The sequence below is a fragment of the Monodon monoceros genome, unplaced genomic scaffold, assembly GCF_005190385.1.
Source record: "Monodon monoceros isolate NGI ecotype Baffin Bay Population unplaced genomic scaffold, NGI_Narwhal_1 Super_Scaffold_12, whole genome shotgun sequence".
Lineage (NCBI taxonomy): Eukaryota > Metazoa > Chordata > Mammalia > Artiodactyla > Monodontidae > Monodon > Monodon monoceros.
Window position 1 is genome coordinate 51493199 of NW_021703768.1, and position 288358 is coordinate 51781556.

At 39.2% G+C, this 288358-nt stretch overlaps 3 protein-coding genes and 2 pseudogenes across 7 annotated transcripts in view; 4 read left to right on the forward strand and 1 right to left on the reverse strand.

Annotated features, from left to right (window-relative positions):
- The first annotated feature begins 52636 nt into the window (after positions 1 to 52636).
- Positions 52637 to 53798, forward strand: LOC114893399 (annotated as a pseudogene).
- Positions 53799 to 68340: 14542 nt separating this feature from the next.
- Positions 68341 to 185272, forward strand: RGS7BP (regulator of G protein signaling 7 binding protein). 3 transcript variants are annotated; one of them, XM_029215633.1, is made up of 6 exons: positions 68341 to 69184; positions 70111 to 70277; positions 144111 to 144241; positions 163462 to 163606; positions 165586 to 165656; positions 183934 to 184946. In XM_029215633.1, the coding sequence occupies exons 1-6, from the start codon at positions 69020 to 69022 to the stop codon at positions 184023 to 184025; spliced, it is 771 nt and encodes a 256-aa protein (XP_029071466.1). In that variant the 5' UTR covers positions 68341 to 69019; the 3' UTR covers positions 184026 to 184946. The 3 variants fall into 3 exon arrangements, with proteins under 3 accessions (XP_029071466.1, XP_029071468.1, XP_029071467.1); XM_029215635.1 differs by lacking the exon at positions 183934 to 184946 and having other exon boundaries at positions 69025 to 69184; positions 165588 to 165660; XM_029215634.1 differs by lacking the exons at positions 68341 to 69184; positions 70111 to 70277 and adding an exon at positions 97912 to 97986 and having other exon boundaries at positions 183934 to 185272.
- On the forward strand, positions 174381 to 175884 carry LOC114891503 (annotated as a pseudogene).
- Positions 185273 to 250732: 65460 nt separating the features above from the next.
- On the forward strand, positions 250733 to 269612 carry SHISAL2B (shisa like 2B). Its single transcript, XM_029218034.1, has 3 exons — positions 250733 to 251079; positions 255423 to 255580; positions 269422 to 269612. The coding sequence occupies exons 1-3, from the start codon at positions 250889 to 250891 to the stop codon at positions 269544 to 269546; spliced, it is 474 nt and encodes a 157-aa protein (XP_029073867.1). The 5' UTR covers positions 250733 to 250888; the 3' UTR covers positions 269547 to 269612.
- Positions 251288 to 288358, reverse strand: part of SREK1IP1 (SREK1 interacting protein 1) — an 80228-nt gene continuing 43157 nt past the window's right edge. Inside the window, exons 4-6 of one of the 3 annotated variants that reach the window (XM_029218031.1) lie at positions 278570 to 278642; positions 275741 to 275829; positions 251288 to 251421 (exon numbers count right to left, since the gene is read on the reverse strand). In XM_029218031.1, coding sequence (XP_029073864.1) covers positions 251288 to 251421; positions 275741 to 275829; positions 278570 to 278642 — 296 coding nt within the window. Of the gene's footprint in view, positions 251422 to 273087; positions 275830 to 278569; positions 278643 to 288358 lie in introns of those variants that run through there. The other 2 variants (XM_029218033.1, XM_029218032.1) reach the window with 2 other exon arrangements.

Below are 288358 nucleotides of genomic sequence, written 5' to 3' on the forward strand. Positions count from 1 at the left end.
AGATCATTACCCATAGCCAACATACTTCACCTTTTAGCATATTTGCATTCTGAAAGGATAAGCTAAAAAAACAATTTCTTAAATCAATCATATTCAACACTAAAATACAAAATGTTTGCCACAGATGATATTCTCAAATTATAATTTGTAATCCCTTAAAAGAAAGCACTTTAAAACATAGAAAAACTCAAACTAGGCTACAAGTTCTTAAATATAAATTATGTCCCCTGGGAGCAAGATGAAAGGCGATTTGCCCAATGTCTTACTAGGTCCTTTAAATTTATTACATCAAGTTTGATGTAAACTAATGCCTCTGCAGCCTTATAATCTAATGTTCCAATTGTAAACAAATCTCCTCAACCTCATTACTGGACACTCCTTCACCCTATTGCTTCCCCTTGCTTTTCATTAAAATCTGAACTTCTGAGGAAAGCATTTACTTGGCTAGCCCTCTCTAGTGCCCACTAACCATTCTCTGATCCCCTATAATGAACAGAACAGGGAGTGATGGGTGTCAGCAAAAGAGAGATGGGCATTCCTCAATACTAATTTCAGACTGGAGAAAAAGCTCTCTTCCTTTTTAAGATTCAGACTTATCTCAATCCACCACTCTCCATGCCAGTGGGTTCTATTAAACCCAGTGACAGCCTTAGCTTTGGGATCAAATTTGTATAGTTTAAAAATCTTCTCGGATGATTCTGATTAGCCACTTTCCCAGTGAAAACCACCATTTACTTCCCCTGTTCATCTGACCTACATCTTTCCTTTTACTCCATATTCTACCATCATCTTGGTGACTTTAACACCCATGTAGAAGCTTTCGTTGGCTCCTGAACTTAGGTGACTGTCTCTAGTCCCCTTCAGCAACTCCCTGTTGTGATCACATGTGCCATCACCTAGAATTATTCCACTTCTGAAGTTCATCTTTAATTCTAATTTCTCACTCTGACCAAGACCTCCATTAGTCTCAGCTTTATCCTTCCCCTACTTCTACATAAGCTCTTAGATATCACTAATACTTCCAGTCCCTTGTTTCTCACATTTGTCACAATTTTCAGTTGCCTCCTTAATTTCACTTCCATCCCAGTTACCAGAACCCATTTCTTCAATACTTTTTTATCAATACCCTTTTTGCTCATACTCTTGGCCTGCTTATATCTCTACCACACTCATCCTCAGACCACCATTCCTGAGCCAATTTAAACATGACACCACTGCTCCTAGCACTCTAGGTCCCTTACATTCTTACTTGCCACAGTAGCAATTCCAAATGTTCTTGAATCCCACAACCTGCTCCCCAGCCCTATTCCTCACCAGCCTCCTCTGGACTTTGCTCTAACATTAAACTTCTCTTTCCTGAGAACTTTTCATCTCTCTGAGTGTGAAGACATTCCAGTATCTCTCCTCTTAGTCTTCCTTAATGCAACATACTCCTCAGATCAGTGCTATTCAAAGAATGGTCCATGGACCAAAGTTGGTCCATGAACTCTTACTCGTTCTTGAGGAGATAAGAAATTCCCTCCAGATCATAAAACAGCCAGGTCAACTAAAATCTCTGTTTAGTTCAACTGACACTATCTCCCTATGCACTTACTTCTCTAATCCCTCCTTTCATTTCATGGCTTGGAATTCCTCTCAAAATTATGTTGTTTCATCTTTCCAACTCTTACAAGGGCCATTGACTAAGAATGACATTTTCTTCCCTAATTCCTACTCTTCTATTAAGACTTAGCTAAAGCGTCACTTCTTCCATCGCAGTAACTCCACCACCACTCTGAGCTAGTTTGGCTGTCCCTCCCCCATGCTTGCATAATATGAAAAGTATATCTCTATTTTAGCACTTTCCAAATTTACTATAATTATCTGTTAGGATTAGGTAACTTCTCCCTCATCACCTACTATGAACCCCTTGAAGCAACTTTCTTACTCATTTTTGTATCTCAGCTTTTAATACAGTGTCTGGCTGTTGATAAATGTTTTAAAAATGAATAAATTTACTATTTTCTCTAAACCCCATGATCTCTATCTTTTTCATTATGAGATTATCTTCTCTGTATAAAAAACTTAAAATTAAGTAGAATTTCCCAGTTTTATATCCACTCCTTGTCTTACATTTCTTATCATCATTAACAGTAGATAGAGGGATAGATAGTAGATCCTCTTCTTCCTTCAGTATCTATCACCCATCTCTCTATTGTTAATTTCTTCAACCATGATTTTGGTCCCATTTCCTTCTGTCACCTCTGAGATCTTGTTCCATCAATTAACACTCCCTCATTCCATCATTCCTCTTCCTATTGTTTCCTTGACCTTGGTATATAAACATATTTAAAGCACTCTAACATCCAAATTAACTACCTACCCACCCATACCCCTGCCCCAGCTACTGTACACTCTCATTAACTTTACAAACAAGTTTTTTGTTTTTTTGTTTCTTGCAGTACGTGGGCCTCTCACTGCCGTGGTCTCTCCCATTGCGGAGCACAGGCTCCGGACGCGCAGGCTCAGCGGCCACGGCTCACGGGCCCAGCCGCTCCGGAGCATGTGGGATCCTCCTGGTCCAGGACACAAACCCGTGTCCCCTGCACCGGCAGGTGGACTCTCAACCACTGCGCCACCAGGGAAGCCCCAAACACATTTTTCTTAGGTAGTCTACCTTCAAATATATACAGTGCAATCTGGAATCCACCCTAACAATTCCAATTACATTACTCTGGAAAATAGCACTAATTTCTTGCCCACACCCCACATCAAATTTGCCACCAAATCAAGTCAATTCTATGTCTTAAAATCACTTTCAAAGCCATGAAATTCTCCCCATTTTCTCTAATCTGACTCAGGCCCCCATCTTTGATATGACCTCTTGCAATAACCTCATAAGTGGTCTACCTACTTCCAGTTTATCCTCTTCCCACTCAATCCTCCTTGCTGCTACTTGAGTATACTTTCTAAAAATATGTACCTTTCAAGCATTAAATTTTTCAATGGCTATATAATTACACATAAACTAGCTCTTAACATTTTTGGAGGTCAAAGACCTCTTTAAGTAGCTAATAAATGTTTCTGGTTCTTTCTGAGAAAATTATACATAACTAAACACAACTTTGTATACAATGCCAGACACTTGAGGCACACACACACACATACACATGCACACACACTCATTCATCATTAAAAGGTAAGATCTACTTGGTTCCTACATGTCTTTCTACCTTATCTCCTCCTCCAAAATGAATTCTAGTCACAAGGACCTTGAAGAAAGGCTCCCAAACCACCATTTCATAAGTGTTGTTCCTTCACAACTAGGATACTCTTACCCAACACAATCCATGAAACTCTTACTTGTTCCCTACAAATCAGTTTAAGGGCTGCTAGCTCTGGGAAGATGTCCTGACACCCTTGCAATAACTGTACTATAGCTTCTAATCTATGTGCTTGTCTTTCCCCCATCCCTTAAGACTACTAAGCTTTTGAGTACAGATATTTTTGTCTTAGTCACCTTTAATTCCCAGTGCTTTGTAGAATGAATGACACTCATTATGTATCCAATAAATATATCCTGAATTAACATTCCTCTGTTACAAAACTAATCAACTCACATGTTCTCAACTGCCATCTGTATTTTTATATAATTCCCAAATCAAAATCTTAGTCACGGGGCTTCCCTGGTGGCGCAGTGGTTGGGAGTCCACCTGCCGATGCAGGGGACACGGGTTCGTGCCCCAGTCCGGGAGGATCCCACATGCTGCGGGGCAGCTGGGCCCGTGGGCCATGGCTGCTGAGTCTGCGCATCCGGAGCCTGTGCTCCGCAACGGGAGAGGCCACAACAGTGAGAGGCCCGCATACCGCAAAAAAAAAAAAAAAAAAATCTTAGTCACCATATATTTAGTGATACCAGTCACTGTGCCATAGAAAGTATAAGGACAGCTACCTAGGCTTAAGCTTAAAAAAATCCAGGTGGGGCCTAAATGAGACTTTGGTTCTCAGTAGAGTGCAGTAAGTTATGTCAGACCACATTCCAACTACAGCAAAGAAAAAAAAATTAAGACATCAGAGAATTAAGGAAGTAAAAAGAATTAAATGAATTAAAATTCCATCTCATCTGTATGACAAGGAAAAGGGAATCCATTTGGAAAAAGAAAGCATCATCTAGAGTTTCTAAAGTTCCTTTATATATAATGTCTGGCATGCAACAAAATTATTAGACATGTGAAAAGGGGCAAAATTATATCAAATAATCAAGTTTAAAAAATATTTCCACAGATGAGCCAGATATTGGAGTTTTTTAAAAAGGACTTCAAAATAATTTAAATTAAAATGTTAGAGAAATTAGAAGCAAAAATAACAGAATGAAGAGATGGAAATTTCAACAGAAAAGCAAACAGAAGTTATAGAACTTCAAAATACAATGTAAGAAAACTTGAGGAAATATCCATAGAAATACTCAAACTGAAGCACAGAGGGAAAAAATGGGGGGAAAAAAAGGCAGTGTGTAAAAGACATGTGGGAAAAATTTTTTTAATGGGAAGATCATGAAACTAAACGCTGGTTCTCTGAAATGATAAACCTTTAGCCAGGTTCATCAAGAAAAAAGACAGAGGGCTCAAATCAATAAAATTAGAAATGAAAAAGGAAAAATTAACAACTGACACCACAGAAATACAAAGGATCATAAGAGACTACTGCAAGCAAATATATGCCAATAAAATGGAAAACCTAGAAAAAATGGACAATTCTTTTAAAAAGGTACAACTTTCCAAGACTGAACCAGGAAGAAACACAAAATATGAACAAACCAATCAAAAGTACTGAAATTAAAACTGTGATTAAAAAACTTCCAACAAAAATACAGTCCAGGATCAGATGGTTTTACAGGTGAATTCTATCAAATATTTAGAGAAAACACTTCTGAAACTCTTCCAAAAAATTGCAGAGGAAGGAACACTCCCAAACTCATTCTATGAGGCCACCCTGATATGAAAACCAGAAAAAGACACCACAAAAAAAGAAAATTACAGGCCATTTACCGCTGATGAACATAGATGCAAAAATCCTCAACAAAATACTAGCAAACTGAAGCCAACAACACATTAAAAGGATTATACACCATGATCAAGTGGGAAATATCCCAGGGATACAAGGATTTTTCAATATCTCCATATCAATCAGTGTGATACACCATATTAACAAATTGAAGAATAAAAACCATATGATCATCTCAACAGATGCAGAAAATGCTTTTGACAAAATTCAACACCAATTTATGATAAAACAAGCTCTCCAGAAAGTGGGCATAGAGGCAACCTACCTCAACATAATAAAAGCCATATATGACAAACTCACAGCAAACATCATTCTCAATGGTGAAAAACTGAAAGCATTTCTTTTAAAACCAGGCAAGACAAGGATGTCCACTCTCACCACTATCATTCAATATAGTTTTGAAAGTCCTAGCTATGGCAATCAGAGAAGAAAAAGAAATAAAAGGAATCCAAACTGGAAAAGAAGAAGTAAAACTGTCACTGTTTGCAGATGACATGATTCTATACATAGAAAATCCTGAAGATGCTACCAGAAAACTACTAGAGCTCATCAATGAATTTGGTAAAGTTGCAGGATACAAAATTAATACACAGAAATCCATTGCATTTCTTTACACTAACAACGAAAAATCAGAAAAAGAAATCAAGGAAACAATCCCATTTACCATCACATCAAAAAGAATAAAATACCTAGGAATAAACCTATCTAAGGAAGCAAAAGGCATATACTCTGAAAACTAGAATATGTTGATGAAAGAACTAGAAGATGAAACAAACAGATGGAAAGATATACCATCTTCTTGGATTGGAAAAATTAATATTGTTAAAATGACCATACTACCCAAGGCAATCTACATATTCAGTGCAATCTCCACCAAATTACCAAGAGCATTTTTCACAGAAGTAGAACAAAAAATCTTAAAATTTATATGGAAACACAAAAGAAGCAAAATAGTTAAAGCAATCCTGAGAAAGAAAAAATGGAGCTGAAGGAATCAGACTCCCTGACTCCAACCTATACGACAAAGCTACAGTAATAAAAATAGTATGGTACTGGCACAAAAACAGAAATATAGATCAATGGAACAAGATAGAAAGCCCAGAAATAAACCCATGTACCTATGGTCAATTAATCTATAACAAAGAAGGCAAAAATATACAATGTAGAAAAGACAGTCTCTTCAATAAATTTTGCTGGGAAAACTAGACAGCTACATGTAAAAGAATGAAACTAGAACATTCTCTAATACCATATATAAAAATAAACTCAAAAAGCATTAAAGACCTAAATGTAAGGTCAGATACTATAAAACTGTTATGGGAAAACATAGAACACTCTTTGACATAAATCACATTAATATCTTTTTGGATCCACCTCCTAGAGTAACGAAAATAAAACTAAAAATAAACAAACGGGGCCTAACCTAATTTACAAGGTTTTGCACAGCAAAGGAAACAATAAACAAAAAGACAACCCACAGAATGGGAGAAAATATTTGCAAACAAAGCCACCAAAAAGGGGTTAACCTCCAAAATATATAAACAGCTCATGCAACTCTATTCAAAGAAACAACCCAATCAAAAAATGGACAGAATATCTAAATAGACGTTTCCCCAAAGAAGACATACAGGTGGCCAAAAAGCACATAAAAAAATGTTCAACATGGCTAGTTATTAGAGAAACTCGAATCAAAACTACAATGAGGTATCCCTTCACACCCGTCAGAATGGCCGTCATCAAAAAGTCTACAAACAATAAATGCTGCAGAGGTTGTGGAGAAAAGGGAACCCTCCTGCACTGTTGGTGGGAATGTAAATTGGTACAACCACTGTGGAGAACAGTATGGAGGTTCTTTAAAAAACTAAAAATAGAACTACCATATGATCTAGCAATTCCATTCCTGGGCATATATCCAGAGAAAACAATAATTCAAAAATATACATGCACCCCAATATTTATAGCAGCACTATTTACAATAGCCAAGACATGGAAGCAACCTAAATGCCCACCTACAGAGGAATGGATAAAGAAGACATGGTACATATATACAATGTAATATTACTCAGCCATAAAAAGAATAAAATAATGCCATTTGCAGCAACATGGATGGACCTAGAGATTATCACACTGAGTGAAGTCAGACAGAGAAAGACAAATATCATATGATATCACTAATATGTGGAATCTAAAAAAACAAAAGATACAAATGAACTTATTTACAAAACAGAAACAGACTCACAAGACTTCAGAAACAAGCTTATGGTTAACAAAGGGAAACGTGAGAAGGGGAGGGATAAATTATGAATCTGGGATTAACATATACACACTACTATATATAAAATAGATAATCAACAAGGACCTACTGTATAGCACAGGAAATACACTCAATACACTCTACTAACCTACATGGGAAAAGAATCTGAAAAAGAATGGATATATGTATAACTGAATCACTTAGCTGTACAACTGAAATTAACACATTATAAATCAATTATACTCCAATATAAAATAAAAATTAAATTAAAAAAACAAAAACAATAAGGAAAAGTCTAACATATAAGTACTTGGAATCCCAGAAGGGAAAGAGGAAGAGAATGAATCAGAAACAATATTTGAAAAGCTATGACCAATAATTTCCCAAATCTCATTAAGGGTATCCACCCACATATGCAAAACCTCAGTGAACCACATGAAGAATAAATACAGAGGATAATACACCTTGGCACATTATAGCCAACCTGCTAAAAATTTTAAGTGAGGCAGAAATGGTGATGGTGGTAGTGGTGATGGCTAGCACTGCAACATAAGCTCTGGAAGCCCGAAAACATTAGCATGTTACTTTTTAAGTGCTGAAAGAAAAAAAAAATCCTTCCAACCTAGAGTTTTATAATCAACAAAGAAGTATTCAAAAATCAAAGTAAAATGAGAACATTTATAGACGAAAACTGAGAAAATCCATTTCCATTAATCCTGTATTCCCAGAATTATTACAGAAAATACTCAGGCCAAAACAATTATTTCAGATGGACGTATTCAACTACAGGTAGAAGAGAAGGGCACTAGAAAAAGTAAATATGTGGGTAATAATTTTTAATTGACTGTTTAAAAGAAAAATGCAGATAATATCATGCACAATCTATAACATATATACAGATAAAATATGACAATCATAACACAAAGAAGAGGAGGGGATACTTGAAATACTGCAAGGTTCTTAAACACTGTTCATAAAGTAATAGAAATATTAACTTGAATTAGACTATAATAAAGAATACATATATTACATGTAAATGAACAAAACATGCCTTTTACTTATTTATTTTTACATCTTCATTGGAGTATAATTGCTTTACAATGGTGTGATAGTTTCTGCTTTATAACAAAGTGAATCAGTTATACGTATACATATGTTCCCATATCTCTTCCCTCTTGCGTCTCCCTTCCACCCACCCTCCCTGTCCCACCCCTCTATGTGGTCATAAAGCACCGAGCTGATCTCCCTGTGCTATGTGGCTGTTTCCCACTAGCTATTTATTTTACGTTTGGTAGTGTATATGGGTCCATGCCACTCTCTCGTTTTGTCACAGCTTATCCTTCCCCCTCCCCATATCCTCAAGTCCATTCTCTAGTAGGTCTGTGTCTTTAGTCCTGTCCTACCCCTAGGTTCTTCATGACATTTTTTTTTCTTAAATTCTATATATATGTGTTACCATACGGTATTTGTCTTTCTCTGTCTGACTTACTTCACTCTGTATGACAGACTCCAGGTCCATCCACCTCATTACAAATAGTTCAATTTCGTTTCTTTTTATGGCTGAGTAATATTCCATTGTATATATGTGCCACATCTTCTTTATCCATTCATCCGATGATGGACACTTAGGTTGTTTCCATCTCCAGGTTATTGTAAATAGAGCTGCAATAAACATTTTGGTACATGACTCTTTTTGAATTTTGGTTTTCTCAGGGTATATGCCCAGTAGTGGGATTGCTGAGTCATATGGTAGTTCTATTTGTAGTTTTTTAAGGAACCTCCATACTTTTCTCCATAGTGGCTGTACCAATTCACATTCCCACCAGCAGTGCAAGAGTGTTCCCTTTTCTCCACACCCTCTCCAGCATTTATTGTTTCTAGATTTTTTGATGATGGCCATTCTGACTGGTGTGAGATGATATCTCATTATAGTTTTGATTTGCATTTCTCTAATGATTAATGATGTTGAGCATTCTTTCATGTGTTTGTTGGCAGTCTGTATATCTTCTTTGGAGAAATGTCTATTTAGGTCTTCTGCCCATTTTTGGATTGGGTTGTTTCTTTTTTTATTATTGAGCGGCACAAGCTGCTTGTAAATTTTGGAGATTAATCCTTTGTCAGTTTCTTCATTTGCTAATATTTTCTCCCATTCTGAGGGTTGTCTTTTGGTCTTGTTTATGGTTTCCTTTGCTATGCAAAAGCTTTGAAGTTTCATTAGGTCCCATTTGTTTATTTTTGTTTTTATTTCCATTTCTCTAGGAGGTGGGTCAAAAAGGACCTTGCTGTGATTTATGTCATAGAGTGTTCTGCCTATGTTTTCCTCTAAGAGTTTGATAGTTTCTGGACTTACATTTAGGCCTTTATTCCATTTTCAGCTTATTTTTGTGTATGGTGTTAGGGAGTGATCTAATCTCATACTTTTACATGTACCTATCCAGTTTTCGCAGCACCACTTAATGAAGAGGCTGTCCTTTCTCCACTGTACATTCCTGCCTCCTTTATCAAAGATAAGGTGACCATATGTGCGTAGGTTTATCTCTGGGCTTTCTATCCTGTTCTATTCATCTATATTTCTGTTTTTGTGCCAGGACCATACTGTCTTGATTACTGTAGCTCTGTAGTATAGTCTGAAGTCAGGGAGCTTCATTGCTCCAGCTCCATTTTTCGTTCTCAAGATTGCTTTGGCTATTCGGGGTCTTCTGTGTTTCCATACAAATTGTGAAATTTTTTGTTCTAGTTCTGTGAAAAATGCCAGTGGTAGTTTGATAGGGATTGCATTGAATCTGTAGATTGCTTTGGGTAGTAGAGTCATTTTCACAATGTTGATTCTTCCAATCCAAGAACATGGTATATCTCTCCATCTATTTGTATCATCTTTAATTTCTTTCATTGGTGTCTTATAATTTTCTGCATACAGGTCTTTTGTCACCTTAGGTAAGTTTATTCCTAGATATTTTACTCTTTTTCTTGCAATGGTAAATGGGGGTGTTTTCTTGATTTCACTTTCAGATTTTTCATCATTAGTGTATAGGAATGCCAGAGACTTCTATGCATTAATTTTGTATCCTGCTACTTTACCAAATTCATTGATTAGCTCTAGTAGTTTTCTGGTAGCATCTTTAGGATTCTCTATGTATAATATCATGTCATCTGCAAACAGTGACATCTTTACTTCTTCTTTTCCCATTTGGATTCCTTTTATTTCCTTTTCTTCTCTGATTGCTGTGGCTAAAACTTCCAAAACTATCTCGAATAAGAGAGGTGAGAGTGGGCAACCTTGTCTTGTTCCTGATCTTAGCGGAAACGCTTTCAGTTTTTCACCATTGAGGACGATGTTGGCTGTGGGTTTGTCATATATGGCCTTTATTATGTTGAGGAAAGTTCCCTGTATGCCTACTTTCTGCAGGGTTTTTTATCATAAATGGGTGTTGAATTTTGTCAAAAGCTTTCTCTGCATCTATTGAGATGATCATATGGTTTTTCTCCTTCAATTTGTTAATATGGTGTATCACATTGATTGATTTGAGTATATTGAAGAATCCTAGCATTCCTGGGATAAACCCCACTTGATCATGGTGTATGATCCTTTTAATGTGCTGTTGGATTCTGTTTGCTAGTATTTTGTTGAGGATATTTGCATCTATGTTCATCAGTGAATTTGGCCTATAGTTTTCTTTCTTTCTGACATCCTTGTCTAGTTTTGGTATCAGGGTGATGGTGGCCTCGTAGAATGAGTTTGGGAGTGTTCCTCCCTCTGCTATATTTTGGAAGAGTTTGAGAAGGATAGGTGTTAGCTCTTCTCTAAATGTTTGATAGAATTCGCCTGTGAAGCCATCTGGTCCTGGGCTTTTGTTTGTTGGAAGATTTTTAATCAGTTTCAATTTCAATACTTGTGATTGGCCTGTTCATATTTTCTATTCCTTCCTGACTCAGTCCTGGCAGGTTGTGCATTTCTAAGAATTTGTCCATTTCTTCCAGGTTGTCCATTTTATTGGCATAGAGTTGCTTGTAGTAATCTCTCCTGATCTTTTGTATTTCTGCAGTGTCAGTTGTTACTTCTCCTTTTTCATTTCTAATTCTATTGATTTGAGCCTTCTCCCTTTTTTTCTTGATGAGTCTGGCTAATGGTTTATCTATTTTGTTTATCTTCTCAAAGAACCAGCTTTTAGTTTTACTGATCTTTGCTATTGTTTACTTCATTTCTTTTCACTTATATCTGATCTGATCTTTATGATTTCTTTCCTTCTGCTCACTTTGGGGTTTTTTGTTCTTCTTTCTCTAATTGCTTTAGGTGCAAGGTTAGGTTGTTGGTTCGAGAGGTTTCCTATTTCTTAAGGTAGGACTGTATTGCTATAAACTTCCCTCTTAGAAGTGCTTTTGCTGCATCCCATAGGTTATGGGTCGTCATGTCTCCATTGTCATTAGTTTCTAGGTATTTTTTGATTTCCTCTTTGATTTCTTCAGTGATCACTTCGTTATTAAGTAGTGTATTGTTTAGCCTCCATGTGTTTGTATTTTTTACAGATCTTTTCCTGTAATTGATATCTAGTCTCATAGCATTGTGGTCGGAAATGACACTTGATACAATTTCAATTTTCCTAAATCTACCAAGGCTTGATTTGTGACCCAAGATATGATCTATCCTGGAGAATGTTCCATGAGCACTTGAGAAAAATGTGTATTCAGTTGTTTTTGGATGGAATGTCCTATAAATGTCGATTAAGGCCATCTTTTTTAATGTATCATTTAAAGCTTGTGTTTCCTTATTTATTTTCATTTTGGATGATCTGTCCATTGGTGAAAGTAGGGTGTTAAAGTCCCCTACTATGACTGTGTTACTGTTGATTTCCCCTTTTATGGCTGTTAGTATTTGCCTTATGTATTGAAGTGCTCCTATGTTGGGTACATAAATATTTACAATTGTTATATCTTCTTCTTTGATTGATCCCTTGATCATTATGTAATGTCCTTCTTTGTTTCTTGTAATAGTCTTTGTGTTAAAGTCTATTTTTTCTGATATGAGAATTGCCAGTCCAGCTTTCTTTTGATTTCCTTTTGCATGGAATATCTTTTTCCATCCCCTCACTTTCAGTCTGTATGTGTCTCTAGTTCTGAAGTGGGTCTCTTGTAGACAGCATATATATGGGTCTTGTTTTTGTATCCATTCAGCCAGCCTGTGTCTTTTGGTGGGAGCATTTAATCCATTTACATTTAAGGTAATTATCGATATGTATGTTCCTATTCCCATTTTCTTAATTGTTTTGGGTTTGTTATTGTAGATCTTTTCCTTCTCTTGTGTTTCCTGCCTAAAGAAGGTTCTTTAGCATTTGTTGTAAAGCTGGTTTGGTGGTGCTGAACTGTCTCAGCTTTTGCTTGTCTGTAAAGGTTTTATTTTCTCCATCAAATCTGAATGAGATCCTTGCTGGGTAGAGTAATCTTGGTTGTAGGATTTGCTCCTTCATCACTTTAAATATGTCCTGCCAGTCCGTTCTGGATTGCACAGTCTCTGCTGAAAGAGCAGCTGTTAACCTTATGGGGATTCCGTTGTCTGTTATTTGTTGTTCTTCCCTTGCTGCTTTTAATATGTTTTCTTTATATTTAATTTTTGAATTTGATTAATTTGTGTCTTGGTGGGTTTCTCCTTGGATTTATCCTGTATCAGACTCTCTGTGCTTCCTGGACTTGATTACCTATTGCCTTTCCCATATTAGGGAAGTTTTCAACTATAATCTCTTCAAATATTTTCTCAGTCCCTTTCTTTTTCTCTTCTTCTGGAACCCTTATAATTTGAATGTTCGTGCATTTAGTGTTGTCCCAGAGGTCTCTGAGACCATCCTCAGTTCTTTTCATTCTTTCTTCTTTATTATGCTCTGCAGTAGTTATTTCCACTATTTTACCTTCCAGGTCACTTACCCATTCTTCTGCCTCAGTTATTCTGCTATTGGTCCCATCTAGAGTATTTTTCATTTCATTTATTATGTTGTTCATTGTTGCTTGTTTCATCTTTAGTTCTTCTAGGTCCTTGTTAAATGTTTCTTGCATTTTCTCTATTCTATTTCCAAGATTTAGGATCATATTTACTATCATTATTCTGAATTCTTTTTAGGTAGACTGCCTATTTCCTCTTCATTTGTTAGGTCTGGTGGGTTTTTATCTTGCTCCTTCATCTGCTATGTGTTTTTCTGTCTTCTCATTTTGCTTATCTTACTGTGTTTGGGGTCTCCTTTTTGCAGGCTGCAGGTTCATAGTTCCCGTTGTTTTTGGTGTCTGTCCCCAGTGGTTAAGGTTGGTTCAGTGGGTTGTGTAGGCTCCATGGTGGAGGGGCCTAGTGCCTGTGTTCTGGTGGATGAGGCTGGATCTTGTCTCTCTGGTGGGCAGGTCCACGTCTGGTGTTGTGTTTTGGGGTGTCTGTGGACTTATTATGATTTTAGGCAGCCTCTCTGCTAATGGATGGGGTTGTGTTCCTGTCTTGCTAGTTGTTTGGCATAGGGTGTCCAGCACTGTAGCTTGCTGGTCGTTGAGTGAAGCTGGGTGCTGGTGTTGAGATGGAGATCTCTGGGTGATTTTCACCATTTGATATTACGTGGAGCTGGGAGGTCTCTTGTGGACCAGTGTCCTGAAGTTGGCTCTCTCACCTCAGAGACACAGCACTGACTCCTGGCTATAGCACCAAGAGCCTTTCATTCACACGGCTCAGAATAAAAGGGAGAAAAAGAAGAAAGAAAGGAAGGAAGGATGGGAGGAAGGAAGGAAGGAAGGAAGGGAAAGAAAGAAAGAACAGAAGGAAGGAAGGAAGGAAGGAAGGAAGAAGGAAAGAAGGAAAGAAAGGAAGCAAGGAAGAAAGGAAAGAAAGAGGAAAGAGGATAAAATAAAATAAAGTAAGATAAAATAAAGTTATTAAAATAAAAATAATTAAGAAAAAAAAGTTTTTTAAAGAAAACAAAAACAAAAACGGATGGATAGAACCCTAGGACAAATGGTGAAAGCAAAGCTATACAGACAAAATCTCACACAGAAGTATACACATACACACTCACAAAAAGAGGAAAAGGGGAAAAAATAATAAATCTTGCTCTCAAAGTCCACCTCCTCAATTTGGGATGATTCGTTGTCTATTCATGTATTCCACAGATGCAGAGTTCATCAAGTTGTTTGTGGAGTTTTAATCCGCTGCTTCTGAGGCTGCTGGGAGAGATTTCCCTTTCTCTTCTTTGTTCGCACAGCTCCCGGGGCTCAACTTTGGATTTGGCCCTGCCTCTGCGTGTACGTCGCCAGAGGGCGTCTTTTGTTCGCTCAGACAGGACGGGGTTAAAGGAGCAGCTGCTTTGGGGACTCTGGCTCACTCGGGCCCGGGGGAGGGAGGGGTGCAGATGTGGGGCGAGCCTGTGGCGGCAGAGGCCAATGCGACATTGCACCAGCCTGAGGCGTGCCATGCATTCTCCCGGGGAAGTTGTCCCTGGATCACGGGACCCTGTCAGTGGCGGGCTGCAGAAGCTCCCAGGATGGGAGGTGTGGATAGTGACCTGTGCTCGCACACAGGCTTCTTGGTGGCGGCAGCACCAGCCTTAGCGTCTCATGCCCGTCTCTGGGGTCCGCGCTATTAGCCGCAGCTCACGCCCATCTCTGGAGCTCCTTTTAGCAGCGCTCTTAATCCCCTCTCCTCGCGCATCAGGAAGCAAAGAGGGAAGAAAAAGTCTCTTGCCTCTTCGGCAGGTCCAGACTTTTCCCTGGACTCCCTCCCGGCCAGCCGTGGCGCACTAACCCCCTTCAGGCTGTGTTCACGCAGCCAACCCCAGTCCTCTCCCTGAGCTCCGACCAAAGCCTAAGCCTCAGCTCACAGCCCCGCCCGGCCCAGCGGGTGAGCCGACAAGCCTCTCCGGCTGGTGAGTGCCGGTCGGCACTGATCCTCTGTGCGAGAATCTCTCCACATTGCCCTCCGCACCCCTGTTGCTGTGCTCTCCTGCGTGACTCCGAAGCTTTCCCCCTCCACCACCCACAGTCTCCGCCCGCGAAGGGGCTTCCTAGTGTGTGGTAACCTTTCCTCCTTCACAGCTCCCTCCCACTGGTGCAGGTCCCATCCCTATTCTTTTGTCTCTGTTTTTTCTTTTTTCTTTTGCCCTACCCAGTTACATGGGGAGTTTCTTGCCTTTTGGGATGTCTGAGGTCTTCTGCCAGCATTCAGTAGGTGTTCTGTAGGAGTTGTTCCACGTGTAGATGTATTTCTGGTGTATCTGTGGGGAGGTAGGTGATCTCCACGTCTTACTCTTCCGCCATCTTCCCTATTCCTCCTAAACATGCCTTTTAAATAAGAGAGATCTTCAGGGTGAATTAAAATAAAACAAAAACCCTACTATACTCTGCTTACAAGAAGTACATTTTAAAAACAAGGATACCAAAAGTTGAAAGGAATGGTAAAGGATACACTATAAAAACACTAACCAAAAGAAAGCTCATGTGTCTGTATTAATGTAAGAAAATTGTAGACTTAAAGGTTAGAAGTATGACTAGAATTATTACTACCGATAAAAAAGTATATTTTTAATGATTAAAGAACATATCGATTCAACAAAATGATAAAAGATCTACATTTGTCTGTACCCTGCTTCAATAATTATATATAAAAAAAAATCTGACAGAGGTAAAATAAAGAAGCCTGTGATAATAGTTGTCATATTAAAAAGATCTCTCTCAGGATGAAAGCCCTGTATGTGTACTGAAAAATATAAGAGACTTATGAAAGAAATTGAAGAAGACACAAATAAATGGAAAGATTTTCCATGCTTATAGATTGGAAGAATTAATATTTTTATAATGCCCATACTACCCAAAGCAATCTACAGATCAATACAATCCCTATCAAAAGCCCAATAGCATTTTCACAGAAACAGAAAAAGTTCTAGGGCTTCCCTGGTGGCACAGTGGTTGAGAATCCACCTGCCAATGCAGGGGACACGGGTTTGAGCCCTGGTCCAGTAAGATCCTACATGCCGTGGAGCAACTAAGCCCATGCACCACAACTATTGAGCCTGTGCTCTAGAGTCCATGAGCCACAGCTACTGAGCCCGCATGTTGCAATTACTGAAGCCTGCATGCCTAGAGCCCATGCTCTGCAACAAGAGAAGCCACTGCAATGAGAAGCCTGAGCACCACAACAAAGCGTATCTCCCGCTTTCCACAACTAGAGAAAGCTCGTGTGCAGCAACAAAGACCCAACACAGCCAAAAAATAATAATAAATTAAATAAATAAATTTAAAAAAAAGAAAAAGTTCTAAAATTTGTATGGAACCATAAAATATTCCAAAAAGTTAAAGCAATCTTGAGAAAGAAAACCAAAGCTAGAGACTTCACAATCCCCGATTTCAAACTACATTACAAAGCTATAGTAATCACATCTGTAGTATTGGCATGAAAACAGATACATACATATCCAGAGAAAGCCATAATTCAAAAAGATACATGCAGATGGACATAGAGATTGTCATACTGAGTGAAATAAGTCAGAGAAAGACAAATATCATATGACATTGCTTATATGTGGAATCTAAAAAAAGGGTACAAATGAACTTATTTACAAAACAGAAATAGAGTCACAGATGTAGAAAACAAACTTATGGTTACTGGGGGGAAGCGGGGGAAGGGATAAATTGGGATATTGGGACTGACATATACACATTACGATATATAAAACAGATAGCTAATTAGGACTTACTGTATAGCACAGGGAACTCTACTCAGTACTCTGTAATGACCTATATGGGAAAAGAATCTAAAAAAGACTGGATATATGTATGTGTATAACTGATTCACTTTGCTGTACAGCAGAAACTAACACAACATTGTAAATCAACTCTACTCCAATAAAAAAAAAAAACAGATACATAGTTCAACGGAACCAAATAAAGAGCCCAGAAATAAACCCACACATATATCTGGTCAATACATGTATAACAAAGCAGCCAAGAATATACAATGGGGAAAGGTCAGTCTCTTCAATAAATGGTGTTGGGAAAACTGGATTGCCACGTGCAAAAGAAGGAAACTGGACTGCTGTCTTACACCATACTCAAAAATTAACTCAAAACTGATCAAAGATTTTAACATAAGACCTGAAACCATAAAACTCCTAAAGAAAGAAAATAAGAATAAAGCTCCATGATATCAATCTTGGTAATGATTTTTTTTTATTTGATACCAAAATCAAAGGCAATAAATGCAAAAATAAATATGTGGAATGACATCAAACTTAAAAGCTTCTGCACAGCAAAGGAAACCATCAACATGGTTGAAAAGGCAACCTACTCAATGGAAGAAAATATGTGCAAGTCATGTACCTGATAAGGAGTTAATATCCAAAATGTATGAAAAACCATCCAACTCAATAGCAACAACAACAATCCAATTAAAAATGGGCAGAGGATCTGAATAGACATTTTTCCAAAGACATACATATGACAAACAGGTATATGAAGAAAGATGCTCAACACCACTAATCAAGGAAATGCAAATCAAAACCACAATGAGATATCATCTCACACTTGTTAGAATGGCTATTATCAAAAAGACAATTAGGGCTTCCCTGGTGGCACAGTGGTTGAGAGTCCGCCTGCCAATGCAGGGGACGCGGGTTCGTGCCCCGGTCCGGGAGGATCCCACATGCCACGGAGCGGCTGGGCCTGTGATCCATGGCCTCTGGGCCTGCGTGTCCAGAGCCTGTGCTCTGCAACAGGAGAGACCACGGCAGTGAGAGGCCCACGTACCACAAAAAAAAAAAGACAATTAACAAGTGTTGGCAAGGACATGAGAAAAGGGAAACATCAGGCACTGTTGGTGGAATGCAGACTGGTGCAGCCACTGTGGAGAACAGCATGAAGATTCCACAAGAACTAAAAATACGACTGCCATATGATCCAGCAATTCCACTTCTGGATATTTATCCAAAGAAAATAAAAACACAGATTAGAAAAGATATATGCACCCTCCATGTTCACTTCAGCATTACTTACAATGGCCAAGATAAGGAAGCAACCTAAGTTTCCATCAATAAATGAATGGATAAAGAAAATTTGATGTGAGGTGTATATATAATTCAGTCATAAAAAGGAAGAAATCCTGCCATTTGCCACAACATGGATGGAAACTTGGAAACATTATGCTAAGTGAAATAAGTCAGACAGAGAAAGACAAATACCATATGATCTCACTTATGTGTGGATCCTAAAAACAAACAAACAAACACAAGTTGATGGATACACAGAACAAATTGCTGGTTGCCAAAGGTGAGGAAAGGGGAGTAGGCTACATAGATGAAAAGGGTTAAAAAGTATAAATTCCCAGCTATAAAATAAGTGATGGGGATGTTATATACAGCATGGGGACAATAGTTAATAATACTGTATTGTATACTTAAAAGTTGCAAAGAGAGTATATCTTAAGTTTTCATCGCAAGAAAAAAATGCGTTAACTATGTATGGTGACAGATTTTAGCTAGAGTTTTTTGGTGATTATTTTGCAACATATTTAAATATTAAATCATTATATTGTACACCTGAAACTAATGTCAATTACATCTAAATTAAAAAAAAATTTTTAAGACCTCTCTGAATATCTGATAGAATAAGCAAACAAACAAACAAAAAAAATCAGTGAAGATATAAAACATTTGAAGAACATGGTTAACCAACTAGACAAAACTGACATATAGAACACTATACCCAATGACAATATATGTCCACTTGAGGGATAAAGAATCATTTAACAAAACAGACTATATGCTGGATCATAAAACAAGTATTAAAAATTTCACAATACTGTAACATACAGAGTATGCTCTCTGACCATAATGAAATTTAAGAAGCACTCAATAATAAAGAGGTAACTAGAAAAGCTCTAAATGTTTAGAAATTAGGCAACACAAATCTAATTGAGTTATGGGTCAAAGAAAAAAACACAATGGAATTTAAGTGAATAGTAATGAAAAACCAACATGTTAGAGCTTGAAAAATGTAGCTAAAGCAAAGCAGTGCTTAGATGGTTATTTATAGCTGGAGATGAATAAAATAGAAATATTGAAAAATACATAAAGTTTCCACCTCAAGAAGAGCTAGAAAACAAATGGCAAAGTAAGCTGCAAGAAAAAAAATAAGAGCAAAATAAACAAAATAAAATATAATTTAAATTATATAAAAATTAAATAAAACAAATTTATTTATTTAAATTAATAAAAACCCTAGGGAGACTGAGAAAAAACAAGGGAAAAAAACCTCACAAATTTTCAATAATGGAAATTTAAAAAGAGAGCAGTCCCTACAGATCCTACAGATTTTAAAAAGATAAAATATAATCATTTCTATCGATAAATTTGAAAATTTAGATAAAAACAAACTTGAAAACTACAACTTACCAAAAATGACACAAAAAGATATAAAATCTGAATATTCCTATACCTATTGAAGAAACTGAAATGATAATTTAAAACTCCTCAACAACTATAATAATAAAAAGTCTAGTTCCAGATTTTCACTGGTAAATTCTTCCAAACATTTTTAAGAAAAACACTACTACTCTTACACAAACTCTTTCAGAGAAAGAGTAACACTTTCCAAATCATTTCATAAGGTCAGCATTATCATACCAAAACCTGAAAAACACTACAAAAAAACAGTTACAGGCTAATACCACTCATGAACATATGCACAAGAACCTTAGACAAAATATTAGCAGATTTAATGAAAATTGATTATAAATAAGAATAGAATATCATAATAAAGTAGGGTTTACAGCAGGAATGAAAGAATGGCTTAACATTCGAGAATAAATCAAGATGACTGCACTGCATTAACAAAATAAAGGATAAAACCCAAGACTTCCTACATCTATCTAAAAAGGTGCAGGAAAAAAAAATGTAAACATGTAATAAATTTCAATATTCATTCATGACTAAAATACTATATCAGCAAACTAGGAATAGAAGGGTTTGGGGGTAGAAACACTTTGGGGTAGGAACTATTCATAAAATTTCTATATAAAATTTACATGGAAATACAAAAGTCCTAAATTGGCCAAGGAAATACAAAAGAACAGGAAAACTGGAGGACTTATGCTACTGGGCATGAACACTTATATAAAGCTATGGTAATTAAGACAGTATTGTATTGCCTTAGATTGAAGAAAGAGAATAGAATACAAAAATAGGCACGCACACACACACACACACACACAGTCACTTTATTACCAAGACACTAACTGCAATTCAGTGTGGAAAAAGACACCCTTTTAAACAAAGGTGCTGGAGCAACTAAATAAACATTTATAAATATGAATATAGTTATAAATATATAAAAATGATATGAGAAAAGGTGACCCCTCAACCATATACAAAAGTTAATTCAAGGTGGATCACAGATGTACTGTACAAACCAAAACAATAAATCTTCTAGAAGAGACCATAGGAAAGTATTTTCATAAGCTTGGAGCAAAAACTTCTTATGCAGACCAGAAAAAGCACTAACCATAAAAAAATTTGATAAATTGGACTTCATTTAAATTAAGAACTTCTTTTGATCAAAGTACAACATTAAAAGAGTGAAAAGGTAGCACTGACTAGATAATATATCTGCAAAGCCTATGTTCAAGGATGGAATTATATCCAAAACATTAAGAACTACTCTTGTAAATCAATGAGAAAAAAGACAAACAACACTATTTTTTAATGGGTAAAAAGTAAAAAACAAAAAATCCTTAACTAAAACACAAAAGAAACTGCCCAATAAACATAAGAAAATGCTGCTCAATATCATTATTCAATGGGAAATGCAAATTAAACCCACAATGGTAAAATTAAATAGACAATACTAAATGGCAAGAATGTGGAGCAATTAAAACTCTCATATATTACTGATAGAAACATAGCTGGTAAAACTATTCTGGGAAAATGTTTGGCAGCATCTAGTAAAGCTAGTAAAGATATACATATGCCTATATGTGACACAAAAATTCCACTCCTGGGCATACACCCAACAGAAATGAGTACTTCTGTCCACTAAAAATGATACAAGAATGTTGATGACAGTAATTTCATAACAGCAAATACTGGAAACAATCCAACTGTCATTCAAAAGTAGAACAGATAAATTAATTATGGTAGAGTCACACATTAGAGTACAACTCAGCAATAAAAAAGAATAAATTACCAAAACATGAAACAATATGGAAGAATCTCAAACAAACAATGTTTAACAAAAGAGGCCAAACAGAAAAGAGTACATACTGTAAGATCTACAGTGATAAATGAAAAGAATACTGGTATATGACTGAAGGATATGAGGGAGTCACATAGAATATTTCTGATATATTTCATATTTTTATATTTAGGTGATGATTACATAAAAAATCATTGAGCTCCATGCTTAAGGTTTGTGTACTTCTATATTTAATACCTCACTGTTTTTCGTTTTTGTTTTTTTTGTGGTACGCAGGCCTCTCACTGCTGTGGCCTCTCCCGTTATGGAGCACAGGCTCCAGATGTGCAGGCTCAGCGGCCATGGCTCATGGGCCCAGCCGCTCTGCGGCATGTGGGATCTTCCCAGACCAGGGCACGAACCCGTGTCCCCTGCATTGGCAGGCAGACTCTCAACCACTGCGCCACCAGGGAAGCCCTACCTCACTGTTTTAAAAAAGGAAAAGACAACTGAAAATAATATATATGCACTATGCAAGGCAATAAAAGAAAATGTGAATACAAAAACTGAGTAGTACAGGAGTTCAAAGGACTCTCAGAAGAGTTACATCTAAAACAGAAAGTAAAAGCCAAAAGATTTAGACTGAGTCTTCAACAGAGAGGAGTTACATAAGCACAGAGTAAGTATATGAGCAAAATATAGAGTAAGGAAACACAAGGCATATGTGATGATTGGTGAGTAGTTCAGCTAAAATGGTATACATCAGTAGTTCCTAAAGTATGTCTTCAGACCAGGAGCATCAGCATCACTTGTTAGAGATTCAAATTCTCAGGTCCCATCTCAGGCCTACAGAATCAGAAACATAGAAATCTGTGTTTTAACAAACCTCCATGTGATTCGGATGCACAAAATATTTGAGAACCACTGTTACAAAAGGAGGTGGAAAAAGAAAAATCTATAAAAGTAGGCCGTAACTACAGTTTTACTCTTTGGAAAAGCCATGAAAATTATTTCAGATAAAAATCAATATCTTAAATGAAAGAGAAAAGTTAGAGGACGAGATACTCCATTGATGAGCTCAATTTTACATATAAAAGGTACTATTCAAAGAGAAATTAAAGTGGAATGGTTTAACAGACAGATCAAAATACAGGACTGAAGAAGAGGTTAAGGCTAGGTTATAGGTATAGGAGTAGAATATATGAAGTAATTAATTTCAAAAGAATTTATAACTTGCTACACACTGCTAGTTCCTAGGGAGACAAAGATGAATAGAAATGGACCCTGCCATTGCTGCTGACAATTTATAATCTAGATCAGAGGGTCTCAAACTTTTTAGTATCAAGACTCAAAAATTATTGAGGACCCCCAAAAGCTTTTGTCTGTATGGGTTATATCTATACTTACCGCATTATAAATTAAAACTGAGAAATTAATATATGTACATACTAGTTTATTTAAATAACAGTAAACACATTGCATATATTTTTATAAAGAATATATTTTCAAAAAAAAAATCAGCAAGAAGAGTGGATTTCTGCAAATCTCTTTACTGTCTGTCCCTGTTAAGCTGGAGTCTCATGTCTGCTACTGCATTCAGTGTATTGGAATAGATCACTTTGGTTGAAGTATGTGAAGAAAATCTGGCCTCACACAGTCAGGTAACTGAAAAAGCATTTCAATAAATTTTTCAGATAATTGTGAATATTTTTCTTTGATACCACACCAGAACTCAACCAGGGATAGTTTCTTAACAAGCAGTTGCAATGTGGTATCTGAAACCATATCAGTGAACTTTTCACACTCTATACACTTGGAGAAAATTAGAGTGAAGAAGGCAAACAACACCTGGTAAGATTTAATGAAAATAGTTTTGGCTTTGAAGATGTCCCAAAGGATCTCATAGAGCCCTCCAAAGATGCACAAACTGTGCTTTAAGAACTGCCACTTTAGATTGACAATCCAGGTAACAGTTTAAACCTCAAAAGTAAATAAGCACATAATCTACATGGAGAACATTTTGCCTAGCTCCTTCTCACCCTTCAACCAGCTGCTGCTCATTTTTCAACTCTCAGCACAAACACTCCCCAGAACACCATTTGCAGAACTCTCTCCTACTAACTACAGAGGTCCCCTGTTAGGCATTCTCATTGCATTTATCACATGATAATTTTACTTTTATTTATGAGATTGTTTTTTTCTCTTTTGCTTACCTAATGCTACTCTATATGTTCCTCAAGGGCTCAGATCATTAGAATGTCTACTTTTGTTCACAGTTACATCCCCAGCACCTCTCCTACTTTCTAAGATCTATCCTCAATATAGCAGTCAGAGTGATCCTTTAAAAATCTAAGCCAGACTGGCGGCCAAAATGGTGGAGTACAGAGACTCTGAGCTCACTTCCTTCCATCAGCACAACAAAATTACATCTACTTACAGAGCAAACATCTATGAGAACAACCTAAAGACTAGCATTAAAAAATTTCCACAACTAAAGATATAAAGAAGGAGCCACAACAAGATAGGTAGGTGGGGCAGAAACATGGTATAGTTAAGACCCACATTCCCAGGAAGGTGACCCACAAATGGGAAGATAATCACAACTGCAGAGGTTCTCCCCAAGGAGCAAGGGTATGGAGCCTCACATGGGCTGCCCAAACCAGGGGTTCTGCATGGAAAAGACAAGCCCCTGCAACTTCCGGCTTTGAAGGCCAGTAGGACTTGTCTATGGGAGAGCTGGAGGGCTGTAGGAAACAGAGATTGCACTCTTAATGGGCATGCACAAAATCTCACGTGCTCTGAGGCCCAGCACACAGGCAGTAACTTGAACGGACCCTAGGTCAAACCTACTCACTGATCTTGGAGAGCCTCCTGGAGAGGTAGGAGGCAACTGGGAATCCCATTGGAGACAGATGCAGACAGCAGCCATTTGGGGGAACTCATTCTACCCTAAGGATACTGGTGCTGACAAGCACCATTCTGGAGTCCTCCCTCTAGTCTATTAGTGCTGGGGGCTTACCCACCCACCAGCAGGCCAGCACCAACCCCAGGACCCTCCAGGCCACACAGCCATCCACCCCAGGACCTGGCCCTGCTGACCAACAGGCCAGCAGTGACCACAAAAGGCAGGGACCGGCAGCCAGCTGGGCAGGGGCCAACATTACCTACCAGGGTGTCCACAGTAGTTGGCCCTGCCACAACAGAAGGGCCCACGCAGCCCACATAGTGAGTACTCCTAGAGCATATAGCTCTGGTATGAGCTATATACTCATAACAGAAGGGAGTATGTCTCATAGGGCTTCTGTTACACAAGACCACTTCTCCAAGATGTGGAAACATAAATGACCTACCTAATACATAGAAATAAACACATAGAACTAGGCAAAATGAAGAGACAGAGGAATATCTTCCAAACAGAGGAACAAGACAAAAACCTCAGAAAAAGAATTAAAGTAGAGATAGGTAATCCACCCAACAAAGAGTTCAAGGTAATAATCATAAAGATGATCAATGAACTAAGGAGATGAATAGATGAACATACTGAGAATTTTAACAAAGTGAGAAATCATAAATAAAGAACCTAACAGAGCTGAAGAATACAATAACTGAAGTAAAAAATACACTAGAAGGAATCAACAGCAGATTACATGATACAGAGGAATGGATTAGCAAATGGAAGACAGAATAGTGAAAATCATCCAAGGTGAACAGTAAAAAAGGAAAAAAATTGTTAAATGAGGATAGTTTTAAGAGACCTCTGAGACAGCATCAAGCATACTAACATTCACATTATAGGGGTCCCAGAAAGAAGGAAAAGGCGCAGAGAAATTAGTTGAAGAAGTAATGGCTGAAAACTTCCCTTACATGGGAAAAAGACATCCAGAACCAGGAAAAACAGAGTGCCAAACAATATGAGCCCAAAGAAGTCCAAGACACATTATAATTAAAATAGCAAAAATTAAACATAAACGCAGAGTTTTAAAAGCAGCAAGAGAAATACAACTAGTTACGTACAAGGGAACTCCCATAAGACTCTCAGCTGACTTTTCAGCAGAAAGTTTTCAGGCAAGAAAGGAGTAGCACAATATATTCAAAGTGAGGAAATGAAAAATCCTACAACTAAGAATACTTTACCCAGCAAGGTTATCATTCAGATTTGAAGGAAAGAGAGTTTTACAGACAAGCAAAAGCTAAAAGAATTCAGCACAACAAAACCAGCTTTAAAAGAAATATTAAAGGGACTTCTCTAAGTGGGGGTGGGGGAGTTCACAAATAGAAATATGAAAATTATTAAAAATTATAAAAGAAAAAAATCTCACTGGTAAAGGCAAATATACAATAGTTAAGTATATTAATCACTTATAAATCTAGTAAAAATTAAAAAGTAAAATCATCTATATCCACGATATGTAGTTAAGGGATACACAAAACAAAGAGATGTGAAATATGTTGTCAAAAACATTACACAAGGGACTTCCCTGGTGGCACAGTGGTTAAGAATCTGCCTGCCAATGTGGGAGACATGGGTTCAAGCCCTGGTCCAGGAAGATCCCACATGCCGCAGAGCAACTAAGCCCGTGTGCCACAACTACTGAGCCTGAGCTCTAGAGCCCGCAAGCCACAACTGCTGAGCCCACATGCCACAACTACTGAAGCCTGCGCATCTAGAGCCTCTGCTCTGCAACAAGAGAAGCCACCGCAATGAGAAGCCCGCGCACCACAATGAAGAGTAGCCCCTGCTCGCCGCAACTAGAGAAAAGCCCACATGCAGCAACAAAGACCCAACACAGCCAAATTAATTAAATAATTTTTAAAAATTACACATGGTGGGGGAGGAATAAAAATGCAGCGTTGTTAGAATTCATCAACTTAAAATAATCAGATATGTTGTTATATATAAACCTCATGGTAACCAAAAACCAAGTCTATGATAGATAAACACAAAAAGGAAAAGGAATCCAAAACAGAAAAGGAAGCCAAAACAGAAAAGGGATCCAAACATAATACTAAAAATAGTCATCATATCACATGGAAAGAGAGAAAAAGAAGAAAAAAAAGAACTACAAAAGCAATCAGAAAACAATGAACAAAATGGTAGTAAGAACATATCAATAATCACTTTAACAATAAATTGACTAAATTCCTCAATCAAAAGTCATAGAGTAGCTGAATGGATTTATTTATTTATTTTAAAATATTTATTTATGGGCTTCCCTGGTGGCTCAGTGGTTGAGAGTCCGCCTGCCAATGCAGGGGACACGGGTTCGTGCCCTGGTCCGGGAAGATCCCACATGCCATGGAGCAGCTAGGCCCGTGAGCCACGGCCGCTGAGCCTGTGCATCCAGAGCCTGTGCTCCACAATGGGAGAGGCCACAACAGTGAGAGGCCCACGTACTGCAAAAAATAAATAAATAAAAATTTATTTATTTGGCTGTGCTGAGTCTTAGTTGCAGCATGCAGGATCTTCATTGCAGCACATAGGATCTTCGTTGCCACTGTGGGACCTTTAGTTGCAGCATGCAGGCTCTTTTAGTTGTGTCATGCAGGCTCTTTTAGTTGTGGCATGCAAGATCTAGTTCCCTGATCAGGGATCGAACCCAGGCCCCCTGCACTGGGAGCACAGAGTCTTAACCACTGGACCACCAGGGAAGTCCTGGCTGAATGGATTTAGAACAACAACAAAAACAACCATACCCATATATATGCTGCCTACAAGAGACTTACTTCTGATCTAAAGACACTCACAGACTGAAAGTGAGGGGATGGTAAAAGCTATTGCTTGCAAATAGAAATGAAAAGAACCTGGGGTAGCAGTACTCAGATCAGACAAAATATAATTTAAATCAAAGACTGTAACAAGAGACAAGGACATTACATAATGATAAAGGGGTAAATTCAACAAGAAGATATAACTGTAAGTATATATACACACAATATAGGAGCACTTAAATACATAAAGCAAAATACATAAAGCAAATATTACCAAACCCAAGGAAAGACATTGATATTAACATAATAATAGGGAACTTTAAAACCCAATTTTATCAATAGACAATCTAGACAGAAAATCAATAAGGAAACACAGCTTTAAATGACACATTGGACCAAGTGAACTTGATATATGTAGAATATTCCATCCAAAAGCAGCAGAATACACATTCTTTTCAAGTGCACATGGAACATCATCCAGGATAGATCACATGCTAGGCTATAAAACAAATCTCAATGAATTGAAGAAGACTGAAATCACATCAAGCATCTTTTCCAACCACAATGCTATGAGACTAGAAATCAACTACAAGGGAAAAAACTGCAAAAAACACAAACATGTGGATGATAAACAAAATGCTACTAAACAACCAATGGGTCACTGAAGAAATCAAAGAGGAAATTTAAAAATGCCTGGAGACAAATGAAAATGGGAACAGGACAATCCAAAATATATGGTTTGTGGCAGAAAGGAAGTTCTAAAGGGAAAGTTTATAGCAATACAAGCCTACCTCAGGAAACAAGAAAAATCTCAACCAAACAATCTAACCTTATGACTAAAGGAGCAAGAAAAAGAACAAACAAAACCTAAAGTTGGTAGAAGGAAAGAAATAATACAGATCATTGTGGACATAGATGATATAGAGACTAAAAATAAATAAATACATGAAACTAAGAGCTGGTTCTTTGAAAAGATAAAATTGATAAACCTTTATCCAGGCTCATCAAGAAAAAAAGAGAGAGCCCAAATAAATAGAATCAGAAATGAAAGAAGATACATTACAACCGACACTACAGAAATACAAAGGATCAGAAGAGATGACTATAAACAATTATTCCCCAATAAAATGGACAACCTAGAAGAAATGGACAAATTCCCAGAAATATAAAAGCTCCCAAGACTGAATCAGGAAGAAATAGAAAATATGAGTAAACTGATTACCAATAATAACATTGAATCAGTCATAAAAAACTAACAACAAAACTCCAGGACCAGATGGCTCTACAGTTGAATTCTATGGAACATTTAAAGAAGAGTTACCACCTATCCTTCTCAAACTATTCCAAAACATTGAAGAGAAAGGAATATTTCTGAATTCATTTTACAAGGCAAGCATCACCCTAATACCAAAACCAGGCCAAGTCACTCATCACAAAAAATAAAATACATGCCAATATCACTGATGAACACAGATGCAAAAATTCTTCAGAGAATATTAGCAAACCAAATTCAACAATACATTAAAAATTCATACACCACGATTAAGTGGGATTTATCCCAGGAATGCAAATATGGTTCAATATCTGCAAATCTATCAGTGAGATACACAGTAATAAATCGAAGCGTACAAACCATATGGTCATCTCAGATACAGAAAAAGCTTTTGACAAAATTCAACATCCATTTATAAAAATTTTCCACCAAGTAGGCACAGAGGGAACATATCTCAACATAATAAAGGCCATTTATGACAAACCCACAGCCAACATCATACTAAATGCTGAAAAGCCGAAAGCCTTTCCCACTAAATTCAGAAACAAGACAACAATGCCCACTCTTGCCACTCATATTTAACATAGTACTGGAAGTCTTAGCCACAGTGATCAGGCAAGAAATAAAAAGGTATCCAAATTGGAAGGGAAGAGGTAAAACTGCACTATTTGCAGATGACATACTTTATTTAGAAAACCCTAAAGTCTTCACCCCAAAAGTATTAGAATTAATAAATGAATTCACCAAGGTCGCAGGATACTAGATTACTATTCAGAAACCTCTTGCATTTCTATACACTAAAGATGAACTATTAGAAAGAGAAAATAAGAAAACAATCCCACTTACAATTGCACCAAAGAGAATTTAATACCTAGAAATAAACTATAAGATGTTGATGAATGAAATTGAAGACATCACAAACAAATGGATAGATAAACTGTCCTCATGGACTGGAAAATATTATATTGTTAAAATGAGTATTCTTACCCAGAGCCATCTACAGACTCAATGCAATCACTATCAAAACATCCATAGTATTTTCCACAGAACTAGAACAAATAATCCTAAAATTTGTATGGAAACACAAAAGACTCTGAAGCCAAAACTATCATGAGAAAGAACATCAAAGTTGGAGGCATCACACTCTCCGATGTCAATTAACAATTGAACTGCTGTACAATCCAGCAATTCTACTCCTGGGTATTTACCTGAAGAAAATAAAAACACTAATTCAAAAAGATATCTGCACTCTAAGGTTCACTGCAGCTTATTTACAATAGCCAAGATATGGAAGCAATCTAAGTGTCTATCAATAGACAAACGGATAAAGATGATGTTGTATATAGGTACAATAAAGTATAAAAAAGAAAAGAATGAAATCTTGCCATTCTTGACAACATGGGTGGATCAGAAAGTGTTATGCTAAGTGAAATAAGTCAGAGAAAAACAAATACCATATGATCTCACTTATATGCGAAATCGTAAAAGCAAAACAAACCAAAATAGAAACAGGATCAGACTTCCCAAAAACAAACCAGTGGTTGCCAGTGGGGGAGGGGCGAAACAGGTGGAGGTGATTAAGAAGTGAAACTTCCAGTTTTACAGTAAGTCATGGGGATGTAATATACAGCATAAGGAAACATTGTTATAACTGTATGGGGGCAGAGGACTAGACTTACCATGATGATCATTTCATAATGCATGCAAACATCAAATCATTATGCATTATACCTGAAACTCATATTTTACGTCAATTATATGTCTATAAAAAAATTAAAACTTAAAAATCAAAGCCGAAGTCAGATATCATTTCTCTGCTTAAACCTTCCAGTGGCTTCCCAGCTCACTCCCAAGAAAAGCCAAAATTGTCAACATGGCCTACACAGCTTTGTATAATCTGATCTCTACTACCTCTCTCATCTTATTTCCTACTCATCTTCCCATTGCTTACTCTGCTGCAGCCACTGTCATCTCCTAATGTTCATGGAATCCTCTAAGTACATTCTTACCTCAGAAACTTTGCTCTTGTAATTTCCTCTGCCTGGAACATTTTTCTCATGGACAGCCGCATATCTTAGACTACCTCAATTCACTCAGATCTGCGAGGGTGACCTTACCTGGAAACAGTGTTGCCAAACCAGGTTCATTTTTCCAGATGCACGGCAAGCCAAGACACTGAGACATGAAGGATCACAGTGAAGAGAGGGTTTATTTTCAAGGCAGCCGAGCTAACAGACGGAGAACAAATCCCAAATCTGCCTCCTGGAAGTAAGGAGCTTGGGGGATATTTATAGGATAACGAATAAAGCAGCAGGGAGGTCTGAGGCGTGGGGAGCATGGGAGGCGTGAGGAAAGGTAATTGGAAAAAGGTGCGGTAATCGTCCTGCACAAGTGTGACTAGGTTATGGGTCTCTGAACGTGCTGAGGGTGGAGTTTTCAGCCCTCTGATGTAAAAATACGTCACGAGCGGGACACTCACGCATGCCCAGTTGAAGGGTCAGGGCTCCTATCCAGTCTCAACCACCTCAGCTTCAACTAGACACAGCTGACTCTCAGCCTAGCTGAACTAGGCGCAGTTGACTCCAAGTTCCTGGAAAATAATTCAAGCAAACATATTATTGTTTAGGCTACGTGCAGCTTGGGGAGCATGTAAGTCTTAAAACAACCTTGATGAGTGAAGGCAGGTGAAATGGATTCAACCCACAGTTTCAATAGGGTCTTTGCAGATGTAAGTAATTAAGATGAGGTCATTAGAGTAGGCCCTGATTCAATGACTGCTGTCCCCCAAAGGCAAGGGAAACTTGGGCATAGAGACAAAGGTGACAATGCCATGTGAAGACAGAGCCAGAGATTGGAATGATACATGTACAAACAAAAGGACATCAGGGATTTCCAGCCAACATGAGAAGTTAGAAGAGCGACATGGAACAGATTCTCCCTCAGAGCCCACGGAAGGAACCAACCCCACCAACACCTTGATTTCAGATTTCTAGTCTCCAGAACTGTGATCGACTACATTTCTATGATTCTAAGTCACCCTGTTTGTGGTACTTTGTTAGAGCAGTTATAAGAAACTAATATAATACTAATTGTTTGAATAAATACAGAAGAAGACCCAAATCTCCCATGCAGAAGTATTCCAAATAATTTATGTATACACTTCATCCTCGAAGTGGAGTAAAACCCTCCCCCGCTCCTTAAGTGTGGGCTGCAAATAGTGACTACTTTCCGAAGAGTACAGATTGGGGTATGGGGTGTGGAGTAACTTTACAGTGGAGAAACTTAACAAAAGTCAACATCAACAGTGATAAGTCATGATGGTAATATGCACCCATGATATGATGTGATGAAAATGATACTGTACCTCTATGGTCTTCTTTCCAAAAACTCATAACCCCTGTCTAATCATGAGAAAAACATCAGATAAATCCCAGGGACCTTTTACAGAATACCTGACAAGTACACCTGAAACTGTCAAGGTTGTCAAAAACAAAGAAAGTCTAGGGAAATAAAATAAATTTTAAAATAAAGCAATGGCTGAGAATCATAGAAAGTATTCAGTATCACTTCCTACCAATTACTATTACAGGTGCTAAGAATAAAATGACTGCTGAAACAAAATCCCTGCTCTGAGTAGTTTACATTCACTGTAGTTCTTAAAAACAATGAAAGGCATAAGTTCCTACCTGATCCTCAACATACAAGTACACAAAGAGAATCCAGGACTAGGACTAGACTGCCTTCACTGAAAACATGTAAGCAGATTAGCCTTCTCCTACCAAGGGGTAAGTAGAGGCGCCCAAGACGGCCAGTACCACAACAAATGGACGTTTCCATACAGAAGCTACAGAATTTAAAGAACAGGATTTTCTTCTCAAGAACAGGCCCTTTTTGATCACCCCGGGGTTACTGGTTTGTAACAGTCTTGGCAAAGGAGGAAGATATGCTGAAAAAAAAAGTTTCCTGACTACCAGCAAAAATTCCTGGCAATTTTATAATACAGAAAAGGGAAATTTCTTTTAACTGGCAATTATGAAATGCTTAAACAAAGTAGGCACAGGGATAGATGCTTTGCATAAATTAGCCCTTTCAATCCTGATGAGGAAAAAAGCAATTCTCTTTTTACAAACGATGAAATAGTCACACAAAGTGTAAGCCCTTGTCCAAGATCACACAACTGGCTGCTAGTGGAAAAGCGCACGCTCTCTCTCTCTTTCTCCCCCAGCCTTCAATTTACCCATTAACAGCGTCATTAAACACCCTTATTCCAGGCACCTGTGAGTGGAGCTGGGGCTACACAGCCCTTGCCCTCAGGGAAACTACACCGATGCCTTCACTTCACCCTGGTCCCATTCTTTCCAGTCTTTGCCACAATCCCAGAGGCATTTTTCTGCCTCTACCATAATCTTAATGTGCCTTTCCTTCCTTCACATTTACTTAGAATCTAGGCACTACAATTTCTGATTTATCACATGATTCTTCAGTTGTAGTTTTCTGTCACATCTAATTACAACACTGAAATGTTGTATTCTACTGTGGTATGAAATCTGACATTCCCTGTGAGGATGGAGTAAGGGAGAAATTAATGCTTCTACTGAATTATATTTTACAGTAGCTATTATGAATGACAGAATCCCAGTTAATCAATATAGTACCCCTCCCCCAGGACTGCAACTTCTTGGAATATTGCCAGTTGGTCATTTGCTCGATTGAACCTGGATTAAATGGATATATCTAGAAGAATACAAAGCGACAAATTTGATAAAATAAAAATAAAACTTGAACAAGTAAGTGAACATTAGAGAAATTGAAATGGTGGCCAAAGATACCTCCTTCCAAAAAGCTAAGGGCCAAGAATATTTAACAGATTACAAATCTGCTCAGTTTATTGCCTGAGGCTAGTGTAATCATGATTCCAAAACCAGATAACAGTAGAAAAAGAAAAGTATATACTGCTCATATTACTTATGAATGTGGGTATAAAATTACTTTAGAAAATAACCAACTCCAATAATACATTTCAAAATTACATCATTTGGATTTTTATCCCAAGAATGTAATGGTTTAGCATCAGCAAAATCTATCAGTGTAATTCACCATATTCATATATTGAAATATAAAACTGAAATTGTTACCTAGTCCAAGCTCACTCTGCTTGCTGCACGACAGGCCAATAAATCGGAGACGAGGTGTTGAGGCAGGGAATACGACTTGATTTGGAAAGCCGGCAGACCGAGAAGATGGCAGACTAGTGTCTCTGAAAAACCATCTTATCGGGGTTTGGATGTCAGTTTCTTTTATAGAACAGAGAGGGGGAGGAGATGGGGAAGTGAAGTAAAAAGGCCATAAGTTTTGCTAATATCCCCTGGAATGGCCAGCATTGGGCGGGCGGGGGTTGGGGGGGGGTGGTCAATTTCTTCTTTCTTGCAGCCATCCACCGGTGGACAGGGTCAGGATACTTCCCTGAACAAAGGCACTTTGGTTTAACATTCAGGCAGAGGGGCAGGGTTCCCTGAGGCAGGCCATTATGTATAGACAGTATCCTTTTAGTGAACAAAAGCAGAGGAAAGCAAAGATTAAAGTAAAAGATCCAACATGTAGTCAGATTTGGCTCTTCCCTGTTACAAAATGATTATGGCAAATGATGCAAAAGTATTTGATAAAGTTAAGTAGTATTTGTAAGGCCAACTGGCCTGAGGCAGGGGAACACAATCAGATTCACAGGTTGCATCAGACCGAAACTTTCCGGACCACCTAGTTCCCGGAACTGACCTGGGGACTTTGAACCCGGCCCAGCCTTCCCTCCTTTCGAGGGGCGGGACTAACGGTCCCCCAGGATACCCGAAAAGACAACCAAATAAGGAATACCCTGCGCCCTCCCAGATTCACCACACCCCTTTCCCTTCTTCCCCTATAAAATCTTGCCCAACCCTCGCCCGGGTGCGACTTCTCTGGCCCCTTTCTCTCGGACCAGTGAACCTCGCCCGGGAGCGCTCCCTAATAAAGCTCACTTGAAGCTTTCCTCTGTTTTGCGGTGCCATTTGTTAAGATCCGACCTTACAGTATTTATTATTAAAAGTTCATAAAAGTCTAAGGAATAAAGGGACCTATTCCTGCTTGGTGAACCAACAGCAAAAACTTACATAGTAAACCAACTTTAAATGTGTTTCCTGTAATATCATAAATAAGATAAAGCTGACCCTTATCACCACCACTGATTAACAGATTATTGGAGGTCCTGGAAAACACTAAGAAAAATAAAAGGAGACACTGAACAAGAGAAGAAAGAGTGCAAAGAAGAAAATAATGAATGTAATACAGCAGGTTTTGAGAATAAAAGACAAAATCCACATGATCATCCCAATAGACACAGAAAAAGCATTTGACCAAAATCCAGTGCCCATTCTCAACAAATGAGAAATAGAAAAAAACTTCCTCAACTTGATAAAGGGAATCTCTGTAAAGCTTACAGTTAATATTGTACTTCATGGTAAGAGTCTGAATGCTTTCCCTGTAAGATTAGGAACAAGGCAAGGATATCTACTCTCAATTTCTATCCAGCATCCAACTGGATGTTCCAGCCAGTACAATCAAACAAGAAAAGAAAAGACATCCAGATGGTAAGGAAAGAAGTAAAACTCTTTATTTACCTGCATATGTGATATGATCCTGTTTGTAGAAAAGTCTAAGGAATCCACATACAAAAAAATTATTTGAACTAAGAAAGGAATTCTGCAAAATCATAGGTTATAAGATCAATTTACAAAAATCAATCTTATATACTACCAATAATCAATCTGAAAATGAAATGAATACAATTCCATTCATAATAGCAACAAAAAGAACAAAATACTTAGCAATAAATTTAACAAAAGCAGTGGGAGACTTGTACACTAAAAATTACAAAACATTTTTGAGAAAAATTAGAGAAGATCTAAATATAGCTTTCTTCCAGTATTTTCAGGAGATTGTTTCCAGAGCCCAGTTTCAGATACCAAAATTGAGGATGCTCAAATATCTTACATAAAATGGTGTAGTATTTGCATATAACCTACACACATTATCCCATATTCTTTAAATAAACTCCAGATTATTTATATTACCTAATACAATGTAAGGGCTATGTAAATAGCTGTAACCACATGTAAAGGCTATGTAAAGAGTTGCCAGTGCACAGCAAATTCAAGTTTTGATATTTGGAAATTTCTGACATTTTTTTCATGTATTTTCAAACCCCAATTGGTTGAATTCATGGGTGTAGAACTCAAGAATACAGAGAACCAAGTGTGAATGGAAAGAGACATCCCATGTTCATAGATTTGAAGACTCAGTATTGTTAGGATATCAAACTGATATATAGTTTCTGTATAATCCCTATCAAAACCCCTGCAGCGTCTTTTGCAGAAATTGACAAACGAATTCTAAAATTTACAGGGAACAGGAAAGGACCAAAACTGCCAAAAAATTTTGACCAAGAAGAACATTTATTTTTAGTTCACTGAACATATTTTCCTTTAATTCTATGAATATATTTATAGTAGTTGCTTTGAAGTCTTGGTCTGCTAGGTCAACATCTGGACCCACTTGGAGTCATTTTCTATTGACTTCCACTTTTCCTGAGTATGGGTCACACTTTCCTGTTTCTTTGAATGTCTAGTAATATTTGGTTGGAAACTAGACACTATAGAATAATATGGTGTAGTGACTTAGAATTCTGTTGTGTTCATCTGCAGATTGCTGTCTTTTTATTCTCTTGCCTAATTCTCTCTAGGTAATTCACTTGCCTAAATTCAAATTGAAAATTTAGTATGCTCTGAGTTATGTAGCTGCTGATATATCTGTTCTAATCTTACAGTTTATGGTTACTCCTATATTAGCTTGGGGCACAACTTGTGCCTGTATAATTTCAGTCATCCAAGGATTTGGACAGACATTATACTCATATTTGAGGACTCACTCTAAAGTATTCTTGCTTCTAGGGAGCCCACTTCCCCCATCTCAAGATAATATACAATTCTCAGGCTCTGTTCTCTAACACTTCAAGCCCTAAATTTTCAACTTTATCTTGCTCAAACTGCACACAATTGGGAAATGCATTTGGTTAAAAAAAAAAAAAAAGCAATTCACAGCTCTTACTCTGTGAAGCTCTATTTTACAAGTCTCCGTATTTTTTGCTATGTCCCCTGGAGGCTACTCCATACATGGGTTTATCTGTCATCCAGGAATTTAGCTTCGGGGTCTTACTCTTTATTACTGTCCCACTCAGAATTTCTCCTATATTTCCAGCTGCTTTTTCAACTATGAAGTCTAATCTGGCACTTTAGCTAGTTAGACTGATTTACATCTATGTTTTCCCAGCTCTGTAGCCTTGGGGATTAGGAATGACCTTCAGGCCAAGCTCTTCTCAAGTCAAGTATAACCTTGCAATCACCCCTTCTAGCTGCAGTTTTTCAATAGAAAACTTTCTTCTGGCTTCTATTTCCTTTGCTTTCCAGTACCTTTAATTCATTGCATTTAAAAATATTTTATCCAGTTATTATGATTATTATCTGTTGTGTGGTTCACATAATCATGTCACTCCACAGCCATTTACTAGACGTTTCCCCGCTTCCCCTGTACTTTAAATTTTCCAATGTGTTGGAACTTCTTTTAAATTCTATTAGTGGTCACCTTTAAAGACATTTTTAAACTTATATTGCTTTCTGTTAAAGTTGATATTAAGCAATATATTTAAATTCTCCCTGTTTAGGACCATTGGCATAGAAGGAGAGGGTGGTCAGTGGGAGCAGTGTGAATGGGCTTAGGAAATTTAAATGGTTTAAAGAACTGTAAAAGTTCAGAATAGGCGTCCCTAAAATGTGCTACTTTGGTATGAGGATTACTGTGAGCTACAGAGAAACTACTGCCCCTTTCTTAACTACCTAGAAGAACTCAAATTGGGGATTTTTCCCAGAAAAAAAGTTATTACCAGAGATCAGTTTTATCTTAGTGGCCCCATCTATATGGCAGGACAAACATCTAATTACCCAGTATCTGCTCTTCTTTTTATCTTCCTGTGAATGACCCTCCTGCCCTTGAGAGCACCAGGACCCTACCCCATTCCTTAGCTAAGGATGGCATACATACCTCACTTTACCTTTCTATCTCTGAACCTCTCATGTATATGGGGTTCCTGTACACACAAAATTAAATTTGATTTTTCTCCTGTTAATCTATCTCATTAATTCTTAGACCAGCCAGAAGAACCTAGAAGAATAGAGGAAAATTTTCTTTGTCGTCAACAGAATTTAAAAACAGGAATAAAATCAACTTAAAGTTGGTCTGCTTTTTATTATTACCATGCACTAGCAGTTCTAAACAATGCCATTAATTAAATACTCCTCTTCTCTCTATATATGCCATTGTTGTTACGACATATTTTAACCCCATGTCCTCCTCCCCCACCTAGTTTTCAGTTTTTCATAACAATATCTGAGATTTGAGGTCTAGGTTATTATTGTGTTATTATATTCACACCATAAAACTTCTTTCTAAAGATAAGTTATTAACAAGATGTATCACAATTGCTTACATCTAGCTTTGTTTGGGCTGGTTTCATGCTCAGCCCCATTCTTTTTACATTCATGTTCTCAGCCCTGGTTAACAAAGTCTGAGGTGAAAAGTCTAGATTATTGCTATTGTGTTGTATTTACATCACATATTGTCTCTTTCAAGATTAGTTATATATCCAGATCAACCACAATTAATCATATTTAGCTTTGTTTTTTGTATTTCCCCATTCTTGAGCTCTAAATTTTGCTTCATCTATCAGTGATTTTATCAAGAAAAAGATATGTCATTACATATAAGAAAATGCCTTTCCTTTACCCTCACATATAAAAATAGCTGGGTATAAAATTCCAAAAATACAATCTTTTCTCATTATTGCTATAGACTTTACTCATTGTCCTCTTATACTTAATATTGCAAAAGAAATCCAAATCAGCCTGATTTTTGTCATTTTGTAATTAACCCATTTTCCTACCTCTGTGCTTGTAATATTATTTTCATCCTAATATTTGAAAATACTGCAAGCATGTGTGTTAGTGTAGGTCTCTTTTCATTTATTTTTGCCTAGAATGCAATGAGCTTTTCAATCTGTATACCCAAGTGTGAGATTTGAGGTTGGATTAGGGAATGTTAAAGAAGCTACTAAAATTTCAGTGGCAGAATAAAAACCAGAAGGGGCAATTTATTATGTGGGGGTGTGTGTGGGGGTTAAGTTTCCCCAAGGGAATCTGATAATAAGAGAGCAAATATTTTTAAAATTTAAATTTCAGGAAATTTATATTGCTAATTTCATATTATTTGTACCATATTGCTAACTGATAATATTCTATGAGATCATTTGGACAATGTTACTGACCATAAATTGAGATAGGAAATAGAATTGGAAGTAAATTCTTAGCCTAGCTTTTAAGGAAGGCTCAAAATGATTAGTTACGGTATTAGATTTGATCATTTTAGAAGTTTCAGAGGACAACCCTGATAAGAAGGAACAAAAACTGAGGAAGTGGTAAAAACTGAAGAAGCAACCATATAAAGTTATGGACAGGAATTCTCTGATATTCCTTTCATCTCTTTTTCCCCAAAGGAAATAAAATCATACCTTTGATAAACCAGTGGGCAAATTTTAAGCCCATTAATTAACAGGAAAAAAAAATAGTTTTTTAAAAAAAAAGAGGAATGTTAGCTTTTAGAGAGAAGAAATTGAATGTTCTTTTCCATTCCTCCCCCTAAAATACACACACACACACACACACACACACACACACACACACACACAAACACTCAAGCCACCCTCAGAAAAATGACTGTTACCACTGACTAGGCATTGGGACTCTTAATTGGCCACTTTCAGTTGGCAGTGATCACTTTACATGGTTAAAAGGTTTAACAGAGATGTGGACACTTTTTCATACATAGATTTTGATAGCTATGTGACTGAAATATTAGAAAGAGCTGTGCTGGCTCAGCCAGCCTTCACTTTTTCTTTCTCTCTACCTTTTTCAGACTCTCTTCATCCTGAGACTGTAGAACTTAATCCCTTTGCCCCCTCTCTCTCTTTCATTGTCACGATCTTGAAAAGATTAGATAGGAGCATCTGGAATAGTTTTCCTGTCCATATAATCACTCTTCTTCAGAGTGTCTACCATATGCACAAGGCTAGACATATGGTGGGCGCTTTCTGATATCTTTAAAAATGAATGAATGAATAAGTAAATCTGTCATCAACAAGATTTTTACTTGGGACTCCTGAACCACTGTGGCTTTCTCAGCTCTAAAACTATCTTCTTTCCTTTCTTCTATGTCCTGTTTTTTGGGTAATGTGTATATATGATATTCTAATGTTTCTCAATTCCTCTGAAACAAAATAATAATTCTCACTAAAACATGGGAATGCAGGTTAAAATATAATAGTAATCATTTTTTTTGCTATACATTTTATGAAAAAAATAAAAACTATTATTTGTGAGTAGAAAGCAAAAAATCAAACTGGAAAACAACTTATAACAAAAGTAGAGAAATGATAATATTCTCACTATAATCAGAATTTAAGCAATTTTTTAAATCATAAAGATACTTGAACTACCATAGATAAATGGCAAAAGGAGAGAGAAAATACATGGAAAAGTATAAGTGGGTCAGAAACATGAAAGATATTCAACCTTACTAGTAACCAAGGAAATACCAAATAAAATAGGATGTAAATTCCTACCGTCTATGCTCATAAGCGAAACAAATGCACCAGTCTGGTGGAGGTTATTGATAGTGGGGGAGGCTATGACCTTTCTCTCAATTTTGCTCTGAATCTAAAACTGCTCTAAAAAATAGTTTACTTTAAAAAATTCCTATTGTCAAAATAGCAAAGATAAATGATATTCAAATTAAATTCAAATGATAATATCAAATTATTGTTGGGTTTCATAAGTTGAAAACATATTATCTGGTGGTTGCAGCTTAATTAATGTGACACAGTTTGGAGAGCAATTTGGTAATATTTATTAAGGGTCTTTAGGATAGTTATGGTCTTAGAAGACCATAATGGACCAATGTCTTTAGGACATTATGTATGATCTTTAAGGTAGGCCTCATTTAAGAATGTATCACAAGGACATACTGTGACATGAAGACAAAGCTCTTTACAACGAGGCTATTTATAATAGAAACATTTGGAAACTCCCTAAACATTATTATCATCCATAACAAGAGAATACTGTCAACAAACTCATTTTTTAAATAATTTTTTTAAAAAAGCAAGGCTAAAATGTAAAGCAAGGCTACAAAACTGCATATGTATGATACAATGTTATGTAAAAAAATAAAAATTTAAAACATACACGGAGAAAAAATTACAGGAAAGTATATCAACATGTTACATTTGATCTTTTCTGAGTGTTAAGATTATAGATAAGTTTTTTTTTTCTTTTATGTCATCTAGTTTTTTACTATGAGTATATTTTACTTCTTTTAATTACAATAATTTATTTGTAGATTATTTTAGGTTTTCTTCACAGACAGAACAATTCCTTTCCAACCCTTAGATCTTTGATTTTTTCTTACATTACCATGCTGGCTGGGGTCTCTAATTCAGTGTTAAATGCAAATAGTGATGGCAGGTACCTTGTAGCTTTTCTAATCTTAAAGGGAATGTTTTCAGGGTTTCAGTAATTTTCCTTCTATTTCTTAGAATGCTTGTGGACTGTTATGTTGAATGACTATCAAATTTTATGAAATAGTTTTACCAGCTAAAATCATGATATAATTTTTCTACTTTAGGCTAATTATATGAAAAATTACATATATTGGTTTTCTTATATTAAATCAGCCTTTCATGGAAGGAATAAACCCAACTTGGCAATAAAATACTAACATTTTCATACATAGATTTTGATAGCTACTGTTTTGTTTAGGGTTTTCCATATATGTTAATGAGTGAGATTGGCCTATAATTTTCCTTTCTCATACTATCCTTGTCAAAATTATGGTAGTATCATAAGTTGTCAGTAATATTCCCTCCTTAGCTATATTCCAGAATGATTTCCTTAAGACTGGGATTATTTTTTTTGCTTAAATGTTTGATAAAACTTGCCTGTAAAGCCATCTGGGGCTTGTATTTTTTCCTTTGTGAAGAGAATTTTCTTTTTCTTAACATAAGTTTTTCTAAGATTTTTTCTATATCATCTAATTTTGGAGTGTGTTGGCATAAAGTTGTTCCTAATAGCCTCTTGCTGTCTTCTTTATGTCTGAAACATCTGCAGTAATAACCTCTTTTTGAAATCACTGATATTATTTATATATGCCTTCTCTTTTATTCAAGTTTGCCAGAGGTTTGTGAAATGTATTAATCTTTCAAAAAACCAAAATTTTGTCCTGTTGATACTTACTATTGTCAGTTTGTTTACCACTTCATTAATCACTATTCTTATTTTACTATTTTCTTCTTGATATTTTCTTTGAGGTTTTCTTCTCTGCTATTCTTTTTCTAACATCTTGACTTGAATACTTAGCTCATTAGTTTAGTCCTTCTGTTCTTATATAAACAATTAAGACCTAAATCACCCTCTGGATACTACTTTAGGTGAATCAAACAAGTTTTGATATATAGCGCTTTCATCATCCAATGTGAATATTATTTTAAATTTCCATTATGAGTTATTTGACACATTAGTTATTAGAAATATGTTTTTATTGATTTTCAAACATATGGCATTTTCTAGTTATCTCTTGTTTGTGATTTCAAACCTCACTGCATTGTAGTCAAAGAATAAAGTCTGAATGCTTTCAGTCTTTGAAAATTGTTGAAACTTGCTTTATGACCCAGTAGGGAGTTGAGTTTCCTAAATGTATACATTTTGTAGTTGTACAATTCTGGGCATATATTAATTTATTGTCCTAAGGATCTATATTACTACTGAATTTTTTATCAGTTTGATCCATTAATTACTGAGAAAAGTATGTTAAAATCTCCCATTATGATTGTGGGTTTGTCTATTTCTCCTTTTAAGTCAATTTTTGCTTTATATATTTTGAGGTTATGTTATCAGATAGTTTTCTAATAAATTACAGTTTTGCCACCATGGAGTGACCCTCATTATCTCACATTAATGCCTCTAATTTTAAAGTTTATTTTTTCTGATAGTAACATATCTATTAACTTAATTTTTGTTATTATTTGCATGGAATATATTTTCTCATCCTTTAACTTTTCAAACTTTTCACCTTTCTGTATCTTTATATTTAAATGTCTCATAAACAGCAATGTTTAAAGATTTTTATTTTGAAATAATTATGGATTTACAGGAAGTTGAAAAGATTACCTTCACTCAGTCTCCCCCAGTTCATTTACATCTCAAATAACCATAGTACAATATCAAAACCAGGAAACTGACATTGGTACAATGAGTGTGCATAGATCTGTCATTTTATCACATGAGTAGTTTTGTGTAACTACCACTATAATCAAGATACAGAACTATTCTCTCATTACAAAGATCGAAACACCCAAATAAACAAGGTGACTTAGCCAATTAATATTAGGCAGCCTTTGTCGGTGCCCCCCTCCCCCCACTGTGGTATGATAGCATTTAAATGAAGTGGCCATATTAGCAGACATGTGGTAGGACTACATTCAGGAACATCTGGTTCTAGGGATTCAAATGGTATCATTAGGACCCTGTCTCTGTTTCCCTATGAAGTGGCTTCATTGTCAGGCAGGCTTCCTTTATGTGGTGGAAAAGAGGAATATAGGAAACTTTTGGTTCCCATCATTCGTAGTTAGTGATTACAGAGAAAAGACTCAGGCCCTCATTACCTTGGTTTACAGGCTAAATACTAAAAAGATACTAAGTCATGTCCCTACGTTTGGACCAGTCACTACATCTAGGAGATGGATGCTCTGATTGTCCATACTGGGTTGCAGGCCCTCCTTTATGATGGAGAAGTGGGACCCCCTAATAGTAGCCTCCCCCCGCCCACCACCAGAATCACAGGGAGAGGAAGAGAGGCAGCTCCTACAATGAACAGAGGTCTTCTTTCAGCAGAAGAGGGGGCAGGCAGAAACAACAGCTCCACTGCAACAGTGATTATAACACATGGCCTGGGTGGAGAATCACTGTTCTACATATTCTCATAGAGAATCATTTATTCTCAGGGCTTAAATTTTCACTTCTACCAGGAGGATTCTCAGACATACATCTTGAACCTAATTTCTTTACTGAATTTCAGACCTGGCATTTATAATTACCTGTATTATTATCACCTCAATTTAACACATCTAAATCTAAGCTAATTATTTTCCCACCAAACCAGCTTCTCCTCTGGATTTTGGTATTTCAGGCAATGGTCTCATCGTTATTCAGCCTCCTAAATATAAAACTCTGGAGGCATTCTTAATACCTCCTATCAAGTCTTCCTTTGTAATGCCTTTCACAACTCCTTTCCTTTCTCACCACTACTACTGAATTCCAGGCTCTAGTATCTTAATGGCAATATCTTTCTCATTCTAACCTCTACCTTATCCACTCCATACACTGATACCAGATTATAACCTTCTCAAAATATTGCTAGACTTCCACTCCAAAATGAAAAAATCAATTTTCTCTGCTAAGATACAGTCCAAAATACTTAGACTGGTATTTCAAGGCTATTACAATCTGGTGCCAACTCACTTTTCCACTCTACTTGATTATTATTTGCTCATACAAACCCTCTGATCCAGCCAAACTGATGTACTTATCATTCCCCATACATACTATGTGCATTCGACCCCCCCTCTTGTGTTTTGTTCATACTGATTCCCCTGCCTTGAATCCTTTCCCCATTTATTCTCCCTAAGGTGCCTTCCCTTTTCTTCACCTTAATTTCATTTCATTTCTTCCTGAAACCTTTCTTTACAAATTCAGCGACGTGCTGGCTCTCTCCTCTATGGGCAATCTGTCCCACTATTCTTTTAGTAATAAAATGTGAGCCCCCTTCCCCAGCTGTAGTCAAATTAGTCACTGTGTGTACCTCAAACCAGGTCAGCTCTACTCCCAGCTCCTAAGACATTCGTCTCTAAGGCAGGTAGTGCACCAGAAATCTCCAGTTCTAAAATATGTCTTTTTGGTAAAGGCCAGATACCTGGTGTCAACTGGAAAGAAAAAGCACAACCTAAAAGTTGAGAGTTATGTTTTATTTGGCAGACAAAACTGAGGAGTTAAGCCCAGGACACAGCATCTCAGATAACTCTGAGAGACTGCTCCAAAGAGGCAGGTGGGGTGGGGGTGGGGGTGGGGGGCAGCCAGGATATATAGGAGTTTTTGCAACAAAGACCAGGCAGTTGGAACATCTAAACATTACTGTTAATTAAAGAAAACAAGATATCTCAAGTTAAGGAATTTATCATTTTTCTATGTATAGAAGATGCAAGATTCTGAGCTCACTGAAATCATTCCTTTGATATATACCTCAGCTATCTGGGGCCAGTATTCTGTGATTTTTCATCCTGAGTTTCCTCAGGGTGCACCATAGGGGCAGCTATAATGTGATGGCTTGATGGCTGCAACATCCTTTGTTTACTGATATGGCAGGCAATATATTTCATTCAGACTGGTGTGGATGAGTGTATATACCAATGTGGTCAATGAATGACAGCCATTCTCTGTTCCCAAGAGTGTTGGCATCATCCATATCACTGACCTTCTGCTTCAAATTTTTCTTCAGCTCTCTGGTTCCTTCTGGAGAATGGAGTCCAGCTCTGTATTTCAGCCCACTTTTCTGTGACTCCTCTCAATTTTTTGAATTCTTATCAGCCTGCTCCCATGTTCCCTCTTTGCTGGGAGATTCACTAACAACAGACTTAATTCACAGATGGTTCTGCCACCCTGTATATTACTTATCATTTCTACTTCTGTTATTGTAAATTTCTCTTTGGCAGGGATTTGCCTTATTTGTCTTTGCATCCCCAGCAGCTAGTATGTAGTAAGTACATCAGTCATGTTTTTGAACCACCCAAACACCTCCACTAAGTTGGACCTCCATGAATACTTGTGCTAATATTAATCACACTAACTTTCTCCCATCTCTTTGGACACAATGTAATAGATAGTCCTCCACGACGGATCAGTTCTCCTGTTTCCAATCCTGTCCGGACTTTCTTCTTCCTCTTCTCTATCAGCCAATACTACCAACTTCCCAGAATCCCTCACAGACAGGCATGAGTTTTGCTCTCTTAGATATATCTTTGCTTTAGCAAACTTGCTCTCTTAGCACTTGCTCTCTTAGATATATGTTTGGATGGCTCTGAGAGTCTAAAAACACCAGACCTTCAGTAAGGTTTTGTTGATGATGCTCTGAGTTATTGTATAAAACTGAAATGCTCTGTTGTCTTTTAGTCTTGTAATGAAGGATCATCTATCAATCATTCAATATTAGTTTCTTCTTCCTCACTATATCCTTGACTGTGCCAGATTCAGACATTTCCTCCAGATGTGGAGTCCTTCCCAGTCTATTTACCTAAGAACATTTTAGTAATTTTTATTGCAATTATAGAGTAACAAGAAAGATGTGATTTATAAAAAGGAGGGAGTCATTAGCTCCTTTTAATGCACAAAAAATAGTCAAGCAATAAAACAAAGATCTTTCTCTTTGAAACTTCTGGTTAACAACATTTATTTCTGTCTTATCTATTTTATGTCTTTTCTTAGGCCTGGCCTAAAAGTCTATTGTTACATACTTTCTCTTACTAATATTGTCATATAAGGTGAGAATGATTTCCTATCTGTCATTTGGATCACAAAGTCAACATAGATTATTAAAGCAGCCATTTAATTTTAAAAGTAGTAGTTAGATCCTCAATGTATTAGTTAGATATAATATGAAGGAATAAGAAAGTGGCTTTTACTTTAATCAAGTTATTGTTAGAGCCTTGTTATAGAAGTCAGTTTCAATTATTTTGAAAGCTAAAAACTGTGTACATCTTTGAGGGAAGGATGCAGGAACTAAAGTATTTTTGCCTGGAAAGAAAAAACCTGACAGGTGACTTGATATGACTCTTTAAGGATGTAAGTAAGGGTTACAGTAAAGAGAATAGTGGCCTCATTGTACCCATGATCATGCAGCAAATCAGTAGAGCTGGTGATAGACTCTGCACTGGCAGTTTGAACAAGCCAGAGGTACTGCAGATGCATTTGCTGCCAAACTGGAAGTCAGACACTCTCTCCTCCTGCCAGACGATCAGAACAGAGACATCAGATACGTCCTTCCAACTACCACAGAAATAGAGAGAGGGCAGAACAAGCCAGACAGAAGAGGCTGGAATCTATCTAGTCTGAGGTTGAAACCTCTGTGTCACACTCACCTGGAGGTACCTTCTTATTCCTCAATTCCCTCAAGGAGGAAAAACCCTAGATCTTCTATGCCTTGGTGTTAGGACATACTCTCCTGACCTAATTCTCTCCCCATTTCTGTAAAAGACTTAGCTACACCACCATTTTGAAAAGCCGGTTTTTATTTTAACTCATCCACCTTACTTCAAGTCTGGCACCAAATGCTACGTATTTCCTATATGCACTAAGGAAATGGAATTAAATTGCTCCAGGAAGAAATTTAGAATATGCAGAAAGAACAGTGTCCTGACTGCAAAGTTTGTTGGTTGCTAGAACAGGTAATTGAAAGAAATTGTAGAATCTTCTTCCAGAACCAACCTTTGAGAAAAAATACAAGCCAGGTTCTGAGCTGGCCTCCCTAGTGGGAGACTCTGAATGTCCCTTACTACCCTGTGATGCATCAGAATTTCAGGAATTAGATTGAAAACTCCAGAGTTCAAATGCCTCAATCCACAAACCCAGCTAATGTTATTTTGTAACCCTTTACTTATTCAAAAGATTATTTTATTAACCTATTCTAAGGACCTAGATACATTAAACATGGATTTTATTTTCAGTTTTAAACTGAGATCAGCAACATGGATTTTATTTTCAGTTTTAAACTGAGATAAGCAACACTGGAATTCCTATTAAGGACTCTTGGAAAGATTGTCCAGACTCTTCCCATTTGCAAAAAAAATCGTAGGTTTCCATTCATTTGCATGGTGGACTACATTTTTCTCTCCTCTGATGCCGTTTTCTATAATTATATCTTTTTATTAAAAAAACTTCTATCTTTGCTTATCGACTGGTTCTTCCCTTTTTTTTCAAACACATCCTTTAAAAGGTAAACGGGAGAGACCTTCAAGATGGCGGAGTAAGACGCAGAGATCACCTTCCTCCCCACAAATACATCAGATATACATCTACATGTGGAACAACTCCTACAGAACACCTACTGAACGCTGGCAGAAGACCTCAGACTTCCCAAAATGCAAGAAACTCTGCACGTACCTGGGTAGGGCAAAAGAAAAAAAAAAAGACAAAATAATAGAGACGGGACCTGCACCAGTGGGAGGGAGCTGTGAAGGAGGAAAGGTTTCCACACACTAGAACCCCTTCACAGGCGGAGACTGCGGGTGGCGGAATGGGGAGCTTCGCAGCCACGGAGGAGACAGTAGCAACAGGGGTGTGGAGGGCAAAGTGGAGAGATTCCTGCACAGAGGATTGGTGCTGACCAGCACTCACCAGCCAGAGAGGCTTGTCTGCTCACCCGCCGGGGCGGGCGGGGCTGGGAGCTGAGGCTCGGGCTTCGGTCGGATCCCAGGGAGAGGACTGGGGTTGGCTGTGTGAACACAGCCTGAAGGGGCTAGTGCACCACAGCTAGTAGGGAGGGAGTCTGGGAAAATGTCTGGAGCTGCTGAAGAAACAAGAGACTTTTTCTTGCCTCTTTGTTTCCTGGTGCGCGAGGAGAGGGGATTAAGAGCACCGCTTATAGGAGCTTCAGAGATGGGCGCAAGCCGCAGCTATCAGCGCGGACCCGAGACGGGCATGAGACGCTAAGGCTGCTGCTGCCGCCACCAAGAAGCCTGTGTGTGAGCACAGGTCATGATCCACACCTCCCCTCCCGGAAGCTTGTGCAGCCTGCCACTGCCAGGGTCCCGTGATCGAGGGACAACCTCCCCAGCAGCACACATGGCATGCCTCAGGCTGGTGCAACGTCACGCCGGCCTCTGCCACTGCAGGCTCGCCCCGCATTCTGTACCCCTCCCTCCCCCTGGCCTGAGTGAACCAGAGCCCCCGAATCAGCAGCTCCTTTAACCCCGTCCTGTCTGAGCGAAGAACAGACGCCCTCAGGCAACCTACACGCAGAAGCGGCGCCAAATCCAAAGCTGAACCCCGGAACTGTGCGAACAAAGAGAAAGGGAAATTTCTCCCAGCAGCCTCAGAAGCAGCGGATTAAATCTCCACAATCAACTTCATGTACCCTGCATCTGTAGAATACCTGAATAGACAACGATTCATCCCAAAATTGAGGCAGTGGACTTTGGGAGCAGCTGTAGACTTGGGGTTTGCTTTCTGCATCTAATTTGTTTCTGGTTTTATGTTTATCTTAGTTTAGTATTTAGAGTTTATTATCATTGGTAGATTTGTTTATTGATTGGGTTGTTTTCTTCTTCCTTTTTTTTATATATAGATAAATATATATATTTTTTCCTTTTTCTCTTTTTGTGAGTGTTTATGTGTATGCTTCTTTGTGTGATTTTGTTTGTATAGCTTTGCTTTTACCATTTGTCTTAGGGTTCAGTCTGTCCGTTTGGGTTTTTTTTTTTTTAGTGTAGTTTTTAGCACTTGTTATCATTGGTGGATTTGTTTTTTGGTTTGGTTGCTCTCTTGTTTCTTTCTTTCTTCCTTTTCTTTTCATTACTTTTTAATTTTTATTACTTTTTAAAATTTTTTATTTTAATAACTTTATTTTATTTTATTTTTCTTTCTTTCTTTTCTCCCTTTTCTTCTGAGCCATGTGGTTGACAGGGTCTTGGTGCTCTGGCCGTGTGTCAGGCCTGTGCCTCTGAGGTGGGAGAGCTGAGTTCAGGACATTGGCCCACCAGAGAGACTTGCTGGCTCCACATAATATCAAATAGTAAAGCTCTCCCAGAGATCTCCATCTCAATGCTGAGACCCAGCTCCACTCAACAACCAGCAAGCTACAGTGCTGGACACCCTATGCCAAACAACTAGCAAGACAGGAACACAACACCACCCATTAGCAGAGAGGCTGCCTAAAATCATAATAAGGTCACAGACATCCCAAAACACACCACTGGATGCAGTCCTGCCCACCAGAGACACAAGATCCAGCCTTATCCACCAGAACACAGGCACTAGTCCCCTCTGCCAGGAAGCCTACACAACCCACTGAACCAAACTTAGCCACCAGGGGGCAGACACCAAAAACAATGGGAACTACGAACGTGCAGCCAGCGAAAAGGAGGCCCCAAACACAGTAAGTGAAGCAAAATGAGAAGACAGAGAAACACACAGCAGATGAAAGAGCAAGGTAAAAACCCACCGGACCAAAAAAATGAAGAGGAAATAGGCAGTCTACCTGGAAAAGAATTCAGAGTAATGATAGTAAAGATGACCCAAAATCTTGGAAACAGAATGGAGAAAATACAAGAAATGTTTAACAAGGACCTAGAAGAACTAAACAGCAAACAATGATGAACAACATAATAAATGAAACTTAAAAAGTCTCTAGAAGGAATCAAGAGCAGAATAACTGAGGCAGAAGAACGGATAAGTGACCTGGAAGATAAAATACTGGAAATAACTACTGCAGTGCAGAATAGAGAAAAAAGAATTAAAAGAATTGAGCACAGTTTTAGAGACCTCAGGGACAACATTAAAGGCACCAACATTCAAATTATAGGGGTTCCAGAAGAAGAAGAGAAAAAAAGGGACTGAGAAAATATTTGAAGAAATTATAGTTGAAAACTTCCCTAAGGTGGGAAAGGAAATAGTCAAGTCCAGGAAGTGCAGAGAGTCCCATACAGGATAAATTCAAGAAAAAAAACATGCCAAGACACATATTAGTCAAACTACCAAAAATTAAATACAAAGAAAAAATTTTTCAAGCAGCAAGGGAAAAACAACAAATAACATACAAGGGAATCCCCATAAGGTTAACAGCTGATCTTTCAGTAGAAACTCTGCAAGCCAGAAGGGACTGGCAGGACATATTGAAAGTGATGAAAGGGAAAAACCTACAACCAAGATTATTCTACCCAGCAAGGATCTCTTTCAGTTTCGATGGAGAAATTAAAATCTTTACAGAAAAGCAAAAGGTAAGAGAATTCAGCACCACCAAACCAGCTTTACAACAAATGCTAAAGGAAATTCTCTAGGCAGGAAACACAAGAGAAGGAAAAGACCTACAATAACAAACCCAAAACAATTAAGAAAATGGTAAAAGGAACATACATATCGATAACTACCTTAAATGTAAATGGATTAAATGCTCCAACCAAAAGACAGAGACTAGCTGAATGGATACAAAAACAAGACCCATATATATGCTGTCTACAAGAGACCCACTTCAGACCTAGGGACACATACAGAGTGAAAGTGAGGGGATTGAAAAAGGTATTCCATGCAGATGGAAATCAAAAGAAAGCTGGAGTAGCAATTCTCCTATCAGACAAAATAGACTTTAAAATAAAGACTGTTACAAGAGACAAAGAAGGACACTACATAATGATCAAGGGATTGATCCAAGAAGAAGATATAACAATTGTAAATATTTATGCACCCAACATAGGAGCACCTCAATACATAAGACAAATGCTAACAGACATAAAAGGGGAAATTGATAGTAACACTATCATATTAGGGGACTTCAACACCCCACTTTCACCAATGGACAGATCATACAAAATGAAAATAATTAAGGAAACCCAAGCTTTAAATGATACATTAAACAAGATGGACTTAATTGATATATATATAGGACATTCCTTCCAAAAACAACAGAATACACTTTCTTCTCAAGTGCTCATGGAACATTCTCCAGGATAGATCATATCTTGGGTCACAAATCAAGCCTGGGTAAATTTAAGAAAATTGAAATCCTATCAAGTATCACTTCCAACTACAATGTTATGAGACTAGATATCAATTACAGGAAAAAATCTGTAAAGAATAAAAACACATGGAAGCTAAACAATACACTACTAAATAACCAAGAGATCACTGAAGAAATCAAAAAATACCTAGAAACAAATGACAATGAAAACACGATGACCCAAAACCTATGGGATGCAGCAAAAGCAGTTCTAAGAGGGAAGTTTATAGCAATACAATCCTACCTCAAGAAACAAGAAACATCTCATACAAATAACCTAACATTACACTTAAAGCAATTAGAGAAAGAAAAACAAATAAAGCCTAAAGTTAGCAGAAGGAAAGAAATAATAAAGATCCAATCAGAAATAAGTGGAAAAGAAATGAAGAAAACAATAGCAAAGATCAATAAAACTAAAAGTTGGTTGTTTGAGAAGATAAACAAAATTCATAAACCATTAGCCAGACTCATAAAGAAAAAAAGGGAGAAGACAAATCAATAGAATTAGAAATGAAAAAGGAGAAGTAACAACTGACACTGCAGAAATACCAAGGATCATGAGACATTGCTACAAGTAACTATATGCCAATAAAATGGACAACCTGGAAGAAATACACAAATTCTTAGAAAAGCACAACCTTCCAAGACTGAACCAGGAAGAAATAGAAAATATAAACATACCAATCACAAGCAATGAAATTGAGACTGTGATTAGAAATCTTCCAAAAACCAAAAGCCCGGGACCAGATGGCTTCACAGGCAAATTCTATCATTTAGAGAAGAGCTAACACCTATCCTTCTCAAACTTTTCCAAAATATAGCAGAGGGAGGAACACTCCCAAACTCATTCTACGGGGCCACCATCACCCTGATACCAAAACCAGACAAAGATGTCATAAAGAAAGAAGACTACAGGCCAATATCACTGATGAACATAGATGCAAAAATCCTCAACAAAATACTAGCAAACAGAATCCAACAGCACATTAAAAGGATCATACAAGGAGATTTTTCAGCAGAGGACTGAATCTTCTGCCATAGTCTTCTCACCTATCTTTCTTGTCAGCCTGCACTACTGATTTCAGACTCTGTGAGAGCTCCTACAATCCTAGAAAGAGTGTATATTCAGGAGGAAGTAACTCCAGAAAAGGAAGAACAGGCAAATCAAGATGTGTAGCTCTGTGGCCACCAAGTTGTGGTTTTTGACAGATCGTCAAATCAGGGAAGACTATCCCCAAAAAGAGATCTTATGAGTATTAAAGACCAAATGTTGTGAGGAGGAACTGGACTTTAGGGCTGTGGTGATGGATGAGGTGGTGCTAACAATCCATCAAGGAAACCTGGGTCTTCGTATCAATGAAGAACTAATTACTGCCTACCCTCCAGTGGTGGTAGTGAGAATACCAACCCGTTGGGTGCAAACTGATAGTGACATCACTGTTTTGTGCCATCTAGAGAAGATGGGATGCAGGTTGATGAACTGACCTCAAGACATCCTGAACTGTGTTAATAAGTTCTGGACGTTTCAAGAGTTGGCAGGTCATGGTGTTCCTCTGCCAGATACTTTCTCTTATGGTGGTCATGAAAATTTTGCTAAAATGATTGATGAAGCAGAAATACTGGAGTTCCCAATGGTAGTGAAGAATACACGGTGTCATAGAGGCAAAGCAATTTTCTTGGCTCACGATAAGCACCATTTGGCTGATCTAAGCCATCTTATTCACCATGAAGCTCCATCCCTGTTTCAGAGATATGTTAAAGAGTCTCATAGAAGGGATGTATATGTCATTGTCATGGGAGGCCATGTGGTTGACACCATGATAACGCTGTTCAACAGATGGGAGGATGCAAAGCAACTGCTCACTAGGTGGTGTTGGGATGATGTGCTCATTGAGTAAACAAGGGAAACAGCTAGCTATCCAGGTGTCTAATATCCTGGGAATGGATGTGTGTGACATTGACCTGTTGATGAAAGATGACAGCTCCTTCTGTGTCTGTGAGGCAAATGCAAATGTAGGTTTCATAACCTTTGATGAGGCTTATAACCTAGATGTAGCTGGTGTAATAGCTGAATATGCCACCTCCCTTTTGCCCTCTAGCCAGCTCACCTGGTGTATGTCCCTGCTGTCTGTGATGTCCACGGCCAGTGAGACTAGTGAGCCGGAGCTGGGTCCCTCAGCCAACACTGCTGTCGACAACATGAGCATAAGTTCCAGCTCTGTTGACAGCGAGCCTGAAACCATGGAGCAAGAGCTGCTCACCAAGCTCCCAGGGGGCCTATTCAACATGAACCAACTGCTAGCCAATGAAATCAAACTCCTGGTGGAGTGATTCCACCAGTAAATAATTAACCAACAAAACCCTTGTAAAGCTTTCTTTTTCTTCTTTCCTTTTTTTCGTTCTATTTTCTTTTTCTATTATTTTTTTTAAACCAACTTGCAATGCTGTTCATGGAAAATGCTCAGGAAGATGAGAGAAAATTGAGTAGGATTAGTTAGGAAGGAAGAAGGGGGAGATAGAGACCTTTGCTACTAACGTGTTACTGACTTTGATTTAGAAATACTACAGATAGAGAAGCAGACGAGGTGAGATACAGAAAAATGTCAGACTCTCATAGTTACCCTTTTAAATTACTCAAAAATGTGTAGGCTCTCAGGCCATGAAGGACATATTTTTTCATGGTCTCTTGCTTTTGTTTTTGTACTGTTGGTACAAATTTCAGAGTTGTGTAACTTCACATTGTGTTGTAATCCATGAGGAAGACATCTACCTAAATTATAATTTTTTTTATACACAACTGAAAATTCAGCCTATACACTATTATCTAGGAGCTTTATGTTCATAGTTATGAAATCTTGAGGAGCTCTTTTATTGACTTTTTCCCCTTTAATTTGGGTGGGAGGGCAACGTGAATGTGTCCCCATAAAGGTTTTTTAATGATAAAATTGGCATGTTTGCATGATAAAAGGGAAATGAACAGTATTGCAATGTCTGGCACACAAAATAACATTTACTCCATTGTAGATAAAATTGCACTAGTTAAAATCTGTGCGTTGACTTGTATCTGTTAGTGTTTTATCCTTTTTTGAAAGATATATGCTCTGTTAATGTTGCATTTGTTTTTAATACATGCTAGTCTTAACATTCCCTGACCTATGCCTGCATCTTTAACAATGACCAAAGTGAAGAAAATGCTACATTTTTGGTAACAAGACACAGACTTGAAACATGTGCATTTAAAGCCTTTTATTTTTTTCATTTGGTGGTTGAGCATTTAAAGAATAAGGACAAGGAAAAATATTTTGGGGGGACAAATCAAGGGTCTATAAGTTCCTAAGTATAAAGTTGAAGTGATTTCTAATACCAGCGTTATATATCTGCATTTTTCACATTTTAGGAGAGTGTGTGTGTGCACGTATGTGGAACATGTGTGCATGCTTGCATGTTTATGTGCTTTGCTTTTTGTTTACATCAACCAATCAAAAAGGAAAGATTCTAGAAAATGGAGCATGATGGGAAACAGTTTGTTACTTTAAAAAAAAAAACAACTGAGTCGTTTTCATAACTGTAATCTACTGGGTAGAGGTACTCACCTAAAGACATGAGGAAAATAGCTGCTTCTTACGCTTTTGTGTATATGTATGTTGTTTGCTTTTTTTCTTTGCTTCTAGACTGTTCAGTGTATGATTTATTCCAGGATACATGCTTTTCCTCTGCTTCTTGCTGTGCATTTTCTCCTATTATACATAGGTTTTGGGGTGGGGTAGACTGAACATTTTTGTTTGGGGACTTATTTAGCAATATTGAGTCTCTTATAGCCCTACTCTGAAGCCTTCAATATTCTACTCTTTATATTACTTTATTTCTGAATTTATAAAAGCCCCAAACTGCATATAATATGAGACTTTAAACATGGGTAAAACTATCCCAATAAATGCTTTGGAAGGTGTGTTAAGAAACGGAGATGCTCCAGAGCTCAATGTAACTTTTTTAAGCAGCAAGTTCCATCTCCCTACAATCCTCTGAAACTTTTTACCCGAGTCCTTTCTTGCCTCTCCAGTGCTTTTTTCCTTCAGATGGACCTTAAACATAATTTCTTCGACACTACTAGAGAGACTTCGAGGCAATAAGATCAGTATTAACCAGCTCTAACAGAGGTTTGATCATGCTTATTTGTACAGTTTCCCCCCCCATTTAAAAAAAGGAATGTAATAAAACTTGTTTTTTCTATAGAATTAAATAATAAAATGGAGTGAAAGGTTGATTGCTGACAAGTAGAAAAAAAAAGGATCATACACCATGATCAACTGGGGTTTATCCCAGGAATGCAAGGATTCTTCAGTATACACAAATCAATCAATGTGATAAACCATATTAACAAATTGAAGGAGAAAAAGCATATGATCGTCTCAATAGATGCAGAAAAAATTGAATTTTTGACAAAATTCAACACCCATTTATGATAAAAGCCCTCCAGAAAGTAGGCATAGAGGGAACTTATCCCAACATAATAAAGGCCATATATGAAAAACCCACAGCCAACATCGTTCTCAATGGTGAAAAACTCAAGCCATTTCCTCTAAGACCAGGAACAAGACAAGGTTGTCCACTCTCACCACTATTATTCACCATAGTTTTGGAAGTTTTAGCCACAGCAATCAGTGAAGAAAAAAAATAAAAGGAATCCAAATCAGAAAAGAAGAAGTAAAGTTGTCACTGTTTGCAGATGGCATGATACTACACATAGAGAATCCTAAAGATGCTACCAGAAACTACTAGAGCTAATCAATGAATTTGGTAAAATAGCAGGATACAAAATTAATGCACAGAAATCTCATGCATTCCTATACACTAATGATGAAAAATCTGAAAGTGAAATTAAGGAAACACTCCCATTTACCACTGCAACAAAAAGAACAAAATACCCAGGAATAAACCTACCTAAGGAGAAAAAAGACCAGTATGCAGAAAACTACAAGACACTGATGAAAGATATTAAAGAGGATACAAACAGATGGAGAGATATACCATGTTCTTGGATTGGAAGAATCAACATTGTGAAAATGACTATACTATCCAAAGGAATCTGCAGATTCAATGCAATCCCTATCAAATTACCAATGACATTTTTCACAGAACTAGAACAAAAATTTTCACAATTTGTATGGAAACACAAAAGACCCCTAATAGCCAAAGCAATCATGAGAAAGAAAAACGGATCTGGAGGAATCAGGCTCCAAGACTTCAGACTATACTACAAAACTACAGTAATCAAGACAGTATGGTCCTGGCACAAAAACAAAAATATAGCTCAATGGAACACGATAGAAAGCCCAGAGATAAACCCACACACATATGGTCACCTTATTTTTGATAAAGGAGGCAAGAATATACAATGGAGAAAAGACAGCCTCTTCAATAAGTGGTGCTGGGAAAACTGGACAGCTACATGTAAAAGAATGAAATTAGAACACTCCCTAACACCGTACACAAAAATAAACTCAAAATGGATTAAAGACCTAAATGTAAAGCCAGATACTGTAAAACTCTTAGAGGAAAACATAGGCAGAACACTCTATGACATAAATTACAGCAAGATCCTTTTTGACCCACCTCCCAGAGAAATGGAAATAAAAAAAAAAACAAATGGGACCTAATGAAACTTAAAAGCTTTTGCACAGCAAAGGAAACCATAAACAAAACAAAAAGACAACCCTCAGAATGGGAGAAAATATTTGCAAATGAAGCAACGGACAAAGGATTAATCTCCAAAATTTACAAGCAGCTCAATAACAAAAAACCAAACAACCCAATCCAAAAATGGGCAGAAGACCTAAATAGACATTTCTCCAAAGAAGATATACAGATTGCCAGCAAACACATGAAAGGATGCTCAACATCACTAATCATTAGAGAAATGCAAATCAAAACTACAATGAGGTATCACTTCACACCAGTCAAAATGGCCATCATCAAAAAAACTAGAAAAAATAAATGCTGGAGAGGGTGTGGAGAAAAAGGAACCTCCCTACACTGTTGGTTGGAATGTAAATTGATATACCACTATGGAGAACAGTACAGAGGTTCCTTAAAAAACTAATAATAGAACTACCATACGGCCCAGCCATCCCACTACTGGGCATATACCCTGAGAAAACCATAATTCAAAAAGAGTCATGTACCACAATATTCATTGCAGCTCTATTTACAATAGCCAGGACATGGAAGCAACCTAAGTGTCCATTGACAGAGGAATGGATAAAGAAGACGTGGCATATATATAGAATGGAATATCACTCAGCCATAAAAAGAAACGAAATTGAGTTATTTGTAGTGAGGTGGATGGACCTAGAGTCTGTCATACAGAGTGGAGTGAAGTAAGTCAGAAAGAGAAAAAAAATACCGTATACTAACATATATATATATATATATATGGAATCTTAAAAAAAAAATGATTCTGAAGAACCTGGGGGCAGGACAAGAATAAAGACACAGACGTAGAGAATGGACTTGAGGACACGGGGAGGGGGAAGGGTAAGCTGGGATGAAGTAAGAGAGTGGCATGGACTTATATGTACTACCAAATGTAAAATGGCTAGTGGGAAGCAACCACATAGTACAGAGAGGTCAGCTTGGTGCTTTGTGACCACCTAGAAGCAAGGGAGATGCAAGAGGGAGGAGATATGGGGATATATGTATATGTATAGCCGATTCACTTTGCTATAAAGCAGAAACTAACACACCATTGTAAGGCAATTATACTCCAATAAAGATATTAAAAAAGAAAAAAAAAAGGTAAATGTGCACTTATCAGAACCTGCCATTCTGTAACAATGTCCTATTTCTGTCCTTCCCCTCACGCTTATGGTCCCCACCTGCTTCTTCCACTTCTTACCCTCATTGCTCACTTAAAATTTGGGTTTTGCTCCTTCCATTCATTAGATTTACACACTGACCTCTTCTTGCCAAAAGGTATTTTACTAAATCCCTTTCCTATTTGATATCTCTGGGACAACAGGCAGCTCACTCCCTGAAAGTGACTCTGCCCTTTGCTCTGTGACACCTCATTCAGTGGTTTCTTCTTCTGTTTTCCTGTCCATCCCTTCTCCATCCCTCTATTGACTCTTTCCTGTATCACACTTCTTATCTGCTGTCATGTCTCGGGACTTAATCACCTCTTTGCCTTTTTCCCTTTCTACACTTGCTTCTTCCTAGAGACACATCCATTCTCAAGGCTTCCCTGACCCCCTTTTGCTTCTAACTTCTAAATTTTCATCTCCAGCCCTAATATCTTCAACTGCCCAATTCTATCAAGGAAAGCTCCATTTTCCAATTTCTTAGACTAGGAAGTGTGAATTCATCTTTTTCTCCTTTCTCTCACTCCTGCCCTGCCTCTTTGTCCTAAGAGTAAGCAATTTGGAAGCCCAGTCTTTTAGAGACGGGCTGCACCCACTCAAGACTACTTATGTGAGCAGGCGTTCTGGGACCATGATGGGTGGGAGGGTAGTACCGCAAGTGTGTGGAGGGGATAATTACCAGGCTATAGAGTATCAGTCTACAGAGATTCAGAGATGTTAAGAAGGACTAAATCAGTGAAATCCTAAGAGAGACTGGAAGGCTGAGAGGTAAGAATATAGCATCAATATGAAGAGTCAAATTGGCACAAATTGAAAAAGTTTAATGATATCAAACTGACCAGTATGTGGGGAAATAGGTACTCTCAAAACTAGCCAGCATGCATGTAATTTGTTATAGCCACCTTGGAAAGAAATTTCAGAGTATCTCTTACAAATGTAAATGTGTATACTCTATGACCCAGCAATTTCACTTCTTCATATACACTAATGAAATATATACCCACATATGAAGGCATATGAAGAAGAGGGCATGCTTAAGAATTTTACTGCAGCATTATTGATAATATTAAAATATTAGAAATAATCTAAATGTCCCAACTAGAGAATGGTTTAGTAAACTGTGATGTATCTGTTATTCAGAATACCACACAGAAGTACAAGATTGAAGTAGATGTGCACTAATACAGAAGCCTCTGCAAAGACACAGTAAAATAGAAAAAAGAAAGGCATGTTATAGAATGATACATATAATATATAATTTCTATAAAAACATACACATATATAAACAACAATGAAATACATGTTTTTTCAAGGACATGTAAGTATACAGATGTGTAAGAGAAGATCTGCACAGCAAAATGGTTAGAAGGATTATTTCTGGGGAGGCAGGAGAGGACTGAGGCTGGGATGGTGAACAAAGAGGACTTTATCCTTATCTGAATATGTATTTTTTTAGAACAAGGAAAAGTCACGCTTATGTCAGTTGTGTGATTATTAGAGAGACAGGGAGAGAGGGAGAGAGAGAATGAAAGAGAGAGAATGAGAGAGCAAAGAGAAACCAGAGAATGAAGCAAAGTATCAAATAGAATGGCCAGAAATGAGCTGTGTCAGAGGACAGTTAAGGAACTGGTTCTGCAGACATAGCCTGTCCACTGCAGTGTTTCCCCAGTGCGTGTTTCAGCATACTTGGCTGGTCCAGAAGTGTCCTCAAAAGAACCAAGTTATGTTGGAAGGAGTGGTCACTGCAGGTAAGGTTGGTGGGGCCAGCAAAAGGAAATAGGGCCAACAAAGCAGTAGCTGATCAGTGTTTAGCTTTGGAAAGGTGCAGATAAGACATAGGCCAGAGCCATGGTTGGCTGGAAAGAGGTCTAGTCAATAGGAAAGAGGTCACAGTAGAATCCATGGACAAAGCAGGCTGGAGTTTGGCCAATGGGTACATGTCCTGTGTACATACAAGACAGGAACAGCTCTATAGAGTCAAAGTTAGATGCAAATTTCAAAGATAATTGCCAATGGGTTTTGGTATTTCCATGGGATATTGAAATAGCTATTGCTTTTTACATTGGATAGTTTCTATTAGTTTCTAGTCAGTCCTTTCTTGAGATAATGCTCTTACCTTAAAATAGTCTGAAATTTCTCCCTGATTCTTACTGGCACATTCAGGCTCCTTGTCCACTTGGATTATGATAATAGCCTAATAAATGGCTTCACTACCTCTTCATTTCAATGCATCCTACCTATCACTGCCAGATTAATTTTCTTAAAGCATCACTTGCCTCATTTTAATTCATATAATCACGAAATGGCAGTGGTCCTCTTTTGCCCAAGGTCTTACCCAACCCAGTATCAGGATCAAACTCCTCTGTTTTGCTCTAAAAGGTCTAAGTAATGTGAACCATTTTATGTTTAGATAACACTAACTCCCACTCTGCCCATAATTTGCATCATCAATTCCTCAGAACACCGGAGTTCAACCCCCAAGTCCAGTCCTTTAAAAGTATAAGAAGTCAGTGGTAGACATCAGGTTAGTCCTTTGGTATATCTGCTTCCCAATGTGGCCTCAAATCATGTACATTATTGTCATCCAAAGAAAACTGTTAAGTTTTCTCTGCTTCTCACCTACCGTCTTCCTTCTTTTCCTAAACCAAAGGAACTGAGTCATTTATTCTACTTCTGTGACCTTACCCACAGCACTCTCACACTAGCCTCTCTTCCTTCTCTCCAATTCAGGTCAGGCTCTTTGTGCACTCCACTCCACTCTTGTGCCTTTGCTATTAGCCAACCCCTGAAGAGCTCTCCCTACTCCTTCATCTATCCAGATTCTACATATTCCTACCTCAGGTTGCATCTCTATCATGTAGTCTTTTCTAATAACTTCAGCCTACAGAGAGGTTGATCCCATCTCTAAATTCTTAAAGTATTTATACACATCAGAATATAACATTAATATATATTTTATTGTTCTTCTTGATTTCATGTGTGTGTGTGTGTGTGTGTGTGTGTGTGTATGTTCACTTCCCAGTGTAAGTACCATAGAAGGAATCATATCTTTAATTTTATTGCATTCTCTCTGGTCTTTGCCACAGTGGCTTATTCATAGTGAACACTGACTAAGTACTAAATGATGAATTGATCTGATGTATTTTATACTTGTGTGCAATTATTCTTTATGTATAATATTAATGAGGACCCTTTTGGTTGCAAATGGTAGTAACTCAAATCAAACTGAGTTAATTTAAAAGGGATTTGGTTCACCTAACTTAAATTGTAGGAATACTTTGGTTTAAGGCAAAACTGGATCCCTGTGCTCAAATAATATCATTAAGAATAAATCTTTCTACAATTGCATCAAAACAAAAATAAAAATAAAAAACCTAGCAATAAATTTAACCAAGGACATGAAAGACATATACACTGAAAACTATAAAACACTGATGAAAGAAATTGAAGACACAAATAAATGGAAAGATAATTTGTGTTCATGGATTGGAAGAATTTATATCATTGACGTGTCCATACTACCCAAAGCAATCTATAGATTCAATGCAATCCCTGTCAATATTCCAATGGCATTTTTCACAGAAATAGAACAAATAATCCTAAAATTTGTATGAAACCATAAAAGACCTTGAATAGCCAAAGCAACCTTGAGAAAGAAACAAAGCTGGAGGCATCATGCTCCCTGATTTCAAACTATATATTACAAAGCTATAATAATCAAAACAGTATGTTATTGGCATAAAAACAGATGCATAGATCAATGGAACAGAATGGAGAGCCCAGAAATAAACCTACACATATATAGTAAATTAATTTACAACAAAGCAGCCAAGAATACACAGTGGGACCCGGACAGTTTCTCTTCATTAAATGTTGTTGAGAAAACTGGACAGAAACATGCAAAGGAATGAAACTGGACCACTATCTTACACCATACCCAAAAATTAACTCAATATTGATCAAAGATTTGAACATAAGACCTGAAAGCATAAAATTCCTAGAAGAAAACATAGGCAGCAAGTTCCTTGTTATCTGTCTTGGCAAAGATTTTTTAGATTTGACACCAAACCAAAGGCAAAAATAAATAAATAAATAGGTGGGATGATATCAGACTAAAAAATCTTCTGCATGGCAATGGAAACCATCAATGAAATGAAAAGGCAACCTACTGAATGGGAGAAAATATTTGTAAATTATGTATCTGATAAGAGGTTAATATCCAAAATATATAAAGAACTCATACAACTTAATAGCAAAAAGTAAATTAATTATTTTCTTAAATCCAATTAAAAGTGGGCAGGAGACCTGAATAGACATTTTTCCAGTGAAGACATACAGATGGCCAATAGTACATGAAAAGGTGCTCAGCATCATTAATTATCAGGGAAATGCAAATTTAACCACAATGAGATATAACCTCACCCCTATCAGAATGGCTGCTATGGAAAAGACAAGAAATTACAAGTGCTTGTAAGGATGTGGAGAAAATGGAACATTTGTGGACTCTTGGTGGGAATGTAAATTGGTGCAGCCACTATGGAAAACAGTATGGAGGTTCCTCAAAAAATTAAAAATAGAACTACCATATGATCCAGCAATTCCACTTTTGGGTATTTATCTGAAGAAAACAAAAACACTAACTAGAAAAGATATATGCATTCCTATGTACATTGCAGAATTATTTACAATAGTTGAGACATGGAAACAATGTGTGTTCATCAATAGATGAATGGTCAAAGAAATTGTGGTATATATATACAAAGCAATACTATTCAGCCATAAAAAAGGATGAAATCTTGCCATTTGCAACAACATGGATGGACCTCAAGGGCATTATACTAAGTGAAATAAGTCAGAAAAAGACAAATGCCATATAATCTCACTTATATGTGGAATCTAAAAAAGAAAAGAAAAGAAAAAAACAAGCATACAGAAAGAGAAGTGGTTGCCAGAAGTGGGGGGGATTGAGAAGGGTGGGAAAAATGGGTAAAGGGAGTCAAAAGGTACAAACTTCCAGTTATAAAATAAATAAGTCAAGGGGGTATAATGTACAGCATGGTGACTAAAGTTAATAATACTATATTGCACATTTGAAAGTCATTAGGAGAATAAATCTTAAAATTTCTCATCACAAGAAAAAATAATATGTAACTATGTATGTTGACAGATGTTAACTACAGATGGTCCCCAACTTACAATGGTTTGACATACAATTTTTTTGACTTTTTCCAGGCTAGCAGATATGCAGTATGATACTCTTTTGTGATGCTGGGCACCAGTAGCTCCCAGTCAGCCACGCTACCACAAGCGCAAACGAACAATATACTTACAACCATCCTGTACCCATACAACCATTCTGTTTTTTACTTTCAGTGCAGTATGTGATAAATTATATGAGATATTCAACAGTTTATTATAAAATAGGCTTTGTGTTAGATGATTTTGCCCAACTGTAGGCTAATGTAAGTGTTTTGAGCATGTTTAATGTAGGCTAGGCTAAGCTATGATGTTCAGTAGCTTGAGTGTATTAAATGCATTTTCACATATTTTCAACTTATAATGGGTTTATTGGGAAGTAACCCCATTGTTGTAAGTTGAGAAAGATCTGTAGATTATTTTGGTGATCATTTTGCAATACATACAAATATCAAATCGGTATGTTGTACACCTGAAACTACTATAATGTTGTATGTCAATTATCCTCCCCCATCCCCCAAAAATCAATCTTTCTCCATCTCTCCATTCTGATTTTCTCTGTGTTGGCTCTCAGGCAGTTTGTTGATCATGAGTGGCACCAGAAACTGCAGACTTTCATCTTATCCCCTAGCAACCCAAGGAAAAGAAACTCTCAATATTAGGTTGAAATATATAAAATTGTCATTTATGTAGGTCTAAAATGGTTGAGTAATAGCAATTTCAAATGTTTCAACATAATAGTTCTAGAAAAAGTCCCAAGGCCTAAAGTTCATTACTTCAGTTTAGATTTCGTACCCACTAATAAACCAATCATTGTGGCTACTAGAAGATAGTACTCTTATTGGCCAGGTCTGATTCATATGCCCACCCATGAGCCATATGACAAAAAGGGAAAGAAGACTGGTTTTCTCAAAGGAAATTTAAGGTGCTATTATCAGAAAAAGGAGAATAAAATCAGAGGAGGCAAAACACCAGATGCCCACTGTGCATATAATAAACAACAAATGTGGCAATTTACCATGAAGGTAACTAAACCTAACTTCAGGGAACCTCATTGCATAGGCTCCTCCCAAGACCATATACCTAATTTTGTATTTAATTTTTTGGATTCTTTTTCTTAAAGAAGGGCCCCCAGTTATATGTTTTAGGACCAATGAAACCTGGAACTGCATCTAATAAAAATGCTCAAAAATCTTTTTGAAATTAATAAATATTCCAATATATTGTACTTCTTTCTGGTTTTAGTGGAAATAAACCATTTACTAAATAGTTTATTCACTAAATTCTTTGCAATAACTTAATCTTTTTTCTTTTTTTTTTTTTTTTTTTTTTCGGTACGCGAGCCTCTCACTGCTGTGGCCTCTCCCGTTGCTGAGCACAGGCTCCGGACACGCAGGCTCAGCGGCCATGGCTCACGGGCCCAGCCGCTCCGTGGCATGTGGGATCTTCCCAGACCGGGGCACGAACCCGTGCCCCCGGCATCGGCAGGCGGACTCTCAACCACTGCGCCACCAGGGAAGCCCACTTAATCTCTTTTTACACTAATAGAAAATAATTTGATTATTCCTTTCAGATCTTTCCAACTTCTCAGGATTCAGCATCTTAATGTATTTTTCTTCGCCTCTGTCACAGACCCACACAGATAGGTCCTTTACCATTTTTGCACAGCCCACTTTGAGATGTGCATCTCTGGGTCACACTGTGGTTCCTGATAGCACCAATTTGAAGAAACTTACCAGTTGTTCATATTCACTCTTAACTAATACTCATTTTTTAAAATTCTCAATTCTAAATCAAAACAACTTCTCTAAAATTACCATAGAGAGAACATGAAATGTAAGGTGGATCTTATATTGCAGTGAATCTAGGGTGTGAGTTGAGTCAAAGTTGTATACCTATAGAGGACCCATTATCAGAATTGTGCCAAAGTTGGGTCTAGATAACCAGAAAATGTACCCTTGTTATTGGGATTTCCAACTGCACTTTACCCTTCTATTTGGCAGTCAGCCCCAGGAATGTAAATTCATGCTGTTTTGAATGAGGGGGAAGGTGAGGGAACTAAGTCTGCCTGCTGCTATTCTGATTACAGCATTTGTCCCTCAGAGAGACAGCTCTGGGATTGATGCTATTTTTCTTCCCTCTCAGAAAATGGCGTGGGCTGTGTATCAGGGAAGACCAAGGGGCACCTACAAATGACAATTTCTGCTTAATCCCCCAGCAGGTTTCCAAATCTGTGGTCCTTCAGATGTGCCCTTGAGTCTGACCCATTTATTCCCTCCCCCACCCTCCACCTACTGCAAGAAATATGGCATAGAAACAGAGCAATGCAATTGTGTTGCATTTTTTTCTTTTAATTTGTTGAAATGGTCTCTAGGCAGAAGAAGCGGGGAGTAGAAACCAGATGGCTGTAGCTGAAGTAGAAACCCGCTACTAAGGAGCTTGGAGACGCTCAAATCTGGTGGCAGTATTTCCCTGCAGGGACAGGAGATGAAACAGCAGAGTGGTGACAAAAGATTTCCAGAAGACTCACCTCCAGTGTCCTGTTTTCTCTATCCTAGGTCCACACACATGTAAAATGCAATCCCTTTTCCTTTAATTTTCCAAAGCACCATGAACCTTGGGTTAGAGCAGACTTTTAAGTTTGGTAGTGGGGAGAGAGGTAGTTAGTGGTAACGCAAGGGTCTATATCACAAGACTTAATTTACAAATGAGTATTATCCATCCTTCCTTCGCCTCCCTATACCTTCCCTCAGCATCCCAACCACTCACCAAATCTCAGAAAATTTCACCAAACCACCTGATGTGTTCTTCGACCTCTCCTCCCTACACACATGAGGTAGAGAGAAATTTGAGACTGAGGGAAAAAGGAACAGTCAGAGTTGGCTAAGAGTTAACCTCCTTATCTTCCTACATTTGGGGAGACTCAGCCAACAGAAGAGCCCTTCACCCTGGTCTCCCTACCATCTAAACACCTGGAGGATAATAGCACATCAAGGTCTGGGGTGGGAGCTGATGCTTCTCTCCCCCACTCGTTCTTAGGGAAAACTGACTCAATCTTTTGTGAAGCACTATGCAAATGCAGCTGAATATCCATTCAGATATCCCCTGGTTAGGGTTTTTTCCTCCCCAACCAAATACATGGTATCTTTTTCAACACTATTTCTCCAACTCTCCAACACCAACTGGGTGTCCTACAACTCAATACCTGGAGTTAGCGTCAGGCCCCACATGTTTAAGGGCTCAGACCCACAAATCTGCCCTCACTGCAGAGACCAGTCGCAAGTATAAAGTCCCCAGATTACCTATACTTCTGTTCAACTTGGCTACAAATTCGGGGGTTCCCACAAATGCCTCTCAGATTTGGTAATTTGGTAGCATGATTCACAGCACTTGGGAAAGCACTTTACTTACCAGCTTATTATAAAGAATACGACTCAGAAAGAGATGCGTAGGGTATGGGAGGGGGGAGGGGGAGATGCCATGCCCCCTCTCTGAGTATGCCAACCTCCCAGCAAACCTATGTCTTCACCAACCCAGAAGCTCCCTGAACCCCATTGTTTAGGGGTTTTTATGGAGGTTTCATTATGTAGGCATGATTGGTCACACTATTGGCTATTCATGATTAAATCAGTCTCCAGCCTCTCTCCCTTCTGAGGAAGTTGGCGGAGGGGGGGGGGGCTGAAAGTTCCAAATGCCTAATCAAGGCTTGGTCTTTCTGGTGACAAGGGGCTCCTATCACCCTTATCACTAGGGAAATTACAAGGGATTTAGGAGCTCTGTGCCAGGAACTGAGGACAAAGACCAAACTATCTTTCTTATTATACTACCCCATTATATTCACCTGCCTTGTAAAAGCTTTCTAGAAATGTCTCCTTAGGGTGTTAGCCTTTCTGGCTATTTCTGGCTCTCCCTCTCTGTGTACTCTCTATAACCCCTTAAGAGATTGACCAGAAACCTCCTTTTTGTTCTTCATTAAGCTCTGCAACACATAAGTAGTTCCCCTGTGGCAGACTTCTTTATCTGTCCCCTCCAAACAAACCATTCATGGGAACAAGCATTCTCAGAGCATTGGAGTTGAATGCCCATGCTACCTCTCTTCCTTCCAGAAGAATCTTAGGATGCCAATGGTAAGGGTGAACTTAAATGGCCAAGAAACTCACCCCCCAGGGCCCCCTTTCACACAGTCATCTTCCCTACTATCCTGGGCCACCTCCATTGGCCTCTGGGTCACTGATGTCCCATAAAGGAGAGTTGAGTCATTTTGAGTGTCCAGGGAGGCCTGTTGGCTCTTATTTGTTCAAATCTCTATTGGGAAACTCTCAGAGCTGGGTCCTGAGATTCTGGAATGGAAGACCAGGAGCTTGACTCGTTAAGATGGGATGGGATGGGTTGAGGACCAGTTTGACTGAAGCCCTCTTGCGTTCTGCCCCCACTGCTGCAGGTTTCTCTCCCAGCACATGGTGAACATAGACAAAAACAAAAACACCACCACAACAACAAAACTCCCGGAAACAAAGCTATTTTTAAAAACTGTTATCAAGAGATCTTCCTTCTGAGGCAAAAACCTCACTCCCTCCTCGTTGGGCTTTACTAATCTGTGGCCCCGGAATGTGTTGGAAGGTGAGGGCCTCAAGCTCACACTGGTTGATCTGAAATCCGTGTTTATGTCCCAGCATGTGGCAATGTGCTCCACTCTGATGACACTTTTCGTTTCTAATAATAGAGCAGATGAAGTAATATTGCAATTGATGTTCCCGGGGATTTGATTGGATAAGTGCATAAACCCTGGAGGGGGAAGGGGGGTGTATGGACGGATCACATTAGTATTCCTGTCCTATCAATGTGCGGGGCCGCGAACAACGTCAGCCGGACCGATTCCCTGCGTCTGCCAGTCCCGCCACGGATTCATTAGGGATCCTCAAACAGATGAGCCCCGTGGAGACGAGGAATCAAGACAACGACCAACTGCCTGCTTCGGGGACTGCCAGCCCTTCCAGGCCTGGTGACGGGGGAGGGAGGAGATAGACGAACGGAGCGCTGCTGCGGGAAGACACCCGAAGCTAGAGCGACAATCTCCCCCTGCCCGCCCTCCCCTCCACCTGGCAGCGCAGGCTTTGAAAGCTGCTCACCCATCTGAATGGAAACTAGGAACCGCCGGGCGGCGTGTTCCTTCTCGCCCAGCCTTGCGATCCATGCCGAGCGGAAGGCAGTGCGAGCCCGCGCCAGCGTCCAGCTCCCGGGACAGGGCCGGCAGTGCTGCTGAGCAGAACTTGACCGAGCTCCTTCCTCGCTGCTAGTGGAAGCGATGCTGCACGGCACAGCCAGCGCTTCCCCGGCTCTCCTTCAAGCTGAAGGTTACCCACAGCCAGTCCCAAGCCTGTGAGCGCCGCGCCTCGGGTCCCGGCTCCGGCTGCTTGGCGGCGGCGCGCAGGGCAACTACCTGGCCGCCCGCGCCGGGGCGCACTGCACCAGCGGCTTCGGCTTGGTGGATGTGTATGCATGAGTTCTGCACCGAATGGGCGCAAAAAGCGCCCCAGCCGGTCCAACCGCTCCTCAATCTTCCAGATCAGCAAGCCCCCGCTGCAGAGCCGGGATTGGGAGCGCAGGGGCAGCGGCTCCGAGAGCGCCCACAAAACCCAACGAGCCCTGGACGATTGCAAGATGGTAGGTGGAAAATGCGCCTCCTTTTGTTTTTTTGGTTTTGTTTTTGTTTTTGTTTTTTTTTGGAGAGGTGGGGGGAATCGTGTACGTTAATCTTTTGCCTGAGTGCCAGGAACTCCGCCACTCTCAGCTCCTCAATGCCGGTCACGTGCACATGCACTATTTTTAAATCTGCAGTCCCCCAGATTCGGGGTGACACCCGGGTCGTATTGGCCCCGCCAACAAGTGCCGCGGAAATGGTCTTGGGGTCAGCGGCTGTAGGTCGTGCCTCTACCCCCTCGGAGAACGGCAGATAGGAAAGACACGGTGAACTGGCTGGCTCACCAGGGAGGGAGGGGCTGAGTAGGTAAGAGTGCTGCTTTGTGGGGAGACAGTAGCAAACAAACCCAAATAGAGTGCACGGGGCTCTGCGGAGGGGACGAAGGTTCCAGCTCAGAGTCTGTAGCCGGTCTTCCCGTCAAGCTCGGAGCCCGGCCGGAGCGGTTCAGTGGTCCGGCAGGAGGTGAATGGTTTGCCTAATATAACCCACCTTTGGCCTTTATCCCCAGGCCAGTTCAAATCCACATCCCAGCTGTGGTAGAGGGGAGAATTCTATGCGAGAGTTCCCAGCATCACTCTCTAGTTACCTGGGAGTGGCATGGTAGCTCTCCAAATATGCTCTGGCTCTTCAGAAACTGAGTCTGAACGGGTGGCGGCAAGTAGGTCTGGAAACAGAGCTTCCATGACGAGACTTACTGATGAAAAATAAACACTTGCTTTGGATGAAGAGAACTTACATCTTTGTGCCCCAATCTTTAAACAATCTGTAGGCTCTTTAGCAGGAGATTTGTGGAGGTGGCTCAGGGGTCAGCGAAAGCCTCTGTTTAGGTACGCAAAATAGGAAACTCCCTGATCAGTGTCTTACGAAAGAAACTCGCTCTCTTTTCCAGCTTGTCCAAGAGTTCAACACACAAGTGGCCCTGTACCGAGAATTGGTCATTTCTATCGGGGACGTCTCTGTCAGCTGCCCCTCACTCAGGGCGGAAATGCACAAGACAAGAACCAAAGGCTGTGAAATGGCCCGCCAGGCACACCAAAAACTTGCTGCCATCTCGGGGTAGGAGACTCTTGGCATTATTTGGTAATTCATATACATGATGTGTGCATGCGGGCAGGTATTTATGGTGACCGAGGCCTGAGAGATGTTCTCTGCAAATGTGAGGTTTTAACCAATCACCCCGAGATCAGGATTTTCTAGAGAGCTATGAACAGACTGTAGACCAAATTATAATCCAAAAGTTGTGTGATTCTTATATATGTATTGAATATTTGGTTTATTAAGTGATTTTTTTAAAATTAACTTTCAATATGCTGGCCACATGTTGGAATTTGGGGCTTAAGATGTTTTTGCAGAATGTTTGGGCACCAAACTGAAGTTAAATCATCATGCCTCAAGATTATTTTGTCATCTGCTGCTAAACATCTACTGCACAAAAGCCCACAAAATTTACTAAACTATTTACACCATGAGATAAATTCCTATGATATCATTTAAAATAAATTCCCTAAAATAAAGTCTTGGATATAAATTACTCTCTTCACTGTAGTGTATGAAAGGGAAGTTTTAACATGAGGAAAGCTTTTTAAAGATTGGGGAAATTCACAAATCTAACTAAATTTAAGCTTTTTGTGCCCCCCCAATTATTTTTATTTCTTTTTATCACATTTATGGATTCTCATGCCTAATTTAGGTGATAAGACAGTGAGTGAAAACTTCTCTCCTGAGACCGCACTCACTCCTTCCCGATCTCTCAATAGTGGGAGAAAAGTTAGTCCTGGATTTTGTTAACAGTTCCTATTTTCAGATAAGTACAGAGAGCAAGGAAACACAGGACTCCTTATGCAGATACATTGATTTAAGTGTTTGATTCGGTCTGGATATAGCTTTTATCTATTTGTCTTCGTGAGTATGGTTTTATCACAGTAGAAGTTCTAGTTAGTCAGACTCTCCTGATAATGTTGCAGATTGATCACTTGTAGGGATTGTATCTAATTTACTTTTTTGAAAGAGTCACTCCTTGTTATCTTTAATGCCATTAATATATATAGTGACAATTATTAGTATATAAAGGATAGCCATATGTCGCCTCTCTTAATAACTAGTCTACGTTTGACAACAGGCATTTTACATGATGAAAAATGATTCACTGTGCTAACCTCCTTGAAGTGAGAGATACATAAAATATGTTGCAAACCTATTTAATTTAGTAGAAATATTGAAAAGTATTATCCTTTTCTGTTTTAACTGTTATACTGTACTTAACAGGAAGTAAATCTGGGAGTGAATCTAGGAGGTGGAAAGGAATTAAGTGTTTAAGGAATTGGGGGAAGAAATGCAGCTGTGATAAATCTCAGAGAAGAAGAGAGAAAAACAATCAGAAACACAAAAGGGAATCATGGTGGACTGAGAACTGTGGAGAAACAATGATTCAGAAGGAAAAAGAGGGCTCAGGGCTAAGGAACTGCATCTATGTAAACTCTGTGTCCAAGAGTGCATGGTGTGCTTATATCCAGAGTTCCTTTAACTTGGAACTCAAATTGATATGTTCTAATGAGAGAAGATGGACTGGAGAAATGAACAAGGAGCTCAATTTAGTCTATTCTGCTACACACATGAAATTCAGGTTCTTCTAAAGGTTTAGGAAAGAGAGTCTGAAACTATTGGCTAAAAGTTGAGTTTTGAGGATTTGAGGTGAATTTTATGAATTCAGGGGGTTATAGCCCTTTACTACTTACTTACATGTTATCTGAGGGTTGATGTTATTGGAGGCAGTTTTATAAGAATTAGTGGGAAAATAGGCTGTTCTTAGAGGCTTGCGAAAGTAAGGCCAACTCTGTAGAATGTTCTAGAATACAATTCGAAACATTTTCCTCCTTAAAATAACAATGAAATACAGTTTAACCTTCTTTCTAAAAAATGACAGCAATATTGAAGGAAATCCCTTTAGATCCTCACCATCTGGGCTCCATTAATGAAGGATGTGATTCCCCTTGGCGGAATTCCATTCCTGATATTGCTAGTTATGTGGGCTCTCATTTCAAGCTTCATGTGAAGGCTGGTAGGGAGGCTGTAGGATTCACTTTACAATTTAATGCAGGGGTAAGAAAACAGTGATTCCTGGGGAATGTGGACAGAAAGACTAGATTTCTTGACTGCCCACTGTTTGCTGGCAAACATTGGCAAACAAACCCATTTAGTTGATAGAATAATCCTCTGAGGGAGGGATTAGTATCCTTATTCTACAAATGGGTCTTAGAGAGGTTAAGGAAATTGCCCAAAGACACACAACTAAGAAGTGGTACAACTTTGATTTGGCCCCAGGTTTGCATGCTTCTGAAATCTGTGAACTTTCCTCCATATAATGCTGCCATTCAAAAAGGTGTCACGTAAAAAAACAAAGTACTGAGATGTGCTAATGTATAGATGAACCTCCAAAAGAGTACACAAAATGAAAGAAGCCGGTCACAAAATACCAAGTATTATATGATTCCATTTATATGAAATGCTGAGAGAAAGCAAATCTATAAGAAACAGAAAGATTAGTGGTTGCCTAGGGCTTGGAGTGGGAACAGGGTGTGAGTGCAAATGAGCTTGAGGTATCTTTTTGGGGTAATGGAAATGATTCAAATTTGAATTGTAGTGATGCTTGTACAACTGTATGTTTTCTGAAAATCAATGAATTGCACACTTAAAATGAGTGAATTTTATGGTATGTAAAGGATACCTCAATAAATGTTTTTAGAAAGGTATGATCACCATCAAAAAGGTATGATGAACTCATCACTTGACTTTCATTGGCTTTATTCTTTTCTACATATGTAGCTTTTAGCGAAAGGGATACGAGCTACAGGGATGGGATAAAGTAAATCTTGACTCTCTGTGCATTCATCAAGATGCCTGCCTGATAGTGGTCATCTAAGCACCAATGCGTTGTTCTTTGTAGGAATACAGGTGGGGGAAAAGGCAGGACTTGAAGGAGTAAATGAATTGTCTCATTTCTTACCAACACAGACCACTCCTTTCTTCTCTACCACCTGGCTCTGGGGCCAGAGGAGGAAGGCAGTGTTGAAAGTGGACAGGGTAAAAGGAAAATGAGGCAAGATAAACAGAGAGGAAGAGCAAAAACAGAGTTGGATTAAACCACACAGGTAGCCCATGGCATTGTGAGACCTCTCTATTGAGACCCACAATTTCATCATCCCTAAGGTCTTTAACATTTTAATGTCTCTGAATTTACAGTTCATTTTACAATGGATGATGCATCATATTGAGTGGCAGCATCTTTTCTTTCCTAATGGTACATAAAACAGTGGTGTTTCTTACAATGGATGATGTCTAAATTTAATAAAATACAGTTTGGGTTAAAAGTAAAAAAAAAAAAAAAAAAAAAGAATTAAGCCACAAATGCTACATCCCTTTCATCCCTGACCAGTTGAAACCCTCAAGGAATGGTGAACACAAGAGAAGAAAACTTGGACTGTGTTTCTCACTAGCTGACCCTGGGTAAGAAGGCCATCTTCACAGATACAACTGAAACACTTTCTCAAATTGTGTTTAGATCAGCAGAAGTTCAGGTACAGCCCTTTCTTTCAAAGGCATTGGATGCTTTCTGGGCAGAGCCAGCCAGCTGAATCCAAAGTCTCCTCTGAATGGCTTGATTTACCACAGTTATTATACCTTCACCATGCTGATCCTCTCCTAGGCATTAAAGCTAAGAGGGGCACTGCTCGATGTTTCTGTGTATGTGTGTGTGCACACACGCACTTATGTGTGTGCACATGCACAGACATCAAGGGTAGGCAGTTGTCTGGACCCTGTCTCCTTGAACTTCCCTCCAAAAATGACTTCTGAGACATCTTTGAAGAATCCCTAGGGCTCCATGATACAGAGAGTACTGATTTAGCAAAATATCCTTGTTTTGTGTTTGAGGAATCTGAGATTTGGAGGATTTAAAGTGACAGCTTGGTCGAGTGTACATGAGGATTTTACAGTCAGGCAAACCGGAGCTGAATACCATCTTTGCTGACCTTGATGGAATTACTTACTCTCTAAATCTCAACTCCCTTATCTGTAAACTAGTTGTCATGCTCACTCCTGGGGTAGTTGAGAGGATTTAGGGAGCCAGGTGGGTGATGCCTACCCTGACAGGGGTATTCTGCCAGTCCCAGGCTGCTCTAAGACTGGAACCCAGGTTTCATGCTCTCTGGTCTAGTGCCTGTTCTATCAACCACACCATCTCCTGAGAGAGAAGAGTACAGCATATAAGCCAGGAGGGCCTGGAAGAACCAATAACCTCCAGCAAACCCCAGGAGTTTATGCTATGGTGGTGGGCTGGTTATTAGGAGTCCTTTTCCTTTGCTGATGTGGTACCTTTGTTGCACTGGATATTCACACCGTGACCTTCTGTTAGTGGCTGCCGACTAGAGTGGAAGTGAGGTTTGAGTATGCTGATGTGAGAGGCAATATAGCTGTCGTGGGAAAGAGCACTGACTCTAAATCAGATTAGACCCGGAGAAAATCCTGTTTTTACCACTTACCAGGGATACATGTGTACTGATATTGCAAATTGCTTCATAGGGTGGTAAATGGCAGTGCGGCACAGCGGTTAAGTATATAGACTTTGGCGCTAGACTGCCAGTGTTCAAATCTCAGCCTTACCACTCATAAATAGTGTGACTTTGGGCAAAGATGCTGTCCTCTCTGCCTCAATTTCTTAATCAGCAAAATAGGGCTAATAAATAATGGGACCAAACCATACAGCATTCTGAGGATTGAGTAAAGTAATATACAGGAAGCGCTTAGAAGACTGCCTAGCATACAGCAAATGCTATTATTAAGTTCAGATTAGTGTTACTGTAATTACTAATAAGACATTTAAAATTCAGGTGGTCAAGGTACATTTATATAAAAAAAAATCTGCCCCTCAAATATTTTTCAAATAAATATTTACCTGAAATAAATTTTTGTTTACTTTGGTTTCTTACACTACGTTCTGAGGAATTTTCTAGGTTGAAACTTCCCAGATGGCTACCAAAAGGCCTCTTCTATAATATCTTAAAAGCAATATGGAGATGTGAAAGTTCAAAAGTAGTTAAGTTTTGAAATACTTTCTTGGTATATATCAACCTAGATTCTTCATAAATCATAATATTTACAAAATATTTTGGCCTAGCTCTGGTATAAGCTATGTGGACAAGCTTATGCCATTGGACAAGACTATTAAATTCTCTGTACACCTCAATAATTGAACTGAATGATTTCTGAGTTGTCCGGCTTCATCATTCTAGTGTTCTATGTTAATTCGTGTAGAATCACATAGATTTTGTTTACAGAACTGAGCTATGAAAAAATCAGCACGTGCAGGAAGTTTGATGATTGAAGTCCAGAAATAATTTGTCAGGATGTGAACATACTATGATCACAAGGAGAATCTTAATCTCCTAATGGCTTCTGGGAACAACAGAATGATTATCCTAGGGATCCATATCCACAGATTTTAGGTTTTTCCTTTCAGCAATTACTTTCCTGGCCAGCCATGCCTGTGTTTTTCTCCTTTCTCCTTGCATCTCTCCTTGTGTTTTTTCTTCTAGTTTTTTGGTCTATTTTAATTTTGTTTGATTCTTATTTGACTCTTCTGCTCTGTATTTTCCAGCCCCCCTTTTTGTCCATTCCCTGTTGTGTTTGCTAGGATGCTGAAATGGGAGAGGGAGAATACAGAACTGCAGCTTAGTCAGTGATGCTTCCTCTCAGCACTTTGGCTGAAACTGCAGCAATTACGTGGGGTGGTAGAGAACGGAAGGAGTATTTGTTGACCATGGAGGCAGCTCACTCAGCTTTCTTTAATCCACATGATGGAGGAGGCCTGAGGTATAGTAAAATAAGCCTGATTGGCAAGCATGCCAAGCCACCTACACTGTCCTTTATGTTTCCTTCCTATTACAGGTGTTTGGGTTTTTAAATTTTAACTCTTACTGGTCAAATAGTGAAAGGTGAGTTATGTCTGCACCAAAAGAATATGCTATCCATCTGAGGTAATGATGGGAGCACAATTCTGTGTCAGTTTTCTAGGGCTATAGTAACAGAGCACCACAAACCGAGTAGCTTAAACAGCAGAAAGTTCTCGCCTCACAGTTCTCGAGGCTAGAAGTCCAAGACCAAGGTAAGGCAGGGTTGGTTCCTCCTGAGGGCTGGGAGGAAGAGTCTGTTCCTGTCTCTAGCCTCTAGTGGTTTGCTAGCAATCTTGGTGTTTCTTGGCTTGTTGAAGTATCTCTGCCTCCATCTTCACATGTTCTTTTGTGTGAGTGTGTGTCCATATTTTCCCTTTTTATAAGGACACCAGTCTTACTGAATTAGGGGCCCACTCTACTGTACCAGTATGACCTCATGCTAACTTAACTAATCACATCTGCACCAACCTATTTCCAAATAAGGTCACATTCTGAGATGCTGGGTGTCAGAGCTTCAACATATGAATTTGGGGGGTGGGGAGAAGAAAGTTCCACCCATAGCAAATTCCCTTCACCCATCTGCAGTAGAATACACACTTTGGGTTGTTTGTTTCGCCCAGTGGGGATGGTGTTTTGCCCAACACTATCTACATACTTTCTCAACACTTTTGCACACAGACTTCCCAGCACCCAGTGTTTTATCATTTGCAAGACTGTAGCTCATATTAGGGGTGGGGTTTGTGACCATGGAATAGAATGCTTTCTGTATGAAATGGATGTGTTCACAAAGAATCCCCAATATGGTTAGCACTTTACTATAACCAGTTTAGTTACTGCTGTCTGAAGGTGGAGCAAAATCCAACTGCCAAAGAGAATGTTAGGAGGAGGTATAGATGCACCTACAGTCCACACGTAGGATGTTCACTTTCTCTGATCTGCATGGCTAGACGTGATTAGGTGGTGGTCCCTCAGTGGTGCTGATTCTGTTGCTTCAGGGCCGTAGCATACTCAGGAGCAAGTGACAAAGGACTGCCTCACACCAAATTAAAGAAGTGTGCTATTCTTATCAACCAAACTAAACGTGATAGGGAATCTAGATACATGGTCTCCCACTGCCAGTTGAAGTTTAGCCTTTTTATGTTTTGAACAGATCTAATGACTTTCACCTTGTTAGAGCTTTCTAATAGATGTTCCAATTAGAGGGAAAATTAAACCTAAAACAAACTCTAGGAAACTCATCATCACTTTATTATTTATACCGTGAAGTACAAGAGGGCAAGGCTGTGTTTCATTCATGTTTGCACCAAGTGCCAAGCTCGTGAGGAAATGTGCATCTTGTTTGTTCATTAAGTTTACTTGGTATTTTTAAATCTATTCTTAAAAGACACTGTGTTATATACTTCAATTTAAAAATCAACTATACTTCCCTGGTGGTGCAGTGGTTAAGAATCTGCCTGCCAATGCAGGGGACATGGGTTTGAGCCCTGGTCCAGGAAGAGCCCACATGCCACGGAGCATCTAAGCCCGTGCACCATAGCTACTGAGCCCGTGCGCCTAGAGCCTGTGTTCCGCAACAAGAGAAGCCACCGCAATGAGAAGCCTGTGCACCGGAACGAAGAGTAGCCCCCATTCGCCGCAGCTAGAGAAAGCCTGCGTGCACCAACGAAGACCCAACACAGCCAGTAAATAAATAAATACATACATAAATACTTTTAAAAAACAATAAAATAGAAAATGTTGAAAAAATCAACTGTAGTTCAATAAGAGGAAAAAAAGAAACTGTGTCTTGACACAGACACACACTTTAGTAAAAAAGGAGCAAATACATTAGCTTACATTTTATATTTCTATTACATTTGACTGTTATTTCTTTCTGGTTTGTAACTATAAAACCAATGTTGGTTTTTAAATGAGAGGACTTGAAGAGCACACTTAATAGTGTTTTCTGAGGCATAGGGGTTCCTTATTATAAGGAATCAGTGGGCAGTGTGTATTTTAGAATTACTCAGAAGGTAATCATGTTTGAGGTTATTTGATAAAATATCACCCTAACATCTGATTGGTGGCTTTTTAGTGAATAGTTAAATAACCATTTTCTATTGAGGTCATTTTTAAAAAAACCATTCTTTAAACTTTTAGCCCTTGCAAGTTTAGATGTGTCTCATCCAAAAAGATATCTACATACAGCAAGCTCCAGAGCAGTAACTAAACCACCAGTCAGTTCATTTATTTCCTCTGCTCTAGAAGACATGACGTTTTTTAAGAAGTAAAAATCTCATGAAAAACATTCAATTGCTTGTCTATACACATATTTACACATATGTATATTGCTTGTGCATATACATATATTTAGATATATTTATAAACAAATACTAAAATTTGTGAAATAGACTCTTGCTAGGATAATGTGTCTAAGTCTTTAAATAGAAGCGTTGATTTAGCAAATAATGTTTCCAATCTAATGGAAAACTCTAGATACAATCAGGTTAACAAAAATTACATTTGCAGGTGTAGATAAACAGTAAACTAATAATCTACAGCAATTTAACTGAGTTCGAGCAAAAGGGGGAAGTACATACTAACCCAGAAGTCATCAAACCCCTAGGGTATTATTCAGTCACTAAAAATAAGTATCTTAAAGTCGCCCTCGGTCTTATTCTGTCAGTTAGTAAGTCCTGTAGCATTTTATCTTTTTCAGTGTCTATTGTATCTTCCCCTTTTTCCCCCATTTCTGTGGCCACCCACTTAGTTCAGAATCATGTCCCCTCAGGCCATCAACTATTGTAGTACCTCCCAGTTGTTCTCCTTACCACCAGTCTCTCACCTCTTCTTTTCAATTTATTCACTAGATCCAGACTAATCCTCCTAACACTCTCCTCTGATCTTGTCACTTCTTTGTTTTAAAACTTCCAAAGATGCCCCATTGCCTAAAGCAGTGTTTCTTCACATGTGTTCCCTGCATTGCCTGTCTCAGAATCACCTGGGGTGCCCTCGGACCGAAAGAACAAAAATTCTGGGGAATGAGCCCTGAAAATCCAATTTTTTTAACATGCACCACCCCATCCCCCAGGAGATTCTTGAACTTGCTAAATATGAGTACTGTCAGCCTGAAGCAGTGATTCTCAACCTGGGCTGCACACTGCAATCACCCAGAAAACTTAAAAAAATTGTCGATGTTTGAATTCTATCCCTAGAGTTTCTGATTTAAATGATCTGGGAGGCAGCCTGGGCATTGGGATATTTTTTTAAAACTCCCCAAGTGAGCATTTGTATAAAAATGGATTACATTTGCCTACACTGAACAAAAAATTCAAAGACACCAGTGTTTATTCTCTCACAGAAAAGAAGCCCTAGAATGGCCAATTCGGAACCGGTGTGCTGGCTCCAGGAAGTCAGCATTTCTGTCACCCACTCTTTGTTTATGTCTTCCATCCTCAATCTGACTTTATGATGTGAGATTATTATAGGAGCTGCAGCCATGAGTCCCAGTTCCAGACTGGAAGAAAGGATGAAGGGGGAAAGCCACTCTTCCCAGCTGGGTCTGCTCTTTTTAAGCAGACCCAAACAAAACTTCTTCCAGAACTGCATCATATGGTCACATCTAACTACAAAGGAGACTAGGAAATGTATTCTTTTATCACTGCCACCTTAAATAAAAGGAGGACTTTATTACTAAGGAAAAGAGAGAGAGCAGATATTGGGAAACAACTAACGATCTCTCTCCCCAACCTGTATTCCCGGACTTAACTTTTACCATTTAACTTGTAAATGCTTTACTTACTCGAACTAGTCTGCTTTTTATTCCTTACGGGTGTGTAATAGGATGGCCCTAGTCTATGAGTCTACATCTATGGTTTTTATATGAAAAAGCACATTCTAGCTATTAAAAGAAATAATTTACTCTCCTAAATGTCAAGGTCTTACTTGCAGTCTCATTGCCTGCCATGCTCCTCGCACTGAAATTCAGAGCAGATGGAAGGGTCCCAAAGGGATTAAGAAAATTTTGCTGTTTTTAAATGGACCCATGGAAAAGATTAGAGGTTCAGGAACCACTTGGGAGGACAGGAAGTCAGGCAAGGTGCCTTTGAAAGGGCTTGAGTATAATTTTCACAAAGCAGGATGTGAAATTAGATAGGGCCTGTAAGGAGGATAAGTAGTGGCACTCAAGAAATCAATTTTTAAAAACCTACCAGAGATTGAGTGGGACTCTTCTTTTAAAAAATAAATTTAAACTTTCTTTTAAATCAAGGAAAAAAATTCCATCAAGGAGTTAAAATCTGATGAGCTATAACAGGAATAAAAGGGAGGGAGGCAGGGTTTTCTGGATATGGGGATAAGATGATCTGTGATCAAGATTATGAGTTTATTAAAAGAAATTGAACTTGAAATTCATTATCTCATGTAAACAATGTTATATCCAGTAGTCAGTACATAAATGGTATTTAATCTATAATTTCCTAAATTATAAACCTATTCAACACATATGACATATATTCGATGGGGAAATATATTCATTTCCAACTCTGGAAGTCATCTTCCTTTCTGGGAACCTATTCATAGAGCACCCACCATATGCCACATGCTTTTCTAGGTGCTGGAGACATAGCAGTTCTGAAATAGAGAAGGGCCCTGCATTCATGGTGAAGATAATCAAGAAGTGCTATGGTCTGAAGATTGGTGTTCCCACAAAATGTGGATGTTGAAATCCTAATGCCCAATGTGATGATACTGGTAGGTGAGCCTTTGGGAGGTACTGAAGCCATGAGGGTGGAGCCCTCATGAATGGGATTAGTGCGCTAATAAAAAAAGGCTCCAGAAATATCCCTCACCCCTTCCACCATGTGTGGACACAGAAAGAGGACACTGGCTATGAACCAGGGAGAAGGCTCTCACAAAACATGACCAAGCTTGTGCCTTGATCTCAGACTTCCTAGCCTCCAAAACTGTGAGAAATAAATTTCTGTTGTTTTTAAGCCACCCAGTCTGTGGTATTTTGTTATAGCAGCCTGAATGAACAAAGACAAAAAGAAACATGCAAAGGATAGAGCATTTCAGAGAGTGATAAAAGCAATGAAGAAAATAAAACTGGATAGTATTATTAAAGAATGATGGATGCAACGTGGTGACATCTGAGAAGGTGACGTTCTAACTTGATATCTGACTTTGAGAAGGGACAGTCATGTGATCATCTAAGAGAAAAACATTTCAGGCAGAAGGTATAGCAAGTGTAAAAGTCCTAAAATGAAGTGACCTTGGCAGGTCTGAAGAAAAGAAAGGAGACTAGATTTTCAGTTTGGAATTGTCTTCAGCTGTAAGTAACATAGACCAGATTTTAGTGGCATCCATACATAAAGGTTTATTTTCTCACATAATTATAAACCCAGGGATAGGGGATAGCACACATTGCTTCATGGTTTAAAGATATCAGGCCTGAGATTTCTATAATCAGGCCTTTTCCTCTAGGTCCCAAGATTGCTGCTTCACCTCCAGAAGTTCTGTCCATGCTCCCAGCAAGTAGGAAGGACGGAAGGCAAAAACATAAGACAACTGTGTCCCTTTTAAAAGAGCTTTCTCAGAAGCCTCACACGACAACTTCCATGAACATCTTGTTGACCAGGACCGTGTCTTGTGGCTTTCTTGGCTACAAGCTTCATGATTCGATTTACATATATCTCTCTCCATACTAGCTATCTAGTGAGGACAAAAATTTCCCAATCTGTAAGCCAAAGTGATGCTTCCTGAGGCCTAGGTTAGGGGAACTTTAGCAAGACTGGGGAGACAGGAAGGGTAGGGAGCTTGGATGTGAGAAGTGAGCAAAGGGGTGCTAGAGGGGGAGAAAGTAGTGGGAGGACATGCCCTAGCATCTACCTCTCCTTCCTGCCCATTTCCTTCTTGGTTTATTGGTCCATCCATTCCTTCATTAAACATTGAAGGGCTTCCCTGGTGGCGCAGTGGTTGAGAGTCCGCCTGCCGATGCAGGGGACACAGGTTCGTGCCCCGGTCCGGGAAGATCCCACATACCACGGAGCGGCTGGGCCCGTGAGCCATGGCCGCTGGGCCTGCGCGTCCAGAGCCTGTGCTCCGCAACGGGAGAGGCCACAACAGTGAGAGGCCCACGTACAGCACACACACACAAAAAAAAAACATTGAACACCTACTATGGGTCAGCCACTGTACTAGACTCTGGAAGTATAAAGATAAATACAACACAGCTCCTGCCCTTTGAGGAGCTCATCACCCAGCATCTGTGTAAGACAGACATGTAAACAAATCATTGCAAAACAGTGCGATCACTGCTACAATAGAAATATGTGGATGATATAGGAGAGGCATAAAGGAGGCGGCAATCAGCTCTGCCTGGGTGGGTGTAGGCAGGAAAGACAACTTCATAAAGGACAGGATGCCACTTGGACTGAGCTTTGAGAGCAACGAGCAGTGTACTTTTGCTTTTATTTGTGTAGCCTTGGGCTTCCTGCCATGAGCATACTTTAAGGGATGCTATTTGTCTGTCTTGAGCCAAGGGGAAGCAGAAATAGTTTAGATGTGCTGAGAACCAACTGTGTGCTATACCCTTTGCATACATTCCTTCATGATTAAATGAGTTCATCTGAAATAATATCTACTTAGAACCCAGTGAGATAATGTTTTAAAGTGAGATGTGTTGGCTAAGAAATGCATTTACCTACAAGTAACAGAAACTAGCCCATAGTGGCCTAATCAGAGGCCACTCTGTAGGTAGGTGGGAGCTGGGATTATTTCACAAGTTGGAGCATGTCAGGACAGTGGTCCTAGTGATTCTTGTGGTCCTAGTGACTTGTCCCTTGTGGTTCCAAGATAGTGGCCCCATCCAGAGCCAATAAAACACCAGGGCTGGCTCTTGATTCTAGATGAAGCATGCCTCACCTGGAAGCTTTCCAAAGCACCCATACTGCTAAATATTTTTTAAATTTCCATTTTTTAGTACATTTAGTTCAGAAAGTTGAGGTATTTGGTCAAGATATTGGGTGGGGCTGGGGTTTGAACACTGGTCTCTCTGTGGCCAGAGTCTTTATTCTTGACACTACACTGGGCTGTTTTGTTTCCCCAGACAGCCCCTTCCTTTCTTGGAGAGGCCCCAGGATTGGCCGACCTGCTTTCCTTCCCTTCCACTGTCACAAAGTATTATTTCCACTCAGAGTCTCTCTCCTTCCCTGGACTCACTTCAGCACAAGGACCTCTTCATCCGGCACACAGCTGATTTGAGGGTTTTTAAGGTTTCCTCAGTTAGTAAGGAGAGGAAAACAGGCAGGCAGGAAAAAAATAACGAAATTATGGCCTTGCTGAAGCTGCCAGTGGAATGTGAATGGATCTCGGCTCTGCATTCTCAGGGCCTCAGCACTTCTCTCTGGGCCCTGAATTTTTCAGACTTCCTCTCTCAATACTGTGTCTATCTCAAATTGCTCCATCCTTGAGCACCTTCTTTCTTGTTTGTTTGCCTACATAAGTCCTAGAAATGTTGGACCCAGGTCAAGGTGGGCTGAATTCTGGGTTTCAAGAAACAACCTGCTTCTTCCCCACAGAAGACATTTAAAGAAGAGGGGGACACTCCATTACCACAGTGACACTGACCACCCAGCTCCTCTCCAAGGCATCAGTGAGTAGAGGGGTGAAAAGAGAAATGGAGGTGAGGGTGAGGAGTGGTATCCAGGACTAGAGAGCTTCCCACTGGGTGATGGGAATACTCAAGAAAGTAACATTGAGGCTGGGTGAAAGGATGGGAAGGACTCATCGGTGACAAGAATTGGAAGAGATTACCAGACCAGTCTCAAAACATCACTTCTTTAAATACCCAAATCTTGTCAATAAGCCCACAAGAGGTCCTGCTTTCCCGAAAATGGAGTTTAAAATCATAATACATAGTAATTATCTAAATTGCCCTCTTTGTGGGATTTCTAGTTTTCAGCCAGAATGATGGCTTGTTAGAGCTTCAGGCTCTGAGTTTTAGGCCCTTTTATTCCCTTAGTGGGTCTAATTTTGAAGCATTCAAATTTGGCTTGGAATTCTCATTTCCATTCTTGCCATCCACTCCCTGAGCTGAGGAATTATGCAAAGCTGATGGTTTTTTCTCTCTCAGATATTCATTATCACTATACAGATAATTTTTGATTTTTTATCTTCAATATCATATTCCTATGAGTCCATTACTATGAAAATTCCTATTTGTCTTAGAATTAAAGAATAAACCATTCCCCTTCACCCTCACCAAAATATTTCTGATGTAGGAAAAATTTAGGTAGAAAATAGAAATTAATTCCTAAAATTACCTCTGGTGTATAATCATGTATAATTCATGCTTCTTGAATTATACACTTCAAACATTTTGGGGTTTGTGTCATTATTTCTGTTTAAAGGGGAATTATTTGGAAAAAAAAAAAATCCACTCCTGTCTGTCCTGTTCTGCTGTAAGAAGAAGCAGATGTGGTAAGAAATGAGTATTGGGAAAGTGAGCAAAGGATAAATCACCTGAAGAGTCTTGTTCTTGTTCTTACTAGCACTTTATTAACTTTTATAAAAATCTATTTGTTTTGGTTTTGTGATAATCCGCATCTGGGTCCTGCTCAAAAATAGTGGCAGATATAGAAAGACCTTCTCTCTGAGGACCACAGCAGAGTTTTCACTGCCAAATGAGCTATATGAGGCAAATGTAAATGATCAGAATCTGTCTGTGGTTGTGATTTGGGGATGTATAGTTTGGATGAGCACAGCTGTCCTCACCGTGGAAGAGAGAAACACTACTGAGAGGTGAGTGGAAAATCTTTCCCAAACTGGGCGTATTCGGATTCTCCAGAGAAACAGCAACAATCAGGAGTGTGTGAGCAGGGGCTGGGGGCTGTAATATAAAATGAGGAATTGGCTCACACAACTACGTATGGAGGAGGGGCAGTCCCACGATTTGCCATCTGCAAGCTGGAGACCCAGGAAAGCCAGTGATGTAATTCACTCAGAGTCCAAGGACCTGAGAACCAGCGGAACCAGTGGTGTGAGTCCCAGTCTGAGAGCAGGAGGGGAATGATGTCCTAGCTCAACAATCAGGCAGAGGGAGAGAGAATTCAACCTTCTTGCACCGTTGTGTTCTATTTGAGCCCTCAAGGGATTGAATGATGCCCACCCACACTGGAGAGGACCACCTGCTTTACTCGGTGCGCCAATTGAAATGCTAATCTCTTCCAGAAATGCCCTCACAAACACACCCAGAAACAGTGTTTAAACACATATCTGGGCATCCTGTGGTCCAGTCAAGTTGACACATAAAATTAATCATTACACTGGGTCAGTTGCCTTGACCATAGCAGATGGCTGAAAGCCCCAGAATTCATAATTCTGAGAGTGGCTATGAGGAGATCACCTGTGGACATTTGAGAAGACTTCTCTCTGTGCATGGTGAGAGGGGAGACTTGACGTGGTTCCTGCCCGTCAGCACATAGTCAGGAATCAGGACTCAGTTGGTCCCCACCTGAGAGTACAACAGTGTTTAAAGGAGACAGCCGTATCTTCCAAGCTGGGTGACTTCCACGAACATTTTTTGCCGTACACCATGTTCTCTTACTATCTGAAGTTTGAGCTCAAATGGCTGCCTCTGTTTGCGTACTGTACCATCATTGAATAATGAGGAAACTGCTCAGATTATTTTAGGCCACAGCATGTACCATAATGCAAAATCACTCAGCAAATGTTCCCTCCAGGAAACAAGCCCTATCAACTATTTTTATATTCATGCCTTCAATCTTTTGTTTTCTGAGGAGGAAATATGTTTTAAGCTACCAAGTCTGTTCAGACTCAGAGTAGCTTGAAATTATTCTCAAAATTTTCATATTAGGTTACCGTACAGGCACCATGGTAGATTTGATATGAAAATGTGAAGCGAGTTAAAATATCTATTTAGGTGTGATCTTTCCAAAAGACATGTCATCACAGTTCATTTGGGGGAAAGTCTTGCTTCATGGTTCACCTTTATAAAGACAATCTCCAACTTCTGAGAAAGAAATGTTGTGGGATGTGAGGGGGGAAGAGGCAGGAAAGGGGAATGATTCAGCTGGAAAAGAGGAAAGAAAATAGGGAAAGAGGAAGTAATTAGTTCTTTGGGAACTATGCTGATTAAGGAGTTGGCACTGCCAGGGGATAAAAGGAATGAAGCTAAAGGGAAAAGAAAAGGGAAAATGCAGTTGTAGGATTGGAGGCAATGTGCAATTCAAGGTCTCCAAACCCAGATCCATCAGGGGCCACAGAGGTGATGTGAAAAAGTGAAGCGGGTCAGGTGGGGTGCTGGTGGTCTGGGGAACCCATGCCTGTGGGTCTGAAGCAGGCTGCCACACAAGCTCCACTGATTACTGATTCCCATGCAGAAAGATGGGCCAAATGTGCCACACTTGTGGCTTTTTTTTCTTAAGAGAGTCCATGAATTCATGTTTGTGTGTGAAATATGATTTTTTAAAGTTGGCCAACAGAAAACGTCTGCCGACTGAAAGTGGCCCTCAGCCATTAGTGTCTACCTCTGTTAATTAGCATGCACTTGCTTGCTCAGAATATTTGCAGATCAGTGGATGTGAACAATTAGAGAGATGCCAGGATGTCTTACCATTTTCTGTTTATGTTAGTAACTGTATCCACTTCTTAATTTCTTTGTTACTTTCCGAATAGCACATTGTGGAGTATTAAAACTTGTCAATACCTGTCACCTCAATAAACAAAAACAACCCCCCCTGCAAAAAAAATCCCTACCAAATATAGAAAAAAACAGAGATATGTATTTTGGCCTTGAATTGTTAATGAAGGTTAAACATATTTAATTAGCCTTAGGAACATGTTAAACATTTTTGGAATTGAACCTAAGGAAAGAAATTACAATATTTGTACATGTGTCCTGAAGTCAAATTGCTTGAAAGATCCTTTCTTTTGCTAAGACAGTTATTTAAATTATCATATTACACATTACTCTTTCATATCACACAGGACCCATTGATCTTATTAGGATCAACATCAAGACAAATAACCTGTCAGGCATATAACAGAGTCTGAGTTCTACATGAAAGTTAAATATAGGACATACATATTTTACTTTATCTAAATGAGATCCTAAGGGGGGAAAATACTCTCTTAACCTGATTTCATATTACTTATATGATTTACTATCTAGTAGGATTTAACTGAAAGAGGATGTGGTATACAAAATAGTGACAAACGTCAATTTGCACAAAAGAGTTAAGGCCATTTCTAGATAGCTATTTCTGAATTCCCAGCAAAGAGTATTCATTCTCTGATCAGTTTTCTCTGCTTACGAGTGTGGAACCTACATCAAACATTTCCTTTAACTCAATGTGTCCCTTCCAGACTCAAGATTTAATGTAGCCCAGTGGACCATCCATTCTTCTCTTGCCCTTCCCCCTGCCCCACCTCTCCCTCCCTCAAGCAGTTGGAAGAACAATTACTGGGGCTCATAATCCATCCCAGGTGGTCTTATGAAGACTGTTCCCTTGCCTATCATTGCAGGGGTTCTTTGGGCCTACACCTTTAGAGCTAAAGTGGGTGCTGTCTAATATTCTAATATTTCTTGATTTCTTGGAGCCTGAGAGGCCCCTGAGAGGTACAGTTACCCTTTACTAAATAAACAGAACCCCTGTCATGATGGATATCCACTGCTTTACAGGATGCAAAATGCTTCCACAAATATTAAGTCATTTAATCCTTTTTATACTTCTCTGAGCTGGAATTATTATCCCTATTTTATGTATGAGGAAACTGAAGCTCTGAGAGGTGAAGTGACTTGTCTTTGGCCAGATAGCATGCAAGTGACAGAGCTGGAATGAGAAGCCGGGTCTCCTGCCTTCCAGTCCATGATCCTGTCCACTGACCCCCAGGTACCACTCTCCAATCATCCTGTTATTTGTCTCTAAGGAATTTCTGGAGAACCAGAGCTGAGACCATGGAGGTTTTTCTCTCTCTTGTAAATGGACATGAATCACCTCCATTTGTAAATATTTCCTTATTTCCCTTCAGCTGGTGTTCTGCTGTATTATACAGATCTGAGGAATCCAGATCATAGCCAGGACAGCAGGGAGTCCCCAGGAACAAATCCACGATAAGGAAGGAAGAATCCGGCACTTTTCTGTAATTTCTAAGAGAGTAGTATTCTTGATATAGCATGGTCCCTAAACTCTTTCCAACCCAGGCCCTGGGATAGAACCTGTGGCTTTGAACTGGAAGCTAAATCATTAAATGCTACAGTTTTGCAGTCCAACTAACTTTGCTTCCAGATGTTTCTCCAAATAAATAGAAGACATAGCAAACAGTCTTTTTCTAATTTTCAATCTCTGACCTGCTGGAATGATGGGTGAGCTTCACTTTCCCCAGCCTCAGGATACAATCAATTTCCAACTCCACTGCAGCCAGAAAGAGACCATGGCAGTGATGGCCAGTTTTAGTTCGATTGGCACCTTTGTGGGATAGTTGGGACCTGGGGCAACAAAGTCTCAGGCCAGCTTACTATGCCAGTGAGCAACTAATGTGACTGTTTAGACACCTACCGGTATTTTCCAGAAACACAACCCTGGGGTTCCTGGAGTTGCCTCGGGAGGCTGGCTGCAGCCAAACAGCTGGGAGAATCAGAGCCTCTGAGATCTCAGGGCTAATTCGAAAGGGCTTTGTAACTGTGAGTACATGAAGGCACTCATATTTCCCTCAGGCTGCAGCTCCTCATTTGCCCTCCAGCCCTCCCCCTGTACCTGCTCTAAAGCAAACATTCAAAGCTGTCTAAAACCTGAGCAGTTACAAGAATATGCACCTGTCTTTCAGCTTTCAAGACCAAATGCCCCATGAAAATTGACTAAGAAGTCACGAGAGTAACATACTCGAGTGCTATTAGCTCAAGAAAGAAAAATTAATTGTAGGATGTTTCGCTTTCCCCCTTTAACTTGCGGAAGTGAATGCCGAGAGGATCCCAGAACACCTCTCTGTGTGCCCTTGATTCCAGAAGCCCCACAGTGTCAAGCAGTGGTTCTAACTCTGCTGCACATTAGACTTCCTGGAGGAGTTTTTGAAGATACTGATACCTGGATTCCACACCCCAGATCAATTACATCAGAATGTCTCAGCGCGAGGTCTGGACAGAATATTTTTTTAAATTTCTGCAAGGTTGAGAACCACTGGTGTAGAGGAATGAGGCCCAGACTGGTAGTCAGTTTAGAATTTCAGCCAAGCTTTCAACTGAGTAATTTTGATCAATCCCTTCCCTACTCTGAGCTGTAGTTTTCATATCATTTCTAAGTTTCCTTCAAGCTGCAAAAACGTGTGTCTGTACATTACAGAATCACTTGTCATGGTCAAAAATGAGTAATGATCTAAATATCCAATAGAGGATTCATTAAATGAAAAACAGTACACCCAGGTGCTGGAATACTGTGCAAACACTGAAAATGACAGTAAGTGGAAAAAGCAGATTATAAAACAGTTTTACAGTATGACCCCACTTTTGAAAAAAAAAACGAAAATTATACAGCTAGATATAATTGCAAAGATATGCACCAAAACCTTTACAGTTTTTCCTTTCTGGATAAATGATTTTCATTTTCTTTTTTATATACCTGTGTTTTCTAAATATTCCATATTAAACATTATGGGAGAAAATCGACTCACATGGCAAGCGTTGAATATCCGTTTTGAACACAGCTGTAGAAAATCTCAAAAATAATTATATTTGTCTATGTGGAATTCTAGCTCTTCTATTTATTGGGCAGATATATGCAAAAACCTGATGCTTTGCTTGTCCTCTACGTTACCTTCAAAACTGTACTAGCTTTAGACGCATTCATTTTCCTGATTTGGAACTACTGATCTAGAGAAAAAAAAATGGGAGAAAGAATTTCTCCTGCAGTATTTGTTCTGGGTCCTGGCGGGGCTGCCCCCATTTCACTGGAGAGAATAATTAGAGAGGAAGCAGGATCGAGAAAGTCGGGAGGACAGAGAGCCAGGAAGCTTTTGATCTGTTCTTCTTCCCTAGAGCATCCTGTCATATTTTTTGCCTGTGTGTCAGTGGTTATGAAGATAAAATGAGAGACATCAGAGCAAGGACTTAGCACACCTTTCTGTACACAATTGCTCACTAAACTTCCATTCATTCACGCATGCCTCTGTGAAGGGAATAACTTAGCTACTTACCAAGAGCGTGACCTCACAGCGTCCTCATCCCCTGCAAGCCTCAGATTCCACCCCTGAAAAAGTAACAGTAATAATAGCACCAACCTCACTGGGTTCCTGTGAAAATTAAATGATGTGATGTAGGTAAAGCACTTAAGCAAAACATCAAACACCTCATAAGTGCCAGCTATTATTATTATTATTATTATTACACCTTTTTCCAGTATTCCTTAACCAAAAACACCTTTCGGTACGACTTTCGTTGTACTCCAGAAAAAGAGAATGGTACAAGCTTATAGCTTTAACAATTTGGGAGGGAAATGATAAAAATAGCTTGGAAGATTATATTTTGATTAGAAAAATGTATTTTTCCTACCATTTCAGTACTAAAAAGAAGAGTATTATTTCAAGTGCTCAAGAATAATCCTTCTGTGGTTTGACACCAAGAATAGAATATTTCATTTCAGAAAAAATGCCTTCGAGAAATAATGAGCCACTGATAAAGGCAGTTACACTAGAAAATGACTTTGGGTTTAAGGCAAGTCTTTTTCTTTTATAAAAGTGGTTAGGCCTTTAGAAATGTTTTCAAAACAACACAATATATGCATAAAATATAATGAGTGTATCTTGGCCTTTTATTGTCAGACTCGAAGTTCAAGAGGACTAAGAGGGGAATGGGGAAAAAGAAACTCTGACATTGATGGCTGCAATTCACAAGCTTTATTAACATAAACAGGATCTGAGAACAACATAGACCAGAGGTTCCTAAACTTGTGTTGCCTGCTAGAATCACCTAGGAAGCTTCAAAAAATATTAGGGCTTGGGTCCCACCCTCAGAGGTTCTGATTTAAGGGTAGGGGGCATGGCCTGGGCTCCAGAATTTATTAAATATCCCCAGGTGATTCAGATGCGTAGACAAGTTTGAGAACCACTGGCACAAAGAAAGGATCCACCAAGCAAACATGGCTCCCAGGCGTCTCCCTTCCTTTTTCCTCAAGGGGATGTTCCCAGGCTGTGGCAATGGAGGGCAGCCCTACATGGGACCTTCTTTCCTTACCCCTCCTTTTCCTGCCCTCTGCTGGAAGGGTTATATCAACTGCCCGTAAACAATTTATGCTACATCATCTAAGACCAATGACCAGATTTCAGACTGTAATCCTTGCTGGGCCAGCATCATGCCACCTCCCTTTCTCTGCCTCAGTTTTCACAGTCTTCCTTTAGCTGTGCCTGCATCACATGACCAGAAAACTTCCATTTATGTCCCACTTAAGAGCCTCCATGGGCAGGCCTTTAGTTCTATACTAAATGACGTCAATAAACTGGGAAAACATGTTTCAATCACAAATTTTAGGTAGAAGCCAAAGTTCAAATGGTAGCTTTGAAGGATCTGGTGATCAATAGGTAAACAAGCTATGGTTTGAGCTCTGCTCTGCCTGTCTGTCTGTAGGGGAGTGACATAAGTTGGGTCAAATATAAACTCAGCTGTTGAATCGAGAAGGAAGGAAGTCATCTACTCATATTTTCAACAGAGTTTTAGCTTTATTGCTTACATTGGAAGTAATAATATAAGGTACCTTTTTGAACAAGAATTTGAAGCCATAAGTATTTCACCTTTCAGGCTATACCCGAAGAAGAAACTAGGAAATACATAACAGATGTGGACTATGGACAAGATGAGATTCTATAGAAGAGACTGGTTGGCCTGGAGTGATAAAATAGCTTTAAGATTTAAAACTGCTTTAATGATAAAAATAATCTCCTATTGTCTTTAGAACATACCTGTGTGATATTTTTACTCTTGTGCTATAAGTGAGGAAATGGAGGCTCATAGAGATTAAGTGTCTTGCCCAAGGTCACATAGTCAATAAATGGTAAGGTCAGTACTTGAACTCATGACCTCTTGATTCAAAGGCCACTAGATTTTTCCCTGTGCCACCACTGGAAGAACATAAATAATGTCTGAATGTGATTCAAATTTATTTGATAATTTATAATTTTTTACTTTCCCCTCCATTTTTAAATAACTGCAAGGAACTGTTTTGTTATTGATCAGTAATTGTAATACCAATTTGGGTTTTCGTTGCAAGTAAGAGCACCTTGCTTTAGATATCTTAAGCAAATAGGAGGATATTTTGGAAGGTTATGTGGGGATCATACAATCCAATGGGGAAGTGTGAGGGAGGGCTTGGAAAATGGACATGAACCAAGGAGACTGTACAGGCTACATAGCAGAAACAGGCTGGCCAGGTTGTTGCCCTGGCCAATGCCACTGATAGACTTTGCTGCCCCAACTGAGTCCTAACCACCCTTTCCTCTTGGGTCACACATGCAGCTTCAGAGCCCTGGTAAGATTGCCCAGCTTGTCATGTGCAACATCCTGGCTGCAGGGAGTAAGGAGAGAATGGCTGACCTCCTTTCAGCTTCCATAATGGGAAGCAGGACACTGTGACCCCTCAGTACCACTGATAACGGGGAATGTCCCAACAGGAAGAAGGGTCGAATGTTGGACGGCTAAAGAAAGGACAAACGTCTTCTGCAAAACAATGGTTTAAAAGATATATCTGCATTTTTCTATTTTCCTGCAGTGTTAGGAAAAAAAACCTCACAAGAGAGGTTTCTAAGGAAAATTACAAGCTATTACAAAAAGAAAAATATCTATATTCATTCTTTTAATTTGAAAAGTCTGTGGTTCATGCCCCAGAGTCATTGGAGACATCAATTTGCATAACAAGAAGAAAATAAAACTCCGCACTTGGGGAGTTTGTTATCTGCCATCTCCCAAGTTCAGAGGTGTGTGAGGGCCACACTCTCTTCAGGGTTCTAATCCAGCTCCAGTGCATGAAGAGTCACCCCACATAACTGGGTCATGGCTGCTCCAAGCCAGACTCTGGAAACGCCCTCCTTGTTTGTTCATTTATTCTTCCTATAGTCATCATGCACTTCTCTGTGTGCTAGGCACTGAGGCTTCCAGTACCTTGTTCTGGGATTTCAAAGTTAAAAATTCATAGATCCTTACAAACAATATCTTGTTTGTTCATGTGTGTGGTGGGCTTGTCCTTGCATGTATGAATTTGCATGTATGAGTCCTCTGGTCTTAAGTATGCTGCGATGTAAGAATTAGAGATAATCTCATTTTTAAAACCACACAGTGGACATAGGTAATTTAGAGAACCCCGTAGTGATAACACTGGAGTGGTAGAGAGACTAATATGTTTAAACAGTGTTAAAAATGTTCATCATCTTGGAAATTCACCTCCTGTTCTATCTTCTAGTTTCCTACTTGCTAGGTTTTCCCCCCTTTTCTGCTACGTGCATACACGCACAACTAAAGTGTAAAAATTCCGTACTGGTCAGTGCTGTTTTTAGAGAGACTCTTAGGTCTTGAAAGATTTTGTTCCATAAATCTTTTTGACATGCTTACTGCCTTTCAGAAAAATTCAAAGGAGGGAGCTCACCAAAGACAAGTTTATACTGAAAGTCAGACTAATTTAGATGATAAAAATGGAGCTGGAACCGTAAATGGGAAGAGCTGTACAATGACTTAATGTTATCATTGTTTAAATCTTTTTCTAAACAGTGCAAGCACCACCACAGTTTGTTGTAATATCCTTTTTTCCTGAAGCTGAACCTGGGTTGTATCAGCTCCGTGTCTGTTTTCATAAACCAAAACAGAAAGAGCTTCCTAGAACAAAGGGGCTTTATCTGTAAAGCAGAGAGAGGCAGAATGGGCTTTATAAAGAGCATTTACTTTTAGGAGAAATTGTGTAAATACCTTTTCAAGTGTCAAAATAATAACCTTTTGTTTCAGGAAGTTGAATTGTTAGAGCATCTATGTTTGCTTTTCTAAGTATTTGGAAGGCCATTTGCGTTTAAAAACAATGAGTAAAAAGAATGATGATCTAGTCTCCTACTTCACAGAGAAAGTAAAAGCATCAGCTACTCAAATACCTCTATAAATAATGAAACTATGTTTCTCTGTTTTTCAGTCCCTGGGGAACTACTCTTACCTTTAGTCCACCTCTGACCTTCTCTGGGGAGTCTGGTGCTTCCCGGACTCCCTTTCCAAGAATTCTGCTCTGGTACATTTGGCTAACAGGGAGCTTGTCCTATGTGCGCTGCTGAGTCAGCCCATGCTGCAGCCTGAATCACTAATGTTACCAGACTACCCCACTCCAGGATTGCTCTTGGCTCTTGTGTCTCTGAATCTCTTTCCTCACAGCTTCATCCTATACACATACTGACTGAAATCGAGACTACTGCTCTGTGTCTTCATTTCTCAAGACACTGCTAACATGAGGCTGCTGTTACCAGTTAATCTCTCCTCCTGCCCAAGCATCCCCCGGGTGTTACCCCTGAGAACTCTTCCATCTATTGATATGGTCCAGGAGAGAATCATTCCAATTTCTCCACTGAATCGCACACGTAGCCCCTTACTTTCTTGCCTCTTGAGTGGAACATCATCTCTTAACTGCATTCAATTCTCTTCTTATTGCTTCTGAAATGTCATCAGCCTTTTTGTTGCCTTCCCAGCTTTAGAGAGACTGATGTGGTTGGTGATACTGAAACTCAGCCAGGATATAGTAGGCCTTTCCAACCCTGGTTGTACTAATGAATAAGAAGCTGTGGAAACCTCAGATACTAGGTTCTAAGACAAATGGCTCTATTTTCAAGATTTCATGGGTTTTGGAAACCATATTTCATGAGGTCAAAAAATATCCCCTAGAACAAAGATTCTCAACTTTGGCTGCATATTAGAATCACCTGAAAAGCTTTTAATAACTACTGATGCTCAGGCTACAACCCACATCAGTTATAGCAGCATCTCTACGAGTGAGACACAAGCCAGGCAGGTGATTCCAGGAGGCAACCAAAGTTGAGAACCACTGCCCTTGAAAGTGGCAGGGTAAGGAATTAAATATGGAGATCATCACCTGATATTTTTTCTTTCATAAATGAACTTATATACCTTCCAGAAGCCTGGATTTTAAGAACAATTTCACACCCATTCAAAGCTTTATGCCTCTTTGTAATTCAACACAATGCAGTAAAACTGTGTCCCAAGTAAAAGTCGGAGGTTACTCCAATCTTTTTCTCATGCTTATTTCTGAACTACAGTTACTCTTTCAACAAAGATTTATTGAGCATCTACTATGTAACAGGCACTGGGGTTATCCCAGGAAATAAAGCAGATGTGATACACCCTCATGGAATTTATACCTGCTAGAGGAGACATGATAAATAAGAAAACAAACAAGATAATTACAAAAGTGGTATGTGTTCAAAGAGTATAATATAAAAGGACAACGTGACAAGTGTGTCACATCCAGGGCAAGGGAAAGGCAGCTGGTTTGCGTGGACAGGGAAGTCCTCTCTGAAGGGGTGACATTTGAGATGAGACCTGAATGGTAAGAGGAACTAGCTCTACGAAGATCTGGGGCAGAGCATTCCAGGCAGAAGGAGAAGCAAGTGCCAAGACCCTGAGGTAGGAACAAGCCTGGTGAGCTCCAGAACCTGACAGACTGGGGAGTGGTGAGAGGGTGGGAGAGCAGGGCAAGACAAGATCAAGGAGGGACTTAGAAGCTAACCCAGCAGGGCCTTGTGAGGTCACAGGGTGGATGGGATTCAAAGTGCAGTGAAAAGCCATAGGAGGATGAGATTTATGTTTTTTTAATATACGGGAGAAGACCGTAGAGGACAAGAGAGGAATCAGTTCCGCGGGTGGGAGTGGCTTATTTTAGAGGTGAGGCCAGAAGGACTTCCAGATGGACTGAAAGCTGGAGGGGGTGAGGTGGGGGAAGAGGATGAGTGGAAGGGGAGAATCAAAAATGAGTCCTTCATTTTTGGCCTGAGCAGCTGACCGGACGGTAGCGCCTTGTCATGGAACAGGGAGGTCTAGGTGAGGCGCATTTTGGGGGATGAGAGAGCAAAAATCAAAAGCTCTGTTTGAACATAATAACTGTGAGATTCCTTTAGGCATCCATTAATATCCATTAGAAGCTAATGTCCATTAGGACAAGTCTGGAGCTCAGAGGAAAGGTCGGGACTATACATTTAAATTTGGAAGTCATTGGCATGGAGGTGGTATTTAAAACTTTGGGACTGGATGAGTTGACTTAGGGAGATAATGTAGATAGACAACAGGATAGAGCTCAGGGATGAGCCAGTTTAGGAAGAAAGGAGAGATCTGGTCAAGAAGACGTAGGAGGAGCCAGGAATTTCGGGCTGGAGGGCCCTGGGAGTCAAGAGAGAAAGTGTCTCAAGATGGAAGGTGTGACTGTCGTGTCAAATGCTGCTGAAATGTCAAGTAAGAGGACAGAGGGATCAGGGCAGTTTGTGAGAGAGAGGTTCTTGGTGACCTTGATGTGAGGAGCCAGCAGAGCGATGGGGACAGAAGTCCAGACTGGAGAGGTGAAGACACAATGGGAAGTGAGGAAGTGGAGACAGTGGCTATTGACACACATACCAAGAAGTTTTGCTGTGCCTTAGAAGCATGTATTTATCTCTGTCCTGATCTAGATCACTGAAGAAACCCATTACAGTGTATACATTTCTCTTGTCAAGGCAGGTGAATACATCAGATGCCTGATCCCAATTTGAATGTCATATATTCAAGGCATCCCCTGGTTGGCATAATGGCTGCAAAAAACTTGAATGAATGCTTGGGATAGGATTGGTTCTGCTCTCACCCCAAGCGTGAATAACTTCTGGAAAGTTGCTTCCTACCAGGCTCACCTCTCCAGCTAACCATCATAATAGAAGAGCAAAATATATGGTCAGCTTAAAAGCTATAAGTAAAAGTTGATTATTAAATGACAAAAAGGCTATCTAGCATAGCTTAGATTTTAAATAGCATAAAGTAAACCTTCCTCAAATTCCTATTCATTTCCATTTAAAACTTTTAGCTGAACTAGATTTTTCACCCTCCTTCTCTAGCAGATAGGAAGATGCACATCTTCCGTTACGGAGATTAAATTGTCCTGCCAACACCTTTTAGGTGGTGGCCTCAAGAAGCAATTGAATGTGCTTGACTAGTTACTGTCAGTGGAACAGCTTAATTTCAGTTTTTAAAAAGGCAAAAATCTAGTCTTTTGAATTTATTTTATTTTTGGCTGTGTTGGGTCTTCATTGCTGCGTGTGGGCTTTCTCTACTTGCGGCCAGCAGGGGCTACTCTTCATTGCGTTGCACGGGCTTCTCATTGCGGTGGCTTCTCTTATTGTGGAGCACAGGCTGTATGCACGTTGGCTTCAGTAGTTGTGGCACGCAGGCTCAGTAGTTGTGGCACACGGGCTTAGTTGTTCCACGGCATGTGGGATCTTCCCGGACCAGGGCTGGAACCCATGTCTCCTGTATCGGCAGGCGGATTCTTAACCACTGTGCCACTAGGGAAGCCCAAAAATCTAGTCTTTTGGAAGAGAGTCTTGGGAATCAAAATGTAAAACACAAAAAAGATTCAGAGACTTAGTTTTCTAGAGTGTCCATATAGATAAGCCTTTAGGGTGCAGTCATGATTGAAAAAAAAATGCTATGGAGGTACCAATTTATCCTTTTCTCTATTTTGCAGAAAAGGATAATTTGTAACTCTCAGAGTCAAAATTGCCTTGCCATGTATAGCAGGGCTTTCAGAACTGGAGTCCAGAAGTCTCTTCAGGTAGGTAATATCCTCATTAAATATCAAGGAACAGCCAAAAAGTGGATCATAATCTTGGAACAGGGCCACGTTTAAAGACAGAAACCTGTAGTCGTAGCAGTAAAAACAAGATATTTCTGATTTCTGTGGGCAAACCTCAAGTGGGAGCAGGAAGTGATGATCATGGTGAGGAAGAGGAGAAATAAGAAAATTCTGAGAGGGACCTTTTAAGCATCAGATATCCTGGGAGAGGACAGCATGAAGAAAAAGAAATTATGTTAATCACGATGATTATGTTCCTTCTGGTGTTCATTGCCATGTACACTCACAATTTTTAAAAATCCAAATATGTGTAGTAGTAGTAGTATGAAAATCTTAATCCTGTTTGCACTTATTCCTGCAATTTATCTTTGTTCGAGGGGTTGATTTCTCATCAAGGCAAAGAATACATATCACACACTTTACTTCTCAAAAAAAATGTGTATAAAGCATACATGTCATGTCATCTGTCAACCAGCAGCACAGAATATCTACATTTCAGCTACTACAGGTATCCTTCTATTTTTTTTTAACATCTTTATTGAGGTATAATTGCTTTACATTGTTGTGTTAGTTGCTGCTGTATAACAAAGTGAATCAGCTATATGTACACATATATCCCCATATCCCCTCCCTCTTGCTTCTCCTTCCCACCCTCCCTATCCCACCCCTCTAGGTGGTCACAAAGCACCGAGCTGATCTGCTTGTGCTATGTGGCTGCTTCCCACTAGCTATCTATTTTACATTTGGTAGTGTATATATGTCCATGCCACACTCTCACTTTGTCCCAGCTTACCCTTCCCCCTCCCCGTATCCTCAAGTCCATTCTCTATGTCTGTGTCTTTATCCCTGCCCTGCCCCTAGGTTCTTCAGAACCTTTTTTTTTTCTTTTTCAGATTCCATATATATGTGTTAGCATAAGGTATTTGTTTTTCTCTGAGTTACTTCAGCCTGTATGACAGACTCTAAGTCCATCCACCTCACTATAAACAACTCAATTTCGTTTCTTTTTATGGCTGAGTAATATTCCATTGTATATATGTGCCACATCTTTATCCATTCATCCGATGATGGGCACTTAGGTTGTTTCCATCTCCGGGCTATTGTAAATAGAGCTGCAATGAACATTTTGGTACGTGACTCTTTTTGAATTATGGTTTTCTCAGGGTATATGCCCAGTAGTGGGATTGCTGGGTCATATGGTAGTTCTATTTTTAGTTTTTTAAGGAACCTCCATACTGTTCTCCATAGGTATCCTTTTAACTGACCTTCACTTACTTGAGCCACTGGATTAAGGGAAGCTCTCCATTTCCTCTTATAGAACCTCCAAATGCCCACGTTAGCAAACATCTAATACGTGCCATGGACTTCTGCACATCCCCACCCCACCCCAGTTGAGTTGTATGCTTATCAAGAGTCAGTTATGTTGGTTTCCAAATATGTTTATTTTTACACTGTAATTTTGATTAGGTAAACTGATGAGATAGGAGGGGCAAAAAGAGAGCTGTTAACATACAAACTAAGTAGTTGAACACCTTAGAAAGTGACCATAAATGTGAGCTAGTAAGAGAAAATTACTATCAAATTAGGTATGCACAAGATAACTGTAAAACACTATGACCAACAATCATAAAATTTTAGGAGGATTCTGCACTTGGTGTGCATCAAAAGTGTCTTTAAGTTCTTGCTGCACTTTAAAGAAATTGAAACTGGAAATTGGAGATGATGTTATGGGTGTGGGGTTTTGTTGTCAGACGAAGAATTCCAATCAATGAATCCACATTTAAAGGGAACCTTAGCCTTTCATCAGAAAACTGGTGGATGATTGTAAAATTATGTCTCAGCTTAAAATAACAGTTTAAGATATAGAGCTAGAGCTGACTTACTAACCACACAATGACCAGTCTCAGTGACACTGGATAAGAGAGTTCTACTGTACCTGATAGGGTTGCTCATTTTGGAGTCTCTGAGCTTTACTTCTCACTAGAAGCTTGGCTAAATCATTTATATTCAAGAGAGATATCCTAGAAATAGGTTAGCCATGAGTTTCTCTCAGTTCTATCCCTGGATCAAGTCAGATCCCCAGAAAGCTACATCACAGACCATTTTGATCTAGATTATGCTGGATATTCCTTCAGAGAAATGTTTCAGTGTTAGGCTCTTGACTTTTATCAAGAATCCATAAAAGAGATGATCATATGAAGACTATCTCTGCCTGGTCTGTCAAACTGCTATTCTAAGCTTTCTGATATACTCTTCAAAGTCCATGAAGACCCACAGGAAAACTTCACGCAGCGTTAAATGCCCGAAGGCAGCCACATGGGAAGAGTAGGAGAGAGAGGGAAGGAAGAGGAGAAAGATCACAGCCTTTGATGTAATTGTCTCAACCGATTAATTATAAAGCTCCTCTTTCCCTCTGCTTTAACATGTTTTCTTGTGGGTTTGTGAATTTTAAAAGTTGATAAACCTAATAAATATGCATTATTTTATCCACTTAATCTAAACCATACATATAGCTAATTTAATTAGTGTTAGATCTGTTTTGATAGAAAACAATTTTTTCAGCGTCAACAATTAACTTTTTCCAAGCTTTTCCATTTTAGTGCCCCTACTTTATTTTTATCTTTTAAAAATTTATTTAACTTGTATAGAGTAAAATTTACTTTTTGCTGCACATTTCTATAAGTTTTGACAAATACATACAGTTATTTAAGCACCACCACCATCAAGATACAGAAGAGTTCAATTACCCCAAAACATTCTCTCATGCAGCCTTTCATAGTCAGTCCCTCCGGAAATCCCCAGCCCCTGGCAAACGTTGATCTGTTCTTTGTTACTCTAATTTTGTCTTTGTCAAATGTCATGTAAATGGAATCATATAGCATGTGGCCTTTTAACTGTGTCTTCTTTCACTTCTTTCACTCCCTTGAGGTTCTACTTGATTCTACTTGAGCTTCCACCATGTTGTTGAATGGTCATTCCTTTTTATTGCTCAGTAGCGTTCCATCATACAGATATACCACCATTTGTTTATCCTTCCACCAAATGAAGGATATCTGGGTTATTTCCAGTTTGGGTGATTATGAATAAACCTGCTGCAAGCATTGACATACAGGTTCTTGGGTGAACATAATTTTCATTTATCCTGGGTAAATACCGAGGAGTAGAAGGTCTGGGTCACGAGGCAATTATGTACTATGTATTTAACTTCATATGAAGCTGCCAAACTGTTTTCCCAAGTGATTGTAACATTTTGCACTCCAGCCAGCATGTTTAAGAATTGAAGTGTCCCTGCATCCTTGCCAGCACTTAGTATTGTTAGCTTTTGTTCATTTTAGGCATTCTAAAAGCATATAGAGGTAGTTCGTGTTTTTAATTCGAATTTCCCTAATGACCAATGATGTTGAGCACCTTTTTTGTTCCATTAATTAATTCATTTATTTATCTTTGGCTGCGTTGGGTCTTTGTTGCTGCGTGCAGGCTTTCTCTAGTGCAGCGAGCAGGGGCTACAATTTGTTGCTGTGCTCGGGCTTCTCATTGCAGTGGATTCTCTTTGTTGCAGAGCACAGGCTCTAGGCGCACGGGCTCTAGACCACAGGCACAGTAGTTGTGGCGCACGGGCTTAGTTGCTCTGCGGCATGTGGGATCTTCTGGGACCAGGGCTTGAACACGTGCCCTCTGCATTGGCAGGCGGATTATTAACCACTGCACCACCAGGGAAGTCCGTGAGCATTTTTTATGTCCTTATTTGCCATGCACATATCTTCTTCTGTGAAGTGTCTGGTTAAGTGTTTTGCTTATTTTTTATTGGGTTGTTTTCTAACTGTTGAGTTTTGAGAGCACTTAGTATTTTCTGTATAAGCCTCCTTTGTCAAATATGTAATTTGCAAATATTTTTTCCAGTCTGAGGTTTGTATTTTCACTTTCTTTTATTTATTCATTTATTTAGTTTAATTTTTCAATTTTATTTTATTTTTTTATACAGCAGGTTATTAGTCATTAATTTTATACACATCCGTGTATACATGTCGATCCCAATCACCCAATTCATCACACCATCACCCCCACCCCCTGCCACTTTCCCCTCTTCGTGTCCATACGTTTGTTCTCTACATCTGTGTAGCTATTTCTGCCCTGCAAACCGGTTCATCTGTACCATTCCCAAGGTTCCACATATATGAATTAATATACAATATTTGTTTTTCTCTTTCTGACTTACTTCACTCTGTATGACAGTCTCTAGATGCATCCACATCTCTACAAATGACCCAATTGCGTTCATTTTTATGGCTAAGTAATATTCCATTTTATATATGTACCACATCTTCTTTATCCATTAGTCTGTCGATGGGCATTTAGGTTGCTTCCATGACCAGGCTATTGTAAATAGTGTTGCAGTAAATATTGGGGTGCATGTGCCTTTCTGAATTATGGTTTTCTCTGGGTATATGCCCAGTAGTGGGATTGCTGGATCATATGGTAATTCTATTTTTATTTTTTAAGGAACCTCCATACTGTTCTCCATAGTGGCTGGATGAATTTACATTCCCACCAACAGTACAAGAGGGTTCCCTTTTCTCGACACCATCTCCAGCATTTATTGTTTGTAGATTTTTTGATGATGGTCATTCAGAATGGTGTGAGGTGATACGTCATTGTAGTTTTGATATGCATTTCTCTAATGATTAGTGATGTTGAGCATCCTTTCATGTGTTTGTTGGCAATCTGTATATTTTCTTTGGAGAAATGTCTATTTAGGTCTTCTGCCCATTTTTGGATTGGGTTCTTTATTTTTTTCATATTGAGCTGCATGAAATGCTTGTAAATTTTGGAGATTAATCCTTTGTCTGTTGATTCGTTTGCAAATATTTTCTCCCATTCTGAGGGTTGTCTTTTTGTCTTGTTTATGGTTTCCTTTGCTGTGCAAAAGCTTTGAAGTTTCATTAGGTCCCATTTGTTTATTTTTGTTTTTATTTCCATTACTCTAGGAGGTGGATCAAAAAAGATCTTGCTGTGATTTATGTCAAAGAGTGTTCTTCCTATGTTTTCCTTTAAGAGTTTAATAGTGTCCAGTCATACGTTTAGGTCTCTAATCCATTTTGAGTTAGGGAGTGTTCTAATTTCATTCTTTTCCATGTAGCTGTCCAGTTTTCCCAGCACCGCTTATTGAAGAGACTGTCTTTTCTCCATTGTATATCCTTGCCTCCTTTGTCATAGATTATTTGACCATAGGTGCCTGTGTTTATCTCTGGGCTTTCTATCTTGTTCCATTGATCTATGTTTCTGTTTTTGTACCAGTACCATATTGTCTTGATTACTGTAGCTTTATAGTGTAGTCAGAAGTCAGGGAGTCGGATACCTACAGCTCCGATTTTTTCCCTCAAAACTGCTTTGGCTATTCGAGACTTTTGTGTCTCCATACAAATTTTAAGATTTTTTCTTCTAGTTCTATAAAAAATGACATTGGTAATTTGATAGGGATTGCACTGAATGTGTAGATTGCTTTGGGTAGTATAGTCATTTTCACAATGTTGTTTCTTCCAATCCAAGAACATAGTATATCTCTCCATATGTTTTTATCATCTTTTATTTCTTTCATCAGTGTCTTATAGTTTTCTGCATACAGGTCTTTTGTCTCCCTAGGTAGGTTTATTCCTAGGTATTTTATTCTTTTTGTTGCAGTGGTAAATGGGAGTGTTTCCTTAATTTCTCTTTCAGATTTTTCATCATATAGTGTATAGGAATGCAAGAGATTTCTGTGCATTAATTTTGTATCCTGCAACTTTACCAAATTCATTGATTAGCTCTAGTATTTTTCTGGTGGCAATTTTAGGATTCTGTATGTATAGTATCATGTCATCTGCAAACAGTGACAGTTTTACTTCTTCTTTTCCAATTTCTATTCCTTTTATATCTTTTTCTTCTCTGATTGCCATGGCTAGAACTTCCAAAACTATGTTGAATAATAGTGGCGAGAGTGGGCAACCTTGTCTTGTTCCTGATCTTAGAGGAAATGCTTTCAGTTTTTCATCATTGAGAATGATGTTTCCTGTGGGTTTGTCGTATATGGCCTTTAATATGTTGAGGTAGGTTCCCTCTATGCCCACTTTCTGGAGAGTTTTTATCATAAATAGGTGTTGAATTTTGTCAAAAGCTTTTTCTGCATCTATTGAGATGATCATATGGTTTCTATTCTTCAATTTATTAAATATGGTGTATCACATTGATTGATTTGCGCATATTGGAGAATCCTTGAATCCCTAAGATAAATCCCACTGGTTGATGGTGTATGACCCTTTTAATGTGTTGTTGGATTCTGTTTGCTAGTATTTTGTTGAAGTTTTTGCATCTATATTCATCAGTGATATTGGTCTGCAATTTTCTTTTTTTGTAGTATCTTTGTCTGGTTTGGGTATCAGGGTGATGGTGCCCTCATAGAATGAGTTTGGGAGTGTTCCTTCCTCTGCAATTTTTTGGAAGAGTTTGAGAAGGACGGGTGTTAGCTCTTCTCTAAATATTTGATAGAATTCACCCGTGAAGCCATCTGGTCCTGGACTTTTGTTTGTTGGAAGATTTTTTATCACAGTTTCAATTTCATTACTTGTGATTGGTCTGTTCATATTTTCTATTTCTTCCTGGTTCAGTCTTGGAAGGTTATACCTTTCTAAGAATTTGTCCATTTCTTCCAGGTTGTCCATTTTACTGGCATAGAGTTGCTTGTAGTAGTCTCTTAGGATGCTTTGTATTTCTGCAGTGTCTGTTGTAACTTCTCCTTTTTCATTTCTAATTTTATTGATTTGAGTCCTCTCCCTCTTTTTCTTGATGAGTCTGGCTAATGGGTTATCAATATTGTTTATCTTCTCAAAGAACCAGCTTTTAGTTTTATTGATCTTTGCTATTGTTTTCTTTGTTTCTATTTCATTTATTTCTGCTTTGATCTTTATTTCTTTACTTCTGCTAACTTTGGGTTTTGTTTGTTGTTCTTTCTCTAGGTCCTTTAGGTGTAGGGTTAGATTGTTTATTTGAGATTTTTCTTCTTACTTGAGGTAGGCTTGTATAGCTATAAACTTCCCTCTTAGAACTGCTTTTGCCTCATCCAATAGGTTTTGGATCGTCGTGTTTTCATTGTCATTTGTTTCTAGGTATGTTTTGATTTCCTCCTTGATTTCTTCAGTGATCTCTTGGTTATTTAGTAACCTATTGTTTAGCCTCCATGTGTTCATGCTTTTCACGTTTTTTTCCCTGTAATTGATTTCTAATCTCATAGCGTTGTGGTCAGAAAAGATCTTGATATGATTTCAATTTTCTTAAATTTACTGAGACTTCATTTGTGACCCAAGATGTGATCTATCCTGGAGAATGTTCCATGTGCATTTGAGAAGAAAGTGTAATCTGATGTTTTGGATGGAATGTCCTATAAATATCAATTAAATCTATCTGGTCTATTGTGTCACTTAAAGCTTTTGTTTCCTTATTTATTTGTATTTTGGATGATCTGTCCATTGGTGTAAGTGAGGTGTTAAAGTCCCGCACTATTATTGTGTTACTGTCAATTTCCTCTTTTATAGCTGTTAGCAGTTGCGTTATATGTTGAGGTGCTCCTATGTTGGGTGCATATATATTTATAATTGTTATATTTTCTTCTTGTATTGATCCCCTGATCATTATGCACTGTCCTTCTTTGTGTCTTGCAACATTCTTTATTTTAAAGTCTATTTTATCTGATATGAGTATTGCTACTCCAGCTTTCTTTTGATTTCCATTTGCATGGAATATCTTTTTCCATCCCCTCACTTTCAGTCTGGATGTGTCCCTAGGCCTGAAGTGGGTCTCTTGTAGACAGCATATATATGGGTCTTGTTTTTGTACCCATTCAGCGAGCCTGTGTCTTTTGGTTGGAGCATTTAATCCATTCATGTTTAAGGTAATTATCGATATGTATGTTCCTATGACCATTTTCTTAATCGTTTTGGGTTTGTTTTAGTAGGCCCTTTTCTTCTCTTGTGTTTCCCACTTAGAGAAGTTCCTTGAGCATTTGTTGTAGAGCTGGTTTGGTGGTGCAGAATTCTCTTAGCTTTTGCTTGTCTGTAAATCTTTTGATTTCTCCATCGAATCTGAATGAGATCCTTGCTGGATAGAGTAATCTTGGTTGCAGGTTCTTCCCTTTCATCACTTTAATTATATCATGCCACTCCCTTCTGGCTTGTAGAGTTTCTCCTGAGAGATCAGCTGTTAACCTTAAGGGAGTTCCCTTGTATGTTATCTGTCGTTTTTCCCTTGCTGCTTTCAATAATTTTTCTTTTTGTTTAATTTTTGCCAATTTGATTACTATGTGTCTCGGCGTTTTTCTCCTTGGGTTTTTCCTCTATGGGACTCTCTGCACTTCCCAGACTTGGGTGGCTATTTCCTTTCCCATGTTAGGGAAATTTTCGACTATAATCTCTTCAAATATTTTCTCTGGTCCTTTCTTCCTCTCTTCTCCTTCTGGGACCCCTATAATGCGAATGCTGTTGTATTTAATGTTGTCCCAGAGGTCTCTTAGGCTGTCTTCATTTCTTTTCATTCTTTTTTCTTTATTCTGTTCCACAGCAGTGAATTCCACCATTCTGTCTTCCAGGTCACTTATCCGTTCTTCTGCCTCAGTTATTCTGCTATTGACTCCTTCTAGTGTAGTTTTCATTTCAGTTATTGTATTGTTCATCTCTCTTTGTTTGTTCTTTAATTCTTCTAAGTCTTTGTTAAACATTTCTTGCATCTTCTCAATCTTTGCCTCCATTCTTTTTCCGAGGTCCTGGATCATCTTCACTATCATTATTCTGAATTCTTTTTCTGGAAGGTTGCCTATCTCCACTTCATTTAGTTGTTTTTCTGGGGTTTTATCTTGTTCCTTCATCTGGTATATAGCCCTCTGCCTTTTCATCTTGTCTATCTTACTGTGAATGTGGGTTTTGTTCCACAGGCTGCAGGATTGTACTTCTTCTTGCTTCTGCTGTCTGCCCTCTCTTCCATTTCTTAACAGTATCTTTCACATAACAATTTAAATATTTTTTGATGAACTTCAATTTATCAATTTTTCTTTTATGAATCATGATTTTGGTGTCTTGTTTTAGACCTCTTTGTCTCATGTAAAACATCAAGGACTTTCTCCTATGTTTTCCTTTAAAATTTTTATAGTTTTATGTTTTATATTTGTGTCTGTGATCCATGTTCAGCTAAGTTTTGTATAAAGTATGATGCATAGGCTGAGTTTATATTTTTGAATACAGATGTACAATTATTCAAGCACCATTTTAAATTGATTTGCATTGTTTTAAAAAAATCAGTAAAATCTAATTTTAATGAAGATTATTTTTAATATTAGAAAATTTTAAAAATTCAGGAGAGTAAAGAAGAAATATTAGTCATAATATCATCACTCAAAGAATAACTGCTAATTATATCTTGGTATTTTTCCTGTTTTTTAAATGCCTATATAGGCATAATTTAAGTAACATGTATTTTTACCATAAGGTAATGTGTTCATTGCAGAATTTAGAAATTATAGGGAAAAGCCCAAAGAAGAAAATTAAAATTACATCCTTGAATATTACTTTGTTCTTTTGTCTACATATATATATATATATTTTTTTTTTTTTTTACTTTTTTTTTTTTTTTTTGCAGTACACGGGCCTCTCACTGCTGTGACCCCTCCCATTGCGGGGCACAGGCTCTGGACACGCAGGCACAGCGGCCATGGTTCACGGGCCTAGCCGCTTTGAGGCATGTGGGATCCTCCCGGACCGGGGCACGAACCCACGTCCCCTGCATCGGCAGGCAGACTCTCAACCACTGCGCCACCAGGGAAGCCCTACATATATATTATAATAAAATTGTACCCCTTGTAAACTTTTTTACGTTAATAAATATAATAAGTAACATCCCATATCTTTAAAATTAAGACCATATATACTGTTTTATTTTATAGGATATTATAATTTATCCAATCCTTTATTAGTTTATTTTCACTTTTTTCAATTATAAATAATACTGTCAGATAATCCCGCATAAAATTTATAAATATATCTGTTAATTTCCTTAGTGTCAATTTCTAGAAGTGAAATGTGGGTCAAAGAGTATTACTATAATGACTTCCAGAAAGATTGTACTAATTGATTTTCTTCAGCATGAAGTTAGAAATGCAAGATATTTATTGGGGGAAACATTTGTGAAAGATTAAGGGGAGCAGGAGCAGCAGTACAAAGGGAAAGCTTTCAGCAGGACTGACACCTGTGAAAGAAGAGTGGGAGGAAAGGAGGAATGGGTAAGCAGAACCTCAAACTGCAGTGCAACACTGAAAAATTCTCAGCCAGGCCAATGAGCAGCCCTTGAGCAAAGATGACCTTTTAGAGGAATCTTGCATTGGGCAGGTGTGGCCCAGTTCTAATGGCCCACTGTGCTCAGTCACTTGCTAGGAGCTCTGCAGAATGTGTCGTTGGCATGTACACCTGGGTGGATCCCAGAGGTACAGCAGCCAGAGGCCCTGAGCTCGCTGCACTCCTCACAGCATGTTCTCTCTCCTGTAGCTGCCACATTCAGTTCCAACCATAAGGATGTTAACATTACTCTTAAGCATGGCCAATGTAGTAGAAAATAATATCTATTTTTTAAATTTCTTTTGAGTTTTCTTGATAAGTAATGTAGTTGTACTTATGTTCATTGATAATTTATATTTTTGCATTTGGCCATTACTTGTTCATCAATTTTTCCCTTTTCCTACAGTGGTATTAATTTTTTTCAGTGCTTTTTAACTCTTAGTATAATAAATCTACTTTCGTTAAATGCAGTGCAAATACATATCCTCAGTGTATTCTTTGTCTATCAATCTTTTCTCTGCTAGTTCATCTTTTCTGTTTTTTTGGCTTAGAAAGAGCTTCCCTAAGTCAAAATCAGATATATTTTCATACATTTTCTATTTCATTCTATTTTTTAATGATTTTTCCTTTTTTATTTTTTGTTCTAGTATATAATCCAGAGTAGGAATCCATTCATTTCTAAATATTAACCAATTTTCACAGCACTATTTTTATAAATAATCTATACTCTTTTTCTGTTCTGTTACGCCACATTCATCAACTTCTTGTCTCTTGTGTATACATGATATGTTAGCCAAAGAGTTGAAAGATCAGAGCAGACTCCTGAGTATCATACATCTTACCCAACACCAAGCTTTACAAGTGACACAAAGCATACTGACAAGAACCCATCACAGATGATACCTATTCCTTTCTGGAGAAGCCTGAGTCCATCAGACACAGCTTCCCAAAACTGTCCCTTTTTCCTGCATTAGGATATGTTTTGGTTTCAGATTGACAACTGAGTTCTGAACAATTTATGTGAACATGTTGTTCTCACACACACAAAACAAAACCCATCATTTTGATTTTGGGGTTCCCAGTTTTATACTCCTTTAGTTGGACAGAAAATGCTTACATGACTCCCTCTCAATCTCCAGCCAGCCTTGCCACATCAAGCCATAAACTGCTGGCTTATTTAGAATACACATTCTAGACAGACCAGGTCTATGCTGCCAAAAAGCATTAGTATTTCAGATAAGGACTCTCGGGTATCTTTCCACTAATAAGTACCATCAGCATGTTTATAAGTACCTCTGGCTGTGGTCAATCCTTTTCCCCTAGTAAGGAGGGCGGGAGTCCCTGGCCTGCTGTTAACTCTTTATTTCCCATGTGAGTATCACTTGATTTACCAATGAAAGGTAACATACACAATTTCTTTTGTATCCAATTTCCATGTCCCTTCCAGCACCATGAATTTAATAATCTGAATTCTGTGCCTAGAATTAATCAGCATTTTATGGCACCACATTTTCATCACAAAAATGAATGAATACGGCAAATCAAAACTATAATACAATGAGATATCACCTCATACCAGTCAGAATAGCCATCATCAAAAAGTCTACAAACAATAAATTCTGCAGAGGGTGTGGAGAAAAGGGAACCCTCCTACACTGTTGGAGGTTCTTTAAGAAACTAAAAATAGGGCTTCCCTGGTGGTGCAGTGGTTGAGAGTCCACCTGCCGATGCAGGGGACACGGGTTCGTGGCCCGGTCCAGGAAGATCCCACATGCTGTGGAGTGGCTGGGCCCGTGAGCCATGGCCGCTGAGCCTGCGCGTCTGGAGCCTGTGCTCTGCAACGGGAGAGGCCACAACAGGGAGAGGCCCGCATACCGCAAAAAAAAAAAAAAAAAAAAAAAAAAGAAACTAAAAATAGAGCTACCATATGATCCAACAATCCCACTTCTGGGCATATATCTGGAGAAAAACATGCTTTGAAAGGATACATGCACCCCAGTGTTCATTGCAGTGCTGTTTACAATAGCCAAGACATGGAAGTAACCTAAATGTCCATCCACAGATGAATGTATAAAGAAGATGTGGTACATATAATATATACAATGGAATATTACTTAGCCATTAAAAAGAATGAAATAATGCCATATGCAGCAACATGGATGGACCTAGAGATTATCATACTAAGTGAAGCAAGTCAGACAGAGAAAGACAAATATCAAATGATACCGCTTATATGCAGAATCTAAAAAATAAAATGATACAAGTGAACTAATTTACAAAACAGAAACAAACTCACAGAGTTAGAGAATGAACTTATGGTTACCGGGGGGGGAGGGGGGGGAGAAGGGACAGATTGGGAGTTTGAGATTGACATATACACACTGCTGTATTTAAAATAGATAAGCAACAGGGACCTACTGTATAGCACAGGGAACTCTTGCTCAATACCCTGTGATAACTTAAATGGGAAAAAATTTGAAAAAGAATAGATATATGTATAACTGAATCACTTTGTTGTACACCTGAAACTAGCACAACATTGTTAATCAACTATACTCCAATATATAAAAAAAAGAACAAAAAATAAATAAATACAAAGTTACTAAGCATATGATACTTGTCTCTTGTACATGCATCATTCCTTTTTGGTCCCATATGGCTCTGAAGTCAGTGTTGGGGGAAAACCCCTTTAACTCATTCCAGACATTTCCTTCCATGTGGAAGTAATGTCCTAATTCTGATCCATAACAGGAGGCATATCCCCATTTTATAAGTGATACTACATTGGAATTTCATAATAGTTAAATGGAAAATGCTTTGAATACATATGATATATGCAGGAAAATATATAACTCTTTCAATAGAACGTGTCTTAAACATAGAAAGTCTACTTAAGTGTGGCCAAATACACAAAAACCTTTATAACTCTAAGCAAAATCCTTTTTACTTTGCACAAGAAACATCAGTATAAAAGTATTAGAAAACTGAGGAGAGTTAACATACATCAGAAAAACACATTGAAAATAATCAACATTTTAGAGCCAGAAATAGGGTAACGACAAGAATTTTTCACAAAGAGTCACCCACTGAACAAGTAAAATGAAGGAGGAATCACTCTGTGGATACACACACAAGGTTTATGCTAGGAAAGACATATGCTGGTAGAATTGGACCATATTTTCCATAGTTTGTGTATTGATTACTTGGCCAGATTATGAGATGTTTGGGGAGCTTTCTTGTAATAGTATCAGCAAAGACAGAAACACTTCACTGTAAATTAGATAAAATTCTTTCAATTATGAGGGACAGAAACCAACACTGAACTAACTTAGGATAAAGGAGGCAAGAATATACAATGGAGAAAAGACAGGCTCTTCCAATAAGTGGTGCTGGGAAAACTGGACAGCTACATGTAAAAGAATGAAATTAGAACAGTCCTTAACACCATAAATAAAAATAAACTCAAAATGGATTAAAGACCTAAATGTAAGGCCAGACACTATAAAACTCTTAGAGGAAAACAGGCAGAACACTCTATGACATAAATCCCAGCAAGATGCTTTTTGACCCACCTCCTAGAGAAATGGAAATAAAAACGAAAATAAACAAATGGGACCTAATGAAACTTCAAAGCTTTTGCACAGCAAAGGAAACCATAAACAAGACGAAAAGACAACCCTCAGAATGGGAGAACACATTTGCAAATGAAGCAACTGACAAAGGATTAATCTCCAAAATTTACAAGCAGCTCATGTAGCTCAATATTAAAAAAAAAACCCAATCCAGAAATGGGCAGAAGACCTAAATAGACATTTCTCCAAAGAAGATATACAGATTGCCAACAAACACATGAAAGGATGCTCAACATCACTAATCATTAGAGAAATGCATATCAAAACTACAATGAGGTATCACCTCATACCACCCAGAATGGCCATCATCAAAAAATCTACAAATAAATGCTGGAGAAGGTGTGGAGAAAAGGGAACCCTCTTGCACTGTTGCTGGGAATGTAAATTGATCCAGCCACTATGGAGAACAGTATGGAGGTTCCTTCAAAAACTACAAATAGAACTACCATATGACCCAGCAATCCCACTACTGGGCATATACCCTGAGAAAACCATAATTGAAGAAGAGTCATGTACCACAATGTTCATTGCAGCTCTATTTACAATAGCCAGGACATGGAAGTAACCTAAGTGTCCATCGACAGATGAGTGGATAAAGAAGATATGGCACGTATATACAATGCAATATTACTCAGCCATAAAAAGTAATGAAATTGAGTTATTTGTAGCGAGGTGGATGGACCTAGAGTCTGTCATACAGACTGAAGTAACCCAGAAAGAGAAAAACAAATACCTTATGTTAACACATATATATGGAATCTAAAAAAAAAAAACTTGTTCTGAAAAACCTAGGGGCAGGACAGGAATAAAGATGCAGACGTAGATAATGGACTTGAGGACACAGGGAGGGGGAAGGGTAAGCTGGGACGAAATGAGAGAGTAACATTGACATATATACACTACCAAATGTAAAATAGATAGCTAGTGGGAAGCAGCCACATAGCACAGGGAGATCACCTCGGTGCTTTGTGACCACCTAGAGGGGTGGGATAGCGAGGGTGGGAGAGAGACGCAAGAGGGAGGGGATATGGGGGTATATGTGTACGTATAGCTGATTCACTTTGTTATACCACAGAAACTAAACACACCATTGTAAAGCAATTATACTCCAATAAAGATGTTTAAAAAAAGAGAGAGAGAATTAATTGGCACAAGAACTCTATGAAAGTGTTGAAATCAGGTGTAGGAAGGATAGGGAGGTCCCTGTCCTTTCAGGAATAACTTGCATAATAACTGAATCCAGAACTTAAACACCATGAGGAGTCTCTGTTTGTCATCTCTGTGACAGTTCATCCCCTCACTCAAGACTAGCTCCCTCCACCTGGAGAGAAAGTGAAAAAAAAAATCTTGAAGACGGAACAGATTCACTCCCACCTCTAGGCTAATCAGCTGGGGGCAAGGGATGGGTACTGTGATGAAACAGCTTAAGTCTGCTGGCCACCTCTATCAATTACTGTGTCTAGGGAAGCAGGATCATGAAAGAAAATGACAGATATATAGGAGCTGCATGAATGGAGCAGGGAGAGGAGTTGTTCCCAGGGCATCGGTGCTCAGGCAAACATGGAGAGTGTGGAGGGCAGAGAAAAGGGTACCCACTCTATCCTTCCTGTAAAGAACAGAGAAGGGGGAAGGGCAGAGGCCTTTAAACCATGGTCTTCAATCACAAACTTTACGTTTTAGTTTCTGTGGCCAAAATAAAGTCTTTGGTATCTCTCTACAACCAGTGGACTTTGAGTATTAAAAAAAAAAAAATTGAATTGAGTTCCCTTTCCAGAAATGCCAAAAAGATGATGCTTTAGACACCTCTGATTCACTACTTCCTGTTAGTAGCACAATTATGCATATAAATACACTAATAATGTTTAAAATATAGTACTTTAAAAATGGTTGGCTTATTCTTCACTTAACAAATACTAAGCCAATGTGTCAGTTACTGTATCAGGCACTGGGGCACGAAAGTGAACAAGTTACAGCCCCTGCGCCCATCAAGCTTACACTGAAGTGGGAGATAGAGAGGAGCAAACAAGCAATGATAATACAGCATGACACATGTCATCCGAGGGATAAGTTATCTCACAGGGATGGCACTTAATGCAGGTTATGGATTTTAGGGAGAATTTCCCAAAGAAAATGATGTTGATATCTGAGACTTTAAGAATGTATAGGAGTTGGAGAGGATAAAGGAGTTTAGAAAAGTGTGACAGCCAGTGGAAGAGCATGTGCAAAGACCCTGAGATGCCAGAAATGATGGCACATCTTAGAACTACAAGTAGTTTTAATATAAGGCTGTAGTGTAGTAATCAATGAGCAGAAGAGAGCGATTAGGCAGGAGAGGTAATCAAGAGCCATGTTGTAAGCCATATTAAGCGGTTGGGTTTTATCCTAAGGGCAATGGGGAGCCATTAAAGAATTTTAAGCAAAGGAATAATATGATCAAGTTTGTATTTTAGGAAGTTTACTCTGCGGGGGCGGGGAGCAGATCAAGGTGTAGAAGGATGTGGAGCTCACACTCTCCTGCGAATCTGTCAAAAATACATGGGAATGGGTAAGGTAGGCCAGGGCAGAACCTTGAGGAACACCAAAATTAAGGACAGACAGGTAAGAGAGTCAGCACAGGAGACTAAGAAGCAGCATCCTCAGAGGTAGGAATAAAAATAAGAAGGCAGTGGAACAGAAACAAGAAAGAATTTCAAGGAGGAGGAAGAAGTCAAGAGTGTGGAATGCTCCAGAGAGGTCATAAAATAACAAAAAGTTGTCCATTAGGTTTGATAGCAAGTATAATAGGAACTTGGAAAGGGTTTCAGGAGAGATAAGAGGACAGTGGTTGAAGCAAGTGGTTGGGAGATTAGAAATAAAAAAGTGAATATAGACATCTTTGAAAGAACTTTGACTATAAAGGAAAGGACAGAGATAGGAAGGTACTAGGAGGGGACACAGGATTAAGGATTTCTTCTAAGCTGGAAGAAACTTGAATATATTTATTCTAACCTTCATACAGTTAAAACCATCAAAAACAGAATTTTTTTCTCATATGAGGCAGAATAGTGAGTTAATGCACTAGTCTTAAGTGTACAGTTTATTTAATTCCTACATGTGAATAAACACCACCTAGATCAAGATGCAGAACATTCCCAGCTCCCCAAAAGGTTCCCTCATGACTCTTCTCACTAATCCTCACCGCCAAGAGGTAAATAACCACTATTCTGCTTTCTATCACCATAGATTAGTTTTGCCAGTTCTTCAAGTTCATGTAAATGAAATCATACAGCATATCTGTGATATGCATCCATGTGTTGCGCGCAGCAGTAATTTTTTTTAATTGCTGTAAAATATTTCATTGTATGAATGTATTACAATTTATCCATTTTCCTGTTGAATGACTTTGAGTTGTTTCCAGTTTGGGGCTGTTATGAATAAAGCTGTTATGAATACTCTCGTATATTATGTTTTGGTAGACATAGGTTTTCCATTCTCTTGGGGAAATGCCTAGGGGTAAATGCTGGATCATAGGATAGGCATATATTTAGCTTGAATAAATAAAGCCATGGGGTTTTTTTTGCTTTTTTTTTGTTTTTTTAGCCATGTGTTTTTGAAGTACCAATTATACTCCCAAGATATAGAAATTCCTCTTACCAAAGCTTGGTACTGTCTGTCTTTTTAATTTTACCTTTCTGGTGAGCAGATATTTTGAAAGTCAGGTTTTCTGAGATTACAAACCACAGCTTCTCATCTGGTACTTATAAAAATTACAAAGAATTTTACCTTAAGTATTTCCCATCATTGGCTACTGCCCTTCAGTAAACCAAATCTAATATTAAAAACATGTAAACATAAGTCAGGATGCTTCATAAGAAAGAGGTAACTTAATTCTCCTTTAAAGTTAGCTAAATTATAACATAATGATCAGGAAAGTCCTGTCAGAAAGAATCTCAGTCCTAATTATGAAGATGTTGGAAATATTACCATCCAATGTACAAGTAGGAATGGAGTGGTTTATATGATGATAGAAATTCTTCATTGATACATAATTCCAATTTACATTTTGTGTAAGTAGTGAGTTTGGAGATAATGGCTCTGTTTCCTCTTCTCATTTTCATTTAAATGAACTGTATTTGAAATCATCACTCACTATGAACGGAATTATGGACTCCACTATTTTGAAGAATACTAGTGAGTCTTCTGGGGGAAAATAATGAAATAGAATAAACTGTGGACACAAAATTAAATACTGATTATTTTGTAATCTGACTCACAATCTTTCCCTCTGTTTGATGCAGTTTCTGTTTGATGCAATATCTGAAACTTGACAAAGAAAATAAATATATGACACTCAAATAACATTACCTGTATGATTTATTGTTGCATTAAACAAATGTTTATTCATGTTACTATTACACACAAAATTGGTTGTCGATGTCATCACCTAATAATTTACTTAATTCTCATAAGTATCATGGTAAATCTATTAAGAAATCTGTTCACAATTTTACCAAAATAAGATGGTTACAGATTTAAGTGTAAAACCTGAAGTGATAGAAGTACTAGAAAATAATAGAGAAACACATTTATGTAATTGTAATGGGAAAGGCCTTTCTAAAAATGACACCAAAGCCAGGACCATAAGTAATAAAATGTTTGACACGTTTAACTATTTTAAAGTTTTAAATTTGTGTATTTGAGTAAAATAATGCCACATAAAAACAGATTCAGAATGTGAAACATTTTACTGGACAACTGACCTGGTCTCTTAAAAAAAGTCAATGTCACGGGGGAAAAAAGACAAGGGACTGAAAAATCAGAACCAACATGGCAGAGTAGAAGGATGTGCTCTCACTCCCTCTTGCAAGAACACCAGAATCACAACTAGCTGCTGGACAATCATCGACAGGAAGACACTGGAACTCACCAAAAGGATACCCCACATCCAAAGACAAAGGAGAAGCCACAATGAGGGTAGGAGGGGCACAATCACAGTAAATTCAAATCCCATAACTGCTTGGTGGGTGAATCACAGACTGGACAACACTTATACCACAGAAGTCCACCCACAGGAGTGAAGGTTCTGAGCCCCACATCAGGCTTCCCAACCTGGGAGTCTGGCAATGGGAGGAGGAATTCCTAGAGAATCAGACTTTGAAGGCTAGTGGGAATTGATTGCAGGACTTCAACAGGACTTGGGGAAACAGAGACTCCACACTTGGAGGGCACACACAAAGTAGTGTGCACATCGGGACCCAGGGGAAGGAGCAGTGACCCCAGGGGAGACGGAACCAGACCTACCTGCTAGTGTTGGAGGGTCTTCTGCAGAGGCGGGGGTGGCTGTGGCTCACTGTGGGGACAGGGACACTGGCAGCAGAAGTTCTGGGAAGGACTCCTTGGGGTGAGCCTTCCCAGAGTCTGCCATTAGCCTCGCCAAAGAGCCCAGGTAGGCTCCAGGTTTGTGTTGCCTCAGGCCAAACAACCAACAAGGAGGGTACCCAGCCCCACACTTCAGCAGTCAAATGGATTAAAGTTTTACTGAGCTCTGCCCACCAGAGCAACAGTCAGCTCTACCCACCACCAGTCCCTCCCATCAAGAAACTTGCACAAGCTTCTTAGATAGCCTCATCCACCAGAGGGCAGACAGCAGAATCAAGGAGAACTACAATCCTGCAGCCTGTGGAACAAAAACCACATTCACAGAAATACAGACAAGATGAAAAGGCAGAGGGCTATGTACCAGATGAAGGAACAAGATAAAAACCCCCAAAAACAACTAAATGAAGTGGAGATAGGCAACCTTCCAGAAAAAAGAATTCAGAATAATGATAGTGAAGATGATCCAGGACCTTGGAAAAAGAATGGAGGCAAAGATCAAGAGGATGCAAGAAATGTTTAACAAAGACTTAGAAGAATTAAAGAACAAAGACAGATGAACAATACAATAACTGAAATGAAAACTACACTAGAAGGAATCAATAGCAGAATAACTGAGGCAGAAGAACGGATAAGTGACCTGGAAGACAGAATGGTGGAATTCACTGCTGTGGAACAGAATAAAGAAAAAAGAATGAAAAGAAATGAAGACAGCCTAAGAGACCTCTGGGATAACATTAAATGCAACAACATTTGCATTATAGGAGTCCCAGGAGAAGAGAGAAAGAAAGGACCAGAGAAAATATTTGAAGAGATTATAATTAAAAGTTTCCCTAACATGGGAAAGGAAATAGCCACCCAAGTCCAGGAAGCAGAGAGAGTCCCATACAGGAAAAACCCAAGGAGAAACACGTCGAGACACATAGTAATCAAATTGGCAAAAATTAAACAAAAAGAAAAATTATTGAAAGCAGCAAGGGAAAAACGACAAATAACATACAAGGGAACTCCTATAAGGTTAACAGCTTATTTCTCAGCAGAAACTCTACAGGCCAGAAGGGAGTGGCATGATATAATTAAAGTGATGAAAGGGAAGAGCCTACAACCAAGATTACTCTACCCGGCAAGGATCTCATTCAGATTCGATGGAGAAATCAAAAGATTTACAGACAAGCAAAAGCTAAGAGAATTCAGCACCACCAAACCAGCTCTACAACAAATGCTCAAGGAACTTCTCTAAGTGGGAAACACAAGAGAAGAAAAGGACCCACAAAAACAAACCCAAAACAATTAAGAAAATGGTCATAGGAACATACATATCGATATTTACCTTAAACGTGAATGGATTAAATGCTCCAACCAAAAGACACAGGCTTGTTGAATGGGTACAAAAACAAGACCCATATATATGCTGTCTACAAGAGACCCACTTCAGGCCTAGGGACACATCCAGACTAAAAGTGAGGGGATGGAAAAGGATATACCATGCAAATGGAAATCAAAAGAAAGCTGGAGTAGCAATACTCATATCAGATAAAATAGACTTTAAAATAAAGAATGTTGCAAGAGACAAAGAAGGACAGTACATAATGATCAGGGGATCAATACAAGAAGAAAATATAACAATTATAAATATATATGCACCCAACACAGGAGCACCTCAATATATAATGCAACTGCTAACAACTATAAAAGAGGAAATCAACAGTAACACAATAATAGTAGGGGACTTTAACACCTCACTTACACCAATGGACAGATCATCCAAAGCGAAAATAAATAAGGAAACAGAAGCTTTAAATGACACAATAGACCAGATAGATTTAATTGATATTTATAGGACATTCCATCCCAAACCAGCAGATTACACTTTCTTCTCAAATGCACATGGAACATTCTCCAGGATAGATCACATCTTGGGTCACAAATCAAGCCTCAGTAAATTTCAGAAAATTGGAATCATATCAAGCATCTTTTCTGACCACAACACTATGAGATTAGAAATCAATTACAAGGAAGAAAACATAAAAAACACGAACACATGGAGGCTAAACAATAGGTTACTAAAGAACCAAGAGATCACTGAAGAAATCAAAGGGAAATCAAGTAATACCTACAGACAAATGACAATGAAAACACAATGATCCAAAACCTATGGGATGAGGCAAAAGCAGTTCTAAGAGGGAAGTTTATACCAATACAAGCCTTCCTCAAGTAACAAGAAAAATCTCAAATAAACAATCTAACCCTACACCTAAAGGACCTAGAGAAAGAAGAACAAACAAAACCCAAAGTTAGCAGAGGGAAAGAAATCATAAAGATCAGAGCAGAAACAAATGAAATAGAAACAAGGAAAATAGCAAAGATCAATAAAACTGAAAGCTGGTACTTTGAGAAGATAAACAAAATTGATAACCCATTAGCCAGACTCATCAAGAAAAAGAGGGAGAGGACTCAAATCAATAAAATTAGAAATGAAAAAGGAGAAGTTACAACAGACACCGCAGAAATACAAAGCATCCTAAGAGACTACTACAAGCAACTGTATGCCAATAAAATGGACAAGCTGGAAGAAATGGACAAGGTCTTAGAAAGGTATAACCTTCCAAGACTTAATCAGGAAGAAATAGAAAATATGAACAGACCAATCACAAGTAATGAAATTGAAACTGTGATTTAAAATCTTTCAACACAGCTTCCCTGGTGGCTCAGTGGTTAAGAGTCCGCCTGCCGATGCAGGGGACACAGGTTCATGCCCCAGTCCAGGAAGATTTCACATGCCGCAAATCGGCTAGGCCTCTGAGCCATGGCCACTGAGAATGCACGTCCGAAGCCTGTGCTCTGCAATGGGAGAGGCCACAACAGTGAGAGGCCCACGTACGGCAAAAAAAAAAAAAAGAAAAAAAAAGAAATCTTCCAACAAACAAAAGTCCAGGACCAGAAGGCTTCACAGGTGAATTCTATCAAATATTTCGAGAAGAGCTAACACCTATCCTTCTCAAACTCTTCCAAAATATTGCAGAGGAAGGAACACTCCCAAACTCATTCTACGAGGCCACCATCACCCTGATACCAAAACCAGACAAAGATACTACAAAAATAGAAAATTACAGACCAATATCACTGAGGAATACAGATGCAAACATCCTCAACAAAATACTAGCAAACAGAATCCAACAACACATTAAAAGGATCATACACCATGATCACGTGGGAGTTATCCCAGGGATGCAAGGATTCTTCAATATGCGCAAATCAATCAATGTGATAAACCATATTAACAAATTGAAGAACAAAAACCATATGATCATCTAAATAGATGCAGAAAAAGCTTTTGACAAAATTCAACACCCATTTATGATAAAAACCCTGCAGAAAGTAGGCATAGAGGGCACTTTCCTCAACATAATAAAGGCCATATATGACAAACCCACAGCCAACATTGTCCTGAATGGTGAATAACTGAAAGCATTTCCACTAATATCAGGAACAAGACAAGGTTGCCCACTCTCTCCACTCTTATTCAACATAGTTTTGGAAGTCTTAGCCATGGCAATCAGAGAAGAAAAAGAAATAAAAGGAATACAAATTAGAAAGTAAGTAAAACTGTCACTGTTTGCAGGTGACATGATACTATACATAGAGAATCCTAAAGATGCTACCAGAACACTACTAGAGCTAATCAGTGAATGTGGTAAAGTTGTAGAATAGAAAATTAATGCACAGAAATCTCTTGCATTCCTATACACTAATGATGAAAAACCTGAAAGAGAAATTAAAGAAACACTCCCATTTACCACTGCAACAAAAAGAGTAAAATATCTAGGAATAAACCTACCTAAGGAGACAAAAGACCTGTATGCAGAAAACTATAAGACACTGATGGAAGAAATTAAAGATGATACCAACAGATGGAGAGATATACCATGTTCCTGGATTGGAAGAATCAATATTGTGAAAATGACTATACTACCCAAAGCAAGCTACAGATTGAATGCAATCCCGATCAAATTACCAATGGCGTTTTTTGCAGAACTAGACAAAAAATCTTTAAATTTGTATGGAGACACTAAAGACCCTGAATAGCCAAAGCAGTCTTGAGGGAAAAAAGTGGAGCTGGAGGAATGAGGCTCCCTGACTTCAGACTATACTACAAAGCTACAGTAATCAAGACAGTATGGTACTGGTACAAAAACAGAAACATAGATCAATGGAACAAGATAGAAAGCCCAGAGATAAACCCACACACCTATGGTCAACTAATCTATGACAAAGAAGGCAAGGATATACAATGGAGAAAAGACAGTCTCTTCAATAAGTGTGCTGGGAAAACTGGACAGCTACATGTAAAAGAATGAAATTAGAACACTCCCTAACACCATACAGAAAAATCAACTCAAAATGGATTTGAGACGTAAATGTAAAACCGGACAGTATAAAACTCTTAGAGGAAAACATAGGAAGAGCACTCTTTGACATAAATCACAGCAAGATCTTTTTTGATCCATCTCCTAGAGTAATGGAAATAAAAACAAAAATAAACAAATGGAACCTAATGAAACTTCAAAGCTTTTGCACAGCAAAGGAAACCATAAACAAGATGAAAAGACAACCCTCAGAATTGGAGAAAATATTTGCAAATGAATCAATGGACAAAGGATTTATCTCCAAAATATTAAACAGCTCATGCAGCTCAACACTAAAAAACAAACAACCCAATCCAAAAATGGGCAGAAGACCTAAACAGACATTTCTCCAAAGAAGACATGCAGATGGCCAAGAAGCATATGAAAAACTGCTCAACTTCACTAATTATTAGAGAAATGCAAATCAAAACTACAATGAGGAATCACCTCACACCAGTTAGAATGGACATCATCAGAAAATCTACAAACAACAAATGCTGGAGAAGGTGTGGAGAAAAGGGAACCCTCTTGCACTGTTGTTGGGAATGTAAGTTGATACAGCCACTATGGAGAACAATATGGAGGTTCCTTAAAAAACTAAAAGTAGAATTGCCATATGATCCAGCAATTCCACTACTGGGCATATACCCAGAGAAAACCGTAATTCAAAAAGACACATGCACCTCAATGTTCTTTGCAGCACTGTTTACAATAACCAGGTCATGGAAGCAACCTAAATGCCCATCGACAGATGAATGGATAAAGGAGATGTGGTGGGCTTCCCTGGTGGCGCAGTGGTTGAGAGCCGCCTGCCGATGCAGGGGACACGGGTTTGTGCCCCGGTCCAGGAAGATCCCACATGCTGCAGAGTGGCTGGGCCCGTGAGCCATGGCTGCTGAGCTTGCGCGTCTGGAGCCTGTGCTCCACAACGGGAGGGGCCGCGGCGGTGAGAGGCCCGTGTACCACCAAAAAAAAAAAAAAGATGTGGTATGTATATACAATGGAATATTACTCAACCATAAAAAGGAATGATATTGGGTCATTTGTTGAGATGTAGATGGATCTAGAGACTGTCATACAGAATGAAATAAGTCAGAAAAAGAAAAACAAATATCATATATTAACGCATATATGTGGAACCTAGAAAAATGGTACAGGTGAACTGGTTTCCAGGGCAGAAATAGAGACACAGATGTAGAGAACAAACATATGGACACCAAGGGGGGAAAGCGGGGGTGGAGTGGGGGTGGTGGTTTGATGAATTGGACGATTGGGATTGACAGGTATACACTGATGTGTATAAAATTAATGACTAATAAGAATCTGCTGTATAAAAAAATAAATAAAATTCAAAAACTAAAAAAGACAAGGGACTGTTATAGATTAAAAAGAGATGATAGAGATTTAATCTTGTGTGATGAGCCTTTATTGATTCTTGGTTTATAATTTTTAAAAATTATTTAGGGACCATTGATAAAATTTGGAAGCATATTAGTATTAAGAATGCTTTCTGTATTAATTATAAAGTTAATTTCTTTATGAATCAATTTCTGTAGCTATTTATTTATTTAGCAATTAAAGGATAAACATACTAAGAAAAATAGTTTCAACAAATGTTTTTGAAATAAGTTTATAACTTATCTTTATGGCTTTTAGAAATCAGTAAAAAAGATAAACACTTTGTGAATAAAATAGGCAAAGGACGTGAAATCCCAAATCATGAAAGAAGAAATAAAATGATCAGAAAATTTGTGGAAACATTTCTAAGTTTCTTGGTAATCAAAGAAATGCAAATTAGATCACCAAATGTTGAAAAAAATTATGAAATCTAAATATTAGCATAAATGGCTGGTAGAGAACATAAATTAGTTTAATCTTGATGGATGTCTATTTAGCAATATAAAAGCCTTGAAAATATTCCTACCTTTCATATAGTGCCTCTTGGCCATTTGTATGTCTCCTTTTGAGAAATGTCTCAGCACTACTTGTCATAGGGAAATACAAATCAAAACCACAATGAGATATCACCTTACATCTGTTACTATGACTATTATTAAATGACAAAATATACCAACTATTGATGAAGGTGGGGAAAGAGGGAACCCTTGAACACTATTAGTGAGAAAGTAAATTGGTACAGCAATTATGGAAAACAGTATGGAGGTTCCTCGAAAAATTAAACAAAGAACTACCATATGATCCAGCAATCCCACTTCTGGGTATATATATATCTAAGAGAAATGAGATCCAGTATATCAAAGAAATATCTGCCATCCATGTTCACTGCAGCATTATTTATAATAGCCATGACATGGAAATAACCTAATTGTCCATGGATGAATGAACAAATAAAGAAAATGTGACATATGACATTTATTTAGAGCCTTCCCTGGTGGTCCAGTGGTAAAGAATCCGCCTTACAACGCAGGGGACTCAGGTTTGATCCCTGGTCAGGGAACTAAGATCCTACATGCTGCGGGGCAACTAAGCCCACACACCACAACTACTAAGCTCATGCACCTCAACTAAAGAGCCTGCGTGCCACAAACTACAGAGCCCACACGCTCTGGAACCTGCATGTCACAGCTAGAGAAGAGAAAACCTGCACACCACAACTAGAGAGAAGCCCAAGTGCCACAACGAAGAACCTGCAGGCCACAATGAAAAATCCCGCACGCCTCAATGAAGATCCCCGTGCTGCAACTAAGATGACGCAGCCAAAAATAAATAAAATAAATAATCTTTAAAAAAATTGTATTTATCACATATATGCCATGTATACTGGACAGCTATATATATATATATATTCCATATATATAATGGAATATCATTCAGCATTAAAAAAGAAGGAAATTCTGCCATTTACCACAACACTGATGAAACTAGAGGACATTACGTTAAGTAGAATCAGCCAGACACAGAAAGACAAATACTGCATGATCTCGCTTATATGTGGAATCTAAACAAAGTGAACTTATAAAAGGAGAGAGTAGGATGGTAGTTGCCAGCGGCCATGGAGTGAGGGAAATGGGAAGATGTTGGCCAATGGCTACAGAGTTTAATTTATGCAGGATGAATAAATTCTGAAAATCCATTGTACAGCATGACGACTACAGTTAACAATACTGTATTTGTGGCCTTGAAATGTGCTAAGAGAGTAGATCTTAAATATTCCCACCACACAGACACACAAATGGTAACTATGTGAGATGATGGATATATTAATTAGGTTGATTGTGGTAACCATTTCATAAATGTATACATATATCAAAACATCACATTGTACACCTTACATATATATAATTTTGGTCAATTATCCCTCAATAAAGCTGTAAAAAAAATTCCCACCTTTCATTCAGAAATTCCAATTGTAGTGACTTATCCCAAGGAAACAGTCATGCATTTTTTCAAAGATTTGTGGATGTTTTCCTTAAAAAGGAGGTCTGTGGGTATATTAACACAGAAAAGTGTTCACAATGTAACATTTTTCTTAAAGCAGCTTTAAGCTTAAAGCAGCTTGTAAAATATTTACAATGAGTATGCAGGTATTCTTTGTACTATATTTTTGCAACTCTTTTTATAAGTCTGAAATTATTTCTAAACAACAAAAATTATCTCATTTTGAAATTCATGCAGAAAGGAATATGTAGGTTCTTTTCAAGGTGATGTTCAGTAAATGGTATAGTCATACTGGTTTCATGAGTCAGTCCCTGAAAATAACAAATGTAAGCTTAAAGCAGCTTACATAGTTATGATATGATCCCATTGATTCTAAACTTATGAATTTTATATTTATATATTCACTAAGGAAAACATACGAAAAATACAGTAAATTACTGTGTGGAATCATGGGTGGCTTTTTGTCTTCCTTAAGGTTAATTTTCAAAGATTCTAGGATGAGTATGTGTTAATTTCTTATTAAGGAAAAAGTGTTACCCTTAAAAGAGTGACCTATTGGGTAGCTTTGCCAGTCTTTTGAGAAAAGTGTTTTCTACTTCCTTTTGCTACACAGAAAAGTGTCCAAACCCTACTTGATTGTAGCTCCTGCTGTATTTCTGTCTGATCTAACTCTGTATCGGTAAGCGTGAAGTACTTTCTCACACATTATCTCCACAAAGCCCTATGAAGGCATTTGAAATAAGTCTGATCTCATACTTTTATAATTAAACAAAGAGAAGGTCATAGGGATGAACTGCCTTCTTTCCTTGTGTCAGAGGAGAGGGGTGGGGATCGGGGGATTAGGGCTCCTGACTTTTCCACGGACCCTCAGGAGTTGTTTTTTTAAGCAGTTATCTAAGAAATGCATCTTACTAACAAAGCCGATTGTGACTGGTTTGTTATTTTCAGGGACTGACTCATGAAACCAGTATGACTATACCGTTTACTGAACATCACCTTGAAAAGAACCTAAATATTCCTTTCTGCATGAATTTCAAAATGAGATAATTTTTGTTGTTTAGAAATAATTTCAGACTTATAAAAAGAGTTGCAAAAATATAGTGCAAAGAATACCTGCATACTCATTGTAAATATTTTATTCACTCGTAAATATTTTACCCCATTTGCTTTATCATTATATATGTACATGTCATTATATATATGATTATTTTCTGAACCATTTGAGGGTAAGTTGCACACATCATGGCCCTTTATGCCTAAATATTTCAGTGTATATTTCCTAAGAATAGGGCTACTCCACATAACCACAGTATAGTTACCAACTTCATAAATGTACAGTGAAACAAGAATCATCTAATCTGTCATCCATAGTCCATTTTTGTCAGTTGACTTAATACTGTCTTTTACAGCATTTTCTCCTTTTCCAGTGCAAGTTCCACTCTAGGTCAGGTAATGCATTTAGTTGCCATGTCTCTTTAGCTTCCATCAATCTGGGATATTTCCATAAACTATTTTGGGTCTTTTATGACATTTCCATTTTTGAAGAATATAGCCCTCCCTTTTTAGTAGAATGTCTTAGCCTGCTCAGGCTGCCACCCAAAAACTACCATAGGCAGACTGCTGAAACAATAGAAATTTAATTCCCACAGTTCTGGAGGCTGGAAGTCCAAGATCAGGGTGCTGGCATGGTTGGGTTCTGGTGAGAACCCTCTTCCTGGCTTGCATATGGCTCCCTTCTCCCTGTGTCCTTACATGGCAGAGAGACAGAACAAACTCTCTCTAGTGACTCTACTGATAAGGGCACTAATCTCATCAGACCAGGGTCCCACCCTCATGACCTCATCTAACCCTAATTATCTTCCAAAGGCCTCATCTCCAAATACCAAAACCTTGTGGGTTAGGGCTTCAACATATGAATTTTGAGGGTACATAAACATTCAGACCATAAATAGAACATTCCTTATTTTGTAAAACAAACACACTTTTAAATATATTAAACATGAAGCAGCCTAAACCTAACAAAATAGTATTTTCTAAATCAATTAAACCAGAATAAAATCATATCAGCAATTTCTCAAACAAAATGCTCACTGAAATGATATTTTATTTTGTTGAAACCCCAGTTATTACCACCTTGTCTCTGTATCGGGATTTCCATTTATTTGTTACCATCGTTCTAGAATGTGACCCCTTTTGCCAACACAATACTAAAATAGACAAAGATTACTCTCTACAGAAACATACTTTGTCTTAAGGATGTTTATGAGAGTCAGCCTATATCAGAACAATAGAGTGTGCTTCAATTCATTTTCAGACATCAAGTATTCAGAAAAAGTATTTCAGATCAGCACTTGGCTAATAAGACCAAAGGGATTTTTTTCCATGCAGCTTCTGATCTTTCTTAAATCAGCATCATACAGTGTGCTTTGCTGCAATTTTTTGTGAAACATTGCATCTTTCTTTTCTTTTGTTATATATTAAGCAATTAATATTGAATTAATTAGTCCATTACATATTAGCATACTATTCTTTGTAGTTAATCTAAAATCCTTCACTTTTTAAATTTTAGGACAATTTTTCAAGTCTTCCAATTAAGTATCATCTTGTTCACAAATAGTTTCTTTTTAAAATGTATTTGTTAACCTGACACCCTCATATTAAGTTTACCAGTGTACCCAAACAGTATCAGGTTAACATACCATCTCCATGTCTGATATCTCACAAACTTGACCTTTTCTCCTTAATCAGAATCTGGATATGCAACTTTGTCAAATATTTTTGAAAATTCAATGCATCTCTTCATCTCTTATCTACAGAATTCATTTTCCTTATTTTTAAGGTATATCTTAAAGCAAATTACCTCCACACTCAATAAACTATGTTTTGATGATCACAAAATGTTGATAATGTGGTCTAATGTAAAAAGTATATCCCCTGAATAACAGTTCCCCAAATGATATTTTAAAATATACATATTAGGAAAATTATCTTTTTTATTTTTAACTCCTTTTTCTTCTATCAATTCTGATTATTTTTCCTAAGCAATATTTTCTAAATAGCCTTCCAAAATTCATTCAGTTTTCAGCCTATATTAGCTACTTCTGACATATTTTTGATTACTTGGCCTTTCAAGTAGAATGTATATTACTGCATTCCAGGGGTTTTTCCTTTTTCTTTTTCTTTTCTTTTCTACTCCCCCACCCTTTTTTTTTTTTTTTTTGCCTTTGCACTAATTTCTCAACAAAGCAAATTTTTTCTTTGCTTTTGTAAAATAAACGTTTTAAAATATAACTGGCCTAATATGCCTAACACATCTTCATATTTAATTTCTTCTACACATGAAGCAATTATGTGATCTGATTCAACATAATCAGGAATCAGAATTTCTTCTTTGTGGTCTACATCAAATTTTTACACCTGGGTCTGAATTTAAATTGAAGATTTTTATGGACTTTTAAATGTTGCTTTTTTCTTTCTAAGGTGGCTGTTGATGGTTTTATCTATTTGGAAGCTTTTGATTCTGTTTTGAAGTAACATGGTCATGGTATAGTGGTAAATGCTCAGATAATCTTAAATCAGGGTATTTTTGTTTCAAGTCTCGTATTGTTCAAAGAAAAATAAATGATCAGGATTCACTTTTTTTCCTCTCCTAATGATGGCTTCCATGGAAGAATCAATGTCAAATTCAAACCTGCAAACATAACACTTTAATGCTAGTTCTTACGTTAATGAATCTCTGGTGTTTTTGTTTTTTAGCCTTTTTATAGTTTTTTTGTAGTTTCTCTTTTTGTAGTTTCACAGTTAATCTTACAGATGACCTAGTATTACTTGAATTTGTAGACCTTCCTTTCTTCCTTCCTTCCTCCCCTTCCTCCCTTCCTTCCTTCCTTCCTTCTGTGGAAAAGGTAGTCCATGCATAATGTACCACCAGCACAAGTAACCACGATGTTTACTTGACTTGGCCTTCTAAGAAATTATAACCAGGATTTACTCTGCTATTGTAGTGTAAAAGCAATACTTCTCAGGAATATACAGATAAAGTTCTGCTGAAAATGAGAACAAGCTTAAATTGTAAAACACAAAGAACCTAGCAAAGGTAAGAATAACATGCAAAATAAACAGTAGGATTTTAACTCTCCAAGAACTTTAGTTAATAGCATTACCTGATAATGACTTAGAGCATGCATGTCTTAAATCATAATAAAGGCACAAAAGAAGAATTAAAAACATGGGACAAAAGAAGGTATGTAGAAAGACCAACTATATTTGGAGAAGAACTCACTCCAGACATGAAAAATATGATCATTAAAATGAAAACCTAATGGATAGATGATAAACAGCTAAAAAGAGTTAACCGGAAGATGGATCTAAGGAAAATGCTGAGAATGCAACAGAGAAAAGTACAGAAAATATAAAAGAGGGGTTAAGAAGACATGAAGACTAAAATGAGACAGCCCAACATATTTCTAATAAGAGTATCAGAAAGAGAAAATAGAATGGAATGATACAACAGGACCCAAGGAAAAAGGAAGACCTTAAGAGCAACCAGCGAGAAAAGACATTACCTACAGAGGAACTACAATTAAACTGAGAGCAGGTTTCTCCACAACAAAAATTGAGGCCAGATGCCAATGGAATAAAATGTGTAGCAGATAATAGGCACACACACACAAAAAAAAATGAGCAAAAAACCTTGCTACACCTCTCAGTGGATTGTTTTCTTATGAACTGAATGAGTTTCATATATTATTCAAACATCTTTGTCCATTTTACTCAGTGCAATCACTCTTTGCATCTTTCTCTTGTTTTAATACTAGTTTAGTTTTTATACAGGCGAACCTGTTAATCTTATTAAAATTGTTTTAAACCCTCAAACAAGAAACTGTAAGTAAAAATGCAGAAATATTTTAATGCTTATTAAAAAAATACAATGGAATTTAGTAGGAACTATTGCCAGAAATAAATACAGTGCATGGGATTTATAGCAAAGTCTTCAGCCTAAAATAGACAAAGGGCATAAACACACAATTGGAATAAGCAAACATGAAGGAAAAGATTCAACTCTGCTAATAGGTGATAAAGCACATGGTAAAATAATATATAGAATCTTACACAGTGTAAATTAGCAAAATGTCAAAAAATAATTACATCCAGGTTTGGTAGTAGTTCTGCAGTGAAATTGGTATACTTATATAATGCTGGAGACATTGAAGTTTAGATTTACATAAAATTAAAAATTCAGGAAGAACTGGGAGTTTGGGAATAGCAGCTGTAAACTATTATATATAGGATGGATAAACAAGGTCCTACTGTATAGCACAGGGAAGTGTATTCAATATCCTGTGATAAAGCATAATGGAAAAGAATATGAAAAAGAATGTATGTATGTATAACTGAGTCACTTTGCTGTACAGCAGAAATTAACACAACATTGTAAATCAATTATACATCAATAAATTTTTTTAAAAGTTAAAAATTCAGTTCCTCAGTCACATTAGCCTATTTCAGAGGCTCAGCAGCCACATGAAGTGAGTGGCTACCACACTGCTCAGCGCAGAAGACTGTTTCCATCATTTCAGGAAGGTCTGCTGAACAGTGCTGCTCTGGAGGACATAATTCCTAAATAAATAAATAAATAAATATTTCCTGTCCACCCAAACCCCTGGGAAAGAATGGGCTAAATTCCTTGTTTCACTGCAGGTTCAGCAGCCAGCATGCATAACCTTCCACCATGAAATGTAGTTAAGTCCCCACACAGAATTGTCCCCATTGGTCCTTCCCCTCTGTCTTCGTGTCAGCCAGGCTTCTATTATTCTTCCATTTCCTGCCTGGATCAACTTTTCCAGTTTCCCTGTTACACTCCGCTGAAGGATGTTTCTCACCCTTGCAGCAGGTCCAGAGAACACAAGCAGGATTTTTACCTTTCACAAAGCCAGAGAGGAGCTGTCTTTACTTTGCACTGAGACTGCAGGCCCCTGTCCATGCCACAGCCTCACAACCATCAGCTGTAGGCACGTTTGGTTTCTGTTATGAGTCTCTGGAATATTAGTAGTGTGAGCTGGAACATAATTTTATGCATTCCCTGCCTTTCCCACTGGTTTCCAAATGAGCACCCCTGTAAGGGATTTATTCAGAGCAGGAGGTAGAGGTTATCATCCTTGCCCTTGCCCGAACAGTGTCACTTTCCAGTCATCTCAGCATTTGGGGGCTCTTCATTAACTCATATACTAATTTGTAAAGTCGGTGTTACTGCACTTCCTTTGGTTTGCAATAAGATGTCAGTTTGTATTAAGAGTGTTGCAATGTGAGTTCAAAGACAAGAAATGAAAGAAGGCCAAAATGAAGCAAAACTTTTAAAACAAGACGTTTTTAAAATTAGGATAAAGCCTTGCCCAGTAAAACCTGGAGAGCAAACCAAATAGGATTTTCAACTTGAATGCTCACCCTCCAGGAGGCCTCTCAGAAGAATCTGCCAAGCCATGCTTGGCTTCTCAGGGGTGTCTGCCATGTGGGATGCTGTATCACTTCAGTCCTGGAACCTCCCATGGTCTTCCATCTGCTTAAGTTTGAGCTAAGGTGTGGGTTTGGATCTACTTGCTAAGATTTCCTTAATGTGTATCTGGAATGTTATCTGAAAACATTTTTCTCTCTTTGTGCCTGGAACATACTTGGATTCCATTAAGCGACTCTTTTGCTTAATGAAATCATCTCTGTGGCTGTGTGTTATGATTTGGGGGTTCTCCACAGGGTCGTCTGCTTTAAATATCAGCCTTTCTACTGGCCATCATTATTGCTTCTTTCCATTGGATGCTGCATACCTTCCCTAAGGGGTAAGGCTGTATTAGGCTAACCTGTTGCATCTCAAAGTGTGTTTCCTAGATCAGCTGGGAACTTATTAGAAATCAAATGATCAGGCCACAGCCCAGACTCTAGGGATGGAGCCCAGCATACTATGGTTTAACAAGCCTTTCAAGTGATTCTAATGCACATTTAAGTTTGAGAACCTCTGATCTTAGCCTGTGGGCTGCAAACGGTGTGCAAGATGATCTGAAAGAAAATATTATAACTTTATATTTTATGGTCTCTTTTTCTAATTCCTATTTTTTTACATTTTAATATGCCCAATATGTTAATATCATTATATATGTATGGTTTATCAACAAATACATGTATAGTAGGAGTGCATACTTAATTTTTTTATGGGTAGGGATGTATGATATACAAAGTATGAAGACTACTTGTCTAACTATAACATTTTAAAACACTTACGGTCTAAGTCGGTTGAGCCATTAGCCACCAACAATGTCATATATTTGCATTAATATATTTATCTCACTGCTCACTTCTAAAATGCTTTACAAATGATCTATAGTGTTTATTCCTCCTCTTGTGCAGAGAACTCTCACATTTATAATAAAGAGCCCTCTGCATTACATGCTGGAGACTTCTCCCTCTCGGTAGGCAAAAGAGAGAATAGTGACGGCCCATGAACAGCATCAAGGGCACCTCCCCACTCCCCACTCAATCCGTTCATGTTTGTGCATCAGAAAAGAGCACAAAAAGCCAGAAAGAGAACTCCATACCCAATATTTAACACACGCTTTCCCCACTCTCATTGCTCTGCTTAGATGGAGGGACCCCTGGGGGCTTAGGGGACACACTGTCCTCACTGGTAGTCTTCCCCGCTCCCCCCACAAACACCAGCTTGCACTAGCCTGGCATGCATCCTGTGTTATACACTTATGCTCCCTTAGTGTTATGCATTTCCCTGAGCCAGGCAGAAAATATCACTGTGCACTTATTATAAATGGAAAAATTGAAGAACTAGGAGTAGGGCCAACTTAAGCTACAATAATTAAGGGCCTCAACAAATAAAAAGTAGAAAAAAAGTTACTTCATTCCTAGCACAATATTTTGCATAAAGTATGCTCTCAATAACTATGCATGAGATGAGTGACAAAGATATAAATACAGTTCGGTTCCTGAGCACTCAGTTCTGGTAATATTACAGAGTACTTAAAAGCATAAATTTAGGTTTGAGTCTTATCACTGTGGTTACAATTAGTTTGACCTTGAGCAAGTTCCTTAACCTCTCTTAAACTTCATTTCCTTCAATCGGTAAGCTAAGGATAAGGACAGTAACTACTTCACAGATTCATTGGGAGAATTAAATGAGATGTAAGTGCTTGGCATGGTATCTGGCACCTAGTAAACTCCCATGAAATGTTCTTTTTATTGCACTTTGCTAATGCTGAATCAAATGCCGAGAAATAATAAAGCGAGTTCCTACCCTCAAGTCCTGTGACAGTGAAGCCCACGAGCCTTTTTGTTTTTTCCTAGCTAAAGGCTAATGATCTTACATAACTCATACTATTTTAAAAATCAGAAGTAATGCCTCTATTGGAGAGACTGACCTAAAGATTTGTTAATCACTCTCTCCTGCCCATATGTCTGTCTGCTTGGAAGAGCTATTTCTGTTCTTGAGCTGACTATTGGCAGGGGTGCAGAGTCCTTTCATTCTGTTTCACCTAATGGCACATTATACTTTACCATTAAGAAAGAAAAAAAATTATATGCAGATCTCCATGATGGAGCCATTAAGGTGAAAACCCGATGGCAGTAAAATGATACCACATCAAGGAAGAAACAAAAGACTGCAAGTTTCCTGTCACTGTTCAGAAAAACCAATGTCTTAGGGGAGACTTTACAATATGTTATCACCAAATAAAAACACCATAGGATAATAATGGGAGTTTCCATGAACTCTTAAAAAAGGACTCCAGAAAAAGTGCCGCTTTCCTTCTTTTTTTCCAGATTCTCCCTTTGTTAATAGCAGGAAATCAATAAATATTATTTGAATTAATAATTAAATAGGAAAAAAGCCTGTAACAAAGTTGTAAAGATGTCTAGGCATTACATGCAGAATTGCCTCCCTGGAATACTTCCCCCATTCATTTGTACTTGTTATGACCATATAATTCCCATCTATTATTTCACTTAAATCTTTTCAATAATGCTATGAATCAGGTATTACTATCCTAATTCAGTTTTTGAGGCACTGAGAGGTTCAGAAAGTTGCCTGAGATCACATAGTTATAAGTAATGAAATCAAGATCTAAACCCAGAACTGTTTGTTGCAGGACCACTTATGCTTTATATGGAGGTTGGAAGGTGGCCTTTATGTTAATATTTTTTCTTTCTTTGAGAAAACATGAGCTACTGCTGTAAAATGGGCTCTCCCCCTCAGGTAGTCAGATTACCGTTGCTTCCTTCACTGACTTGACCACTCTGAAGGTACTAGCCTTGCCCCTTTGAGAACACTACATGTAACACTTGGATTCATACATGGTCAGCCTTGAGCATTCAGTTTGATTCATTTAAACAATCATGGATTGAGAGCCTTCAGTGAGCCAGGCACTCTGCTAAGTGCTTGGGGAACAGAAGTAATGGATAAAACTTCCTGCTCTTGGGGATATTAATCTGGAAGGAAATATACCAAAACATTAATAATGGATACCTCTGGTATTAGTATAAGTCATCTTTTCCTTTTTTTTTTACTTATCTACATAAAATGTCTGTTAATATGTATTATTTTTATAAAACAGCTTAAAGAAAAAAAAAGAAGGCTGCAAGAAAGGAAATTCTTAAGAAACCAATCTCTAATTGTGAAATGGAGCTGGTGATGGCAGAACCAAGCACTGTAATTCCAGACTCAGCTTCTTCATATCATGTAGGCGCTACTTTTTAAGGCTGCCTTGGTGAACTGTTTAATTGAGAATGTACTATGTACCAGACAATCGTTAAGTGTTGGAGGTTATGGAGATAAATAAGATAAACTTTCTGGCCTCAAGGAATTTATAGTCCAGTGAAAAAAACTCATGGTAGTATATGATATTTTCCATGTGTATAGACACTGGTCTCTTCTGTTTGCATAAAGCTTTTGCCTTTTTGTAGAAAATAGCTGTTACATCTGTCTTAGAAACGCACATTAACATATTGTCATGAAGTGTCATCTTTTGAGAGTTATGCAAAAAATACAAATTATCATTGCATGCCAATAGAAAGACAGAATAACACGAGAGAATCCCATTAGGTATAATGTTTGCAGAACTTCTAGCATTGGGTAGGAGTCTGAAGTTGGAAAAGTAGACTGCAAAATGCTAAAAAAGTTCTAACTCTTCTCAAGATCCTTCATGTAAACTGAAAAACGAGCCAGAGAGCTAAACTGGCACCACTGAAGCTCTGGCACATAGGAGGAGCTATATGTATTTGCCATTGTTATTTATATGATAAACAGATGCCATCTTTCTACCCTTTTCCTAAATGCTCCCCAAAGAGCCTTCCTGGTTTAATCGTTTTGTGAGGCTAAAAAAAAAAAAAAGAAAGAAAGAATTTCAGGCCTGTGTGAGCTATATTTTGGACTCTCATGACATTTTGTCACCTCTCAGGCCATCACTCTAGATAAACAGTCTCTCACATATAAGAAGAAGCCACAACCACAATGGATTTGACAATTAGTTACTCTGTAACTATATATATTAGTATATGTAACTATACTGAATTGTCATCATTAGATATTAAAGTACTGATCAACATTTTGTGCCGTCCAGTTAAATGAGATGAGGAAATTTCTTTTTCTTTTCATCAAAAACTCTCTTTTGGATTAATTGAATAAGTTAAATTTGGTCAGCCCAGTTACCTCAGGTTGTTTTAAAGTCATGTCATTGTTCTGGCAATATTGATGAAGCCTATAGCTTTAGCTAAAGAAAAATATAGCATCACCTAGCTTAATGACATAATTAAGAATGAGGAGCTAATCGCTTCTCGGCCTTTTCGCTAAGATCAAGTGAAGAATGAGGAGCTAGGGCTTCCCTGGTGGCGCAGTGGTTGAGAGTTCGCCTGCCGATGCAGGGGACGCGGGTTCGTGCCCCAGTCCGGGAAGATCCCACATGCCGCGGAGCGGCTGGGCCCGTGAGCCATGGCCGCTGAGCCTGCACATCTGGAGCCTGTGCTCCGCAACGAGAGAGGCCACAACAGTGAGAGGCCCGCGTACCGCAAAAAAAAAAAAAAAAAAAGAATGAGGAGCTAAATGCCATTTAGATAAAGCAACAGTTTAATATGTTGAACTCTAAAATTCCAGTGGATAAAAGCAGGAATTAACCAGTTGCCGCAATTAATGACCCAGACTTTGAATATAATGAAAATTAATGAGCTGAATTCTTTCCAGTGTAACACATGATCACTGAATGATAACTGATCTTTGAAGATCATTGCTACCAGGTGAAAACAATAAGCATCAGAGGTTGAAAATCTTGATTTTTGATGCAAAAAAAAATTTTCTCATTAAAATGTGGAAACATATATATATACTTCTTTAATTTAAATATAAATGTAAATATGTATATACTTGTATACTTAAAAATAAACTGATCCTAGCTACAGTCAGTGGGATAGGGCTGGCTGTCGCCATGTAACCCATGGTGCTGACTTGTCATCTCAGCACAGACTCCACCAGCCACAGGCTTCCATCTGCTAGCCGTAAGAATCACAAGACCTGGAGAGTCAAGGCTTAAAGAGCTGTTTGCAGACCCCACATAAGTCCCAACCAGAGACCATAAAGAGAAAAACATTGAGAAAATCAGAGGGAAAGATGGAAAGGCCAAAAGACCCTCAAGCCAAAAAGGATGGAAGGTTGGGAGAAGAAGCCAAGACAGAATAAGATATTTTATTCTGGAAACGGAAGGAATAGTGCCTTGTAAATGTTAGTTTTCTCCTGATCAATAAGCATGAGTTTCAGGTATCAAGAAAAAAAGTTATGATGTTCAGTCCATTAACTCCTTCAACCTCAGATGCCCTGGGATATGCCCAAAAAGGCCCTTCAGCATCACAAAGGTCACCACCTGCTCCCAGCTCTCCTCAGTAATGCCTTAAACAGTAACATTTAAGACGAATAAAAGATGATTTACAATTCAATAGTAATATTTTTAGTCTTATTTCATTGTAAGTATCACAATGTCAGGAAACTGATGGCTATTGATTTTTTTTGAAAGTGCTTAAATATGTTTAAATATAGGTTTTACTTTTTTTTTTTTTTTTTTTGCGGTACGCGGGCCTCTCACTGTTGTGGCCTCTCCCGTTGCGGAGCACAGGCTCCGGACGCGCAGGCTCAGCGGCCATGGCTCACGGGCCCAGCCGCTCCGCGGCACGCAGGATCCTCCTGGACCCGGGCACGAACCCGCGCCCCCTGCATCGGCAGGCAGACCCTCAACCACTGCGCCACCAGGGAAGCCCGGTTTTACTCTTTAAATAGGAAAAAAAATGAACAAGGTGCTTGGTAATGCTACCCATTATTTATCAACTTCTCAACTGGGTCATGGGGAAATGTCAAAGGTCCTGCCAGAGGGCAGACCAAAACAACAGGGAGATGAAGACCAGAATACAGCCTTAAATCATAAAAGGTGTGGCCCCTCTGAGGCCTGTTGCTTTGCAAAAGGTATGCAAAGTAGCTACCAAAAGATAATTCTGTTGCACTACAGGTTTTACTCTGCTGTTAAAAGTCAAGTTTCATTTCTGACTGAACCCGAATAGCACCAAGGCAGAATTTGATCCAGACTCGTGTTCAGTGGCCAGGAAAGTCACCAAGCCATATGTTCCCATGAAACTGACAGGCGGTGAAGTGAGGGGATTACTGCAATTACTTCTTCAAAGGCTCTTGGGGGAGCCAAACTTGCTATGACTCTCTGTGAAGAAAATACAGGAGGTTACCGCTCAAAACACAAGTTTCATAAAAATTCACTAAAAGGAAGATTATGAGAAAATTGGAGACAAAAGAGAGAGTCAACTATTATTATATAAAGATACCTTGAAAAATATCTTGTTTCTGTTCTTCTGCTTAACTGGGCTCCTCTATCTATTGCAGGGCTTATTTTGTTATGAAAGAGTATAGTCATTTAGTAGGTACCTGCCATCTGTTCTGTGTTTATGAACTTGCATAGACCCTGTAATTACATTTTAAGAATTTGAAACCTAAACTAATAACTGGGTCTCACACACGCACATGCACACACAGACACACAAACTTGTGCCCTCTCTGCCCTCTGACTATTCACTGATTATGTAAACTCATGGAGCCTCCTTGAGAAATCTCCTTCATGAAACCGTATGAAGGCTGGGCTCTGAAGCCTTCACTGAATTTGGCACAGAATTAGGATATATCCTTGTATAAGTGGAATCTATCTGAGAGGAAACCACTGGGGGTATTTGAAGAGATATCCCGGAGATCACTATCCTAGGGTAGGTCAGTTAATCCCTTTCCTCCCCAGCTATTTGCTCTGAAAAATAAAGCAAAGAATATCATCCCTTTCCCTCATCCCATTTGGTTCCCTGAGTCTTTCCTTGCCATTTGGCTTAACAGCCAACAGAGGTGGTTCTGAGAAGAACTACTTGGATATATTTTCTGCAACAGGAGTTCTGGTTTCCATCTCTGCTAGCTGACAACCCCCAAGTGCTTATCTGTCATCACCAAAGTCTGTGAAATGCTGAGTGGTTGTCAATGGGGTCACACCTTTCTTTCTCAGCCTAAGGGTATGTTTATTTAACCAAAGTCTCCTTCAGCTCCATATATGGTAGCTGTAAACAATGTTTTAGAATGTCAGAGAAGTTTTAATACTAAAGATTATACACAACCATAAGGCTTGTGTATAAGATTATACACAACTTTGATGTATTTAGATGGATTGCAGCCAACTTCTAACAATCCTTCACAGTTTTTACTTGTTTTCCCATACATGATCTCATTTGATCCTTGCACCAACCTTGAGATACTTTGGTTGTGAATAGTTGTTATGCCTATTTCACAGCTGAGGAAACTGAGTCTTGGAGAACTTAACGTGGTTTTCCTACAATCACGATTCTACACAGCAAAGTCTATATTTAGAACTAAGTTTTCTGACTCCGGAACCCATTTTCCTTTTATTATGTCTTTCTGCCTTCATCTAAATATATAAACCACTGCATTAGGGACAGACTTTCAAAATAACAAACATTTTGCTGGTTTTCAAGAAGCTATTAGCAGCTGCACAAAACACCAAGTCTGGCAAGCTTGGCAAAAGAGCAGACAGATGCAGGGCCAAGGCATTTCATAACCAAAATCCCCAGTAGGCTAACCCCTGAACTTGACCTTACTAGTCATAAAGCTTCCCAGTTGTTTTGTTCAATTTATGCCAAGTTATACTTGCTTTACCACACATCTATCTGTATGTTCATCCCTCTATCCCTTCGCAATCTGTATTTTTTTTCTGAAGTTGCAGACATCAGGACATTTTACACCTAAACAGTTCAGCATGCTTATCTTTGAGTGGAGTTCAATATTTGCCTATGGTTCTTTTTTTTAAATTTCATTTATTTATTATGCCTCAATTGAAAGGGTTGAAAAGGATAAAGGAGAGGATATACAATATGTAAAAGAAAAGTGCTTATAACTTAATTTAAAGTCATCTTAACATCATCTTCTGTGTGAAACATGCTTTAAAACATCTTAATACAAAATTAAGGAATAAGTGTTTTGTAATATACTGAAAATCTCTCTGACTACAATTTTCTCTTTCTTTCTTTACACTTAAGTAATACTTTCCAGGTACATGTTGCAAAAGCTTCGGGACAAACTTTGAACTCATCTGTACTTTCCTTTATGAAATATCACTGCCTATGGTTCTTTTATAAAAAATGAAATTTGCATATAATCCAATGCACAAATCTCAAGTGTACCATTCAATAAGTTTTGCCAAATGTGTACACCCAGGTAACTCAAACTTTTATCTAGATATGGAATACTACCCTCACACTAGAAAGTTCCCTCTCATGTCCCTTCCCAGTCGATACTCTCTCCACCACTGTTCTAATATTTATCACTATGGATTAGTTTTATCTGTTCTAGAACTTCATATAAATGGAGTCATACAGTATTTACTCTTTTGTATAAGGATCTTCTCACTCAAGATTATGTGTTTGAGATTTATCAGTATTGTTCTGTACATAAGGAGTTTACTCCTTTTAATTATTGAGTATTATCCTATTGTAGAAATATTCTAGTTGCTTTTCTTTTTAATTGAAGTATAGTTATGTACGATATTCTAGTTTCTTTATCCACTTTCCTCTTGACAGACACCCAGGCTATTTCTAGTTTTTAGTTATTCTAAATAAAACTACTATGAACACTCTTAAAAAGATCTTTTTATGAACAGATTTTCATTTCTCTTGGATAAATACCTGGAAGTGGAATTGCCAGGTCATAGGGAGGTATATGTTTAGTTTTATAAGAAACTTCCAGAACTTTTTTTCAAAGGCGTTGTACCATTTTAACTCCTACCGACAATGTACGAGATGTTGTTCCATATCATCATCATTTGGCATTGTCAGTCTTTTTAATTTTAGTCATTCTGGTGGGTGTTCATCATATTACTTTTGAATTACAAAATAAGAATATTCACATTATGGGCTTCCCTGGTGGCAAAGTGGTTGAGAGTCCGCCTGCCGATGCAGGGGACACGGTTTCGTGCCCCGGTCCGGGAAGATCCCACGCGCTGCGGAGCGGCTGGGCCCGTGAGCCATGGCCGCTGAGCCTGAGCGTCCGGAGCCTGTGCTCCGCAACGGGAGAGGCCACAACGGTGAGAAACCCGCATACCAAAAAAAAAAAAAAAAAAAAAAAAAAAAGAATATTCACATTAGAGAGCATTTCCATTATCAAGGGGTGACTTAGGCAATGTCTGTGTCCTTGTCCCCCTATTACTACACCAGTGCAGGTCTCTTAAGTCCTAATATTAAGACATTAAATCCTGTTTCTCATCCTTAAAGAGTTGATTGAAAGATTCATAACTTGGCAGTTATTTTAAACGTTTTTGGATTCAACTTGAGCTCTAAATCACTGAAATATTGTCGAAGTTAATTTTTAGGGTGTTTTTCTATTAATACTTAGGCTTTCAAATGAATCAAAATGATCAGGTTAGCTTCTGACTTCTGCTTAATAGAAAAATAAATAAATAATCACACCTAAGTCACTAACCTATGAAATTTCTTTCACTGAATTAAATGAGCATCCCCTCAGGGTGACTCTCATGGACCTCAACTGGATCAATAAGAGTAAATCATTTTAGACTAAGCATCAGTCACACATGGTAAAGTTACCTCCAAGTTAAGTTGCTTCCATCCCTGGGGTAAGTATGTAGGCCTAATTTTGTTTCAATGTGAAATCTCCCCTAGGCCTGGTAACTTATCCCTAGGAAGTTTCAAGTTTCCACGTTGTTGTTTTCTTGACTTTTCCTCCATTCTCCAGGCTCTGACTCTTGTTCACTTGTTACAAAAATAACCTAAATGCTCTTAATTCTTCTCAAAAATGTATTTCAGCCCACTGATCATATTAGACGTATTATAACCCATTCAGCAATTTTTCTTTTAATGAACTTTTAGTAATCAGTAGCAGTAATACAGCTTAGAGCTCTTAAAGTGGGAGAAATAAATTGTACAAGACCTGAGGCTAATGTAGCCTAGTCAAGGCATTGGGAAACACTGACACAAAAGATAACTTGCCCGTTGCTCTTTGACTAGTTTCTTTCTTTCTCTATACTTCAATTTTCCAAGATGTTAAAGGATAATATATGAGCATATGTAAGAATTTTTTAACCAGAAAATTTACAACGCAACTTTAGCATCAATTAATTTTTGTTAGGCTGATTTGGCAGCATCCATTCAGTTTCCTCCCATAACATGTAAGAAGGGCAAAATGGTTCCACAGTTTAGAGAATCTCCGTTGGTTACAGAGGCATTAAGAAGCTGGCACCCAAGGAAATGACAGAAGTTAGGCATTTTAATCTCTGTTCTGACATGCCTTTTTTTCAAAAGCACTTAATACATTGCTTTGTCTCTCACAGTCCAGCTGTAAAATAATATATTGGCTCTAAAGATTTGTTAATACAGTAATCATTTGTTTAAATTATATAAAATGTCATATATATATATGAAGTTTGCATATTTTTGGAACTAGGCCACAAAACACATATTTTGTACTTCTGAAAATAAGAATACTCCATGGTTTGGAATGATACTGTACTGGCTAATTGCCCCATTCATCAAATGTACAATACATACCACAGACTCTTTATAGTTTTTTTTTTAATCTGCATATGAACCACTAGGGCCAATGTTATGCCTAGGTGAAAATAAGCAGCTATGATGGAAATGATGACGCAGCACGGAAAAGACCTGCCTGCTTTAAAATATTTTCCCTCTAGCCTGTCTTTGGGACATTACCTTCAGATTTTTCTATCAAAATCAATGTTAGCAGGTAATATACCAGGATCACTTTTTATTATGTGAACCACTGATGCCCATTATTCCTTCAGAGTCTGGCAGGGCCATGAGGAGAGGGGAGGGGACAGACACAGAGACATTTTGAAAGGCTGAAGATGATATGAAATAATGAGGCGTTGTGTGTGTGTGGCAGAGGGATGGGGGAGAACTCCAGCGAGCAGGAGGATAGCTTGAGGGTGGAAAGCACCTGGGGGAAGAAGCTCTGCAAGAAAATCTGGGACTTCCGCCAAAGATATACTTGATTCCAGTGTTGGCCTAGGGCTGGACCCATGAGACACAGATAAGAAAGTAATATAGGCTCTTATTTTTCAGATAAAGCCAAATTTTGCATATAAGCTCTTTTGAGGTCCTTTGTTCTGACACAGGAAAGACATAGAATAACTTTGCAGGCATCATTCATACTCAGAGAAAGAATTCTGCATTTTCCTGTGTTATATAAGCCATATTGTTGAATAATGCTGGCTCATCTACTAAATAAGTATTCAAAATGTAAACTTATTATCATTGTAAAGTGCTATGTAAATACAAATTCTTTATAGTGTGATTCCAGAACTTAAATAAAAATGAAGCCACCATCTTTTTTCTGATAATAGCGCCTGACATTTTGCCACTGACCACTTTACAAAAGAATCAAATCCAAATGCTGCATTGTTTAGTCAGATTTCACTGCATTTTAAATGAATGGAGATAAAAATAAAGATAACACATTAGGACATTTGACAGAGTTCCTTTTTAGACTTCTTTCATTTCTAATCTATCTCTAAATTGTATCCCTTTGGTTTAGTTTGCTTTATTCAATACATGCTATTTTACCTGCATATAAAATATTGTTCTATCAACAACTAATTCCTCTCCTCTTAAAAAGTGATCACTCCATGTTTTATCATATTCACATTTGTTTGCTTTACCACAGTTAATAGAGAAAGGCTCAAGTACTTTATAATAAATTTTAGAGCATAAATTCAGTATTTATTTAGGCTTAGATTGTTAAGCAAAATTATTAGAATTTTATTACTTTTCTTTTTTCATAAGTTTTTCATTTTTTCACTAAAAACACTTAGCCTTTGAAAAATTAACCATAGCAAACAATAAAGGATGTCCTTTAGACTGAGACAAAAGACTGATAAAAATAATTTGTATCTTGGCTCTCTAACCATATTATGCTAGGGCCTTAATATTAAAGAGCTATCTTCTAACTGGTAACTGAATAGCTCTTCATTAGTTTCTCTAAAAATAAGAGTTTTTAATCTCTTCTTGCAAGCTAGGATAGTCTTATGGTTTAAATGTATTTTGGGAGTTTGTTCCAACAGTTAAATTGAAAATGTCTGATATTTTCAATTACTTAAAACATTTATGATTTTAAGCTCCTAGCAGAAATCTGCTGCTGAAGGGGAAAAATATTAAGAGCTGTTATTCAGAAAGACACTTATGTAAGAACTGTGACCTTGGTTATTGGTTTGAAAGCAAGAAGTCCTATATTTTAGACCCAAGGCTTTAGAAATCTTCAGTGGGCATTTTCCCCTCTCAGAGCCGAGACAAATGGCTGATGAGCGAAATCTTGAGAATGTTCACAGCTTTTCTCTTTCATTCTGTTGCAGCCCAGAAGGTGGTGAGATCCATCCAGAAATCTGTCGGCTCTACATTCAGCTGCAATGCTGCTTAGAAATGTACACAACGGAGATGCTAAAATCCATATGTCTGCTGGGGTCTCTTCAATTTCATCGAAAAGGTATCTTCATTTAATATATTGCAATAAACACTGAGAAATGTTAAACAAAACCTCATCTTTTGCAAAGGCCTATATGTACCATTTATCTACACACAATTGGAATGGATATAAATGTTCAGGAAATGTTTGATATAAATGAATAAAAGAAGTCTATATCAGTATTATCAAAGTACATAAGAACATTGACCATCTTGAATAGAAATTGTGGTAGAAACAATTCTCAAATTTATTATTTTACCACTTGTGAACATGACTTTGGCTAGAATCAGCATGGGCAGCCAAATTATATAATGATCTTACTAGGGTAGAAAATGCTATCCAAGATTGCTGCTACTTCCCTAAATGTATTTGGTTGCAAGATGACAAATTATAAGTTGTGTCCCAAAGATTTAAAAATAGGAGGAACTCAACAAACAAAATCTCATTCCCTGGTTTAAGCTATAAAGAGACTATATTGGCTTAAATGAATGAAACCTCTAGAGGCAGCAGTGGCTTCAGCATGGCTTGATCAGACTTCTGACTCCCATTTTGAGTGATGTTCTGCCTTCTGGTGGGGGGAGTTGACTTTACCCTCACGCTGCCCTTCCCACACATTTGCAAACTGATTCCAACAGTTTCAGTCATCACATATGCATACAGAGAGAATTTCTCCCATTATAGACTAGCAAATGTCCTGAGCTTCGTTCCAACTGGACCAGGTCAGACCACATGTCTACACTTGAACCAATCACAGTAGCCAAGGGGATGGAATTAAACTGATTGGTTTAGGCAATCAAGGCCCATTCCTGGAGCTAGGAGATGAGTCAACCCCACCCAACCAGTGGCTACTGCATAAAGGGACAGGGTGGAATGGAATGGATGCTGGGGAGGAAGCCAAAAGTTTCTGTCACTGGAGGATTCAATCTATATTTTCTTTGCTAATTCATTGAACAATAATTTTTGGGAGCCTCCTGAATGCAAACATTTTGTGCTTGAGATCAAGAAATAGAGGGATGAACAGAAGGTATCCTTTGTCTATGATTTAAATTCAGAGATAGAAAAGGTCAGTAAACTGTAATAATCAGGGAAAATCTTTTAGAAAGCGTGGGACTTGAGCTAGGTTGTGAGGATAGGGTTCAGACAGTGAAGGAAAAAGAAAGACCCTTCAGGTGAAGAAGCAGCTAAAGAAGAGATATGAAATCAAATGAGCATGTAATTTGAGAGGAACTAGATGACATGATAAAGAACCTGTAAAAATCAAATCTTGCATACACATGTATGCACAAGTCAGAACTAAAAGTAAGATTATGCTACGCTGCTCCAAAGAGAGATTATTTTCTCGATACATGAATATTATCTTTTTCTTTTTCCTTCTAAAGGCTGAATTTTCATGAGTTTCCACCTTTACTTCATGTTTGGAGAGATTATCCCCTTGACACTCAGGAGTCCTGATCAGAAAAGTGAATACTCAGACACACTGATGACCCAAACAGTTGTCACTGGCCCAATGTCTTTGTTTGTCCTCTCTGTTCTCATACACTGCCAACATCACCCCCCCACACACACACACGCATTCACATATGAACACACACACAGAGTAGTATTTGCATTCTTTCTAATCATGGTTGACTAGACTGGGTATGGGTCATTTTTTTCCCCAGGTCTGCATTGGCTGTGCTTGCAGTATTTCATGCCCGTGTTGCCCCTGAAATCTCCCCTGATGATTGTCCGTAACACCATGTGACCCCCACTCCCTGTCTCACTCTAACTCCTTGGTTTTTCACCTGGTCTCCCTACCATCCACTCCTACTTTCTGTCTTTTCACAAATGACTTTTGAAAGGAAGACCCTTCTCTGCTAGCTCTCTGCTTAAAGGTAACAGGGATTCCCTCATCCAGGTTCTTCCTTATCGTATTTGGTCTTGACCACACAAATAAAAAACACATCATCTCTTAACTGATCAGCTCATGTGGTCTGCACTGCCTCCTATCTTCACTGTCCGTCTCTGATCCCTGTCCTTCCGTGCCTCTTCCTTTAAAAATAATAAACCTCTGCTCCCTGCTCTAGCACCTAACACTCTAAGTATGACTCTAAAACGAATATACCTGATGGAATCTTTGATTTCTCCCCATTGTAATTAAGTCTCCAGATGGATTTCTATTTGATTCTTCTAAAATCATTACTACTTAAAGTGCAAATCCTTAGAAAATGCGCTTCAAAATTATCCAGGGTGCTGGATAAACATGGAGACTCATGAATCCTGTCCAGAACCCACTGAATCAGAATCTGGGGGCACTCCAGGTGACTCTGAAACACAGTAAAGATGTATAACTGTTTTGCTACCTTTGAAACAAAAGGAAATCACCCCATCATATGTATAAAAATGGAAACTTTCAAGCCCTTACCTGGCTATTCTTACTCACCTAAGTACATACTTTCAACTTTGTTGTATGCTTTATTCTTTATCACCACTAGACAGAAGCCTGTCTACCAAGAATTAAGATGCCAGATAATATACTCTTTATCCAAACAGTGGTATCTCTAGTGTGGCCTTGGGCTGGAAGGGGTCCTGTCTAGATGAACTCACTCAGTCCCTTCAAGAAATCAAATAGAGTTGGCCCTCACAGATTCAACCAATCGCAGATCACGTACTATGCTTACAATCTATGGCTGTTTGAATCTACAGATATGGAACCACGGATACAGAGGGCCAACTATGGGACTTGAGCCATGGATTTTGGTGTCCATGGCAAGTCCTAGAACCAACCCCCCATTCTCCCACACACACATACAGATACTGAGGGATGAGTTTCGTCCTCAGAGTCTTAGGGGAATGGTGATTCCCATTCTAGTCTATAACACTCGAAATCTCTTTCTGCTTAGAATCTCTTTCTGGTATGTTTCTTTTAATGCTATGGTAAAAATTCGTATTTTGATAACTTTTAGGTTAGCTAATTTTTTCTCCATCCTAATTTCTTATTACAGCTTGGCCAATTCTTCTTTACTCTTTGTCTTCTATCAAGGAAAAACAGGAATTGTAATTGAGTCATTATTTGGGCTCTATATGAGAGTCTCTGGTCAATTTTTTGTTGTGATTAGATTCTGAAGCCAAATTGTTTTCCAATTCTCTGTACTTTTACTTTTTTAATTTATTTATTTAATTTATTTATTTTTGGCTGCGTTGGGTCTTCACTGCTGCATGTGGGCTTTCTCTAGATGCAGCGAGCGGGCACTACTCTTCGTTATGGTGCACAGGCTTCTCATTGCTGTGGCTTCTCTTGTTGTGGAGCACGGGCTCTAGGCACATGGGCTTCAGTAGTTGTGGCACACGGGCTCAATAGTTGTGGCACGCAGCCTCTAGAGCGTGCAGGCTCAGTAGTTGTGGTGCATGGGCTTACTTGCTCCGTGGCATGTGGGATCTTCCCAAACCAGGGCTTCAACCTGTGTCCCCTGCATTGGCAGGCAGATTCTTAACCACTGCACCACCCGGGAAGCCCCTTAATTTATTTTTATTTCTAATTACCTCCCTGACTGCCACCATAAGTCCAGAAAGTATTGAATATCACATTTAGTTTTACTATTGTATTGAGTAGTCATGTTTTTACTCTTTGAAGAAAAAGGTCACACAAGGTTACCGCAGGGGCAAGGAGTATGGTTTGTTTCTGGGAAAAATAAGCCTGAAATCATTTTAAATCTCATTTTCTGCAGAAAGCTTGAATTTAATAATGAAGATTGTCCTTCTCTCCCAATTAAGCAAATTATAAATATCCTTTGTCCTTAACAACATCTTCAGTGGACCTTCATGATTTTTGCATGCACCATGTTTCTGAATTTTTGCTGTCTCATAAGTCTGATTGGTACAATCTACTTGGAAATCTTTTATACTTTATAAGATCATGCTATTGCCAAAAAAATGAAGACAAACAGTACTAAGATGATTGTCTTATTTCATGGCCAAGAAAGTTAAAGTAAATTATGGTAATATAAGATAAAAACCCACATTTAATAAAGGCTATTGGATTATACCATGCAGAGTGTGGTTCTGAAAACCTGTGGAGAAGATGACAGATGGGAATAATTTCAGGCATTGTGTAATCTCATATTTTAACACTTAAAAGTTTTAGCTTGGGCCATTACTTGACAAAGTCTAATTTCTATGTTTATAGTGAAAAATAGTTTCTCTCACTTCTTCACAGTTAATTAGGTAGGAAGTCTTTCCCCACAACTGAATCCATGTATCATATTGACCATTATTGCTTGTTTCCTGACACCAGATAAAATGCGACCACGGGTTTCATTCACTCTATTGACAGAAAGTGAAGCCAGATTTCTAAGAGAATTGATGATCCTGCTGTTTGGACCACAGCTTTCCTCTCTCCCATTCTCCCCACAGTCAGTCAGTTTTGACAACCTTCCCATTCTGAAAGCAGCAGAGAAGAGAGAGCACTCCAGTGCAGCCCCCCTTCACATGTGAACTTGCTCCTTCATCTTTATTTTCATCTCTCCTTGCTCTCTCAAGGGTCTTCTCTGACTCTGCTCCACTCTTCTGCCATCACTTACAGCCAGATTGTCCCCAGGTCCTTTGAGGTATACGATTATCCCTTCCTCCCCCTAAGATAAGATGGGTTCTTCCCCTGCAATGTGCCACCAGGATACATAAAGAGAGAAAAAATGTGGAGGAAATGTAGTCACAAAAGGGGAAAGAAGAGAGAAATGTCAAACTCTAGTGGGAGTTGAGAGCTCAAGATGCTCTCATAAGAAATTAATGAACCGCCATCCATCCAGCAAAATACAGGATAAACTTAAGACAAAGAATAGAATATGAGCAGTAAAGACTCCAGGGTATTCAGCCTCCTATTAAGAAATGTAAAGAAAATGACCCACCAATAAAAGAAACAAGCAATGCAGAGACAGAAATAGAATAAAACCACAAGTAAAGCCTTATTTTCCAATGTAATGAGGCAATTGATACTAAAATAGAACATTAGGTTTGAAGAAATGAAGCAGAATAAATCTTAAAATAGATTATGATTCAAATTATGAGTGGAAACATGCATTTGTTCTTTGAACAAATATTTGTTGAGCACCTGTGTAAGGTACTGGGAGACTGAAACGATCAGGGCTGAAGAGATCCCTGTTCTTATGGAGTATATAGTCTCGTGAAGAGAAATATTCACGAGAATTTCTAAAATTTGGGGGGAAAAATTTCTAAAACTCCCAAACACTAAAATTACAATGTCAATAATTAGAATAGGTAATGTAATAGAAAGTGACCATGCCTCGGTGGCTACTTTAGAAGGGATGGTCAAAGCTCTCCGAGGAGGTAGAACTTAATCTGAGATTTAATGACAAGAAGGACACAACTTCATAAACATTGGTATCTAATGCAAAGGACCCAAGACCAGAACAACTTGTACTATCTGAAGAACCCAAATATAACCAACTTCTGGAATGTAAGGGCAATCTAACACCATCTATTACTCTGTCTCCGTGTCCTCATATATCAATACCAAACAGTGAACAGGACACAATATTCATCACCTTTTGTCAAAGTAGATGTCAGCTGAGGACTAGGATAACAGCAATGATAATAGCTTCCACTTATTGTATACTTTCTACTTGCCAGGGGCTTTATACATGTCATCTTATTTCATCCTCAAGTATCGTTTTTCCCATTTTACTGATGGAGAAGCTGAGGCTCAAAGAGGTAACTTGTTGTTCAAGGTCACAGAGCACATTAATCCTGCTGCAAAGTTCATGATTGTTCCACTACACCAGACCATTTCCCACTAAGCTACATTGGAGAAAGGCAAGAGAACATATCAAATCGGGAAATGAAAGATACTAGCACCATGGGCTGAATTTTATCCACACATCTGACAATGATTGGTGCGCAAATTCCAAAATACCATGTTTAATGGCTAAAATTTATTGTATATTTAATTTCTTACCAAAATAAGTTCAGAGAGTTACTTTTAAGATGAGAGGGAAAGTTAACTCCGTAGATCATTTAATGATTTATAAGATATTTGCTGTGATCCAAAGGGAGCATGATTTAGCCATGATACCCATTAAAGGAAAGTTGAAATTAATTAACTATACAGTCAATACCGTCTGCACATTGTTCTGCTCTACCTTAGGGGCTGGAAATGGAGAAGTGAAAGCCTCACAGGGACCTCCCTCAAATGTGTTTCCATTGTCTGCTCTTCTCCTGTGCCCTGTGATTCTGCTTCCTCACTCAGCTAATGGAACCACCAAGATGACTACTACTCCGGGGTCAGTGATAGGACTACAGTGTCACAAGGAGCACAGAGAAGGACACAGGGTGGGGGAAGGAAATAGTTCTGTATCGGAAAATGTTTATTTCCCAGTGTATGGGCAAGAATGGATTTCTGTTTATGGTATAAGTATTATTTTCCACTATGTGTTTATGGCACTATGAATATCTTCTTACCACAGTGTAGAAAAGCCTTTGAAACTATTTTTTAATATAGGCAAACAACTAACTGAACTAATATAACTTATTTCTATTTAAATTACATGCTTTTTGGAGATGCAAGAGTAAAAGTGGATTACTTAACAAACAGCTTACATTTCCCCAGTCCTTTTCACACTGGATGGAGTTATAAATCTCCTACCCGTTATGAAAATGCATGAGAGTGAGAGTAACCATGTGGATAAGCTTCCACGCATCTCATGTAAACTGTGTTCATTTAGTTGTTCACAGTCAGTATGAAAACTGTCCCGAGAGCCTTCCCTGTGGATAGTATCATAGCAGATAATGTGTCAAGAGCACAAAGGACATAGGAAATTTGCCCCTGCCATCAAGGAAATGATAGTGCAGTGACAGAATATTAGCTCAGAGAAGATTAGTTTGTTTTGTTTTGATTCCTAGGGAAATTTACACAAATGGATAAAATTGACTCTGCTGGCCATCGGAGTCCAAACTCAGGGCCTCCAAGGAGACACTATGGCAATGCTTCCTACTGTCACTATAGGCTGAAGACAGGCAGGCAAGAAAGGAGTGGAGAGGAGAAGGGGAAATGGAGAGAGGAAGATATGAATAGAAAAGAAAGAGGATGGGAGAAATGAGATCAAGAGGAAGAAAGAGGTCTCCAGAGTGGAGTGTGATAAAGGGGCCTCCACTCTAAATAAAGGACCCCAGCTCAGTCTTCTGGGACTCTTGAGGCTGCCCCACAATCACATGTGTTTTTGTTCCTCCTAAACAACTGACCATTTCTCACAAATATAAGAATAACTAGCCTTCCAAACTGGTATGTGCTTCATGTGTGGTTTCCCTTAACTTTTCCTCAAACATGCCTATTATATTATCTGTAAACAGGCTAAAAATACATGGAAATCCCAAAGGAGCTGAAGGCCAAAAGCTTTGCGAGGCCCTGAGGAAAGCGGCCAACTTTTTGACATCCTGGTTCTCAACAGTGGTGAAGCCAGCTTAGTGACATTTTAAGGTGCTCTAAAGGCTCCCCTTCTCCCCTCCCCCTCCATCCCCTCCCCGAGAAAATACTTGTTCACTGAGGCCTGAAATTGATGTTTCAGGGGACAGAGTTTTTCATTTCATAATAAAAAATGATTTTAAATGCATAGTCACTCTTGGGCAAAGTAAAACTTTGACTTGAAGTTACCATCTAGAAGCAGCTTGACCCTTTCCTGAGAGCAGAGCAGACAGCCCACCTGATGTTAGAAACAGGTGCTCCTTCTAAGGATAACTGGTCAAATGGGGGAAGCTGGGGATGCAGAACTCAGGCCAACATTCAGGTTTGTGAGGCGCTCCCCTGCCAACTTTTTAATGTGGCTCAGAAGAACATCTATGGAACAGCCCTGCTAGCCTCTCCAGCCTCATCTCTCACCAGCAACCCCATCTCAACTGACTCGGCATCTTGAACTACTTCGAGGAACTTGAACTTAGAAGTTCTTTCCAGTTGCTCCCTCTGCCTGAAACATATTGTCCACCCTGCCCCACTCCACAACGATCCCTTTCACATGGTCTACCCTATGCTTTCTTTGGTTTGTAACTTAGATGGGACTTTCCTGCAGAAAGCTTTTCCTGGCTCTCCAAGGCAGGGCCTATGCCTATGCAATGTGTCCCCCAGGCACGTGTTACATTGAGGGGTAGACACCTGATTTGTTGTCTGTTGTCCTCTCCAGAGTTGATCACCTTGAGTGTGTTCACCATTGTATCTCCGGCATTTAGTACAGTGCCTGGAGCAGATAAAGTTTCAATTAATAATTATTGAATAAGCAAAGGAATTTGCTTTCATTCTGCATCTGTTGTTAAATGAGAGGGAGTATAATTGGAGAAAAAGAAGCTTGTCCAGAGATGTTGGATTGAACTCATACGTATATTTCCCCTCCTACTAAAAACCCATCGAAATAACAGCAAAAGATATAATGAAAAGAATAAATCCATAATAGTTCTTATATTTGTCAGGGTAGGGTAACAGCTGCATGAAACATCATCAAATCTCAATGGATTAGAACAATGAGAGTTCATTATTCACCATTGTCATAGTCCAATGCCAGAGCTAGGGTGGGGTGGGCCCTTTTATTCTTTCCATTCCCCAAATCCATCCAATTGTCAGGGGAGAAAAGAATGCATGGATGTTCCCATGGGAGGATTTTTAGAAGCCAATCTGGAAGAGGCATACATCACTCTTACTCAGAATCCATTTGCCATAACTCTGTCAAATGGGCCCTACTAATTGTAAGAGGAAAAAAAAAATAGAGGTCGGCAGACACAAAACAGTCTCCCATGGCCCTGAAAAACAAGGAAGTATGATTTCAACAAACCAGAAATTGAGGAATTTCTCAAAGCTAGAAAGCAACAGGGATTGGATTGGTAGATATAAATGAAGAAATGAAGCCACAACCAATAAGAAACTCAAGAAACAAAAGAAATTCAGGCAGGAGAAAAATACGACAAAAATAAAATCAATTCCAGACATACTTCAAAGTAGAAGTCAACAAATACAAATCACAGGAAGGATTTCTGGAGCTGTTGTCAGGGAAATAAATGTTTGAAATTGCATTCAGGAAAAGCTGGGCTGCCCCACACTGAGTAACCAAGACCATCATTGCTTACCCCAGGAGGACACCTGCTGTGAGTGTCAGGACCAGGCAGCAAAGCAGAACAGAGGGTGAAGTAACTCGAATCCTCCATAAGGACTGCTGCAGAGGAAGAAGAAAGTGAACACATGACTCCAGTGTTTTTTCCCAGGCTAAATTGTTCCACATATCTCTTTGGAGTAGGAGTTGTAAACAGGAAACTCAAAGCAAACACGGGACCCAAAAAATAGGCTGTGTGCCCAGTTAAACTTATCAACGGAGATGAGAAGCACCCTGAAGACAAGCTTTAGACACACATTGTCCAGCCACACATCCTGCCCCTTTTCCAATCACCAGAAGGAGGATACTCATCAGAATGATGGGCAAAGAGAGATCCTCAAAGACAAAGCTAAACAGACATCCAGGGATGAGCAGATTTTTAAGAAAAATCAACACCCTGAAAGGGAGGTACCAAATGGCAACACGCAAACAACTAATACTTGATGAACAAATTTTAAAGTAGAAACAGATGAAGAATTTAAAATATAAACGTAATCAACAGATTTATTTTAGGCCTGTCATACCTCAAAAGCAGTAACTGTAACAGAAAGGAAGCAACGGGATTTGTTGGAAATGAAAGTGTTATCCATCAAATAAAATTTTAATAGATGGGTTAATTAGTGTTGGGAGACAATTCTCCTTCAGGCTCTTGCATTTCAGGGAACAGAGTTTTTCTTGCAAAGTGAGGCACTGACTGCCCTTTGTTTTACACTGTCTTTTCAAGGATGTTTATTTAGTAAATGTTCTTGAAAAATAGAGACAGTGCCTCCCCTCCAGAGCAAGGCATGTTTACGATTCGGCATAATGAAAATGTTTCCCTCTGGCGCAAAGGGCAGACATGCTTATAGAAGACTTCAGATCCTTAAACTCAGGGTTCCTGAGATTAAGGTTCCTGTGTGTGTGTGGAGGTATAATGATCTGGCTCTTTTTGTGTCTCCCTGTGGGAATTAAAACTCAAGAAATTAACACAAATGCTGATACTCTACTACAATTTTGTGAGTACTAAATTTTCTTTGTCTCTAACCCAGAGTCTCGTGTCTCTTTCCAGGATCCATGAGATTGTGACAAGTTAATTCACAGGTAGAGGGAAATCTCAGACCCTTCACAGTTCTTAACAATTATTATAATGGAAATACTGAGAGCCTAAAATAGGGACCTGAAAGGTCAAGTCTAGGTAGTCTCCCAGAGCTCAGCCCCCCACAGTGAATATAGAATATAGGGCTAATTAAGATCCAGAGACTCTAACATGAAATAGGATTCTGAAAGAATAGGGAAAACAGAGAGAAATAGATAATTAAGAAAAATAGAAAAACTTTTTGCAAACCTAAAGAAATATTTATATTGAAAAGGCTATAACATCTTAATAAATCACTCCATAGATTACTTAATATTTACAAAGGGAAAAAGAGTCCTCTACCATGGTAAAAGCTGGAAGAAATCACCTTAACCAAGTAATCAATACTTAACTAACATCATTAATAATGGGACAAACACATACGCTTTCTAATGCAATGCACTAAAAAGGACACAATATCACCTCTATAATATTCTTGCCAAAAATGTTTACTCTGAACCTAGACTTGTGGAAACAATCAGACAAATCCAAATTTAAAGACATTCTTTAAAACAACTGGCCCAGACTCTTTATTCAAAAATATCAATGTCATGAAAAATGAAAAAAGACAAGGATGCTATTCTAGATTAAAAGAGAATAAAGAAACATGACAATTAGATGTGGTACATAATCCTTATTTGGATCCTTCAATGTAAAAAAAAAAAGCTATAAAGGACATTATTGGAACAAATGGGGAAATTTGAATATAGAATATATATATATATTAAATAATAGCATTGTATCAAATTGAATTGAAACATTTAAATCAAAATTAAAGTTTTTCATGTGCTAATTGTTTTAAGGTTATGTAGGAAAACATTTTTGTTCTTTAGGAGTTATATGTTGAAGTATTTGGGATAAAGTAACATTAATGTCTGCAACTCTTAAATGATTCAACAAAAAATTATATATATATATTATACATTTATACATATACACGTTATACACATAATCCATATATATGAAACCTATATATATGTATATATACACACACCCACAGAGAATGAGAGAGATAAAAGAAAAATATGGCTAAATATTAAAAATTGGTTAAACTAGAATATTTGGATGTTCATTGTATTATTGCAAGTTTGCTATAGGTTTGAAAATTTTCAAAATAAAAAACTGGTGAAAGTAGATTGCAAATGCCAATCAAATGCCAAAAAAAGGAGTAATATATAAAGCACCCATAGCTAGACATATTTAGGAACCATTTCATAACTCAAAATGTTTAAAGATAAAAAATTTTCAGAGGGCCATAAACAGGCTACATACATAGCATCCTTGGGTATAGATAGAAGAAAGGGAACAATATCATCCAAGTTGTGAGAGAAACTTAGTTAGAACATAGATTTTTATATCCAGCCAATTAGAATTTAAGTGTGCCTACAGCAAGAGAGAGATAGAGAAGAAAAAGTATTTTCAGTAATATAAAGACTAAGAAATTTTGTATTCAGAGATCTCCTCTGAAATAATTAAAGATATGTTCCAGCAAAATGAAAATGAATCAAAGAAACAGGAAGATATGGAATCCAAGAAACAGTGGAATACAAAGAAATTGTAAGCCATAAATACACAGCATTAGAGATATGAAACAGTTACAACAGAAAACCATACTATTAAAAATGTATTTAGTGAATAATTTTCTGGGACAAATGAGTTATCAAATTTAACTCAAGAAGAGTAAAATCTTTTAATAAACCATTAAACCTAGACAGTACTGAAAAAATAATCAATGAGTCATCCTTCAATACAGTTCTAAATCTCAGATGGTAGTAATTTATAGTTTCACCTGCAGTGGAAATTATCAGTATCTATTACATAGAGAGAATTCTTACAAATCAACAAGACAGCCCTATTTCTTTTTACCATCTTTATTAGAGTATAATTGCTTTACAATGGTGTGTCATTTTCTGCTTTATAACAAAGTGAATCAGTTATACATATACATATGTTCCCATAGCTCTTCCCTCTTGCATCTCCCTCCCTCCCACCCTCCCTATCTCACCCCTCTAGGTGGTCGCAAAGCACCGAGCTGATCTCCCTGTGCTATGCGGCTGCTTCCCACTAGCTATCTATTTTACATTTGGTAGTGTATATATGTCCATGCCACTCTCTCACTTTGTCCCAGCTTACCCTTCCCCCTCCCCATATCCTCAAGTCCATTCTCTAGTAGGTCTGTGTCTTTATTCCCATCTTGCCCCTAGGTTCCTCATGACATTTTTTTTCCCTTAGATTCCATATATATGTGTGTTAGCATACGGTATTTGTTTTTCTCTTTCTGAGTTACTTCAGTCTGTATGACAGACTCTAGGTCCATCCACCTCACTACTCAATAACTCAATTTCGTTTCTTTTTACGCCTGAGTAATATTCCATTGTATATATGTGCCACATCTTCTTTATCCATTCATCTGTTGATGGACATTTAGGTTGCTTCCATGTCCTGGCTATTGTAAATAGAGCTGCAATGAATATTGTGGTACATGACTCTTTTTCAATTATGGTTTTCTCAGGGTATATGCCCAGTAGTGGGATTGCTGGGTCATATGGTAGTTTTACTTGTAGTTTCTTAAGGAACCTCCATACTGTTCTCCATAGTGGCTGTAGCAATTTACATTCCCACCAACAGTGCAGGAGGGTTCCCTTTTCTCCACACCCTCTCCAGCATTTATTGTTTGTAGAGTTTTTGATGATGGCCATTCTGACCGCTGTGAGATGATATCTCATTGTAGTTTTGATTTGCATTTCTCTAATGATTAATGATGTTGAGCATTCTTTCATGTGTTTGTTGGCAATCTGTATATCTTCTTTGGAGAAATGTCTATTTAGGTCTTCTGCCCATTTTTGGATTGGGTTGTTTGCTATTTTGATACTGAGCTGCATGAGCTGCTTGTAAATTTTGGAGATTAATCCTTTGTCAGTTGCTTCATTTGCAAATATTTTCTCCAATTCTGAGGGTTGTCTTTTGGTCTTGTTTATGGTTTCTTTTGCTGTGCAAAAGCTTTTAAGTTTCATTAGGTCCCATTTGTTTATTTTTGTTTTTATTTCCATTTCTCTAGGAGGTGGGTCAAAAAGGATCTTGCTGTGATTTATGTCATAGAGTGTTCTGCCTATGTTTTCCTCTAAGAGTTTGATAGTGCCTGGCCTTACATTTAGGTCTTTAATCCATTTTGAGTTTATTTTTGTGTATGGTGTTAGGGAGTGTTCTAATTTCACACTTTTACATGTACCTGTCCAGTTTTCCCAGCACCACTTATTGAAGAGGCTGTCTTTATTCCACTGTATATTCTTGCCTCCTTTATCAAAGATAAGGTGACCATATGTGCATGGGTTTATCTCTGGGCTTTCTATCCTGCTCTGTTGGTCTATATTCTGTTTTGGTGCCAGTACCATATTGTCTTGATTACTGTAGCCTTGTAGCATAGTCTGAAGTCAGGGAGCCTGATTCCTCCAGCTCCATTTTTCTTTCTCAAGATTGCTTTGGGGCTTCCTTGGTGGCGCAGTGGTTGGGAGTCTGCCTGCCGATGCAGAGGACACGGGTTCATGCCCTGGTCTGGGAAGATCCCACATGCCGCGGAGTGGCTAGGCCCATAAGCCATGGCCGCTGAGCCTGTGCGTCTGGAGCCTGTGCTCCGCAATGGGAGAGGCCACAACGGTGAGAGGCCCGCGTACAGCAAAAAAAAAAAAAAATTGCTTTGGCTATTCAGGGTCATTTGCATTTCCATACAAATTGTGAAATTTTTTGTTCTAGTCCTGTGAAAAATGCCTGTGGTATTTTGCTAGGGATTGCATTGAATCTGTAGATTGCTTTGGGTAGTAGAGTCATTTTCACAATGTTGATTCTTCCAATCCAAGAACATGGTATATCTCTCCATTTGTATCATCTTTAATTTCTTTCATCACTGTATTATAATTTTCTGCATACAGGTCTTTTGTCTCCTTAGGTAGTTTTACTCCTAGATATTTTATTCTTTTTGTTGCAATGGTAAATGGGAGTGTTTTCTTAATTTCACTTTCAGATTTTTCATCATTAGTGTATAGGAATGCGAGAGATTTCTGTGCATTAATTTTGTATCCTGCTACTTTACCAAATTCATTGATTAGCTCTAGTAGTTTTCTGGTAGCATCTTTAGGATTCTCTATGTATAGTATCATGTCATCTGCAGTGACAGCTTTACTTCTTCTTTTCCAATTTGGATTCCTTTTCTTTTTCTTCTCTGATTGGTGTGGCTAAAACTTCCAAAACTATGTTGAATAATAGTGGTGAGAGTGGACCACCTTGTCTTGTTCCTGATCTTAGTGGAAATGGTTTCAGTTTTTCACCATTGAGGATGATGTTGTCTGTGGGTTTGTCATATGTGGCCTTTATTATGTTGAGGAAAGTTCCCTTTATGCCTACTTTCTGCAGGATTTTTTATCATAAATGGGTGTTGAATTTTGTCAAAAGCTTTTTCTGCATCTATTGAGATGATCATATGGTTTTTATTCTTCAGTTTTTTAATATGGTGTATCACATTGATTTGTGTATATTGAAGAATCCTTGCATTCCTGGAATAAACCCCACTTGATCATGGTGTATGATCACTTTAATATGCTGTTGGATTCTGTTTGCTAGTATTTTGTTGAGGATTTTTGCATCTATGTTCATCAGCGATATTGGCCTGTAGTTTTCTTTCTTTGTGACTCCTTGTCTGGTTATGGTATCAGGGTGATGGTGGCCTCGTAGAATGAGTTTGGGAGTGTTCCTCCCTCTGCTATATTTTGGAAGAGTTGAGAAGGATAGGTGTTAGCTCTTCTCTAAATGTTTGATAGAATTTGCCTGTGAAGCCATCTGGTCCTGAAGGCAGCCCTATTTTTTAAATGGGCAAATGATATGAATAGAAAATGAAAAGAAGAAATACAGGCAGCCAATTCACTTATGAAAAACAAATTTAATCTCAGTAGTAATAAAAGAGGTGAAAAGAAACTTCAATGAGAGATTCTACTTACCCTCATCAAATAAGCAAAAATTAAATATTGATAATATGAAGTTCTGGCAAAGGTGTAGGGAAATAGATTCTCTCATTTACAGTTGGTAGAAGGAAAATATAAATTAGCATAGACTTTTCAGAGGCCAATTTGGCAATATATATTAAGGTACAAAATGTGAATACATATACTTTGTCCAAGTTTTCTGCTTTAAAGGATCTGTCCCATACAAATACTGGCATACTCTGGAGAAAGGGAAGAATTACAATGTAAATTCCTTACTAGGGGATACTGTGCATCCATTTAAAAGCATAAAATAAATCAGAATGCATTAACATGAAAGTATCTCTAACCATAGTAACGTGGGAAAGAAAGCTGTATAACATATATAGTATAATTACTTTTTTTGATGCTGTATATCTGTTGAAATCATCTGATATGTAAGCTTTCATCTGGTACTGGACTTACAGAACTGAAGAAAACAGATAAGGTTCCTGGCCTTACATACTTTACATATCCAGTTTGGGAGATGGGAGATGAGAGTGGGGCTGGGGTGAGCAAATAATAAACCAGTTAGCAAATACATAAGATAAGTTTCTATTAGTGATAGTGTTCTATTAAAGCAATAAACAGGGACTGTAGTGGGAGAGGATGCCCAGCGTAAAGTTAGTGCTATCAGTAAATGAGAGCAATTATGATCTCCCCACATATGTTCTGGAATTGAAAACCCCTACAATTCCTATCAATCTCTTGTCTTTCAAGATGTGCCAGCCAGAGAAGATGTAATATAATCAAAATTCTGCAGAGATTTTGTAAGCTGACAGAAAGCACCAAACTGCAAGTCCAGCATCCAAGTTTTTCATTCTTGTGCATCTGCATTAGCAGAGTTATATCTAGTCTCTGAAAACGAGGGAAAGGAGGGTGTACTTGGCATTGCAAGCTCATAGGCATGTTTCAGGAATACATGAATAATTATGTTACCTTTTTTTTAGGATGTTTTTGTCTTATGTAAGTAGAATTAGTACAGGCAGTAAGTGTACACAAAGTGATTGTGGATTGGACTTTACATATGTGTTTGTGTATAAGAGGAGTACATATGAAGGAGATAGAGGACTCCAAGAAGGAACATCACGCTATCTTGAGTCCTCCCTGTTCCCATGAATGAAAGTTTTGGGCTCTACGGTCCTGACCACAGGGTAGGGGCTACAGTGGCCCCACGCCAAGCAGAGCCCATAAAGCAGAGAATTTCTTTGTGTGAATCTTCTTCATCCACCATTTGCTATCCAAACCATACTCCATGGCATTTCAAACCCAAAAGAGCAGAACAGGAGCCATGTGTGCTTTCAGGTGGCGCTCTCCTTTAGAGCTCTGAAAAGCAGAGGGCTGTTTTGGGGGACACCCACCCTTTTGTCCCTCTCTCAAGTGCTAGCCACTCTTGCTCAGACTCACATCCCAAGGCTGACTGCTCAGAGATAGGTGCCAAATGGACTGCATGTGTGCACTCTACCAGGAGATTCAATGCAAGTGCTTTTAAGAGGTCAATGCCCTCCCACTGGGAAATGGTAATATGCTATGTACTTAATGGTAATATGCTATGTACTTAATTAATTTCTACCCAACAGCAATACCATAAAATTGGAAAAAACAATTCCATCACCCAGGATCAATGTGTATAAAGTATACACAAAAGGATCAAAAGTTTTCATCAGTAAACTTGTGTTTGTGCTTTGGTTGAATATTCAGAGGTCCACTTCTACTATAGGCTGATGAATGCTGTACAGTTAATTACCAGTTAATTGCTTGTCTCTTTCTCCTTGTGTTGCTACTACATGGGTTAGAAATGACAGGGATGAGATTTTTGCTAGTCGCCTTCAGATCAGGAATCCAAGGGAAAAGCTTCCCATTAGATTTTACCATAAAGAGCCTTCCTTTTCATAAGTGTTTTTGTTTTATTTTTTTAAACATGCAAAAACAATCATATTATGATTACGGAAATTGAGCTACGAGGTAACCAGGTGGAGCTGCCATCTCATGAATGTTCAATGATACAGGCTGTAACGATTTCTTAACAACCAGTCTGGAGATGTAGCTACATAATACAAATAAAACTGGTTGAAAGAGTGAAAGCAACAATATAGCTACCATTTATACCAGACTACATAATATTATACAACAGCTTTGTAATTATTTGTTTTTTTGGTTTTTTTGTGGTACGCGGGCCTCTCACTGTTGTGGCCTCTCCCATTGCGGAGCACAGTCTCTGGACGCGCAGGCTCAGCGGCCATGGCTCACGGGCCCAGCCGCTCCGCGGCATGTGGGATCTTCCCAGACCGGGGCACGAACCCGCGTTGCCTATCTCCAGCACTTTAAGCTCCATGAGACAAAGACTATCCTTTCTTTCACCTCTGTCTCTCTAGTACCAAGCCCAGTACCCGATACTTAGCTGACACGCAGGAAATATTGTGAGTGAATGAACAAGTGATTAATGAACAACTGAAAAAGCCAGGTTTAAAACCCAGTTCTTCGAAACTGAGTTATTTGTAATGAGGTGGATGGACCTAGAATGTGTCATACAGAGTGAAGTCAGAAAGAGAAAAACAAATACCATATGTTAATGCACATATATGGAATCGAAAACAACAGTACTGATGAACCTAGTGGCAGGGCAGGAATAAAGATGCAGATGTGGAAAACAGACTTGAGGACACAGAGTGGGGAGGGGAAGCTGGGATGAAGTAAGAGAGTAGCATTGACATATATACACTACCAAATGTAAAATGGCTAGTGGGAAGCTGTTGCATAGCACAAGGAAATCAGCTTGATGCTTTGTGATGACCTAGAAGGGTGAGATAGGGAGGGTGGGAGGGAGGCTCAAGAGGGAGGGGATATGGGGATATATGTATACCTATAGCTGATTCACTTTGTTGCACAGCAGAAACTAACACAACATTGTAAAGCAATTATACTACAATAAAGATATATTTTAAAAATGAAAGTAAATAAATAAAACCCAGTTCTTGAGAATTCCCTGGCAGTCCAGTGGTTAGAGCTCGGCGCTCTCACTGCTAGGGCCCCAGGTTCGATCCCTGGTCAGGGAACTGAGATCCCGCAAGCCATGCGGCACAGCAGGAAAACACACACACACACACACACACACACAAATAAAAAATTAACACCCAGTTCTTGGGCCTCGTATGCCATTCCCACGATAGCAAGATACACCCTTGCAGATACCCAGAAGTTCAAGGCAGAATAAAAGACATTAACAGAGGATATCGGGGCCATGGACTATAACTCCCATTTAATTTCATATGAATGTATGGCCTAACCAATTCGGAGATTTGTTTCCAGAAAGTATTGATTTATTCCCTTGAGATCAGTCCCGGTAAATACAAGTCTCAGTGCATTGGCAGTTCACTACTGTGGATGGCTCCCCAGTACATGGTGCTTTAGTTGATTGCACTTTGTGGTCTCAGCAGAGTGGGGCTGGATCTTGAGACTGGGCTCTTTCCTCATAGAATGATACCCTGAAGGAGGTCGGAGAGCCAAGGAAATGGAAGGCAGGTCCATAATCTCTGCCGCTTCTCACAGGCCCAGAGGGCTAGTGTCAGAATCAGAGAGAACGGCAGGAGCTCCTATTTCTTCTGCTGGGTGTCACCTGCCCCTGGCCCTTTTACCTGCCCCTGCATCTGAGGACCAAAAAAGCAGCACAATTTCACAGGCTGAATCTCCTCTCCCTAGCTGATCCGATCTAACTCACGAAGAATGGGTTACAAAGCACCAATACTCCATCAAAGGCAGGGCCCTTACTTTAATCTTGATCTTCAGGTTGCATTGACCTCAGATAGCTTTCCCAGAATGTTGTGAAAATATGCTATACACACACACACACACATTACTTTAGTATTCAAAGAAGTTTCTAGGGTTAATGGAGCATTTGACTCAAAGCATAGCCAACGTTTGCAGTGATATCTTGGGTATACAATTTGCATTTATGATTTCTTATCCTCTTCTCTTTACCAACACCAACCCCCTTAGGAAAGGAGCCTGGAGGGGGAACCAAGAGTTTGGATTGCAAAATTGAGGAGTGTGCTGAAACACCTGCTCTAGAGGACTCATCATCCCCTGCGGATATTCAGCAACATTCCTGGCAGGTTTCCACAGACATTGAGAACACTGAAAGGTAAGTGGGAAGTTACCCTAAATAGACTGCCAACCCTCCTCTAGTTAACACTCAGGGGCTAGAGAGAGTCGAGATTTTCTCTTTCAGATTCAGAAACAGAGCTCTCAGTAAACGGAGATGAGAGACGGTAAGGGGTCCAAATCCATCTGCGGAATGACAGCAGAGCCTCCAGGAGATGTGGGCTCCCAGGCCTCTGCTTTTCCCACTCCATCAGTCTTGCATCTCCATGGAGATGAAAATGGAGTGCTTCCTTGGGAAGGGAGAAAGGTGGATCTATATACCCATCACAGCTCACCCACCAGGATGGGTCCCAAAATCTCCATTTGTTTAAGGGAGAAGAATCCAAAATTGTACAAAGATGTCTCCAGTAGATTCTCAGATTTCAGGTGTATGGCATGGCCTATTCAGTTGCCAGTCAGGGGCTGAGTGTTCTGTCCAGTTCACAGACAGCTTTCCAAAGGGCTGTCTCCTCTTACTCTCCCAGGATGTAGATGATGGCCCCTTAGTGGTCAAAGTGAGTTAATGCATTTGTCTTAACAAGCAGTAGCTCACGGCTAGAGAGGGAGTTTCTTTCTTGGGAAGAAGAGATTCTACAGTGATTCTATTTCATTTGGGAAAAGGAAGCAATAACAATAATATAATCATAAACGCATCTAGATGCTAAAAATTCCATTCTGTGAGGCAGAGGGACAAGCCCCTTGTTTATTGGCCTTCACACTGATATCTTGTCCTTTGCTACTGATGTCCCCAGAGCCAGCACGAAGCCGCTGAACACTAGGCAATTCCATCTAGGACTCTGTGTGTGTGGGGTTGAGTCATTGACAAGATAATGAACGCTATTTTTTTATTTTTAGAAATGTATCACAGAGTGACATTTAGAGCCATTGTAGTTCTACTTTCAGATTGTAATATAATTCTAAAGCTAATTAACCAAATTTCTGTGTTTATAGAAAATTGAAGCATGTGGTAATTACGTGCTATTAATAAAACTGGGATTTTGTCTAAGCTTGGAAATCCAACAATTCAAACAATAAAGCTGTTTGGCACAGTTTGGTAGAGCCATAGACAAATGATGAGTGATTTCTCTTAATTTATAAAGTAGAAAATGCTTTGCTCTATTCCCAGGAATATCTGCCAAAGTGCCATGGTCAGTGTGCAATCCTTCAGCAAAGCCATGTTCCTTCTCAGAAACCTCGCACAGAATCTCTATCCAAGCCTTTTAAGCTTGTCAGAGAGCAAGCTACGGCTGATAATAATAATAGGAGAGTCTAGCCCTCAGCGTTGGAGGTATTTCAGTTCAGCCTAAAAGTTCAGATTCTGGTCAAAGGTGGTGGGAGTGACTGGGAGAAGTAGGCACAGTAGACCTGGTCTGGGAGGGGGCTTCCTTGCTTCTCCCTATCACTTCGCCCTAAGAAATCCGTGGGTCTCAAACTGGGCTGCACATTAAAAACATTCCAAGCCAATTTAATGTGTTGACCCTTGGGAATGCTTAACACCTGTGTTACTGTGAATTCCAATCACGATAATGAGAGACGACAGGGAGTGAAACCACACAGGCAGGACAGCCCTTGGACCAGATGAGAACATCATCACCCAGCCTCAGCTTTGCCCAGGGTTCTCCTGTTGTTCTAGTTGCATGCCCTTCACCTGCCCTTGGAAACGTGAAGTACTGTCCTCATTACCAGAGGCTCTTCTCTGATCTCAGCCAGGTCCAACTGAAGGCAGATATGAGGGCTCCTATAGCAGAATGCCCTGCGGAAACGTGTGTCAGAGTAATTCTTATTCCTTCCACAGCCAACCCAACTCAGATTTTCTTTTTTCTTATACAAGCAAAATAAATGCAATATTTGCCTACTGGAAGCTCGAGCTGGTACAGTTAGGCACAGACTTTGTCCTTCAGTTGTCTCACAGAACAGACGGTTTGAGATTACATTTCAAAACTTTACAGCTGATAGTTTTTCTTTTTATCAATTTTACAGAGACATGCGAGAAATGAAAAACCTTTTAAGCAAACTCAGGGAAACTATGCCTTTACCATTGAAAAATCAAGGTGAGTCTTGTCATTTCTCTTTGAGGCAGAGGATGTTTTTAACATGATAACCTTGGGTCTTGTTTCTTCAGAAATTAAAGCAAGTTTGTTGTTTTTACACAAGCAGTAGAAGGCATTGAGCCTACAGTTGTCTTTCCTCGAGAAGACAAGCGAATGAGAATAGTTTATCAGGTGAATGCAGTTTTGCTCTGAGGGGGAGCTGAGAAACACTCTGATGACACAACAGACACCTCCTCCACTGGCCCTATCAGTCAAGAGCATTTATTCATTGTATACGCTGTGAAAACCACCACACCATGTGTGGCAAACACAAAAGAACTGAAGACTTGGCCCTTTAAGAAGTTTACAGCCAAGCGGAAGAGACTTAAGAACACTTCCAAAGGAAGATCCCTGCCAACCACGTGTTGTGTTGTTATCTAAACAAAGTAATAGTAATAATTAACATAAATTGCCACTGTGATTTTGCATCCAATTCCAATGTATGGGGGTTTTTCCAAACCACCAAGCAATTATCGGACACCAGCTGGGTGTCCTGCAGTTCAACTGAATTCTGACACTAACTGGGGACAGCGTCGGATTCCATGAGTTAAGGGTTCAGTAGTCCTAAAAGACTGCCCGCCCTCAGCCCCAACTTTAGACACCAATCCCAAGTCCAGGTTGTCACCTGAGCTTCTGACATCCAGCTATAGATCAGAGGGTCCAATGAACTCCTTCTTAGGTTCAGTTAGTTCACTAGAGCATCTCACAGAACTCAGAGAAACATTTTACTTACCAGATCACCGGTTTATTATTACAGGATATAACTCAGGAACAGCCAGAGAGAAGAGATGCACAGGGCAAGGTATGGGGAAAGGGCACAGAAATCCCATGCCCTCTCCAGGAGCACCACTCTCCCCAGTCTCAGAAGCTCTCCAAACCCTGTCCTTTTGAGTTTTTATAGTGGCTTCTTACACAGGCATGACCGATTAAATCACTGGCCATAGGCAATTGATTCAACCTTCAGCCCCTCTCCCCTCCCTGGAAGTCAGGGGGTGGGATTGAAATTGTTAACCCTCCAATCACATAGTTGATTCTCCTAGCAACCAGCCCCCATCCTCAGGTGTTTTCCAAAAGTCACATCATTAACATAACAAAAGACATCTTTATTGCTCTCTAAGGAAGTTCCCAGAGTTTTGGTAGTTCTGTGCCAAGAATGAGGTCAGAGACCAAATATATATAAATTACAATATCACAGCCACTACCCTAAATACCTTAGATGTATTAACTACATTAACTTATTTAATTCTAATAACAGCTTTGAGGGAAATGCTATTCATGTTTCCCAATTTACAGGAAACTGAGGCACAGAGAGGTTAACTAACTTGGCCAAGGTCACACAGACTGTAAGTAGAAAGGCTGAGATGTGATCCCAGGTAGCCTGTCTATGGGCGTATACACCAGAAAAGGAAGCAGAAACACAGAAAGGGAAAGGGGATATTCACTAGAATGTAAGTTCTGTGAGGGGAGGGCCTCTGTATGCTTTTGTTAACTGTTTTATCTTCAGTACCTAGAGAAATGCTCGGAACATAGCAGAACACCCAGCATAAACATTAAATGTTTGTTCAACCTGCACCCAACTTTGCAGCCCCAGAGTCTGAAGATATGTACAAAGGACTAATAATAATCACTTTCACTAAGCACATATGGCCAGAGCAGCCTTAAGGGAAGCATCAGCTTCAGAGGGTGGTCCATAGAGGGTGGAAAAAGGGTTTTTAGAAGTAAGAAAGATACACCTTGTTTCCACCGAGCAAAGCCCAGGCGGAAGGGAGGGCAGGGTGCTGCTTGCCTCTGGGTGAGGAGGGAGAAGATTTGGCAGCAGAGCGGGAGCTCCACTTGGCTCAAGGAGCAGCGTGGCAGAAGGTGGAGAGGTGGAGGTGAGAACACCAGACAGTGTAGTGTGACCTGAGCTGCAAGGGATGGAGGCAGGTAACAGAAAATAAGAGGCGGGCGATTGACATATATACAATCATAGGTATAAAGTGGATAACTAATAAGAACCTGCTGTATAAAAGAAATAAAATTCAATTAAAAAATAAAATTTAATAATAAGAAAAGTAAAAAAAAAAAATAAAGAAAGAAAAGAAAAGAAGAGACCAGCAATGTGGTGCATCAGGTAAACTGCAAGCACCCCCAAAGGGCCTGGTGACCGAGGGTTCCTGGCTTGAGCCGTCGGTACAGTGTTTGGGAGACCTTGTAGGGTTTTAAGAAAACAGTGTTTTACTACAGAGTGTTGTAGTAATGAGAGCCCTCTGGACACAGCCTGCAAGTTTGCTGCTAGAAATAAGCATGGTTAAGGCTAGCCTTGGGCTCCGACGCTTGCTCTGCCATTTTCCTGGAACAAGTAGTTTAACTTCTGGAAATGTACATTTCCTTATCCCTGAAAAAGAAATTAGACCACCTACTTCAGAGGCTTGTTGTAAGGATTAAATGATTAAACGCATGTCAATGCCCACTACCAACCTTACAGAGAGCAAGCGCTCAACAGATGCATTATTATTATTGTTATTATTGATATTTACCAGCTGGCCCACCAACCTAGTTCAGGAAAACTCCAAATCATCATTAAATTGAACAATACCTGCTACATTTCACTCTGAAGCAGACTATGTGTAGCATCCATGAAAGGTTGATTCTGAGCCAGCTCTCCAGAATATTGATCTCTGAGACTTTGGATTTGGGGCTCATGTCTGAAGCTATCCTCACCTTTGTATTATGTAGGGCAAGTCCCCCCCACCAACAGGATGTGGTTGGTCTTCTTTTACTTCACATCCAGTTGCTTAGGAGGATGACAACCCACAGCCCCCCAGGCTGAGTTTCATGGATGCCATAGCCTATATTTTAAATTAAATATCTGAAACATTCCCTCTATATTTAGTGAAAGTTCATCCAACAGTTTTTGAATCGGGCATTATTGGAAAAATAGAAATTTTATTTTCTTTACTTAGGACATTTTTATAATCACAAAAAGTATAATAGAAATACTGGGACGTCCCTGGCAGTCCTGTGGTTAAGTCTCTGCGCTTCCACTGCAGGGGGTGTGGCTTCGATCCCTGGTCAGAGATCTAAGATCCCACATGTCAAGTGGTGTGGCCAGAAAAATCCAAAATTATAGTAGAAATATTTTGTATGACTTTGTATTACTTTTATAAATGGAAAAAATAATTAGAATTTTAAATACATTTTAAAAATATAATAATAGTAATGAATGATTGATAATATGAGTGAAAACACAAGAGAAAAGGGAAAAATCGAAACAAGTGATGCCTAGGACTTGAACCCTAAATCCATTTGGGCCATGCAAAGGAAAAAGCTAGGAGATAGAAGGACTTCTTCAGGAGGGAGTAATGCTGTATGATTTTAAAATAATTTTTAAAATTCAGGTGAAGTCTTGTGGGAAATTAAGGTTTCTTCATTGGGGGGAGAAATGGGAACCCTTAGCACGTGAAGATACATCTCTGTTCTGGGCATGTTTAATGGGTACTCACAGCAAGACGTCACTGGGAGCGGAGCGGTGGGGAAGGGGAATGCAAGTCTCCGCTGGGATGTCTGAGAAGGCCTGAAGGAAGGAGAGCAGGTCTGTTGGAGTCACCATGGGAACATTTTTTAGCAGATGCATGCGGCACTATTTTAATCAGCAGATCAGCCAGATCCCTCTCTCTGCGTATACCAAGATAGAGCATAGAGGCTGCCCCATGACCTTCCTGGAATTCTTTCCAGGAGATTGATTTATTACACAGGTCTAATCTATGCAGAAAATGATGTGGGGTGAAATGTGGGAAAATGTGTTCCAGTTTTTTTCTGTAGGACCTTATTGTCAAAACATAATTCTAACTGGATGAAAAGCATTATAGAGAGCCATCTGTTTTCCTTCTGCCTGCTTCTTTCCTTTCTCTTTTCATTCCATTTACACGTGAGTTTGAAGCAGAGAGAAAAAGGGAAAAGATACTGCTCCTGGTCCCCCTTTTTCCTACACAAACCCTGACCATGTGGAAATCCTGCCAGGCACATACAGGGTGCGGGTGGGGAACCCACACTGGAAATGCTCTGAGTCCCCTGTTCTCCAGACTCCATCCTGTCCCGCAACTCAGAAATTCTTCCATGTTGATTTGAGCATTTCAAAATTGAATCCTATCTTCCCGCCTTCCCACCACAATCAAAACTTGACTCAACAACAATATGCTTTAAATTGATTTCCAGTGACAAATAAAGGAAGGTGGCCAAGATCAGGAATTGTAATGGATAGTGATTATGCCTTTATTTGAGATGGGACCTTTGCTTCTGTGCTTCCAGTTTAAGGCTGGAGACAGAGGTGCACAGAAGAAAACTCCCTTGCTCGGCTGCAGCTCCCGGCAGCCTCCCGGCAACGTCCAGGTCTCCTGGCTCTCAGCCCTCTGTCCTTTCCTCTGCTTCAGCACCTCTCCTGTCCTACATTCCAGGTCACTGGCAGTGCTGTAGGGAGCTTCATTAATTATGAGAGTCTTGCTGTGTCAAATGGATTACAAATGGAACCACCTGTGTAGAGCCCACAAAGTTACCGACAAAGGCTAAAAGGAGATGGGAAAGTGAAGGACAAGCATCTTCTAAATGCAGGCTGTAATCAAACAAAACACTGCAGAAATAATTTAAGCCTGAAAGACAGTTTCACCTTTTCCAAAATTCTGACTTCATGAATGCTGTGTGGTGTGTCAATACATTTACTCTTGCCTAGAATTCGGTTGGTGGTACCATGCATTAGAGTCTGTCTGAAGTGGATCAGTCAGGAGTTGCAGCTGTTCTAGAATGGGCCCCCTCCTGCAGACAGTCCTACTCCAGACTAAACTGGGCCTAGGAACAGTTCCCCCATTCTCTATACCCCTGATCCACTCCAATCTGGACGTGCATAATTAGAACCAACATAGCCATGGCAAGCGGAAGAGTTCTCTGGCATCTGGCTGAAGAACACTGAGCAGTTATGTCACCTGCTAGCCTGGAGATGACTTTTTAGGTCCTTCCCCAGCACCTCATATAGAGACTTTCTGTGCCTCAAGTTGGTGTCTGAATGTCACTCTGGGCAGTTTTTTGTTTTGTTTTTTAATTAATTAATTAATTTTTGGCTCCATTGCGTCTTTGTTGCTGCACGTGGGCTTTCTCTAGTTGTGGCGAGCAGGGGCTACTCTTCGTTGCAGTGCGTGGGCTTCTCATTGTGGTGGCTTCTCTTGTTGCAGAGCACAGGCTCTAGGCTCACGGGCTTCAGTAGTTGCAGCACGCAGGCTCAGTAGTTGTGGCACACGGGCTTAGTTGCTCTGCGGCATGTGGGATCTTCCCAGACCAGGGCTTGAACCCATGTCCCCTGCATTGGCAGGCAGATTCTTAACCACTGTGCCACCAGGGAATTTCACTCTAGGAAGTTTTACTGGTTACCCCAGATCCTTTGCAATCTCTACAACATTTTGCCCAGGATTCAGCATGACATATGCTATCCCTCCCCCGCTCCTCCAATCTAATCCACTCATCACTGATCACACATCAGTTTCTAAATACATTACTCTAATTATGTTGAGCCACTACTCAAATTTTATGTGTCTACACATTGTCCATTGAAGGAAAAACAGACTTCTCACCTCATCATTTCTTGTCCCCACCATCATCCAACATGTGATAGTCACTTACAATATGCCAGATTCTGTGTCAGGTGCTGGGGATGATTCTGCCTAGAGGCTTTCCATCTCAACAGGACAGAATGGGATGAGAATCACCTGGGAAGCTTTTTCAGCTGACATAAGCCTCCCCTTGCAGAGATTGTGATGGAGCCTTCAGGGTATGACATGTGAACTCTGGAAACAACTAACACACACACACACACACACACACACACACATACTATTGGAAAGACAAAAAAATAGCTCTTAAAATGCAACTATTAGTTAGATACAGGTTGCTATAAGGGTATATTAATAGTTAGAAACAGGTTGCTACAAGGGCATATTGGATTCTCACCTAGTCAGATTTTAGTTGTAAATGGGGAAGGAGAAGACAGGAGTAATTGAGAATTGCTTTTTGGAAAGTATCTGAGCTGAGATTTTTTAGGATAAATTGAAATTAGCTAAAGAAAAAGATAGAAAGAAGAGAGTCTAGGCAGAAGATTCTGAATGTGTGAAGGTGTCTGAGGAGATGACAGAGCAGGGCATTTTGATGAACTATAAATACTTCATTATTTGGGAAAGTGGTTAGAAAAGAGGCTTAAGGACTTCCCTGGTGGCACAGTGGTTAAGAATCTGCCTGCCAATGCAGGGGACACAGGTTTGAGTCCTGGTCTGAGAAGATCCCATATGCCATGGAGCAACTAAGCTTGTGCGCCACAATTACTAAGCCTGTGCTCTAGAACCCGCAAGCCACAACTACTGAGCCCATGTGCCACAACTACTGAAGTCCGCACACCTATAACCCGTGCTCCGCAACAAGAGAAGCCACCGCAGTGAGAAGCCCGCACACCACAACAAAGAGTAGCCCCCACTCACCGCAACTAGAGAAAGCCCGCGCACAGGAACAAAGACCCAACGCAGCCAAAAATAAAATAAATAAAATAAATAAATTTTTATAAAAAGAGACTTAAGAGAGAGATTAGAGGGAGTCTTTCAAGATGGTGGAGTGGAAGGACCTTGAGCTTACCTTCTCTCATGAACACACCAAAATCACAACTAACATCTGAACAGCCATCGATAGAAAAGACTGGAACCTACAGAAAAAGATCTTCTACATCTAAAGGCGTAAAGAAGAAAGCACAACGAGATGGTAGGAGGGGTGCACTTGAAATATAACCAAATCCTTAACCTCCTCCCCCACCCCACCCTACCTTGGGTGACCTTGCAGAGGCTCTCCCACAGGAGTGAGAGTTCTGAGGCCAACATCAGGCTTCCCAGCCCAAGGGTCTGGCATTGGGAAGAGGTGCCCCCCAGAGCATTTGGATTTGAAGGCCGGCAGGGCTTATTTGCAGGAGCTCCACAGGACTGGGGGAAACAGACACTTAACTCTTAAAGGGATTGCACAAAATCTCACATGTACCAGGACCAAGGGCAAAAGCAGTAACCTCAGAGAAGCCTGGGCCAGACCTACCTGCTGGTCTTGGAGGGTCTCCTGGGGAGGCGGGGGGGGGGTGCTGTGGCTCATGCTGGGGCCATAAAAACTGGTGGCAGATATATTGGGGATTATTCATCTGCATGAACTCTCCTTGAGGCAGACATCTTGCTTGGGTCTTTAGCACAAAGACCCGGCCCCACCCAACAGCCTGTAGCCTTCAGTGCCGGATGCCTCAGGCCAAACAACTAACGGGTGGGAATACAGCCCCACAGCCCCACGCATTAGCAGTCAGGTTGCCTAAAGACTTCTTGATCACACAGCCTGCCCACCAGAGGGCCAGGACCCAGCTCCACCCACCAGTGGGCAGGCATTAGCCCTTCCTGCCAGGAAGCCTACACAAGCTTCTAGACCAGCCTCACCCACCAGGGGGCAGAAATCAGAAGGAAGAAAACTACGATTCAGTAGACTGTAGTCTGCAAACACAGGCCAGACACTACCCTGGGACCGCTGGCCCCTGGCCCTTGGGTGAGTGCACTGCTGGGACCCATAGGACGTCTCCTACAGAAGGCTACTTCTCCAAAGTTGAGAAACGTAATTAACCCCAAATGAGGTGGCAGAGGAATGTGTTTCAGATGAAGGAACAAGATAAAACTCCAGAACTAAGTGTTGTGGAGATAGGCAATCTACCTGAGAAAGAGTTCAGAGTAACGATTGTAAAGGTGATCCAAGAACTCAGGAGAAAAATGGATAAGTTAGAGGGATTTTTTAACAAAGAGTTAGAAAATATAAAGAACAATCAAACAGAGTTGAACGATACAATAACTGAAGTGAAAAACACACTGGAAGGAATCAATAGTAGAGTAAATGAAGCAGAATGGATCAGCGAGCTGGAAGACAGAGCAGGGGAAATCACGACTATGGAGCAAAAAAAAAGAAAAAAGAATGAAAAGAAATGAGAACAGTGTGAGAGACCTCTGGAACAACATTAAGCACACTAACATTCACATTATAGGGGTCTCAGAAGGAGAAGAGAGAAAGAAAGGACCAGAGAAAATATTTGAAGAGATTATAGTTGAAAATTCCCCTAACATGGGAATGGAAATAGCCACCCAAGTCTGGGAAGTGCAGAGAGTCCCATACAGGAAAAACCCAAGGAGAAACACGCCAAGACACATAGTAATCAAATTGGCAAAAATTAAACAAAAAGAAAAATTATTGAAAGCAGCAAGGGAAAAACAACAAATAACATACAAGGGAACTCCCATAAGGTTATCAGCTGATTTTTCAGCAGAAACTCTACAGACCAGAAGGGAGTGGCAGGATACATTTAAAATAATAAGTGAACAGAGTATCTGTCAGGCAAGAGCTGCTGTGATGGTTTATGACGATGCCAATAAAAAGTGGGTGCCAGCTGGTGGTTCAACGGGGTTCATCTGAGTTCATATATATCATCATACAGGCAACAACACATTCAGAGTGGTGGGCAGGAAGATTCAGGACCAGCAGGTAGTGATATATTGTGCCATTCCTAAAGGGTTGAAGTACGATCAAGCTACTCAGACCTTCCACCAATGGTGGGATGCTAGACAGGTGTATGTTCTCAACTTTGGCAGCAAAGAAGATGCCCATGTCTTCGCAAGTGCCATGATGCATGCCTTAGGAGTGCTGAATTCACAGGAAACAAGGCCAACATCGCCTAGACAAAATTCACAACTACCTGCCGAAGTTCAGAATGGCCCATCACAAGAAGAATTGGAAATTCAAAGAAGGCAACTACAAGAACAGCAATGACAAAAGGCGCTGGAGCCGGAAAGGCTGGAGAGAGGAAGAATGCAAAGGAAGAGATTGGAGAGGGAGAGGTTAGAAAGGGAAAGGCTGGAGAGACTGGACTGGGAAAGGTCAGAAAGAGAGTGGCAAGAGCAGCTAGAAAGGGAGCAGCTGGCGTGCGAGGGAGAGCGAAGAATGGCAAATGCCGCTGCCCCTGCCTCTGTGGAGACAACTCCTCTACTTCTGAGCCAGGCTGGCAGGCAGCCTCTCAGCCGCGGAACCTCCAGCCCAACAGGGCATTTTCTTGGGACCACCTGCACCTCCACCCCCTCCTCCACTCCCACCAGGTCCTGCCCAGGCATCAGTCGCACTCCCTCCACCCCCAGGGCCCCCTCTCCCCCCTCCCCTTCCGTCCTCAGGACCCCCCCTCTGCCTCCTCCACTGCCTTGTCCGAATCAGGTACCCCTCCTCCCCCCCCACCTCCTTCTGCTCCCCTCCCTGCATCTGGATTTTTTTCGGGATCCATGTCTGAAGACAATCGCCCTTTAACTGGACTTGCAGCTGCGGTTGCTGGAGCAAAACTTAGGAAAGTGTCACGGATGGAGGATGCCTCTTTCCCAAGCGGAGGGAATACCATTGGTGTGAATTCGGCCTCATCTAAAACAGATATGGGTCGTGGAAATGGATCCCTTCCGTTAGGGGGTAGTGGCTTAATGGAAGAAATGAGTGCCCTGCTGGCCAGGAGGAGAAGAATTGCTGAAAAGGGATCAACAATAGAAACAGAACAAAAATGAAGATTCAGAGCTTGTAACTTCTAAGGCCTCTTCAACACACCTGAACTGACAAGAAAGCCTTGGGAAAGAACAAATACAATGAATGGCAGCAAGTCACCTGTTATTTCCAGACGGGATTCTCCAAGGAAAAATCAGATTGTTTTTGACAACACGTCCTATGATTCATTACACAGACCAAAATCTGCGCCCTCGTCACAGCCCAGTGCCAACGGAGTCCAGGTGGAGGGACTTGGACTATGACAGGCTGAAACAGGACATTTTAGATGAAATGAGAAAAGAATTAACTAAGCTAAAAGAAGAGCTCATTGATGCAATCAGGCAGGAACTGAGCAAGTCAAATACTGCATAGAGAATCAAACTAAGGAGAGACAGGACTTTAATCTGGAGAAAGGAAAAAAAAAAAACCAACAAAGAACAACTGTGGTAACAATAAAAAAACCCTTCATTTTGTGAGCTGTAAGAAGAAAATGGAGACAAAGCAGGGAAAAACCAACATACTCTGAAAGACTTCAGACATTACTACCCTGGTGATAAGCTGTTTCCCTCCCAGTTTGCTGCTTTTTTCTGACCTTTACAACAGGATGGAATAGAGTCGTATAGGAGTTCCTGTATCAGTTATGCAGAAAATACTGAATCCATCAGGCAAGATCACCGTGCATTGAGATATTTTCATGTCAAGAGAAAATTTCACATTTTCCACAATCCATTGCTAAAATAAAGAGGAGAAAGGCTTGAGAAGTTTTCTTCAGAGAATGGTGATGAGGAATTTAGCAAGTTATGCTATTGTATTGTTTCTCTCAGGTTTGTCTTCCTATCATATTTGATATTCCATGAATAATTGAGTTCAGCCCTATGTAGGTTAAGATCATAAAATGTGGAACAAATGGAATGGTATGTGCTTTCAAAGGGTGATATTTATAAGAAATGTCCTAAAAATGATTTGTTCGGAGTGAGGAATTTTAGAATGATAGGAAGTCTCTCGAGTTTAGCCTTCATGCAATTTTGTAGATTCAAACATAAAATTTGTCCATAATTTAAAGATTTAGATGCCTTCCTAAATTGTTACTATGCTTTACCAAATCTGTGACTCCTACATAACACAAAGCAGTGGTCAAATGTAAAACAATATATTGTAGATTCACTGTAGGTTTTCAACTTTTTTAGATTTATGCATGTGGACATATTTATAATGTAACTATAAATTATAAAATTAGAAAACCACCACAAAATTAGCTTTTTTAAATTGCAGACAGTAATGCATGTCAAACTAATATGTAGTGGCCTTTTCAAGGCCTAGTCCCAAGGAAAACATTTTGTAGAGTATAGGGGAGTGGAAGGAAGGGAAAGAATAATTTTTTATTCAAAGTTAATTTCTGCACTATCTTCGTTCTCAGTTATCTGCATGAATAATAATGAGGAATATTTTGTGACTTTAATTGGTAAATATGTTAACAGCATCAAGTACTTAATCTTTTACATCATGTCTTCAGCTATTTGTATTTTAACTTGAGTAAGTTCAATGGTCTGAAACATGATTCTGAGCTTCACATGAATTACATCTTACTGTGGAACTCAAAAGTTCCATCCCTGAATTTGGCAGTTGTTATTACCTTGATGCCCTGCAGTTGTACAGGTGTTCAGGCACACGTTCCTGACTACAAAGCTGCTTTTGAATCTTATGTTGAAATACTAGAAAAGTAACAATGATGGCAGCAATTAAGGTCACAGAAATCATTCGATAAAGGGAAAACAGTGAGGGGGGTCCTGCATAATTTTCTTTTAATAAATAAAGTGAGATTTAGGTGGTGGGAAGAAGGAACTAGATACTCTACTTACCACCGTGTGTGCATGCATGCGTGCGTGTTTGTGTGGGCACTCACGTGTGTGTATGTTATCCACTCCCTTTTCTTTGAAACTTCTAAGATTAAAATAGGGAAGAAATCCTGTATGTTGCAATGATATAATTTTTTGAAATTTTAGGAAATCAAAATTCTCCAGGCTCTCCATATTGATGTGCCATATTTGCTTTGAAACTTTGGATTATCAGTAGTTTTACTAAAATTTTGAAGAAATAATCCACTTTCATCTGCTATCTAGATTTCTTAATCTAAATTCTTAAAAGCAGAACTTGTTGATAGCATAGTTTTCTAAGTGCTGCAAGTTTGCAGCCATTACCACTTCAAAGAGGTTTGAATGAGGGAATTTTTTTCCCTTGTTAAAATAGTTTTATTTCTGTAGAAACTTCAGTTTTAGATCTGTGATGGAGGAGCTATCATAATTCATGTATACAGTTCTTTTTTTCTATCAACTATTCATTGTCATCCAATAGTGAAGACATTAAAGATGCAGCAAGCTTATGAAGTACTACTTTCTAAAAGAAATAGGAGGCCTTTTCATCTTCATTATTGTACTTTTGGTTATGCAAACACTTTGATGATACAAATGTTTATGTCCCCCATAAATCTGCTCAGAAATCGCTTTTGATTTTGTTGATTAAGTTAAGCAGTCTCTAGTAGGATAGAGTACTGGGTACAAGTAGTCCAAAGTAAGATAAAAGACTACAGTAAAAATGCTAGATCTTAAAAAAGAAACTGGTTCATGCACTAAACGTTTTGTGCCTTGGTCTAATATTAACATGATGTCTGTGTAAAATGACAAAAAGAACCAGTGTTGAATCACATTTTATTTCCTGTCATTCTGCATTGTCCCAGATTGCTAAATGTGTTCTTTCCAAGAAGTCTGATTGAATTATTGCATCCATTTACTGTCCTATGTGACAGTTTTGTCCTTGTTAGAGATTTCAGTAATTAAAATGGGAAACAGAAGCTTAGGTTATTTTCCTTATCAAAACTATGTTCCTTGTAGGCACAATATTATGGTGGTTTTCATGCTCTTGTACATTGGACGTCTTAAGCTGAGCGCAGTTTAGGGGATCCTTTCTAATTACAGGCAGGTACTTCTTTCCTTCAACACTGTGATCTGACCTGTGACAAATCTGTACTATACACGAGGTAAATGGCTAACAAGTCAATTGCAAACCAACTGAATGTACAAATCTTAGTGCCGGTGCTGAAATCTCTTCAGAATAGATCTCAAAGTTGGTTTCAAAATTTTGCAAGCATCAAGTGTCAATCAAAACTGAAGATGAAACACTAATGAATGTTGAATTCTCATGCTTTAGGTGTACTTCCTTATTAGAGTTTTTGGTTCTCTGCTGTTTTTACCATACTGTTCATTTAAATTTCCTACATGCTAACTTCGTTTGTGCAATTGAAATAAAATTGCAGTATATATTAAAAGAAAGAGAGAGAGAGACTAGAGAGGTTGGGGGAGGCCCCTCTAATTCATGTTAAGAGGTTTAGACTTTATCCTGAGGTCACTGGAGGGATTCAGTTAGTAGGCAAGTACAATAAGACAGGTGAGAAATGCTTACAATCTGACCTAAAGACCAGGGCTTGGAGAAGAGGATATGACCAGTTGGACGATGTACATAAGGCCAAGGCAGAATCAAGGATGAAACCTGGGTTCAGACTTGGAAAGCAGAGTGAATGATGGTGTCAATCACTAAACTAGAACAGAGCAGTACCAGCAGAGGCAGAGGACAGGACAGTTGAAGTTCTGGATGTGGGGGGACTCCAAGAGCGATGCTCAGTGGTTGTGATGGATGTACATGTCTTATGCTGAGGTGAGACATGCGAGCTAGAAGGACAGGAAATACAGATGTAAACGTCAGCAGTGTAGTGGTAATCAAAGCCCTAAAAATGGTTGAGACCACCCATGAAGAGTACATAGAGAAGAGCCCTGAAATACCAAAATGTAAGAAGAGCAGTTTACAAAAACTGAGAAGAAACTCTACATGGTATAATAAGAAAGCTGCAAGGAAGGAATGGCTAATAGTGTGGGGTAGTTCAGCTAGATAAGAACTGAAAGTGTCCATAGGATTTAGCAACAAGGGAGTCACTGGTGAGGTTGGCCAAAGTAGCTTACTTGGAATTGGGGGCCCGGAAGCCTAATTAAGGAGGGTTGAGGAGTAAGTGGGAGCTGAAGACCTGGGCAGCCAGGGTAAATTTATTAAGTCTTTCATAAAGAGTTGCTCATAGAATGGTGGCTAAACAGGGTTGGAAGCAGACAATGTACCAAGGGCTATAGCAATTGTATGGAAGCATGAAGGAAGGTAGAAGCACGGAGCAGTCAGAAAAGACTTTTCTGAAAAAAGAGATGGTGTGTGAAAGGACAGGGAGGCAAGGGAAGGAATGGCCTTATTTAGGGAATTCTAAGTAGTTCTGTTTTAGACCATCCCCTCCTTCATATGCCTTTCATTCCAGCCAGACTGGACAATTTACTTGGACCCAAATTCAGGCTGCCTTTGACCTCCCTGTCTTTGACCTGCCCTGACCTCCTCCTTTGACACTGTTTTCTCCATCCCGAATGCCTGCCCCCCTACTTCACCAAATGTCCAAGTTCTCCCCATGCCTTGTAGCCCAGCATGAACATGGAGCCCCCAGGAATTTTCCACAAATGTCTTCTTTACAGATGGGAGTAATTTCCCCCTCTGGGAATTCTCAAAGCATTGTATTTGTATCTCTGTAATGGCATTTCTAATGAAGCCTCCTAGTTACTCAGACAAAGATCCCTGAGGCCAAGGTTCACCTTTCTCTTAGGAGCCATCTGGTATTACCCCCAGCACCCGACATAGAGCCCTACACTTCGTAGAGCTTTGATTAATTCAGTGGTTCTCAAAGTGTGGTCTCAGGACCAGCCGTATCAGCAGGTCCAGGAACTTGTAAGAAATGGAGATTGCCTGGCCCACCCCAGACCTACTGATTCAGAAACTCTGGAGGTAGGGCTAGCAATCTGTGCTTTAATAAGCCCTCAGATGAAGCTGATGCAGCTTATGTTTGGGAACCCTGGGACTAGCTGAAGTTCTCCTTTTTTAACAGATTAGAAATGTGCAACTGCAGTTCCATTATAAGCACTTCTCTTGACTTAGAGAACATAGCTTTAAACTCAAACACTCAGTTTATTATTTGAAAACTTCTCATTTTCATGTCCTTCTTTTTCTTAACGTATCATTTATGTAAAAAATATTTTATTGGCAAAAGAAATTTGAGAAATGGTATTACTGTACCTTGGGGGACTCCAGCATCCCTGGCTTTTAATAGGGATTAAACATTAAACATCCAAGAATTAAACATTAAATGACTGGGGTTTGAATTTACTGATGACTGAATACCCTACTCTCCTTTTCTTTCACTTTCTGCTATCCTTTCCTGCCTCCTCTTCTCTTTCTCACTTTTTATTTTCACATTTAAAATTCTCCTAAGTTACAGTTCTCTGAGGGTATGCACTTTGGAGAAAAGATACCATAAAAGTCTCAATCATTTCCAATAAAAAGCAAAGATTTCCCAGCAAGTTCAGATGGATTAGCGCAGAAAGTTTAGAATGAGTGGGGAAACATCCCATTTTGCTCACATTCTGTTGACAGCCCCTCACTTCAGAGACAGGATTTCAGTATGTGGGAAGACATCTTTCCTTGGCTTTAAATTGACTTCAAACCATTCCAGGCAGACTTACTGCTCAGTGAATTTCAGCATTTACTGCAGATGTCAGCTTCCTAGAGTGTAGAAAGCTGCTCTGAATTTCTGCCAAGAATTTTTGAGCTTTTGTGTCACCTCAGCCCTAGGTGATGATCAGACAAGCTCCAGGCTAGGCAAAGGTGTCACAAATGCTCAACTAAGATGCCCCAAACCAGCAGTCATCCTTAATAGGCAGTCTGTCCTTTGCTTAACGTCTGAGCACTTTCTCATCAATCCTAACACTTCCTATTCACTTATGAATGCTATATATGTATGTGTGTGTGCATGTGTGTATATAGCACTCACAAGTGAATGTTTTATATATATATATATATATATATATGTATATGAAAAGAAGGCTGAATGAGGAGAATTTCAATAGCACAAAGGTTTTTTGATTCACTGTAATGAATGCACAGATACAAGGGTCAGTCTTGATACAAATCTCATAATACCTGTGTGCTTTTAATACCTAAAAAAGAGAGAATGGGAGCAAATATACCACCACAGCACACACATGCACACTTTCTTTGTAAATACAACATACCAACGTATGTAGATATTTCCTCATGTAGTGGGAATGATACACACCAGAATTGCATTTTATTGTGTAATATATAAATACAAATGAGGTCACTCCCAAATCTCTTAAATGACTGAAGAAAGGCAAGCATATAGGGAATTCAAGAAATAAATGGGAATTCAGGAAATAGATCTCCAAGTCTCATAGAAGTAGAAATAAGATTTTTCTTTGCTATTAGTATCTTCATAGTTTTGGTAATTCTGTTCCAAGGAAGTATTAACTTCCAGTTGAACTTGAGTTTTGGGAAGTGTAGTCAGTATTCAAAGAGATACCAAAAAATAAAATTCTTTACCCTTCAGGGTCTGCTGTATCTTGGCCATATCCAATTAGGTTAAGTTCACTGATCATTTGGTGGTTAAAGAAGTTAAGAGTCCTAAAAATGATGAGAGAGTATGGTTATCGTTTCTATCTGCTCCAAATATATTATGATTCATCTCAGAGATTCTTCTGAGAAATCAGGTTTATATATAGGATTTGACATTGCTTTCAGCATCTTAACTGTTTGGGGCAAGTTTAACTGTAAAAGAGAGATGTCCTATTTTTTTGCCTCCAAATGTTGACATCCAGATTATAGTGAATTATTTTTCACTATGAAAAAGACAGAGTCCTGTTTTTCTCCACATTAGCAGAGTGTGAGTATTAAGAGAGGAGTTTAATCTGGGGAGCCTGGGGGAGGAGGCTGTGTTTGATTAATCTGATGTGCCCAGCTGGGGCACCTGTTTTCTTCCCCGGCTCTGACTTGCTACTCTAGTTTCATCTACGTGTGTAACATAGTGCAGCATTCCAAGGAACACTGTCAACTCGGTGGGTGATGCTAATTTACAAATAAATATGACACATGGGAGCCTTGGGGGATGGGGAGGGAAAGCCAGGGCACTTGGATGACAATTTATGTACGAGGACCAGAAAGCCAGGACTCATTTGTTCCTGATAGTTTCCTGAGCGTCTAGGCTCTCAGTAATCAAGAAAAACAACGCTCATCTACAAGCCAGTTTTATTGAAGTGGGGCATAATTCCTCACTATATCAATCACTTCATCTAACTCCTGATTCTGGGCTGTTTTTCAAGGTCCTGCATCTTCAACGTTAGGATGGGGAAAGAAGGGAACATTTTAGCTCTGCTCTGGGAGGGCAGTGGAACTAGTTCCGGCAAAGCTTAGGTATATAAGGGTGGCCAGCCAACCAGCCATTTTGTTGCCCCTAGTTCCATTCTGACCATATCTTAGCGCTGCCCCAGCTAGCAATTTCCAGATTATTTCCCTGCGGTCCTTCTCCAGCCTCTGCAACCCACATTGGTCAGTTCCGCTCCAACAGGCTGTTTCTACCCACACTCTCTGTTGAACTGCACTATTTCCCAAAAACCCAGCTCATTAAACTGTATTTGGTTTACTGGTTTATTTCTTTCTCTACTTGTCATCATATTAAAATTTTCAAACCACAACTTGTGAATTCAACAGCTGACAATCTTCTCTGAATGCCCTTGTGTGCAGATATTTATAGAAAATGCTAGGGAGGGCTTCCCTGGTGGCGCAGTGGTTGAGAGTCCGCCTGCCGATGCAGGGGACACGGGTTCGTGCCCCGGTCCGGGAAGATCCCACATGCTGTGGAGCAGCTGGGCCCGTGAGCCATGGCCGCTGAGCCTGAGCGTCCGGAGTCTGTGCTCCGCGGCGGGAGAGGCCACAGCAGTGGGAGGCCCGTGTACCGCAAAAAAAAAAAAAAAAGAAAGAAAGAAAGAAAGAAAGTACTAGGGAAATACTCAACAAGAAATAGTTGAAGCTTCTTCCCGAGGCATAAAGTAGGTGAATGGAGGTAAGACAAGGTCCTATGTAAAGGGAAATAGTTAATAATAGCTATATTTACTGTTTCCTCCATGCTAGGCACCAATGTCCCCACCCAAGCTAAATGTTTTTAATAGATTATTTCATTTAATTCTCACCTAGGGTAAGTATTACTGAGCCTTATTTTACATATGGGGAAAATGAAGCCTAACGAGCTTAAGTGACACTTTCAAAGTCACAGGACTAGTAAGTGGAAAAGTATAAGAAAGAAGCCAGCTTTACTCCAAAGCATGGGCTTTTTCTAAGAAGTATACATCTCCCAAGTGAAAAACTGCCTCTAAGTAGTTTAGATTTAACTTTAAGCAGTGGTTCTCAACTGTGGGCTCTTTGCTTCAACCTCACCACCACCCCAGGAACATTTGGCCATATCTGGGGACATTTTCGGTTGTCACAACTGGTAGGGGAGTGCTACTGGCATCTAGTGAGTAGAGGCCAGGGATGCTGCTAAACATCCTACAATGCTCAGGACAGCCCCCAACAATAAAGAATGATCTGGTCCAAAATGTCAATGGTGCCGAGGCTGAGAAAGTTGGATTCGAAGGATGGTGGATTTTTAAGGCCAATTCATAAAAAACAAGTTGTTTTGTCTGTACCTCACTCATATGTACATTCTATTCCATCACAGATGACAGCAGCCTTCTAAATCTAACTCCCTACCCCCTGGTTAGAAGACGGAAGAGAAGGTTCTTTGGGCTGTGCTGTCTCGTCTCAAGCTAGGTGATTCCTCCTGGAAACCACCACTAGGAAGACCTGAAAATATCACTGAACTCGAGGACCTCCATACAGCTGAACCACAGTTATTGGTTTTTGACTATGTTTTCTATGCTTCCTTATTACTTTTATCCACCTCCCACTGCCCTTTGAAATGATTTTACATTTGAAAGCAGCTGCCGTCAAGAAAAAAAAAAAGATTCAAAAAGCAGGCTGTTTTTAAAAGGATTTTTAAAGCTGACATTGTGCATGTCTGCTCCAAACCACACCATGACAGATGCAAGAATTATGATTTTTAAATTATTTAAAGGTTTTTCTAAGTATTACACAGAGAAAAATTATTTCATGTATAATAGTATATCTATAGCTCTTGCTGATGTCATGTTAACAAATGATCACATATGAGTCTTTAAACATAGAAATCTATTTAAAACTGCAAAACTGTTCAAAATCCAACCAATATTAGGAATAATATTATAATCAAACATATACCACCTCAACCTATTGCTTTCTCTGCACTCATTTACGTTTAGTCTTCCATTCTGTCAGAATCTAAGAGCTTCAACGTAAAAATATCTTAATTTATAATGCAACAAGGACATATATGAAAAGTATTTAAATTTTGTAAATACACAATAATCCTAATAACTTCATACAATGCATATGGGCAACTAATTTCCTTTCGATCCAATGGTGTCTTTTTCAGCTTCTTGGAGAATGAAGTAATCCAGTTAGGAAATGGTGTAGTGACATATACAATTACCCTCAAATGTAAAATTGAGTATTATCATATTTTGTTCTAATTGAAATCTGAAGCATGATGTCTGCACATCAGCATAGTGTTAAATCTTATAGGGCATGCTGGAATTAGCTCAGATCGTAAAAATACTTAACATTTTACATTGTTAATAAAATCTTTTTAGTTAAGCTAAGTTTGTCTCATTTTAGATGACTATGCAGATAGGACTTTTCCAACGTGTACTTGGTGTCTTGTCTTATGCTTAGAATCTTAAAAGCAGGACACATTAAGCAATACTCTATTTTAGAAAGGAGGAAGCCACACGCTTTGTTTTTCTGCTCACAGCTCTGCTGTGCTCTTCCTCCACTAAACTTGTAACATGATACAGATTTTGTTATATTTTCCCTTGCTCTTCCTTTGGCCCGTTTCCCAGACAGAGTTTCCCATGGGTTGAAAGGTCAAGCCTTTGGACAGCTTTTCTTGTTTTCCATAGTCTGAAATTCCTAAAGTCAGACAAGAGGCACCAGAGTCCAGCACAATAAAAGGATGACCTATACATGGTTTATCCAAGATGCATCTTTAATCCCAACCCTATAATGTCTCAGTATTTATGTGCACAGGCGTTTGTAAGTCCACCAGTATTTTGACCTGAAAAGTAAATATACTCAAGCTTTTAGCTTTAGTGAAGAGCAAGAGAGGTACAGACAAACTACTGGAGTAATTATCGTATTAGGTTGAATTATATGAAACTGCTGATATTTGACTGTTTTTGACCTAAAAAATGGCAGCTTCATATAGCTCCACCTAATATCTGATGTTGTGGAAATTATCCTTGAAATTGTCTTCTAGATTTTTGATGGAAAGTGAAAGGATTAAAGAGTTGGAAGAGATCTCAAAAGGCGATGCATACCTCTATTTAGATCACACCAGCTGGTTTTTGGCCTTATTCTTGGAGTCCAGAGATGTATTCCAGTGAGTTGGCAATTGACGCATGGCTATAGGTATGAATAGCTTCATATCAAGACGTACCCTTGAAAGTTATACGAGAAAAATCACAATTTTCTAAATCAAATACTTGTAATACAGTGTGGGAATATGCTATTTAAAAACTCCTAGGGTAAAAAAAAAAAAAAAAAAAAAAAAAAAAAAAAAAAACTCCTAGGGTGACTGCTCCTTTGCAAAGCAGGTAACCACTCCCAAATTTACCTGGTCCTCAAACCCTGATTTTCATAAATCTGGTTTGATTCAAGTTTAATATCCTTTCCTGAATGCAGTTCATTTTTATCCCCTGAAGTTTAATTCACTTCAGGTCCATTGTTTTAGAAATTATGAAGGAGCCCAATCTGGCACGCTCTCAGCTCCCATCTCTGCCCTCTCCCACCTTCAACTATACTGAACCCTTAGCTTCAATCTAGTTCCTACTAAAAAAAATACATGCAGAGTTATTAACAGATAAGCCCAGCCTTGGTGTTCAGCACCTTCTTCTAAATGCCAGACCTAAATCACTTCTGCTTGGTTAATTTGTGCTCACTCTTGCCTTAGCCTCAGTGTGAAAGTGACACCTTCCGTGCAATTGTCCTTTGTAAAACTGAAGACTGTTAATAAATTCAGGTCTCACCTCCATGTCTGGGGAGGGCTATAGTAGCTATTCATGGAGATGGGGATTTGTCTAATTCCCTAGCTAGGCTTTCCATATCTAAGATAAATAAATTCAGCCACCTTATCTTTTCTTCATAGTGCCTGTTTCCCGGCCTTGGATCAATTTTGTAGTTCCCGTGGACACACTCCAAGATTTATAGATCTTCTTTCACTATAGCAGGTCCTAAAATTAAATTTAGCGCTCAAAGTCCCAATAACCTACCCTGGCTCAGAGCTGCAATGGGTAATTCACCATCTCCCATTAGGTATGCCAATGCATCTTGTTAGGAGCTGACCCTACTCCCCTGTCACCTACCAAAGGACTTTCTCAGGTGTAGTTCTATGAGATAACTGTCTCAGCTTCCTGCTGGTAATTTTCTTTCAGATTAGCAATAACACTGAGCTGATCTCTAGGGATAAAGAGAGCCCACTGAACTCATTTTGTTGCATGTACGCATATTCTTGAAACAAAAAAGAATGTAAAGTTTTTTCTGGCACACAACCACCCATTTTACCACCATATTTTTCATATCCTGTGTTGATCTTTTTTTTTTTCAGATTACAGAGACAATACATGTTCTTTGTGGAAAATCTGAAAAATACCACCAAGTATAAAGAAAATAAAAATCACCTGAATCCTGCCACAATCACATTGTTTAAAACCACATTTCCAGGCTTTAAATCAGTCATTGGCTGGGCCCAAAGGCACTTTTGGATGAGGTATATGAAGAAATGCCCAGAAGGCCAAGGTGCCGCTTTAAAAAAAATCCATCCACTAATGTTTTGCACACATCTAGGAAGAGATTCAGCACACACTTCTGATTGTGCCATTGTTCAAGGGTACAAAGATGACTTTAAAAGTAGCACAGCCCTGATGCCTCCTCTAATGAAAGCTCTTGGGGGAATTCTAAAATCCTGCCAGATCATTTTGTTCCTCGGTGCTCCTGCAAGTTTGGATACTTACTGTTTGGCAGTACTGCCATCTACTGGAAGCTAAAATTATACAGAGCATAAAAGCATCTAACTGATTTTAGACAGCCAACAAATGGGCCAGATTAACAATGATCCCATGTGGAATTTCAGACTCTGGAAGTCTCAAAATCGAAAGAATTAAAGATATCCATCCATAATAACTTCCCACCTACCCACACACATACCTTAGCAATGTCTACCATTTCTTTGTGTTCTAGAACATCACCAAATGCAAAATGCTCAACTTTCAGGTTACTATAGAAAGGACGAAAAATGGTCCAGGATAAACCACTAATATTAAATATAAAGTCCAGAAATAAACCCAAGAACATAGAAGAATTGAGAACATTAAAAAGATGACATTTCAAATCTGTGAGAAAATGTTGGATTATTAAGTTATATTGGGATAAATGGTTAGCCATCTGTTGAGGGATATATTAGATCTATACCTCATAACTGTCATCAAAATAAATTCTAAGTGAAGTATTTAAATTAAATATTAAAGCACATAAATAAACTGGCAGTATTGATGAATATATATGTAATTTTAATGTGTGTGTGTGGGGAAAGCCTTTCTAAGCATGATAGCAAAGGAAGAAACCCCAAAGGAAAAGATGGGTGGATCTGACCAATTAAAAATGCAAAACTCCTATAGAGTAAAACAAACAAACAAACCAGATTAAGAGAAAGCCAAATTTTAAATATATGCAACAAAGAGTACAGATGTCTAATAACATATATCAAGAGCTTAAATTCCACTACCTTTGGGAAGTTTCCATGATCTACAGCTCCTTCCCCAGCCAAGTGTTCCCATTTTATTCCTTCCCTTTCCTTATTACATTTTTTTCATTATTGCTTGTTGAATTGTCTATCTCCACTAAACTGGAAGTTCCAGATGGCAGCAACCAGGTCTATTTTGCTTATTCTTATATCCTCAGCACAATGCTAAACACGAAAGCAAATACTGAAAACATATTTATGAAATGAGTGGATAATGAATGCATGAATAAATGACATTTTATGACTCAAAAAGAATCAAACTTTCCAGTAGAAAATTGAGCCAAGCACACAAACTGGTGATGTACCATAAATTAGAATAATGCACTAATAATATGAAAATATTTGAACATACTAGTAATCAAAAATGCAAATTATTATGATATACTCTTTTCCATGTATCAGAAAGGCAAGAGTATAAAGAATGAATGTTTCCAGGGACAGTAAGGAAGTCTGGAAGTGAACATCCTCTTACAGAGCCCACAAGTAGGTAAATTGATTCCACTTTCTGGAAAATAATTTGGCAATATAGTTTTCACCTCTACCAAGTAATTCCACTGTAGGGAAATTCTCCTCAAAAAGATCAGAGAAAAATGAGCTAAGATATATTCATTCATTATTCAAAAAAATATGCAAGAAAGAATGCTTATTTGGAAGAATGAGGAAAAAATGTAAATAAACCCACAGTATACGGTTGGTTAAATATGGTATATCCTTTCAGTGTAATACTGTGTACCAGTTAAGAATAAGCAACATATGTATATTTATTGAAATGAACTATATTGATAAATGAAAAAAGCTACAGAAAAGTATCTACAGTATCATCCCATATTTAACATATACATATATATGTGCGCATTAAAGAGTCTGAAAAGATATTTGCTAAAATGTTAACAGCATTTATCTCTGGGAGGTGAGATTTGGAGCAATTATATATATATATTTTTTGCATATCTGTAATTTCTGGTTTTTCCACAATAAGCATGTAGTACATGTATAATTTTTTTCAGGGAATAAATAACAATGTTCACAATATATATTAAATGAAAAACATGTTATAAAACAGTATGTATAGTATGACAGAATATTTGTAAAAAAGAAAAATATATATAAATATTCTATGTATGTATATATATGCATAAGAAAGCTAGAAGGACATACACTAAAATGTTAATAGTAGTTATTTATGGGTAGTGGGATTATGGGTGATTATTTTTTCTTTTTGCTTCTCTGTGTTTTCTAATTTTTCTACAATGAATATGTATTACTTGTGTAATAAAAACTAATAATAAAAGTTTTAAAAAAAAGAATGAAAAAGTGAAAGAGACATTGTGATTCACCATTTGCCCAGATCCTATGCACCCCCTCACCCCACCCCCTTGACATATTCGTTGTCATCAAAATGATGGCAGTGGAGATATGGAGAGGAAACACCAGGGCACCGTAACTTTTGAAGAGAGAAGATGCAAAACAGACAGACAAAGCGGGGGCTGGGGAGAGGAAAGAGAGAAGAAGAAAGGAAGGAAAGAAGGGAGGGATAGAGGGAGGGAAGAAAGAATTAAGTGAAATCGGTGGAGGAAGGATTAAAACAGGCTTTGGAAACTTTCACTAACAATAGCAATATGTCTGAATTGCACTCAGTTTTCCTGATAGTTACGACATAAAAAAAAACCCAACAACGTTGAGTTAAATAATTTTATTTTCTGATAAAAGGAGATGGTACACACATCTGGAGAGACATCTAGGAATTAAATTCCGACAGGAATACATCCCAAGAAGTTTTTCAAAATGCAAACTGTTGAGTGCAGCTAGTTGTCAAGGATTGCGCAGTATAGTCTGGAGTTACACAGAATTTTGTCTGAATCTCAGATGGGCTGCAACAAAGTACACAGCTATGGCTAGCAGTTCCATAATCTGTTCTCTCCTTTTTACCTTTAGTAACAGAGATCCCAAATTTCAGGGAGACACTGGCCCCACCTAAAGTAAATACTCCATTTCCCAGGCTTCCTTGGTTGTGGGTGTGGCAATATAACTGAATTTTGGCCAATAGCTTATGAGTGAAATGGCACAATTTCCAGGTAACATCCCAAAAATAAGGGGCATGCACTTCCTTCCCTTCCCACTAGGCTGCGAGGAGAACATGAGGGTGGAAGCTGAAACAACTGTCTTGGACCCAGAGTCAGACACCATGCAAAGATGACAGAAGAGCCTTAGCAGAGATTACCTATCTCATACTGCTATCTGCTTAACTAATTAATAACTTCTATCTCATTTAAGGCATTAATAATGTGAATCTTTGTATAGAAGAACTTATTCACTAATTAGTCAACTTCTGTAAGCCTCAGTTTCCTGAGAGTAAAATAGAAACAATATATCAATATCACAAAAGGTTCAACCAAATGACTGTCCAATTACTTGCTTAGAATCAGAGCTCTTTTATGAGAAAAATCAAATGAATCAAACACTGCATGATACTGTGTTGCAGAACAGCAGACAAAGGGAAATCTTTGAAATAAACAGTGATTTTAAATCAAATGGTCAATTGATTTCCATTTGCAAAAAAGAATTAAACTTCACCCTTGCCTCATTCCAAGTTGATTGTTGATCTAAAAATAAAAGGTAATACAATAAAGCTTCCAGAAGGTAATACAGGAGAATATCTTCATACCCACAGACTTGTGAAATAGCTCCTAACAGAACACAAAGCATGTACAGAAAACCGTTTAACATTATCTGCTATCATAGAACATACATGTACCCTGTGATCCAATAGTTTCACTCCTAGGTGGAGACTTAGAAATATATGTGTGTGTATTCAAAGACAGTTAAAAGAATATCCATAGTGGCATTACCTGTAATAGGAAAAACCCATAAACAATTCAGCAAAAGAATCCATCAACAAAAGAATGAAAAAGTAAATTGTATAATACTATACAGCAATAGAAATAAATGAACTCCATTACAGCTACATACAACCAGATGAAAGAATAAAACTATTGCAGTACTGAATGAACACATCTAGGTGTAAGAGTGCCTGCTGCCATTAGCAGCCAACATTCACAGTAGCTGAGCGATGGATGCCGTGGTTGAATAAAACAAACATGGGCAGCACCACAGCATCTACTACAGTTCACCCCCAGCACTGTTCCGATCCACTTGCTTCTCACATTGATCTACTCCATCCAGGCATAGCTTCTTCTGGACTCTGTTATCGTAACTCACACACACAAAAAGAGAGACAAAGCAGAGCCCCTGCTATGCAGTTGGTCCCAAGATTATATATAGCTGATGTTCATCCTCTCTCTTCTCTACTACCCATTCTAGATTCCCTTCATCCTAGTCTGGCACTGCTGAGTTGCCTGGTATTATGACCCAGACCCTCCCTCCTAGTGGTCTGAGACCCTGCTTACCATGCCTTTCAGTAGAGTATGGTTGCTGTATTTGCCCATTTACAGTGAAACCCGAAAAACCCATAAGCATACCAAGAGGTACCCAGTCACCTAAGTGCCAAACATTCCTCTGTGCCCTCATTATGTTGCAGCAGCCCTCCTTCCTCATGATGATCAGGGCCAATAACCTCTGTCAGTGTAGTAACTCTTTTATTTGTCTTATAGTTTTCTGGCATGAGGAGCCTAAAGTGACCAGGTAGCAGTGGTAGCTTAAAGTTTAGTGGGACTCTGCTCTGTGACCCTCTAGACACACAGATTCTAGACCCCCCAGATAGGAAGCACAAATTCCTCAGTAGATCACTGGGGCCACTCCTACTTACACCCCTTGATTTTTGGACCCATATATTCTATGTATTAGTGACTCAGAACCAAATAGTGACCCTTGAGTTAAGGAATATAGTGCATCCTGAGTATGGTGCGCCCACTGCCACAAGGAGTCCTCTCCTTGAAGAGGCTGTGCCTCTTCATCCCACTCTGTTGGGATGAGCTCCTGGTTGGTGGAGTATGTGCAGGAACAGTGGATCCTGGTCATGTCACTGATGCAATCCTTTGCTATTAAATGGGGCCTTTGGTCTGAGGTAATGTTATACAGGATCCCATAGGGGTGGATCAGACACTCTGTGAGTCCATGGGTACTGGTGCTGGCTGCAGCCCTGCAGATGGTGATGGCAAACCCGCATCCAGAAACCAGGTTAGTCCCGGTCAGGCTGATCTAGTCAACTTGTCACCAAGTGGCAGGTTGTTCTCCCCAAGAAATGCTATTGTATCAAGGACACAGGGTCAGTCTCTGTTGCCAACAGGACATACAACAATGGCTGTAAGTAAACTAGTGTTGGTGAGAAAAGCCTGTATTAGTTTCTTACTGCTGTAACAAATTACCACAAACTTAGTGGTAACAACACAAATTTATCACTTACAATTCTGGAGGTCCAAAATCAGTTTCACTGGTCTAAAATCAAGGGGTCAGCAGGCCTGCGTTCCTTCCGGAGGCACTAAGGGAGAATCTATTTCCTTTCCTTTTCGAGCTTCTAGAGGCCTCGGGCATTCCTTGCTCGTGGCCCCTTTTTCCATGTTCAAGCCAACAGTGTAACGTCTTCAGTTCTCTCTGTCTCTGTCTCTGACAGAGACATCATCATCACATATCCTCCCTCGACTCATTCTTCTGGCTCCCTCTTATAGGGAACCTTGTTGTTAGGTTAGGCTCACCCAGATAACCCAGGATAATTTTTCCATCTAAGATCCTTTTAACATAATCAGATCTGCAAATTCCCTTTTGCCAAGAAAAGTGACATATCTATAGGTTCCAGGGATTAGGAAGTGAACATTTTTGGGGAGCTGCTATTCTGTCTACCACAAAACCAGTGCTGTTGGACCCATTCACAGCCTCCATTTCTTCCAGGAGCTGCTTTTTGAATAGTGTATCTTTCTCTGCTGCAGATCTGTCTACCACAAAACCAGTGCTGTTGGACCCATTCACAGCCTCCATTTCTTCCAGGAGCTGCTTTTTGAATAGTGTATCTTTCTCTGCTGCAGATAGCATGGCCTTGCTCTAGAACCCTAAGCGTCCACGCCATTACTCTCTTATTGGAGTATGCCAGAGTCTTCCTACCACCCTTTTATACCCAGATATTTGTAGCACCATCACCTCTGCCAGATGATATGGCCTAAGTGACAGGGCTGCTTGTACTGAACTCACTTAAAACCCGCTGCAGGGCCCCTCCCTGCTCTGGAACCCACTTAAAACTAGAACTCTTAACATACCCCGATAAACGGGTCAGAGGTCTACCACCAAGCGTGAAATATGCCGCCTCCAAAGTTTGACAAGGCCAACCAAGCTTCACATTTCTTTCTCAGTGGTAGGAGATGCAAGAGACAATAACTTGTCACTTGGGTTGGGATATGCCAGCATCCCCCAGACCACTGGACTCCTAAAAAGTCACTGATGTGCAGGCCTCTTAATCTTTGAAGGCTTATCTCCCATCCTCTGGAGTTTGTGTGATTTACTTACCAAGGCATTCAGAGTACTCAGCACTTTGTGCTCACTAAGTCCAGGTAACATGATGGCATCAACTTAGTGGACAAATAAGATGTTCTCTAGAAAGAATGCTCAGATCAATGTGGTGAGGCCTTCTAGGGATAGAGAAGTTTCAAAAAACCATCTGAGGACATGGATTTATGCTAAACCCCAGGTACCCAACCACTCAATGATTAAAGTAAATATTATAAAATGAGAATATATAGTGCTATAGATGAGGGAGGTCTACTAGAGGTAGAGAAGGCTGATTCTAAAAGGTCATCTGAGGACATGGAATTGGACTATACCCCAGGTTCACAGCTGCTAAGTAATAATATTATATAGTGAATAATAGAGTTCTATTGTCTATGTTCTCATTGTTAGATAAAAACCCATAACAATATGGCTTAATTTATAATAGTGCATATGCACTTAATGGTTGATTAAACTCAGCCTGGGCTTTTAGGGATTTCCTCTCCACCTGCCCCAAGAAAAATCTCTACTGGGGACCCTGAAGGATAGTTAATTTGCTGTAGGGAAGATAAAAGTAGTAACTTTCACTGGGGACCCACAGCATCTCTAGAATCTTGGTCCTCTTCAGACTTTTTGTACCTTTTTTTTTTTTTTTTTTTGCGGTACGCGGGCCTCTCACTGTTGTGGCCTCTCCCGTTGCCCAGCACAGGCACCAGACGTGCAGGCTCAGCGGCCGTGGCTCACAGGCCCAGCCGCTCCGCGGCATGTGGGATCTTCCCGGACCGGGGCACGAACCCGTGTCCCGTGCATTGGCAGGCGGACTCTCAACCACTGCACCACCAGGGAAGCCCAGAGTTCTTGTACCTTTTCCACAGTCCTAGTTGCTATTTCTCCCATGCCAGGGATACCACATGAGGCAGTGCAACCCCTCCTACCTATATCCTGTCCAAATTCACAAGAGGTGAAGGTCTTAGCAATTGCACTTCTACAACATCCCAGGGCACAGCTGTTCCACCTACCATCAGGGCTAGGAACATCACGGCCCTCTGTCTGGTAGTAATCCTATCCTTAGAGTCAGCTTCCTAGGACCACTTTTAGTACCCAATGTCTTAGGGTAGGTTTCATAGAAATAGATCCTAAAATAAGAATTTGTGCACATGTGATTATCGGTGGGGGGATGGGATATCCCAGCATCCCCCTCAACCACTGGACTCCTAAAGCATTTGAAGAAATGCTCTTTGGGAAAAACCTGGGAGGGAGAGAAGGAAGCAGGATAGGAAAGAGGAAAGAGTTGAGTAAGAATGTTGTCTCAGGTAAAATCTAGGCTGTCGGGGGTGGGAGAGAGGGTCTGGAGCTTGAACTGCATTGCCTAGTGGCAAGGAGTTCAGCTTCTTATCCTAGTCGTCATCAGTCACTGGTGTGGGCCACCTGGCAAGGGGACTGTGCAGAGTAACCCCTGGAGAAAGGTGGCTCATCAGCTGAGGGCAGCTCTCTAGGAACCATCAGCAGCCACTGGAGGAAAGTGCATGGCCCAGGAAGGGAGATCTGGGCAAGGTACCCACACCATCTCCTATGGTTGCCTTTCACTGGGCTCTTACATGATCATCCTATTTAAAATAGGAGGTCCGGAACTGCGCAGCTTCCTTCCTTGATTTATTATCCTCCAGAGAGCTTATCAACTTCTAACACTTACTTATGTTTACTCATATCTCCCTTGACTAAAATGTAAGCTCCACGAGGGCAGAGTTTATTGTCTGGTTTTGATCACTATGTGACAAGAGAGTGTCTGGCACATAGCCATCCCTGAATAACTACTTTGAATGAATAGCTTGTTAATATTACTGTTTCATCATCTGATGTCAAACAAATGCATACCTTTTCAATTAAAAAAACAATCATTTCTCCACCCTGGGCTTTCCTCAGAGAATTTTACTCTCTAATTGGCAATTACCATTTTCCCATCAATAGTGAGGTTGAAATTGACCAAGAGATTTAACTATGTGTTTTTCCAAGTTCTTTAGGGTGTTGTCATCAGTATATGTTAGAAGAAAAAATTCAAAGCAATAAATTAATATAGATGTCAAAAATAGCATTATTAAGTTACGAGTTTACATTGCCTGGGCCTCGACTGTTAGTTACCTTCTGACTTCTGCAAGAGAAACTTTTATATGAAAAAAAATTCCACAAAACCCTGCAGGGTGAAAGTCTCCATTATATTACTCAGTGTAGGAAACTTGACTTGGTGGAGAGTGCTCTGAGTTTGGCTTCACAGCATATGGTTTGTTTGTTTGTTTGTGGTACGCGGGCCTCTCACTGTTGTGGCCTCTCTTGTTGCGGAGCACAGGCTCCAGACGCGCAGGCTCAGTGGCCATGGCTCACGGGCCCAGCCGCTCCGCGGCATGTGGGATCTTCCCGAACCGGAGCACGAACCCGTGTCCCCTGCATCGGCAGGAGGATTCTCAACCACTGTGCCACCAGGGAAGCCCCAGCATATGGTTTTTATTCTAGCTCTTGCATGACTGCAGAAGTTTACTTACTTCTCATTCTATGTGATCCCAAGTCACTGTGTTTCAGTCACCTCATCTGTAAGGTGGAATGATGTGCCTAAGCAAAAGCCATCACAAACCCATCTACTGCACTAAGTATCTGACAGGGAAGAGAGAAAAAAGAATTAACTACATCATGCAGAAAAGCTTTCTCATAAAGGATTTGTTCCAATCTAAATCTATGTTTAAAAATCCCCTCTACTCTCTTATTAAAACTCCGTCTCCAGACACAGTGCACTGTTTATTTCTGAGGGCTCTATTTTATCTCTTATCTGTATCAGAATTTATTCTACATATGGATAAGGAGAGGCATCTTCACCCCAAGTTAGGAGTAGAGTGGGGTCAGCATTCACGTTGCCCCAAATGTTCAGAACCCCAACTATGGCACCTGATCTGGGCTTGTCCCTTTCACCTCCACCAGCAGCCCTCTTACAGAGGGCTTCCCCACTTCCCCTCCCTCAGTTCAGAAATTACTTCTGTATTCTATTTTCTCACAGATTTAAAAGGGATTTCTGCACACTCATGAGTTTCTAGAACATTGGTGCAATTGCCTACTTCTCCAAATTTTGATCCATATGAAACTTTACTTTTGCTACATATTGCTATGGTGAGTCTGTCACTGAGCTGAGAAGATTGTATGACTTGTTACAGAGCAGGAGCCACCTTCAGATAAAAGGTAAGAGTCTTAGAAAATAAACTGGAAGATCGTGTGCTTACTGAACGTCGAGTAGTTTTGCTTCATGAATATATAACAGAGTATTGTTACGGCAGTGAACAGTTCTACTAAAAATTGGCACAATGATAAAGGGCCATGAGGTGAATAGTTCAAAAACTATTATGCCACAAAATTCTAATGTTAGAAACTGTGCTGTGTTCCTGACACATTTACCCTGGAATGAAGCCATTAGTCAACAACTACCACTCACAGCCAGCTTCAACTACTCATTGTTAGCCATGAATAGACAATCAAGGCTCAATGGACATTGAGAATAGTTTACAACTTAAAAGAGAAAGACTATCATCAAACGAACAAACAAATTAGAAACACTGACACTAGAGAAAACAGAAATAATTCTAATTATACTCAAAGGAATTTGAAAAGATGTTACATCCCCATGAAACAAGTACAGGATACTCTGAAAAAGGAATAATTAGAGACTAAAAAGGAGCTAATGAAAATTCAAATCAATTGCTAAAATAAAAATTCAAAAAAGTTATTTAAGAAAGCACTACCAAATCAAATACAATATATAAAAAAGATAATACAGCTGGACCAAGGGGAGATTCACCCAGGAATACATGACTGGTTCAATTTTTAAGAATCAATCAATGTTATTCCCCATATTAAAAAACCAAAGAAGAAAAATCATGTGATAATCTCAATAGATGGCGGGGGGAGGGGGGAAGCATGTAATAAAATTCACCATCCATTCATGATTTTTAAAAAAACAACTCTTAGCAAACTATGAATTAAGAGAAATTTCCACAAAAGGATAAGGGGTATATACCAAAACAAACAAACAAACTACAGTTAACATTATACTTAATGACAAAAGACTGAATGCTTTCTCTCTGAGAAGAAGAAAGAGATAAGAATATTTACTCTTACCAAAATTGAACTGAAGCTGTAAGGCAGAAAATAACAAATATTGGCTAGGATGTGAGAAATTGGAACACTAGTACATTGCTGGTGGGAATGTAAAATGGTACAGCTGTTTTAGAAAACAGTATGGCTGTTGCTCAAAAGGTTACACATAGTGTTACCATATGACCCAGAAATTTCACTCCTAAGTATACATCCAACAGAAAATAAATGTCCACACAAAAATCTGTAAACAAACATTCATAGCAGCATTATCCATAATAGCCAAAATGTATTAAAAAAGTCAATCAACCAATGAATGGATAAATAAAATGTGATATAGCCACATCATGAAATATTATTTGGCAGTAAAACAAAATGAAGTACTGATACATACTACAATATACATAAAATTTGAAAACATTATGCTAAGTGAAAGAACCTAGTCACAAAAGACCACATATTGTATGATTTCATTTATGTGAAAAGTCCAGAATAGGTAAATCTATAAAGACAGAGAAGAGATTGCTGGTTGCCTAAAGCTAGCAGGTTGGAGGGGAAATGGCAAGTGGCTGCTGATGGGTAGGGGGTTTCTTTCGAGAGTGACAAAAAAGTTCTAAAATTGACTATGGTGATGATAACTGCACAACTTTGTGAATACACTAAAAGCCATTGAATTCTATACTTTAAATGGATAAATTGTATGGTATGTGAATTATATCTCAATAAAGGTCGTATTTTTTTCAAAGGTACTGGTGGTCCCAGTCAGTGAAGCAAAGTAGGAAAGGAAATTGAAGGCATACAGATTAAAAAGGAAGAAATAAAATGCCTCTATTTGCAAATGACATGGTTGTTTATGTAGAAAATTGCAGAGAATCTACAAAAAGTTACTAGATCTAATAAATGAGTTTAGCTAGGTCACGGGATACAAGGTCAATATTTTTTTTTTAAATCAAGCGTATTTTTATACATTAGCAATGAACAATTGGAAATTGAAATTTTGAAAAGTATCATTTGAAATAACATCAAAACTATGAAACACTTAGGTGTAAATCTTACAAAATATGTATAGTATCTGTATATTGAAAAATACAAAAACTGATTAAAGAAATCAAAGATGATCTAAATAAATGGAGTAATATACTATGTTTATAGATTGGGAGATTTAATATTATTAAAAGGTCAATTCTCCCCAAACTGATTTATAGATTAAATATAATTCAAATCAAAATCCCAGCAGAATTTTTTGTATAAATTAACTTGATTCTAATTTATTTGGAAAAGCATAGAAACTAGAATTGCCAAAATAATTTTGAAAAAGAAAAATAAAATTGGAGAACCACACTAACTGATTAAAGACTTAATATACAGGTAAAGTAATAAAGACAGGGTAGTACTGGCAAAAGGACAGACACATAGATCAATGGAACAGAGTAGAGAATCCAGGATACACACACACACACACACACACGCACACACACACACACACACACACACACACACAAGTCACCTGATTTTCAGCAAAGAAGCCAAGTCAATTCAATGGAGAAGAAATAGTCCTTTCAACAATTGGTGCTGGAACAATTGGCCATCCATATGCAAAAAATGACCCATATCTTACATTATACTCAAAAATTAATTCAAAATTTAACCCAAATGTAAAATCTAAAACCATAAAATCTTCTAGAAAAAAAAAAATAGGAGAAAATATTTGTGACTTGGGTTAGGCAAAGACTTCTTAGATATTACACAAACCATAGAAGAAACATTGATATATTGGAATTCATCAAAATTTAAAACTTCTGCTCTTTGTAAGACTCTGTTAAACAAATAAAAAACCAAACCACAGACTGGGAGAAAGTGTTTGTAAGATACACATCTGATGAAAGGTTGATATCCAGAATGTATAAAAAAACTCTTGAAATTCAATTTAAAAAAAAAGAAAACCAAACAACCCATTTTAAAAAAATAAGCAAAAAACTGATGAAGCATTTCATCCAAGAAGATATACAGATGGCTAATAAACATACACAAAGTAATGCTCAGTCATTGAGAAAATGCAAAATAAAACCACAATGTGATCACACTGTATACCTATTAGATGGGGAGTGGGGTAGTAGAGAAAAACAATCATGTCAATACAAAGTGCTTCTAAGGAACTCTATGCATTGCTGATGGGAATGCAAAATCGTACCTCCATTTTGGAGAATAGTATGACACTTTCTTATCAAGTTAAATCATACACTTACCATCCCATTAACCCTATTCTGAAGTATTTACCCAAGTGAAAACATGTTCACTCAAAAACTTATCTATGTGAATGCTTATAATGGCTCTGATCTATAAAGCCAAAAACTGGAAACAACTAAATGCCCATTGTACACCTAATACTAATACAATGTTATATGTCAATTACATCTCAAAAAAATGAGAAGTAAAAATGAATGGTACGTACAACAATGTGGATAAATCTCAAATGCATTATGCTAAGTGAAAGAAGTCAGATTCAAATGGATATTCAATGCTTCTATTCCTATGACATTCTGGAGAAGGCAAAAGTATAGGGACAAAAAAGGGATCAGTAGTCTCTGGGTGCTGGAGGAAAAAGGAGGCAATTGATTTATGCAAGAGCATCAGGAGACTTTGAGGGTAAGTGAATGTTCTACATCTTGGTTGCAGTGGTTACCTGACTATGTATGTTTGTCGAAATTCAGAAATACTCACCAAAAATAACAGTGTATTTTACTGTATTATATTATACCTACTATACATAACTTTAGAAAATCTGCTAAAGTGTCACTCATTTCTTTGCTGAATTTACCTCAATCTGGGGTTCTAGCTCTCAGTCTTGCAAATTTGAGAACTGATTGTCAGCAAAGTTTTAAGAGAATCATATTAACACATTAAGAATCACATTAAGTTCACAAGAATTGATACATAAACCAGAAAGCCAGTTGATTTATTTGTAATGAGAAATGCAATTGCTAATGCTAATAGATAATGTAGGTTTTCTGGTCAAGATGTCCTCTTCCTGTAATCATACTTCATGGGAAACCAAATTATAATCAGATAGTTGTGCTGTGAGCACAGAGTCAGAATAAGGAATGTTGGTTGTAACTTGAATACCTGATCTACCCACCTCCAGATAAAGGACTATTTCTGCCACCAGGACTAGGTTCAGAATGAGACATCCTTTCCCCAAGACAGGCATGGCTGGGCTCTGCCACCACTTGGTTTTTCACTTCTGTGACTCTCATTTTCTTAACCATAGAAGGATGATCAACCTCAACTCTGACTATAACTTCTCCTTCATAAGTGGTAATACCTTCAATTGAGTCATAATTGAGACTGGCAGACCTGGGAATAATTCTGCCTCTTTAAAGGGACATTGCATCTTTGTGTAGTAATTTATAATGAGCTAATGTCAGTTTAATTCTTAGAAGGCAACTTCATTCCCAAGTTCTTAGGGGAATTTTCCTTGTCATTTCCTTGTACTATCTAAAAAGTGATAATGGTTTAATAGGCAACCATGCCCTAAATTACTTTACAGAACAGAATCTTGAAGACAACTTGTCATAACACACAAAAATGACCCCCTAAGAGAAGCAGCACATTATGGTAGAGAGCACTGAGCTACAGGTCAAAAGTTTTAAAAAAATAAATTAGAACATTCTCTAACACCATACATAAAAATAAACTCAAAATGGATTAAAGACCTAAATGTAAGACTGGATACTATTAAACTCTTAGAGGAAAAAATAGGCAGAACACTCTTTGACATAAATCACAGCGATATCTTTTTGGACCCATCTCCTACAGTAGTGGAAATAAAAGCAAAAATAAACAAATGGGACCTAATTAAACTCAAAAGCTTTTGCACAGCAAAGGAAGCCATACACACACACACACACACACACACAAAAAAACCACCTACGGAATGGGAGAAAATATTTGCAAATGATGCAACCAACAAGGGATTAATTTCCAAAATATACAAACAGCTCATATAGCTCAATATCAAATAAACAATCAATCAAAAAATGGGCAGAAGGCCTAAATAGACATTTCTCCAAAGAAGACATACAGGCGGGCAACAGGCACATGAAAAGACGCTCAATATCGCTAATTATTACAGAAATGCAAATCAAAACTAGAGTGAGGTATCACCTCACACCAATCATAATGGCCATCATCAAAAAGTCTACAAATAATAAATGTTGGAGAGGGTGTGGAGAAAAGGGAACCCTCCTACACTGTTGGTGGGAATGTAAATTAGTGCAGCCACCATGGAGAACAGTACGGAGGTTCCTTAAAAAACTAGAGTTACCATGTGATCCAGCAATACCACTCTTGGGGATATATCTGGAGAAAACCATAATTTGAAAAGACGCATGCACCCCAATGTTCATAGCAGCACTATTTACAATAGCCAACATATGGAACCAACCTAAGTGACCACGGACAGATAAATGGATAAAGATGTGGTATATTTATGCAATGGAATGTTACTCAGCAATAAAAAGGTATGAAATAATGCCATTTGCAGCAACATGGATGGACCTGGAGATTATCATACTAAGTGAAGTGAGTCAGAGAAAGACAAATATCATATGATATCCCTTATATGCAAAATCTTAAAAAATGATACAAATGAACTTATTTACAAAACAGAAACAGACTCACAGATTTAGAGAACAAACTTATGGTTAGGGGGTGGGAGGGGAGGGATAGATTGGGAATTTGGGATTGACATGTACACACTGCTATATTTAAAATAGATAAGCAACAAGGACCTACTGTATAGCACAGGGAACTCTGCTCAATATTCTGTGATAACCTAAATGGGAAAAGAATTTGAAAAAGAATAGATACATGTAAATGTATAACTGAATCACTTTGTTGTACACCTGAAACTAACACAATATTGTTAACCAACTATATCCAATATAAAATTAAAATTAAAAAAAAGTTCTGGGTTTCAACCCCAGCTCCACCTGCTGTGTAGCACCAAGTCACTGGGCTCTGTCCATAATTTCTTTATCAGTCATGTCAAGACAATAATATCTGTCCTGCTGGTCTCCAAAACTATCTTTAAATTGTACAATTCTATTCAAATGTAGCAAGCCAATGACAGAACTTTGCCAAGCAGTTGGGGAAAGCACTGCCATTCTAAAGGGTATCTTGATAACTTCCCCACATCCTTTGTGCAGACCATCCCTGACTGAGCAGTGCAGACTTTCAAGCAGCTCACCATTCAAGGGGCAGCCATGAGAAGAATAATGTGTTGTTAACAATAAGCAAGCATTTAAATGATTAGAGTCAACGTCCTTAATGCGGGAAAAGAGCTACTTTGTAACTTCATCTATCTCAATTCTTGTCCAACCTGCCCTGTGCCCCCAGAGGATGACCCATGTGAATTCTACCAATGGGCTCCCTTGGTCTTTGGCTTCAAAATGTGTTCTGTCAAAGGGGAGCCCTGACAGGAGTGAGGAAGGAGGGAAAAGAGAATGAAGTCAGGGTATATATCATCCTGACCCTGTCTGTGCAGAGGCACAGTGGGCTGGCTACATCCCTTGACTGAACGTCTCAACTCCTAACAGATGACGTTGACCACACAGTTCTCTCTAGGTCCTGCTCCATAGGGGTGGTAACGCCATCTCACTGCCAGTAGCCCTGGGGTACCACACTATCTCTTCTGTTTTCCCTACACCTTGTCCACACTTTATAAGTCCATTTATTAATCTCTCTTCAAATCAACCATCTGTTTCCTACAGATGTAGCTACCTTGTGTCTTATATCCTATAGTTGATACAGACACACTGAGGCTTTCATGCTAAAGGCAGCACCAAACATTAATTTCTTCAACAAATATTCCCGGAGAGCCTCCTTTGCGCCAGGCCTTAGAGAATACAGCAGAGAACAACATAAATAAATCCTCTCCCTCTATCCTCAGCTGGGTGATGAAGGAAGGCTTTATCCAGGAGATGGCTTTGAGGCAGATTTCGGGACAATGTGAAAAGAGCCAGACACAAGGATCTGGAGGAAGAACTTGCCAGGCAAAGGGACAAACGAGAGAAATGACTCTGAGGCAGGAACAAGGTTGGCCTTTTGAGGGGCATACGAATCCATGTGGCTGCAGCAGAGTGAATGAAAAGGAAAATGGCGGGAATGGTAGGAAATGGGAAGCTTTGTAGGTTGTGTTAAGGAGTGTGGATTTGATTCCAAGGGTTATGGGCAGCTCTTGGGGGTAGTGACAGGGGAATGGCTGAGTCTGGTTTAAAGAGCGATTGGCTGCTGTGTGAGAATAGACTGTAAAGCAAGAGTGGCAGCAGAGACAAGTTATGAAAGTATTTAAATAGCTGAGGGGGGCTTCCCTGGTGGCACAGTGGTTAAGAATCCGCCTGCCAATGCAGGGGAGATGGTTTCGAGCTCTGGTCCGGGAAGATCCCACATGCATCAGATCAACTAAGCCTGTGAGCCACAACTACTGAGCCTGCGCTCTAGAGCCCGTGCACACAACTACTGAAGTCCACGCGTCCTAGAGCCCATGCTCTGGAACAAGAGAAGCCACCACAATGAGAAGCCCGCGCACCGCAATGAAGCGTACGCCCTGCTCTCCACAACTAGAGACAGCTTGCTTGCAGCAACGAAGACCCAATGCAGCCAAAAATAAAATAAACAAAATAAAATAGCTGAGGGAAGAGATCATAGTGGCATGGATCAGGTTAGTGATCATGGGAAATGGAGAGAAGTGACAATACTCAGAAAGTATCTGAATTTACTTATTAATTGGAAATGGAGTGAGAGGAAAAGGAAGAGGCTGCTGCTAAAAATTCTGATGTCAGTAACTCAGATGCCATTTACTAGAAGACCAGGTTTTTACACATTGGGATTGCTGTGGAGAAATAAGAATTTGTGTGTTCATTTGATACCCAAATTGAAATGTTGAGGAGGCAACTGAGTATGAGCCTGGCTCTTAGAAAAGAGATGAGAGTTCAAGACACAGATGTATGACCATGCACATATGGAAGTGGATGAGGTTACCCTGGGTAACAGTGTGTCTGGAGAAGATTAACAACACGGACTGAGCCAGGTGGATCAGCTGGAGTTTAAAGCTTATGGAAAAGAGGAGGAACTAGCAAAGAAGTCTGCGAGGAAGCACCAGCAAGGAAGAAGGAAGAGGATTGTCATGGGTGTGCAGGACCCATGTGAGACTGAGAACTCCATCCCTAGTGAAAGGGTGTTTGAGAAAAATCTATTGCGCTAAATGTGGCTGAAAAGTGAAATAAGACGAAGCTGAAAATTAAATCATTGAACTTGCCAACATGTAGGATGTTGATGCTTTCAACACTGAATGATAGAAACAAAAGTAGGTTAATGAGAAAATCGAAGGTTATAGAACAGAGAGCACTAATACAAACAACTATGTGAAGGAGTTTTGCTGTAAAGGGAGCAGCTAGAGGGAAATGTGGATTCGAGGAGGAGTTGTTTTTAAGACAGAAGATGTTAGGGCCTGTTAATACGCTGATGGGATTTTTCTAGCAGAGAGAAAAATAGATCATGTAGGAAAAAGGGGAGATCAGTGAAAGAACAAGATTTTGAGGAGAGGAGAGTGAGGGGGAGCCACTGTATAAGCAGAGGAGTTGCCAACTTATAGGAGCTCAGACATTCTAAATTCTTGGTTCTAAATTCCATCTATATATTAGAATCCCTTGAGAATTAAAAAAAAAATAGATGTCCCATACCAGATTAATTAGTTCAGAATCTCTAGGAGTGAGATCTGGGCATCCGCATTTTAAAAATTCTACCTATAGCCCCCATTGATAACCACTGATGCCTTGAAACAGGAGCAAAGACAGATGGAATACAAATCTAGGTAGTTTGATCGACTTGGTGATGGGAAGACGAGGCATTTCTTCCCTGATTGCTTCTATTTTCTCAATGAAATATGAAACCAAGTCTGAGCTGAGAGACTGTGGTTTGTTTGAAGAGAAAGAGAGGGTTAAGGTATGAATAATTTTAGGAAGTAGGAAAGCAAATTTACTCACGAACTATAATAGGATCGCAAGGATTTTCGGAGGGCTCACTTCAGGTTTGTGGCAATAAATGTAATATGAGACTAAATTAGCACAGCTGTGTTTCGTCTCCAGCCTGTACCATCCGGGACAGGCAAGGAGTAGGTGGAGATGTTCCTTTTGTGATATTTGAAGCAGTTGAGAACCCTTGACTCCTGAGTAAAGTTACAAAGTGGAGAAGAGCCATCTTTAGAAATTTCCTACCCCCTCCTGGTTCCTAAAACTAAGGTACTCCAGGCTGACTGACCCCCTACCACCACCCAACCAGAATGTTATCAAAGAGGTGCTAACAAACCGGAATGGAATTCTAATTGGTGGAAAGGTTGATGGAGGGGAAAGGAGATTTTTAACAGTATCTTATTGAGCCACGATTTACATGAAATAGAAAATGTACAAACCTTATGTGTACTGCTTGATAACTCTGCAGGTTTATATACACCAAAATGTGATCACCACTAGATGAAGATATAAAACCATTCTCATCACGTCCCAGAAAGTTCCCCTCAGGCCAGCAGAGTCTCTAAGGCTGATTTTCTGATTTCCACCCTCAATCTAGACAGATCCAGGGTCAGAAAGGAATCAGCCCTGACACAAAAGTTTCATTCATTCATTCACATATAGATACACAAATGATACATGTAGAACCTGGATGTCAATGTCCTCTTTTCTTTGTGCCAGAGATTGCCTATCCCCTCCTCCGGGGCATCTCCCAGAGCTGAAATCTTCCTGTTGCTAAATTCCCAAGTTGAGTTCGGGGGCAGCAAACAGGAAGGCATCTGCAAAAGCTGACTTCTAATGTCCCTTCCAGCTTTACCAGCTAATCATTTCAGGAGACCAGCCTCATCCAAAGTCATAGCTCTGTGACAGGTGCTAATCATTGTTGACTCAATTCCTTATAATTGATCTAGCAGCTAAAAAGCCTTCAGGTTCTATACCAGTGACCATACTCACTGTTGTTGATATTTTAAAACATAACTACATTGCTATTGAAAAACAATTTACTTGAACTACACAAAAGTGTGGTTCAAAATATGTCCCAAAGATGGCAGTACAATAATACTTTGTGTGCCGTTGTATTTTCAAATATTTTTAACTCTGTTAAATTATAAACAGGTTAGGGGAAAACTTTATCATGAGAGACTAGGAAAAAACAGCATTTTTGTTTTCTGTTATTCTATTGTGCTACAGGAATCTGTCTCCAAATAAATAATATCCCACATCTTCATGGTACTTTAAAACATGCAAAACACTATCACATGCGTTATTTCTCTTCATCCTCACCACAACCTGTATGATGGTTATTTTCATTTTATGCCATGAGATTCAGAGATTAATGATGACTAAATTAAGATCACTCATCTAGTAATGCAGCAGAACCAGTTTTCCAAAGACCAGAATTCTTTCCCACACCTCTGCTTAAAAAAAATCAAACATCTACAGGTTCATAATCTACTTTAAACATCACAGGTTGTTATGATCCAGCAGAAGTTTGGGATTAAAATCATAGAAGTTAATCTGGAGCTAAAGTTGTCTTGATAAGTAGGGTGACCAACTCATCCTGGTTTGCCTGGGGCTTCATCAGTTTTAGCACCGAAAGTCCCACGTCCTGGGAATCTCCTCAGTCCCAAGAAACCAGGACCGTTGGGGACCAATGCCCTGAATCACCTTGCCCATTGGTTACCCGGTGGTTGCCCAACAGTTCTGTAAGTTCTGCTAAGTGATGCCCAGAACACTGCCTTGCACTTAGTACCATTCAATAAAAATTTGTGAAATTGTGATTCAGTGTTGTGCTTTGTTTGGGAAAAAAAAAATTTTTTTTTTTGCTGTTTCCTAGATAAGACATAATCTTTGGAGTCACTCTTGTTGATTCTAGACTCAATGGCTCAGCCCATTTTGGCATCATTTTCCACTCTGGTCACTCCTAGTCTCAGCTTGGTTCAGACTTCCTTGAAGTTTTAATATTCTATTCAGTGGCTGCTTTTTGAGAGGGGGCAGCAAAGCACAGGAACTGAAAAATACTGTGAGTGGAAGAAAAGGACCTTCCTCTGCTTGGCTCTACTCTCACACATTGTAAAAGGCATAACCAAGTTCTTTCCCCTTTCAGATACTTCAACAATCCAGCAGTGTTGAATGTGTGATACACAGATGATCAGTCTTTCCTTACCCTTTATCTTGGATATGTGAAGATTAACACACCCCTGGGAAAATAAAAGCAAAGTCAAGTTTATCAGGAGTTGAAATAGAAAGGGTGTGTGTTTATGTGTATGCGTTTGTGCACGAGCGTGCATGTGTGCGTGTGTGTGCGCACGCGTGCGTGTGTGTGTGAACATGCTCATATAGGAGGCAGAGGGCACACATAAATGTGGGAAAACATCCCCAGACACAATTCCCTGTACACTGCTGCCTCATTCTGTCCTACTCCAGAAAGAAACTCAATTAAGTAGATTTGGAAAGCCAGGAGACTGGTGGAAAATACTTTGAACCAAAGAAACTAACCCCGGGGCTCTTTGGTGGGGCTAATGGCTGACTCTGGGAAGGCTCACACCAAGGAGTACTTCCCAGAACTTCTGCTGCCAGTGTCCTTGTCCCCACGGTGAGCCACAGCCACCCCCCACCTCTGCAGGAGACCCTCCAACACTAGCAGAAGAAAGAACCTTCTAAATCCAGTGTGGAGAAAAAAGTGACCAAGGTTGCAGAAGCAAAAAAAGTAATGAAGAGAAATTTTAAAGTAAATAAGAAAATAACATTTACTGATGAAGGAGAGTTCGTTCAGCAGTGGTCACAAGTGCAGAAGTCTGTCCCCAAGGATAGTGAGGAAGAGGACGATACTGGTGGTATCAACTTAGATAAAGCAAAGGAAAGGCCTCAAGAAGAGGACAAATTTGACAAAGAAGAATATAGGAAGAAAATTAAGGCAAAGCATCGGGAGAAAAGACTGAAAGAAAGGGAAGCCAGAAGAGAAGCCAGTAAGAAACAAGCAAAGGCTAAAGATGAAAAAGAAGCTTTTCTGGATTGGAGTAATGATGATAATGACGGATTTGATCCAAGCACACTTCCAGATCCAGATAAGTACAGAAGCTCCGAAGAATCAGATAATGAAGATATGGAAAATAAAATTAGGTTTCTTGGCTGCGAGGTATGTGGTATCTTAGCTCCACGACCAGGGGTCGAATCCACAGCCCCTGCATTGGCAGGTGAAGTCTTAACCACTGGGCCACCAGTGATACCAAGAAGAAGCAGGCAATGAGGAAAAGGAACAACAGTGAAGTGGAAGACGTGGGACCCACAAGTCATGACAGAAAGACCAAGTGGGAAACCTCAGAGCCTTTGGATACAGGCCCGTCTTTATTTTTTTTTGTTTGTTTTTGTTTTTTGTTTTGTTTTTTGCGGTACGCGGGCCTCTCACTTGTTGTGGCCTCTCCCGTTGCGGAGCACAGCCTCCGGACGCGCAGGCTCAGCGGCCACGGCTCACGGGCCCAGCCGCTCCGCGGCATGTGGGATCCTCCCGGACCGGGGCACGAACCCGTGTCCCCTGCATCGGCAGGCGGACTCTCAACCACTGCGCCACCAGGGAAGCCCCAGGCCCGTCTTTAGCCGAGGATGAAGAGCTGGTGTTACATCTGCTCAAAAGTCAAAGCTAAATAGTACTTGCTCTTGTCTTCTCTTTGAAACCTCTAGTCATGATTATGTGGGCAAGAAGTTGAAAAAACAGTTGGCTTTGGGGCACTTAGGTAACATGAGTCCCATGCCCAAAGGACCCATTCTTCAGACAGGAGCTATCATACCTCTAAGCCCCTTTCACAGGCCATGCTTGCACCATCCCAGAGCAAACTCACAGTGATGGTGGATTATAAGATTTCCTGATCCCATTTTCCAGCCTGTGCTCTGTTAGATTTTATCCATGGGTTCCTACATCTTATCACTGGAAATGCTTCCTTTGTTTTACTGGCAAGTTCTAGAGACCTTGTTTCATTGTTGGAAATTCCTGTCTTGCTTACCATACATAAGTTTCTCTGTAATATTAAACAAAATTGCTCAGAGGAAAAAAAAGAAGAAAGAAAGAAACCAACCCTATCATTTAAAAAAAAAAAAACCTTCCTATTTGTGACCTGTGCAATACCCGATAGTAAAAATATCCAAGAAAATGTTATTCCAAAAAGGACACTGAACATTAGGTAGCTTCTGTGAAAAGTGAATTGCTATAAACTTTTCAAGTAGCTCCACACATTTTCTCAAACTAAAATTCTAATATGAAAAGTAAATGTAGCTTTTTTATTTTTCTAATTTTCACCCACCCTGAGATATCTTAATCTCTTCAACCTCAACAATTTATTTTCGGTATCAATAGCCCTTTTAGGGAAATTCTGTTTCTCAGGTGCCCCTCCCCAGGCTCATCACCAAGATGGCATTTGGACTTAAGTCCTTGTGGGGCCCTGGGACTTTCTCAGCAATGTGCTCCTTCCCATTGCGCTGGTGGCGTGGACCCATGAAGTCCACGGCTGATGAATTTGTGTGGGTTCCTCCTCAGCCTGGCTCGGGCCACATGTTCCTCTCTGCTGACTTGACCTCATGTTGGCCACCCACCCCCCATGCAACCTCCTGAAGTCTAACTGTAATTCCTGTTTGCTCCCTGCGGCAGGCAGGTGGCCCCAGCTCCAACTGTGGTGAAGAGGAAGATTAGGGAAGAAATGTAATGAAAATGAAATTTAAAAAATATCAGCTGAAAATGTATTTTTTTCCTCTCTTCTCCCCAGTAAATTAAGCTGTCAGGCAGGGAGCCATTCTGTCATTATAGCTCCTAAAAAAGGAGGAAGAGAGGGAGAAAGCCCTCTCAGGAGGAAGGGTATGAGGGAAGGAAAGTTCCAACATGCCAGGAAGAAGTAGTAATCTGGCCTCTTTCAGCCCCCAGGAGATAATGGAGAAGGGAAGAGAGCAGAAGTAGAAAAAGCAAGACTTGAGATGTTTGCTGACTGACTTCTAGGCTGATATCACAGAAGATAGGCCGGGAAGAAAGCTGCAGACTTCACAGAGGTATCTAAGGACCCCTGCATGGCAGAATGCAGGGGGCCAAACTATGTGAACGGCCCTCTCAGCAGCTCGAAGCAGCTGCTTTAGAGTAAAACAGGAAGGGTTATGGGATGACATGGTGTTGAGGGGCTGCCTAAACTTTCTCGGCTCCTGGTGGCATGAAAATTTGCTAGCTGCTCCCCTGTGGCTTGTGGTAGAGCACAAAGGAGTTGATGTTGCTGGCTGGTCAACTTCTCCGGGTCATCCGACTGAGAACCATGTCTCCAGGACCATGACCCAGGTCAAGAACCAAATGGGAGTTCACGGCCAGGTCTTAGGCAAACCGTGCAGCGTCAATAACAGCTGACCAGCTAAACTACTCCAAGAGAAACCAGACCACAAGTTCTTCAGAAATGTCAGCAATGGGAGCCAGCAGAGAGGGCAGGGACAAGATGGACAAGGAACATTCTTTCCACAGAAAGACAAGGATCCACTCACAGATCAGAGCCCTCTCCCCTCCCCCTGCTATTGCCACAAGAACACAGAAAGGCCATGACCCCAGAAGTCATCTCTGTCAGGGAGAAGGAGGGTGAAGAATTGTGAAAGAATAAACATTTACTGAAAAGGCATAAACTAAAAGGAAACGAAATCAGAATATAATGATAAATCCTTAATTTGTGATCCCCTGGCCTATACTGCTCTGTAGGGTAAAAAGGGTGTGGGGAGAGGGTGTTCACAAGGAAGATTGGATTTTTGTTGAAAAGTAAAATAGCCACTTTTTTTTTCACTTTTGCTGATAGAATGAGTAAATATGCCATTCTGCTGTAATAGTTAATAGAATGAAGTTTTTAGTGTATTGCTAATTCAGCAAATAGGCCTTTTGATGAATTAGTCAATCAGCTAATTACTAGTCCATTAATCACAGTTTGGCAAACTGGTGCCCAGCAAATTGGATTTTTTTTTTTTTTTTGCGGGTACGCGGGCCTCTCACTGTTGTGGCCTCTCCCGTTGCGGAGCACAGGCTCCAGACGCGCAGGCTCAGCGGCCATGGCTCATGGGCCCAGCCGCTCCGCGGCATGTGGGATCTTCCCGGACCGGGGCACGAACCCGTGTCCCCTGCATCGGCAGGCGGACTCTCAACCACTGCGCCACCAGGGAAGCCCCAAATTGGATTTTTTAGAAAACTGATCTTTTGATAAATTACTGTTCAGTGAATTGATCTGTTTCAGCCTACTGATTAAAAAAACAGAAAAATCCCCATTCTCATGATGCTTATTTTGACTCTACATTGTCTTACCTCAAATTTTGCACTAGTTGGAAACACTTTAAGGTACATTTATATTGCGTTCATATCAGCACCTGCAGCTTGTCCATTTTGGCATAAACATGAAATCTAATGAAGCATGCATAACTAGTCACAAATCTGGTGCGAGTGGCTCTCCAAATACAGTGATAGCATTTCTAGAACCCTTCCAGGCATGATCAGAATGCAAAAGAGAAAAGGAAGAAAGTGGGGTGGGGAAGATGAAGGGGAGGCTGAATGATAAAAATAACCCTGAAACAACCTGCACTGACACTGTGAAAATCCACAGATTTTCAGCTCTCAGCTGGGGCTTGCAAGCCTTGTGCTCACTTTGAGATAATCATTCCTACTTCAAACCAATGTGTAGTTCCACTCCACACAGAATTCTCTCTCATCACGAAACTTTGTTGGTGCGTGGTATGCAACATTTTTTCCAAGGTCTACTTTGCATAAGTTGAGACTGTTTTTGTTCCTGGAGCATCTCTAGCAAGACATCCTTACAATTAAAATAATCCAATGTCATATTCCTCAACGTGGAAGGCAAGCTCTCCCTGCCTGGTCGTTTTGATTCTAGCTCTCCCTACTCCAACACGATGCAGGCAAGTAGGTGCTATCTATGTCTCCCAGATATCACATGTCACTTCTGCCACGAACTGTCCCTCCCTGCCTACCTCCTGCTCAACCCCTCTTTTCCCCAAGGTTCTCTGATCTCAACAACCACATGAAACTTTGTATCAACTATCTCAACCCACATTGATCTCTTCATTTATTGGATGCTTGACTGCATCACTCATTTTGCCTCTCAAACTCCATTCATTTCATATTTTACTTATTTCATGTATGTGTCACTCCGAACACCATACATTTCTTGAACTGAGGCACTGAGCTGAGGTGCTATGTCTGGTATTTCAGCACCTCATTCTGTGATGAGGACATCAACATATACTCTAATATAGGCTTATGGTACTGAATGGAATTTTCTATTGTAACTTAAACACTGTGATCGGATTTAGAAATAATTGTGCTTGCTCATACGCTTAAAATAGACACCATACCAAATCATTTAGTAGAAAGAATGCTTTCAGAAAAATTTTTGTAACGATGAGGAAGGATGGTATTCAGAAATGGAACTGAATTTGTTCTTTGGAAAATCAACATTGGAACATAAAATTCTTCTTACAAATTTGTTGAACAAAGAATACAGACCTAGTGTATATGGCTGTTTCTGGGGGGAAAATAAATTTAGGATCCAAATGAGATAACAGAAGCAGAGACTGAGTAATTCACTTAAGAGGGAAAAACCTTAACAAAATGCAAGACAAGAAAATAAAGAAATTATCTTCATGTCACAATAAGCCATAATTTAAATATGAAGGTATTTTTAGAGTGAATATGATATTGGGGTAAAATGAATAAGGCATATGTACTATTGAACAGAGATCTGAAAACAAAGTAATTTTTGACAAAGGGCTCATACACAGTCTGCCCCTTGAATCTGCAGATGCAGACCCCACAGATATTGAGGGCCAATTGTGCTGTGCCATTTTATGTAAGGGATTTGAGCATCCACAGATTTGGGTATCCATGGGGGACCTGGAAACTATCTCCCTCAGATACCGAGGGAAGACTATAGTAAGTGTCTTAAAGTTTCCTTAAATGAACTTAAAGTCAAGTTGGTAATGTAGTTTATGCATGTCTCAAGAATATGTCTATTAAACACTTGTGGGCAGTAAGATACATTCTTTATGTCCTCTTACAACTGGTTAATCTTTAAGGTATTAAATTTTCATTTGGGAACCTCATCCAGAGGTGTGAAAAAATTGGGGTTAAAAAGCAAATGAAATAGAAACTATCACAACATTGTTAATCGGCTATACCCCAATATAAAATTAAAAGTTTTAAAAAATAATTTTAAAAAATAATTTTTTAAAAAAGCAAATGAAATAAAGACTAAAAAAATAAAGCAAAGATTAAAGATTTTGTAAGTATGATTTTACCTACATAACTACTATGAATATTTTTGATTTATATATAAGTCAAAATGTTACCATTATATATTTAGAAATATAATGATAAATACCAGAAGAAACAGCTAAAAGATTAGAAAATAATACCTCTGTGGAGAGAAAAATGGAGCTGTAATAGGTCAGGGAACAAGGGCTTTTTTTTTTTCATTAGAAGCTTTGTAATACTTTATTTGATGTTTAAAGTTTGAAATGTATTACTTTGAAAAAATTAAAATTAAATTTTAATGAAGATGCTGAGGAGCTGACTGGAGGTTCTGCACACCTAGGTGGAACTTCTCAGCTGGTGACCTTCACTCTGGGTGACTGGGTAGCGATCCAGCCATAGAGACCAAGTTTGAGACCGTTATTAAACGGAACTCTTTTCTCCAGGACTATTTCCCTAAAGTAAAGTAACAGTGTCTACAGTTGATTAATTTAAATTTCAGTATAAGCATATTTTTAGAGATGTGTAGATTATCATGGAATTAAACCAACTTTTTCTCTGAGAAGGAGTGATGTGAGGATCAGTGAATTGTCACTTTCCATCACAAGCCCATTTTAACCATGTGCATATACTATTGGGGGGAACACCTAAAAAAGTAAAAGCTTTTTTGCTACAATCTATTATAAATCATTTTCAAAATGTAAATAATCACTTTCCATTGGAATTGTGCTATTTTCATATTTGTTTCTCTCACATTACTGAGTCCAGTGCTTTTCACATACCGAATAATCAGTAGGTATTGAATGAATGAGTGAACCTAGATATATATCTACTGCATACTCTCCACGTGCCTTTCTGGATTACAATCCAACTTTATCCACTCTGTCTGTTGGCTTCCGGTTGGATCAGCCAATGGGAGGCGCTTCCAGGAGATCTGATGCTGGAAAGAGAAAGAGGTCTAGGTATTTTCTCCATCAGCTCTTTCTCTTTTCCTTTCTCTCTCTGCTAGCTCAGTTTAGCAGTGGCTATGTTCCCCCACCCAAGATCACAGCTCTTGCGAGGCAGCCTTTTTTCTACAGCTTCAGCCCTTGCCAGATTCCAGCAGCTGCTCCCTTTCCTTGTTCCTTCAGACCCAGGGGAGGTGACAGCTTCCTGCTCTTCCCAGCCCCTGTGTGCTTCACCACCTTCCTTTAACCCACACCTTTGTAAGTAGCCCTTCCTTTAAATTTCGATTTCTCTTTTGATTCTTTTTTTTTTTTGTGGTATGCGGACCTCTCACTGTTGTGGCCTCTCCCGTTGCAGAACACAGGCTCCGGACGCGCAGGCTCAGCGGCCACAGCTCACGGGCCCAGCCGCTCCGCGGCATGTGGGATCCTCCCGGACCGGGGCACGAACCCATGTCCCCTGCATCGGCAGGCGGACTCTCAAACACTGCGCCACTAGGGAAGCCCGATTCTTCTTTTTGATTCCTCATATTTCCTGCTCAAATCTTGATAGATACAACATGTACCTAACATACTTAGTCCAATTTCAATAAATCTTTAGGGTACAAGGCACTGGGCAAGGCAATGTGGGAGATACAGAGATCGAGACTTGCCCCTTTAGTTGTTCAATCCAGTGAGGGAAAAGAGAAGACATACAATTATATATTCAACATACAACATACATTTTATTCATCACAGATGGATGTAAAATACTAAAATAGAATAATTGGTAAACTCAGGGCAGACAGATTTAAAATTTGCTATTTCCCCCATCTGTCGCTAAAGGAGCTCTTCAAGGGAGAGTGACCAAATGGGCATATATCTGCCTTGTCCTTCGTCATAACTAGGTCAGAATAATTACTTTAATAAACATGTTTCTGGACCTGGGGCTCATTCCAGCACCTATCTGATATACATTTAAGACCTCTGAAGGTTGATGCGGGGCAACAAGGTATACAGCAAAGGCCTAGATCCTTTAGTATTTATGAATGCATAATTTTTTTGTTAAAAATCAGAAAATATCAAGAGCTCCAGGATTTATAGAGTTCAAGATTTCCCAGGACAGAGGGAAAGAATATACGTTTTCCTGGTCTTGTTCCCTTTTGTGTACCCTCATCAGCTCTGTCATATGAGTGGTTATGGTGTTGTGTGGGGAGAAGAATGGGATTTGTAAACCAGGATTTTAAAAATTATACATCAGGCAGTATGGCTTACCAGTTAAGGACAGGCTGCTTGGGTTCAATCTTGGTTCTGCTACTTCCCTAGATAAGTTATTTAGCATCTCCATTCTTCAGGTATCTGTAAAATAAGGATAAGAGCAGTACTTCTCATAGGATAATAACAAAAATTAAGTGAATTAACATGAGCAAAGAGCTTGCACATGGCACATGTTATACAAGTATTGGCTGATGTTCTTATAGTTTTGGAGCTTATAAAGTCATTATGAAACGCTTTCTCTGAAATAGGCTTAGCCTGGCACATGGATTGACTTACTTTATGTGAGGAATTCCACATGGCCAATAGAACTTCTGAAATGCTGCCAGTTAAATGTCTCTGTCTTAATTTATATTTCCAAAAATGAGTCCTGATTGGATATAACATAGTAAAATTTAATATTAACTTAGGAACTCTTCAAGTTGTAAGTTCCAGAATGCTTAAAGGAGGAAGAAATCATTGCTGATTGGGAATAGGTCAGGAAGATAGGTATTTGAGATGGGACGTGAAAAAAAATCAGTAGGACTTCAAGGAAGGGGAAAGGAAAGGTACATGCCTTTCCTCTGAGGAAACCATTTTTAGTTACCAGATTGTGCTTGTCTTTGGTTTATTCCAGGGTACACTTTCTAAAAGCACTCAATCTTCCCAAGGACAGCACTAATAGGCTCTGATTTTGCCTATGCTGGGGAAAAAAAAAAAGAAAGAAAGAGAGCCAAATAAAGGTTATGTAACCATGTTACAAATTTAAATGCTTTGTGCTCTACTTTGCCAGAATTTCATTAAAGACTGTGAGTTCACAATAATAGGTACCCATTGGGGTGTGTGTGTATGTAATCCAGATTCCAGACCTTTGCTCCCTGCTTCTAAGTCATTTTCTTCTAGTTTATTTGGGGGACAGGAGGCTTGGTCTCCTACCTGCCCTGAGTCAATTTCATGCCTCAGCTGCTTCTCTCTGCCTTGGCTGGTGTCCCGTGGGCCATCATTCACTTTACTGCTTGTTGCTGCCAGGACACCTGGCCTATTGCCCCTTGAAAGGATGCTGCTACCCACTGTAGATGTCAGCAAAGGGGTGACTCTGAGACTGGCATATTTACTGCCCTGACTTCTTTTTATTTCCCGCATTACCAGTCCACAATGTTGTTCTGGCAAATTAAATTTATACTGAATATTTAGAGTTATGGGGAGTTTACTTCATAACAACACAACTTATTATTGAATATTAGATGCCCTTGGGCTTAAATATCTTTTGGCTACTCTACTAATGGGAATTTTCTTCCTTCTCCGGTCTTACTGCCAAATTTCTCTTTCCTTCTACCCAAATCCTCTATCCTTCTAGATTCACCCCAGTATAAAATCTTTGTTCACTTTTTTTTTTTTTTGGCTGCGTCAGGTCTTATTTGTGGCACACGGGGTCTTCGTTGAGGCATACAGGATCTTTCGTTGCAGCAGGCTCTTCATTGTGGCGCTCGGGCTTCTCTCTAGTTGTGGCGCGGGGGCTCCAGGGTGCGTGGGCTCTGTAGTTTGTGGCAGGCAGGCCCTCTCATTGAGGCACACGAGCTCAGTACTTGTGGTGCGTGGACTTAGTTGTCCCGCGGCATGTGGGATCTTAGTTCCCTGACCAGGGATCAAACCCGCATCCCCTGCACTGGGAGGCAGGTTCTTTACCACTGGACCACCAGGGAAGTCCCTTTGTTCAATCATACAGATCAATTTGTCTGTCTTTTTGTTTCATCCTCCTCTTTAAATATATGCCCTCAGGGTCTCTCTTTCCACCCTCAAACAGCTCATTAAGGTATTTTCCTAAACAAAGACATGAAGATAATTCTGAAGACAACCCTGGTGCTGAATGGTAAACATAGATGATGAGATGGAGAGGAATATTCACACAGAGGAAAACTGTAATTGAATATGAAATGATCAGCCTAGCTACTTACCCCTTCATTGATGTGCTAGCAAATCTACAGACAGTAGCAAAGTTGAAGAACATCTTTGCTTAGTCAGGTTAAATGTTAGGTGATGTCTTAAATTTGATCTACTAGGAATAGAACTGAGATGGAGATTACTGTTCAAGTGTTTCATTGAGAGAATGCCCTCAGGGGAAACCTGTAGAGGAGTGAGGATAGCAGGCTGGGGGCCAGGGGAAAAGCCAGGCAAAGATGTGGATTCAGTCAAAATCTAGCTCTAGCCTGATCCCACAGGGAACTCTGGAGCAAGTTATATTAATAGGAGGCGAGCAGCCCTAGGCTGTTGTACCTGCATACCAGTCAGACATCGACTGTGGGCCACACTTGAGGGGAGGGTATAACCTCCCAAGTATTTCGAGGTCAGGTGGCTCTTGTTGGCAGAAGGCAGTTCTCAGGAGAAGGGTGCACCTGCGAGCTGTTACCAACCAACAGGTAAAGCAGCTGTGGAATGGGTGCACCAACATTGTGAAGAGGCTGGGGGCGAGGGCAACAGTAGCATCTGCTACGATGTCCAGCATCTCACAGTAGAACTTACCATCCCAGCATCCAGGTCTAGAGCTGACAGAGGCACCTCAAGAGGTAGCCAGACCCAGGAGAAGATCAAACACACGCCAAGCTGCATTCTGCTAGTCACTTTCTTTTCCATTTTTTTCCTTCCCTAACTTAATTCAAAATGTCTACCCTCTCCATATTTTTATCTTATTTCATATTTTTATTTCAATATGACTCACTAGCCATAAACATTTACTGTTCTTGACTTATGAGTACTGCTTGGTTCCACAATAGGTGCTACCAAAGTTGAACCACCAAATCCTGATAAATAACATAACTAGACACATGTATGAGGCTTACACAGGATCAAGACATCACTGGGTTCTGATTGGTTGGCTTGCTTGTAGATTGATCCAAATATTAGCTATAGAGGCACAGATTCACAAAAAAATCGATAGCTCTTACAAAAGAAGTAGATGTTACGTTCATTTAATATTTTATACCACAGTTTTTTCCTATGCAAATATTTGGCAATGTCCTATTCATTTGATAACTGCAAATAAAATAACCCAAAACACAATGGTTCCCTATAACAAACAAAGATGTACACCATTATATTGTATAGCAGCAGTCCCCAACATTATTGGCACCAGGGACGGGTTTCGTGGAAGACAGTTTTTCCACCCGGGGGGGCTGAGAGATTGTTCAGGTGGTGAGGAGAGCGATGGGGAGCGATGGGGAGCAGCAGATGAAGCCTCGCTCGCTTGCCCACCACTCACCTCCTGCTGTGTGGCCCAGTTCTTAACAGGCCTCAGACCAATAGTGGTCCATGGCCCGGGGGTTGGGGTCTGCTGTTGTATAGTATCAGAGCCAAGATTGTCAATTGCAAAGAACAATCCAACTAATTCTACTAAAGAGAGAAGTTAATTTCAAGGATACAGAAACTTCACAGGCTCCAAGGACAAGGAATCACACAGAGAACTGGAATGTCAGAAGCGCTCTATTTCTTAGCAGTGGTGTGGCCTCTTTCACCCCTGATTCTTTCTCCAAATTAGTCCATTTGTCATGGACTCTCAGTCGTCTTTCTTTACTTCCTCACCTTATACATGGCTATTGGCCCAACTCCACATTAGATCACTGATGACTGAAATCTCCCTCTAGGTCTCTTGGTTCAGATCCTTAAGAGAAGGAATCTGACTGGGTGAAGTGAATATCTCTAGACCAGTCAACAGTGGAAAGGATCAGAGGAGTCCTGTCACCTACTGTTCATACAGCATGGCTGGAGCAAGAAAGCTTAAGGTGGAAAATTAAATTGGGTATGATAGATACATTGATATTCTGGGTACATAGAGTTTACACAAACCACACACGTTCGCAGTCAATAACTGGGTATTTCACATTCTCCTGTTAAGACCAGGGAAGAGTTTATTCTGGTATAGTCTGAGGCCTGGAGACTAATAAGGCCCTTAAACAAATAAGCCTGTTCTGTAATTTGCCTTAGAATAGAGCCAATCCTGTAGGTGGACTAAGTTAAGAAATAAAGAAGACATCTGGAAGAAGTTTTAGTTTTGGATTGTGTCTATTCAATGACCCAGATGAGGTATAAAAGTTGGGGGTAATAAATCCCATAATTTTTTCCTAAAGTCATTTTTGTTTTAGAGTGCTGAGGTTGAAACTAAGATGGTAGATTCTGCTCTAATCACCCCTTCTCAGTTCCACCTATCCCCCTGAAGCTCCAGGAAGGTGTCTGGCTCACAGACCCCCCTCATGCCTTTGAGAAACAATGTTATATGCAGTGCTATACACCATGTGGTTGGAACTTCAGAAGGGCATGACTACTCCAAAAATCCCTTTGCAAAAAACTGATACCAATGCCTGAAATTTCATAATTAAAGACTTAGCTATGCCCAGATGAGTGTCTAAATACCATTCCCCACTAAAAGGAATAGAACATCTTGGAAAATTGCTGATTCCAGGTCAAGGGTAGGGAAAGTTCAAGGTGAACCTGGGACATCTTGTCTCACAAACCAAAGAAGTGCTCAAAAATTAATTGGATCATGTAAAAGGGACATAGGTGCTGACTTACAGAGACTTTCACTGGTTACATTTGGAACAATTTGAGCATTAAAAAGAATAATGATGACAATGATTGTAACATCCAAAAGTCCATAGTCACACTTAAAAGAAAGAAGGAAAGCTCTTCTTTATAAAAGAATGCAGTTAATAAATGCAGATGAAATGATAGATGGAGGAAATCAACATTTTGCAACTCTCATTATAAGAATTGGTTGAGATAAGGATCCTCAGTGGATTCTTCACTGATTATTATTATTGGTGGTATTGGTTCCTGGAATCCATACCTCCCTCTAACTTCTACAGTTACTCCAGAGTTGTTTTGAGGATGGCAAACCAAGCTAGTCTGCCATCTTGGCAGAAAGCAGAAACTTAGACAATTTATAGTTCTTGATCTATAGTGGATCCAACATTTGGACCCAATATAGGCTACAAAAATATTGAAGCAATTTGTACAACCACTAGAATGTACCATAGTGCCCACTGTTTTGTATCCAGCGATATGTAAAATAATTATACAATAATCATAATTATACAATATGTATAATAATAATTATATATTTTCTAATTCAGTAGGGAAAAAGTACATTTTTTTGATTGATTTGCATTTCTTTGTTCACTAATGAAGTTGACATTTTTTCCAGTATGTTTATTGAGTCCATGGATTTCTTTTCATGAGAATTTGGCTATTCATGGCATTTTTTCATTTACCTTTTTTTACTTTTTTTTTTTTTTTTTTGCGGTACGCGGGCCTCTCACTGTTGTGGCCTCTCCCGCCGCGGAGCACAGGCTCCGGACGCGCAGGCTCAGCGTTCATGGCTCACGGGCCCAGCAACTCCGCCGCATGTGGGATCTTCCCGGACCGGGGCACGAACCCGTGTCCCCTGCATCGGCAGGCGGACTCTCAACCACTGCGCCACCAGGGAAGCCCTAAGAGTGTATTATAAAAGGTCTTTATAGTACAATAAGAGCAACAATAGAAAATCTGATGACCCCACAGAGATGGGGTTTTCCTCCACGAGCTCTCTATGAAATAGAGACTGTTTAACTCTTTTTCTGTTTTTTTTTATGTGCAAATGTTACTATTTGTATACATGCAAATCTGTCAATATTTTCTGTATTATTTTATCTATTGTTTCTAAGCTAATAATTTAAAAAATATCTCTTCACAATGTTCATAGCTATCAAATCATATTTTATTCTGATTTCTAAACTTTAGTATTTTATTATTCAATCTTTTCATTCATTTGAAATGGATTTTGGGGATGAGGAAAAATAGTTTAAAATGCAAAAATTACAAACTGACTTTCAAAATGGACTTTATGCCTTTTTATCCAGCTAAATTATTACCACAGTGGATGGCATAAGACCATGAATGCAGGCATTGCAAAGAAGATAAATACTCTGTTGTCAAAAAATGATTGCTCAGCCAAAAGAGAATAATGACAGAAGGGAAACTCATAAACTGTTCTTATTGAGATACTGTTTGGTTTTATTTTGTTTTTCTGATAGCTTGATTATTGGGGGAAGGCCTGCAAAGGGAAATGGAAAAGGCTAGCTCATTTTAACTCCATATTTTATTGCAAAACTACCTGAATAATACAAGAGCAAGCTTGAATTCAACAGCTGGTGCAGCCTTGCCTGGACCACATGGAGTTTCAGGGATGAGCTGAACAGTGACTATTAAACTTTGCTGAGCTGATAATCCTTTTATATACTGAATAAATTCAGTACCTATTATTTACTTCTTCATTTTTCCTGTTTTTCTTTGATTCAAATATTAATGAATTTATAATATGTACACTTATGTTCTTTGATGATCGTATTGTTTTCAGATTACACTCTGCTCCTTTCACCTTACTGAGACAGGTCGTTCACCCCAGATGCTGATCTTAGCCGACAGGCAGTACTTGTAAACCAAGGAAAAATCATATGGTGATTTTTTGCTAATTGTCTGGAAAAATAAGATACCCAGATGACAGAAATATTCTCAGGACGCTTCCTGTGTGCTTTTTACCTGTGGAAATAATTTGCTTTATTGAATTTATACAGTTCTTACCTTCAACTTGGTAGAAGGTGTTTATCAAACTGCTTCCAGACTCCACGCTTGGATAATTCTGTTGCTTGAGCTCTTTTGCACGTTGGTTGTCAAATAACTTGAACTAAGTTTCCTTCTTTGTACTTTAATGTTTTCATTTGCAATAGTGTATAGCGCCTATCTATTGAGGATTCAATTATCCAAAATATATTTGTATAAATGTTTGAGGACACAGTTGAATGGTATTTCATAATTGCAAAGGAGAGCTTAGAAAAGGAACAACGGGGGGCTTCCCTGGTGGCGCAGTGGTTGAGAGTCCGCCTGCCGACGCAGGGTGAAATTAACTATTTCCTTAACCGTTTGGTGTTCCTCCATTTCCTTTATAATTCTTCCTTCCCTCCCCCCACACCCAGGCAGATGCCCAGTGTCTTCCCCTGCTACCTTCTAACTGCCCCAGCTTTTCCCAACCTCCCTTCACCCCTTACTTGGTTGACAATTTACCCACATTAAACCTATTCCCTCAGGAAGGTCATGGGGGTAGGAACAGGATGGCTAACCTAATAAGAATACTGCAACTTGGGAATCTACCATTTCATGTGGCTTCTAATGGGTAAAATCCACCAAAGAAAGGTATTCTAATGATGGATGGTAAAGGTGAGTAGGAGCCAGATCTCAGTACAAGAAAAACTTGAAACATGAAAGTGTGTTTTTTTTTCTTCATTTAATCTTAATTACACACATCCAACAGGAATATTAATCAGCTGTTTCTAAGAATAAGAACACAAGCCAAAGTAAATCAAAGCACAACAGACTTGCTCTTAATTGCCTTCTCATGGCATTAGCTTTTATTTTATTACTTGTAAAATAGTATTACATTTTTTTCAAATGAGTCATGGACCTACCTGTCTAATGGTTTAATGTACTTTCTTCAAATTTTTCCCTGGAATGTGTTGATTTTAGGCTGTCATATAGTCTTTAGTTAATTTTGGAGTATAGAATTTGGATTGCTGGATTTCATTCATTCATTTATTTAAGGGAAACATACATGTTAGACACTGTGGTATTAGCAACAAAAACAACAACAATAAAAAATACATTTAAAGCAAAGGCCATATAACATCCATTTAAGAATTAGCGGCTGCTGTTGCCCATTAAGGTAGATAGGCTAAAACTCACCAGAAGTTTCCTGTTATTCCTTTTTTTTTTTTTTTGCGATACGCAGGCCTCTCACTGTTGTGGTCTCTCCCATTGCAGAGCACAGGCTCTGGACGCGCAGGCTCAGCGGCCACAGCTCACAGGCCCAGCCGCTCCGCGGCATGTGGGATCTTCCCGGACTGGGGCACGAACCTGTGTCCCCTGCATCGGCAGGCGGACTCTCAACCACTACGCCACCAGGGAAGCCCTCTCTTACCTTTTAACGGGTCTCTCTACTTCTACTTTTGCCCTCCTCCTCTGTAATCTGTTATTAACCTAGCTGCCAGAGTAATTATTTAAAAACGTAAGTCAGATCATGTCAGAACATGTTCAAAACCCTTCAATGGCTTCCCTTTTCACTTAGCATAAAAGCCAAAGTTCTTACAAATGGCCCAAAGGGCCCCATGACGTTAATTCCTCTCCTACTATTCTCACCCTTGCTCACTCTGCTCTAGACACACTGCCTCCTGTGATTCCCCAACACACCAGGAATTCTCAGGACCTTTGCACTGACCATCCCTTTCCCTGGAACACTCTTTTCCCTAGATGTCTGCATGACTAACTCCCTTCAAATCTGTGCTCAAATGTCACTATTGCAATGTGACCTATGCTGACCACCTTATTTAGTAGTGCAAATTGTGCACCCCCATTTTTTTTCGTATTTTACTTTTTCATTTTTATTTTACTTTTCCAATTTCATTTAACTTTACTTTTTCATTTTTTTCATAGCACTTAGCACTTTTTAACCTACTATATAATTTACTTATTTACATGTCTGTTGTCTACCTTTCCCTGAGAGAATCTGAGCTCCATGAGGGAAGGGATCTTTGTCTTCTTTATTCACTGACATACCTCCAGCACCTAGAGGATTGTCTGGCATGTGGTAGGCACTTAATAAAATGTGTTAAATTAAAATTGAATTCGTTCAACATCCATTTGGCACATACATATTTAACGTCTACTATGTGCCCTGCACTGGGCTAGAGGCTTGATGTTCCGCAGTGAATAAGGTAGACTTGTCCTTATGTTCATGGAACTCACTACTAGCAAGGATCATAGACTCTGAGCAAGTAATGGGAATGTGATGATTGTTGCAATGGAGGAGTAGAAAGCATTATGGGAACATATACTGGGCATCTCACTGAGGCTTGGGAGTCAGAAAAAGCCTCCCTAAAGGAAAAGATTTAAGTTCAAACTTGAATAAGCGATGAGTGGGAACTAGCTAGCTAATGGAAAGGAACAAAAGAGAGTTCTAGACTGAGAAAACAAGTTGAGATGTTACCAATAAAGGCATATCTGAATGGAATATTTCATTTATGGCTAGGGTTGGGGGAGAAGGCAGCATGATTGAGAGCACATGGAAAGTAAATTAACCATTAAAAATGAGTTAACCAGGTAAGATGGTAAGGAATGATAAGAGGGTGGAAGTGAGAATGTGCCAGATGAAGGGGCCAGTTTAAGCTTAAAATTAAGAGACATGGAAATATGGAGCTTATATGATTCAGTTTGCCTGGAGCATATGGTTGGAAAGCCCTGGGAGAAGAAAGGTTGATTGGAATCAGAAGGCAGTAGGGAAGTCCCAGAAGATTTTTAAGCAGAATTATAACACGACCAAAACTGCACTTTAGAAAGATTTAATTTGGCTGCAGGATGTAGACACAAGGAGCAGGTAAAAGTAGTATAGCAGGGCCTATAGGGAAAGCCTGCTAAATCTTACCTTCCACTTTGAAGGTCCCAGGCAAGGACTTTATTTGCACTAAGAGGTGAAAGACAAAAGCATGATAAATTCACAGCAGACCAGAATGAACAAAGGAATTCCAATTCATGTATTTACTATGAGAAATATAACTGGAAATTCTCTTGTTAATAAACTTAAGTTATTGTTTCCATGAATGGAATGGAAAATCATGACAAGATCCTCTTTTAGAATGTGCAAGACCACTATCGAGGACTCGAAGTTGAGTTTGCTTGATGAGTGCCAACTCTTCCTCTAGCCGAATTCTGGACAATCAGGGGATTGCTCAGTAATCACAGAACCAGATTGATTGTTCCCTGTTTGGGGCTAACTGTAGGCAGGAATCTTACAGTTGGAATTTAGAATTTATCAGAGGTTCTCAAGCCCGGATTAGAATTTCCTGGAGAGCATTTAAAAGATACCAAGGCTACCCCCCAACACACACACAATGGTAACTATGTAGAGGTGGTAGATATGTTAATTAGCTTGATTGTGGTGATCTTTCCACAGTGTATGCATATATCAAAACATCAAGTTGTACACCTTAAGTGTACATATATATCGATGATATCTCAATAAAGCTATTTTAAAAATACCAAGGCTGGGCTTCCCTGGTGGCGCAGTGGTTAAGAACCTACCTGCCAATGCAGGGGACTCGGGTTTGGGCCCTGGTCCAGGAAGATCCCACGAGCCGCGAAGCAACTAAGCCCATGCGTCATAACTACTGAGCCTGCACCCTAGAGCCTGCGAGCCACTACTACTGAAGCCCGCATGCCACAACTACTGAAGGTTGCACACCTAGAGCCCGTGCTCCGCAAAAAGAGAAGCCACCGCAATGAGAAGTCCGCACACTGCAATAAAGAGTAGCCCCTGCTCGCCGCAGCTAGGGAAAGCCCACGCACTGCAACGAAGACCCAACGCAGCCAAAAATAAAATAAAAATAAATTTTAAAATAAATAAATAAATACCAAGGCTGGTCACCACCCCAGTTGAATTGAATCAGAAGTTCTGCAGTGGAATCCAGGCATCGGTGTGACAGGGATAGTTTCTAAGAGATCCCCAGAACTATCATTTTGGATTGGTCCAACCATAGGCCTTGGGAGGGCACTTCTTCAGTGGCCTCTTGGAACCTCCCTTTTGAAGCCTCCAGAGATAACCAGCCTTGGTCAGTTTGCACAGTTTGGTACCAGACACTCTGGATATGTTAATCCATTCTGAGTGGTTCAGAGGGGAGGTTTCCTGCAGGCCTTGGAGCAATCCTGTTTTTACCTCATGTTGTCTGTCTTTGCTCTTACACAGCATTCACATAACTTTTCTTAATGGGCAAAGCTTCCCTCATTTTTCACGTTCTAGGGGTGAGAGGGGCACCTTACTAGGTGATTGGATGAACTGAAGGGAAACAAGCCTGGAATAGGAAGGTTGGCTAGGAATCTGTGCTGTAGTCCAGACACTAGGCTGTAACTAGGGTGATAACAGTGGGACAGAAAAGGAATGGAAAGGACAGAGGAGGGGTAGGAAAAGGAATGGTACATTAAATTAATTGTAGTTGATCCAAATTATTCTCTTTGTACTAAAACTTTTTTAAGTTTACAGAGGAAATATTGGAGTCCTTGGGGGAGGGGTGATTCACAAAGCATCTCAACATAGAAAATTGTGTGAAAATTGATCTCTATTCCATTGACTCACTGACAAGCTAACCACAGGGTTTATCATTTAAATAATGTTTTTTTCTATGTAACTTTGAATATCATATTTTTCTGTCCCTAAATTCCACATTATATAGCAATTAGACTATTAGGTCACAGAACAGAAGGCTGAGCTATCAATATGAATTTTAGAAGTGCTAGCAATCACTTGGGATATGCAGGTTTAGAACACACACACACACACACACACACACACACACACACACGATATACCCAAATAACCCAAATGTTATATTCAAGATGATTTCTGATCCTGGTAGTCTTAAATAATTTTGCAAGACTTGAAAGAAAAGCTTCTTTGAATATGCAGGCAAGGGGTTAAAAAACAAATAAATGAAACAAAGAAAAATAATTTTTAATTAACCTCTACAATGAGTGTCTCCATACTGTTCAAAATGTCTTTTTCAGATAAGGAGTATAATTGCTTGATATACATCAGTGCTCCCAGAGATATTTAGAGGCAACATGTTGTTTACCAAATCCCTCTCATGTTTTTTCCTCAATGTTCAGGGATATAGCATAATCATATTACTGTCTAAACAGCTATCCTGCTGAGTTAATAATAGTCAGCATACTTATTATTTCATTTTAGAATGCAATTATGTCAATTACAAAGTAAACCAAATTAAAAAGGTTTTGACAGAGATGAAATATGATATCTGAAATTTTAGAAAACTGAACATTTTCCAAGTTTTAAACACAACAGCTTGAAATCACTGATTTTATATATATACTTTTGTACTCAAAACTTTACTGAGAGTCCTAAGAATTTTTCCAAAATCATACAGCCAGTCTTGGGGACCGAATGCTCTTGAAACAGCATTCTCCAATGTGATTACCTATGGGGACTGGGCTTCAGTCAGTCTCAGTGGGATTTGGAAACAGAATACATACTGACAAAAGTAGACACTGTTTGGGATGTTTGCTCTTACCCTCCCTGCTGTCCCCACTTGTATCAGTCAACTTTGCTGCAGCAATAATGTATCCCTGAACTCCTGAGGTTTACCACGACAAATATGTATTTTTCATCTTCAGGTCTGCAGGTTGACTCTCTCAGCTGGCTTATGCCTGGCTCTAGTTGAGGTCTGTGTCCCGTATCTCCCATCCTGTGGTTTTCCTTCTGGCAGGCGGGAGTATAAGAGGGTGAGTGGGAACACACAATGACTCTTAAAGCTTCTGCTCTGAGCTGGCACAGTGTTTCTTCCCCCCATGTCCCATTGGCCAGAGCAAGTCTCATGACCCAGCCTAAAGTTAGGGAGGTGGCAACTTCTATTTCTCCTACATTGAAGCATGACAAGGGTATGGAAGGGAGGACAAATTGTGAAAAATAGTATGATCCACCAATCCATTTCTCTAAAAGGTAACATCCCATCTCCCCAGGGCAGAGGCTCTGGCAGAAATGTTTATCATGGAACATAAAACCCAAATTAAAAAATAATTATCACAATCATGATATGGTAGAGTCTTAACCTACCATTTGAAAACATGAATAGTAAAGCTGACCAACTTTACCATATGTGATAGGCAGCCTCTAAAATGTCCCCCAGTGATCTCTACCCCCAGGTATTTATACCCTGTGTAATTTCCTCTCCTCGAGTGTGGACTGGACCTGATAACTCTGTCTAGGAAAAATACTCATGTGTTTTCCTCTGCTCACACACTCACAATACTTCTGACACCAGATGTGTGCGTTCTCCACACATCAAACAACTCTCTGCTGGGCGTCCTACAATTCAGTTAAATTCTGACACTATCTAACTGGAGTTAGCACAGATCCACAAGTTAAGAGCTCAGATGCCCCCGCTTCCGATGCCAATCACAAGTCCCAGGTTGTCACCTGCACTCTGAAAAATCATCTATAAATTGGGGTTCCCCCAACGTCTCCTTGGGTTCAATAATTTTCTAGAATGGCTCACAGAACCCCAGGAAACACTTAGATTTACTGGTTTATTATAAAGTATATAACAAAGGATATAGATGAACCGCCAAATGAAAGGTGCACAGCAAGTGTGAGATCTAGAAGGGTCCCAAGTACAGGAGCTTCTGTCCCCATGGAGTTTAGAGTCCACCACCTTCCCAGCACATGGATGCTTTCACCAAGCTGGAAACTCTCCAAACCCTGTAGGTTAGGGATTTTCATGGAGGCTTCATTACATAGGCATGACTGATTATTAACTCAATCTCCAGCCCCTCCTCCCTCCCCAGAAGATGGAGGGTGGGGCTGAAAGTTCCAAGCTTCTAATCACAGTTTGACCTCTCTGGTGCCAGTCTCCATCCTGAAGCTATCCAGTTAGCCCACCAAGAGTCACCTCATTAGAACAAAAGACATTCCTATCACCCAGGGAATTCCAAGGACAGAGACCCAATATTTTTTTTTCTCTTACTTTCTCTCTCAGTTCTCATTCTGGGGAAAGCAATTTGCCATGTTGTGAGAGGCTGATGTGGAAGAAACTGTGTTCATGCACCAGCCAGTGAAACCTGCCAACAGTCATGTGCCCAGGAGAACCTAGAGATGACTGTAGCCCTGACCGTGACTTTGATTGAAACCTTTCAAGAGACTCCAAAGCAGAGTCACCCAGCTAAGCTGCCCTCAGATGATGACCCATCGTCTGATAATAAATGTTTGTTGTCTTAAGCTGCTGAGTTTGGGGATAATTTGTTATGCAGTAACAAATACCGAATACATCATATGAAAATATGAATAATTAAATTGGCTAGCCTTGTTGGTAATTTTTGGACTTACTAAGATAAATGCTATTATTTAAAAGCGATACTTGAATCTAAGGAAAAAAAAAAACCAAACATCTAAGTCGATGTATCTACGTTAAATTACTAAGAACGACATTACTTTACCCCATAGTTGGACATACCTGGAGTAAATCTGATTTTGTGTTAATGTAATGAGGTAAAAGTAGCTACATCATAAGGGATAAGACAATGATGATAACTACAGGTGATTATGACGCCACTTTAGCATTAAGAAAATTGCATCCATGTCTAACAGTTTAGCTAGAAGGTATCACATATGAACTTTCATTTAAATTTTATTTCTATTTATGGAAAGCTCACTAAATTCTCCTGAAATTCGGTACACAAGGGCTCCAAATCTTGAGGAGTAGTTTTTCAGTTTGCCAACTTGCAGATATTACTATTCAGCTGAATTTGTTTTAGGATTGCAGCTATCACTGGTCCAACAACCAAACTCTTCATCAGAAGTTGTTAGGGGCACTTCGCTTTTAGAAGCCACAGGGCATTTCTGTCTTGGAAAACATTGTTACAAGGCCAAATCTACACAATACCAATTGCCCTGGGTACTAACAATGTTACTAGAATAATATTCCATGAAGTTTGTCTTTTTCGCCCCAGCAGAACATTGCAGTACAGTTGACTTGTTTTTAAAAAAAAGGGGGGCGTACATAGTTTCAGATAAAAGTGTTTTCAAGGATAGATGCTTCCAAATATATGGGAACAGGCTGCTCAAGAGATCCTGTGGATGTTGCTCCAGTCAATACGAACTCATACTAGAAACTACAGCTTTAAACACCAGTTCAAGCATTGGCCCTAAAACAAGATCAGACTCAAAGTAAAGGAGAACCATGCAAAAAAGAATGTGCCAATTGGGTCAAAGACCAGATTTTCTATGGATCTCTGTGTTTCTTCAGGCTCAGTCATTTGCATAACAAGGAGACTAATCCCTTTTCATGTTCCTTGTTCATTCCTTTATTTCTCCCCTTTCTATCTTGGGTTGCACGCTGTGACTGTCACTTTGTTAGTGTTTGGTAAAGGCTTGTTGAATGAATAAATGAAAGAATGAATGAAGGAGCTGAAGTTCAGACCAGCAGTATAAATTGATGTGACATACCAGGTAGCAATCATTTTTTCTTCTTAGAAACATACTCTTCAGGTTCCCTGAATCATGGAGACGATAAAAGTTGAACTATTAATTTGAGCCTTTTTTTCTAAATAACACAACATTTTACTATGTACCTGAGGTCTTAGTGTGTTCACTGCTGTTCTAAAGATCATGCGTACAGTATGAAGTTTATTTAATTAAACTCCTCTGATAACTCTCTCCCTGGTTCCTGCTACTCTCATTTCTTTACCTATTGACAATTTCTTGTTGGAATTGCCTTGAGTGAAAGTCATTCTTTTAAGAAAGCTAATTTTCTTTAAAAAAACAAAAAAAGTTAATGTCCTCAGCAATCAAAAGACCAGTAAAAGCAATGGAGGATGTGATTCCTAAATAAAGTCTATAAGTTAAATATGCAGCAATAGACCCTTAAACTGTATATATCATTGCTATCATCAACTAGCTTCCATGAAAGCAGAAAAAGAAAGAAAGAAAGAAAGAAAGAGAGAGAGAGATGATCTAGTAACTTTCTCAGTATTGTTAGGAGTTCAAAATCTTCCACCAAGGGCTTCCCCGGTGACGCAGTGGTTAAGAATCCACCTGCCAATGCAGGGGACACAGGTTTGAGCCCTGGTCCAGGAAGATTCCACATGCTGCAGAGCGACTAAGCCCGTGCACCACAACTACTGAGCCCACATGCCTAGAGCCCGCGCGTCGCAGCGAAGCGTAGCCCCCGCTCGCCACAACTAGAGAAAGCCCGCGCACAGCAATGAAGATCCAACGCAGCCAAAAATAAATAAATTAAATAAATTAAAAAAAAGAATCTTCTACCAAATATTCTCATTGAGAGAGAATCCTTATTATATCAATAGCTAAATGGGGGCAAAGTGGCTGGGTAAGTCCTTCTTAACTCACCATATCATTCTGAGAAAAGTTGAAGCAAGGTACATGGCCTAAAAGAGGCTTCTCGCTCCTTCTCCCACAATTCTGTCATCTTTGCTCTTTTATCCTTCCTCTCCTCACAAAACGAAAGTCAAGATATTTCCACAACAGTGAGAAGAAAAGTCACTTCAAGGTACTCCCCGCCATGCCCCACAGGCTACCTCACCTGTGGCTGGGGCATGAGGATACAGCTGGGATGCAGGATGCAGGGGGGAGAAGAGAGCGCAGAAAGAACACCCAGGCTTCATCCCAACGTCTCACTGGGGAAAAGGCCTTGGCCCTCTTCACTGCCAATGGCATGGATCCAGAAAATAGAACACAAAGAAGATGTGTCACCCCTAACACCAACCATGGACATAAAGTGACTTTAACCACCAATACAAAATGGCCCCAGTAAATGTCAAAGCTGATCAATCAGGTTATCAACTTTCTCCCACAGGCAGGAGTCCTTAAGGGGAGCAAGGAGTTAAAAAAGAGGCCTGCAAATGTTTATTCCAAAATTCCCCACTTGTGTACGTTCTTGAGAAAGCACAGAGGTAGAGCTAGTTAGTGGTACAGGTAAACTGTTGGAGGAGGCACAGTATAACACCTTGGAAAGACACAGGAGAAGGAAGAAGGAATGAGAGGAAAAGGTTTTGGACCACGACTCTGACCTGACACTGTGACAAGAAAGGCGGAAGGAATCAGAATTGTTAGGGAGATTGCAATGCAGACCTGATAGCCTCAGCCACATGGTGAGCTCGGAGGCAAAGATGACTGAGATGGTTTAAGTGTCATCTTAGCTAGACCATAGGACCAGGATGTTTGGCCAAACATTATTCTAGTTGTTCTATGAAAGTATTTTTTAGATGAGATTAACATTCAAATCAGCAGACTTTGAGTACAACAGACTACCCTCTGTAATGTGGGTGGGCCTCATCCAATCAGTTGAAGGCCTTAATGGAAAAAGACTGACCACACCAGAAGAAGAGGGGAGACTTCCTGCAGACCACCTTTGGACTTGAAACTTATTTTGGTATACGTGAAATAATAGAAAATGTATATTTTGGTCTCTGCCCCCAGTTTCTGGCACAGAGCTCCTAAAATTCAAATAAATTCTTAAGTGAAAAGAACACCAGGAACATCTCTCATTCTTGTATTTGGTCTGCTGACACCTTGAATCAGGACTTCTAGCATACCATGGGAGAATAATTTTTTATGTGTTAAGATGTCCAATCTGTGGCAATTTGTAACAGCAGCCACAAGAAACTGATAAACTCTCCATCATTTCCCCAAAACTAAAAGAGCAGTGAGTACTTTGGTTGGAGAAACTGATCTGCCTGCATAGGCTTAAGGTATTGTGGAAGGAAGCAGAGACATTATCTCTTAAAGAGTGAAGTTAAGAAAGTCAGAGGTTTCCATCTGCCTATTCTTAAAATCATAAGATTAGCCATTTCTATTATTTTATGATTTGTATTATTTCTATCATTCTATTATTATTCCATTCTAGTATTACCTACAATTAGTCTTCAATAGTAAATAAGTCCTTACTGTATAATATATTCATGGAGGTTATCATTTCACATGTGAAATCCTGTGGTTTTGCCCTTTAAGATATATATTCCTCTCATTTTAGCATCCTTTTGCTATTTATCTTTTTTAATCCTTCTGTTCTCCTAATTTATGTTTCTGAGGATGAAAAAAAAGACCTTGTTATTGATTTTCTGGTTTTATTTGTAGGATGAGATAGAAGACTTTTCTAAACGTTAATCATGTATGTATGAGAGATGGACTTTTTTCAAACCATGTTTCTTAGCTTGCAATTTTCATTATGCTACATCCAAGATTGCATTTCATATTACATTTTTGTAAGCATCGTTTCTTATTACAATGTATTTTCTATAGTTATTTGAAGTCACAGTTTATTAAATCAGGAATTTAAATGTGGCAGTGTCTTTTATTTCCAGTGTGTTTATGTATGCCACCAACACCATTCATTATAGAAGTTTTCTCTATTTTGGGAGGTGATTTTGCTGTTGTTGTTTTGATCCTTAATTTCTTTTGGAATTATTCCTATGAGAGTAATTTCCATAGAGAACAGAACTTTTACAGAAAATAATTTTCATTGCTATATAAGTCCATATTATTTCTCAGATTTTCCTACATTTTATGTGTCAATTATAAAGTTCAAATTTGACAGTTTCTGATTTACATTATTTATTGCTACCAAGTTGATTTTTCTCTGTAGCCTTTTTACTGTTTTATTTTTCATCTCCCATATGAAAATTAAAATTACTTTATACACACATGTAGACCTTCCCAATTTATTTCATTAGAAAAGTAATGCTCACTTGTTTTCCACCATTTTTTGATGTAAGGATTAGTTATTTTTTTACAGCTTTATTGTGCTATAGAATGGTTCATATACTATACAATTCACCCATTTAAAGTGTATACTGTAATGGCTTTGGATTGTGTTTTTCATTCATGATGAATTATTTATGTAGGATTCCCCATGAAACATGGTCATTTCAATGGAAATTGTGTGGAGGACTGGAGAAGAAGCTGAGGAAGCTATGATCCAGGGTCTGCAGAGAGGCAACCAACCAGAAGTGTAGGAAACACTCTCATCTAAGACCACACAGCACTCACTGAAGGAAGAGGTATGGGACAGGCTGACACAGGACTCAGGTAGCCCTCCCAATGGAGGAGTGGCAACGGGTCTTAAAAACAGGGCAAGTGACCATCTGCACACTAAATGGTGGAATATGTAGCCTCCTTCACCCAGTTCACAGCCCTGAATACCAGCAACAAGGATAGCGCGTGGGCGCGTGCACAAACACATGCTCACACATACACACACACGCACACACACCCCACCCCACACACAAGAAATTCATGGATTCTTTTCCGGAAAAACTGAATGCCCTATGAAAATAAAAAGACTTCCACAAATGATGTTTAGTGCTTTCCCAGTACAAATCTGGCAAACCCACACAACCCCCAGAACTTCAATTCAGATTTTTTTTTTAATTTATTTATTTTGGCTGCATTGGGTTTTCATTGCTGGGCACGGGCTTTCTCTGGTTGCGGTGAGCTGGGGCCACTCCTCGTTACGGTGTGCCGGCCTCTCATTGTGGTGGCTTCTCTTGTTGCGGAGCACGGGCTCTAGGCACATGGGCTTCAGTAGTTGTGGCACGCAGGCTCAATAGTTGTGGCTCGTGGGCTCCAGAGCGCAGGCTCAGCAGCTGTGGCGCACAGGCTTAGTTACTCCGCGGCATGTGGGATCTTCCCGGACCAGGGCTCGAACCCGTGTCCCCTACATTGGCAGGCGGATTCCTAACCACTGCGCCACCAGGGAAATCCCTCAATTCAGATTTTTAGTAACTTCACATTTCAGTATGAACAGAGTCAAAGATCACAATTTTTTTTAACATCTTTATTGGAGTATAATTGCTTTACAATGGTGTGTTAGTTTCTGCTGTATAACAAAGTGAATCAGCTGTACATATACATACATCCCCATATCCCCTCCCTCTTGTGTCTCCCTCCCATCCTCCCTGTCCCACCTAGATGGGTGGGATTGGGATCACCAAACATTTAATGAGTAATTCTAATATGAAAGACACACACACATACACACACAAACACCTGACTCTTGGAGAAAAACGGAAGAGACACGTACAATGAGGGACAAAAGAGCTTCAAGGAGAACAAAACATTGTACAAGGGGATTCCCTGGTGACGCAGTGGTTGAGAGTCCGCCTGCAGATGCACGGGACACGGGTTCGTGCCCCAGTCCGGGAAGATCCCACATGCTGCGGAGCGGCTGGGCCCGTGAGCCGTGGCCGCTGAGCCTGCGTGTCCGGAGCCTGTGCTCCACAATGGGAGAGGCCACAACAGTGAGAGGCCCGCATACCGCAAAAAAAAAAAACAAAAAAAAAACATTGTACAAGAAGCATAATCATATTAGATGATTTGCCTCAGTAGTGAATAATTATAGTAATTATTATTAATTATAATTATACATAATATTATTATTGCAATGTAAAGGCAGACTAAATAAGGTGATATAACTATATTGGAAGGGGAAGGAGGAGGGGAGGAATGTATTTTAAAAATGCTGAATCATCTACACCATAAAGTAAATCAATAGATAATGTCTAAAATGGATAAACTGATAAATAGCTAATATATTATTTTAAAATATGGAGAAAAGTATCAAACAGTATCAAAATTACCAGCTAAGCCAATTGTAAGTGACTGCCTCCAGGAAGTGGGATTGAGTGAGGATAGGAGGTAAGGGCTGGTAGAAGGAAAACCAGATAAAGAACTACTGTTGTCCATTATAAGCCTTTTAGTACTACTTGAGGTTTGAACCACCCATAGATATTACTTTGATAAAGAATAAAAAATAATTTAAAAGAGAAAACCCAGACACAGTATTTTAGTTGGCATTGCTTGGTTTGTTTTCTGAATTACAGTTTTTGAAGAAAGAGAGCAAGGACTTTTAAGCTGATAGCTACAGAAATTGGTCAACTCTTCTAATATTTTAAAGTAAACTGGTTACTTCCTTAGATGATCCCTCAGGGTGGAAAAATCTTAGTAATTCCTTGAGAAAATAAACTTTGAAGTTTAAAAAAGAAGCCAGGCAATAATTTCTACTGCAAGAAGGAAATAAAAACTTCAAGGGGCGGTAATAACAATAATTTTCTCAGACATATATCTGCGGCCCTGATTGCCTGGGGGATGTGAGAGTCAGGTTCCTGCTGAGTCTCTCAGTCCTAGGTCCTCACCCCCTTCCACCTTTTTTGCGTTCCTTAACCTCCTTCTCCTCTCCTGTCCCCTCTTCGCTGCTCCAACTTTTATCAGCACTAACCATACCAGAAATATTTCTCTTTTTAGACATACCTCATTGAATACATAAGTGATGAGTGAAATGGTAAAACTTCCTCTGTGCAAACAAAATAATGATATTTCAAAGAGTCACAAAGACCAAAAGAACTAGGTATGTTTTTTACTGGCATGAGAATGTTGATTCGGGTGGGAGTGTTAGCCATACCTAATAATAAAAGAAGATTCAGCATCCCTGATTTAAAAGAAGAATAATATACAAGTGTCTTTTCCAACAGCCTTTGGTGGATGAATATGTACTGCACCGACACATGGACCCTTTCAACACTCTACCCTTCTCCTAAGCATGGTGCCTCCAGACCCCCAGTTGAACACTGAAGGTAGAGGCTATCCATCTGATATGCTTTCAGGTGGGAATAGAACCTGCAGATGTCTACCCTTGACTTTCTGAAACTGTCTGAGGCATTATGTCATATGATGGATGACTTGATGCATCTTCCTTCTACCTTACAGAGAACAGAATTTCCCAACAGTTTTAAATGTTGGCCTTTAATGACCGCAATGATTGAGAAATATCTATGACCGTTTTTATCTGGGGAGTTTTAGGCTTTTTGAATGGCAAGCCACATGCTTTTCTTTGTGTTTGGCAGAGTTAAATAATTTCTACACTAGAAAGACAATGATTGATGAAGAAATTTTGTTTTAATATACATTTAAAACATAACCTCTAGGACTTCCCTAAGAAGTTAAGAATCCGCCTGCCAATGCAGGGGACATGGGTTCGATCCCTGGTCCAGGAAGATCCCACATGTCTCGGAGCAACTAAGCCCATGTGCTACAACTACTGAGCCCATGTGCCACAACTACTGAAGCCCGCACGCCCTAGAGCCAGCGCTCCGCAAAAAGAGAAGCCCCCGCTTGCTGCACCTAGAGAGAGCCCGTGCGCAGCAGCAAAGGCCCAATGCAGCCAAAAGTAAATAAAATAAAAAGTACTACATTTAAAAAAACAAAAATAAATAAAACATATCCTCTCATATTTAAAATAACTTTATGTGACACTTTATTTTTTACTCTGTCTGTCTCTCTGTCTCTGATAATTCTAGGATTTACAGAATCCCTAGAATGTCCTTCTTCCCATCTCCCTCTCTCTCCTGGTCCATTTTTGGGTTCAGCATGAAATCAGTCTTGTTGATCCCCCTACTCTGAGCTTGTACTGAGAGTGAACTTTCTTATACTTGCAAGTGAACTTGTACTTGGTTGAACAACTCGGACTTTGCCTTCTTCCTTGTAGGCCCCATGTACCTACATACAGAGTAGATAGATACAGAAAAACTATGACAACTCTGGTAATCAAGGAGGTGGTGTTGCTAGGCAATGGAAAGGAAAGCAGGAAGCCTTGTACGTGGGTCTTTGCAGTGTATTAGGAATAAAGAAGACCTGCCAGTCATTCCTTTTCCTCAGGGGACCGGTTTAACGTGCAGGGGCAGGGTGGGCCCAAAATATGGAGATTCAGCAGTAGCATCTGGGCTTTTCTCTGGGGCCCATGTTTGCAGCTCATCACCATTCTCGGCCCTGATGCCACATTCTGATAAGGGGGCTCTTGTGCCTCGGTAAGCATCTCTTCTCCCAGTACGTTCTCCTTTCTCCTCCTGATTTATCTTAGCTCTGAGGACCAAGCTTCTCATTGTCCCCAGTTGGAGATCCTGTTTCATTCTCGAGATCCTGCTTAGAGTCCCCAGTCTCAAACCCAACCTGGGACAGATGCCTTGATAATAACAACTGTACTTTCCAGCTATCATCCCTGCCCTGACTTCACCATCCTGAGTGCCCTTCCTAGATTCTCCCTGGTCTGTGACCGACAGTGACCATTTCTCAGCCCCGTCCTGAGTCCCACCCCAGTTTTTGCCATGCCTGACTAGAAGGGTCTAATACCCCAGCCCTCACTTCTCCTTCCAACTGCAATCCTTTCCACATGCACTCCAAATTCCAGTGTCCATGCCTCTTTGATAAATCCTGAAGTATGATGTTACTATCCTTTTATGCCTTGCTTCGATGTCCTTTTTTTGACCCTGTGTTCTGAACATGGAGGCCCATGCACACTGGTGCTCTGGCATAGGCTAGAGCACATGGTCCAGACTATATATGAAGTATCAGAGGGTTTCTAATTTACAAATGGGTTTCGTTCCCCAGAAAAGTCTACTTCTAAGACAATAACCGAGTCTACAGGAACAATCATTTCAGAGTCGACATTACAAATTGTTGTTGGGCTCTCATGTCAGCCTGTAAAAAGCCTATTCGATACAAAATGCACCAGAGGTATGGTACTTCAACTCTGACAAAAACTATCTCTGTGAAGAAATGGAATTTAGGTTTTAACTAGCAGTTCCAGGATCAAGCCTCTGAGCTCCAGCTGTGGAAAAGGAAACTTCACTAGTTTCTTACAAGAGAAGGTGGAATCAGAAGGGCACTGGTGGAATACAAAGAGCTAACGGAGCTGCAGTAGGAGTGGAAGGGTTAGAAGCAAACTGACCTCACATATTGCTACAGAAGCTGTGGTGGGTGAGCCTAGCTGGTGGAGAAGAGGAGGTGGAAAAGTCACTGTTGGGAACCCTCCTGCCTGAGCAGCCAGTGTCATTGGTAGAGTAGAGAGATGGCCAACTAACAGGGCCCAGGACGGTCACAGGGGGACTTGCTATATCAAATCTAGGACAGGGGAAACCTGGGAGTGGACCAAGGTTATGAACAAGAGAGATGTAAGGAGTGGTAAAAACTGTTGTGATTTCTGCCCAGAACCTCCTTTGGAGAAGCTGTTCCCTACTCCTTACCCCTATCCACAGCCATGTCACTGCAGCCTGGGGCCACCAGGGTAATTCAATGACTCTATCTGAACAACATAGATTAGACAAAGGATGGAACTTTTACCTTCCCAGGAATTTGATTTTAAGATCAGCAGAAGTGAGGTTCTCTCAGTATACCTGAACACAAAATACAAAAATTCAGGGACCCTGTGTTGGCATGTTCTGCCATGTGGCCATGGAACACAGAAAATTGGCTGGCAGCAGAGAAGAATTAATTCACTGTTCATCCATTCATTCAACGAGGGGGGAAAAGGAAAAGCAGAGGAAGGGAACTCATGTTTCATGAGAGCTTCTTATGTGTTGAACAGGAGATCACACAGAGGCTGCAGAGAAAACCAGACAGTGGTTCATGAATGGGTGCTCTAGACAGTAGGGAGAGGAATTTGGTTGTGATGATTAATTTGCCACAAGCTGGAGTCAGAGACTAAGGATGTGCCTGGCCTGTTTGGGGCATCCACCCAGGGCTCCTAGTCCTACCGTTAAAGAAAGTTTTTCTTCTCTTGCTGAGTGCAGCAGACCTAAGAGAACCTCCATGGATACCTTGTGAGGATTAGTAACTTGTTTTTTTACACGCACATGAGAAAAAGTAACCGTCTAGTTTGAATAGCCACTGTGTTCCAAAGGCAAACAGAGAGCAGTGTTGAGGAGAAGACAGCATCCTGAAACAGAACCTCCCACATTCTGTATGGTGAGTTAAGCACCTTGCATAACATTATGCACAATGGGATGTTCAGTTAATACTGCACGGCTTAATCAATGAATTCTATCTTACAAAAATGTGCTTATTTTGTCATCTTCAAAGAAACACCATCACCCAGATTATGACACAATAACATGCTATACTGACAAGACCACAGGACAATGATATAATCAGTGATGAACACTGCCATAGCCCACAGAACAAAGCCAAATTGTAATTACCAAACTCGGCGACTCAAGTGGAATGCAATATCTCTAAGCTTGTGTGATATAAGAGTACTACAAATGCAATCATTTTTATTCTCTATATTGATAGTACTCACAAGAATTGCTGCTTGAGTACAATTCAACAGTAATCTTGACCAATGTGGCAAGATAACCCAAGAGAAAAATTAACTGTTTCATGTTTCTACAGTCTCAAGACAAAACAATGAGATATGTTACTCCAAATTCCCTATTTCTATCCTGACTCATCTTCTTCTAATGATACACAAACAACAAAAGGAAAGTTGAGCTTTCTCTGCCCCAGGACTGCTATGAGCATTTTTTCCCCCTCAAAAAACCTAAGCAGAAAGCGGAATTATCCAGGAAGGGTGTGGTACTAAGGTTTAAGAGGAAGGGGAATGGCCTGACCCGACACTGAAATTAGGAGGGGATGGCAGTTACCAATGATTCCCACGTTGCCCACAGTGAGGCAGAAAGTGGCTATTTTATTGATAAGCAGAGCATGAATGCCAAGGAGCCACAGAAAGTACCAGTGACTGTGTGGGGCAGACCTATCACCTCTAAACAGACCCTACTGCCAAGAGCAGTGGCATCTATAATGGATGAAACACCAGAGCAGTAGCATAGCTAGCACACTTGACACTAGGAGCTGATCATTTTTTTAACATCTTTACCTCCCCAAGGCAAATTTTTTAAAGAATTAATCACATAATAATTATTCTCTTGACTCAATTCGTTAGTTTTAAAACAGTTAATGGTTTAAAATGTAAAATTTCAATTTAAGAGTTATTATACAAAGGCAGTAGGATATTTCATGTAGGAACTAAAAGGCACTAACCAAGCAAAAGGATTACGCATCACAGTTTGTGCTTTGTTGGGCTGTCCCCCGAAAGCCTACAAGGCCTGTACTTGCCAAGCTTCAAGACCAAAGAAGGAGCCCGGAGTCAGCAACAGAGACATCATTGGTTCAAGGATGAGGGCGCTTCCACGTCCGAAGCAAGGTCCTGGAGCGACATCCCACCGTGTGCGGGCGGATGGCGGCAGATGACGAGCAGGACATGGCGGCAGTCTTCACTCCCAGCGCGGGAAGGGGAGATTGCCGGTAATACGGGGAATTGATGTCAGGTGGGCTCATCAGTTACCAGGGAAACCAGCAGAGGGGTACGCCCCTCACTGCCCCTTTGATAACGATAATCACCACCTGGGACATTGGCAAGTACGTAGGAAGGTCAGTCTTGTGAGTAGGGTATAGGTGAAGCAGGCATTGGTGGAGCAGGCAGTGTACAGAGAGCAAGAGAACAGCCACCTTGAGTGGCCTGACCATACACACTCTGATTCGCTGTTTTAAAATTTAAACACAAAAATTCCAAGTTGCCATTTAGTATTGGAGTATCTGAAGTTTTATATCTTCATCTGTATAATCAGTGTGCTATCTTTGCTTTTTTTTTAATTGAATCTACTGTTTAAATGCAGGAATACGTAGCACCACAGGGATTCACTCAAGTGATTCCTAACATTTAGGAATTTATCACTAAGCAAACATGTATGACTGCTGGGTCCATGGCAGAACTGGGGGTAGGGGCCAGGGAAAAACTGAATTACTAAAACTTCTTCTAATTGAAGTCCATGTAGAATGAAATATCTTTTAAAGAATAAGTACTAAAGGTGCTAATGTGTAGCTTAATGTATATTATTAGAGCTCAACAGTGTTCACAGCAACTGTTTAGAATTCATGCACACAAAGATTTTTTTCTCATGACGGAGTATCTATCCCTGAGTGTTTGAAATTGCTGCTGCATGGTGATAATAAAAAGCAGAGAAACCTTTTAATCAGCATTATTATTCTTAATTACCCATAAAAATGCACCCCCTTATGGCCTGCACCTGGAGCAGACTGTTCCCACCAGCCCACTTTTGTTGCCCACAAATTGTTTGGAATTGCATAATCTCTCCAGGACATTTGTACCACCAAGAGAAGAGGGAAAGGCCTCCCAAAATATAACTGAGATTAAATTTTCTACCTGTTAGACTGGTGTTTGTATCCGATTTCATTCGATTTTTAAAAATGATTCTTTACCTGAATGTTGTAAATTCTTATCAGTTATAATAATATAACATAATATTTCCATAACATAACTAACATGAGTGACATATTACATGCTTAAACATTTGGTTTTTTCTACATTAAAAAACTAAGCATTCTTAGATTATTTTTTTCTCGTAAAATATGGGAGGAAGTGGTCAAATTTTCAAAATCTGATAAAGTAAATCAATCATAGAACTTATGATTCTGGATAAATTTTCTAGATAATTCTCCTACCAGGAAATCTTGTATAACTATGGTAAAAATGTTATCTTTTCCCTCTCCAACTTGGTAGTCACTAAAAGTGTTCCAGGCTTGAAAATTACTCAGCCTGTAACTTCCTCAGACTGAACCATTCTGGGAGTAAAATGATGTCATATAAATAGTAATTAACAGTATTTCTTTGCTTCAGCTCCACCCACTATTTCAGTACTTCAGGTCACTTTCCATCTTCCAAATTACCTGCATTTATTTATAGCTGCATTCAGAGGGGGAGCTAATTTTTGCAAACCAATAAGCCCTCTTTAACCTTTATCAACTCAGAGATCTTTACTGCCCCTGAAAGCCATGGAGCCGCCTAAGGCCACCTGTGCTGCAACAATCACCCTCTGCTTCCAATGAGGACACCTATGGCACCTCCACAAAGCTGTTGCTGTCACTGCTGTTGCCATAGCCGGTACTGGTGCAGTGACACGGCTTAGGCTTGACCTGTGAGATTCCCACAGGCATTTGAATACAGGTAGCAGCACTCGAAATTACAACCAAAGTTAAGAACATGAACGCTTAATTCTAGGAAGAAAACAAGGAAAGAATGTTCCCCAGGAGGCATGAAGGATCTGAGATGGCCGAGAGGCAGTCTCAGGTCCCAGTGTGTAGAAAAATGATCGTCTCTCCTAGTAGGAGCATCCCTCCCCGAGGTACCAAATTTTCAGACCAGCAGAGCCAATCCCCAGTCCTTGACGCTCAAATTTACATAATCTGCCAGAGAGAGAGAGGCAGAGTCTTTGAGTGAATACTGGTTGAGACTAGTTTCTCCAGCCATACAAATCAAACAGAGCCTTGGTAGACTGACTATCAATCTTATCCTTGGGAACTACATACAGGTTCCATGAACCAAAACTAACGATGTAGATGCATGAGGCTACCCTACTTCTGCCACTCTCTGGAACCTACCTGCCCCTGAACCACTCGTTCTCACCAGCCTTAACAGGCTTGACAGTGCCTCTCTCATCTTACCTTAGACCCCAAAAATATAAATCACAAGTTCCACTTTAATGTTGGAGAAGGGGGAAGGAGGAATAACTCTTTATAGCGGTTCCTCAGTCATAGTAAGTGCTAAATGAATGAGAACCTCTTTCTTTTTCTTGGAACGGGGGAGGGCAGTTTAAACAGTGACTATTAAGTAGGTTAATAATGATTAAGTTTAGCTTACTGCAGTAAGAGAAAATCCTTAAAAATTAGAAAATAACATATTGGCAAATGTAACTCTAATCAAACCACCTCCTCAAATGAGACAGAGACTCTTTTCCTTCTCTCCACATCCTGAGAGTTCCAGAGAAAGAGGAGGGTCAGAAACAAGTCACTGGGCTCTGTTATGGTACAGTAAGCTTGTCTCATTTCAGCCCCATCCCAGGGGCCAAAGGAAGATGGAGGCCCCTAAACGCTGGGAAAGAATCTTCTCTCAGCTCAGGTCTTGCATGTTATGTGGTGTGATGTCCTCTTCATGGAACATTTGTATCACTTGATGGTGACAGCAAACCTGACCTCCTGATGAAGTGCAATTTGTCTTCACAGTGATTAGCTGGGTCTCCCAACTCTGCACTAGTTCAGTCATATGCTTCATGTTAGGGGCACAAACTCTTTGAACATCTTGACGTGGTGATGCTCATCCCAAAGGAGAAGGATGTAAATCAGCCATGTCCACTGGACCATCATCCACAAGCCCTTTTAGCTTATTCATGGGTCAGAATGTTCACCAGATATGTTCAGGTTTTGGATGAAATCTGACACTTTCTTCTACGTCAGATTGTGAATTCTAAGTTTGACTACTACTTCTACCCTCCATAGCTTCTTCAGGAGGGAGCCAGATACATACGGAGGGAAGACAATATGAAGACATAGTCACAGGTTCATCCCTCACAGCCCTCAGAAGAAAACAACCCTGCAGACACCTTGATCTCAGAGTTCTAGCCTCCACAACTGTGAGAAAATTATTTCTCTGTTGTTTAAACCTCCCAGTCTGTGGTACTTAATTATGGCGACCCTAGCAAACTAGCTTACTCATTATGTGTAATGCCTTTATTATAATGTAAAGAAGAAATAAATGGAATGTAATTTACAATAAAATACATATTTGCACTTGTAAATGTTCAAGCACAGCTATACCAAAAGACGTAATGTTTATACCAATACTGGGCATGCAGTGGCTCTAAGTGTGACAGTAAAAATATGCGCTGACACAGACAGCACATGTTATTGGCAACTCAAATACAAAATTTCGAGTAACATTACCGTTGGTACGTGATTTTCTGAAAGAGTGAAAAACGCTTGGTAAAGTTCCAAATGAAACAAACAACAATCTTCCTTCAATTTACATGGTAGTTACATTCCTGGAAAATTCAAGAAATTCGTGGTATTTATTTGACACACGGGAACAGGTGCTAGGCACAGATAATTATAAATAGGTTTTTCATCTCCATGAATGTCCTGTGGAACATTTGAAAGTCACAGCCAGTTCTTCATTTCTCTGTACATTTGTAGGTTGTCAGGATGTCTAGCATCACTGGCCCACAACCCTCATTGCCAGTAGGGTTCACAGTCATCATGACAACCAAAAATGTCTCCTTATTTCCAGAATATGTCCTAAAGACTCTCTAAAGGGGAGTACCACCTTGGTTGAGAAGCAGTGAGATATAAGAAAATAAAAGATGTAATGTATGGCTACCTTTTGGTGCTGGGCCAGTCCCATTCCCATTCCCTGACAGAGCTCCCCCTGCCTGGAGGCAGAGAGCTGGGGACCGGTTCACATGGGACCACACAGTAGGCAAGTCAAGCAAGGGATATGCATTTCTGAACTGGTCTTGTTGAAAGTCACAGTCTTAACACTACCCTTGAGCCTCAGGCATTAAAATGCTCCTTTGTTTGCTTGAATTTCAGAGGCCTCAAGTGCTCTAGATTTGGTAGAGACTAACAGCTGTGGGCATGCCTTCCTCTGTGTGTTTCTGTATGTTTGAGGGGCTTGGAAAAGGCTAAGGCTCTGCTGTGATTGCAGAGGCATTAATGGGTTAGAGAACCATCCTGACAAATCCCGCTGCCCATTTCTCTGCTCCTGTTCCTGGGCTATTGAACATGCATTGTTGGAGAAAATCACATGAACCAACAGGGTAGTTCTACCAGCAAGCTATGATCTCTAACCATTAACTGGGCCCTCAACGACGCACCCAATCCTTTTGTCCCATTCTGCCTGTCCTCCAGGATGTTTCCCAGTGTTTACTCTCAATCTTTTTTGTCCCCTTCTCTCAAGCACTCAAATTCCACCTTGTTGTTTCACGCTCTAATAAGATTTCTGTACATTTTATTGAGACAAGATCATTGTTCAGAAAAACAATGATCTCCTCAAAATTCTTCCTCTCAAAATTTATTTTCCTCTCGCACAGTGCTGCCTATTGCTCCCCTTTCCAAGGGAACCTGTTCCATTATTTAAAGAGCTTCAGTTTTTCCTTTTCAACTGCCCTCCTCTTCCCTCAACTTTGCCTGAAGACATGCTGTTTGAGTTAGAACCCTTTGGTTGCAGGTAGTAGAGTCCAACTTGAGTGTACTTTAGCCAGAAAATAGGACTTTAAATAATAATAATAAAAGAATGCCATGGGTCTCAGGAAAGGACTTGAACGAGTATTGCAAAGCCATCAGCACTCCTTCCACCCTTCTTTGCTGCTCCTCTTTGCTTCGTTTTTCTCTTTCCTGTACACTAGCTTCTTGTGGCTTCCTGCTGTCGACTGAAGAAAATGCACAAGCTAAAAGTTGAGAGTTATGTTTTATTCAGCGGATTTTCTGAGGATGTCAAGCCTAGGAGACAGGACTCTCAGATGGCTCTGAGGCACTACTCTGAAGAGGGAAGGGAAGAACCAGGATATAAAGGAGTTTTGTAACAAAAACCAGGTAATCGGAACATCAAAAGATTACTGTTAATTAAAGAAAACCAGACATCTCAAGTTAATGAATTTAGCGCTTTTCTATGTATGGGAAGATGCAAAGTGCTGGGCTCACTGAAATCATTCCTTTGATATGCACCTCGGCTAACTAGGGCTGGCATCCTGTTTTTCCCATCTTGAGTCTCCTCAAGGTGCACCCTTGGGCGTGACTGCAGCAGCTGACGGCTTGATGGCCAGGCGTCCTTTGTTTACTGATGTGGCAGGAGGCATTCTTAGTCCACAGTGTCCACATGGCAGAATCCCAGTTGCAGGAGTGAGAACCCAACTGGCTAGCTTGGATCAGGCCTAATCCCCTGGCCAAGTTCAGCTAAAATGGCTTAACGGGGATCAGATTTACCCTCCTGCCTGAAAAAGATAAACACACAAAATATAAAAGCAATGGGCTTTGAACATGGATATCAGGTAGCGCAGGACAATGAGCCTTGAGAGAGGGCAAACAGACAAGGTGAGCCTTACGGTTGCCCCAGCTTGCTGCCTGGAGAGAGTTTCCAGAATGCAGCATGGGGAGGGGAACCCAGGTGGAGCCCAGTGGTCTCTCTGAGTTGAGAAGACAGAGCTGGAATCCAGGGAAGGCATGGTGGATAGAGATAGCAGGACAGAGTACTAGAGAGAGAAGAGAGCTGGAGAGAGAGAGAGGGAGAGAAAGAGAGATGTGAGGGAGAGAGAAAGAGGGGGAGAGAGAGAGAGTTAGTTCAAGATCTGGCTCACAGGAGGATCTCCTTGAGGCTTCAGCTAAGTCGTGATCAGTACATGGCTGTGAAGAAACTACTGGAAGCCAGGAAAAGAGCCACCTAAAAGGATCAGAGGGTACACTTCTTGGAGCCTTCACAAGGCCTGGAATAGTTTATTTCCACTGGTCAGAATGGTAAGCCTTGTAATTCACAAGGTACCCAGTAGAGTATTCAGAATGAGATAGTAGGGAAGGGGGCAGGGCACAACCTTTAAAAGAATGACATAGCCGTTGAGGTTACAATAGAAACTGGTTAGACCCTACTAGGCCCAAGATGGCAGAAGATTTGGCTTCCAGTAGACCTTGAGCCTCATTATACACTCATTGTAATACATTAGGATCTAAATGACATACCCACAGGGGCCATGATGGTTCCAAGGCCGACCATAAAAGGCCAAAAAGTGGGCTGGGCGGTAGCCCAGTTCCTGGAAATCCCTGCCCCTTTCCCAAAATAGTTGGAATAATCCTCCCACTCATTAGCCTATGAAATTACCCAGCCCATAAAAACTAACCACCCCATATTTCAGGGCCACTCTCACCTTTTGAGAGGGACCGCATTCTGTCTAAATAAACAGACATCTCTCCAAATAAACTGCTTTCACTTTGCTATGGCTCGCTCTTGAATTGTTTCCCGTGCGAAGCCAAGGACCTTCACTTGGCGGTCTGTCCCATGGACTCACCCAAGACCTGCGACATGACCATCCTCTTGTGCCCCATCTTCCTATAACAAGAAGAGAATCGTCAATTTAGCCTTCAAGTCTGCTCTGGTCCTGCCTAACAAAGTTTAAAATCAAACCTGAAGGGACTTCCCTGGTAGCACAGTGGTTAAGAATCCGTCTGCCAATGCAGGAGACACAGGTTCGAGCCCTGGTCTGGGAAGATCCCACATGCCACAGAGCAACTAAGCCCGTGTACCACAACTACTGAGCCTGAGCTCTAGAGCCCGCGAGCCACGACTACTGAGCCCGCGTGCCACAACTACTGAAGCCCGTGTGCCTAGAGCCTGTGCTCTGCAACAAGAGAAACCACCACAATGAGAAGCCCACGCACCGCAACGAAGAGTAGCCCCCACTTGCCACAACTAGAGAAAGCCCGCGCACAGCAACAAAGACCCAACGCAGCCAAATAAATAAATAAATAAAATAAATTAAAAAAAAATCAAACCTGAAAGAATCCAACAGTTTCTGTTAGGGAACCATTGACTGAAACAGCCTGCCTTGGCCAGGCATAATAACCACTTGCATGAGTTGTCCCCAATAGGAGGTCCCGATAAGGAACAGGGTGCTGCCACCAAAAACTAACCGGGAGAATTTGGGAGGGGCCAAGAGGAGGGAGGAGACGCCAGACCATAATATGTCCTGCCAACCTCCCAGAAACCCTCACGCTGGGATCCATCTTGGCTAAGAGATGTGTGCACCATCAGGTAGGGCCTTGAATTGTACCAAATATGGGGACAAGCAAGATGATTGACCAGAGATACCCAGAAAGCTGACCCCACCACCATAAACCCTGAGACTGTAAGCCACGTGGCAGAGCAGTTCTCCTGAGTTCCCTTATCCCGCTGCTCTCTGCCCGGGTGCCCCTTCCCAATAAAGTCTTTTGCTTTGCCAGTACGTTTGCCTCCTCGGACAATTCATTTCCAAGTGTTAGACAAGAGGATTGGTGAGGTTGGGTGAGCAAATGCAGACCCTTTAAAGCAATACTGCGTGCTACCCATTCCATGGGCCCCAACTCTCCAGGTTTAGGGGAATCTTCCTACAGCTAAAACATGCATGGGAAACCCAGAGGATGGTACACCATGCGATCGGGAAAGGTTTCTAAAACGCACCAGAGCCCTCTCTCAGGCCCTGGAAGGGTTCCCCCTTCCAGTAACATCTCTAAGTAACTTAACTGCATCCCAGAGCAAAGCTCAAGAATATTTATGCAAATACAAAAACATACAGCACCCAGTAGGGTAAAATTCATGATTCTGGCTTCCAATCAACCCTCAGCTGAAGGAAAGAAGCAGAAAAGGAAGAGGAAGGAATAAAGGTCTATCTCAGAAATTTTATGGATGTTATAGTCACCTCCTCTCCTATCTTACGGCTATTAATATTTTCTTCTTTACACATCATAGTATTGTTTGAATTATTACAAAAGCATCCATTACTATTGTTATTTTTAAAAACTTGGTCAACAAAGTGAATCACTAAAGTGAGAATACCAAACAAAAAGAGAACAAGAGAAATTTCTGCAGTGCTTTGAAAGGATGAAGTTCTCTCTCTCCCTACTTCCTTTGCCTCCTCTTTCTGCCTACCTTTGCAGAAAGTCCTCAGTTTCTTTACCTCAATCTCTAACCTGTCCTTCCTTTCTCAGGTTAACTGAATACAGAATGCATGGCTAGTTTTTGGAGAAAATTTTGTTCTTGCCGTTGATATTTAAATTGGCAGATTTTAACGTCTTACACATACTTCTCAAAGAAGAAGGGGTACTTCTCAACAGCCCCTCACTGGTAGTTCAATGCCTTTTGTTCTGCTCTCTACCCTGCTTGCCCGGCCCTGCTCGTTTGCCTGAAACCCATCTGCCCTGTCCCTGGGCAAAGGGAATTTCAACTTTGGCTGCATCCGTTCACATGGCAAACACGTCCCACACCACACCTCCCGTTCTCCTTCAGGTGGAATCTCTTTCTGGCATGGAGTGGGGACGCCTCCGTGAATTGAGGGAAAGTGTAGAGAAGTCAGGAGAACGTGGAGAAAGCAGACGAAGGGAGAGGGAGAAAAAGGTAGAAGGCCGGAGATCGGCAGATAATAGGACCACTCAGTAGCGGGAGGGAGAAGCGCGTGTAAAGCGACCAGACACCATGGGGACGAGGGGAGGAGAGCGAGCAGAAGAGGCGCGCCCAGGCTGACCGCCCAGGCAGTCAGCCCTGCATCGCAAGAGGCGAGCACGGCCGGAGGGGTCCGCGGGCGGGGCGGGACGTGTGTAGCCAGGGCAGATCGGGGGCTTAGCGTGCCCCTGCCCGCAGCCGCCCGAGATGAGCGAGGCCAGCCGGGTGTGCTCCGGCTACTACAGCCTCAACCGCAGCTTCGTGGAGCCCTTCCAGTGTCCCCGGCGCGGCGAGGGGGCCACGCTCATCTACTGCTGTGGCTTCGCTGACCTCAAGTACTGCTGCAGTGAGCCGGGCAGCTACTTCCCCTACAAGCACAGCTACATGTGGAGCCTCAGGTGAGTAGGCAGGGGGCTGGCGGCCATGGGGCTGGGGAGGCGACAAGTCGTGCCACGACGAGAGGAGGGAGGTCGCCCGCGTCCTTGCGACCTGCTCGGATCCCCCCGGGGGGACAGGAGCCTCCGAGGGCTGATGAGGGCCCTGCAGAGAACCCACTCGGTGCCACCCCCATCCGGCGAGGGTCGGGCAGTGGCGCCAGAAGTGTGATTACGCCGGGGTCCCCGGGCGAGGCGCGCGCGGGAGAAGAGCGGGCTCTGCGCCCAGGGCGCAAGCAGGGCCGCCCGGCGGGAGCGGACTACTCTTCACTCTCTCTCGCCGGCACCAGTCCGAGGCCTGCGGCTCTGCGGGCAGAGAAAGACAAGCACATAACTTAAGGAGGAGGTTTTAATTCTCTTTTTGATTTGTTTGGGCATTTGGTGCATTTGAATGGAAAAGGAGCTCCTTTGAGACTCAATGCGTTAACCAAAGATCAGAGTATTTTAAGCCTCTTTGCCGGTGAGAAGGAATTGGCTGTATCCTTTAAAGTATCAAGAAAGGGTGTGTGTGTGTGTGTGTGTGTGTGTGTGTGTGTGTATGTTTCGACACGCATAGGCAACAGGGCTTTGTAATTTGCCCTCTCAGTTGATCTCACACTGACCCCCAAACAGAAGTGGAGACCCACAGAGAGGAAGAGTTTCAGTTGCTGTGATTACACACTCCGTTGAACCTTTGCAGGACACCCCCTTTCTCAACACTTGAGCTCTTTGGCCATTGCTGGAAAGTGAAGAGACTTTCAAAGGTGGTGTCTTTCTTGCCTCTTTTTCCTATGATGGTAATTTAACATATTCCAATTCGTATTTACACAGATATTTTCATTACAAAATGCTTTTCCCCCCTCCACTCCAAAGGATTGCAGACTTAGAACCTGATTCTTTCATTTTGCCTGGAGAATGAATGGGGTGCCAGGGTTACAGGAAAGAACTGCCACCCCACCTCAAACTGTTACTGACAAATTAGCTTATGTCTGGGAGAGAGAGAGAGGCTAACTCTGCTAAGTAAGAAGAAGAGTATTAGTTCTCCCAATCTCCTACCATGGTCCAGACTTTAGCACACATGTCAAGTCTACAGCAAATGACCTTAAATGTTATTTCTTAGAGCAGTAATTTGTTTTTGCACACTGCAAGCTTCAAAAAAAATCTCAAAAGGAGTGCCTACTTACCAACAAGTTCAACTAACAAAGTTGTATCATGCCAGAACAGGAAATGATGACAATTTATCCCTATTACTTGGGGAAGCAATTTGTATTGAGCTGGCATATTATCCGGCCTTTTGGAAAATAACATAGTAGCATAGCGCTGAGTCTTTGGAGGTGTTAATAATGGTGGCAGCACCTCCATGAGAGACTGGCAACTCTTAAGTCAAACTCAATTGGAAAAGTGCCTGGGATTCTCAGGTCCCTGAATAGTTCCAAAGTGACAAGCAGCAGAGGATAGAAAACCTTCCTAAGGTTTATGAGGGCACAAAGGAATGAACAGCTTGCTGGGGTCTTCATTTAGCATTGACAATGCAGCTCAGTTCCTGGGAAATATGAAAATCATTTCAACTGATGGCATCAGTTGGCAATGTTAAACCTGGGCTTCTATATGTATATGTATAGCTGATTCACTTTGTTATAAAGCAGAAACACACCATTGTAAATCAATCATACTCCAATAAAGATGTTAAAAAAAAACCCACCTGGGGTTCTTCCTTAGTTATTGAGCTCTGAGAACACAACGGGAAGGTAAAAATTTAGAACTTCATTTCCCTCATATTCTTTGCTCTCTCCCCTAATTTACAATAGTCCAACTGTGAAAAATATCCCAGAAGTCATTAGCATTTGTTCTGAGATTCTGCAGCCACTGCAGAAAGGCACAGGTATGGTACCTCCAGGTGAATGAAGTTGCTACGTAGGAGAATTCATTAATGTGACAGCAGCTACAGACCCTCTCTCAGGGACTGCAAAGCAAACTGCCCTATGGTGCTGTGAGGAAAGCATAATTCTCCCTTTTCTGTGTCTGGCCCACTCCCATCTCTTCTCCTCTTATAAATCCCTAACCTCTAAGGGTTTCCTTTGGAAACCTTCAGGACCTAGGAAAATAATGTGTGTTGCACAGGGCTACGCTTGAGGTCAATAAGTTATTTGTTGAAATGAATATTTCAGGAGATTCCCAGAGCTCCATCTTTATCTAGAGTTTTGCATGCATACAGCAACATTTCTATAAAGTGGAACTATGACAGTGAAACAGTTTGTCAGGATTATGAAGAACATCCTTTTATAACAGGAAGAAGTGACAACCTTTGTTTTTGTTTTTCTTTCCAATCATGTGGCCTGGTTTTTAAACTGTGTACATGTAAAGTCTGTAATACATACATTGAATTTAATTGACAATTTTACTTTTAATTGACTAAATTATTTTTTCACTTTGAAGATTTTTTTTTTTTTACGGTACACGGGCCTCTCACTGTTGTGGCCTCTCCCGTTGCAGAGCACAGGCTCCGGATGCACAGGCTCAGCGGCCATGGCTCACGGGCCCAGCCGCTCCGCGGCACGTGGGATCTTCCCAGACCGGGGCACAAACCCGTGTCCCTTGCATCGGCAGGCGGACTCTGAACCACTGCGCCACCAAGGAAGCCCTGAAGGTGTTTTTAATAACCGGGTTCTCATTTCAGGGATCTTTCCAGATGTCTGGCCTCCTAGCTGCTTTATGAAGCAGATAATATTAATTAAGTGGATTATGTTCCCATGTGTCTGTGCAGTCCTAACCCTCCCTACACATATGATCTACAAAAGTCAGCTTTGGTGCAAACAAGCATGAAAGAGGAGTTGCCAGAGCCAGGGAGTCTACCCCTTGGAAGAGAGGGCATCAAGTGAGGGCAAACTCCAATTTAAATATGCAACTATATACTGACTCTAGCCAGAAAATTACCCAGTCTTCACTTCTGTGCAGGGCTAGGGGAACTGGGCTGATAGTAATTAACAAGCACAAGAATCCTTTGAAGTCTGCCCCCATGTCTGGCTCAGGAGGCAATCTCTAAATTGCAAGGGGGCTTTATCTCCTTAAATTAAGGATTAGTAGGATGAGCTTAGCCCCTCACTTTTAATTTTGTTCTTCCTCCCAAAGCAGTGACACACCTAGCACCCCTGGTCAAATTCTCCCTTCCCTCACTTTCGGCATGTCACATTTGTTCGCGCCCTAATCTCTGGGAAATAGCAGAAGCTGAAAGGCAAGACAGGAAAATAATGAAGGAAAAGATCACTACTTTTCAGTGATCATTTCAATGATTGTTACTTTTCAATGATGATTACTTTTCAATGACTACTAATGGATCAAGCACCAGTCAATTATCATTTATTTCCATTTATGAAACATTAATTACAAGCTAAATACTCTATTAAACACTTTTAATAAGTGTGCACACGACTATGGGAAAGTCAATAGAAGTATCTGCTCTTGAGCAGCTTAAAATCTAATTATAGGTATTTACATACCCACACATATATTGCTCATGAAAGTAAAGTACATATGTTTGCATATTAGTCTTGCAAGATAATTTTCTTTTTTCTAAACTTCTTTTCCCATTTAAAAATAAGTTCACAGGTTTGTGAAAATTGTATTATTTCTCAAGTGATTAGACTTATAGATAACTGTATCAGAAGGAATTGTTACAAATTTAGTGCAAATAATATCATATTTACACTGTATTTTTAGAGAAAAGTACAAGGGTTTCTTCCTAAATGCTAGAAGCTATTGGTGTTATGCTCTTTTAGAAAGGAAAAATTCAGATTGAACATGAACTTTATATAAATTTCATAAACACTGCTTTCCTTTAATTAAACTTTCTTCTCCTCTCTTGTAATGGTTGTGGTTTTGTATATTAATACATGATAACTCCCATACATGTCTCCAAAATAAAAGTTCTACACTTCCGGTAAACATTTGTTTCACTGTTTTTGCAGAGGTAGATATCTTTCTATTCATCTTTTATTGGTGAACCTAATCTTTCCTCCTAAAATATATTAATAATAGAGGTTTATCTGATAGAAATGTTTTTGAACGATCCCTAGAGAATCATGTGACCTTTTACTGTAATATGAATTCACATGGTATTCTATACCAATATTAACATATAAATGTATAGAGAAATATCATAAGAATTTGATGGTAGAAAAAGGTGAGCCATAGATTTCAATCATATACTGCTTATAATAAAACATAATTTGGTATGAATGACTGAAGCAAGTATTAACAATATTTAAACCTTTGTTTTATGTGCAAACAAGTTTGTGTGACAGTCACAGTGTTTTTTCTGTTTTCCTCAGCATTGGCGCTCTGATTGGACTGGGAATTGCTGCCCTTGTTTTACTTGCCTTTGTCATCAGCGTCTGTGTTCTTTGCTACTTATTTCTGTATACAAAGCCTCAAAGATTAGACACTGGCCTTAAACTTCAACACCTAGAGGCTACTTCCACTCAAGAAGGTAATCAGTAACTGTTATTTGTAACCAATTACCTGTACTCTGTTCAAAATAATAACCCGTACCTGGGTGACAGATCATTCTGTTAGCAATGAATGCTTTTTAAAAATTCAGTTTATTATATGTCTTTATAAAAATTCACGTTAAATTAGGTCTTAATGATGAAATACCTTGGAGGGATTGTGCCCAAGGAAAGATAGTGGCAGGATGTAAATATTCTCATGAAAAAATAATACACTGATCCAGTAAATCCACTTTGATTTATTTATGTGTCTCTCAGTTTTAAAGGTTGTATTCTCTTGGAATTTTTAAATTTTGTTTCTGATGGAGCCAAAGAAGTCAGATAGAGGAACAAAATATCCGATAATTAATTGTCAGTGTTGCATTGCTCTAGATTGGTTAGTCAGTAGTCAGTTAGGCATTACCTGTGTGCCTATGGTATGCAGAATTCAGAGGAGGTGTATTAAGTAATTCAGAGTCAAATAAAAGAAACTAAAGAATAAATAGAAGTCAGTCTTTGTTCTTGAATAGATCACAAACTAGTTACGCTATACAGGTATGTGTGTGTGTGTGTTTGTGTGTGTAGTGCAAGTATAAATGTTTATGTAAGGTTTTCAGAACTGAGTCTCTTTGTTATCTTAATTATAATGTGCTACACATACTACTCATTATCATTATGAAACAGAAAGAATTGTTAAATTTTTTTGTGAATATAAATTTCTATTAGTGTATTTTAAAAGTAGTGATCATGAATTTTATTTAGATATATGTATTTTGAATATATTTTTAATAAAAATTTAGAATCTCTATATTACAGATATATATGTTTAGAATAAGACACAGGTGCTTACTAACTTCTATTTAAAAAGTGAAAAACTTTCTTCCAAAAAATTTAGAAAATTTCCTTCCCATATGCTCCATTTTAGCTGAATCCAGAAACATGTTTATGGAGTACATGCTCTGCGATCTTCTCAAATACACCAGCACCGCATGATTACTTTAGCTCTAGTTTTCTTCTCTGTAGCGATCTCAGAGGGTGCCCTGTATCACAAAGCAAGAAGCCAAGATCCCTTTGGAGTTCTTTTTCTGAAGTACTGTTTGGAGATTACATGGCCAAATTGACCAGTTGTTAGCTGAATTTAGTCCGATGGCTTAGACTCTGTTTCTCCACAGGCAAAATGAAGCAGTGGATTATCAAATAATCAAAAAGTAAAATCAATTTTTGTCTCAATTGCTTAGATAATTTAAAGTATCAGTTCTAAAATTTTATTGTGTGTAAGAATCACTTAGGGAGTTTCTTAAAACCACGAACTCCAGACTCTGCATTTTAAAACAAATAGCTCCTCTTCCTGCCCTGCCCTTGCTCCCCTGCTGTCTACTCTCCACAGAGAAGCCAGAGTGAGCCTGGTAAAACCTAAGTCAGGTCAGGTCACTACTCTGGTCAAAACCCTAATTGCTTCCCATCTTTCAATAGATATGGAGTCCTAAATGTGAACTATGGGGGCTTTTGTGGTCTGCCCTTTACACCTTTATTTCTAGCATCTTATGCCCAGCCACCTTGGCCTCTTTGCTGTTCCTTGAAATTCCTGCCTCAGGGCCTTTGCACATGCTGTGCCCATTGTCTGGAATGTTTTTCCCTCACTTTCACTTTCTTCAAATCTTTACTAAAAGTCACCTTCCCAGCGAGTTCTTCCCTGGTCACTCAATCTGCATCTTTAACTTCAACATTTCATGCCTTCTTCCTGCTTTACTTTTCTCCTAAGCACTTACCACTAATCAACTATATATTTTACTTACCTGTTGTCCAATTTTTCTCTACTCCAACTAGAAAGTAAGTTCCAGGAAAGTAGAAATTTTTGTCTTGTTTGCTTACTACTGTTTCTCTAGTGCTTAGAACACAACACATGTTTGTTGAATGAATTGAATGAAGTAGCACTGTACCTCTGTCGTAGGTGATCAAAGGAGCATGTTTATTGTCACCATTATAGTCATCAAACATTCACGGAGTGCCTCTTCTATACAATGCAGTGTGCTAAATAAAAATTGATTATTTTTCTTGATATTTTTCCTGATCTATCTCAGGGACTGCTCCAGAATTTTATTTCAAGCTGGATCTGAGAGCCCAGCAACAGAATTAGTTGGCTTGTTGACTCAAGTCTTTGTAGTCTTATGGCTCTTTAGCTAAGGAGATCCATTAGTGCACTTCCTATGTAGTTAGTTGAGGCTACTTTCTTACAATGAAATATCCCCACTCTGGCCCTCTGAAAAACACTATGTTTATCAAGTCAGCAAATTAATTCAATACACCTTTCCTGAGTGCTTGCTCTTGGTAAGGCAGAATTTTATATGATCATTGCCTTCTGCTGCTTTCAAATTAGATGATTTTGGGCCCTTTGGTTGACATTAACCAAATAAGACATAGTGGAGAGCAGAAAACAAAATAGGTAATCCAAATGTCACCTGGAATAGGAAGAGAAAACGGTTCATATTTGAAAGCGACCCTTCAAAGTGATAATTAAAAACCATTGCTGTGCCTATTATTAAATATGCATGCTTCATTCCAGTGATTCTCCCACCTAGGGATAAATGTCAGTGTTCTAGCTAGTGAGAAAACAAGGCTTTATTCCACTTAAGGAATGCCTTAAAGGTTAGGAACATTATGTTTGTGTAATAATTAAGCAAGTAAAATTACATTGGAGGAAAATTGGTTTCACCAGTTTACCACTCCTTTCTTTGAAAACTTTCTGTTCTTAAGAGTCAGCCTCCCATTATTTTAATTTTTAGAATTGAGACTTTTTTCATTATAGGCAATTTGAATGGCCTAAAGGGAAACGTGCTTTTGTGCACATACTAAAACTGACTTAAGGCACTAGACTTTTTTGTTTCTGTAAATGACAGTAGCATTAAAGAAGAAACAACAGGCCCAAAACGGAGCCCTTTGTGCTAAGCCCCACATCAGCAAACCAAAACCTTACCTCACTGCAGTTTCAGCCTCTCCCAGGAGTGAAATTTTAAACCTATCCGTCTGGAATTTCCTGATCAACACTAGTAAGGTAATCTTCAGGATAGACCCCTGCCCCTCCCCTAAAGGAAGGTGACCTGCCTGAAAAAAAATCCTTTCTTTTGTTTATGACTTCCTTGTCCTATCCCCTTCTGCCTATAAGACTCTTCATTTCCTACATCTTTTCAGAGCCCCTTTCTACTTGTTAGATGGGATGCTGTCCAATTCACAAGTCGTTGGATAAAGCCAACTAGGTCTTCAAATTCACTCAGCTGAATTTTGTTTTTTTAACAATAGTCTAAGTCTAAAATAGTCTAATCTTAGACTATTTTGCCAAGATTTTTCTTTCATGTACCTTTGTTCTATTGGGGTTCATTATTTTTAATGTATACAATTTAAGACTTTATACATTTTGAATTGATCCTGAAAATAGCAGGTCTCTCTCTGGTAGTGCCTGTAGAGTTTAATTGGGCTACCTCCAGGGCTCACTTTGTACAGAGGTTCTATTGCTAAGCAATTGATCAGTCTTTACATTGTGTTCCATAATCATTTTCTTTCTTTTTAACTTTCGTGTTTTGAGTTACGCCTGTATCAAATGCCAATGTTTAAAAGAATACCGTGGTTTGTAAATTGTACTGTATTGGACAAACAGTTCTGAGCAGAAGATGGCTGTGTGAAGGGCATCTTTCTGAGTAGACACCCCTGGGGCGAGGGCTCATTTCATAAGACGTGCAAGAATTAATGGTTAATGGGGGAGCAATTAAAGGGATGAATGTCTTAGATCCCTGCTTCCCAAACTTTTCCACTGGAGAATCCTTAAAGGTAGATAAGAAAGGAATGTGTACCTCCAGAATTCCAAGGGTTAGAATGGAAAGCCCTGGCTTGTGAGCTTTAAATTATGTGAAGTTGCCCATTATATTTTTTAAATTATGGGAATTTTTAATTTGATTGCTAATATAATGACTTGTTTTACTCTAATAATAACATTATATCCTTTCCATTTCTGAGTAAAACTGATGCTCCAAGAAGATAAAATATAGTCATCCTGCGGTTTTGAGTATCCATTGACACCCTAGGGTTGTGGAGAGGGGTGGAGAATCGAGAGGGTTCTTAGAAGTAGAGTTTTTGATGAAAATAAGAAGGGCAGAGAGTAGAGCTGCTTGACACAAATAAAATAATATTGTTGTATGGGAATAACAGACAACTCCAATTATCTATTATTTGGTAGTCTCTTTTGCAAAGGCAGGCAATATAAATGGAAAAGGGTAAGCAAATCAGCAGAAAGGCACAGGTTGTCTAGGAGAAAAGCATAAATTATATATAGAATACTGAGAAAGCAAGCAAATTTGACGACTGTGTATACAATTGTTTGTTCTGCCTGTGAGCAAAATGGGACTTGGACCGTTCAGAATAGTCTACTATATTTCTTCTTAGAAGACACCCTTATACCCCTGGAAAGAAAACCTTTCCCTTAATTCACTTTCATTTTAGGAAAATTAGAAAATATAGAAAAACAAATAAACAAATAACTTCATCCATGATCCCACCACACAGAGATAACAGATATTAACACCACGGTGAATATCCTTCATGGATTTTTTTCTATATATCTATAGATACATGTATATATAACAAAATTGGGAAAAAAATGAATCCTATAACAGCTTTTCTTTTTTCACTGAACAACAATGGCATCATCGTTTGCCAATAAATAAACACCACTTTTAATGATTACATTTTATTACCTTGATGGAGTGCTACGAATTTTTATTCTCTTATTTTGACATAGTTCACACTTCCAGAAAAGTTGCAAGAAAAGTATAGAAAAGGTTGTATACCTTTTCCCAGATTTACTAATTGTTAATATTTTACCTCACTTTTTTCAAAATTGACTTTCTTTTGATGTATATTTTCTGAACCATTTGAAAATAATTTGCAGATATCATGCTTTTTAACCACAAATATTTCAGTATGTGTTTCTTAGGAACAAGGATTTTTTTTCCCTACATAATTACAGTACATTTATCAAAGTCAGGAAATGTAACAGTGATATAGTAATATTATCTAATTTGCAGTTCATATTAAAATTTTCCAATATCCTTAAATAGCTATTTTTTTCTTATCTACGATCTAGTCCAGAGTTACATCTTGTAATTAGTTATCATATTTCTTTAGCCTTTTGTTTTTGTTTTTTGAAACTTATTTTTATTTTAAATCATCCTTTTACCTTTCTTTTTTTCCACTGAAGTATAGTTGATTTACAATGTTGTGTTAGTTTCTGGCTATACAGCAAAGTGAGTCAGATATATATATATATATATATATATATATATATATATATGAGAATATACAAAGTTACTATTTTTCCTTTTGCCATTACTAAGTAATTTGTTGGGAGATATGAAAAAATCCTGTTCCTCCTCCAACTTTCACGCACCCATTGATGGCTCTTGACTGAATGTTTTCATTCAAAATTTCAAGATAATTTTAGAATTATTATTATGATAGCTATGAAATGGTGATTTTCTAACCTCATCATTCCTTCTGTGTTTATTAGTTGTTATTCTACTACAAGGAAGAGCTTTCCCTTTCCCCCTATTTACCTATTAATTAATTTATTAATATCAGTATGGACTCAGATTTTTTATTCTAAAATAGTCTATTACTATCATCATTTATTGATTCTTAAATTATCTCAGATTTGGCCTGTGGGAGCCCCTTTAAACTGGGTCCTATATCCTTTTGAAATATGTCCATCATTTTTTGAGCATTTTTTTTTGCTCTCTGTCACAAAATGTTCTTGAGCAGCCTGTGCTTTTCCTGTTCCAGCCCTGAAATCTGCCATTTTTCCAAGAAGTCTCCAAGAAGTTGCCCTTTTAGTTGGAATGGTGTTTAGAAACCAGTCTGGGTATATCATATTTTATTAAATTATTGACTTTGAACTAGCTTCCATTTTTTCTATTATACACAAGCATTGAACATTGAAGTATTTTCCTAGCATAAATCCCTAGGAATGGAATTGCTGACCAAAGATTTGGTACATATAAAAGTCTTTGGATACAAATTGCTAACTGTCCTCCAGAAAAGTACTATTTCATGAGTATTTTTATTTCAAAAGATATATATCTTACTAATTTCACTGAGGGAAACAATACAGTGTTTTATTTTAAATTTATCTAATTATGAGCAAGGGTGGACATTTTCATATTTATTTGTCATTGTTTTTGTGGTATATTGTTGCTCATATCTTATACACATTTTTCTATGGGGGTGTTCATTTTTCATTGCTTTATAGGAACTTTCCATACAGTAACTAAATTCTTTTTCACACATATTGCAAGTATTTTTCATAGTTGTTCCCTTTTTAATTTTATGTGACAATTTTTCAACTGTAGAAGTTTCTCCTTTTGTGATTTCTTCCTTTAATTTCATACTTAGAAAGTTCTTACTTCACTTTAAGGTATAAAGATATTCACCTATATTTTCTTCTAATACAATACATACATTCACTTGTTTTTTAACATTTAAATCTTTAATAAGCCTGGAATTAAAATTTTTGTGTAAAGTGTGAGGTAGGGATATGCCTTTATTTTTATTTTACAAATGAGCCAATTGTCTAAATATTTATTGGGAAATCTATCCTTGTTTTCTTGCCAATTTAAAATGTCACCTTTGTCATCAACTAAATTCTTATATATACTGGGATCTGTTTTTAGACTTTCTGTTCTGTTAAATTTATCAGTCTGTTTATTCTTAAGCCAATAATATACTTTAAAAATTATTGTAGCTATATAATTTAATATCTAATTAGGGAAGATTTTCTCTTCCTTCCCATTATGCTTCTTTTTCAAAGTTTCTTAGCTACTCGTTTCAGTATTCCAAATAAACTTCTGAATCACATTGTCAAATTTTTAAAAATCAAGTGGCATTTTGATGGGTTTTGTACTAAATTTATAGATAACTTTGGGAGCTATTTTTCTTAGTAGCCTTAACATTGCTTCAACCAAATTCTACTCAAAATATTTATTAATTACGCTGCCACATTATTTTTAAATGCCATTCTTTGTTTCAGAGAGGCTTTAAAAACTCACTGAGATCTTAGTAGAAGATGGGGTAATTTGAACTCAATGGCAGAAAAGGTCACTTGTGTCTCCTAAAGGGGCCTTTCTACTGAAAATAATGAGTCTGGAATTTCCTACAACTCTTTTCGTTTCTAGAATGTAGAAAACCAAATTGCTCAGCAGAGCTCCTGCTACTTTTAGCATTTGTGAGTCCTCCTCAGGGAGCAGGGTTAGGCAATGCTGGCTGATGATGGAACCAAAAAGCAAAATAGAAGCCAGTCTCTCAATTGTGAAAATCCATTTAAAGGATTTAAAATATCAGCCAAATTCCTTTGTGAGCTATGTTAGTCATCTATAGTTGAATTTAACAATGCAGAAAAGAAAAAAAAATGTCCAATTGTGGAAAAAATAGGGTAGGAAAAACATTTCTGGAGAGAACTGCCTTCATTCCTTGATGGATGGGCAAAGCAAAAGGGCAAGTCTAAGATTCTAACTTTCACAATGAATTTTTAAGTGTATTTACACGAGATACCTGCGTATCCTCAAGGGGAAGGCAGGGCATTGAAGAAGGGAGAAGTCAGTAGGTCAGGAGGTCAGTAGGCAAGTTTTGCTCACTTCATCAGATCCAGTTCTTTGCATCGTACTAAATTTAAAGGGAAAATGTCCCCTAGTAAATAAAGAACACTTTTAGGGTGCAAATTTAAGATTGCTTGTTTCCACTAGAAAGAAATGCAGGATGAGTGGGATGTGTAGATTTCTACTAAAGTGAGCCAGCTGATTAGTCATTGAAGCTGCTGTTGGGCAGCAGATAGGTAATGCAGAAGCTAGAAGGACACAGGCAGATAATGGCAGAAAAGCTTAATTACCGCTCTGCCACATAGCCAGGAGATGAGACCTGCAGAGGGCCCAGCATTCTTTTGATATTTTGAAATGGCAGGTAAGAGCAGAGTTCATAGAAGATTTATAGGATAAATGGATCCCTGAGGAATGCTTCTGAAAATGAATGTAAAATTTAACTATTATAGAAAAAATATATTGGCCTACTTTGTGATGAGGATAGGCGGATTTTGTTTGATGAATTTGATTTAAATGGCGAATTTTATTTGCTTGATGAATTGCATTTAAATTTTGGCAAAGGCCAAAACAAAGCTTTAATTTAAATGCCAGGCTGAGAGGTATAGGATTAAAGGAAGGTTGAGATTTACATATGATGACCAGACTGAAGAAAAGAATAAAAATGGGACACTAGCAGCAGAAAGAGCAACTAATGTCAACCCAGGAAAGCACAGTGATGTTGGATCTTCCCAGTCTGCACTCAGGTAAAGAAAAGGAGAAATTAAATTAAAAAAACCCTTTATATGTAACAAATCCCTTAAGAGCTCAATGGTATAACAGATTTCTTGTTTAAAATTTAATCCATGTTGTAACCTCGTGACAGAAGAGGCAGCTGGTTTTATCTCTTCTCTGTTTAAGAAATTAGTTTCTATTTATTAAAGGAAAACTAGGAAAAGGTGACGTTGCTGAGACTTTTCCTCTTCTCTCTTTTAAAATCATTCCAAAGGGATGCAGTTAGCTGGACTCTGATATCACTACAGCACAGCCCACTTACAGCAGTTGTTTTTTCCATAATATGCCCAATTAATTCTATCTTACCAGAGGGATATACATTGAAAGCACGTTTGGACTTTTATAAGCTGCAGGAAGAGAGGGAACACCAGGGTGTTGACCTGCTAATCAAAGCTCCTGCTTCAAATAGTGTCAGTATGGTGTTTATATCAAATCTTTTCTTGTTCCTGTAGCAAATCAGTTTGGTTAGGGGAACTGCATTGCCTTAAGAAGCCAATCTAAGAAATGATCTTTGTACCTGCACTGGTTAGAAGGATCCAGTAGTCAAGGAAATAATGAATCAGGGCTGGGGAGTGGGGGGTTTTACAAGTCCTAGATGAAGGAAAATCTATTGATAGGATACTGGAATGTATTTTGCAAGCCTTTAAATCTCAGAGGACAGTAGACAGGTTAAACTCATTCAGTTGTTTCCAGAAAAACACGTAATGGAAACCAGAGCTGTCAGAATAGAGATGGCTTAAGAGAGAACCCCAGACTAAGGGGTTCTTAGAGAGAACCCCAAACTAAGTGAGGAAATAAATTCCTCAGTTTAACTCCCATAAAAAGAAAAAAAACCCTGTATGTGACAAGGTAGAAAAACCACCTTGAAAGTCTCACTAGAATATTAAGAATTTAAGTATGTAAAAAGCTTAGTAAACATGAAGGACTTGAATTAATCAAATGTTATAGTCTTCAGACTTCCAGGATTTCAAATAAAAGGTTAAAATTTTAGATGTTTGGGCTTCCCTGGTGACGCAGTGGTTGAGAGTCTGCTTGCCGATGCAGAGGACACGGGTTCGTGCCCCAGTCCGGGAAGATCCCACATGCCGCGGAGCAGCTGGGCCCATGAGCCATGGCCGCTGAGCCTGCGCGTCTGCCCCGCAACGGGAGAGGCCACAACAGGGAGAGGCCCGCGTACCGGAAAAAAAAAAAAAAAAATTTTTAGATGTTTAAAAAAATGCTAGAGGGGCAAGATAGGCGAAGAGGATTAAGAGGCAGAAACTATTATGTATAAAATAAGTAAGCTACAAGGATATATTGTACAGCATAGGGAATATAGCTAATATTTATAACTTTAAATGGAGTATAATCTATAAAAATATTGAATCACTATGTTGTATGCCTAAAACTAATATGATATAAATCAACCATACTTCAATAAACAAAGAAAAGAAATGCTTATATAAGATACAAATTCTGCCCAGATAATATGAAACTAATTTACATCTTAAACCCTTGGTCTTTTACCTTTACCTGCTGTGATACCAGAGAGTACAAATGATACTGAACCAATAAAAATAAGCCTACAAACATTTTGTTTTTCAAATATTACAAATGTTATATAAGGAAAATAGTTTCAAGGGTCTCTCTCTCTCTCTCTATATATATATATATACACCCCATTACTTAAGTATTTAGTAGTTAAATTTGAATCCATATATCTTTTAAAGTCTACTTTGCAAATAACAGTCAAGAATTTATCAAGAATTTATCAGGTCATCAAATTTTCATGCTAGCTTTCCCTACTACATTTATCTTAAACAATTTTGCTTGCTGACTGGGCAAAGAGCTACTTGCCAGGCTAGAAAATGTTGTGCCTACAACAAATTAACTATTTGTTGTTTTTGTTTAAAAATAAAATTATATAGTCAAAACATTATGATTGGATGTTTAGAAGTAGAACATTAATTTAACACCGAAAGAGTTCAGATGTAATGAAATAAAGCCATATATTGTACCGCTCTAGGCCCTATATTTTAAAATTATGATACTTTTAATATTAGCCCAGAGAATAATGCCACACATGTTTCAGGCCTATGGGCAAGATCTGGGAGCTGTAGTGAGACATCACCCTTCAAAACTTATCAATAATATTGCTCCTTTGAGTGTTGATCTATGAAAACCACCCATAGTGAGGGATGTCCTCAGTGACTCTAGAAAGCAGTCTATACAATTACCTATAAATGGGCAAAGCCAAGCAGTATGAACACACTTAAAGGTGAGGCTTAGACTTATCTAAAGAAAAAAGTGAAAAAGTCATATAAGAAGAGAGACTAGATGGCAAAAAAGTAGAGGAAAGCTACTTCTAATAGTGAAACCTCTTGGCTAGTGAGTCCCCCTTCCCCTTAGATAGGTTTGGAGCAGATTTTCCAAAACCTAAAGGACAAATAAGAGTTTTTCAAGCAAAGATTAGAGAGTTAGGGATATCAGGCAGCTGGAAGTATGCAAAGGCTTGGGGCAGAGAGAGAGCAAGAGAGCAGGCCAAGTCTGGGGAGCCTGTCAGTCAGTATTTCTGTATGTCTGAAATGCCAAGTACCAGCAAGGGAATGGGGCTAGCTGAGCCGGGACAGGGAAGTAGGGCTCATCCTCAGCCTAACCAAGAAATTAAGATTTGATCCTAAAGAATTTTAAGCAGAGAGAAGCTGATAGTAAATACTCTGAGGAAACATTATTAACTATTATTGTATTGCTGATAGTTTTGCATCTTTTCTCACTTAACATTGTATTCTGAGCATTTTCGATGTAATTAAAAATTTCTTGGAAATCACTTTTTCAGATTAAATGGCTGCATCACACTTATATATGATAATTTAGCAATTTCCCTATTATAAATTTAGGTTACTTACATTTTTTTGGTATTGAAAAGAATCAGTGAATATCTTTATAAGTTTTAGAGCTCATCTCTTATGGTTTCCTTGGGAACTTCATGCTAAAATCACAAGGTAGGAACACTCCAGACTTAAAAATAAATGTACCAGTTTACACTCCCATCATGCCATCCTACTAGCCCTGCTTTCTAGGGCCAAGCAGGACATCTCCCACTATGGGTTGATTTCATAGACTAACACTCAAAGGGGTAATATTATTGATAAGTTTTGAAGGATGATGTCTCACTACAGCTTCCAGATCTTGCCCATAGGCCTGAAACATGCATGGCATTATTCTCTGGGCTAATATTAAAAGTATCTTGTTTAAAACGTGGAGCCTTGAGTGGTACGATATATGGCTTTATTTCTTTTCTTCTGAAATTTTGTGACGGTAAAATAAATTACTTAAATTACTCTTGGCCAAGAAAGATTTTATCTGTTCCTAATTGAGACATGAAAAATGGTAATTACCTTTTGAATTTACATTTCTTTCTGACTAGTAAGATTGGAGATTCAGTAGATCTTTTGCCCATCTCTTTACTGATTAAGAGGTGTTAATGTCTTACATATTGATATGTAAATTCTGGTTATATGTTAGACATGAATCATGTGTTCTAAACATTTCTTCCCAGTTGGCTTTCAATCTTGTCTTTTGCAATCTACAACTTTAAAGTTTTTACTATGCCACACTTTCAATCTTATCATTTCACTCAACAAATTTATTGAACATTAGCTATGTACAATGCAATTCTTCTGCATCATCAATGAAAAATATAGTAAAAGATCTCTGGCATGTGGTGCTTACATTTTAGTGAGAGGAGACAGATAATAAACATAATAAAAAGGTAAATTATATTAGAAAATAAATGCTATGGGAAAAACTGGAGAGCAAAGGGATTGGGGATGGGGTGGGGGGAATGTAGGTTGCAATTTTAAATACAGTGTTTAGGTCCCATTGAAAAGGTGACTTCTGAGCAAGGATTGGAAATTAGGGAGTTATCCTGCAGACAATCTGAGGGAAGAGCATGCCAGACAGAGTGAACAGCCAGTGCAAAGACCCTGTGGCTGGAACATGCCTGAAATGTTTGATCAAAGAGGTTGGAGTGAATGAGAGGATGAAGTAGAAAAAGATGAAGTCAGGGAGATTAATGGTGTGTGTGTGTGTGTGTGTGTGTGTGTGTGTGTGTTGACATGTAGGCCATTATAAAGACTTGGGTGAAATGGAGGGTTCTTTGCAGAGGACACGCTTTGACTTACGTTTCAAAGGATCACTCTGAGTGTTGTGCTGAAAATAGAACAGTGGTAGCAGTGAAGGTGGTCTGATTTTGGATGTGTTTTTAAAAATGTAGTCAACAGGCTATCAGATAAATTGGTGGTGGGGATGAGGGAAGAGGAACCAAGGCTGACAGAGGTTTTTGTCCTGAGCAACTGAACACATGGAAGTTGCTGGCAATTGAGAAGAGGAAGACTGTAAGTGGATTGGGCTTTTTTTTTTTTTTTCCCCTGGGAATGATCCAAATATCAGTTTTGGACTAAGTTGGAGATGTCTGCTAGATATCCAAGTGGAGATGGCAAGTTGAGTCTGGAGTTCAGGAGAGGTGTGGGTTAGAGATACATATCTGGGAGTCATCAGCAGAGATGGTATTAAAAACTGTGGGACTAATCAGCCTAAGATGCTTGGGAGAGGAAACGGGATCAACAAGAAAGATGGAAAAGGAGCAATGGTGACACAGGAGCGAGTCAAGGAAGGGTGGCATCTGGGAAGCCAAGAAAGAAAATGCTGCTGATAGGTCAAATAAGATGTGGCTTGTGAGCTGAACTGTGGGTTTAGCAACAGGGGGTTATTAGTAACATCTGTGATTTCTTGCACTGCTTTTACATAATCATAAAATTATTTAAATATATTTAAATTTGTATATATTGGTGAAATATATGACATTATTTTCACACTTAATTTTTCTAACATCATTCATTAATAATCCATTTCTTTGCTATGAGCTTGCTAGTCTAACTTCTGATGAACAAATATCCACATTCCTCTACCCTTGTGCATTTTGGACTCATTTATATAGAACGAGTGAATGGGATTGTGGGATGAACATGCTCTTTTTAAATGTTACATCTCAACTGATTATAATGGCAAAGCCTTAAGATTGTTGTAAATTATTATGATCGATTTTAGTTTTGTTCCCTTTATGCATAAGGACAGTCACACTTTTATTAAGCAACCCAGAAATTGTTACCTTCTGATCAAATGTGTAGTTTCCTCCATGGAAGTGTGGAGAAAGAAAGGTAAGCATGGAAACGAAATCCTTACTTCTGTTACTGAGTATTTCCCTTATTTGACTTTCAGGAGAAAATGCTCAAAAACAACTTTGAAATGATTCAATTCTCACTCATCCATAAGGTCTTTAGAACAGCATATTTCCAACGTTCCTAAAAAGTTTATTTTTTTAAGGACAAATTTTAAAGTAAGATTTGATGTTATAATTTCAAATAATTATTTCATTTTGTTTTGTGTATTTGCAGGCAGCTCAAATAGAAAAACCAAAGCCCCCAGTTCAAATTCAACAAATGAAACATTCTATGAAGCTGATGATATAATTCAAGAAAAAACAATGGATATGACACAAATCAACACTGCTTACTGTTAAATATCCTGTGTTGTAAAAGCTCACTGGAGAGATGGAGCAACAAAAATAAAGAGTTCACTTCAAAAAGTTTGTAATAATACTTTTCAAAAACTCACCACGCACAAAGCAAGACACAGCTGCAGTTTTGATCATTCAATTAATTTATTAAACACCCACTAAGGTTTCTGATAGATTTCCATGTGCATAAGTTTACTTTTATTTGCTAATTAAGATGTTTCTACATTACATGAAATTATGTTAATACTTCAGGAGAAATTATAGAATTTATCAATAACAAGATAAGCACACCTATGTCAGTGAAGAACAATGAGAAGTTTATGTCACATTACCAGCACTTCACAAGTTTCTCACACCTCGAGGCAGTTATTTTTATAAGAGATGGTGCTAGATAGGTAAATCTCAGGGGGTGGCCTTATGAACGAGAAGTGGTGTGTTCTTAAGTCTCTTAGAAATCAACCCATGCCTTTTTTAGGGGATTTGCTGTATTATTGCCTTTATAAAAACTAACATTCAATAACAAAATGTATCACTATGTATAATCTGCATGATAAATATTTTCTGCAAGGGATAACCATAACAAAAATCCTTCACTGATAAAGTTCCTAAGGAATTTCTAGAATGAAAGTTATAAAACAAACAAGTTAGTTCTCTGGTCCCACCTAAGGCTACTGCAGTGGTATCACTTAGACATCTAGAAATAAAACTACAGTTTCTGCAAATTAAAATTGTTTTAAAAGATTTTTATTCATAAGTGTGATTTCTATTGTAAGAACACAGACCTGGTCCTATAATGGAATTCAATAGGAAAAAAAAATTAATTTTAGGCTGGCTCTGCCGTGCCATCTACCGTGTTGTACAAAGTTTCTGTAGTTAGAAGACTAGCCTTTCAAAATGTGTCAAATACAGCTTCTCTGGTCTGCTGGGGGAAAAGAAAGGAATGCCTTATGGCTCTCAGGCATGCAAACTCAGGGTTAGAAACTTTTGACCATTAGCCTGTCAAAATTTCTACTAAGAACTGGGGATTCCAGTGCTGTCCAGTAGAGGTTTCTGTGATGATGGAAATGTTCTTTCTGTATCTGCACTGTCTGGCATGGTAGCCACTAGCCACATGTGGCTTACTCAGCACTTGAAATGTGGCTAGTGCAACTGAAGAGACACATTTTCATTTAATTAATCTAAATTTCAATAGCCACATGTGGCTACACTGACAGCATAGTTCCAGATCATTATTGCAACATCCTACTGCCAGTGTTGGATTTCACATTCAAAAAGAGCACAGTATTGCCAATGTTTAAATATTAAAATTGCTCAGAGTGTGTGTGAAGTCTGAAAGTTGAAACATTTCCATTACAAAAATGACATGTGGTCATAAAAGCAAAGAATTTTCATCTATTTTTGTGAAAGCACATAAAGTGTGGGTACTTCTTCATCTTTTATCCAGCTTTGACTTAAAAAAATCCCAGAAAATTGGCTATCTTGATACGCAGACATTAATAATTATATTACTGATTAGATGTTGCCTCACGTGAAAATCTAGGTTGAGAAAGTTAGTTAAGGCACTGGTAAGTCTACTTTTGTTGCTCAAGGGGAAGAGCAGAGGCCAGACAAGAAGCAGGAAACTTAGAGACTCAGGGCCAGCAAAATGCTCCTGGTTCCCCAGACTCTTCCCAACCTGTGGGACAGGCAAACTGGGGCTGGGCATGGCTGCATGCATCACGGGCTGTGCTCTACAAGAGGCAACCCAATTCTCTGGTGCTCTGCAAAATTTTAGAGGAGTTGGGAGGAGACAAGTGAGGTCTGAAGATCCTGGGCTTCGCAAGTGAAATTATCATTGAGCTGGCCTAACAAACCCTACTGTTCTTGGATGCCAACTGCCCAGGAAAATTGAGTCTCAGCACTTAGTATCAGTTGGAATCTGTGGAGCACTCCCTGCCAAGCCAGGAAACCTGGGGGAGAGCAACAGAGCTATCTAGTAGACCAGCTGGTGTGTGTCACTGTGACTTTGAAGCAGTTGCACTTCATAATATGGATTTAAATATTAAAATAGTCAAATCAATATTAAAAATATTAAAAGAAGCCTTACCAAATTACGACAGTCTGCATTGAAAAATATATTCTAAATGATTTATATCGACTGAAAATACTAACATAACAACACAATATATTCTGTAAGTCAAAAATAACCTAAAATAAAATTAAAAGCAAAACACATTTCAAATTATGTACATTTGCATGTAATTCTGGGGATGGGTCTGATAAAGAATATAGTAGCTTTTCAGAAGACTGTAATTTTTAGAAATCAGAACTTAGAAAAGTGGGCCTAGAATAAGAGATCAGATAATAGACTATCAAAGATTCAAATTATTTTCTATGTGGGCTTTTAATGAGACTAATTTCATCCTTTAAAAACTGTGGGATTGGATTATGAAATGGATGAAACCAAACCTCAATAAAAGTCATTTCTTTCCTTAAAACTCTCTAATGGCGTCTCTTGCTTACAGATAAAGGCCAAGCTCCCATACATGGAACATAAAACCTCCTTCTCTTGTACCTGAGAACTTAGAATGGTGGTCTCAATTCTTACCACTCCTGCCCCACACAGGGCTTATAATTCTTGACACACACGCCCCAGCTTTTTCTATTGTGGGCTTTGTTCACTGTACTCATTCTGTCAACTCCCACTCTCATCCTCAATCAAAATGCACTGCAGGCATTACTTTTTCTAGGCAGCCTCTTCTAACTTCTCCAGACTATGTTAGGTACTCCTGTGTGTTTCTATAAACCCAATTACTGCACTTAATACCTAATGATGAGTTCTGCTGTTTCTCCTACCAACTAAACTGTGAATTCCTTTCAGGGAAGCAAATGTGTCTTATTTATCTCCGTATCCCTGGTATTTAACATAGTGTTTGCTATGCTAGGCACTCAGTAAATGTTTATTGAAGAAAGGACTCAATGGCATTTAACAAGACTATTATTGATAACTCTTCAATCTAGTTTAATTGAAGGTAACCTAGGCCTATGTAATTTTAGACAGAATGAGTCATAAATACAGACACACACAGTTGTTTTACTCACTGATGTTTTAGCCTCAAAGAACCAAAGATGTAAACAGATATGTATTAAGTATGAAGAACTGGGGATCCCTCTGAGAGCTTTTAGCCAACAGAAGATATGGAGAAAAGAAATACGGAACTGTATGGGGCGTAGGTCCATCAGCCTAAAAGCAATAGTCTCAAAGTATTCAGATAATCAGGTTACAGATACAAATCTAAACATAAATTCTGTCTGCATCTAGTGAAAATAACATACACTGGGTGGTAAGGATATGAACCAAATACCAATTATCTGCTTAAAGAAGTAACATGTGTTTAACAGTTACATTAATAAATTCAACTTTTACAGTTTACAGAATGCTACCTGCTTATCTGTAACAATTTATAAATGAATATAATAATTTATATTCTAAATGAAAATAATTTCTAAAATAATATTATTTGAAGTATTGATAATCATATATATTAAGAACTAGAAGGGATCTCAGAGATAATTTGGTACAACATTTTATAGATGAAAGACACCAAGGCCCAGCGAAGGTAAATTACTTTGTTGAAGGTCACACAGGTAGCCAGAATGACTAGGAGTTGTGTTTTTGGCCACCGTGCGGCATGCGGGATCTTAGTTCCCCGACCAGGGATTGAACCCCTGCCCCTTCAATGGAAGCGTGGACAACTAGGACTTTTGGATTTTTACTATTAAGTTCAGTTTTCCTTATGCTACATACTGCCTGAGAGGAAATGTCACTAATTTTCTCCTACAATATATTAGTGAGATTTGCATCCAAACCCAATAATAATAACAAGATCACTTCAGAAGAAAATTACTTTAGTAAAAATAAATGAATTTTATTCAGATGAGATCTTTCATAAGCTATTCTCAGACTATGGGAAATTTACTCAAGAATAATTCCAAGAGATTTTTCTGGGGAAAAATATTACTGAACGTTAAAATCTTTTAATTTGAGAACTCTTATTAGTTAATAAGGCCTGAATTTTATATAACTCTCCTGAGCCACTGATTGTCTCAGCATCCGGATAACAAATCTGCCAACTTATTATCTCTACAATTAACAGAAGTAAAACTTACAAATAACTGGATCAACTCTTGTGTCACTACAATTATCATTTTTAACCATGTTACACACTCAATAAGATGAGACCATATGTTTGCATGTAGGGTTTTCTAATAATATTTTAAAGTTTTTTTTTTACTTATTTTTTTCATACTGATAACCAAAGGATTGTATTTTCCTAAAATATAGTTTTCAAAAATACATAAACTACAGCAAAGGCAAAACAAACCCTTAAAAACCTAGTAGCTCTGTGTTTCTCTCCAATAACTGACTAAGCTATTTAAACAAAAGGATTTCTTTTTAAGGAGGCCATAGGACTAAGTTAGGTTATGGAAAAGCTACAAGTGTGAGCACTTCCATGGCTGTAATGTTAGAAAAGGGATGTGGATGTAGCTTCCCTAGAATCTGCACAATGTAAGCATATGCTAAGAGGAGTTATGAGGCTCTCCCAGTCTTACTGAGGTCATGCCAGATAGGAGTGCTGGGTGAAGGAAGAATCAGTACACCTTTCCAGCCTGTGAGGTTATGTGTACTTACCTGATTTCATCATAATGAATTCACCTGCAGCCATGTCTGTAGGCTACCAATTTGAAAATTTATAACTGCACCACAGTGAGGTACTTACAATCTTTGGTGCTGTACCATGATAATTAGTTGACTTTCGATGCTGCTACAATAAGTATTTAACTTACTGGACATAAGGGATATCCAAGTATCATTGAGAAATTAAAAAAATGTAGAAACATTTATATCTACAACTATGTGTTTGAAAATGCTAACTCATATAAAATTTCCATTGTTATATAAAGGCTTTCATGATGTAACTCCCTGACTCTTAAATTTTAAAAAATACAGAATAAAATTCTTAATCCTAAATTTTTGTCACTGCTCCTGAGGTTTATGATTGAAGTCAAAGAGAGAAACACCCCAAACTAGTCACTTATGAACTCATAAATTCAGTGGAAACCTGCTTCAAAACTACAAATTATTTCAGACAAATATATATATATGTTCACATTTATAAAAAATTTCCACATTACTCGTAGAAACAAGCGTCATAAAATTTACATACCGAATACAATAAAAATCAGTTCTAATGAAGATTTAGCTGTTATCCTCCTAAATAAAAAGTTCTGTGTTTGAGGTATTTCTTTAAGACATGCCAATATGGCATATTTGTAAAACAACCCAGGAGTCTATCTTAAAAATCCTGCCCAACACAGCATCATCTCTATGAGACCTACAAGTAGGCTGAACTAGACTTGTCTTTTTAAGCAAGGAAGAAATATTTTGTTACATAAACCAAGGAGGCAGGTACTAGAAACTCTGCATCTCAGAAAACAGTGAAATTTTGTTACAAATACTTTCATTATCATCTTCCTGCTGATGCCATTCATTTAAAAAGTTCTAGTCAAGACCGATAAAGCAGCTTCACCTCCTGTGACATCCAAAAAAAGCCAAGATTTAAAAACAACAGTGAAAAACTTCACTCTCATTATACATTATCATAGGATATAAAGCTATGAAAATTTTCAGTGTCAAGCGCAAAGCATTATCCCCTACCTCACTTTAACACTGGAAGGTGGACACTTAATTCAGCAGTACTCATTAACTGCTAAGTAGATTGCCTGTGTTGACTGTAGTAAAGCCATTTACAATCAATTTATGAAGTAATAACACTAGCCAGACACACACACAGAGGAATACCAAAAACGATGAGTTTTGTTGCACAAATATCCATACTTGGGGCATGGCTATCAGGTAATAAGACTGATTCAATACTCTATAATCACAGTACATTAAAATACTGCCAGACAGTAATGGCCCCATATATGAAAAAATGTCTATATGGAAAAGGCTGTGATTTATTGCAAAGCATAATTATATAGCAAATTTCAAGGAAAGTCTAATAATTTTCAAAACCATATTTTTAAATTTAATGGTTCAGGCCAAAGTCTCAGTTACTTTTTGGAGATTTCAGAACTATTAGGGGCAGAGGAATGCTTTTCCTTTTTTCTCTTCTTTTTGTCCTTTTTGTGATGCTTCCCCTTTTTTGACTTACTCTTTTTCTCTTTTTTCTTTTCTTTCTTCTGATATCTTTGTTTCTTTTGTTTTGAAGTGTCCTCTTCAGTGGAACTGGATGAATAAGACCTATGAGTAATAATGCATGCTGACTGATAATTGTATTTATGGTTGATGGGTATATTTAAATGGAATTTGAACTGCCTTAAATCCTTCTTGGAATAAGGTGGGAGTATAAATATAAAGGAATTCAAACAAAATGTGCTTTATATATTTGTATTCTCTTAAAATATGGTATTCAGAGTTTTTGCCACTTAGCCAGAGAAACTAACAAAACAAATGTCTCTATTCTGCTCAGTTCTAGTTATGAGTTTTAAATTCAGTAAGGATGAAATAATTTTTCTGTGATTTTCAGTTTTTCATCCTGTGTACCCTTCAAAATCTTTCTTATAAGGCAAAGAAAATGTCATTTACCAACCCTCATTATATACACAATTCACTTGTGTTTATAATAACTTGTTCGCATATTCTCTTAAAAGAGCCACAAAGGATACAATTATATAAAAAGGGCTACAGTTGTACCTCCGTATAAATGAATGAAAGTTGAAAATTAGCAAAATAAAAGCACTTTTATTTTATTTTTCAAGTTAAAGTACTTGATTCTTTTACATGCAGAGTGATACAGATGAACACTTGCATTCTGAAATAATTTTTACTAGTTACAGAAAGAATGCTTTTAAATGTATACTCTATATAAATGAATGAGAATAACTTATCATTATACTTTATTTTTCTTATATTACTCAAATACTAAATTGGGAAAATAAACTGTAGAATTCTTTCCTCTAATGAAAAATAACAAAAAGCGAAAAAACCCCATCTCTCTTAAGAGATGTATAAAAAGATGTGCAACAATATCCAGACCCCAAATATGTGTGACTGAACAGAAACTGAGTTAATTTAAAATCTAAAAGGCATCCCAGAGATAGCTGAGTGATCTAAACATTAGAAGTTAAAACCCAAACTAAGAAAACCTAGAAGACATACAGTAGAAGGCAAAGTAAACAACATGAGACTACAAGGTTGTGTCTGTAGAGTGACTCACTGTGTGAATTCCCTGACTGCCTTCCTTGATCAGGGACTCTCAGCCTCCCCCCGTTTCTGTAACATTGTGTTCCTTCCTTTTCCATGTCCATCTTCTCAGACTCTGGCCATCTCCTGAGCTTATTTTCTCATGTATTCTCTTGCACTCTCTTCAACTCTTTTTCTCAACTCTTGCCTACTTTCCTGTTTAAAGACCTGCTTGACCTCTACATTCTAACTAGCGCTGCTTCTCGGCCTGCACTTTTTTCTTTGGCTTTCTGGACCTGCGTTCTCTTTAAGGCAGAATGTTATACTTTGGCAGAGCAACCACATCAGGTGGCGTTACCTTTGCTAAGTGTACTTAGAAAAGTTCTTTTAATTTCAGGCCCTGTCTGAGGTGGGTGAGGCCCAAGGTAGAGAGGCTTGAGTAAATAATATGTTACTCTAAAACCAGTACATGAAAATTTGGAAGGAAACAGAAAATCTCACTTCTCCTGTAAGCGATCCACATGCTGTGCTAATGCAAATGATTAAACAATACACTCATCAGAGTACACAATACACTGAGCTCTACCTTCCTGTGTTAGTTCTTAAACATCATTAACTCCCAACACCTGAAAGTGAGTTAACTTTTCCAATTTATAAAGTAGCTGAGGGTGTTAGAATGTATATATTACATGCTCTATAAAAACTACAAAGTGACAACACCTGATGTGCAGAACCTACTGTCAGAGAACCAAGGTCCAAGCTAGATATTACTACCTGCTAAATGCCCTAAAAAGTGTCTATATGTACATGTTTATTCTAGTGTAAATGAAAGTGCACTCATGAACCAAGGAAGAAGTTGCCTCTTAAGTCTTTTGATCAATTTCTTTAACCAGTTTTTGTTAAAAGAGTTGATAGTAAAAATTCATAGGTGGCTGATGAGAATTCTGAAAGATCTGAAGGTATTTTTAGCATGACAAATGAGTACATAAATCCTATTAATAAATTAATTTCTTAGCCATGGCAATGATATTTTGAGAATACAAATATTTAAGCTCCAAATTCATACATATGAGGACAAAATATATATGTGAAGAATTTAGACATACGTCCAATTAAAAACTTAACTTATGTTCTAAAACTTAAAAATTCTAGAATACAAATAGAATACATAAAAGAAGTGGGTGGAAATGTCATGAAGAACCTAGGGGTAAGACAGGAATAAAGACACAGACCTACTAGAGAATGGACTTGAGGATATGGGGAGGGGGAAGGGTAAGCTGTGACAAAGCGAGAGAGAGGCATGGACATGTATACACTACCAAATGTAAGGTAGATAGCTAGTGGGAAGCAGCCACATAGCACAGGGAGATCAGCTCGGTGCTTTGTGACCGCCTGGAGCGGTGGGATAGGGAGGGTGGGAGGGAAGGAGATGCAAGAGGGAAGAGATGGGAACATATGTATATGTATAACTGATTCACTTTGTTATAAAGCAGAAACTAACACACCATTGTAAAGCAATTATACTCTAATAAAGATGCAAAAAAAAAAAAAAAAGCGGGCGGGGCTGTTATTTATTTATACCTTGATTTGCTCCAAAAAAGAAAATTTAAGGAGGCTGAGTGCTGACTTTATTTTTGATTCCTGACATGAAGGATTTTGTTATTTTACAGAAACAACTGAACACCTAACTTTCATTAAGATAACATTAAATTAACTGGATTATAACATGAAAAATAAAATTCTATAATCCATCTAGATCCATAGTCCTGCTTTTTAAAAAAAAATGTTAAAAAAATACCTTTTCCTTTTTTTTTTCAACTTGATTTTCTCTTTGCTTTTTGCTTTTTTCTTCTCCTCTTCTTCATTTATTCCTGTGTGTTGAGGGGAAAGAATCAGGTCACCATCAGTTTATATACTAATATGGTATGTATACATTTTTTGATTTTGGTTGTTGGTTGGTGAATTTCACTGTTAGGATACTGCACTTTTTTTGTAACAATGTCCCCTTTCTTGATTATTTTTACTCATTAAAAACATTATAAAAGTACTATATGCTTTTAATACAGATTTCAAATCTACTGAGTACATTAAGTAAAAAATTCAAATATTTCATTTCTAATTCCTAAAGCAAATCAATGTCGACAGTTTGGTGGGTACTATTCCAGGCCTTAAGAAATGAAATCTTTTTCAAGCAAAATTAGGATCATGAAATCCTAAGGTCATGGGACAATAACCACATCTAATATTTATGTCGTTGGTATCTCGGAAGGAGAGAATACATACTATTCTCTATCTTGTTTATTAAATACACAATTTGGTGTGTATTCTTCTAGGCTTTCTCTATACATAACCAAATACACACAAACATTCACTTATACAAACATAATTACATGTAAGTCCCAAGTTTTTATGTCATTTGAAAAATGGATTGTGGCATATAATACATATTTTCCAACTTATTTCTTTCACTTAACACTTTTTTTTGATATTCTTTTACTCTAACACCATTTGCTGAAAAGACTATTCTTTCTATACAGAACTGCCTTTTCACCTCTGTCAAAAATCAGTTGAACTTCTGCTTCTAGGAAGATGAAGTAGATGTACTTTTCCTATTCCTCCCATTAAATATAACTACAAACCCCAGACATTACAAAAACAAGCATAAGAAGACTGTAAAAGGTGGAAAGACAGGCACTAGCTAGGGATCTTGAAATCCAGAAAACGACACACTGCTGAGTTCCCTGAAATTTCTTTTTGCTTTATATAGCCCAGACTTACAGCTGAAGAAGCCGGCAACCTGGCAATATCAACAGGTGCAGACAAAAATACCCCAACAATAGCCTGCTCTCTCTAGCCAAAGGACCAAGAAAGGGACAGCCTAGTGACAGGAAACTTTTAGATAGTAACTGCCATTTCCAGCCAAACACCACAGAAAAAAATGGGGCACCACCCCCACCCATATTACCAAAGGCTGAGTGAAGAACACAGACTTCCCCCCATGAGTCTGTGATGAGACATCTCAATCCCCCTTCCTGAGAAGTCTAAGTGGTGAGCCAAACTTTCATCCCCACTGACCAGTAATAAGACCTCCATTAACAGTGTCAGTGGAGACCACGCAAGGAGCCTGGACTGCCAACCCCACCCAGCAGTAATGAGGCACTCCTCCCCTCCATGCTTAAGTATTGTCAGAAGAGACCTAATGAAAGTCAGTGCTTTCACTGTCACCCAGGGGTAACAAGACTACCCTCACCATGGTGTCAGGGGGCACCACACAGGGAGCTGAAATTCCGACCTTCACCCAGCAGTAAGAAGAAGCCGTGTCCACCTTAGGTTTTGGTAGAGGCTGAGTGGTGAAACTGAACTTTTATTTTCATCTGGCAGGAACAAGTTGGCATCCTCAATTTTCCTTCTGGAGTGGTACCAGAGAAAATCAGATAAAACAAAAGGTTTAAAGAAAAGCCAGAGTTTTATATATGTCCAAATTTCAACTAAAAAGAAATCATCAAATGAAGAACCAGAAAGACCTCTAATTGAATACAAAATTAAACAACAGATGACAACACCCCAATGACAGAAATATTAGAATCATCTGAAAAAGATTTCAATGCAGCCATCATAAAAATGCTTCAATTGGCAACTATGAACATGCTTGAAACAAATGAAAAAACAGAAATCCCCAAAGAAATAAAAAAATCCAAAGAAGAGGGCTTCCCTGGTGGCTCAGTGGTTAAGAATCCACCTGCCAATGCAGGGGACACAGGTTCGATCCCTGGTCCGGGAAGATCCCACATGCCGTGGAGCAACTAAGCCCGTGTGCCACAATTACAAAGCCTGCACTCTAGAGCCCGCGTGTCACAACTACTGAAGCCCGCACGCCTAGAGCCCATGCTCCACAACAAGAGAAGCCATGACAATGAGAAGCCTGTGCACTGCAACAAAGACTAGCCCCTGCTCGTTGCAACTAGAGAAAGCCTGCACACAGCAACAAAGACCCAACACAGACAAAAATAAAAACAAATAAATTAATGAATTTTTTAAAAATCCAAGAAGAAACAAATAGAAATTTTAGAACTAAAAATACAATAAACTGAAATTAAAAACTCAGTGGAAGGGCTCAAGAGCAGAATGGAAACACAGAGGAAATAATCACTGAACAGGAAGACAAAACAATATAAATCACCCTATTTGAATGATGGAGAGAAAAAAGACTTAAAAAGAACAGAGCTTCAGAAACCTGTGGGATAACAGCAAAAGAGCTAATATTTATGTCATTAGAGTCCTGCAAAGCAAGGATAAAGAAGGCTAAAAAAAAAGGTGCTTGAAGAAATAATTGCTGAAAACTTCCTAAATTTGGTAAGAGACATAAACCTACAAATTCAAAATAAACTCAAAGAAATTCATATCAAGACACATCATAGTTAAGCTTCTGAAAACTAATGACAAAGAAAAAATATTGAAAACAGAGAAAAATGATATGTTACTTATAGAAGCAAAACAATTAGAATGAAAGCACATTTCTTATCAGAAAAGATGGAAGCCAGAATGAAGTGGAATCCTGGAATCCTCTACCCAGTGAAAATATTCTTCAAAAATGAAAAGACAGATGGCTTCACAGGCGAATTCTATCAAACGTTTAGAGAACAGCTAACACCCATCCTTCTCAAACTCTTCCAAAATATAGCAGAGGGAGGAATATTCCCAAACTCATGCTACAAGGCCACCATCACTCTGATAACAAAACCAGACAAAGATGTCACAAAGAAAGAACACTACAGGTCAATAACACTGATGGACAGAGATGCAAAAAATCCTCAACAAAATATTAGCAAACAGAATCCAACAGCACATTAAAAGGATCATACACCATAATTAAGTGGGGTATACCCCAGGGATGCAAGGATTCTTCAATATACGCAATTCAATGTGATACACCATATTAACAAATTGAAGGAGAAAACCATATAATCATCTCAATAGATGCAGAGAAAGCTTTTGACAAAATTCAACACCTATTTATGATAAAAACTCTCCAGAAAGTAAGCATAGAGGGAACTTACCTCAACATAATAAAGGCCATATATGACAAACCCACAGCCAACATCATCCTCAATGGTGAAAAACTGAAACCATTTCCACTAAGCTCAGGAACAAGACAAGGTTGCCCACTGTCACCTCTATCATTCAACACAGTTTTGGAAGTCTTAGCCACAGCAATCAGGGAAGAAAAAGAAATCCAAATTGGAAAAGAAGAAGTAAAGCTGTCACGGTTTGCACGTGACACGATACTATACATAGAGAATCCTAAAGATGCTATCAGAAAACTACTAGAGCTAATCAATGAATTTGGTAAGGTAGCAGGATACAAATTTAATGCACAGAAATCTCTTGCATTCCTATACACTAATGATGAAAAATCTGAAAGTGAAATTAAGAAAACACTCCCATTTACCATTGCAACAAAAAGAATAAAATATCTAGGAATAAACCTAACTAAGGAGACAAAAGACCTGTATGCAGAAAATTATAAGACAGTGATGAAAAAAATTAAAGATGATACAAATAGATGGAGAGATATACCATGTTCTTGGATTGGTACAATCAACATTGTGAAAATGACTCTACTACCCAAAGCAATCTACAGATTCAATGCAATCCCTATCAAACTACCACTGGCATTTTTCACAGAACTAGAACAAAAAATCTCACAACTTGTATTGAAACACAAAAGACCCTGAATAGCCAAAGCAATCTTGAGAAACAAAAACAGAGCTGGAGGAATCAGGCTCCCTGACCTCAGAGTATACTACAAAGCTACAGTAATTAAGACCGTATGGTACTGGTACAAAAACAGAAATATAGATCAATGGAACAGGATAGAAAGCCCAGAGATAAACCCACGCACATATGGTCACCTTATCCTTGATAAAGGAGGCAAGAATATACAGTGGAGAAATGACAGCCTCTTCAATAAGTGGTGCTGAGAAAACTGGAGAACTACATGTAAAAGAATGCAATTAGAACACTCCCTAACACCATACACAAAAATAAACTCAAAATGGATTAAAGACCTAAATGTAAGGCCAGACACTATTAAACTGTTAGAGGAAAACATAGGCAGAACACTCTATGACATAAATCACAGCAAGATCCTTTTTTACACACCTCCTAGAGAAATGGAAGTAAAAACAAACAAATGGGACCTAATGAAACTTAAAAGCTTTTGCACAGCAAAGGAAACCATAAACAAGGCCAAAAGACAACCCTCAGAATGGTAGAAAATATTTGTAAATGAAGCAACTGACAAAGGATTAATCTCCAAAATTTACAAGCAGCTCATGCAGCTCAGTATCAAAAAAACAAACAACCCAATCCAAAAATGGGCAGAAGACCTAAATAAGAGATTTCTCCAAAGAAGACATACAGATTGCCAACAAACACATGAAAGAATGCTCAACATCATTAAGCATTAGAGAAATGCATATCAAAACTACAATGAGATATCACCTCACACAAGTCACAATGGCCATCATCAAAAAATCTACAAACAATAAATGCTGGAGAGGGTGTGGAGAAAAAGGAACCCTCTTGCACTGTTGGTGGGAATGTAAATTGCTACAGCCACTATGGAGACAGTATGGAGGTTCCTTAAAAAACTAAAAATAGAACCATCATACGACCCAGCAATCCCACTACTGGGCATATACCCCGAGAAAAACATAATTCAAGAAGAGTCATGTACCGCAATGTTCATTGCAGCTCTATTTACAATAGCCAGGATATGGAAGCAACATAAGTGTCCATCAACAGATGAATGGATAAACAAGATGTGGCACATATATATACAATGAAATATTACTCAGCCATAAAAAGAGACAAAATTGAATTATTTGTAGTGAGGTGGATGGACCAAGAGTCTGTCATACAGAGTGAAGTAAGTCAGAAAGAGAAAAACAAATACTGTATGCTAACATATATATATATATATATATATATATATATATATATGGAATCTAAAAATAAGAAAAATGGTCATGAAGAACCTAGGGGCAAGATGGGAATAAAGATGCAGACCTACTAGAGAATGGACTTGAGGATATGGGGAGGGGGATGGGTAAGCTGGTACAAAGTGAGAGAGAGGCATGGACATATATACACTACCAAATGTAAAATAGATAGCTAGTGGGAAGCAGCTGCATAGCACAGGGAGATTAGCTTGGTGTTTTGTGACCACCTAGAGGGGTGGGATAGGGAGGGTGGGAGGGAGGGAGACACAAGAGGGAAGAGATATGGGGATATATGTACATGTATAACTGATTCACTTTGTTATAAAGCAGAAACTAACACACCATTGTAAAACAATTATACTCCAATAAAGATGTTAAAAAAAAAATGAAAAGAAATCAAGATGTTCTCAGATAAAGGAAAACGAAAAGCATCTGTCACCAGCAGACATTCCCCAAAAGAATGGCTACAGGAAGTTATCTAAAGGAAAGGAAATGCTGTAACATCAAGAAGAAAGAACACAGTAAGCAAAAATATGGGTGCAACAGGCTTTCTTTCTTTTGAATTTCTAAATTTTGTTTGAGGGTGGAAGCAAAAACTATAACAGTGTCTGATGTGGTTCTATGTGTATGCAGGGAACATATTGAGGATGACTATAAATGGGAGAGGGTAAAAGTACATCAAGAGAGGTTAGGTTTCTACATTTCACTTGAACTAGTAAAATGACAACACCAGTAGATTATGATAAATTACGTGTACATAATGTAATACCTAGAGTAACCATTGAAAATGTTATACAGAACACTACAGAAAAAATTTTAAACATTATGGATATATTCAAAGACACTACAGATACATCAAAATGGAACTGTACAAGTGTTCAAGTGACACTATAGTGAAATCAAAGCACTATAGACAATCCTAAAAAAATACTCCATGGGAACCCACAGAAAGGTAGGGGAAAAAAAGAACAGAGAAATAAAAATACAGAATGATCAGAAAACAAATAATAAAATGGCAGACTTAAGCCCTAATATATAATTATATTAAACTTCAAAAGAATACCAATGAAATTGGCAGAGTGGATTGAGAAATATGACTCATCTACATGCTGTCTATAAGGCTCTCACCTCAAATATAATGATATAGGCACACTGAAAGCAAAAGGACAGAAATGGAGATGTAACACAAACATCAAAGGAAAGCTAGAATGGCTATATTAATATCAGATAAAACAGACTTTAGAACAAAGAAAATAACCAGTGAGAGAGACAGACATTATATAACAATAAAGGTTTCAACCCACTAAGAAGACATAGCAATCCTAAGTGTGTATGCACCAAACAACAGAGCTGAAAAATACATGAAGCAAAAACAATAGACCTGAAGGAAGAAACAGACAAATCCATGATAGCTGGAGACTTCAACATCCTTCTCTCAGCAACTGACAGAAACTACACATAAAGTTAGCAAGGATATAGAAGAACTCAACAACACCATAAATTAACAGAATCTAGGGCTTCCCTGGTGGCGCAGTGGTTGAGAGTCCACCTGCCAATGCAGGGGATATGGGTTCGTGCCCCGGTCCGGGAAGATCCCACATGCCGCGGAGCGGCTAGGCCCGTGAGCCATGGCCGCTGAGCCTGTGCGTCTGGAGCCTGTGCTCCGCAACAGGAGAGGCCACAACAGTGAGAGGCCTGCATACCACAAAAAATAAAAATAAAAATTAAAAAAAAGTTATACATTGTGACCAAGTGTGATTTATTCAAGGGATGCAAGGCTGGTTGAATATTCAAAAATCAATTAATGTAATCCACTGTATTAAGACGCTAAAGAAGAAAAATTGTAGGATCATATCAACTGATGCAGAAAATGCATTTGGCAAAACCTGACACCCATTCATGTTAAAAACTCTTTAAAAATAGGAATAGAGGGAAACTTCCTCAACTTGATAAAGAGCTGCTACCAAAAAAACTTACAGCTAACCATTAAGGTCTGTATGGTTTTGTCCCCTAGGACTGGAATCCAGGTAAGAATTCATCTCTCACTGCTCTTTTTCAACATAGTGCTATAAATTCTAGCCATAGCAATAAATCAAGAAAGGAAAACAAAAGGCTTACAGATCAAAATGGAAGAAATAAAACTGTTCTTATTTGCAGATGACATGATGGTTTACATAGAAAATTCCAAAGAATCTACCAAAAACTCCTAGAACTAATCAGTGAGTTTAGCAAAGATAAACGATAAACATAAAGTCATTTGTACTTCTATATACTTGTAATGAACATGCAGACAACAAAAGAAAAAAAAACATTTACAATTTTTCAAAAAAAATTTATAGGTATAATCCTAAAACTACACCATGCTGAGAAAAGAAATCAAAGATTTAAATAAACAGAGAGACATACTGGATTTATGGGTTGGAATACTCAACACAGTAAAGGTGTCAATTCTCCCCAAATTGATAAACATCTTTAAGGCAATGCCTATCAAAATTCCAGCAAGATTCTTTGTAGATATAAACATTATTCTAAAATTTATATGAAAGGGAAAAGAAACTAAAGTAGTTGAAACAATTTTGAAAAAGAAGAATAAAGTAGAAAAAATCAGTCCCTCCAACTTTGAGACTTATTATATAGCTACATTAATCAAGACGGGGTGGCGGGATAGATACATAGATCAATGGAACATTATAGACAGCCCAGAAACAAACCAACACAAATAGGACCAACTTATTTTTGGCAAGAGCAAAAAAGCAATTCAATGGAAGAAAGATAGCCTTTCAATAAATAGTGCTGGAACAAGTGGTCATTTTTAAGCAAAATACTAAGTGCTCTAAGTTTCACATTTTATACAATAATCAAATAGATGATGGACCTAATGTAAAATATAAATCTATAAAAACTTTACAAAAAAGTAAAGGAGACCAAGAGACAGGCAAGGAGTTACACTTGAAACCAAAGCACAATCTGTAAGAGGAAAAATTAATAAATTGGACTTTATCAAAATTAAAAAACTATTGTTCTGTGAAACACCTATTAAGAGGATGAAAAGAAAAGCTACATATTGGGATAAATATTTGCAAACCAGGCATCTAAAAAAGGACTAGTATCTAACGAGGGGAAGATGGCGAAGTGTAAGACGCAGAGATCACCTTCCTCCCCACAGAAACACCAGAAATACATCTACACGTGGAACAACTCCTACAGAACACCTACTGAACACTGGCAGAAGACCTCAGACCTCCCAAAACGCAAGAAAGTCCCCACGTACCTGGGTAGGGCAAAAGAAAGAAGAATAAACAGAGACAAAAGGATAGGGACGGGACCTGCACCAGTGGGAGGGAGCTGTTAAGGAGGAAAGGTTTCCGCACACTAGGAAGCCCCTTCGCGGGCGGAGACTGCGGGTGGCGGAGGGGGAAGCTTCGGAGCCATGGAGGAGAGCACAGCAACAGGGGTGTGGAGGGCAAAGCGGAGAGATTCCCGCACAGAGGATCCGTGCCAACCGGCACTCACCAGCCCGAGAAGCTTGTCTGTTCACCCGCCGGGGTGGGCGCGGATGCGAGCCAAAGCTCGGGCTTTGGTCGGAGAGCAGGGAGAGGACTGGGGTTGGCGGCATGAACATAGCCTGCAGGGGTTTAGTGCACCACGGCTAGCTGGGAGGGAGTCCGGGGAAAAGTCTGGACCTGCCGAAGAGGCAAGAGACTTTTTCTTCCCTCTTTGCTTCCTGGTACGCGAGGAGAGGGGATTAAGAGAGCTGCTTAAAGGAGCTCCAGAGACGGGCGAGAACCGCGGCTAAAAGCGCGGACCCCAGAGACGGGCATGAGACGCTAAGGCTGCTGCTGCCGCCACCAAGAAGCCTGTGTGCGAGCACAGGTCACTATCCACACCGCCCTTCCGGGGAGCCTGTGCAGCCCGCCACTGCCAGGGTCCCGGGATCCAGGGACAACTTCCCCGGGAGAACGCATGGCGCGCCTCAGGCTGGTGCAACGTCACGCCGGCCTCTGCCGCCGCAGGCTCGCCCCGCACTCCGTACCCCTCCCTCCCCCCGGCCTGAGTGAGCCAGCATCCCCGAAGCACCTGCTCCTTTAACCCTGTCCTGTCTAAGCGAAGAACAGATGCCCTCCGGTGACCTCCATGCAGAGGCGGGGCCAAATCCAAAGCTGAGCCCCAGGAGCTGTGACAACAAAGAAGAGAAAGGGAAATCCCTCCCAGCAGCCTCAGAAGCAGCGGATTAAAGCTCCACAATCAACTTGATGTACCCTGCATCTGTGGAATACATGAATAGACAACGAATCATCCCAAATTGAGGAGGTGGACTTGGAGAGCAAGATTTATTATTTTTTCCCCTTTTCCTCTTTTTATGAGTGTGTATGTGTATGCTTCTGTGTGAGATTTTGTCTGTATAGCTTTGCTTTCACCATTTGTCCGAGGGTTCTATCCGTCCTTTTTTTTTTCTTTTCCTTAAAATTTTTTTTCTTAATAATTATATTTATTTTAATAACTTTATTTTATTTTATCTTACTTTATTTTATCTTCTTTCTTTCCTTCCTTCCCTCCTTCCCTCCTCCCTCCCTCCCTTCTTC

Bases quoted from the DNA above. Each gene is read 5' to 3' on its own strand.
- RGS7BP (XM_029215633.1), top strand. From the start codon at position 69,020: ATGAGTTCTGCACCGAATGGGCGCAAAAAGCGCCCCAGCCGGTCCAAC. The intron at 144,242-163,461 runs GTATCTTCATTT...CAACCCCCTTAG, and splicing joins TCTTCAATTTCATCGAAAAG to GAAAGGAGCCTGGAGGGGGA. The intron at 165,657-183,933 runs GTGAGTCTTGTC...ATTCCATCACAG, and splicing joins TTTACCATTGAAAAATCAAG to ATGACAGCAGCCTTCTAAAT.
- SHISAL2B (XM_029218034.1), top strand. From the start codon at position 250,889: ATGAGCGAGGCCAGCCGGGTGTGCTCCGGCTACTACAGCCTCAACCGC. The intron at 251,080-255,422 runs GTGAGTAGGCAG...TGTTTTCCTCAG, and splicing joins AGCTACATGTGGAGCCTCAG to CATTGGCGCTCTGATTGGAC. The intron at 255,581-269,421 runs GTAATCAGTAAC...GTGTATTTGCAG, and splicing joins GGCTACTTCCACTCAAGAAG to GCAGCTCAAATAGAAAAACC.